The following is a 288358-nucleotide window of genomic DNA, read 5'->3' on the forward strand; positions in this document are numbered from 1 at the left end:
CGTAACGATATCTTAACGAAAGTTGTAGGAAGTGGTTGACATAATTTCGGAACGAAATGTCGGAGCGAAATCGGATTGATTTCGGTCAGAATTCGGAACGAAATCAGAAGAAAATCCTTGGGAAATTCGGAATATGTTTAGTCTATCAGCACTAGCTTAAATTTGCTCTGTTCGAGAACCTGCAAGAAGCTACTACTTTTTACTACGATAAACTTTTTTCCTTTATGTTATCGAAAAAAAGAGTAAAAATTAGTAGATTTGCAGTTCTGGAACAGACCAATTATATATGTTGCATTTATATTTAAAATATTTAAAAAATTATATATGCGAATTTTATAACCAACCATTTTGTTTTTCGACAACAAAATAAAATTAAACTAACCACCTTTTGTATATATACAAAAGTTGGTTGTTGTGCGAAGGGAAATTTGTTTCCGACATATCGATCCGAATTCGTAAGTCGTTGGTCAGACTAGCAAGGTTTCTTGAATCCAATTTCGTTAAAGTTTCTTTTCAAGTTTCGTTAGAACGTGTGGACACGTTAACGTGAAATTTAAGATTTTTGCGTGTCCTCTTTATTTTACCATTCGCGTTTGTTGTGTTTCTCATACCAATAAAAACAAAACAAGCATAAATAAACTAAAAAACAACACAAAATATTTAACATTAATAATTAAATTAATATTAATAGTTAAATTTTAACTCTTTCATTAATCAAATGTTTTTATTAAATCTTTTTATGTTTGTTTTGTTTTTAGCGTAGGCTTGAGAAAATAAAAATGGAAGAAAAAAACATGAGTTTCACTACTTCATACCCCTCGCCTATAAACTCGAATACAATTGTAGTTTGTACAATATATATGTACCTTACTTGTTATTCCTATTTATATCTTATTTGAACTTATTATTTTCATTCGTTTGTTACCCAGTCTTATATACACTACTTTGAATATTATTATATATGAGTTAGCCTACTATAATTTATTTCAATGTATACTTTCTAAAAAAATTTCAAATGAAAATAAATAAATATGTCCCGGTCCACACTAGCATGAATTTCAATAAAAAAATTTCATGAAATTAGGTGTTCTTAAATCGAATTCCCCACTACAGCAATTTTATGATTTTACTCTACCATGGAGGTCGATCTAGAGACGCATAATTTCATGCAACTTTTTCAATGAAATCACTAGTGTGGACCGGGACTATTCAGTATTGGAATATTGGTTAAAAGGAACAGACGTGTTCAAATTATTACGGCCTACACTATCTTTACATTTAAGAAATCCACTCGATTTCATCTGTCAATTCCATTGTGTATACGTCAAATGAAAACTCATCTGAAATCGATTGGATTTCATTTGACGTTTGAGCAATGGAATTGACAGGTGAAATCAAGTGGCTTTCGTTAATGTGTATACGTCAAATGAAAACTCATCTGAAATCGATTGGATTTCATTTGACGTTTGAGCAATGGAATTGACAGGTGAAATCAAGTGGATTTCGTTAATGTAAACAGAAGTCGCCATGTTGAAATCGTGCTAGTCTGACCATCGACTACCGAAAGAAAAACACTGGTATATTCGAAGGGAAATTTATTTCCGACATTCTCTCCGAAATCTGAACGAATTCCCCTACGAAAAATCGTATAAAAATCGTAACGAAATCTGAACGATTTTGCTTCCGAAATTGTTCAGATGTGTCGGACATCCGACATTTGGTTTGCTGGATACTATGTGTTAGTAAATCAGAGTTGTATTTGAAGACAAATTGTCTGGTTGTTGTTGTTGTTGTAGAATCATTGAAACCTACGTGAAGCACAGGTTTGATCAGTGTGACCATTTTAGCATTTTTGCAGCTAAATTTAGCATTATGTTTTTGTATTTAGCCGCAAAATTTCTATTTAGCATTTACTTTAGCATTTTCTAATTTTTAATTTAGCATTATTCTATCTACACAATCCCAAATATTTTTGTACTTTTTTATAAACAAAACCTGGTAATTTTCAGTTCTGATTAAAAAATAGGGTAAGTGCACCTAATGTCGGCATGTACCAGTAGTCGGCACCTCTTGAATTTGAACTCAAATAACTAAAAATTAAGAAAACAAAATAGGAAAATAATCTTAAAAATTCTTCAACAATATTGTCAGCTAACTTTATATAAAATTTCATTGAGCTAGGACCAATTATTATATCGAAATTTAAGTTTTTGTCAGTGAGGGTTTTTCACCACAACCGAAAATGCATGTTTCTTAAGAAAAAAATTGTGGAGATGTTAACCTTATAAGCTCTGTAATTATTTTAAAATGAAGAAATTGTCCACAACATTTTTGTTATATAGGTAGAGAACAGTTAAAAGAACACTTCAGAAAAAGAAATTTTTAAAAAATATTTATAATTGTGCAATTTTTGCTGATGCCGACTTTAGGGACAAAAAAATATAAAATTTGCCTAAAGTCGGCATGGGGTTATAAACATTGACTTTTATCGATTACTTTTAGCTAAAAATTATAAAAATACTAAAGAAATACTTTAAAGGCTAATTAATAAAAAATTAGTTTCAATTTGAAAGGAACTTTAGCGATTTTAAGCAATATTAGCCATGATTTGAAGTACGTACGTTGTGGGGTGCCGACCACTGGGTAATAGATGCCGACTACTGGTATGAACTAATTTGTTTAAATAATATGTTTAAATTCCCTTATTTTTTGAAGTAAAATCAATAGAAATGTATACAAATAAACTAGAAATGTATAAATAACTAATGCTTAAGCTTTAGTTCTTTCAAATATTTAAGAAAAAATGTAAAGTATGCATTTTTTCTTTATTTAAATATAACATGCCGACTACTGGATCATATCATGCCGACTATTGGGGAATGGTGCCGACTACTGGTGAAAAAGCAGTATTTCACTAAAATTGAATTTTTTGCATGTTGAACAGAAATAATCAAAAAATTGTTTATATAATCTAAAACTACACAAAATAACGAATCATGACAACTTAAATTTAATTTGATTGGATATTTAGACTCGGAATGGCATACGGCTGAAGACACGAGAATCCTTAAAGTGCCGACTACTGGTGCACTTACCCTAGTGATTAAAAAAATAAAATATGGCAGGAAATGAAAATGTGAATAAGATAATAATATTTAAGAAAAAAATTAGGTTTGGCCGTGTCGAACTTACTATGCCCTCCAACATGAAACATTCTGAACTGACATGGAATAATTAGTTTTTCTTATTGTTACGAAAGTACCAATACCACAATTTTAGGTGGGGAAGTATTTTGACCACTGGGACCCCAAATACTTAATAATTTTAATAATTTAGTTAACTAAAAACTTCCTGAAATCGGTCCGTACCGTTATATGGTGAGTATAGCACAAGTGGGCCTATGTTAACAATTTTTGATGGAGAAGCACTTACTAACTGGGAACTAAATTGAAATACCTAATGGAAGTCATTTTGCCCGAAAATGTTGATAAAAACTTAAAAGAAATCAGTGGTGCCGTACAGAAACGTGGACATGTGTCCGTGATTTATGGTGAAGAATTTTTTTAACCACTTTTAACCCAAATATCTTAAATCAGCCGGTACCCTTTTATGGGACCTATTCTAAAACGTGGACCTATGTCCACAACTTTTGGCGGTGACGTTTGTTGATCACTACGAAACCAAAATGCTAAATTACAGTCAATTTAAACCGAAAATCTATATAAAAACTTAAAATATCTGAAACCGGGCGGTACCGATATATGGAGGCTGTGCCAAAACGGGGATCTATGTCCACGATTTTTAATGGAGAAGTTTGTTAACAACCTTAAAGAGCTAAATCACAGCTAATTCGGCCTCAAAATACAGCTAGAGACATAAAAAGGCCAGAAATCGGATTGTAACGTTATATGGGGCTATTCAAAATATGTAACTATGTATAGAATTTTTGGTAGATACGTTTTTTGACCACTGGGAAACGTAAATTATAAAATTATAGGGTGGTAACGTTATATGAGGGCTATTCCAAACATGGACCGATATAGTCCATCTTCGAAATTAACCTTCCTGCAAACAATAAAATGCATCTTTCAAGAAATGTTAGTGTTCTATCTAAATTTTTGGGGATACTAGAGTGATTACAACAGACGGACTGATGACGTGAATATGTATATCGACTAATAATTTTACCCTGATCAAGAATATTTTTACTTTAGGGGCGCAAACGACGCTTTCTATGCGTTATAAACTGAAAACAAACTTAATATACATTCCATACTATGGTAGAGGGTATATTTTATTAAAAAATAACATTTTTAAATTTAGCATTATTTTTGGCATTTTAATATTTATTTTAACATTTTTTAGCATTATTTTATTGCCGATTTAGCTGCAACACTTTTTTAGATCTGGTCACACTGGGTTTGATGATGGGTTGGCAGCGAAACACTATGGTTTCGGGTCAATCCGGTACGAAAGAAGCCGCTGCCGTGGGATTGTCTGGTGTAAACTCCTAGTTACATTCCTGTGAAGCGCTTTCCGCCATTTTTATTTCCAAATTAATAACTTTGATAAATTAAAGGTAATATCGAAAGCTATCAATTTTTGAAATGAAATATCTAGTGTTGGGATTATCGATAGTTTGCCCGCTCTATCCCTTGATCATTCCCAAGGCATATTCATATAAGGTAAATGCATGAATTACAACAACTAACAAATTTACAAAAACAACATTGTTGTTATAGAAAATTTAATGTCAAAGAATATATTGAATAATGGGGTCGTTCTAAAAAAAATCGCAGGAAAAACATAAATACATTTTGAAAATCCTTTAAAATAGAACAAATTTGAATCAAAATGTAAATATAAAGCATTCAGAACTGTCGTAGGTCATTGTTATTACACGTTTACGATGAAAAGAAGTATTTTATGGTAGCAAATTTCGAATTTTCAAATTTCATTTCACATTTTAAAAACCAAATTTACAACAAAGTAAAAATACAGCTGATTGTCACTTCTACCTTATATAAATATGCCTTGATCATTTCTTGGTTGGTAGTTCGTTCATTGATTGTCCACTTCAGTGAACTACATATAGACTGACCTAGTTCGTACGCTCACATCAATGAATCGTTTAATTGAATTCTTCGTTGTTCGTGAACAACTCTATAAATTATTTTATTAAAAACCGCAAGGATATAATTCTGTATTGTAAGATATAAATTGTGTGTTGCTTGTTACTCTTTATTTCATTTCTTTGTTTTGTTATATTCATTTTATTTTTCAGTTCGTTTTCTGTTAATTTATCAGTTGAGATTTCTTTGATGATTCTTGATTGAATCCTGATTATGCCGATTATGTCTATCTTTATTACATGCTACGTTTTGGAAACGTGAAATAATTTCATAACATCTAATATCATACAATATCCATGCAATTATCTTGGATTGCACAATGACGAATTACGATTATATAGCTGCGGCTCAAAAAGCGGGCGAAGAAGAATCTCAGACGGATTCATCGCTTTGCTGTTGTGAATACATCGATCGCGATAAGCAGCGATTCCATATATTAGGTTGCTGTTGTAACTGTGTGGATTTTGATACTGCTTTTACCCATTGCATCACCTGCCAAAAAGTAGACGCTTCAAACAAGCGTAATATGCTATTAACATTCCAAGATCGTTTACGTCTACCCTGGAGAGGTGGTGCTAAACGTATTTCAATGGAGGCCATTATTCCAGGTGCAGTATATCCCTTGGTTTTGGGACTAGCCGCTCTCAACGAAGTCACTTCGTACATAATGTTGGGTTCAATTGTTGTCTTTTTGGGATACGCCCATCAATACATCAAACGTAACAATGTGAAAACGAGATTCTTTTACATGTGGTTATTGTGGTCAGTGTTTTATATGATTGCGGGATTGCAATTCGCTGTGCCGTTGCTTGGTAATTATATTTATTGAAGCCTTTTTCCCCATTAAATCAACGTTGTGTCTGTCTTTCTTCTTCTAGAATTATTGCCGGAGGAAAATATTATATTAGTGGTAATGGGATGTGCAAGTGGTTATTTGATGTGGCAAACGAAGAAACATGCAGCGGAATGTCACGACATACCCAGTCGTTCGACAGATGATGATTTGGCCGATATTACTGAGGCAACCGCAGCTGAGGAGGAGGAAGAAGCCGCAGCCCATACTGCCCTACTGATTGACAATGATTCTCCTATTAGATCTCAGAAAAAACGCGCAAATTCCCATCAAACAAATATGTGCCATGTATGTCGAAAATATGTCTCTGCTCGTACTATACACTGTCATGTTTGCAATGCCTGCATTATGATGCAAAGCCATCACAGCTATTGGTTGGATTGTTGTGTGGGACAGTATAATATACGTTACTATAACGCCGGCATGATTATGGGCATATTAACTCTCTTCTTTGGGGTGTATCTAACATTGACAGCAATTTGCCATCCACAGTTAATTGGACGTATACTGAATATACCAGTCACCATGCCAGACGATTGCAGTGAAGTATTTGATGAGTATACCTTGGGTTTATCGTATGTATTATCACTTTATGCCATTTTGATGATGTTTTATCAGCTTATAAGCTTGATCTTACAATTTATAAAATGCACAAGAGGACCGATGTTTTTTATATTCGGTGACATGTCGCAACCATTTTCAAAGTTCTACAAAAAGTTAAGTACATAAACCTATTGGCGGAGTTATTATTGACTGGTAATTAGTGGTCTTTTTTAAAGAAAAGAAGAGGATAATCACTTGGCTCTTTTTTGTAAACGGGATGAATTTTTAAATATATATATTTTTTTGAATCGGTTTATTGTATAAACAATGGAAATTTGAGAACTTGAGAGATGGTACTAAGTACGGCAATTATCATCCCATAAAAATTTCGATTTAGAAGAGTTTATACCAAATATTAGTTCAGTTCTAAAAGCAATTCCCAAATATGTTGTATTATAAAGGAGGCTTTAAAATTATCATTATAGACCTCCTAAGGTATATATTTGTCCGTTGGTATATAATAGTCGCCTTACGATTAGATTGAAGGCTGAAATATTGCACACTCGGATTGTGTCTGAACATTAACAACAACGAATCACGCTTTCGTGATCGTTCTAAAATTTTTGGCACCATGTTGTGTATGAGTCCCTAGTTACGACGTTACAATTTTTTCGGGGACAAGTCCATACCTTCTGAAAAATTGGCGCAAAAACTCAAAAAACCCTTTAGATGTCAGAGGTATTGTGTTTACTTCTTTTCTTAGGTCAGAGGCTGAGGGTATATCCCGTCGGCACAGCTGACTGATACTTTCCTACTTGTTTTACAATAATTTGCCACTTCGGATATTAGGAAGCAAAATCTCCTAACACAGAAATTTTTTAAATGTACCCGCGTTTTGGTTTAAAGCTGCGCCTTTTGAAGTTCGCTGAAGGATACGCGTAGTAAATGAATCATAAGTCTACAAAAAAGTCCGTAGAGGGATCTTCAAGATGGACCAATAAGTTTATTAGTTTCCCGTTCAATACCGCCGAAACCATATAGCCCAGAACACAGTTTTTGACATGCACATTGTCAACTTAAACTTTCATGTGATCCATACAAAGCCAATGAAAATTTGTCAAACATTTTGAAAGATTAACATGAAAATTTGCCATTTGAGCAGTGTAACCAGAACTGAACTAAGAATTTGTTTTTATTAATGAAAGACTACAGCACAATACAATTGAAAATCCTTCCAATTGCTCACAAAAATACATACATATATATTATTATGAATTTAAAATGGGAATCTTTGAATTGAACAAAACTATGCTATATGTAGTATTTATACGGACTTAAAATGTAGTGGTAATTAATTTAAGTATTTAAACTTCAACTCTACGCACTATTTATTATTAATTAATTAAACAATAAAATAAATAAACGTTTTGTGATTTAAATTAGTAAAGAAATATTGTAGTATAGAGATATGCTGTTCTGTGTTTATGTTAAATTATTTTACTCAAAGCTAAGCTCTGTTTTTATTTTAATTCTATAATAAAAAAAAAAAACAAAACGTAGAAATCAAAAGCTTACAATTTAAATTAAAAATTGGTATTTTACTGCAGACTTTCATAGAAAAAGTTCTAGTCGATGATGGACTATGATATAAATGTAAAACATATTGTATTTCCATTCCAATAAAAATAACCTAAAATTAATGAAAATACGTTGTTTTTTTGGTTTCGAATAATCTAGACATACACATTTTTGATTAAATAGATTTTAGGTTTCATATTGCAGGAAAAGCGTTCGCATTACAACTGTGACATGAATGATCAAGACGCATATGAAAGAAACAACATAAATCAGTTACACCAAAATAGCAGACGTGGATTCATTCTGCTATCATGGATCGATATCCTAAAAACACTAATGTATGGCTAAGAGATCTAAGAGAAAACTAAAAAAGAAGAAAAAAAAAAAACAATAAACTAATGGAACATTGTTCCTGAATCGAATAATTAATATAAAATTGAGGTGGATCGTTTGTAGACTTCTCCGGAATATCTATCCAACCCATTGAACCCCCAAAATAGTAGAAGAACGTGGTAGGTCAGCAATCAAATGACGCAGAACTGTAGAGAAAGAAAAAATAATGAAAGAAAGAATAATCTATGTTCCGTAGAGGAATTGAATAAAGGAGGACAAGTGTTAAGTTCGCAGGACGGAACTTTTTATACCCTATACCTTGCAGTATTATGAAATAAATAGGAATCGGGCGGTGTAGTTATATGTGGGCTATATTATATGTCCTATTCTATTTTAGGTGGAGACATTTTTTGACCACTGGAAACCCCAAATACAATGTAATAGCTAATTCGGTCGGAAATGCACAATACTTGCAATCGAGAGGTACCGTTATATCTCATAGACAAATTTCTTTTGCAGTGTGATAATGAGGCTAAAACCTTAAAAATACCGAAAATCGGGATGTACCGTTTTACTGGGCTATATAAAAAGGTGAACCTATACCGACAAATTTCAGGTGGAAAGTTTTATACACCCATCAAAGACTAAATAACAAATTTCAGCCATTTCGGGAGAATATTAAGACCACAACCTCCAAAATACCGAACATTGGGAGGTACCTTTCTATGGGAGCTATATGAACCCTTGGACCTATACGGACAAATTTTATGTGCAAATTTTTGTAAACCCAACGAAGACTAGATACAAAATTTTAGCCATTTCGGGGTAATATTGAGGCCACAACCTTCAAAACACCGAAAATTGGGAGGTAGCGTTCTAAGGGGGCTATGGGAAGATGTGCACCTATACCGACAAATTTCATGTGGAAAGGTTTATACCCCCAAAGAAGTCTAAGTACCAAATTTCAGCCATTTCCATTTGGTGCAATGAGGCTAAAACCTTCAAAATACCGAAAATCGGGAGGTACCGTTCTATGGGGACAAATTTACAATAACAAACATCCTAGGAGTAATAGTAACTTCTATACCAAATTATAAAGCTCTATCTTAAAAATTGCGAGCAGTATCTTCATTTCAACAGACGGAGGGACATGGCTATTTCGACTTAGAATTTTATGCTGATCAAGAATATATTATATTTTATAGGTTCGTAGGAGGATATTTAGATGTGTTACAAACAGGAAGGAAAGGTTGTTTATATTATACCACCATATTATGGTGGAGGGTATAAAAAAAATGTTGTAAGGTGTAAACAGCTGATATATTCACTTGATTCAAATGTGGCATCTCCCAAACAAGATAAACAGCTGACTTTTGTTTACTGGACCCGGTGTGTGGATTCTCATTAACCTGCGAGAATATTGAATATTGCATAAACTCCAAGAGGAAACGTCCCATTAAAACGTCCCATTAAAGAAAAAAATAAATGGCTTTACAAAAAGTAAATCTGTTACCCCTAACCCTTATAAATCACTCGAAACGTTTCTTCTCAACAACAACGTTGAAATGTAAAACATTCGCCCAAAAATATCGTGAATTTTGGTCACCTAAGTCAAGTAATCAGCCTCCGTACGGACATTTTACGCAAGTTGGTGATCCTGTGTTGAGATCTAAAGCTGTTGATGTTCCCGAGGATGCTATCAATAGTAAAGAAATGGATTTAATAATAGATCAAATGATAAAAGTTCTACGGAAATATGATTGTGTGGGAATTGCAGCTCCTCAAATCGGCATATCTTTGCGGATCATTGTAATGGAATTTCGTGAAGGTCTAAAGGACAAATTCAAGAAAGAAGTCTATGAAGCGAGAAAAATGTCACCACTTCCATTAACGGTAAGTAGGATTTATGGGTTTCCATGCTAGATAGTTTTACCGATGCACTTAGTTAATTTGGTCTTTTTTGAGGCAAACTAATAACGGTAGACTTATGGACTTATTTTAATATACAGTTACTCCCAGCTTATTTGATGTAGGTACAACTTATTATGAAAAGTTGCAATATTTCGACTTGTTTTCAACCGAGAGTGAAATAAATTGATTTTTTATAAAAAGACAGGCTTACAGTTGAAACATATGTACATATATCAGAATATGTTAAAAAAAATGAAAATCCCAGAAATCCTACTCACAGCTTAAATGATGCACCGCATAAACTAGGCACATAAAAGTGATTGGAAGGAAAGATTTGGTCAAATTTTGACCAAAAATGGGGTTGAGCACCATTTTAATGTGAAATTACGATATATTCGTTCAGTGCGAATTGATTTGTCCGCGACATTCCATCATGTGTTAGCACAGCTTCGGTGAATTGGAGAAATTTTAAAATTTGGCAACATTACTGTTTAATTTAGGTAGTTAGAGGGCTAATGAATTCATTTAAAGATAATCAGATAAATGAAGAGCTGAAAATCGGGATAGAAGCGCCCCAAAATAATATCTTATGGCGAAGAAATGGGCGGGCCCATGGAACATATCCAAAAAAAGGTGATCTTTGGACAACGATATCTGCAGTTATGGTTGCAAAATGGATGCAAAAGTCAGGTTATACTGTAATCATAAACATTAACTTGCGAAATGCAAAATTTAATGTTGGTACTACTTATAATAGGCCTGTGGTAAATCACAAAAGTACCAAAATCGTGAACTTTGTTTTCTGACCAGAATAAAGGCAAAGACAATTTCTCTTGGGAGACTCTTTTATATTAAAATAGCTGATATTTGTCGTTGTTTAAGTGCAACAGACAATTCCTGATACGGAAGAGTCCCCAACACAGGTATGAGTCCGTAAAATATGACAAGCGTTGTTACACGGTATTGACAGTAACATTTTTTAGAGCCTCTGGTCTAAAGCATAGGCATGACATTTTTTACTCATTTATGGAAATATAGAAGGAAATGTATTTTTTGATCCATTTAGGTCTAATATAATGGGTATATAAAAAAATTGGGCATTATAGACTCAATAAGATATCCCGGTGTTGATCCCAACCAGGCACCGGACGTTGTGAAGTTCTTGATACTTTAACACTGTAGGGATGTTCCACATACTGATCCAGATTTTAATTTTATTGAACATAGATGGTCCAAGCGATAACTTAATATAAAAAATTCGCGATATTTAAATCCCCTAGACCACCAATAGTGCACTTCTTGGTGTAGGGGCCCTATGGACTATTATAGAACTCTTCCTCACGTAGCTATACTATTAAGTCCATATATCATGCTTAATTGTTATTCTGATCCAAAAAGGGAGACCCCATGAAGTTCTAAATATGATTAATATAATAAAATATGGTATTATTTACTATTATGTACTAATTTAAATAGGGTGCATCATTTAAGCTGTGAGTAGGATTTTCGGGGCAGTACCAATCTTTTGATTTTTATTTCCCAATGGTGTAGATTTTTAACATATTCCGATATAAGTTCCAACTGTATGCCCAATCTTTCATAAAACATCAGTTTATTTCACTCTCAGTTGAAAACAAGCCGAAATATTGCAGCTTTACTTAATGAATTGTAACTGCATCAAATAAGCTGGGAGTAACTGTATATAACTAGGAGACCCGGCGAACTTCGTCTCGCAGTTTGTTAGGTACAGAACTTGATGGCTTTGATTCAAACCTATAATACTATTATTGCTATCACCTTGTTCAGCGGCAAATATTTCTTTGTTTTGAACTGTTTAGGATGATCTTTAAAGCAGATGCACATTAGATAATTGTACTTTCGACAATTGTCAGTTTGACGAAGAGAGAAGGTACTGAGAGGCAAAAGTGTTTCTGTTTTCTTCGACTCTCTCTCCTATAAAATGACAATAGCTGCGAGAAAATTAGGGACAAAGATATATTTTTTAAGCAAATAACAAATTTTGCGATTTAAATAAAAAATTTCGGTAGCATAGTTGAAGCAAAATAATATCATAACGCCCCTATTCGTTTCACAATCGATGGTTTTCTACAATTATTGTTTTCACCACTGAACGCGATATTTCACTCAAGTAATTGAATTCGTAGGAAGGAATGCGATCGTAGGAATTTGAATTTAATACTGATTATAGTGCTTATTTCAATTTGCGTTTTAATCAATTAATCTATTTTGAGCGGAAAGATCCGATCGTATCAGGTAACCACTTTCGTAAGCTTTTTTCTGACTTCTCTATTTAACGTGATCTCCCGAATTCTGCTTGCATTGCAAGTTCGGAATTAGATGCAATGGCTCTAGTAACACGGACAAATGCGGTAATTGAATTTTGACTGAGACTGTACTATCCAGTACTTGGTACATTGATCCTTGTTAGAGAGCTATTCTATTAGTTGCCGTTCTCTGTGTGTTTAGGATGCTTGAAGTCTTGTCACACTAACACGTGACTATTGTCGATTACTTGGTCACCCTATATTTAATTTCGACGTAAATAACATAGTCAAATTAATATCACAAACTTATTAACGTTTAATAAGTATTTACCTACTTTGTCGCCCGATAAAGAATATTTGTCAAATCGACCAAAAAAAATCTCCAGTACCTCCGATTTCTTGTTTTTATTTTCTTTCCAATTTTGAATATCATCCTTTTTCGATGTACATACATACAGTGTATCAACAGTACCAGTGTACATATGTATGTATTTGGTCATTTGTAATTGCCTTCCAGCTCTGCGGGGACTAAACTGATTGAATTCATACACCTTTTTAGTGCGGATATCATTTTTTAGTATCATGACAGGATATGAACAGTATCAATGTATATCTGGTACAGCGTAAATTTTATACCGCATAAATCGGAAGTTGATCTTTCGAAGATGTTTCTACTTACAGTTTAAAAGTATACATATAGGCCACAACCTCACTTCCAATGAAATTACCTCGGAGCTCTTGATTTTTCAAATAACCCACCAATTTTGTGGATTTGTACTTTTTTCCTCAAAACTGTGGAAACCACTTTCGGCGTTATCATCTTCATCTTTTCAATCGGCATCTGACCGAAACCCACCACTAATCTTTACAAACTCTAAACTAAGCCCTCTCCTTTTAACCAGTTTTCGCTGTTAATTTCCTAAAAAGACGCTTGAAAATAAATTAAAATCGATTTTTAACAAACAAACAAACAAACAAACAAACAAACAAACAACAAACAAACAAACAAACAAACAAACAAACAAACAAACAAACAAACAAACAAACAAACAAACAAATAAATAAATAAATAAATAAATAAATAAATAAATAAATAAATAAAAAAATAAATAAATAAATAAATAAATAAATAAATAAATAAATAAATAAATAAATAAATAAATAAATAAATAAATAAATAAATAAATAAATAAATAAATAAATAAATAAATAAATAAATAAATAAATAAATAAATAAATAAATAAATAAATAAATAAATAAATAAATAAATAAATAAATAAATAAATAAATAAATAAATAAATAAATAAATAAATAAATAAATAAATAAATAAATAAATAAATAAATAAATAAATAAATAAATAAATAAATAAATAAATAAATAAATAAATAAATAAATAAATAAATAAATAAATAAATAAATAAATAAATAAATAAATAAATAAATAAATAAATAAATAAATAAATAAATAAATAAATAAATAAATAAATAAATAAATAAATAAATAAATAAATAAATAAATAAATAAATAAATAAATAAATAAATAAATAAATAAATAAATAAATAAATAAATAAATAAATAAATAAATAAATAAATAAATAAATAAATAAATAAATAAATAAATAAATAAATAAATAAATAAATAAATAAATAAATAAATAAATAAATAAATAAATAAATAAATAAATAAATAAATAAATAAATAAATAAATAAATAAATAAATAAATAAATAAATAGATAAATAAATAAATAAATAAATAAATAAATAAATAAATAAGTGAATAAATAAATAAATAAAATAAAATCGATTTGATTGCGAATAAAAAATTCGCTACAACTTTCAAAAATTGACAAAACAGAGGCGTACAATGGACCTGTACAAATAAGTGTCAAGGTATACTCCAAACGCGAATCTCGATAGAAATTTGTGGAAAAATTGACTTTTATGAAAAAATATTTTGGCAAATTTTCGCGATTTTTTTAGGTTTTATCCTTTTCTGCCATGAGACTATTCCGAATTGGTGCGAATTGTCAAAATCTGTTCAGCCGTTCTTGAGTTATAAGCGTAGTAACTAACATCATCCTTTTTTATTATACACTAGCTGAACCCGGTGCGCTTTGCTGCACGACTACGATAAAATATAATGGAATGCCATAATTATATTAACGTTTTTAATATTTTAACGAATAAATATAGGAGATATGAAGGCGTTGTATACCTATTCAGGGTTGTTATGGAGCTACTATGGTATTTTTGTATGTTTCAGGAGGTAACACTCCTCCGAAAGCATTTCTGCCTATAAGTATTACAAATGATTTAGATATATCATCATAAAACATATATCTTAAGAAGTCTCTCGAAGATATGATACTTAATAGCTGTAGCCTTGGTCAATTCCTTCCAAACTATAAGTACTGCTGTAAATAATGATGACTTCTACTGACTGCTAAGTCTTCAAATTAAAATTTAAAAAATTAAAATTTTCATTAAAATTGAACATACGTAACAAAAACATGAAATCGACCGAAAATATATACATATGGGAGCTATATTCCTATATGAACCGATCTCGATATAATTTGTCAAATTTATTTTTAGACTAAATCCCGTCTCACAATCCAAATTTCATTGAATTTGAATATACATTTGAATATACGTGTTTTGTGCATAAAATACAGGAAATCGTCCGAAAATATATATGAGAGCTATATGCAAATCTTAACCGATTTAGATATAATTTCGCACATTTATGTCTAGACCAAATTACGTTACACATTCCAAATTTCAGCGAATTTGGACATATATTGCGCGTTTGGTTAATCAAATACGGGAAATCGTCCGAAAATATATGTATACAGAAAATCTGCCGAAAATATATATGGGAGCTATATTCAAATCTGCACCGATTCCGATATAATTTGTCCCATTTATTTCTAGAACGAATTCCGTCACGCTTTCCAAATTTCAGTGAAATTGGAAATATTAGTGTGTCCAAATCTGAACCGGCCTCGATATAATTTATTTTTGGAACAAATTCCGTCAGACATCTCAAATTTTAGCGACATTGGACACATATGGCGCGTTTGAAGCATCAGATATAGAAAATCGGCCGAAGGCCAAATCTGAACCCATTTCGATATGATTTGGCACATTTATGTCTAGACCAAATTCCGTTACGCATTCCAAATTTCACCAAAATTGGACATATATAGCGACTTTGGTGCATAAAATACAGGAAATCGGCCGAAAATATATAAGGAGCTGTATCCAAATCTGAACCGATTTCGATATAATTTGGCACATTTATTCCTAGACCGAGTTCTGCATATATAGCGTGCTTGGTGCATAAAATACAGGAAATCGGCCGAAAATATATATGGGAGCTATATTCAAATCTGAACCAATCTCAGTATAATTTGGCACATTTATTTCTAGAACAAATTCCGTCAGAAATTCAAAATTTCTGCGAAATTGGACATATATAGCGTGTTTGGTGCATACAATAAGGAAGTCGGCCGAAAATATATGTGTATGGGAGCTATATCCAAATCTGAACCGATTTTGATATAATTTGGCAAATTTAATTTGGAAATTTAAAATTTCAGCGAAATTGGTTATATGTGTATATCGTGTTTGGTACATAAATAAGGAAATCGGCCGAAAATATATGTATGTGGGAGCTATATCCAAATCTGAACCGATTTGAATATTATTTGATAAATTTATTTTGCATCAAATTCCGTCACACAAACAATATTTGGAGATTGTATCTGTAACACTTCTAAAGATATTTGCATACAAAATCTAAATTTTTTGGAGGTACCTCCGGTTTTAATTTTATATCTCCAGATCAATGCGAAATTTCAAAATATGATATAGCCTATTTTCATTCCAGGCCATGTAGCAATGTACGCTAAAAATTTCAGTAAGATCTGTTCAGCGGTTTTCGAGTCTATAAGGCACAAACAAACAAACCAACAAACGTACAAACAAATTTCAATTTTATATATATATATATATATAGATTCCGTCACACATTCCAAATTTCACTGAAATCGGGCTCATATAGCGTGTTTGTGCATCAAATACCTTAAATCGGTCAAAAATATATATGGAAGCTAAATTCAAATCTTAACCGATTTCGATATATTTTGGAACATTTATTTATAGGCCAAATTCCGTCACACATTCCAAATTTTATTGAAATCGGGCACATATAACGGGTTTGGTGCATCAAATACCTCAAATCGGTCAAAACTATATATGGGAGCTATATCCAAATTTGAACCGATTTCGATATATTTTGGAAATTTATTTATAGGCCAAATTCCGTCACACATTTCAAATTTCATTGAAATCGGGCACATATAACGTGTTTGGTGCATTAAATACCTCAAATCGGTCAAAACTATATATGGGAGCTATATCCAAATATGAACCGATTTCGATATATTTTGGCACATTTATTTATTGTTCAAATTTCGTCACACATTATAAATTTCATTGAAATCGGACATGTATAGTGTTTTTGATGCATCAAATACTTGAAATCGGACGAAAATATATATGGGAGCTATATCCAAATCTGAACCGATTTCGATATATTTGGCACATTAAGTGATAGGCCGAATTCCGTCACACATTCCAAATTTCATTGGAATCGGGCATATATAGCGTGTTTAGTACATCAAATACTTAAAATCGTACGAAAATCCATATGGGAGTTATATCCAAAACTGAACCGATTTCGATATATTTTGGCGCATTTAGTTATAGGCCAATTCTATGACACATTCCAAATGTCATTGAAATCGGACATATATAGCGTGTTTGGTACATCAAAAACTTGAAATCAGACGAAAATATATGTGGGAGCTATATCCAAATCTGAACCGATTTCGATGTATAATGGAACATATAGTTATAGACCAAATTCCGTCACACATTCCAAATTTCATTGAAATCGGACATGTATGTATAGCGTGTTTGGTACACCAATACTTGAAATCGGACGAAAATATATATGGGAGCTATATCCAAATCTGAACCGATTTCGATATAGTTTGGTACATTTACTTATAGGCCAAATTCCGCCACACATTCCAAATTTCATTAGAATCGGACATATATAGCGTGTTTGGTACATCAAATACTTGAAATCGGACGAAAATATATATGGGAGCTATAGCCAAATCTGAACCGATTTCGATATAGTTTGGTACATTTACTTATAGGCCAAATTCCGTCACACATTCCAAATTTCATTAGAATCGGACATATATAGCGTGTTTGGTACATCAAATACTTGAAATCGGACGAAAATATATATGGGAGCTATATCCCAAACTGAAGTTATTTCGATATATTTCGGAACATTTAGTGATAGGCCAAATTTCGTCCCACATTCCAAATTTCATTGAATTTGAATATACATTTGAATATACGTGTTTTGTGCATAAAATACAGGAAATCGTCCGAAAATATATATGAGAGCTATATGCAAATCTTAACCGATTTAGATATAATTTCGCACATTTATGTCTAGACCAAATTACGTTACACATTCCAAATTTCAGCGAATTTGGACATATATTGCGCGTTTGGTTAATCAAATACGGGAAATCGTCCGAAAATATATGTATACAGAAAATCTGCCGAAAATATATATGGGAGCTATATTCAAATCTGCACCGATTCCGATATAATTTGTCCCATTTATTTCTAGAACGAATTCCGTCACGCTTTCCAAATTTCAGTGAAATTGGAAATATTAGTGTGTCCAAATCTGAACCGGCCTCGATATAATTTATTTTTGGAACAAATTCCGTCAGACATCTCAAATTTTAGCGACATTGGACACATATGGCGCGTTTGAAGCATCAGATATAGAAAATCGGCCGAAGGCCAAATCTGAACCCATTTCGATATGATTTGGCACATTTATGTCTAGACCAAATTCCGTTACGCATTCCAAATTTCACCAAAATTGGACATATATAGCGACTTTGGTGCATAAAATACAGGAAATCGGCCGAAAATATATAAGGAGCTGTATCCAAATCTGAACCGATTTCGATATAATTTGGCACATTTATTCCTAGACCGAGTTCTGCATATATAGCGTGCTTGGTGCATAAAATACAGGAAATCGGCCGAAAATATATATGGGAGCTATATTCAAATCTGAACCAATCTCAGTATAATTTGGCACATTTATTTCTAGAACAAATTCCGTCAGAAATTCAAAATTTCTGCGAAATTGGACATATATAGCGTGTTTGGTGCATACAATAAGGAAGTCGGCCGAAAATATATGTGTATGGGAGCTATATCCAAATCTGAACCGATTTTGATATAATTTGGCAAATTTAATTTGGAAATTTAAAATTTCAGCGAAATTGGTTATATGTGTATATCGTGTTTGGTACATAAATAAGGAAATCGGCCGAAAATATATGTATGTGGGAGCTATATCCAAATCTGAACCGATTTGAATATTATTTGATAAATTTATTTTGCATCAAATTCCGTCACACAAACAATATTTGGAGATTGTATCTGTAACACTTCTAAAGATATTTGCATACAAAATCTAAATTATTTGGAGGTACCTCCGGTTTTAATTTTATATCTCCAGATCAATGCGAAATTTCAAAATATGATATAGCCTATTTTCATTCCAGGCCATGTAGCAATGTACGCTAAAAATTTCAGTAAGATCTGTTCAGCGGTTTTCGAGTCTATAAGGCACAAACAAACAAACCAACAAACGTACAAACAAATTTCAATTTTATATATATATATATATATAGATTCCGTCACACATTCCAAATTTCACTGAAATCGGGCTCATATAGCGTGTTTGTGCATCAAATACCTTAAATCGGTCAAAAATATATATGGAAGCTAAATTCAAATCTTAACCGATTTCGATATATTTTGGAACATTTATTTATAGGCCAAATTCCGTCACACATTCCAAATTTTATTGAAATCGGGCACATATAACGGGTTTGGTGCATCAAATACCTCAAATCGGTCAAAACTATATATGGGAGCTATATCCAAATTTGAACCGATTTCGATATATTTTGGAAATTTATTTATAGGCCAAATTCCGTCACACATTTCAAATTTCATTGAAATCGGGCACATATAACGTGTTTGGTGCATTAAATACCTCAAATCGGTCAAAACTATATATGGGAGCTATATCCAAATATGAACCGATTTCGATATATTTTGGCACATTTATTTATTGTTCAAATTTCGTCACACATTATAAATTTCATTGAAATCGGACATGTATAGTGTTTTTGATGCATCAAATACTTGAAATCGGACGAAAATATATATGGGAGCTATATCCAAATCTGAACCGATTTCGATATATTTGGCACATTAAGTGATAGGCCGAATTCCGTCACACATTCCAAATTTCATTGGAATCGGGCATATATAGCGTGTTTAGTACATCAAATACTTAAAATCGTACGAAAATCCATATGGGAGTTATATCCAAAACTGAACCGATTTCGATATATTTTGGCGCATTTAGTTATAGGCCAATTCTATGACACATTCCAAATGTCATTGAAATCGGACATATATAGCGTGTTTGGTACATCAAAAACTTGAAATCAGACGAAAATATATGTGGGAGCTATATCCAAATCTGAACCGATTTCGATGTATAATGGAACATATAGTTATAGACCAAATTCCGTCACACATTCCAAATTTCATTGAAATCGGACATGTATGTATAGCGTGTTTGGTACACCAATACTTGAAATCGGACGAAAATATATATGGGAGCTATATCCAAATCTGAACCGATTTCGATATAGTTTGGTACATTTACTTATAGGCCAAATTCCGCCACACATTCCAAATTTCATTAGAATCGGACATATATAGCGTGTTTGGTACATCAAATACTTGAAATCGGACGAAAATATATATGGGAGCTATAGCCAAATCTGAACCGATTTCGATATAGTTTGGTACATTTACTTATAGGCCAAATTCCGTCACACATTCCAAATTTCATTAGAATCGGACATATATAGCGTGTTTGGTACATCAAATACTTGAAATCGGACGAAAATATATATGGGAGCTATATCCCAAACTGAAGTTATTTCGATATATTTCGGAACATTTAGTGATAGGCCAAATTTCGTCCCACATTCCAAATTTCATTAGAATCGGACATATATAGCGTGTTTGGTACATCAAATACTTGAAATCGGACGAAAATATATATGGGAGCTATAGCCAAATCTGAACCGATTTCGATATAGTTTGGTACATTTACTTATAGGCCAAATTCCGTCACACATTCCAAATTTCATTAGAATCGGACATATATAGCGTGTTTGGTACATCAAATACTTGAAATCGGACGAAAATATATATGGGAGCTATATCCCAAACTGAAGTTATTTCGATATATTTCGGAACATTTAGTGATAGGCCAAATTTCGTCCCACATTCCAAATTTCATTAGAATCGGACATATATAGCGTGTTTGGTACATCAAATACTTGAAATCGGACGAAAATATATATGGGAGCTATAGCCAAATCTGAACCGATTTCGATATTGTTTGGTACATTTTGTTATAAGCCACGTTCCGTCACGCATTCCAAATTTCATGGAAATCGGACATATATAGTGTGTTTGGTACATCAAATACTTGAAATCGGACGAAAATATATATGGGAGCTATATACAAATCTGGACCGATTTCGATATATTTTGGCACATTTATTTTTAGGCTAAAATCCATCACACATTTCAAATTTGGAGTCTGTATCTGTAACCGTTCTATAGATATTTGCATACAAAGTTTAGATTTAAATTGGAGGTACCTCCGATTTTGGTGCTATATCTCCGGATCAGAGCGGAATTTCGAAACTTTTTATAGCCTATGTTACTTTCAGGCGATGTAGTAATATACCCTGAAAATTTCAGCAAGATCGGTTCAACGGTTTTTGAGTCTATAAATTTCAAACAAACAAACAAACAAACAAACATACAAACATTTTTCTATTTTATATATATAGATAAGAAATAAGAAATATAATATAATATAGATATTTAAGAGTAAGCTGAAATACGAATTTTACAGATGAACACGTTTATAACGAACAAATGTTGTTGATCCAACCCCTGTTCTTATTTACCTATTTTATACATTCATACCCAATGAATGCGGTTAGAACCAAGACAGGGTTATAACGAACTAAAATGTTGATCCACCCAAAGATCTTTATAAACATTGATATGTTAACGATTTTGAATCACGGAGAGATGTTTATTACAGATATAATTAACAATAATGTTGACCACGACAGGCCTGTCCATTTTTACAACTCATGTTGAAAAATGTATTTTTAGTTCAAAAAGGATGCTTTGTTGTGTTTAAATGTTTCCTTCGCCAACACAAAAATTAAAAATATATATATTTTTCTGCAAGGAGGGCACGTACAAAACATTATATAACTCAAAAAATCGCTTCAGAACGCTTTTCTGAAGATATTTCCAGGTAGTGGAATTTCAGACAAAGTAATCTTTTTTATTTTGCCTACGAAAGTTTGACATTGGCTTCGAATTATACCGCGAATTTTGAATACTTTTTGAAATCTAGTTGCATATCCCTATAATTTGACATGTTCTTTCTTCAAATCAGATTAGAAAACTCGAGTTATTAAAAGGGCAAAAATTGACTTTTTGCCTAAAAGCTGTCCAAATTACCTATAGTGCCATGGTACCATGGGTTTAGCCATACTCCACATTACAACAGAGGTATTATTAGCGTTTTTTTTTAATTTCTCTGAAGTGTTTGTTTTGCTTTTTGGGCGTTGTTTTGGAAAATGTATGGAACAGGTGGGGTTTACGCGCGACCTGCCGTTTTTTGTACTCCAAGGCCAAATGAAAAATATACTTTTGTGTTAAAAAGTATATCCATGGTAAAAATTGTAAAGAAAACGCAAAGCCACGCCTAGACGCTACCCTTCACCGTTCGCTTACCCTTCAAATTAGTGCCAGATTTTGGTAACTAACTTCAGCTATTTTGTTTGTTGTATTAAGGCACCTTATTATATCAGGTCAGGAATCAGCTATTAAAATTCCAAAAAAAAGTTAATTTATCACGTGAACCCTAGTAGGCATGGGAGAGCTTCGTCTGTGGTACATCTTTACTAACAGTTTTCCACATATACCTAACATATCAATGATTTCTAACTGCTTATTTCTTTTATGTTCCGTCTCATTTTAGGTAATGATAAACCCTACATTGAAAGTAACGAATTATACCAAACATAAACACCCAGAAGGTTGTATGAGTGTACGTGGATTTTCTGCAGAGGTGGAGCGTTATGAGGCTGTCACATTGACGGGAATCGGTAAACGAGATACACCAAATGAATTACAACTGAGTGGATGGAATGCACGAATTGCACAACATGAAATGGATCATTTAGATGGAAAACTCTATATCGATCATATGGATCGATTGACATTCAATTGTACCTGCTGGGAAACAATTAACTCAAAAGCTGGACGTGTTGAAATACCATTTTATAAATGAGTTCGTTATTATTTTGTTTCTTCTTAGACAGTAAATTATTTGTAAACAAAGTTTGTAAGTTTAAAATGTTTTTTTATTCAATTGGTGGTGTATAGCATCCCAAATAATGTTATCAATCGATAAGTTATCATGTCATGTTCTTTTGTGCTACAAGATGGGAGAAGATAAAATATTTTATTGTCACTAGGTTTCAGTATCAAATGATTCGTCATTAAAGTTGCATTTAAATTAATTTTACAATATTGTGGACCAAATACAACATAGAGAAGTCTGCGTAAAAAATAATAAGAAGTTAATGAAATAGTAGATGCAAATCATACTAAAGACTTAAGATATCGTAAGACAATGTCTAACATTCATGCGTGTCTTCAACATGTGATAATTGTTTTAATTCCCTTTATAAATATTGGTATGTAAAGCTTATATAATGCGTAAAAGTTACAATTCCCAACTGAAGTTCCTTATCTAATAAAGAGTTCATTACAAATCATACCATGAGAGTATTTTCATTAACAGGTACATGCTGTTGAAATACTTATACATACATATACATATGTACATATGTATATCTTAAATTAAAGTGAATATCAGCAATTTTTACGAAACAAGGCGTTTCAAAGGCCTGATTACAATGACTATAATGTTACACGTTCAGACGAAGTTCATATTTTCGCGACAGTTTGATATATGCATGATCTGATGCAGCGGCTGTCAAGAAGAGTAAAAAGACTCGGAAGTACTATTTTATGCACGAAGGGTATATTTAAGATATATTCAGCGTTATGGGCGACTAGTAGGGTTTTAGAAAAATTAAATGAGTTCTTATCGTCGTAGTTAATACCACTAATACTGATCTGGTAAGCCGGACTTTGTTCTGATCCATGATTCAGATCTTGACATATAATTTTATAGATATTTCCCTTAGTCATTTCAGGCTTTCAGCCGGTAAGAAATAACCCGCTGCCGTGGTATTGCCTTTAGACGGTACATATCAAAGGTACAGATTTTCGTGAAGTTTTATTTTTGAGTTTTTTCGACCTTTCAATTTTCTATGTCAATTGATAAATTAATTCAAGCTCGAGGTCATGTTTTTGATTTGTATATTTATTTATTCATAATCAATATTTCGCAATTTTCATGAATTGCATCCTCAGGATAATCTACAAATAATAAATAAATACAATTTTATTGCTTTACCACAGAAGGTTATAAAACACGCACAAAAAAGAATATAAAAAGATTCGCAAAAAACACGTAAAAACATACATTTATATTTTCTTAGAACTACAGTAGCCTCACTACCATCGTCATCAGTTAAAAATATTGCACTGTTGTTTCTGTTCATATTGCGATCTGTTTATATGTTTGGCTTTGCCAATTAAACCTCTGTAGCTTAAAGCGCTGTTGTCGACGTCCGATTTAAAATTCATTCTTTTTGTTGTTGGCACGTTGAGTATATGCAGCATTTCCATCGTGTAACGTTTGTTGTAATGTGATTCACTCTCCAACACTCTCACTCTCTCAAAGTCGGGATGGTGAGTTTTGCTTGCACAGTGGCTCACAAGTGCAGTTCTGGGTTTGTCATGTGAATCACATTACAACAAACGTTACACGATGGAAATGCTGCATATACTCAACGTGCCAACAACAAAAAGAATGAATTTTAAATCGGACGTCGACAACAGCGCTTTAAGCTACAGAGGTTTAATTGGCAAAGCCAAACATATAAACAGATCGCAATATGAACAGAAACAACAGTGCAATATTTTTAACTGATGACGATGGTAGTGAGGCTACTGTAGTTCTAAGAAAATATAAATGTATGTTTTTACGTGTTTTTTGCGAATCTTTTTATATTCTTTTTTGTGCGTGTTTTATAACCTTCTGTGGTAAAGCAATAAAATTGTATTTATTTATTATTTGTAGATTATCCTGAGGATGCAATTCATGAAAATTGCGAAATATTGATTATGAATAAATAAATATACAAATCAAAAACATGACCTCGAGCTTGAATTAATTTATCAATTGACATAGGTACAGATTTTCTTTAAAATATTCTTTCACCTTGCTTGACCCTGGCAGGGTACATTAGACTGGTTTCAACTCAAAGGAAAAAAATCAATGTCGGATTTTTTATGCGGCACCCCCCCTAAAGTGTTTAGTTTTATTAGATTTTAAGATTGCCAAAGTTTGGGCACAATCGGAATATGTTAACACGTGCCACTGGGGCTTCAAAGTTTCCATAGCAATTTGTATGGAGCTAAAGGTGAATTTTCATGAAATCGCTTTACAGACCACATTTATTATCCAATCGCTGAAACAATTTTAACGGTACATTCCTGTAGCTAAACAAGTAATACTACAAACAATTTTGAAAATCGGGTCGGATATTAATATTAGATATACATATATAGGGCCCATGGAAACTTTGAGGCCCCAGTGACACGTGTTAATATATTCCGATTGTACTCAAACCTTGGCAATCTTAAAATATAACAAAACTAAACACCTTAGGGGGTTGCTCATAATGGGGAAATAACAAAAATTCCCATAAAGCTGAATTTTGGTGGAAAGCTAAGATTTGCGATTAGAAGTAACGTCCTTAAAGTCCCATCGATCCCATGTGTGCAAACGAAGTTATTCAGGGTCAAGGGTAATTTTTTGGAGGTCTTATTCAGATTTTTGATTTTTCTAAAAAACGGTAAAACCTACCAGAAATCGACCAAGGCAAAACTTGTAGGGTTAAAAATTGTTTACAATATAAGTGCAAAATTACACACAAGAAGTAAGCCGCGTGAGAACATCATGTGACGAACAGGATAAAATAACAACGTTATGTGTTAGGTTTTCCGCAAGCTTTCAAACGATTCCCACTTTGCAGTAATCGGTTCTAATAACCGATTATAAACCGGGTTTTCAACCTGGCCTTTCGGGTCAAATAACCGGTGAACCGGATCAGCCGCCCATGAATATGATACATTTCGGCAATCAGCGCAACTGCTGTTATTTTCAACGCCGCTGTAGAAACAGATCCGAATAGTTGCGCGTGTTATTTTAACTGGCAGTTTAAAGAGCACCCCGAGAGTGATAGAACAAAGAGGAGTGTGCTACGCCGTATAAGAGCCCTCCCAGCCGAGGAGTTACCGATGTTAGACCCGTCATCAAAAACGCGAAACGCGCCTTGGGCCCACACGGAAACTCAATGGTATGGCAAACCGGGATTGAGTATTTAACAAGTGTCCTCAATGTATCGTTAGCCACGCATATTATACCAGAAGCCTGGAATGTTTCCAGGATGTCTCGCTACTAAAGCCAGCAGAGGTAAATTGTACCGGCCGATTTCCCTCTTGTCGCCAGTAGATACGATTTTAGATCCTTCCCACAATGAGAACAAGTTTGCCAGTTCCCCAAAATCAGCATGGATTCCGGAAAATGCACAGCACTACAACAGCTTTACACGCCATATCCACAGATATCAGTCGAGGACTGAGGACTGTGCAACCGATCAATTATGGTGGCTATTGACCTATCAAAGGCCGCTAAATCCAGTGTCACACATTTCACCGCCAGGACGGTTGAAATGAGGCTCCCCTGAACATATTAGTGGATAGTGCCCTGACAATTGCCGCAAGGAAAATTGCCTAATATAAATATGGACAAACCTTGTTGACCTCTTATAAAGGAATAGGTCGGTCTGTGGTAAACTATGCCGCGTCAGTGTGGTATTCAAATTTTAGCTCTGAGCAGTGGAATTATATTCAAACTTATCAGAAAGCCGACCTGAGGACTGCAAAAGGGTTTCCTCCTTATGACACCAGTGGACCCTCTTGATGGTATATTAACACCATAAGATATTGTCGAAGCAGTACCTGCTTGGGTGTTACCGCCGTGGGTGCTCGCCAACCCAGGCACGTCAGGTGAGATCTTCAGAATCTAGAGGGAGGTCCACAGGTTTAAGCGAGATCCTTCAGTTCATAGAGCCAATCAGACAGGCTTGAATAGCACTCATACTGATGCAGTTGCGCAGGCAGTACAAAGGTACAGTGTGTATGCCGTACTCGGAGACCATCCACTCCATCAATCGCAGCAGAAGAACGCCAGTAGGCAAGCAAAACGACAAACAGCCCAGTAAGGATCCGGACGATGCAGCCAAAGAAACCTTTTTGACCTCTTATAAAGCAATAAATCGGTACATCAACGCTATAAGATGTTGTCGATGCAGTACCTGCTTGGGTGTTACCGCCGTGAGTGCTCGCCCACCCATACACGTCGGGTGAGATCTTCAGGATCTAGAGAGAGAGGTCTAAAGGTATAAGACAGATTCTTTAGTTCATAGAGCCTATCAGACAGGCTTGAATAGCACTCATACTGATGTAGTTGCGCAGGCAGTACAAAGCAGTACAAAGCACTTTTAAGCACTAATGTTACCTAAAATCGTGCTACAAATGAATTATTAAAGAATTATTACAAAAAATACTTAAACGCCCAAGTGTTGTTGAATTAATTAAATTAAGAGTATTTTACAGAAACCACCAGTGGATGGCCGTGCACACGGCTGCATTAGAGTATGTGCAGATTACTCGGAACATTTTCGAAAACAAGCACAGGAAAGTGTGCAGAAAAAATATTAGAACCCTCTGCAAAAATTGTTTAGTTGGAAGGTACAGTGTGAATGGCGTACTCGGAGACCATCCATTCCATCAATCACAGCGGAAGAACGCCAGCAGGCAAAGCAAAAACGACAAACGGGCCAGTTAAGATCCGGACGATGCAGCCGCCTCAATTCATATTGGACCCGAATAGATGGCACTATATCCTAAACGTGCCAAGCATGTTGATTGGGGAGGTACGACACGCTACATTTGTTTAGCTGTCCAGCTAACCCCCCTTAACTCTTTGCTGATTTTTTATGGACGCAGCTAGTCCACGTTGAACAATTTTGGAGTCTGTGTATAGATGAACCAGAACCGTATAACTGAAATAACGAACATATTTGGGATCCTACAACAACAACGACTCAAACAAAACAAGCCGTGCGATAGGATAGTGTTTGTGGCGCCCGATTTATCAAAAGCCTTTGATATTGACACCTCCAAATAATAGTATGCTAAGTCTAAAAAGTGAGTTTTGCAGGAGAAGCTCTCAAAGTGTGGAAATTTTTTTGAACTTCAGTACTATGCTAAGTCAATATTTGTTTATAACTTCTGTTCCGATCATTACCAAAATTTGACAGAATTTAAGTTAAAGGACGTTCGACACCTCCAAATAATAGTTTGATAATTCTGAACAGTGAGTTTTGCAGGACAAGCTCTAAAAGTTTGGAAATTTCTTTGACCTTCAGTACTAAGCTAAGTAAATATTTGTTTATAACTTCTGTTCGGATTGTCCGATTATTACCAAAATTTGACAGAATTTAAGTTAAAGGACATTAAATATAAAAATGTAAAGAACTTGAAAACATGCTAATTCGACTTAGCATACTATTGTTTGGAGGCGTCGATATGTACTCCACACTGTTTGAGGACATCGAGCATATTACTTCCGGCTAAGATATTGTTAGGCATTCCACACTGTTTGAGGACATCGAACAGACTACTTTCCGCCTAAGTTTGAGACGTTGGATAATAAATTATATGTGTAGACGCCAGACGTACATAGAATTCAGGAGCAAGAAGTCCATGGTAGTTCCCCAGGGTGAGGTGATATCTGTGATATCTGAACTGTTTAACCTCTATTTCTGTTCTATTCCTCCCTCTCCAGACGGCATTGAGATTGTTGCGTAAGATCTTGGTGTCGGTTGTGTTCCTATTTAACCGATCTTTTCAGCTTTTTCCGCGCGAGGAATATGCAAATATCCGCCACTAAATCTACGCATCAGAGATGAGCACTGAATTGAATGTCATGGTCGATGGTATCAAAGTACCCCAAGATTCTTGTTGTCACATTCGACAACATATTCATGCATCCGTCTAAATTCCTATAGAGCAAGGAATGGTGACACCGTGAAAAACATCTGCAAAGCATGCTTTACTGGCCCTGTTAAATCTACTCAACTAACTCCAATAGCTTTGTGGTTACAACTCTGAAATATTCGTCCTAAATCACCCATTTGGTATATTTACTATTTTTATACCCTCCACCATAGTATGGAGGGTAACGTTTGTAACGCATTGAAATAATCATTTGCGACCCTATAAAGTATATATATTTTTGATCAGGGTAAAATTCTGAGTCGATCTATGCATGATCCTCCGTCCGTTTGTGTAATCACTCTAGCATCCACAAAAATGGAGAGAGGACGCTGAAATTTTGGGAAGATGCGTCTTTTGTTTGCAGATAGGCCAAGTTCGATGATGGGCTATATCAGTCTACGTTTTGATGTAGCCCCCATATAACGGTACCGCCCGATTTCAGGTATTTTGACGTTTATAGTCACATTTTTAAACCGAATTAGCTAGGGTTCCTAGTGATCAACAAACTTATATTCCAAAAGTTATGGGCATAGGTCTATGTTTTGGTATAGCCTCCATATAACGGTACCTCCCGATTTTTGATATTTTAAGGATTTTAGCTACAATTTTTAACCGAACTAACTGTAATTTGACATTTGAGGTTCTCAGTGGCCACGAAACTTCTTCACCAAAAATCGTTGTCATAGGTCTATGTTTTGGTATTGGCCTCATATAACGGTACCTCCCGATTTTCGGTATTTTGAGGTTGTTAGCTATCTTTTTTGACAGAAGTACCTGCAATTTGTCACAAAACTCCTCTACCAAAAATTTTCAATATGGGTCCATGTTTCGGTATAGTTCCCATATAACGGTATATCCCGACTTTCGTTGTTTTTACGGATTTTAACTAAAATTTTTAACCGAACTAGCTGTAATTTGTCATTTGAAGTTCTTAGTGGTCACAACACGTATCCACCAAAACCAAAAACAACACAGGTCCATATTTTGGTATAGTCTCCATGTAACGGTACTTCCCAATTACAGGTATTTTAAGAATTTAACTACTTAATGACCGAACTACCTGTTTCTGGACATTTGAGGTTCCCAGTGCTCACAAATCTCCACCAAAAATTGTCAACATAGGTCAATGTTTTGGTAAAACAGGTTATTTTGAGAATTTTAGCTACGAGTAAAATTTTTAACCAAACTTGCCGTAATTTACTATTTGGCGATCCTAGCGATCACAACACCTCTTTACTGAAAATTGTCAATATTTTCATCTCAAAACTTTTCCACAAAATTGTCAATTGTCAGCAGTTTAGCTACATGTGTTGACCGAATTATCTGAAATTTGACATTTAAGGTTCCCAGTGGTCACACAATTTCTCCACCAAAAATTGTCAACATAGGTCCACACTTTGATATAGCCCCCATATAAAGGTGGCGCCCGATTGAAGAAATTTGTTGATACATTTTCTGACATTACTTATCTCCCCTTAAATTTGTAGACAGGAAATAATATGTATTTTATGGTGGAGGGTATAAAAAGTACCGCCCAGCCGAACTTAACGCATTTTTACTTATTCATATTTAACTATGTGGGTCAGTCCGGCCATTAAAAATTGATATCAAACTCCAGGCCGCAATTATGGAACAGATAGAATAGACATCTATAGTTTTTTTTTTATTTTTGACGATTGTCGTAAAGTATTAAACTGGTGAAATGGAACAAAAATGATCGCAAATATAGTCCGACCGATAGTATAAACTTATTTTTTTTTTATTTCAGTCTCAACGCAAAGCTCATGGCAGGAACCTTACTTCCTTAATGCAAATACTGATGGCATATATTGGATAAATGCCAATATGACTGCAGCTAGTGTACAGAAAATTAGCGTTAGAGAAGAGTTGGTAGTTCCATATAAACTGGCTAAAATCAATTATAATGGTAAGCAAGAGGTTATGAAGATTGTGAGAATGTAGATAAATCCCATATATATTAACCATTGCAGGAACTGATGGAACGCCAACTATTGGAGCTTTTGATATTGGTGATAACAGCCTATTGGGAGCTCGTGTTAATTTTACGGATAATGAATGGTGAGAAAATAATTAAAACTTATACTTTTTATTGAGAGAAAATAATTAGGTGAGAAAATAATTAAAACTTATACGTTTTATTGATGTTATTTCCCGCCATTTTTTTAGGTATATTATAATCGACAAACGTCAAGATTTCGAAAATCCTCTTCAAAGAATATATTTCTTTCAAGTTTATATGCGAGACTCCGCTGAGAAGTTTCCCGTGGAACAAAGTATTTTTATTACACTGGAAAATATATTTGATAATGTGCCCACAATAACATATGGACCCTCACCATGCAGAGTTGAGGTAAGGATCTGCTTAAAAACGAATCATTAATCGATATTATTAACCAATATGATTATTCTAGGAACTTCGTTTTAATTATCTAACAGAATGCATCTTCACCATTTATGATCCGGATGGCATGGATCGTAACAACATTCACATTGAGGTTGAAGGAGACTCAGGGCAAAGATCTTTGTTTACCTTCGTTGAGTTTGGTGAAACAACAACCTACGAAAAACAATATAAATTAAAGTGGGCCTTACAAATATTTTTGTCTTCCTATATAAAATAATTAATAATAATTTTTTGATATTTCAGAATTTTAAAAGCACTTCATTACGAGGAGAAAGCCTTATATAATTTGGATGTAAAAGTTTATGATACCAATAACAATACGGGAGATATATTTGCAATATTGGAAATTATAGACCTTCCAAATCGTAATCCCATTTGGGTAAAGCCATTAACAACCGCTACTTTTGATGAAAAATCCGAACAGGTTGGATTATAACTTATATACATACATATGTATGCAGGTACATAATTTTTTTTATTACCACATCCTCATTTTTAGTCTTTCACCTTGAAGGCCATTGATGGTGATACTGGAATCAACAAACCAATATGTTATCGTTTGAAATTTGAAGAGGATTGTAAGTGAAAGAAGTACATTACAGTATTGTATAACATATATTTTCATATTTTCCATATCAGATTCAAATCTTATTTCTATCAACACTACATCGGGAGTGCTGTATGTCAAGCCAATTGATCGGGATGTTTTAAATCAGCAGATATTTAGTTTTTATGTAAGTATTTTTGTTTTATTAATACGAAACAATATCAATAATTCCAATCCCACGGCGCACAGTGCAAAATATAGCACTTTAGCAGAACTTTACTAATAACTTTTAAAGGAAAGGGCGTAGATTCCTAAAATGTTGTAAAAATGTTTTTTATATTTGTGGATAGTGTGGGGCTCAGATTGGGCCACATAGACCCGCGGTTTCCTGTAGCGCTGATGTAACGGCAGCTTCCGTTTTTACGTTTTACATTTATTTTTCAATTGATTTTGCTGCAAATTGGTATATTGAGTTTTCAGCGGACAGAAAATTTATGTACAAAAAATTTCAATATAGGTTCGCGTTTTTGTCTATCCCCATTGAACGGTACCGGCCGATAGGACATATTTTAAATGTTACAGACATATTTTTCAATGTATTTGGTTATATTTTGGCATTTTATGTTATTCGTAGATAGAAAACATCTGCGCGAAATATTAGCATATGACGGGTTCCCTCATATTAGGTACTTTAAAGGTTAAAGACAAAAATTGCAACCGATTTTGACGCAAATGTAAATTTTGAGATCTTAGCCAATCAAACATCTCCTCATACAAAAACTATCAACAAAGGTGGTCCACGAACACATGTAACCCCTAGATCGACAGGTATATCAAGTAGGTTCAAATAGTATTCACACCGATGCAGTTGCTAAGGCCATAAGCAAATATAGTGTGAATAAAGTCCTCGGTGTACATCCCCCATCTATCGCAGCTGAGGAGCGTCAGCTGCCACGACAAACCGGAGTAATTTTGGCTCGACTACGATCGGGATCTTGCAGTCGCCTAATTTCTTATTGGGCGGAAATCGACTACGCCGTGCAAGACATCTGCGCGGTATGCGGCATGGGCCCGCACGACACAAAACACATTTTCAACTGCCTCGCCAAACCTACTCATCTAACTCCAGTGGATCTGTGGTTACATCCCATCGAATCAGCCACTTTCCTTGAACTGGAGATAGACCCAGAGCCACATTGAACAGAAGGACGAACATACAAACATAATCATAAACACTGTTACAGCAACAACAAAGGTCCACATTTGGGTGAAGCCACACAACCCTACACATTCATTAAGGAGTAAAATGTCAACAATTTTTATACCCTCCACCATAGTATGGAGGGTATATTAAGTTTGTTATTCCGTTTGTAACGCATTGAAATACTCATTTTGCGACCGTATAAAGTATATATGTATATTCATGATCAGGGTAAAATTCTGAGTCGATCTGTGCATGTCCGTCCGTCCGTCTGTGGTAATCACTCTAGCATGCACAAAAATGGAGATAGGACGCTGAAATTTTGGGAAAATGCGTCTTTTGTTTGCAGGCAGGTCAAGTTCGATGATGGGCTATATCGGTCCACGTTTTGGTATAGCCCCCATATAACGGTACCACCCGATTTACGGTATGTTGACGTTTTTAGCTACATTTTTAGACCGATTTAGCGATAATTTGACATTTAGGGTTCTTAAGTGTCAATAAACTTATAAAACAAAACTTGTGGACATAGGTCCACGTTTCGGAATAATAACGGTACCGCCCGATTTCAGGTATTTTGACGTTTTTAACTACATTTTCAGACCGATTTAACTATAATTTGACATTTAGGGCTCTTAAGTGTCAATAAACTTATATAACAAAACGATGGACATAGGTCCATGTTTTGGAATAGCCCCCACATAACGGTACCGCCCGATTTCAGGTATTTTGACGTTTTAAGCCACTTTTCTAGACCGAATTAGCTATAATTTGACATTTTTATGGTTCTTAGTGACCAAAAAGCTTATATTCGAAAAATTATGAACTTAAGTCCATGTTTTGGTATAGGCCCCATATAACGGTACCTCCCGATTTTCGGTATTTTGAGAATTTTACTTACAATTTTTAACCGAATTAGCTGTAATTTGAACATTTGAAGTTCTTAGTGGTCACCACACCTCTCCACCAAAAATTGTCAAGAAAGCTCCATGAATGGATAAAGCCCCCATATAACGGTACTTCCCGATTTTCAGTACTTTGATGATTTTAGCTACAATTTTAAACCGAACTAGCAGTAATTTGAAATTTGAAGTTCTTAGTGGTCATAACACCTCTCCATCAAAAATTGTCAACGTAGGTCCATGTCACCAATATAACGGTACCTCCCAATTTTCGGTACTTTGAGGATTTTACTTAAAATGCTTAACCGAGCGTAGGCCCATGTTTTGGTATAGCCCCAAAACAAACCTCCCGATTTTCCGTACCTTAGCTTTATTTGTTGGCCGAACTTTTTGTAATTTCAAATTTAAGAGTCAACAAAAATTTTGCAGCAAAAATTGTTCATTTAAGTTCATATTTTCGTATAGCCCACATATAGCGGTACCTCCGAACTAGCTGTTAATGACATTTGAAGCTCCCACTGATTACAATCCACTAGAAATATTCAACATAGGTCTAAGTTTAAGTATAGCCTCCATATAACCTTATGTACCGATTTTCGGTATTTTGAGGATTTTAGCAATAATTTTTAACCGAATTAGGAGTTATTTGACATTAAAGGCTCCATCAACATACTTCCATGTTTTATTATAGCCCCTATATAACGGTGCCTCCCACTTTCTAGCCCACCAAAAATTGTTAACATATGTACATAGTTAGATATATGTAGACACCATAAATGTACATTATCTGACATTTTAACGTACCCACTTAAAGTTGGGGACAGGGATGAAAGCTAATTATTCCATTTTAGTTAGGAATATTTTATGGTGGAGGATATGAAAAGTTCGGCCCGGCCGAACTTAACGCTTTTTTAATAGTTTGTTTTCATTTGTATCTATAATGTTTATTGGTCTATTCAGCAGGTCTGTACCATTAATTTTATTAATAATGTCTTATAATAAGTTTAGGTTGGCACTGCATTACAATTTTTAACGTATATTGGTATTTGCTCCACAGCATCTAAAAATGTTGCGCTATATGTAAATCACAAACATTTTTAAGCCAAAACTATGAAAAATTGAGAGAGAATTTTTAATTTCACAAAAATCATCATTTGTTAGAAATACATTTCTTCAAAACACAGTCAACAAAGGCGTTCATTGCCGCGTTTACCCTCCACTTTAGGAAAATGCAACTAATAGTACGGTTACACTAGAGTTTTTTGCCGGGTTAACCCACTTCGAGAGGATTTATTTGACGTTTGCGCTATGGAATTGACATTTGAAATCCAAACCCACTGGGTTAATCCGGTTAAGTGTAACCGCGGTATAACGAAATTTCCCAAGCCATTTTGAAAAATCTTGAATATTTCCGAAAACTGCGCGTTTCTGCATTTGTTTTTAGATAAAATATCATAATTGTTTTGTAAAATATTAAGAAAAATAAATCATAGCATGCGGACTTGCCATTTGTCCGCGCCACTCCATTTTTTTAATGAATCGAAAATTTACAGCCAGTTTCTGTATGTCGAAAGAAGAATGTGTGCGAATAAAACACGCCCAAACTCGTGTGTGTTTTTCAAATTTGTTTTTTGTTTTGAAGCAAAAGCAAAGGTAAAATTATTTCGAAAACTAACGTTTGGGCGTGTTTCATTCGCACACATTCTGCTTTCGACATACAGAAACAGGCTGTTATTCCTTACAGCCTGTTTCTACATTCTTCTTTTGACATACAGAAACAGGCTGTTGGAAACAAAAATTTGAAACAAAAGTGCAACTTTTAAGTGCATTTTTAAGTCGTTTCGCTGAATAAATCGCCAAACTGAGTATAGGCCATTTGCAGTGGAGTGCTTAGTTAACGAATTCAACAAAAATTTAATTAATGTTATGTACTTTCAAAGTTCCACTAAACTTCCCATATTTCGCACTATGCGGCGGCCAGTTCTATGCACCGGATTGACTTGGAGGAATCTTCGACCAGGGGCCGTCTATCCCACGGCAGCGGGTTCTTTCACACCGGAACCATACAACACCCAGCGGCTGCATCCTCAGTTTTCAAATGTTTGTCACGGTGCTCTTGAATCAAATTTAAATGGAAGGCACTTACACCTGGGGAATTTTTCCGGATTCTGAAACTACAATGTTCATAGATGAGAAAAATCAAAAAACTAAAAAAATCGCCGGAGCGCTTTTTAAATAAATCGCAATTCAAGTTGACATTTTTAAGGGTTTTTTAGGTTTTCACGATTTTGCTTGGAAACCGCAAGTCCTTACGAAATGGGACTAAAGAAAATATTGTAGATATGAAAATTCTCTACAAGATTGGTTCTTATGATATCTTCGTTATTTTACCGTAATTGAGATATAGAAGCTCAAATTAGGACAATGGATTGACTGTATCGTCTCCTTATAAAACAATGTCATGACTGCAAATTCCCAACTTAAACTTATATATCTCAAAAACGGTACAACCTAGGAAAAAATTACAAAAGGAAAATTACAAAAGCCAATCTTGTAGAGAATTTTCATAGCTACAACACCTTCTTTAGTCCCATTTCGAAAGGATTTGCAGTTTTCAAGCTAAATCCTGAAGAACTATGTCAAAAAATTGAAAGTTTGATCTGAAACTCTTTATCTCAAAACTGGTAAAACCTAGGAAAATATCAATCAGCCAACCTTGTACAGAGTTTTTGCTGCTAAAACATTTCTTTAGTCCCATTTCAATTGGACTTGCGGCCTCCAAGCAAAATCGTGAAAACCTAAAAAAAACTAAAAATGTGAACTTTGATCGCGATTTATTAAAAAAACCATCCAGCGATTTTTTCTTGTTTTTGGATTTATCTCATTTATAAACATAGCTGATTCAAAATTTGCAAAAACTTGCCTGGAGTAAGCGGTTTTCATTTAAAGTTAGTTAAGGTGCACTGTGTATAACATTGTTTTGTAAGGAGGCGATACAGTCAATAACGGTAAAAACTACGAAGATATCATAAAAGTCAATCTTATAGAGAATTTTCATAGCTACAACATCTTCTTTAGTCCCATTTCAATAGGACTTGTGGTTTCCATGCAAAATCGTGCAAACCTAGGTTAGGTTAGGTTTGGGGATGTGTAGTCAATATATATATATTGACTACGCCACTCGGAGACCTTTCGGTCCATTGTGATCATCCATAAAAATAGGTTCAGAATTACCTGAAAAGACAAGAGAAGAGAAAAGAGAGAAAAATAAAGAAAAGAGGGTGTGGTTTGGAAAGTAGTAATAAATGAATTATTAAAAAGAAAAAATGAAGATATAATAAAGTAAGAGAGGGTGGTTTATTTGGTGATGGTAGAAAAAACTGTCAGAGAAGTAGTTACGCTTATGGGTCGCGCCGTCCCAGCCAATTCAAATTTTTGATGATGTTGTTTATGATTGTTGGTTCCATGTTTGAGTAGAAGGTTAAGCTTGGAGGAAAACATATTCCTGTTAATCTATATCGCTTTCGAGTTAACATCGGGCAACGACATAAAATATGCTCAATCGTCTCCGTTTCCTCCTCATCTTCACAGAGCCTGCAATAGTCCACGCCATCATCCTGCCATTTGCCGATAAAAGCTCGGATGTTGCAATGGCCGGTAATGACTCCCGTCAATACCCTGATTTCTGACTTACTCAAACTTAAAAGTGAAGTTGTTCTCTTTGTTGAAAGAGTCGGCCAAATGGCCCTTGACACGTTGCACCTTGGTTCATTATGCCATAGTTCCTTGGCTTGTTCTTCAAAGAACGTCTCCACCTTCCGAAAAACGTGACATATGGGTGGTTTGATAGAATCAGTGATAGCTTGACTTGTTGATTGAGATCCATGTCTTGCCAGTTCATCTGCCTTCTCGTTTCCCACAATGTCACAGTGTCCCGGTACCCAGCAGAGTCGGACAGCGTTAGTGAGGTTCGCCAAAGCAGTTCTACACTCAAGAACGGCCTCAGACTTGATATTGGGGGATTTGATGGCTTTAAGAGCCGGCTGACTATCAACGAAGATAGTCACCGGTTCAAAGATTTCAGCATCCAGACTTTTTATCAACTCTGCGGTCATTTTGATCGCGAAGATTTCTGCTTGGAAAACACTACAGTCGCTGTTCAACCTATATGAGTATTCGAGGCAAAGCTTTTCGCAGTAGACGCCAGCTCCGGTACCTTCTTCTAGAAAGCCAGACCGTCCAGAGGAGGGTTACTACGGATCCAGTCATCTCTACTAGGGATAACGACCTCAAAATCATCAAATCTATGGATTGGTGATAAGTAGTCGCTGAATTTCCCCTGCCGATTCAAGCTAAGGTTTGGCCCTAGCTCCCGAAGAATGCATGCATGACCATAGGTGCTGTCACACCAACGATTCAATTCATGTAGCCTTAGAGCACTACGTGCTGCTTGACCTTTGATGCTAAGTCTCGTGGGCAAGAAGTTTAGCATCGCATTCAGAGCTGTTTGTGGTGTACTTCTAAAAGCTCCAGTTATCAGGATCGAGGCTGCCCTTTGCACCTTGTCTATGTTGCCAGAGTTCGATTTATGTCGAAGCGCATGCCACCAGACAAGACATCCATAGGATAGGATGGGTCTCACAACAGTATTATACAACCAGTGTATAATAGCTGGATTTAATCCCCAACTTTTCCCAATCGAATTCTTACATGAATAGAGTGCGATCATACCTCTCTTCGTCCGTTCCTCGACGTTCCTTTTCGATCTCAATTGAGAATCCAGGATTGTACCTAGGTATTTGGCCTCAGGAGATAGATGTAACTGCACTCCATCCAATGTTGGTGGCATGAAATCGCCGAGCTTACGCTTTCTGGTGAACAGTACCAGTTCTGTTTTCGTTGGGTTTACACCAAGCCCATTTGTGGTGGCCCAACGGGACAGCTTTGATAAGGCACCTTGCATAAGCTCCGAAATTGTGGACAAGAATTGGCCAGTTATTAGTAAAACCACATCATCCGCGTATGCGACAACCTTGATGCCCTGATTGTCGAATTCCGCCAAAATATTGTTTATCACAAGTAGCCACAGCAGCGGTGAGAGTACACCTCCCTGGGGAGTACCTTTAGTTACTGTCTTCCTTGTTGTCAACTCCCCAATGCTGGAATTAATGATCTTGCTCTCCAGCATTGTCTTTATCCAGCAGATCAGGGATCCGGGATGTTGACCGCTCTAAGCGAGAGATGAATGGATTCAAGTTTTACGTTGTTAAGGGCTCCTTCCATATCCAGGAAAGCCGCCGAGGTAAAATTTGAATTCTCCATATTTCTCTCAATGAAACCCACGACCTCATGAAGAGCAGTTTCGACAGATTTACCTTTCATGCAGGCATGCTGCGAGTTGCTCAGCGAGGCAGTGTCTACAAAGCTCCTAATCTCCAGATCGATCAGTCGTTCGAGTGTCTTGAGGAGAAAGGAGGATAGGCTAATAGGTCTGTAGTATTTCGGTGCAGAGTGACTTGGGGATGTAAGTTACCTTTACCTCTTTCCACAGATCTGGTACGCAGGAAAGAAACAAACAGGCCCTAAAGATCTCCTCCAGAATTTGGTATATCTGCGGTGGGGCAAAATGAAGCATCGCAGGAATTACTCCATCTGGACCAGGTGACTTATAGGGTTTGAATGTACTTACTTCCCATTTTATTTTGTTTCTGCTTACAACCTTATCAATGAGGCTCTCGTCCACTGACTCTTGGACTTGGAAGTTGTTACATTCAATGTGAAGGTTACTGGCGTTCGTGCAGTCAGGGAAGTGGGTCTCAGCTAGAAGGGTTAGTGTCTCAAGACCTGAGTCTGTCCACGTGTCGTCCGGTTTTTTGACACTACCAATGGATTTGGGGTCCTTCGAGAGTATCTTACGGAATCTGGCAGCGTCGCACAGAGGGGAAATTTGTGTTAAAATTTGATCAAAAGCCCTAGAAAGCTCATTTATAGTCCGATTGATATAAAATTTTGCACAAAGAATATCATCTGTACAAGGATTAATCCTATAGAAAATAATGGAAATCGGTCCAGATTTGGATGCAGCTTCCATATATATTCGCATCTGATATGAGATAAAAATGCAACCACTGAAATTTGACACATGCAACCTGAACTAGTCTAAAAAACATTGAGCCAATTTTCCAACAAGTCGGTACAGATGTATATATAGTCCCATATACATATATTTCATTCCAAATTTTATTTTTTGAAACTTACTTAAATAATTTTTTTTCTCAATTCACATGAGAAAAGCCGTGAATGTTTCTGAATAATGCAAACATATTTGATAGGTGTTGGTTTAGTCTGATAAATAAGATCCCCAGTTATAAGGCGGAGCAAAATTTAGTGTGAGTAAACCTTGCAATTCCATATAAAAATATTTCATATTTTAGTTGAGAAAAATTAGATTTTTTCGGAATGGCGCAAATATGCGCAATTTTTTATGATTGAATCTGATATTTAAGACTCAAGCACATAAAACATTAGAAGAAACTATGGTCGGGAAACGACGGGGAAATATACTTTTTCACTATTAAAATTGTAGTAATCTTAAAAATTATCATAAAAAATTTTCATAAAGAGGATATGTATCACCACTATTAAAGAGCAAAGATGTAAAATCAATCTGAAAATTTTAAATGCTAATCTTGTTCGGAGACTGTACAAAAACAATAAATCTTGAAAAATATAAATTTTCGCGAAAATAATGTCATTTTAATGTTCACCTAATTTCTTAGTTTTCGAAAATTTACTTTTTGTTTTCAGTATGGCTGAGTTCAATCGACTGCTGCATTGGATTGGTTAATCTTACAAAGTCAAGAATGGTTATAGCAAATGTAGAAAAGAGTCTGGTTGCCGTTTATCAACATTTTTTCATAAAAAACCGATTTTCATATTTTGAGTTTTGAGCAACTTCAGGCCTATGTTTCCCCTCTGTGCGTCGTTTACCCCTTCTACAGACTCACAGAAACAAACCCATGACTTCTTTTTGGCGCGCTTGATTTCACTCTTGTATTTGTTGAAACTCGCTTTATATGATTCCCAGTCACTGTCAAGTTTCGTTGAGTGCGCCCTGTTGTACAGCTTTTTGGTGTTTTTCCGCAGTTCGCCAAGATCCTTGTTCCACCACACCGGTTGGGATTTCTTCCCGGGATAAGTTAAGCTCAGCAACTGTTTCTATTCCGGAGAGTGTCAGTTGATGGTTCGTCAGATCAGTGAACCTGCCCCAGTCCGTCCTTCTCGGGTTCCTATAAGGATTTTGGCGGACTCCGTCGAAAGAGATTTCAAAGTATATCCTCATATGATCCGAAAAGGAGCATTTGTTGGATACCCTCCACTTCTTGACGACAGAATCATCTAAATTTGACAGGGTTAGATCAATGACCTCCTCCCTGTCTCTAATTTTAAAGGTAGGGTCGTTTCCTTTATTACATATTCTTAGATTGTAAGATAATATAAAATTGAAAATCGACTCACCTCTAGTGTTTGTATCTTTGCTGCCCCAGTGAAAATGGTGGGCGTTGGCGTCACATCCAAGGATTACGTTACAAACGCCCAGGTTCTCCTTTAGCAGCCTGTGTACCCCCTGATTTGGTGGATCAAGGTCCTCATATGGCATGTAGATTGAGGACAGGAGAGTGGCCTTCTCTCTACCGTTCTCCAGTCGCACCGTGCACATGTCTCCATTACTAAACCAAAAAAACCCTTAAAAATCTGAACATGAATCGCGATTTATTTAAAAAGCATTCCGGCATTTTTTAATTTTTTTGATTTTTCTCATCTATGAACATTGTAGTTTCAGAATCCGCAAAAACTTTCCAGGTATAAGCACCTTCCATTTAAATATGATTCAAGAGCACTGTGTTGTATTTGTACGTATTTCTGTGTTGGGAGCAGCATATCCGGAATGCCTTATCCGCATCCTCTTGTTCCGGTAGAACTTTACGACTACTTTTTATTGGTCGCTAACTTACCGAAAAATATCGTTAATTACCGAATTTATAAGCATTTGAATTTTACCGATTTGTGTAGGTAACTAAAAAAATGAGATAGAGAATCAATAAACTGGACTCGTCCATGCCAGGGACTATGTTGCTGCATGTTGAGTGAACACAGCCCCCAGCGAGTCGTCGTCGTGATCATCATAATACGCGACTGCCCCGCAGTTCCCCAACAGCAGCCGCATACGCAGCACTTAACATCAGCCGTTGTTGTTCCAATCCCTTAAAATTCATCCTTTTTGCAATTTAATTGCTATAGATTCCAAGGTAAAGTCGAAGAAATAGTGGACTTCATGAGTCGGATGAATATCAGGGTCGCGGTGGTGCTAGAAACCAATCTCAACAACAACTGCAGCTTACAGCATTGTGATGGTTACAACCTACTCAGTAAGGATCGCACCAGAAGTGGAGGGGGGATTTATTAGTTTACCTGTTGCACCAGTCTGTTCAATACATACCTATCTCGCTCGAGCATGGCTCTAATGGCCAGAACATGGAATGTATGGGGGTAGCAGTCAGGTGTGGAACTGCCGAGGAAGAGTTGCTGAACGTTTACATCCCGCCGATAAATAGCTCTACTCAAGGTTATGGATGGTCATAACCGTCTGGTCTTGGGGGACTTTAATGATCATTGTGAGTTGAGGCATTCGATCCTCGGAAACGACCGGAGGGGTATAGTGCTGGCTGAGCAAATTGATAGCTTTACGTTTTGCACTGTCAATCAGGTCGCCCCTACCAGAATTAGTGGAGAGTGTCACAGTTCACCAGATATAACCATCACCTGTCACCAAGGCCCTATTCCACGAAACAACTTATCAACTTTTCATTTTGCACTTTGACAATTCTCAAATTTTGGCGTTCCACAGAACCCTTATTTTCGAAAAGTGATAAGTTGCTAATTATAAAGCGAGTTTGCTTAGTTTTCAAAAAATGTAGCTCTATTTTTCATTTCTGTTCCACAAACGTTATTTCTGCTAAGTGAAAAGTTGTAACGGCAAAGTGTATTTTGCTAAGATTTTGCAAAAAAATGTGCTCTTTCGTTCCACAGAAAACTCTGCATTTTGATTTTGCAGATCAAATTTTAATAAGTTTGCCTTAAATTTGCGAGGTAAACGTTCTCTTTGCCAATGTACATTGTTAAAGCAAGAAAAGTTTTATACACGTTGCGACGGGAGATTTTGTTCGGAAATAGTGAAAACACGGCTATGACAAGAAATTGTAAGGATTTTTCCGAACTTCCACCCTCCGAACCACCTCTTCTGAATCAACCATCCTACTTCGAACTTCCACCCTGCGAACAACCCCATTCCGAACTTCCACCCTGCGAACAACCTCACAAATCGATGTTTCTTGATTTTACACTTAGACTAAACTCTATTTGGAGACTATTTTTATTATACCCTCCACCATATGGAGGGTATAATTAAATTTGTCATTCCGTTTATAACACATCGAAATATTCGTCGGAGACTCTATAAAGTATATATATTATTGATCAGCATAAAATTCTATGTCGATTTGACCATGTCCGTCTGTCCGTCCGTCCGTCCGTCCGTCAGTCCGTCCGTCTGTCTGTCTGTTGAAATCAAGATACAGCTCGCAATTTTAAAGATAGAGAGTCAAAATTTGGTACAGAAGTTTTTATTACCTGCAGGATGGTTGGTATTGAAAATGGGATATATCGGTCCACGTTTTGATATAGCCCCCATAGAACGGTACCTCCCGATTTTCGGTATTTTTAAGGTTTTAGCTTCATTATCCTACCAAAATGGCTGAAATTTGGTACGTAGTCTTCTTTAGGGGTATAAAACTTTCCTCCAGAATTTTGTCGGTATCGGTCCACACCTTCATATAGCCCCCATAGAATTGTACCTCCCGATTTTCGGTATTTTTAAGGTTTTAGCTTCTTTATCCTATCAAAATGGCTGAAATTTGGTACGTAGTCTTCTTTAGGGGTATAAAACTTTGCCCCAGAATTTTGTCGGTATCGGTCCACACCTTCATATAGCCCCCATAGAACGGTACCTCCCGATTTTCGGTATTTTGAAGGTTTTAGATTCATTATCACACCTAAATGGCTGAAATTTGGTACTTAGTCTACGTTGGTGGTATAAAACTTTCCCCCAGAACTTTACCGGTATCGGTCCATGCCTTCATATATAGCCCCCATAGAACGGTACCTCCCGATTTTCGGTATTTTGAACGTTGTGGTCTCAATATTCCACCGAAATGGCTGAAATTTGGTACGTAGTCTTCTTTAGGGGTATTAAACTTTCCCCCAGAATTTTGTCGGTATCGGTCCACACCTTCATATAGCCCCCATAGAACGGTACCTCCCGATTTTCGGTATTTTTAAGGTTTTAGCTTCATTATCCTACCAAAATGGCTGAAATTTGGTACGTAGTCTTCTTTAGGGGTACAAAACTTTCCTCAAGAATTTTGTCGGTATCGGTCCACATCTTCATATAGCCCCCATAGAACGGTACCTCCCGATTTTCGGTATTTTTAAGGTTTTAGCTTCATTATCCTACCAAAATGGCTGAAATTTGGTACATAGTCTTCTTTAGGGGTTTAAAACTTTTCTCCAGAATTTTGTCGGTATCGGTCCACACCTTCATATAGCCCCCATAGAACTGTACCTCCCGATTTTCGGTATATTTAAGGTTTTAGCCTCAGTATCCTACCATAATGGCTGAAATTTGGTACGTAGTCTTCTTTAGGGGTATGAAACTTCCCCCCATAATTTTGTCGGTATAGGTCCACACCTTCATATAGCCCCCATAGAACGGTACCTCCCGATTTTCGGTATTTTGAAGGTTTTAGATTCATTATCACACCTAAATGGCTGAAATTTGGTACTTAGTCTACGTTGGTGGTATAAAACTTTCCCCCAGAATTTTGTCGGTATCGGTCCATGCCTTCATATAGCCCCCATAGAACGGTACCTCTCGATTTTCGGTATTTTGAACGTTGTGGCCTCAATATTCCACCGAAATGGCTGAAATTTGGTATTTAGACTTCGTTGGGGTACTCAAACTTCCCCTTTAAATTTGTCGGTATAGGTCCACGCCTTCATATAGCCCCCATGGAAAGGCTCCTCCCGATTTTTCGTATTTTGAAGTTTGTGTCTTCAATATTCCACCAAAATGGCTGAAATTTGGTATTTAGTCTTCAATATGATATAAAACTGTTCGCCAGAAATATGTCTGTACAGGTCCACGCTTTCATATTACCCCATTTCTGACTAAAATTCGTCGGTATAGGTCCACGTTTCGATTAGCCCCCATAGAACGGTACCTCCCGATTTTCGTAATACTGAAGATTGTGACGTCAATATCCAACCGAAATGGCTGAAATTCGTTATTTCGTCTTCCAAGAGTTATAAAATATTCCAGAAGAGTATTATCAGTATAGGTCCACGTCTTCCTATATCCCCAGTGCACAGTGGTGGCACTTACATGAGAAGGTGTGACAAAAATACTTCTAGGTGATATATCGAAATGAAATTTTAATCAATTGCTCCTCGGGGGCTAAAAACACTCTAACAAAAATATTGGAGTCCTAGGTCCAACATTTCGCGTGGTTCCCATGTAACGAATCATTCTGAATTGAAGTATTTTCCTGTTGCCAACATATTGTTTAACCGAATTCGCTGTAATCCGGTACTAGGAGTTGTTATTGCATAGTAAACCTCCCCGCTAGAAACTTTCAATATTGGTCCATGATTTTCTATACCCCCATATATGATTTCTATCTCGATCTAATGTATTTTACATATATTTAACAAATTCTAAACGGATTAGACTTTAATAGTGAACTCAGAGTTTAGAACAAGATTTTATAAATAAATGTGGCATTGGTCCACTTTTGGCACAGCCTCCATAGGGTTACCATATATTTTTCTGAAATTTATAAGATTTAATCACCTTTTTTCTGCAGAATTACCGGTAACAACGTATTTTTAGTGCGGGGAAAAATTTCCACGTTTTGACGTGTTTCAACATTAGGGTGTCCCTAACAAGAAAAAATATTTGTTAAAGTATATACCACAAAAATATTTTTTTTCCAACGCGAGTTTTCAGTGCGGCTTTAAGTTACCATGATAAAATACATTACTAATAGCACAAAAACATTATATTGAACATAAGTGTAAGAAAGGATAATAAAACTAATTTTAAAAATTAAAAAAAATATAAATTCAGCAACTAAAAAGGGAGTTAAACTTTTGGCCATAACTGCCAAAACCGCAAATTTCCGCAAAAAGTCTATACAGTTTTGAAATCTACAAGAGCTAGGCTTCAATTTGGTACTAGTGACCATTTGTTCGAATTTGTAGAAAGTGACTAAAAGTTTAAGGAAATCCATACATCTATATAAAATAATTTCATTTTTACCAATATTATAACCAAAATATTTGGCAACCCTCGCAATTTAGAGGAATTTTCATAACTAGAAAAATGAAGCTTAGGAAATTTATTAAATGATTAAACTAAAGTTAAGGCGTTAAAATTAGTCCTTTGTTTCATAAATTCGCTTAAAATATAACTATTTTTTATAATTTGTAAATAAATTTTTTTCTTCAAAATTAGTCATGTTTGTGAGGCTTTTTCTCCTTAAGAACCGCGAAAAATTTAAAAAATAAGTTGAGTTTCGAAAAATTTGGAATGTTTTGAAGCGATATGCATCTTTAAGTTTTTAAAATGACGACATGAATTTTTTGATTTTTGTCGTTGGGTGCATCCACTGTGCAGTGAAGCGTACTTCTTGATTTTCGGTATTTTTTAAGTTTTAGCCACATTCTCTTACCGAAATATAGGAAATTTGGTATTTAGTCTTCTTTGAGCCTAAAAACTGTCCGTCAGAAATTTGTCGGTATATATCGACGTTTTGAAATAGCCCCCATAGAATGGTGCCTCACATTGTTTTACCGAAATTGCTGAAATTTTCATACACGAAAGGAAACTAATTATTCAATTTTACTTCAATACAACTTGTGGTGGAGGGTATAACAAGTTCGGCCCGGCCGAACTTAACGCCGTTCTTACTTGTTTATTATTATACATTCCACCATAATATAGAGGGTATATTAGGTTTGTCATTTCGTTTGTAACGTTTCGTTTGACCCTATAAGGTATATACATATATTTTTGATCAGCGTAAAATTCTAAGTCGATTTAACCATATCCGTCTGTCCGTCTGTTGTAATCTGCTGAAAGAGTTGAGATAGGGGGCTGAAATTTTGTACACACGTGACTAAGATCAAGTTTGAAGATGAGCTTTGGTATGGCCCCCATATAGCAGTGCCGTCCGATTTCAGCTATTTTATGCATTTTCAGAACGAATTAATTATAATTTGGCGTTTAGGGTTCCTAGTTACCGAGAAACTTCTCCTCCAAAACATACCGACATAGGTCCACCTTTTGTTATAGCCCCCATATGCCGCCCGATTTCAGCTATTTTGGGGTTATTAGCTACATTTTCGAATTAGGTATAATTCAGTCAATCACTAAGAAACGTCTCCACCAAAAATTATGGACATAGGTCCATGTTTTCTTATAGCCCCCATATAGCAGTACCGTCCGATTTCAGCTATTTTAAGGTTTGTAGATACATTTCCAGAACGAATTGGTTATAATTTGGCAAGTAACTTCTCCACCTTGTGGAGAAAGAAAACTAATTACTCTATGTTAGCTCATGGTGGAGGGTATAAAAAGTTCGGCCCTGCCGAACTTAACGCTTTTTTACTTGTTTATTTCGCTTTATTTTGTTTTATTTTATTTTATTTTATTTTAAATTATTGTATTTTATTTGATTTTTATTTCACTTCATTATACCCTATACCACTATGTGGAAAAGGGTAGTATAAGTTTGTTTTGGTAAAAATTTATGTAACACCGCGAAATATTCGTCGGAGACCCCCAATGTGGTATACCAATCTTCATATCTCGACGAGATAAAGCGATTTTGAGATGTGTGTTTGTCCGTCGTCCGTCCGTCTGTCCATTATAAATTGTAAACACGCTCCAGGCCGCAATTATTGACCGATCGTCATGAAATTTTGCATGGAGGTCGGGTTCAGATCAGAATAGATCCCTATTCTTATTGGACCAAAAACATAATATTTATCCAATTTTCTAGCGGCTCTGTAGGTCTCAATAATAGTCCGATCAACGCGTAATTATACCCTCCACCATATGGAGGGTATAATTAAATTTGTCATTCCGTTTGTAACATATCGAAATATTCGTCGGAGACCCTATAAAGTATATATATTATTGATCAGCATAAAATTCTATGTCGATTTGACCATGTCCGTCCGTCCGTCAGTCCGTCTGTCTGTTGAAATCAAGATACAGCTCGCAATTTTAAAGATAGAGAGTCAAAATTTGGTACAGAAGTTTTTATTACTTGCAGGATGGTTGGTATTGAAAATGGGATATATCGGTCCACGTTTTGATATAGCCCCCATAGAACGGTACCTCCCGATTTTCGGTATTTGTAAGGTTTTAGCTTCATTATCCTACCAAAATGGCTGAAATTAGGTACCTTGTCTTCTTTGGGGGTATAAAACTTTCCCCCAGAATTTTGTTGGTATCGGTCCACACCTTCATATAGCCCCCATAGAACGGTACCTCCCGATTTTCGGTATTTTAAAGGTTTTAGCTTCATTATCCTACCAAACTGGCTGAAATTAGGTACGTTGTCTTCTTTGGGAGTATAAAACTTTCCCCTAGAGTTTTGTCGGTATTGGTCCACACCTTCATATAGCCCCCATAGAACGGTACCTCCCGATTTTCGGTATTTTGAAGGTTTTAGGATCATTATCCTACCAGAATGGCTGAAATTTGGTACGTAGTCTTTTTTAGGGGTATAAAACTTCCCCCAGAATTTTGTCGGTATCGGTTCACACCTTCATATAGCCCCCATAGAACGGTACCTCCCGATTTTCGGTATTTTGAAGGTTTCAGATTCATTATCACACCGAAATGGCTGAAATTTGGTACTTAGTCTACGTTGGTGATATAAAACATTCCCCCAGAACTTTGTCGGTATCGGTCCATGCCTTCATATAGCCTCCATAGAACGGTACCTCCCGATTTTCGGTATTTTGAAGGTTTCAGATTCATTATCACACCGAAATGGCTGAAAGTTGGTACTTAGTCTACGTTGGTGGTATAAAACTTTCCTCCAGAACTTTGTCGGTATCGGTCCATGCCTTCATATAGCCCCCATAGAACGGTACCTCCCGATTTTCGGTATTTTGAAGGTTTCAGATTCATTATCACACCGAAATGGCTGAAATTTGGTACTTAGTCTACGTTGGTGGTATAAATCTTTCCCCCAGAACTTTGTCGGTATCGGTCCATGCCTTCATATAGCCCCCATAGAACGGTACCTCCCGATTTTCGGTATTTTGAAGGTTTCAGATTCATTATCACACCGAAATGGCTGAAATTTGGTACTTAATCTACGTTGGTGGTATAAAACTTTCCCCCAGAACTTTGTCGGTATCGGTCCATGCCTTCATATAGCCCCCTTACAACGGTACCTCCCGATTTTCGGTATTTTGAACGTTCTGGCCTCAATATTCCACCGAAATATAAAATATTCCAGAAGAGTATTATCAGTATAGGTCCACGTCTTCCTATACCCCCCCAAAAAGAGTACTTCTTGATTTTCAGTATTTTTTAAGTTTTAGCCACATTCTCTTACCGAAATATAGGAAATTTTGGTATTTACAGTCTGTTTCTGTATGTCGAAATGAAAATGTGTGCGAATGAAACATGCCCAAACTTATGTTTTCGAAAGGTAAAAACCTTTGCTTTTGCTTCAAAACCAAAAACTAATTTGAAAAACACACAAAAGTTTGGGCGTATTTCATTCGCACACATTTTCGTTTCGACATACAGAAACAGGCTGTTAGTCTTCTTTGAGCCTAAAAACTTTCCGTCAGAAATTTGTCGGTATAGATCGACGTTTTGAAATAGCCCCCATAGAATGGTGTCTCACATTGTTTTACCGAAATTGCTGAAATTTAGTATTAAGTCTTCTTCATACACGAAAGGAAACTAATTATTCCATTTTACTTCAATACAACTCGTGGTGGAGGGTATAACAAGTTCGGCCCGGCCGAACTTAACGCCGTTCTTACTTGTTTTAAATAAGGTAAGAGTATATCACAAAGGAGAAGCTTTCAATTTGAGATGGCGATCGGATAATATTTAGAGGGTTAAATGGACTAGAGTTGTACAATCTAGTTCATTTGAAAGATCTAGTTCAATAGTTCAGTTCTTTTAACCGAACTAGTTCAGTAATCTAGTTCATAGTTCACTATCCAGTTCAATCATTCGGATCAGAATCGTTCACCGGCTCTTAATCGTTCGTTTGATGAAGACGCAAACATACACCAAATAGAAACAAACATTTGAGTAATGTAATTTAACTACACGCAGAGAAAAAATATTTTTCGGTTTTGTTGGAACAAAAATATCTATTTTGGTTCCAAAAATGTGTTTGTTTTGTACAAACATTGTAATCCAAATCCAAAAATACCATCTTTTGTTCCGAACATAGAAAACAAAAACAACTTTCGAATTTCCGCAATATTGTAAAAATCGTTAACAATACCGATTGTAGGAACAATCATAATCTAATTTTTTTACAAAACATATTTTCAGCCCTGAAAGCCAGATACTAAATTTTTTGATTTGAGTGTATATACTTCTCATATACACTTTCTACACAACTTTGATATTGTAAATATCGCGTATAATATTACGAGCATTGATGAAAGCAATACATGGTTTGCTACTTTAGCTGACAACAAAGACAAACAAAAAGCCACAAGCAGCCACCACAACATAAGGAATAATTAAACACCATAACAAACATGAAAAGGAAAGAAGAATGAAATAAATAAGAATGAAACAAAACAGAAACAAATAAAAACAAGAGTCTCATTGTTGGTATACATACACACAAAAACAAAGATAAAGGCAGCATGTCATACAAACACCACAACCACAACTCACCAAAATTGTTTTTTCAACACGGCATCGAAAGCGAGAGAAGAGAAAAAAATTTTCGAAGAAAAGAGAGAAATATTGTTCAGAGAGAGAAATATTTTTGGATTTAACAAAAACGATTGTTGGATTCACAATACTACATAAGGAATCCAACAATATGTTAACAATACATATTTTGCTCTTGGAATATTGTTGGATCAAACATATTTTTTTCTCTGCGTGTACTCCAGAACAAAAATATTATATTTACATAGTTTTATTCCATTCATAAAGAAAGACTAACATGGTATTAATTTAAGAAAAAACGTCCTTCATTCAGGTGGCTGAAAAAAAATCGTATGTTGTGTGTGTAGAAATTGTCATTTTGAAAAAGCTTTGGGCGTCGTGTGCGTTTCTTCTTTTTATTTTTTCTACCCAAAACAAGGCACTTCAATAGGTAATGGATTCGACATATTGGAATATGTTATGTCTCTATGTTTCTGTAGAAATCTTCATTTTCGCTATTCCATGTGCTTTGATCCAAAACGTAAACAAACTTTACGAAGGCATCAATTAAAACAGACGGCGGCGTCACTTTGCATTTGTGATCGACATGTTGAACTAGATTGTGAATAGTTCGTTCGTTGATCGTACGGTCACCGACTGATTATAGTACAGTGAACTATAATGAACTACAGTGTTGGTCACACAATTAGCACACCTCACTACCAACATTTATTTTGCCTAAAAAGACCTTCAAAAGTAGTTGTATTTAATAAAGTATTTGTACTAATATATTCTCAGTAGTATGCTTAAAGAATACAACGCAATGCAGAAACTGAAACATAATTGTCAATTTGAATAACCTCCAAAATGTAAAAAATGTCCTAAATTCACTGGACACGTAATTAGCACACCTTAAAAGAATCACTAATATTGTGAATAGTTTCAATATTTTCGTCCATATTCAGTTTTAAATCCCTTTCGTTTGGGAATAAGTTCCAGTCTGCTAGTTATACTCTCCTGCAGTCTCCGAAATTTTAGGGAATTATATGGGGTACACCTTGGGTCCCAAGGACTGATGGAAATGTCAGTTTTTTTAGTGTTTTTTTATCGATTTGTTCACATGTAACAAACGCATTGAGGCAAGTAGTTAATAGAAACATCAAATAAAACATCATATTCTTGTTCATCTTTGTAAATTTGCGAATAGTGGGATGTACCCACCAGCAGTGTGCATCTGTAAAGTCCGCTTGACATAAAAATTTTCATTAAAAAACTGTAATATGAGGCGTTGAGCTATTGATTTTATAAATACTTATCCATCTGGACTGAATTTTACCGATATGTCGTGATGTATGTCACGATTAACCTATGTTCATCTCTATGGGACCTACACAAATTTCAATAATTTTCTAAACATAAGGCAAATGGGAGATAGTCTAGTGAGAACGCAAGGTAATATGTTTCCCGGAGCTTAAAACGATTAAATTTGAAATCAATAATCCAGAAAACATTTATCTTCAATAGTATATGCCTACTTTTATGGATTTTAACCAATTTCAGAAAAACCTCAAAATCCCTTATGGTCAGTAAGGGGTTATACCTTTAAACATACCCACGTGCCACGTGTTCATCTAGTGCTTAATTGACAGTTTTATAATGATAGGTCCTTGGTGTTATTCAGACGTGTAATTTTGAATTACAAATGGTGTTATAAGTTGATTTTTCTTCGCATGAGGGTGCATTTTATTGATCTTCTTTCTATAAACCCCTTCCAAATCGAAAATTTTCTAGAATGAATCATCGACCTTAAACACTTTTGGAAAAGTTTTTGCACGTTATATTTAAATTTCGGTAATCGGTTAACAATTCCAATAATTTCCTATCCAATTGTACATTTGTTTTTAAAGTTTTGGCGACTTTCTGACGTTTAAGTGTACATTACAAAAAATGGTCCGCTATTGTGATATATTTTGAGATTCCGGGGTGATAAATTATTTTTTCTTTCAAAAAATGATTTTTTCAATACGTTTTGAATATGAATTAACATCAATATAAATTAATTTTTGTATATTAACTGAATTAAATTAAAAAATCTTATGGTGTGCTAATTAAATGTCCCCTTGATAATTTGGGCGTCTTCACAAAACTTTTATTTTCAAAAAACCACTGATAATACTATTCACTTATATCATTAAATCTGTTAAATACGTTATAGAAAAGGATTTTGTTTACGAAAATATTTCAATTTGACCTATCAAAACTCTTAGCTGACTGAAATCATTTTGCACCAATGGAGTGTGCTACTTCTGTGACCAACACTGTATATCGACTGATCTAGTTCATACGCTCTTTTCAATGAATCGTTCAATTGAACTAGTTCGTTCATGAACTATACAACTCTAAAATGGACCAAATTTGCTGTATGAAAATTGTGAAAATTTTTAATATACAGCTTATACTTAATTCCTGGAAGTGACATTCCGGACAAGTGAGATATACTTGAAAGTGGAACGCTTGACCTTTCAATTGATACCAATTATGTTGGTGTGCATGATCAGATAACAGAGTTACAGCCTAATATATTCCGTTATTTGTTTGTAGTGTAATAATAAACTCGCTAGAAGTCGCAATTATACATCAATAGTCACGAAATTTTGCACCGGGTAAGAGTATAGGTCGAAAAAGATGCCTACAATTTTGTATGATGATCTGATATTATTTAGCGGGTGGAATGGACCATTACTTTTGTATGAAAAATATAAAAATTTTATTTTTTTTTCGATATTTTAATTCCTTGAGGACATACATATGTATTTCGCAAAGTAGCCTACATATGGAAAAAACTACTGACCTTTCCTCTGATGTAAATTGCAATAAAGTGTTTGCTACATAACGGGCCTACTGCCTAATATACAATGGGTTCTGTGTAGAGAACCACATTTTTATCCCATGCTACATATTGTCTCTCCAAAAGTTTATGTAACACCACGAAATATTCGTCCTAGACCCCTTATTTGGTATGCCAAAATTCATATCTTGACGAGATAAAGCGATTTAGCGATGTGTGTCCGTCCATTTTGTAAACAATTGTAAACAATTAAACAGTTATGGACCGATTGTAACGAATTTTTTAAGGAGGTTGGGTTCGGGGCCAGAATAGAAATGATTAGTTTTTGGTGATGATCGTGAAATGTTCAGGGGATGAAATGGACCAAAAATAAAATTTTAACCAATTTTGTAGCGGCTCTGTAGGTCAAAATAATAACCCGCAAAATTTTAAACAAAGTTTGAGTTTATGATGAAGAAGAAGCGTACAAACCAACGTGAAGATCAGATAATACTTAGCGGGTTAAATGGACTGAAACTTTTTTGTGAAATTGGTAAAAATTTCAATAACGTAGCGATTAAACAACGGAAGTAGTAGTACTACATAAGTCGATGGTCAGACTAGCAAGGTTTCATGAAACCAATTTCGTTAAAGTTTCTTTTCAAATTTCGTTAATGTCCACACGCGTTAACGTGGAATTTAAGATCTTTGCGTGTCCTCTTTATTTTACCATTCGCGTTTGTTGTGTTTCTCATACCAATAAAAACAAAAAAAGACATAAAAAAACCAAAAAACAACACAAAATAATTAACATTAATAATTAAATTAATATTAATAGTTAAATTTTCACTATTTCATTAATTAAATGTTTTTATTAAATATATTTATGTTTGTTTTGTTGTTAACGTTTGCTTGAGAAAATAAAAATGAAAGAAAATTGAAGAAAAAATCTTGCAACGAAGAACAAGAAGAGGCAACACAGCAAACACAGAAAACCATGTACATGGGTTTCACTACTTCATTCCCCTCGCCTATAAACTTGACGTCGCCATGTTGAAATCGTGCTAGTCTGACCATCGACTAAGTGGGTTTCATTACATGTTAGTTTGTGTGAACTAAATTTTCCTTTCCTGCTACAAAAATGTCTTTGTCATGTTAGATAACTTTTTGGTTTTGGTCATAAGTATTATACATTACATCTCCGATATTTGATAATTAAATTTTCACAATCATTGAAAAGAAGTTCCGTGGAGAGCGATTGTCCAGGGATAGTGGTATAGGGTATCCCATGTTCGGCTCTGTCCGACTATAGACTTTTCTTACTTGTTTTATTTTATTTTAGATTATTTTATTTCACTTCATTTTATTTTATTTCACTTAATTTATTTTACTTCATTTGATTTATTTTGATCCTATTTTACTTTATTTTAATTTATTTTATTTTATTTTTATTTTATTTTTATTTTATTTAATTTTATTTTATTTTATTTTATTTTATTTCGTTTTTATTTTATTTTATTTTATAATATATTATTTTATTTTATTTTATTTTATTTTATTTTATTGTACTTTATTTTGTTTTATTTTTTCATTACTCACTTTTAATAATATCAGTTTCTTTTCATTTTTTCTCTCGTCTCAATTTTACATGTCTTATTTATTATTGCCGTAAAAAATAATGCAAAGATGATAAAATGTTCTGTGGAACAAATATCATTCCCACTTTGCAAGAGAAATGAGAGACTTACAAAGATGGCGGAAAAGTTAAGCAAGAGAGCACAACAACTGTGCTAAAAGAACAGTGATAGACGAAAATAAAGTTACAAAATAAATAAAATAAAGTAAAATAAAATTAAGTGAAATAACATAATCTAAAATAAAATGAAGGGAAATACAAATAAAACAAGTAAAAAAGTCAGTAGGCTTTGCGGACAGATATATACCCTCAGCCAATGTGAAGCGAAGATCCAAAGTTTGGACCAAATTGGTTGCCCAATTAAAGTGATATCGTCCTAGCATTTTAGTGACATTTTTTAAATATTGGGGAGAAGTACCGAAAGTTGTGGACCGGTATTGCCCATGGAACTAAGTTTGGATATAATATGACGAAAACCAAATTCTGGACCAAATCGGTTGAACAGTTCGAGAGCTATCGTGCTCTCCGACAGCCACATATGGTGACATAGGGGTTTTTTACATATTTCAGGCTGTTTTCCCAAGAAATATGGACTTGCCCCTGAAAAAACTTTTACCGTCGTAATGGAGGTAGCGAATGCAAATCGCTTCAACAAAAATCAAAGTGATTCGAGAGCAGGTCTTAAAGTGAACTTATCCGAAATTTTGTGTGAGAGGTACCAGAAGGAGTAGAAAAATATAGTCCATATTCGAACCTGATCTATACCTGATCTATATATATTAGGATGTACAAAGAATAGAATACATCGGTCACTCCCTTCAAGAGTTACTGTGCGCAAAATTTTTATGAACATTTTTGAAGTTTTGAGGGGGAGGTACCTGAAGGAGTGGACCGATATAGCCCATCTTCGAATTTAAACTATGTTTTGATAAAATATTACGAAGGCCAAATTTTGGACCGAATCGACAGATCCGTTCGAGAGTTATCTTGCGCTTCAACCACTACATAAGGTGTCATAGGGGCTTTTTGCACTTTTCCGGCCATTTTCTTAGGAAGTATGGACTTGCCCCTGATGAAACTTGTACCGTCGTATGGGGGAAGTGAATACAAGTTGTTGCAACAAAAATCAAAGCCATTGGAGAGCAGGTCCTAAACTGAACTTATCCGAAATTGTATGTGGGAGGTACCCGAAGGAGTGAACCGATTGAGTCCATATTGGAACCTCATCTAAGTCTGGTAGAAATTTCACGATGTGCAAAGTATGGACCAAATCGGTTACTGCCTTCAAGAGTTATCATGCCCACAAATTTTCCGAACATTTTGGAACTTTTGTGGGGGAGGTACCGAAAGGAGTGGACCGATATAGTTCATCTTCGAACTTAAACTAAGTTTGGACAACATATTACGAAAGGCAAAATTTGAACCTAATCGGTTCATCCGTTCGAGAGTTATCGTGCGCACCAGCCAGCCAGACAGACAGACAGACAGACGGACGGACATTGCTAAATCAACTCCAAATTGTCTGAAACACATTTCGTCCAAACATACTTGGGGTCTAAAACCATTATTTCGATGAGGCACATTTTGCCCGTATGAAAGTGTATATACCCTTTCTAGCCTAAAGGCTGAGGGTATAATAAAATACAATAAAATTAAGCGAAATAAAACAAGTAAAAAGCGTTCGGCATAGAGTAATTAGTTTTCTTTCTCCACAAAGTGGAGAAGTTACTTGCCAAATTGTAACTAATTCGTTCTGGAAATGTATCTTAAAACCTTAAAATAGCTTAAATCGGACGGTACTGCTATATGGGGGCTATAAAAAAGGTAGACCTATATCCACAATTTTTTGTAGATACGTTTCTTGGTCATTGACTGAATTATACATAATTCGGCCTGGAAATGTAGCTAATAACCCCAAAGTAGCTGAAATTGGGCGGTATATGGGGGCTATAATAAAAGATGGGCCTATGTCGGTAAGTTTTGGAAGCATATCATAACTAATTCGTTCTGAAAATGTAGCTAAAAATCTTAAAATAGCTGAAATCATCCCCCTATCTCAACTCGTTCGGAAGATAGCGTGATTACAACAGACTGACAGACGGATGTGGTTAAATCAACTTGAGTTACAAAGTTCGGAATGGGGTTGTTCGTAGGGTGGTATTTCGTATAGTGAGAGTTCGAAGTAGGATGGTTGATTCAGAGGGTAGAAGTTCGGAAAAATCTTTATAATTTCTTGTCATAACCGAGTTTTCACTATTTCCGAACAAAATCTCGCTTTAACAATGTACATTGGCAAAGAGAACGTTTACCCTGCAAATTTAAGGCAAACTTATCAAAATTTGATCTGCAAAATCAAAATGCAGAGTTTTCTGTGGAACGAAAGAGCAAATTTTTTTGCAAAATCTTAGCAAAATACGCTTTGCCGTTACAACTTTTCACTTAGCAGAAATAACGTTTGTGGAACAGAAATCAAAAAAAGAGCTACATTATTTTGAAAAGTAAGCAAACTCACTTTATAATTAACAACTTATCACTTATCAAAAATAATGGTTCTGTGGAACACTTAACTTTGAGAATTGTCAAAAATATTGATAAGTGCAAAATGAATAGGGCCCTGTATAGGAATTCTGTAACTTTTATCGATTGAAAATTTGTTAAAATTTCTTTTGTTTTTGTAACAACTACAAAACAAACAAATGAAATTGTTGTAAAATAAACAATGAGTAAAGTTGTTAAAAAGTTAGAGAATAGGTACCCAGCCCCCCTATTCAGTAACTTTTTAACAACTTTACTCATTGTTTATTTTACAACAATTTCATTTGTTTGTTTTGTAGTTGTTACAAAAACAAAAGAAATTTTAACAACTTTTCAATCGATAAAAGTTACAGAATAGGCATACAGGTCTGACAAATTATGCCACATGGCACGTTTGGCAACGTTACGCTGATTTATCCGATGAAGTGCACATCGACGCCTCCAAACAATAGTATGCTAAGTCGACTTAGTATGTTTTCAAGTTCTTTACATTTTTATATTAAACGTTCTTTAACTTAAATTCTGTCAAATTTTGGTAATGATTGGACAATCCGAACAGAAGTTATAAACAAATATTTACTTAGCATAGTACTGAAGGTCAAAGAAATTTCCAAACTTTTAGAGCTTGTCCTGCAAAACTCGCTTTTCAGAATTAGCAAACTATTATTTGGAGGTGTCGAATGTCCTTTAACTTAAATTCTGTCTAATTTTGGTAATGATCGGTCAATCCGAACAGAAGTTATAAACAAATATTGACTTAGCATAGTACCTACTGAAGTTCAAAAAAATTTTCAAACTTTGAGAGCTTCTCCTGCAAAACTCACTTTTTAGACTTAGCATACTATTATTTGGAGGTGTCGATATGTTATTTCAATTGACAGTTTGTCGAGCACTCCGTGAGTGACAGAGTGAAGAGAAAAGTACTATGTGGCATTAGATCAGTGCCACCAACAACAACTTTCCTATGCCCGCGGGCATACGACACACACGTACACTGTAAACACATTCGTTCGGTTAACGCATTGTTTACGTTTCCACTCACACTAGCGCAAGTTATAATATGCAAATGTGTGTTTTTGGCCATCACTGCATTAGATATGTATGTATATTCCTGTCGAGAATGAACCACCACAATTTACAATAATGATGTTGCAAATGTCACCAGTATAGGAATTCTGTAACTTTTATCGATTGAAAAGTTGTTAAAATTTCTTTTGTTTTTGTAACTACAAAACAAACAAATGAAATAGTTGTAAAATAAACAATGAGTAAAGTTGTTAAAAAGTTACAGAATAGGTCTACAGGAACGTTAAACCCAAAGCGTTGGGCCCTGATGGAATCTCCATGTTAATGCTGATACAGCTGTATGTGCCGGAAGTATAGAATCTCACTAAAGTTCTCAACATGTCCCTAGCCAACCACATCGTTCCCAAAATCCCGCTATCCAGTTGCCGATCATCAGCATGGATTCTGCATGCAGCACAGTACGATTACAGCGCTGCACCCCATCTCCACACATATTTGTCGAGGACTCACCACATGAATGGCGGAGGTGAATGTCATGGTAGTTTGTAGCAGAATTCCAACTACAAGCTACCACAAAATTCTAGGAGCCACATTCGACAGCATGTTCATGTCGCCCGCGCTTGCCTCAGCTCATGTCTTCAGTGGGCCATCTGCGTTAGGAGACAAGAATTTTCCAGTACAGCAACGTAATGGTATGGTTTCGTTGCAGTACTGGTTCGGGTATTACCTTGACACCATATGGTATAGAGGACCGCCCCAGCCAGGAATGTCAGGAGAGAACTTCATGATCTAGAAAAGTGGTCCAACGTTACAAACACAGAACCCAATATCAGTCAGTCAGAACATCCCACATCTATCGCAGCTGAGGAGCGTCAGCTGCCACAACAGACCTGAGTAGTTTTGGCTTAACTATGCACGGGATGGTTCAGCCGTCTGAATTCCTATAGGGCAGGGATCGATGACGTGTCCTGGTAACCCATCATTTTGCATCATCTTCTACCTTGACAGATCACCCGACCGGAAAAGCAAATTGGGAAGGGTTTAGAGAATTTACCAATCACCGCTTCCAGGAGCTGTCCAGTCTTTTGGTAGCTGAGATAATTTTCCAGAACATCATCAAAGCTGCAGCCACTCGCTACATACCTGTTGGTCAAATACCCGAAATTAGACCTAATTTTTCAGCAGAGGCGACGGGAATTGCTAGTGAGCATAAGCAGAAAAAGTGCTCAGATCACCTGAAGCAACATAACATTGATACAGGATAGAGAAAATTATGGCAACGGATGATTATGCAAGCTCTGCGTTTTATTTTAAAAGTCAGTTTATATAGCTCCCCAATATTCATAGGTCGAATAGGAGTGTGCTATGCCGCATGAGAGCCGAGGAGGTGCCACCACAATTTACGATGAACGATGTTGCAGATAAGTGTCCTCAATCTTTCGTTAGCCACCCATATAGTAGCAGAAGCCTGGAATGGAATGCCACTAGGATGCCAGCAGAGTCGTACAGGCCGATCTCCCTCTTGTCGCCAGTGGAGGAACTACTCCCCATGATGAACATCACAACAACATTACACGCCGTATCGGTCGAGGACTGAACCAGAGCAGGCCGTGCGACCGAACAGTTTTGGTGGCTCTTGACCTATCGAAAGCCTTCGATACCGTCAACCACCGACGTATTAATTTTACGATCTTGACGTCAGATCCTATCGTCAATGATATATGTGAGATCTTAAAAGTCTACATAGTTGACTTAGTGCAGTTCTTCCATCTGAGAAATATGAAAATATACGCTGCTAAATCCACTGCCACACTGTTAACCACCTGGACGGCTGAAATGACAATCCCCTGAAAATATTGGTGGATGGTGTCCTGATTCCGACTACTAAGTACCCCAATATTTTGGATGTAACGTTCGACAGCGTGTTTAATTTTATCTTTGTTACCTTGGCGTAAGATAGCGGCTCTATATCGGTCTTCGCAGACCTTTTCTTTCAAAGACGCTGCTAACTATTTCGTCGAAAAAAACGTCCTTTTTCTTGGACTAGTGCTGAAACTTCTCATTCCAATACATTTTTATTCTGTTTTCAAACAGATTTAGGGGGACACCAGCCTCGACAGCCTGTTTCGCAAGATAATCAACATCTTCATTAAATCTGACACCACTATATCCCGGGGTCTAGACAGCATAGAATTACTCTAGACGCGACACTCTCGCAATTTCATCACACCCTGCTACCAGAAAATTATCTGTCTCCACAGAGAAGATTACAGACCGTAAGACTGCCTGTGAATATGACTACCTGTCATAGTAAACATCAGCAACAATATCGAGACATTTTTTTAAGATAAGTTCAAAACTATGCTCTAAGTTGCCTAGGTATCAGATAGGGTTCGTTCGAACATAACCGTTTCCCTACTGCAAATCGTTATCCCCCCTGTCGGGTTTTGGTTTTACTTTGCAAATATACTTTGTCGAATTCCCGGTCGATTTTGTAAGAGCATGACCCTAGGTGGCAAATAGTGCAGTGGAGGGGTACACGGCCATCTCAATACATAGACCACTTAATTTTGTAACATCGGACCTCACGTTAGGTTAGGTTTGAGGATGTGTAGCCAGTCAAGTGGATATTCCACTCAAAAACCTTCCTTATGGTACAGCTAAGAATAGTGGACAAATTACAAAGAAGACTTTAAGATAGTCTGTATAGTTATATGGGGTAAAGGAGGTTGTGACGATTCCAGGTTATGCTGCCCAACCACTTTGTTTTTCTGATGGTTTTAGAGTCCAAGTTTGAATAAAATTGAGAATAGACGAAACTGCAATCTTAAGATGTTGCACCTTTAGTGAGCTAAAACAGATTTTGTCTGATACTAAGAATATTTGACAACTGTATGATTCTGTACTCAACAACCTTAATTATTTGTAATATCATTTCAGACGTGTGCCTATAAATGTGACAACGCCTCATGGATTATTTGCAATTCAACAATATTGATTGTCCAGGATATAAACGATCATCAACCAGAAATAACAATGCACCCTCAGACGGTCCAGATATTAGAAGGGAAATATTTAACGTTACCTCTGGAGCAATTTTACGTTGAAGATGTCGATTTGGTAAGTAAATTGTCAAACAAAATCAGGGGTTTGTGTTTTACGCATTGGCAGTTAGATGCTTACTCCCACACTATTAAAGCTATGCGAATAAACAGTTACATTACCGGGAAATTTTAGGGCAGTCTAAATAAGGCAAATATACGAGAAAATTTATGATGAGAATCGATCTGATCCTCTTCAAAATTTGATGGATGTTGTTGTAACAGTGTTTATTATTGTACAAACCGATCCAGTCCACGTTGCTGGTCCTTGTTTTCTTAAGTCAATTATATTTTTCTTGCATCGCTAATTAGTCGGGATCTTCAAGTGACTATTAATAAAAAATCTTTAGAAATGTTGTTGTCGATATGCAATTTTAACATACTGCCAAAGAACTGATGACTTGAGGCGTGCATTTATTTCATCTGCTGGAATAGTATAACTGGAAGTGTTTGTCTGAAATCTAAACGTGAATTGAGTCTTAAATCCTTCAAGAATAGATCTAAAGGTTATAGGGAATTTTTATGTGCCATCGCACATTCGTTCTAAATGATAAATTATATTTAATATTGCATATGTGCCCTTCATTCTGACATTTCCATTAATTTTTAACATATTTAAGAAAGTGGGAGTGGTCGGGTCTTATGGCTAAAATATGTACTGGGTTCGGGGAAACGTACACGTTCGTAAGCTTTACATATATAGCGTATTTAAAAAATAGGGCTCCTCCGAAATTCAACAAAATATATAGCCTATTTCCTACAGGAGCCCTCCCTGTACATCATCTGAAAATTACATTGAAACCGGTTCAGTAGTTTTACAGATATTACATATTTAACAAGTAAACAAGTAAGAAAAGTCTATAGTCGGACGGAGCCGACCATGGGATACCCTATACCACTATCCCTGGACAATCGCTTTCCACGGAACTTCTTTTCAATGATTGTGAAATTTTAATTACACTGTGCAACATTTTTAAGGTGATCTTGTGCAAACAATTCGAACTGAGGATTTTTTGAAAGTACAGACCCAAACGACAAGGAACCCTAGTTGGGTTTTGTTGTGTCAGATCCAGCTCGGATTTTATGGTTAAATATTGAGTTTTTAAAGAAATCCGGGGCGATATCTCTGAAACCAATGCGAATCTGCTTCTGACCTCTGAAGCAAATTTGTAGATAAGTACAAGAATAAAATATTTGGAGAAATAATGAACTCGAAAAACTACATTTATTGCCTCAAATTTCAAAATATATGCAAAAATTCCGCAATTTTTATACATTTCGCACCGTATCTCCAAAACCGTTTTTCTGAATACTTTCTTTTGGTAAAATATTCCCTGGAATATAATACACAACTCTTCAGCACATGTCATTGTTGTAAAATGCCTCTATGCCGTTGTTTTCTGTCAATTTTTCAACGACGATTTAATAAAAATTTAAATAATGTAGTGAAATCCGAAATGCGAGAATAAACTGTTGGTGTAAATGTTTGAAATACGAGTTGTAAATGATATGATGCAAAATACCGCTGAAACACATGAAGTAAGCATTTTAGAGTTTCAGAATGTTCTAAAGAATTGTTGAGAACTTTATTTGGAAGATTTTTGCAAAAGGTTACTTGGTTCAACTCCCAATAGTTTAGCCGATTCTGACCATAATTTCAGCAATTATGTAAAATGTTCTATATTTTATTGATTTTGATGCCCTAGATGGAGTTTTTCTTATGTGGTTTTTTCAAAAGATAAGTTCTACTAGTTTAGGGCTACAATATTGCTAGAGACAGCAAGGCCAAATTCCTATTTGTTTCTGAGACAAAGGCCTGATAAATGCAAAAAAGTGTAGATTTAGCACGGTTTAGATGAGGCCATAAAATCCGAAATGGATCTGACAGGACAAAACCCTACTAGGGTTTTTGTAGTCTAAATATGTACTTTCAAAAACAGATAGTAAAAGTTGTTTACATTTTCAGTGCTGCATAGTGTTATCAAATATCAGAGATGTAATTTATAATACTCATGGCCAAAACCAAAAAGTCTATCATGACAAAGGCTTTTTTGTAGCAGGAAAGGAAAATTTAGTTCACACAAACTAAAATGTAATGAAACCCACTTATGTAATACTACTACTTCTTTTGTTTAACCGCTACGTTATTGAAATTTTTAATAATTTCACAAAAAAGTTTCAGCCCATTTAACCCGCTCACTTTGGTTTGTACGCTTCTTCTTCATCATAAACTCAAACTTTGTTTAAAATTTTGCGGGTTATTATTTTGACCTACAGAGCCGCTACAAAATTGGTTAAAATTTTGTTTTTGGTCCATTTCATTCCCTGAAAATTTCACGATCATCAGCAAAAACTAATCATTTCTATTCTGGCCCGAACCCTACCTCCTTAAAAAATTCGTTACAATCGGTCCATAATTGCGGCCTTAAGCTTGTTTACAATTTTTAATGGACGGACACACATCGCTAAATCGCTTTATCTCATCGAGATATGAATTTTGGCATACCAAATAAGGGGTCTAGGACGAATATTTCGTGGTGTTACATAAACTTTTGGAGAGACAATATGTAGCATGGGATAAAAATGTGGTTCTCTACACAGAACCCATTATATATTAGGCAGTAGGCCCGTTATCTAGCAAACACTTTATTGCAATTTACATCAGAGGAATGGTCAGTAGTTTTTTCCCACATGTAGGCTACTTTGCGAAACATATATGTCCTCAAGGAATTCAAATATCGACCAAAAATAAAATTTTTATATTTTTCATACAAAAGTAATGGTCCATTTCACCCGCTAAAGAATATCAGATCATCATTCAAAATTGTAGGCATCTTTTTCGACCTATACTCTTACCCGGTGCAAAATTTCATGACTATTGATGTATAATTGCGACTTCTAGCGAGTTTATTATTACACTACAAACAAATTACGGAATATATTAGGCTGTAACTCTGTTTTCTGATCATGCACACCAACATTATTGGCATCAATTGAAAGGCCAAGCGTTCCACTTTTAAGTATATCTCACTTGACCAGAATATCACTTCCAGGAATTAAGATATAAGCTGTATATTAAAAATTTTCACAATTTTCACACAAAAGTTTTGGTCCATTTAACCCTCTAAATATTATCCGATCGCCATCTCAAATTGCAAGCTTCTCCTTTGTGATATACTCTTACCTTATTTAAAATTACGCGTTGATCGGACTATTATTGAGACCTACAGAACCGCTAAAAAATTGGATAAATATTATGTTTTTGGTCCATTTCATCCGCTAAATATTTCACGATCATCACCAATAAGAATAGGGATCTATTCTGATCTGAACCATCCATAATTGCGGCCTGGAGCGTGTTTACAATTTATAATGGACATACGGACGGACACACATCTCAAAATCGCTTTATCTCGTCGAGATATGAAGATTGGTATACCACATTGGGGGTCTCCGACGAATATTTCGCGGTGTTACATGAATTTTTTCCAAAACAAACTTATAATACCCTTTTCCACATTGTGGTATAGGGTATAAAAAGTATCAGTCGGCTTTGCCGACAGAGATATACCCTCAGCCTATGTATATTGAAATAACTTTTTCCCAAAATACGTATGTATTTAGGGCGTTTGAACCGACAAAAATGGTGATTAGGATTAAAGATCAAAAATGTTGCGGAGGAGATACTAAAAGGAATGGATCGACATTGGCCGTTATGGAAGTGGATCTTCAGCCACAACATATGGTGCCATAGGGGGTTTTTACATTCTTCGGGCTGTTTGCTTAGTCCTTGGTCACACTAGATGGTTTCATTGAAACAATTTCATGAAATCCAGGGTTCCTAGGTCGATTTCCATACTAGAGTAAAATCATGAAGTTGCTGTAATGGGGAAATCGATTTAAGAATCCATAAAAGTTTCAATGAAACCACTCTAGTGTGACCTTCGACTTAAGAAGTATGGACTTGCCGCTAAAAAAACTTTTACCATAGTAATTGAAGCAGCGAATGCAAGTTGCTTGAACAAAAATCAAAGTGATTCGATATCAGGCCTTAAGGTGAACTTATCCGAAATTTTGTTTGGGAGGTACCGGATGGAGTGGACAAATATAGTCCATATTTGAACCTGATCTATATCTGGCAGATATATTAGGATGTGTAAAGTATAGACCAATTCGGCCACTCCCTTCAAGTGTTACCGTACGAACAATTTTTCCGAACGTTTTTGAATTTTTGTGGGGGAGGTACCTGAAGGAGTGGACCGATATGGCTTATCTACAAACTTAAACTATGTTTGGAAATAATATTACTAAGGCCAAATTGTGGGCCGAATCGGCAGATCCGTTCGAGAGTTATCTTGCGCTCCAACCACATCACACGGTGTCATAGGGGTTTTTTTTGCAACTTTCAGACTATTTTCTCAGGAAGTATGGACTTGCCCCTGATGAAACTTGTACCGTCGTATGGAGGGCAGTGAATACAAGTTCCTAAAACAAAAATCAAAGCGATTCGAGAGATGGCCCTAAACTGAACTTTTTCGAAATTTTGTGTGGCAGGTACCCGAAGGAGTGGACCGATTGAGTCCATATTGAAACCTTATTTAAGTCTGGTACACGTTTCACGATGGGCAAAGTATGGACCAAATCGGTTACTCCCTTCAAGAGTTATCGTGCGCACAAATTTTCCGGACATTTTCGAACTTTTGTGGGGGAGGCACCGGAAGGAGTGGGCCGATATAGCCTATCTTCGAACTTAAACTAAGTTTGGGCAAAATATTACGAAAGGCAAAATTTGAACCGAATCGGTTCATCCGTTCGAGAGTTATCGTGCGCTCCAGCCTGCCAGACAGACAAACGGACGGACATTGCTCAATCGACTCCAAATTGTCTGAAACACATTTCGTCCAAACATACTTGGGGTCTAAAACTATTATTTCGATGAGGCACATTTTGCCCGTATGAAAGTGTATATACCCTCGTTAGCATAAATGCTGAGGGTATAAAAATGTTGACGTAGTCGGTCTTAATGCCACAAATAAGTGTCTAGGGTCGGAGACACAACCACCATTGTCTATCGAATTAATTTTGCAAAAATAGGGCATAGAGGAGGTATCCTCCCACCGAAATTCAAAAAATATATAACCTATTTTCACCACTGGTCCTCCCTGTTTATTCTGATATTTTCAGGAAAATCGCTTCAGTAGTTTTGGATATATGTATGTATAATATATTTAAAAAGTTGGCGTGCTGCCCCGCTCCCTCCGAAAATCAACAAAATATATATCATATTTTCCACACGGGTGTTCCCTGTACATTCTTTGAAGTTTTCAAGAAAATTGGTTCAGCCTTTTTTGAGTCTATACGGAACATACAAACATACACACATTGTCTTTTATATATAAGAAGATGTTTGTGTATTCATTCTTCTGCTCAATCTGGCTCTGGGTCTATCTCCAGTTCTAGGAATGTGGCTGTTTCGATCGGATGTAACCACAGATCTATTAAAGTTAGTTGAGTAGGTTTGGCAGGGCAGTTGAAAAGGTGCAGTCGGTGTGCGGGCCTGTGCCCCATGCTAGGCATTATAGGATAGTTGAACCAAAACCACTCTGGTTTGTCGTGGCAGCTGACGCTCCACAGCTGTGATAGATGGGGCATGTTGTTCGAGGACCGCATTCACACGATAGTTGTTTATGGCTATTTAAAACTGCTTGATAGGCTTGCTGATCTAAGATGGCTCTCACGGTAACCCCCGAGCAAGTACTGCAACGAAAGCATGTCATTGGGTTGCTGTACTGGAAGAATCTTTGTCTCCTCATCTAGATGGTCCACTGAAGACATGAGAAAGCACCCTGTTGCAGTTCTCAGGGCGGTATTCTAAAAGGTTTGAATATTTTTCCATAGCGTTGCACTTATATTCGCGGATCAAACTGGCGCCGCATAGCTTACCACAAACCGACATATCGCGTTATACATATGTGGTCAACAAGGTTTCTGCTGCTGGCTAGGGACTTGAGGACCTTGTTCCTACATTTCAGCTTGCGCAGAAGTGAACATGCTGTCGAATGTGACCCCTATAGTTTTTTGTAGTTTGTGGTCAGAATTCTGCTACCATCGACCATGACATTCAATTGTGTTCTCACCTCTGTCGTCCACATATATAATAGATTATCCAACGTTTCAAACTTTGCTGTAGGGTTGTCTACTCAATGTCCTCAAACAGCATACAGAATCAAAGGTTTTTTATAAGTCCAGCGTCCAGTCCATCATTGTTCTATCACCACCATCACTGCTCTGGTTGAGTCCTCGATTAATATGTGTTGAGATGGCGTGCAGCTCTGTTGTGGTACTGTGCTCATCACGCCTCTGCTGGGAAGTTTGGTCTCACTTCGGGTATTCGACCAGCAAGTATAGGGTAAGCGGTTGCAGCAGTGATGATATCTCGAAACGTCCTTTCTGATACCCGAATATCAGATGGGTTTGGTAGATCTATGAAGCGGTGATTAGTGATCTCTCTGAAACTCGGCAAATTAGCTATCCCATGATTGACGAAAGTGCGGCGTTCAGAGTTGATGAAATCGGGCGGTCACCTAATGGTGACAAGGCACAGTGGATGCACCCAACGACAAAAATCAAAAAATTCATGTCGTCATTTTAAAAACTTAAAGATGCATATCGCTTCAAAACATTCCAAATTTTTCGAAACTCAACTTATTTTTTAAATTTTTCGCGGTTCTTAAGGAGAAAAAGCCTCACAAACATGACTAATTTTGAAGAAAAAAATTTATTTACAAATCATAAAAAATAGTTATATTCTAAGCGAATTTATGAAACAAAGGACTAATTTTAACGCCTTAACTTTAGTTTAATCATTTAATAAATTTCCTAAGCTTCATTTTTCTAGTTATGAAAATTCTAAATTGCAAGGGTTGCCAAATATTTTGGTTATAATATTGGTAAAAATGAAATTATTTAATATAGATGTATGGATTTCCTTAAACTTTTAGTCACTTTCTACAAATTCGAACAAATGGTCACTAGTACCAAATTGAAGCCTAGCTCTTGTAGATTTCAAAACTGTATAGACTTTTTGCGGAAATTTGCGGTTTTGGCCGTTATGGCCAAAAGTTTAACTCCCTTTTTTAGTTGTTTTAATTTTTAAAATTAGTTTTATTATCCTTTCTTACATTTATGTTCTATATAATGTTTTTGTGCTATTAGTAATGTATTTTATCATGGTAACTTAAAGCCGCACTGAAAACTAGCGTTGGAAAAAAAATATTTTTGTGGTATATACTTTAACAAATATTTTTTCTTGTTAGGGACACCCTAATGTTGAAACACGTCAAAACGTGGAAATTTTTCCCCGCACTAAAAATACGTTATTACCGGTAATTCTGCAGAAAAAAGGTGATTAAATCTTATAAATTTCAGAAAAATATATGGTAACCCTATGGAGGCTGTGCCAAAAGTGGACCAATGTCACATTTATTTATAAAATCTTGTTCTAAACTCTGAGTTCACTATTAAAGCCTAATCCGTTTAGAATTTGTTAAATATCTGTAAAATACATTAGATCGAGATAGAAATCATATATGGGGGTATAGAAAATCATGGACCAATATTGAAAGTTTCTAGCGGGGAGGTTTACTATGCAATAACAACTCCTAGTACCGGATTACAGCGAATTCGGTTAAACAATATGTTGGCAACAGGAAAATACTTCAATTCAGAATGATTCGTTACATGGGAACCACGCGAAATGTTGGACCTAGGACTCCAATATTTTTGTTAGAGTGTTTTTAGCCCCCGAGGAGCAATTGATTAAAATTTCAGTTCGATATATTACCTAGAAGTATTTTTGTCACACCTTCCCATGTAAGTGCCACCACTGTGCAAGGTGACGTCATTTGTCAGAGCAGATGGCACGATGATTATGTCCGGCGAGCTGTGACACTCTCTGCCAATTCTTGTAGGGACATCCTCATTGACCGTGTAAAACGTAGAGCTATCAATCTGCTCAGCCAGCACAATAGCCCTCTGGTCGTTTCCGAGGATTGAATGCCACAACTCATGATGCGCATTAAAGTCCCCCAAGACCAGACGGTTATAACCTTCCAAAGGCGGACTAATGTTAGACCTATAACCTGCCTGGTGCCACCGTGGTGCCCGCCTTGCACACTGAAGGTCGTGGGTTCGACGCGGCTAGCCAACATCAAATTTTCAACGGTGGCAAAATACCATTCTGTAATGTTGGCGACATTTCCTGAGTATTTCAGCCATGTAAAACTACTCTACAAGTGGTGTTCGGACTCGGCGATAAACAGTAGGTCCCATATCATTGAGCTAATATGAATCGGAGTGCACTCATTGATATGAGAGAAGTCTTCTTTGTCCCGTCTGGGATGTTTGTGGAACAATCAAATAACCTGGAATAAAGATGTATACTTTCAGCAACTCTACCTCGGCAGTTCTACACCTGTAATGCGATTCTCTAACTCATTTTTTGAGTTACCGACTAAAATCGGTAACATTAAAACGCAAAATTATGAATGAAAAGTTCAAAAAAAAGTTGACAACATTGTTGCTGTCGGTAGAACTCTTTTACTTGTCGCTAACTTACCGAAAAATGTCGTAAATTACCGATTTTATAAGCATTTTAATTTTACCGATTTTTGTAGGTAACTCAAAAAAAGAGTTAGAGAATCGCACTACTGGTTGTTACCCCCATGCATGCTATGTGCGGGTCATTAGAGTCAGGCTCAAGCGAGCTAGGTCTCTGTTGAATAGAATGGTGTAATAGAAAAGCTAATTTCCCACCTCCACTGAGACTCTTTCGACCCTTGAAATCCACTATTTCCTCAATCTTACCTCGGAGTCCATTGCAATTAAATTGCAAAAATGATTGAGGGATGGGAACAGCAATGGCTGGTGTTAAGTGCTACGTGTGCGGCTGCTGTTGGGGTGATATAATTTTTTCCTGGCTTTTCCTCCGTCCCGGCAGGGACCAAAGGAATTCGGACCAGTTATTCCGGGATATGCTGCGCCAAAACATGACTCAAATACATTGCTTTGCTCACATGTTCTCAATCAACCAACATTCCGATGCTCATGTTAATAGTGAAAACACAAGTATTCTAAAAAGCCAAACTGTAAAAGGAACGCTGTCAATAGAAAAAAGTTCAACCTTAAGGCTCATAATGGACGAACACGGAATATCAAATTGACCATTTCTTTCATTATTAGAAAATATAGATGTGTTGAATAAAAGTCTTTTATATTATAATAATAATACTAATAATTGTTCCACAGACATCCCAGATGGGACAGAGGAAACTTCTCTCATATCAATGAGTGCACCTCGATTCATATTAGCTCAATAATATGGGATCTACTGTTTATTGTAGAGCTGGCAAACGATCGATAGTCGCACCATTCGATGATTTCGATATTTCTTATAAAAATATCGATAGTATCGATACTATCGTTATCGACAAAAAAATATAAAAATAAAAAAGACTTTTCAGTTCTAATTGATCCAAACAATTTTCATTTGTGTTGACTCTGGCGTTATTCTTTTGATTATTCTTTCATTATTACTAATGGCGGAATTCTGTCGATAATATCGATAGAAAAAATAACTATCGATATTAGCTCAAAAAATAAAATATCGATAGTATCGATAGTGCTATCGATATTTTGCCAGCTCTAGTTTATTGCCGAGTTCGAACGGCGTGTCCTAAAACACCACTTGTAGGGAAGTTTTACATGGCTGATATACTCAAGAAATGTCGCCAACATCACTAAGGGTATTTTGCCACAGTTGAAAATGTGTTGATGTTGCCTGGCCTGGGAATCGAACCCACGACCTTTAGCGTGCAAGGCGGTTGTGCATACCATTGCACCACGGTTGCACCCATCGTATTTCCGGCATGGCAATAATATCGGCCTTGTATTTCCTGTATGGCAGCAATATCTGCACCTTCTCTATAAAGAGTGCGAACATGGTGGAAAAATAAAAGACATAGTGCTGCCAAGTTTGAATTTTTCTTTTATGACGCCAAACTCTACTCAATTTTTGGATGTGTTTCCGGCTTTACTTGCATGTCGGCAAAGCGGTACAATCGGTGGCTCGCGCCACGCGTCGGATATAGCAACCACATGAAAAATGTGTAAGTGATGCCAAGTTTGCTCTTGAAGTTTTACAACAACCACATTTTTGTAACGCGGCACTTAAGGGTCAAAAGGCCTCTGCACATACATACGGCGCGTTGAGCGTCGCGTTACAACAATCACATGAAAACATCAAGAACAAACTTGGCAGCACTTACACATTTTTCATGTGGTTGTTGTTTTCAACGCGCAACGCGTCACACAACTGACCGTATGTATTTGGCCTTTAGAAGAGCCTGGCACTCTGCCACGTCTAAGCACGAGCGTAAACTTCTTGGAAGTCTGTAGGCGACACCGTTATATTTGTTATAAGTTTTAGATTAAAAATATGTTTTGAAAGCAAATGAAGACATCAGTTGGTCTGTTCCTTTACTTTTGTAAATGGTAAAACCGGTAAAAGTAGTAAAAGTTGTAAACTGCTCCCATATGAATTGGGTGGTGTCTAAAGTATAAGAGAGCACGTCGCTAGGATGCTGTCCATTTTGCATCCACAGCACGTCTTTGGACGTAGTAAATTAAGTTTAATTCTTCGGCTCTCCATTAAATACAAACACGTCTTATTTAGTTCATCACGTTCATCAAGTTTTTTTTATTGTCTTCCCATCACCTGTCGAACTCCATTAATAATTTCCTTCTCGCGAATTACCGTAAATACGTTCGCAACTTCAAGACCTCGGCACAAGAGGCATATAGCACTCTTGTTTAAGCCATATCTGGCAAAAGAATAATCATCGACCGAGGAAAATTCGAACTAGGAGTTATAAAAAGTGTCATACTTGCTTGTAGGGATATCTAAACAACACCCTATAAAGTGCTACGAACTGCATTTTTCACGACTCCGTGTGGACGGAATCGAAACTTGCAATGAAATCATGAATCTACCTTGCACGACTTCCAATATTTTTGGTGGGAACCAAAATTGCATTGCGCTTTATTGTACCATCATTATAAACAACATACCATGGTTGCTCGGCAGTAAATTCTGAAAAGATATGCAAATTGCATATTCATTATAATCGAATAAATTGGATGTGGCATTAAAACAAATCAAGTTATTTGACACCTGCACAGTGGAATACGACATTTTATTCTTATCAAATGATATGAATTAATGTGTATTTGTATGCAGCTTATCTGGCGGTATGCATTTCTAGAAAGTTAAGAATTTTAACCATTTTCCAGTAATATAAATAGCTGTGGCTGCATATATGAGGATTATAGAAGTTTGGTAAACATCATACTATGAAGTTTGCAACTACAACTCTCCTTGGCCTTGGTCTTTTGGCCCTTGCTTCAGCAGCTTCCCTTGATCCAACATGCATGTTAAAGGATATCGTAAAGTCGGTAAGTTTCAACATTTGAAAATTAATATTTTCCTGAATTAATACCTTGTCTGCAGGACGAACGTATTCGCCGTATGGGTTATCCTGTGGAATCCCACTTTGCCACCACTCCTGACGGTTATGTTTTGAACTTATTCCGTATTCCCTATTCGCATAAGTTGCAAAACAAAAACTCTTATCGTCCCGCCGTTCTGCTCCAACATGGTCTATTCAGTAATTCTGATTGTTGGTTGTCGGGTGGTCCTGACAATGCATTGGCCTATCTGTTGGCTGATGCTGGTTTTGATGTGTGGTTGGGTAATGCTCGTGGCAACACCTACTCCAAACAAAACGTTCTTATTTCACTTAATAGCCCCAAATACTGGCATTTCGATTGGCATGAAATTGGTAGCATTGATGTTCCAACCATGATTGATTACATCATTGAACAAACCGGTCAACCCAAGATCCACTATGCTGGCCATTCCCAAGGTACCACAGTTTACTTTGTCATGATGTCTGAACGCAAGGAATACAATGATAAAATCAAATCCGCCCACATGTTGGCTCCATGTGCCTTCTTCGAACATGGCACCAACACCATTTTCAAGATTTTCAGTCCTTTGGTCGGCAAACCTGGTGGTATTTGGAATCAAGTTTTTGCCGATATGGAATTCATACCACAAAGTCGTGCAATAAACCGTATGGGCGATACAGCTTGTGGTGTCGACCCAGCCTTGAAATTCTTGTGTAAGAACGGATGGTTGCTGTTTGCCGGTGATGGCTATCAAAATACAAACTTGACAGCCATGCAAGAATTGATTGAGACTCATCCTGGTGGTACATCGAGTAATCAAGGTATTCACTTCATACAATTGAGTGATTGCAACGCTGGTCGTTTCTGTCGCATGGATTATGGTGAAAAGAAAAACAAGGAAGTTTATGGCCAGCCAACGGCACCAGATTATAATTTGGAAAATATTGAGGCTCCCACCTATTTGTATTCCAGTACCAATGATGGTCTTTGCAATCCCAAAGATGTTGATCATTTGGTTTCGGCAGCTAAAAATTTGGCCGGGCATTATCGTATACCCGATCAAACGTTCAATCATTTGGACTTTATTGTCGCCAACAATATGAGAGAAATGGTCAATGAACCGGTGATGAGAAATATGTTGAAGCATGAAAATATGTAAAGTTTTGAATTGAAATTTTGAAAACGATCAATAAAAATTAAAAGCATTATATTAAATTATTAACATTGCAAACATATGTTTTAATAATAACAAATTAAAGTCAAAATATCTATGTACATCGTCCTCGCTATTCAAATGCTAAAAATAAATCAGCAGTTCTTTATTCCTTTACCACAAATTACTTAAGTAAGAATGCCAGCCGCTTATGGGCCACCAAGGTGGGTTATATATCGGTTATAAAGGTCTTTGATTAACATATTTAACATGTGTACATATTTCCCTAAATATAGATTGGGAGTCACGATGGTGTACTAGCGTCTTTAGAGCATTTTTGTGAAAATTCACCTTTGATCCCACACAAATCACTGTGGGAACAAAGATCGCTCTGGTGGCACAGCTTAACGGTGACCGATCGCCATAAAAATATTAATGGATCAAATGGATACAAATTTACATACTTCCGCTGAATAGCTCTGCCTTGCTTTATATACCTGACATTAGTTAGCTTTGCCGTTGGACAGACTAGCAAGGTTTCTTTCACCATTCGTGTTTGTTGTGTTTCTCATTTAAAAACTCGCCAATAAGCACAAAACAAACCAAAATAAACTAAAAGCAACACAAAATAAACAAAAAAGAACAAACACTTTTTCATTAATCAAATTTTTTATTACATTTCTACTTTTTCGTCTTTTCCTGCTAGTTTTGTTGTTAATCGTTTGCTTGAGAAAATAAAATGAAAGAAACCGGAATAAAAAACCAGCAATGAATAACAAGAAGTGGCAACACGACAAACACAGAAAATCATGTACAGGGGTTTCGCTACTTCATACCCCTCGCCTATAAAATTGACGTCGCCATGTTGAAATCTTGCTAGTCTGACCATTGACTTTCGGGCAACAATAAACGTCTGGTGCTAGGGCAGCCATGCACGCGTCTTTACGAAAAAGTTAACTACAACTCTCTTTCCCATACAAAAACCCAAAATAGTATTCTCTTCTTGTGTACCATTGTGCTAGGGATTTTCAATGAGAATTTTCGTGACATCATCGCAGCTGCAGCCAATTGTTTGGGAACTTAAGGTGAGAACATAATGAAAAATGCATGCTTACCCAAGCCTGAATTTGTGTAAAGGAATAAAGAAAGCAAAAATCACATTTTAGTTAGGTAGTACCTGGTCTTCATTCATTTACTTGAAATTGAGCTTGAAGCAAGTAACAAAGGTCATTGTGTTTCTACCTTTACTGCATGTTTTCATTAGAGTCAAATCCCTTTATAAAAAAATATTTTTGTTGTAATTTCCCCAACAACATAAAGAAAATGTTCACATAACATAAATTGTACGATACCATACCTATACCACTACCTGGGTAATTGTGCCATGGTCCATACTCCCAGCCAGCATTTTTTGAAATTTTGAATCAAATTCGAGTCTTTTTTGATCCGATTGCACGATTAAAAAGCTGGAATATGAGCTCATTTTCTGATCATAAATGACTCCTTTGTCGGGAGGAAAACGTAACCTCAGGCGACTCTTCTAAACAAATCACAAATGAGTCTTCCCCTGCATTAGTTTCGAGTCATTTTTGCCCATTTTCTGATGGAATATAAAGTCTTTTTTGAGTCGTATTTCAATCATTTATTGGTGTTTTGTTGATTAATTTGGAACCCTTTTCGAGTCTTTTTAGAGTCATGTTTATAATCATTTATGAGTCTTTATGGAGTCATTTATGAGTCATTTTATTAGACGAAATAAATTAAAAGAATTTTCGTTTTATTCTTTTTTGTTTCTTTCCTTTATTTTGTTGTCTTTTCTGCTTTGTTATGCCTTTTAATTATCCTTTATGTTGCGCGGTGGTTAGTATATTGCTTCTTCATTTCACTTGGCAAACCCTGTTGTGTTGTGTTTGTCTGTACCTTTAATATTATACGTTACATTTATATCAAAGTTTTGTAGAAAGTGTATATGAGAATTATTTACAACCAAACAAAAATAAAACAAAACAATCAGATTTTAATCACCTAACAGTTCAAAATATGATCAAGATACATAATTATAATCACTTTTCAAACACCTGCATGACCCTTTTTTGATTAAGCCTTTTTCAATCTTCCAGATGATTAATATGTGACAATAAATAAAAAATGGTCACATTTTAAACACATCAATGATTTATTTGTGATTGCTACACATTTGTTGTTGTATTATAAATTGTACTTTTTTTAATCATTACAGGGAGTCACTTTCGAGTCCCTTTCTGATCATACAAGCGACTTAATCAGTTTTTGATCACCAAAAGGACTCTAAAAAGACTCCGCAATGTGATTTTTAAAAAAACAGTCTTCCAAATGCTATCTGGGCTATAGTGATTTCATTGAAGAATTTCATGGAATTATTCGTTCTTACTAGGCGTTTACACACGGACAGTATTGGCAAGACAATAGCAAAGTTACAAACCATTTTCACCAATACATTCATACTTTTCTCTATATTTAAAAATTTATAAATGTATTTGTGAAAAAGGTTTGTATTTTTGCTATAGTCTTGCCAATACTGGCATTTGTAAACGCAGGGTTAAGGCCTGGGTACATAAGCTACCTCGCCTGCTTGCCTTAAGGTGTGAACAGAATGAAATACGCCGCTTTTTTCACGCTCAGTTTCATGTCAAAGATTAAAGGCCAAGTACTACCTAATTCAAATGCTGCCTAATTAATTTGAATTAGGTAGTACTTTGCCTTTAGTCTTTTACATGAAGCTGAGCGTGATAAAGCTGCGTATTTCATTGTGTTTCTACCTTTACTTGGTCCCGGTCCACACTAGAGTGATTTCATTGAAAAATTGTCATGAAATTATGCGTCTCTAGATCGACTTGCATAGTAGAGTAAAATCATAAAATTGCTGCAGTGAGGAATTCGATTTAAGAACGCCTAATTTCATGAAATTTTTTAATAAAATTCACGCTAGTGTGGACCGGGACTTGCCTGCTTCATTTCTGACATAATAAAAGTAAAAGAATAGAGAAAGCCGAGCAAACTTCGAGCTAGAAATTTCGAAAATTAGACACTAGAGTACAATCATAAAATTCCAGTATTGGAGAGGTCGATTGTGGAACGCCTAATTAAAAACAACTTTTTTAACGGAACTCTTTCTAGTCTGACCTTCGACTAAGCAGCAATGGCTTGGCCATCAGCGTTTTAAACCAACTGGATTCACTAGATGCACTAATAAACACCTTTTAGACAATAATTAAGTGCAATATGTCGATAATTAAGTGCATTATCTCTCTTTGTCTATCTTTGCCTTTTATTCATCTACCAGGAATGACACAAAACTTTACTGAAACGTTGGATATGTATTCAGCTTGACTGAGTTGTAACCTTAACCCTGCGTTTGCACATGAGAGGAAGTTAAGTACATGTATTGATTGTCAAAAACCCAAAACTTGCCTGTGTGACGTAGGCGTCCTGACAACTGCAAAAACAGTTGTAAAATTATGAATGAAAATCGTCGATCTCTTTTTGTTTTCCGTTCACATATTTTGTTTTTTGTTCATGTTCTTTTGTTTTCCAAACATTTCAATTATTATCTCACATATTTTTACAAAAATGTCAAAAATTTGTTAACACGACTGTCTGTGAAAAAATGATGGACAGCTGGAAGACAGCCGAAAAATGTATGTATGTGTTAGTAAATTAGAGTTGTATTTGCAGACAGACTGTCTACACGCAGAGAAAAAAATATGTTTGATCCAACAATATTCCAAGAGCAAAATATGTATTGTTAACATATTGTTGGATTCCTCATGTAGTATTGTAAATCCAAAAATAGTTTGTGTCAACTGAACAATATTTCTCTCTTTTCTTCGAAAATTTGTTTCTCTTCTCTCGCTATTCGATGTCGTGTTGAAAAAACAATTTTGGTGAGTTGTGGTGTGTTTGTATGACATGCTGCCTTTACCTTTGTTTTTGTGTGTATGTACTTGTGAGACTCTTGTTTTTATTTGTTTCTGTTTTGTTTCATTCTTCTTTCCTTTTCATGTTTGTTGTGGTGTTTAATTATTCCTTATGTTGTGGTGGGTGCTTGTGGCTTTTTGTTTGTCTTTGTTGTCAGCCAGTGCAGCAAACCATGTATTGTGTTCATCAATGATCGCAATATTATACGCGACATTTATATCCAAGTTATGCGAAAAGTTTATATGAGAAGTATATGCACTCAAATCAAAAATTTCTGGGCTGGTTTTCTGTATTGACAATACTTTTTGTAAACAAAATTAGATTATGATAGTTCCTACAATCGGTATTGTTAACGATTTTAACAATATTGCGGAAATTCGAAAGTTGTTTTTGTTTTCTATGTTTGGAACAAAAGATGGTATTTTTGGATTTGGATTACAATGTTTGAACAAAACAAATACATTTTTGGAACCAAAACATATATTTTTGTTCCAACAAAAGCGAAAAATATTTTTTCTCTGCGTGTAGTGTAAACGCCTAGTAATAGTTCATTTGTTATCTGCATCGCAAAAACTGGCAACAACAAAATTTCCAGAACAACTTGTTATTCTATAATTATTTCAAATCATAAATTTATTTATTTACCCCCACAGTGAGTTAAGTAGGTTATAAATTGTATACAAAATCGACCGTGATTTAAAAAAAAATCACAACATGAAGTGACCACCCATTTATTATATCAGTTGGCAAGATAACTAAATAAACATATTTATTGGTAGCACGTCACCATATCTAGCAAAAGAGTGACATATAAAAAAATTTTTTCTCATATAGAAATTTCTCCGAATGCTTGAATTATGGCTCAATTACCAAGGTAGTGGTTTCACACCAGCTGTTCGAATACACTGTGCAACATTTTTAAGGTGATCTTGTGCAAACAATTCGAACTGAGGAGGCTATATCTCTGAAACCAACGCGAATCTTCTTCTAACCTCTGAAGCAAATTTATAGATAAGGACAAGAATAAAATCTTTGGAGAAATAATGAACTCGAAAAACTACATTTATTGCCTCAAATTGCAAAATATATGCAAAAATTCCGCAATTTCCATACATTTCGCACCGTATCTCCAAAACCGTTAATTTTTCCTGAATATTTTCTTTTGGAAAAATATTCCCTGGAATGTAATACTCAGCTCTTCAGAACATGTCAATGTTGTAAAATGCCTCTATGTCGTTGTTTTCAGTACATTTTTCAACGACGATTTAATAAAAATGTCAATAATTTAGTGAAATCCGAAATGCGAGAATAAACTGTTAGTGTGAACTGTGTTTGAAATACGTGTTATAAAAGATATGATGCAAAATACCGCTGAAACAACATGAAGTAAGCATTTTAGGGTTTCAGAATGTTCTAAAGAATTGTTGAGAACTTTATTTGGAAGATTTCTGCAAAAGGGTACTTGGTTCAACTCCCAATAATTTAGCCGATACTGGTCAGAATTTCAGCAATTATGTAAAATTTTCTATATTTTATAGATTTTGATGCCCTAGATGGAGTTTTTCTTATGTGGTTTTTTCAAAAGATAATTTCTACTATGTGAAGGCCTCGACACATAAGCCGTTCGGCTTTCTTACTTAATTCATTTCTGGTAAAAGAATAAAGAAATGTCAGAACCACATTTCAATTAGGTCGAACTTGGTCATTGGTCTTTAACCAGAAATGAATTAAGCAAGAAAGCCGAGCGGCTTATGTACCCAGGCCTTTAGGGCTACAATATTCCTAAAGACATCAAGGCCAAATTCCTATTCGTTTCTGAGATAAAGGTCTGATAAATGCTAAAAAGTGTAGATTTAGCCCGGTTTAGATGAGGCCATAAAATCCGAACTGGATCTGACAGGACAAAACCCAACTAGGGTTTTTGTAGTCTAAATATGTACTTTCAAAAATGCATACTAGAAGTTGTTTGCATTTTCAGTGTTGCATAGTGATATAAAGGGTCAAATCCCTTTATAAAATATGATTTTTGTTGTAATTTCTCCATAAACATAAAGAACGTTCAAAATTTTACGATACCACTACCTTGGTAATTGTGCCATGGCTTGAATGTAAGGTCATGTTTATATTATAGCCTTTTGCAGGGTTAACCTTCTTCATGAGGATTTGTTTGACGTATATGTAATGGAATTGACATTTAAAACCCAGTGGGATTGTTAAATCCGGTTATATATAAACGTACTATAATAGTACATTTATATAACCGGATTTAACAAACCCACTGGGTTTCAAATGTCAACTTCTTTGCGTATACGTCAAATAAATCCTCATTAAGAAGGTTAACCCTGCAAAAGGCTATAATACATGGCAGAACTACCAGGTAGTGGTATCACATGAAAAGTCAAATCACTTTATAAAAAATATTTTTGTTGTAATTTCCCCAACAACATAAAGAAAGTTTTGACATAAAATATTCAAAAATTTACGATGCCACTACTTGGGTAATTGTGCCATGCTATAATATAAACATGGCCTAAAGGCATGGTAGAACAAGAAAAGGTAATACCCAGCTGATTGAACTGGGCTGTAATTTTAGTGTCAAAATCCATACGACATTTTTTATATTTATTTCTATGTTCGATGTATATTAGGGATATGGCGAAAAACAAAAAATTTTTACAATCGATGAATCCGAGTTTCACCCTTTCAGAATTCGCGAACTGTTAACATATTCTATATAGTATGATATACATTCTTTAAACTGAAGTGTTTTAGGAGGAATCCCATAAGGTCGACCATTAAAATTAATTTACGTGGAAGCTGTGTTGGCATCAATGTAGAAAAATAGGTAAAAATGGGTTGAAGCCAACAAGTTTTTTTATGCTCCCTTCCGATTTTAGGCTTAACCTTACATTTTATAGACATATGCCCAAAGAAAGACTCAAAGAATACTTCATGGGCAATATGATACTAATGTATCATTTTTCGATATATCCACTGAATCCACCTAAAATTGATGCTGACATTTTGAAGCCGGAATTTCGGGGTTTTTTGAATTGTTTTAATAATTCGGACGCGCAACAAGATAATATTCAAAACTCACATTAGGATTATAAAACTCGTGATTCTACGTCGTTTAATGCATATCTCATGAGTGTGCTCCTTACAGCATCCTAGTAATTGGAGTCTAAAGGCCAATATTTGATGCGTGATTTTTTTTAAAAAACCTATTTTTTGCGTTTAAAATTTACAAGTGCCATTCAATTTCCTTTGAACCCCGCGTGAATTTAGTTTTTTTACGCGACGGATCTAATGAGACCTTCCGCGATCGAATCCATTCACTAAAACCGCGGATATAGATACCCTGAAAATAGGAAAAGCAGCAAAAAATTATTTCGACAAATCCGCGTACTAAACCGCGATTTTCTTGAAATTTTTTTTACGTAAATGGAATCCTTTATACGCGATTATAATATTTGCGAAAACGCGTGTCATAAATTACGGAGATTCGCGTGTAATATGGGTTTTTCACCAAAAATAGTATGTGGAGGCACATCCGCGGTTCTTGAAGAATCTAATTAAAATTGGTATACTTGGACGTATTTTTGATAGGCGCTGACGAAACCGGATGCGCATCAAAATCGTATGCACATTGCGCGACTTTTACCAACTTTAAGGTTTTTTGCAGTGTATGATGCAACTGGTGGCACACAATGGCCCCTGAGTGAAACATCGAAATATGCATAAATTTTGACAGAGATTGATTCGCTGTATCCAAAAACGGATGCGCATCAACCGACTTTAACTAATTCGCGAATAACAGGCTTTTTAATTATAATATTAATTGAATGATTGTAATTTCAATATTACTCTTAATTTCCTACCCTTATAAGTTATCACAGTAATCAGTTAAACTCTCGCGATGGTAAACCATATGTTTTGATGAAGTTTTAACTGTATACATTCATTATTCTATGGGATTTTAGCAAAATAGTTTGAGAACTCCCACATATTTTTTTCTAATTTTTAGAATCAAATCAAAAAAATATTTGCAACAATATTTTCCAACAATAAGTTTTTCTCTTTTGCTGTTGCTATAATATGCAATTTATGTACCCAATCTCTATAAATTTGGTATCATATTTTTCTACGCATTGTCTAGATTCCGCATATATTCTTTAATTTATTTTTTGAGGGTTTGTACGGATTCTGGGACAGGATAATTTGGATTTACTTCAAAATTTTTTTATTATTTGTTAACTTTCCGCGAAAATAACAATAAATTTAATAACTATTTAAACATCTACGAATAGATATGGACTGCTGTTAACGATTTATGCATACATTTTCTCATAACAACAAAAAGGTTATATTTAAATATTTTTTCTTTATATGAGAATAAAAACCGCTATAACTTTTGCGCGCATTGGCCAATTTCGTGAACGCGAGCAGATTTGAAACCGGATTTTTTTCCTTTACCTCTGTACCAAAAATCGTAGATGTGCTCGTAAAAAAAATTTTTAATTTTTTTCAAATGGAATTGTAAAGGAATTTTGTTATTCGCCATATATATTTTTTGAAGAAAAAAATATATTCATCAGAAAACAAAACTATTTCCCATAAAGGCTTCTTCATATAAATGACATGTAACCTCCCCTAAGTCCGAACGGCGTGCCGCACGCTAAAACCCCTTATAGAGGCGGTACAACATTTGTTAATATGGTGTGGTATTTTGATAAGTTGGAAAAACTAAAGCCATAATAAACATGTGTTTTTTGATTTCAAAAACAAGACATTGAAACAGCTTCTCCTTTTTCAATGAATTTCCAGCGACCTCAAACATATTTGCAAGAATTATACTTTCTGCGAGAAATAATGCATTTAGTCAAACATTCTAATTGAAAATCTAACGAGTTTTCGTTCATGTTTTCCAAAATATTCAATCAAATGTGAAAAAATTAGTAAAACATTTCATACAATTTCAAAGGAAAAAATTAAAATAAAAGCTACATAATGTTACTGAACAAAATTCCTTCAGTAAAAATTATAAGTTCTCAGTAATAAAAATTTCAAAACAAGTCTCTCAATTCATTGTCTTTTACTGAACATTTGTGTAAAAAAACAACATTCTGTAATAATTATCGAGTACGCAGACACACTTAATATTAGTTTTTTTTAAATTCTAATAATTTATAGACATTTCCTTATTTTGTTTACATTTATATTTGACACTAACGTTACAAACAAAAACAAATTCCTATGTGGTTGTTGTTGAGTTGTATTTGTTGTAGTTCTTACTTTACCTAGTTTGTTCTACCATGGCCTAAATGTGAGAACACAGTCAGCTCTAAGTCCCAATTTACATTAGGCGAGTTTACTTGCGGCAATTGTCAGTTTGATGGAGAGAGAGGTGAGGCATATGGTAACCCTTTGCCTCTCAGTCCCCTCTCTCACCTAGAAACTGACAATTGCCGCAAATAAACTCGCCTAATGTAAATTGGGACTTAGCTTAATTTTCCTGCTTAACTTATTTCTTCACTATGCCGCTTAGTTCTCGGTATCACACATCGAAGCGTAAAATTCATGGGCGCTATAAACCTAATTATTTCAATATATCAAATAAAATTAAAATTCTTAATATGAATTGTTCGTAAATAACACTGTGCAGCAGCATTTTTGGGGGGTGGAAAATTTCTTTTGGAGATGAAAGCCCTTGATGAGTATACTAGGAACCCAAAAGGAAATTTTCGCCATAGGTCAAGTTTCTGAGATATCGCGCGATGAAGTTTTTGATTTTTTCCCTATAATACTTGGGAAAATAGCTCCATATCTCTGTTTGGCGTTGTTGTAGCTTCGTTTTGTGGTGACATGTCTTCAGTGAAATCGATTGGCGAATCTTTTTGTAGAACGTTACATTCTTCTAACTCGATGTCTTTCATGTCCTTTTCGTCCTTTATTTCTTGAACCGTAGTGAAAGTACCACAAGATGAGATTTTTCAGCATCCCAATATTCTACAAAAATGTTGCTCAGAAGATTTTAGGTACGGTTCCCTTTGACAACTAATCGATTTTGTCCCGTTTTCATTGTCCTTTTTGATATTTAATCGGGTTTGGTTCAGAAATAAACTATGTTTTGTTTTTCTGTATATTCGTCATTGGGTATTTATTGGTATGTACACATAACTATTGGTTATTGCTTATGTAGACATCTGGGGGGCTTCTGAAATTTTTACCACAAATAGCTCTTGAAATGACGAACACGTTAATAACAAATTTTCTTGGAGGATAGATCCGGTTATCTCAATTTTGGAACCGGATATTCCGACATTAAAACCGATTTTTGAACCGGTTTTAAGTAACCGATTAAACTAATATGTATACCGTTAAAAAGGTTATAGAGTTGTCAATCAAATTAAATTAATTCGCTTCTGAAAACTTTGTTAGTTGCAATTCTAGAACAAAAAACCGTTTTCTTAAACCGCTTTTAAGGAAAAATATCAATACGCGCAAATATGGAGATCAAAGGCTGGGGGGTGAAAAATCTTTTTGGCGATGAAAGTCGATGAAGGAAATATTACGAACCCGGAAGGGCAGTTATGCCGCAGGTCAAACTTCTGAGTTATAGCGAAATGAATTCTTTCTTGACAAACTATACATACCTACATGACAAAAACCCTAACGAAATTTGATCGCGCCATAACTCAGAAGTTTGACCTACGGCATAACTGCCCTTCCGGGTTCGTAATATTTCCTTCATCGACTTTCATCGCCAAAAAGAATTGTTTGCCCCCCAGCCTTTGATCTCCATATTTGCGCGTATTGATATTTTTCCTTAAAAGCGGTTTAAGAAAACGGTTTTTTGTTCTAGAATTGCAACTAACAAAGTTTTCAGAAGCGAATTAATTTAATTTGATTGACAACTCTATAACCTTTTTAACGGTATACATATTAGTTTAATCGGTTACTTAAAACCGGTTCAAAAATCGGTTTTAATGTCGGAATATCCGGTTCCAAAATTGAGATAACCGGATCTATCCTCCAAGAAAATTTGTTATTAACGTGTTCGTCATTTCAAGAGCTATTTGTGGTAAAAATTTCAGAAGCCCCCCAGATGTCTACATAAGCAATAACCAATAGTTATGTGTACATACCAATAAATACCCAATGACGAATATACAGAAAAACAAAACATAGTTTATTTCTGAACCAAACCCGATTAAATATCAAAAAGGACAATGAAAACGGGACAAAATCGATTAGTTGTCAAAGGGAACCGTACCTAAAATCTTCTGAGCAACATTTTTGTAGAATATTGGGATGCTGAAAAATCTCATCTTGTGGTACTTTCACTACGGTTCAAGAAATAAAGGACGAAAAGGACATGAAAGACATCGAGTTAGAAGAATGTAATGTTCTACAAAAAGATTCGCCAATCGATTTCACTGAAGACATGTCACCACAAAACGAAGCTACAACAACGCCAAACAGAGATATGGAGCTATTTTCCCAAGTATTATAGGGAAAAAATCAAAAACTTCATCGCGCGATATCTCAGAAACTTGACCTATGGCGAAAATTTCCTTTTGGGTTCCTAGTATACTCATCAAGGGCTTTCATATTCAAAAGAAATTTTCCACCCCCCAGACTTTGAGTTCCATTTTGTGTCACAGTGTAATTAGTACAGAACATAAAAATTACAGCCAATTCAATCATTTTTAACTTTGTGACCTGAAGCCTCGCTTCGTTGTGGCCTGTCCTATTGAAAACAGTACAATTTCTCTTTTGCGCTTTGAAGGGAGGCGGAAAAATTAAGCATCAAAAATCCATTGTGTTCTCGTCTTATAGTACGTTTATATAACCGGATTTTACAAACCCACTGGGTTTTAAATGTGTATACGACAAATAAATCCTCATTAAGAAGGTTAACCCTGCAAAAGGCTATAATATAAACATGTCCTTAAGGCCGTAAACACATCCAACGTTTCAGTAAAATTGGACGTCATTTCTGATAGAAGAATCATGATGCAATTATTAAGGTGCAACAGAAACTACAACAACAAACCTATTTTGGTTGAAAATATTTCAATCTGTCATAATTTTTGTTTATGCTTTCATACGATCATGAAATTTCGTCCTGTAGCAGGGGCTTAAAGGCCTGGGTGCATAAGCTGCCTCGCCTTGCTTCCCTGCTACATCTCTGACAACAAATGTAATAGTTAGTTTACATTTACGAAATCCAATCGATTTCAATTGACTATTCCATTGCTTAAAGGTCAAACGAAATCCAATGGATTTCAGATGATTTTTCATTTGACATACAGTCTGTCGCAAAAGTTAGTATACACCGTTGAAACCAAAATGTATTAGGGATAAAAAGCACAATAACTTATTGAAAACAACAAACAATTAGTTTTATTTGAGAGACATTAAGGTCGTCTTCGGTAATAACAGTTAAAAGTGCCCAATATTTGCATACATTAGCAAATGTACGGTTCGAATCAAAAAAATACCAAAATTTATATCGCAAAATTTAGTATACAACGGAGAATAACCGTGGAACTGTTTAAAAAATTCTTGATATTTTTGAACAAAATGAAACTAAATCTGTACTTAAGATCAAAAAGAGTATATTAATTGGTTTTAATGGCAGTTATAGTACTTATTGTGACAAGTCCAACGTACACTGGATCGTAAAATCCACAAAAATTGGTCATCTACAAATACAACAACTGTAGCGACAAAATTCCGGGTGTTATGTCTTGTTTATGAATTTTTAAGCCATGAAATGCTCGGAAAAGCTCTAAAGTTTCAATATGGGGTGATCTTAATCGAATTTCGACTTGTCATTTTTGAAAAAACCTGAATTTCTTGAAGGAAACCCAAACTTTTGAGGCCGTTGTCCTTTTGAAACATGTAATAATCCTTAATCCTTACACATAAGGACTTTCTTTTTCGGTTAATTTTCTCACAAATTATGTCCCTTTTCACATTCCCACTAAAAATTAATAGTAGCAGAACCTCAAGTTCTGGTGTAAGCCCTACAGTGATACTCCACCACCACAGAATGATATGATAGCTAATTTAAAATTTTAATACAGAGCTTTCTCTGATGTTATAACGCATGGATTGTGCAAAAACGTTCTGAAAAGCTGTTTTCGCTTCACTTAGGACTAAAATACAACTAAATGGATCAGTTAGAAGTAGTTCATTAGACATTAGTAGTACATTAGACACTAGGGACACGAGAAGAATGTCCGATACTGATAAAAGGCCGGTAGGACAGTATAACTGTAGGGCTTACAACGGACCTTGAGGTTCTCCTACTATTTACTTTTGGTGGAAATATGAAAAGGGGCAACATTTGTTAGAAAATAAACTCAAAAGGAACGTCCTTATGTGTAAGGATTAAGGATTATTACATGTTTCAAAAGGACAATGACCTCAAAAGTATGGGTTTCTTTGAAGACATTCCCGTTTTTTCAAACAGGACAAGTCGAAATTCGATCAAGATCACCCCATATTAAAACTATAGAGCTTTCTTGAGCATTTCATGGCTTTAGAATTCATAAACAGGACATAACACCCGGAATTTTGTCGCTACAGTTGTTGTATTTGTAGATGACCAATTTTTGCGGATTTTACTATCCAGTGTACGTTGGACTTGTCACTATAAGTACTATAACTGCCATTAAAACCAATTAATATACTCTTTATGATCTTAAGTACAGATTTAATTTCATTTTGTTCAAAAATATCAAGAATTTTATACACAGTTCCACTAGAATTCTCCGTTGTATACTAACTTTTGCGATATAAATTTTGGTCTTTTTTGGATTCGAGCCGTACATTTGCTAATGTATGCAAATATTGCGCACTTTTAATTGTTATTACCGAAGACGACCTTCGTGTCTCTCAAATAAAACTAATTGTTTGTTGTTTTCAATAAGTTATTGTGCTTTTTATCCCTAATACATTTTGGTTTCAACGGTGTATACTAACTTTTGCGACAGACTGTATACGCAAAGGAATTGACAGTTAAAATCGAGTGGATTTCGTTAATGTAAACCAAGCATAAAGCGGCCCATACACTATCAAATTGGCGTGCCCCGCCGATGAACCCCTTACGTACATTTGTGCTGCAATCGAAATCTTAAAATTTCCCTCTAAAAATTAATAAACTTAATCTTTTTTTATTTCATCACAAACACAATGTTCTTTTTTCCAGAATTGCTTTTTGACAATTTGAAAATAAACCATGTTCATCGGATTGACTGAGTTTTATTTTGAAAATCAAAACTATTTTGATTTTCCACAATCTATAAAATTCACACACACATTCTCATATTTTGACAAATTTACACATACTACTACAAATGTTGACATCAAATTTTGATAGTGTATGGTCCGCTTAAGATAGAAATCGTATCGCCACGATCGGATTTGCCACTCGATTTCAAATATCAATTCCATAGCGTATATGTCAAATAAAATCTAGTGAATTTATAACTGAGATTTATTTGACGATTATTTATTTATTGTTGATAAGATGGATTCAATATACAATACAGCTTAAAATCCTCAATTAAATGTTTCATGTTTAAAAACGTTTTTCAAAACTGGTTCATTAACCATTCTCCTCATATTTTTCGCCACAATAAAATCCAAATGATTGAAGCTCAGATCCGGTACACGATAATCGCCAGCCAAGTTTTTCAATTTCGAAACTAATATGTCAACATCTTTGGGGCCACAGAGACCATCATTATTGCTAGAATACAAATAAGTCGGGGCAACAATGTTATCCAAATTATAATCTGTAGCGGTCGGCTGGCCATAGATCTGTTTATTTTTCTTCTCGCCATAATCCATTTGACAAAAGCGCCCAATATTGTGGTCACTCAATTGTATATAGTGTATTCCCTGATTACTTGAAGAACCGCCAGGATGAGTTTCAACCAATTCTTCTAAGGCTGTTAAATTTGTATTCGTATAACCTTCACCGGCAAATAATAACCACAAATTTTTACACAGGAATTTCAAGGGAGGATCTACACCACAAGCTGTATCACCCAAACGATTTATTAGACGATTTTGTGGCATCAATTCCATGTCAGCCAAAGCTTGATTAAAAATACCCCCAGGCGTTCCAACCAAAGGACGGAAAATCCTAAATGCCATTGAATTACCATGTTCAAAAAAGGCACAAGGTGCCAACATGTGGGCCGACTTGATTTTCTTATTATATTCCTTGCGTTCGGATAACATGACAAAGTACACAGTTGTGCCCTGTGAATGTCCAGCATAATGAATCTTACGTTGTCCTGTGTGTTCAATGATATAATCGATCATGCTGGGAACATCAATGGTACCGATTTCATGCCAATCAAAATGCCAAAATTTGGGACTGTTTAGGGATATAATTGTGTTATTGCGTGAATAGGTGTTACCACGAGCATTTCCCAGCCATACGTCAAACCCAGCGTCGGACAGCAAGTAAGCCAATGCATTATCAGGACCACCAGACAGCCAACAATCTGAATTGCTCATTAATCCATGTTGAAGCAAAATTGCAGGGCGATAGGAATCTTGATTTTTCAAATTGTTTGAATACGGTATGCGAAATAGATTCAAAACATAACCATCCGGAGTGGTAACAAAGTGGGATTCGGCGGGAAAGCCATTAAGGCGGGCACGTTCGTCCTAGAAGGGAAATAACAAAAAAAACTAAATAAAGATTTCAATTGTCATGTTCTGTATCATCTTACCGTCTTTATTATATCTTTTAGGAAGCATGTCACTGGTTCAGCATTTGCCGTTAAAACCGAAGTAAAAATTACAAATGCCAATAAAAATATGGTGGTTGCAGCCTTCATAGTTGACAAAAACCATCGGTGATTTAATAATGTTAATCATGCTCTTTTTATATACACAATGCTCCTTACTTCTCTTCATTCCTTATCTTGATTTGTTACATTTTAATCCCCACCAAAAGGTAGTTGTAATAAACGAGTCTATGTTGCAGTTGGTGGTTACAAAATTTATGACCAGACTTGCAATTAGTTATATTGCAGTTATCGTTAAAGTCTCCCGTATTGAAGGTAGTCGTACACTTACCTTGACAGCCGCAATATGTTACCGGGTAAATGACTAAAAACAGTAAAGTCACGACATCCGTTACTTTTTGTCCATATTCAAATAAACTTTTTTTGCACTGTTTCAGAAACTACAAGATTCGATTATTTTTGAAATTTTTACAACTTTTTCCTTTATAAATTTAATAATTTATTGAATGCCTCGGCACATAAGCATTGTGGCATTAAAGAATAAAGAACGATCTTCGATTGGTATTGTTTTTCCAGTTCTACACGCCGAGCAGGGCATGGTTCATCATTTTTTAATTTCATTAGATTTCTCCTTTCTTCGACTAGGTTCCACTTGGAAGTAGTTATCCATTCTCGTTTTTCTTTTGGGTATTGGCCTATTTTTTCACATATGCACAGAATATTCTCTTTTATCTGTTTCCATATCTCTTCGATTACATCGGTTCCAGGGTATTGGTGATCCGCAAATTTAATTATTTGATTCGTTAGAGCTCGTTGATAGTGAAAACACATCCAACGTTTGGGTAAAGTTTTCTGTCGTTTTGGCCGTTTTTGCACTGTTGGGCATGTTGCCGAAAAATTCAAATTCATTTGAAATATATGCCGGCAAACATATCAACGCTGGACTTTGGTGTCGGCGTTACAATGTTGTTGTTGTTTTTTTATCTCAACGCCCAACACAAAACTTTACTCAAACGTTGGATGTGTTTTCAGCTTGAGAAATTCATGCTTATCCAAGCCTGAATTTGTGTAGAAGAATAAAGAAATCCAAAAAGGGCAAATTTTTTGTCAATTTCTTTTAAAATTTCTAGACACGCAAATAATGTTTGTGTCAAATTTCTGATTCTCATTTTCTAGTTTGACCATTCAAAGGCAATACTAAGGTGACAATGCTTATAGAAATTAAATTAAAATTCATTAAAAATGAAATAAGTACATACTTATGTGTGTCACTCTTGTTCACTTGTTGTTCGAGTACAGACGTGTGCTTTTTCTTTCGCAATAACAAGTGTCGTTTCTTAGCAAATATCATCACACAGTTATCTTTTGTTACTTTAAAACACTGTTGGGCAGAAATGCTCGGCCTCATACACAAAAGTGTAAAAAATACATGAGTCTCTCGCAATTTGCCCACCATTGCTTTAAAATAAATACATCATTAAGCGCTCTCGCGGTAAAGAAGCCGATACTCATGGCTCCAGCATGAGTAGGAAAACTTAGCATTCCAACTCTCTGAGAGCAGAGAACCAAAACTATTTTCAGCCGTTGCAAACGATTGATGACGATAATGATGATGTCGAAGCCGCTGAAGAAACAATCATCGATAATGAGTCGATTAAAAATGAGAGAATACCACCGATACTTACTTACTTAGCTGGCCCATTACAGAACATTTGTTCCATAGGCCGAACTAAGAAAATATCTTTCTCTCTATTTGTTGCCTCGCACTCTGTAATACCGCGCCTTTTCATCTCATCATCCACTTGTTTGCGCCATCTATTCCTTGGCCTGCCAATTCTGCGTGCACCGCCAAGCGGTCCGTATTTATAGGCCTTTTTAGCGGGTTCATCATCGTTCATTCTGATGATATGGCCTAGCCAACGCAATCGCTTCATCTCGATACGTTTAACAATATTGATGTCGTTGTTTAGCAGATACAGCTCGTGGTTCATGCGACGTCGATATTCACCGTCAACGCAGATTGGTCCGTAGATCTTTCGAAGAATTTTTCTCTCAAACACACCAAGCACTCCCATGTCTGCTTGCGCAAGCACCCAGGCTTCCGAGTCATACATCAGCACGGGTAGTATCAGTGTTTTGTAGAGCGTTATTTTTGTTTGACGAGATGTGGCTTTGTTTTTAAATTGCTTACTTAAACCAATCTTGAAGGCTAATGGTGGTTCAGACCTAACGACCACCGAAGAACAATTAGTCCGGTGGTGTGATTATTTCACATCACAATCACAGACAACTAACAGGATCGTATCTGAAACTGATATACTAATTACCAGACGCAACCCGAGAAGAGCAATTTCAACGGATCCCCCAACAACAACGGAAATTATAGCTATATTGGACAATATGAACAATTGTAAGTCGGCAGGCCCAGATAACATTGCGGCAGAGCTCTTGAAGTATGGGTCTAATACGATAGCGGAATACTTAACTCCACTTATTCACAATGCATGGGTCAACAACAACATTCCAAATGACTGGAAAGAGGGTACTGTTATTACCAATCCCAAAAAAGGTGATTTAACACTCTGCAAAAATTGGAGAGGTATAACATTGCTGAACTCGATCGGCAAAATTATAGCTACACTAATTCTTCAAAGAATCCAACCTGTAATTGATGAAACGTTGCGTAAAGAGCAAGCAGGGTTTAGGCAGGGGCGATCGTGTGTAGATCATGTTAACACCTTGCGTATTATAATTGAACAATCGATAGAGTACAACTCCCCCCTTTATCTGCTCTTTATTGATTTTGAACGTGAATTCGACACCGTTTCCCGTGATGCTATCTGGTTAACCCTGTTAAATAAGGGTATACCAGAAAAAAATTGTTGTTCTAATACAAGAACTATACAATGGAGCAGAATATAAAGTACGTTTTAATGGCAAGGAGAGCAACCCTTTTAGTATCTCAGCTGGAGTGAAACAAGGATGTGTATTATCCCCCACATTATTCCTCATACTCTTGGACTTGGTAATGGAGGAAACAAATTCACAAGTTCCTGAGGGTATAAAATGGAATTTAAACAGCTTTCTTGGTGATATTGTCTACGCTGACGACATCTGTCTGATGACTCACAAACACTCTGTTATGGAAGCAAAACTTAAGAAACTATCCGAAAACGCGAATAAGGTCGGATTACGAATAAATTTCACCAAGACCAAACTAATATATGTTCAAAAAACTCAATCCCAATGACAATGGTACAACTATTGAAGATGTGTCTTCATTCAATTACCTAGGATGTACAATATCTAGAGATGGCGGTTCATCGAAAGACATAAATGATCGTATCAATAAGGCGCGATCAGCATTTATGAAATTATATAAAATATGGAGATCCAACACCATATCCAAGAAAACTAAACTTAAAATATTCAACAGCAGCGTCAAGTCTGTTTTGCTATATGGATGTACAACATGGAGCTTTACAAAAGCAACGCAACAGAAATTACAATCATTTATGAACCGCTGTCTGAGGCAAATTTTACGCATTTATTGGCCCAACTGGATCTCAAACGAAGCTTTATGGCAAATTTCAAACTGCAGTCCATTATACGTTGAAATAAGGAAGAGAAAGTGGACATGGATTGGTCACACGCTTAGACGACCACCATCAGATATATCAAGATCATCATTTGACTGGAATCCTCAAGGGCACCGCAGCCAAGGACGCCCACGTAATACATGGATACGATGTGTGAAACAAGAATATGAAGCAGCTCAACTTTCATGGAACCAAGTCAAGATGCCATCAAGATATAGAGAGAGATGGAGAGATTTTGTTAATGCCCTATGTTCTTCGTGAACGTTTTGTTTGTGTATATAACAATTGTATTAGCAAAAATTATACATAAATAAATAAAGGACATATATATATACTTAAACCAAAGTAGCATCTGTTGGCCAATACAATTCTTCTTTTTATTTCACAACTGATGTCGTTTGTTGTGTTTACGGAGGTGCCGAGGTAGACGAAGTCTTTTACTACCTCAATATTATAGGAACCAACTTCCACAGTCGGTCCGAGCTAAATGGACGCATTGCGCGTCGACACCATCAACTTGGTCTTCTCACCGTTTACCGCCAGACCCACTTTAGCAGATTCTCCTCCGACCTTCATAAAGGCATCAGTTACTTATTTTACTGATCGGCCCATGATGTCTATATCATCAGCATAAGCAAGTAACTTGTGACAATTGGTGTAGATTGTGCCACTTCTTTTGAAGTTAGCCTCTCGTATAACCTTTTCCAGCAGGATGTAGAAGAGATCACACGAAAGGCTGCTTCCTTGTCTGAAACCTCTTTTGGTACCAAACTCTTCGGAGAGGTTCTTTCCTATTTTAACTGAGGACCTCGTGTCAGTTTAAGTCATTTTCCAAAGCCGGATGAGCTTTGCGGGGATACCAAATTCAGACATGGCTTGGAACACCTTTGAACCCAGCGGGCTGTCGAAGGCTGCTTTATTATCGACAAAAATGTGGTAGGTGTCGATCTGCATCTCTTGGGTCTTCTCCAGGATTTGCCGCAGGGTAAATATCTGGTCAATGGTGGACTTGCCAGGTCTAAAGCTGCATTGGTATGGTCCAATTATCACGTTGACCATAGGCTTTAGTCGTTCACACAATATCCCTGACACGATCTTGTAGGCAATAGGGAGTAGACTTATGCCCCTATAGCAGTGATGGCCAAAAACACACATTTGCGGGTTATAACTTGCGCTAGTGTGAGTGGAAACGTAAACAATGCATTAACCGAACGAATTTACAGTGTACGTGTGTGTCGTATGCCCGCGGGCATAGGAAAGTTGTTGTTGGTGGCCATCACTGCCCTATAGTTAGAGCATACAGTCTTATCTCCCTTCTTGTGGACGGGGCACAGGATACTCAGGTTCCAATCGTCGGGTACTCGTTCTTCCTGCCAGATGGTGCTAACTAGCTGATGAATACACCTTATCAGCGTGTCGCCTCCGGTTTTGAACAGCTCGGCTGGTAAGCCATCGGCTCCTGCTGCCTTATTATTCTTCAGACGATTTATTGCTGTCCTTACCTCATCTTGGCTGGGCGGTATACATTCAATACCATCTTCTGGGATTGTGACTGTGGTATCTTCGTCGTCTTCGCTGCTATTGGATACCAACAGTTTTGAAAAATGTTCTTTCCATATCCTGAAAACAATATCTGTATCAGTTACCAAATTACCTTGCTGGTCTCTACAGGAGGATGTGCCTGTACCAAAGCCATCAGTTTGATGCTTGATTCTTTGGTAGAATTTTCGGACTTCATTCTGGCTCCTGTACATCTCGATTTTTTCACACTCCCGCTTTTCCATCTCTCCCTTTTTCCTGCGGAAAAGACGTTTCTCCTCTCTCCTTTTCTCCCTGTATCTCTCTCGTGCGCTACGCGTTGCTACGGATTGTAAAGTAGCCCTATATGCCGCATTTTTCTCTTCGGTGGCAGCACGACACTCCTGATCACACCATGGATTCCTTGGTGGAGGCCTCTGCTATCCAAGTATGGATTTTGCAGCTGTTTGCATGGAGTGGGCAATGCTTTTCCATTGCGCTGATATGCTATCGGGATGAGGAGCGCCTTGATTAAGCAATTGGGCTAGTTGAGTGGAATATCCTGTGGCTATCTGTTGTGATTGCAGCTTACCGATGTCTAACTTTCGTGTTGTGTCTGTTCGTACTTTGTTTGCTACGCTCAAGCGGGTGCGTACATTTGCTGCAATAAGGTAGTGGTCCGAGTCTATATTTGCTCCTCGGAAAGAATGCACATCCAACACGCTCGATGATTGTCTTCCATCTATCACAACGTGATCAATTTGATTTATTGTTTTCTGCTCTTGATACAGCCAGGTGCCCTTATGAATATAGAGATGATTAAATCTGGTACTGCTAACTACCATGTTTTTTGCAGCTGCAAGGTCTATCAGCTTCATACCATTGTCAGATGTTTCACTGTGGAGACTGAATTTCCCGACTGTTGGGCCAAAGATATTCTCCTTTCCAATTTTGGCATTAAAATCGCCTAGAATGATTTTAATGTTATGGGCAGGGCCACGGTCATATGTTCGTCCTTTTCTTCAGTGGGAGCATGAGCGCAAATAAAGCTGATGTTGAAGAATTTAGCTTTTATTCGAATTGCAGCAAGTCTTTCATTCACTGGGGTGAAGCTGGATACCAGATGTTTTAGTCTCCAACTAACTACGAATCCGCAACCAAACTCATGCTTTACGTCATGGCAGCTATGTATAATACAGTGCGCCACCTTTAGGTGTTGTTGTGACGCCTTTCCCAATCCATCGTATTTCCTGTAATAATAATTGTTCCACAAACATCCCATAAGGGACAAGGGAGACTTCTCTCATATCAATGAGTGCACCCCGATTCATTTTAGCTCAATAATATGGGACCTACAGTTTATCGCCGAGTCCAAACGGCGTGTCTAAGACACCACTTTTGTAGAGAAGTTTTACATGACTGAAATACTCAGGAAATGTCGCCAACATTACTGAGGGGTATATTTGAAAATTTGTTGATGTTGCCTGGCCTGGGAATCGAACCAACGAGCTTTAGCGTGCAAGGCGGGTGTGCATACCATTGCACCACTGTGGCAATGTCCTTTAATCAAAAAGTCCTTTAATCAAATCAAATTTTTTTTCTTTTTCCAGGGTACTAATGCCACATACAATATATTCTTCGTGAATGATTATGGAACTACGCAACATTACAATGCATTTGCTATGATACCGAATAGTGGATATCAGAAAACTGATTTTTCCCTAACCGTAACACAGGCGGATAGGTTGGACTATGAACATTTAGATTGGAGATCATTTCAACTTAAGGTAATTACAAACAAATTTATTCATTTGGAATCTGCGATTATAAAGAATTTTTTTCAAAAGATATTAGCAAAAGAAGTGGAAAATACGGACCATACAAGTGTAATTTCTCTACGCATTGACTTGATTAACTGGAATGATGAATGGCCAATATTTGAATATGACTCGTATGAAGTGGAGTTGTATGAAAATGTAACCTCGTCCACGGATATAATACAGATTCAGGCTACAGATCGTGATGTCGATGATGAAGTTGTGTGGGTATCGCTTTTCAAAAATTTGCATCTAATTATTATTTTAATATGACTATTTTTTTAGCCATTCTTTGGTGGGTAACATTGAGGGCATTACAATCAATCCAACTACAGGCTGGATATCCATAAATCAAAGCCATGTTTTTGATTATGAGCGTCAGTCGTTGATGATGTTACAAATTCAAGCCAAGGATACATTAATTACAGCCTCTGAACAAGGCCTACACACTTCTTATACCCAGCTGCAAATTAAAGTTTTAGATGTTAATGATGAAACTCCCGAATTACGTATGGTGGGTAAAATGATTAACAAGTAGGAAATTGTTAGTGTCTATAACATTTTACTGTTTCATTTCAGCCTCGCCTTATCATTAATGTTACCGAAAATGCCCTACCCCTAACATTAATAACTAATAAAATCGAAGCAAGAGATCCGGATACAACTGCAAATTTACAATTTGATATTCTTTGGTCTATGTCGTATGCCACAAAAGGAGGTCAAGAAGTTTCGAGCTCACTCTTTACGGAATGCTTTATTATCGAAGCCGTTGTGGAGAATTCAAATTTAGTGTATGGTCATTTGAAAATTAGTCCAGAATTTCAACATGAAATAGACTATGAGAAATATGATACAATATTCCTGGCCGTACGGGTTACAGATAAAAATCAGGAGGTTGGAGAAAATTCAGCAACAGGTAAGTGCATGATATTTGTATGCTCAACCCAAATATTTTCAATGATCTGTTCCTTTACTTGGAAGTTTTTAACCACTAGTAAGCGTATATGCCAAAAGACATGCAATCTTATCCGAAAATGTAGTTAAAACTAAAAAAACTGAAATCGGTGCTATAGGATCATACCGAAACATGGACCTATGTACATATGGTAATTTTCAAATTTCTTTTAAAATTCCATAGAAAAAAAATTAAATATTTTTTTGGCGAGCACATCCGCCATTTTTGGTACATGGGTTACGAAAAAAATCGTGGTTTCAAATCTGTTCGCGTTCACAAAATTGGATGCTGCACTCAAAAGTTATGGAGGGTTTTAATCTCTTATAACGAAAAAATATTTGAAAATTCCTATTGTGTTGTAATAAGATTATGTATATATGGATCGTTAACAGCATTTGACATCTATGCGTAGATGCTAAAATAGTTGTTAAATTTATTTTTATTTTCGCGGAAAATCAACAAATAATGAACAAATCATGGAGTAAATTTTATTTATTCTAACTCAGAGTCCATAAAAATCTCTAAACAAATAAATTAAAAATACGTACATAATCTAGACAACGCGTAGAAAAACGTGAGACCAAAATTATAAAGATAGCGTTAATAACTTGCATATTACAGCAAAAACAAAGAACGGAAACTTATTGTTGGGAATTATTTCAAAAATACATTTTTTGGTTAAGTACGAAAAATTTGAAAAAAAATTTTGGGAGTTATTCTATGATTTCGCTAAATTTCCATACAAATCCTGAAGTATTTTGCTTAAACTTCTACAAGAAAAGTAATTAGTCATCGTGAAAGTATATTTGCTTTCTATGATATGCAATAGAAATAAGAAGTAGAGAGTAATATTGAAATTACAATCAAAGAAAAAACATAGAAGTTAAAAACCGTATAATTCGCGAATCCCTTTAAATCAGTTGAGGTGCACGTGATTTTCGGATACAGGGAGTCCATGTCTATCAATATGCATGGATTTTCCCATGTTTCATTGAGCGGCCAAAGTGTGCCATCAGTTGCATCTTACTATTCAAAAAACCTTCAAGTGGGCAAAAATTACGCGATGTGCATATGAGTATAAGGTGCATCCGATTTCAATGGTCGCCTATTAAAAATACGTCAATATAACTTATTTTAGACAGATTCGCCAAGGACTGCGGATGTGCCACCACATTCTATTTTGGGATAAATAGGGATATTACTCCCGAATCTTTGTAATTTGTGACACACCTTTTTGGCAAATATTATAATCGCGTATAAAGGATTACATTTCTGTAAAAATAATCAAAGAAAATCGCGGCTCAATTCGCGGAATTCTCAAAATATATTTTTGCAGATTTTCCTACTTTCAGGGTATCTGTATCTGGCGTTTTAGTGGATGTATTCGAACGCGGAAGGGCTTATTAGATCGGGCACGTAAAAAAACTAAAATCACGCGGGGTTCAGGGGTACCTGTATGACAGTTGTAAATTTTAAAGCCAAAAAATAGGGTTTTTCCAAAAATTTACGCACCAAATTTTCGCCTTTGGACTCCTATTACTAGGGAGCTGTACGGAGCACACTCATGAGATATACATCGAACGACGTGGAATCGCGAGTTCTACAATCCTATATACTAGTTTCGATTATTATCGAGTTGCACCCTCTAATTATAAGAAAAAATCGAAAAACACTGAAATCAAAACTTCAAAATGTCAGCATCAATTTTAAGGGGATGCAGTGTATATATCGAGAAGTCATACACTAGAACCATGTTGCCCAAGGGGTATTCTTTAGTTCTCTCTTTGAGCACAGGTTTGAGTTTTGCGTGGTTTGGACAGAAATCAAGAAAGAACACAAAAAAATTGTAAACTTCAACACATTTTTCCCATTTTTTTATCTTACCACCAACGCAGCTTCCACGAAAATTATTTGTTATGGTCCATATTATGAGATCGTGGCTAAAACACTTCAATTAATATAAATATATTCATATTTTATAAAATATATTAACAGTTCGCGACTTATTAAATGGTGAACCTCAACTTCAACGATTGTAAAACTTTTTTGAATATTACCATATGTATGTTGACATTTTTGTTCAAATGTCAAATTAAAGGAAGTTCGATCAACAAATGTAGCCAAAATACTGAAATTACTTAAAATCGGGAGCTACCGTTGAATAGGTGCAATAAATTTTTGGTGGTGGGTCATGACAGCAAGGAACCTCAAATGTCAAATACAGAAATATACATAGCTAAATACATATACATACATATATAGCTCTGCGCCGACAGAGGTCTTTTTTGGAATTTGGTGGCCCTTTTTGGGCATTTGAACATGACGACAAAAATGTGGATTAGGATTAAAGTTCAAAAGTATTGCAGAGGAGGCACTTAAAAGAATGGACCGACATACTCCATTATGGACGTGGATTTTATTTTGGGAGTTATATATTTTCGATAGATATTGCGCCCACTAGTCACTTCAGTGGTATAACTTTTGGAACAGTATGCCAGGAAGCATGGACTTCTCCGCGAAAAACATAATATCTCTTTAAACATGACCACAACGAACAGCATCTGTATACATTGCCAAAGGATCTTCGAACAGACCTTAAACTGCACTTGGACACAAATGTTGAACTCCTGTAGGGGAGGCACCCTAAGGAGAGGACCGATATGGGCTAGTTTAGAAATTGGACTAAATTTGGACAAAATATTAGGAGATCCAAAGTTTGGACCAAATTGCCTCTTTCAAGAGATATCGTGCTAATGGTATGCATTATGATGGTAGCGACATTTTTTTTAAATATTGGGGGAAGTACCGTAAGTTGTGGACCGGTATTGTCAATTTTCGAACTGAAACTAAGTTTGGACAAAATACGATGGAGGCAAAATTTTGGACAAAATCGGTTGATCAGTTCGAGAGTTATCGTACCCTCCAGCCATATGGTGCCATAGAGGGTTTTTAACCCCTTCGCGCTTTTTTGCAGGAAGTATGGACTTGCCCCTGGAAAAACTTTTACCGTCGTAATTGAGACGGCGAATGCAAGTTGCTTTAACAAAAATCAAAGTGATTCGAGAGCAGGTCTTAAAGTGAACTTATTCGAAATGTTGTGCGGGAGGTACCCGAAGGAGTGGACCAATACAGTCCATATTGGAACCTGATCTATATCTGGTAGATATATTAAACTATGGACCAAATCGGTCGATCCCATCAAGAGTTAAGGTGCATACAATTTTTGCGAACATTTTTGAATCTTTGTGGGGGGGGGGGTACCTGAAGAAGTAGACCGATATGGCATATCTTCGAACTTAAGCTTAGTTTGGACAAAATATTACGAAGGCCAAAGTTTGGACCGAATCGGCACGGTGCCATAGGGGTTTTTTTTTTGCAAATTTCAGGCTGTTTTTTCATCAAGTATGGACTTGCCCCCGATTTTGCCCGTATAAAAGTGTATATACCCGTGAGTTGTCCTTATATTGGGCCTATACCTAAACGTGGACCAATGTTGACAATTTCTGGCAGAGAAGTTTCGTGACAGCTGGGACACAAAAATGTCATGTTTATTTATTTTTTTATTTATTTATTTTTTTATTTATTTATTTATTTATTTATTTATTTATTTATTTATTTATTTATTTATTTATTTATTTATTTATTTATTTACTTATTTATTCATTTATCTATCTATTTATTTATTTACTTATTTATTCATTTATCTATTTATTTATTTATTTTTTATTTATTTATTTATTTAATTATTTACTTATGTTGGGATATACGATTGGAGATGAGAACACAAGAACACTTTTACACTTTCACACTGGTGGTTTATTCACAACTGATAATTATTCTACAATGTGTACAGGTACTTATATGTATACACCTTACAACATATTCAGGTATGTAAATATTTGCATTGGTACATTTCCAATACTCCTCCTCAATGAAAATATTTACATTTCCTTCTTATATATACAGTTGACACACAACTTACATTGACATACAATGTTTTCTTAAATATAGACACACTATAAATTATCTTACATTCTAGTATATACATATATTTACATAATTAATTAATTTCATATTATCAACTATTTACATCTCAATTTAAATTATATTTTTATCGCAGTTTATCAAGCATTTTCTGGACTAACCATTTTCATCAAAATGCTTCACACTCTTCGTAAGGCTTCACGCGTTCGTAACGTGTTCGCATTTTCTGTGGCCTGTATGGAACTATGTTTTCTTCGTTTTCACTTTCGTTGGCTGACTCATAATCGCTCTCATCCTTCTGTTCTTCAACAATCTGGCTCACATTGGATTTCCTCTCCTTACTCGCATCATAGCCGCGCCGATTTCTGATTTTCTTCGGGCTGTACAAAAACAAATTTCCTTGTTTTCTGGCGAACATAACAGTTTTTCCTCTGTCTATTATTTTAGCACCTCTGCTATCGAACTTCACTGTTGCCTTTTCTGCTACCTTTACCACCTCGGTCTCTACATTGTGCGGCGTAATGTCCTGAACGCCCACAATTGAAGCATTTGAAGTTGCGATGATTTTTCTGCTTACTGGTACCTGCGCAGTTATTTCTGCCCTTGTTGCTTCTTCTTGTTTGTGCCATAAAAATCTGGACGTCATCGTCTGCTTGTGCTCTGTTGTTGACCTTTCGACGATCACATTCCTCACCCAATTTGATCTTCAGGGTACTTAACTTTGGCAGCTCGTCCCTCGCTTCTAGTGCAACAACTAGATTTTCATATGATGATGACAGGCTCGCTAACAGCATTATCACATATAGCTCCTCCTGTAGAGCTATTCCCGTTTCCGCCAATTTTTCCACAATGGTCACAAATTTGCAAATGTACTCCTGTACATCTTCATTTTCTGCCATGCGCATCTGGATCAGTTGCTTGAAGAGGGTCACTTTTCTTACCGGTCCCTTCGGTCTGTGCACATCTCTCACAGCTTCCCACGTCTCCTTCGCTGTTGTGCAGTTCTTGATGTGAGCAATCTGCACCGGTGCTGCACTCAATATGATGGTTGCTGTAGCCTTCTCATCCTTAGTTTTCCATGCGGCAACTTCACTGGCATTCTTCTCATTTGGAACAGGCTTCTCCATCTCACCATTAACCACCGACCACAAGTCTTGATGAACCAGGACACTTCTCACTTGTAGACTCCATGAGTCGTAGTTGGTATCATCCAATTTCGCAATATTGTAGAGCGAATTCATTTTCCTCGTTTTTCACTTTCACAGCTGCGCACTTTAATTTCTCACAATTACTGCTTGCGGCTATTTCCTTGTAGTGTGTCTATTTTTCACTTTCTGCACACACACTTTTATTGCTGCCTGGGCCCATAACCTGTTGGGTATACACGAGGAAAACACAAGGACACTTTTGTACACTTTTCACACTTTGGTGGTTTATTCACAACTGATAATTATTCTACAATGTGTACAGGTACTTATATGTATACACCTTACAACATATTCAGGTATGTAAATATTTGCATTGGTACATTTCCAATAACTTATTTATTTATTTATTTATTTATTTATTTATTTATTTATTTATTTATTTATTTATTTATTTATTTATTTATTTATTTATTTATTTATTTATTTATTTATTTATTTATTTATTTATTTATTTATTTATTTATTTATTTATTTATTTATTTATTTATTTATTTATTTATTTATTTATTTATTTATTTATTTATTTATTTATTTATTTATTTATTTATTTATTTATTTATTTATTTATTTATTTATTTATTTATTTATTTATTTATTTATTTATTTATTTATTTATTTATTTATTTATTTATTTATTTATTTACTTATTTATTTATTTATTTATTTTTATATCTTTTTATTGGTTTCAAATGAAGCTCAAAAAATATTTGCTTCATTTGAATCCATTTATTATACATTTTTTATCTCTCTTTTATAGCCGTACTGACAATACGTGTTGATGATCTCAATGATAATCCTCCCCAGTTTGCAATAGGTACTTTAGAAGAAATCCGTATTGTAACCGAGATGGCCGATATTATGAATGCTGTAGGTAAGTTTAGCAAACGATTCCAGATATTTTTTATTTTTGCCTTATTTAGCCGAAGGTCATTTATAGTGATATTTAATTAATTCTCTTTCGAGTTGAGCTTATTAGACCTATTATATACATTGAAAAATTAGGAGTCTACCGAAGTCCCACACATTCAACCATTACGCTACGTTTCACGGGTGGTTAAGCCGATCTTCAGGCGTATTGAATGTTGTTTTTGTGGCAGACGAAGCAAAGCTTGGAAACTAGTATATATATCGCACTTCATTGGATAAGTGCATATGCGAAATTATATCAGTTAATTGAAACTCCAAACTTTTCCTATAGCGTAATGGTTGAATGTGTGGGACTTCGGTAGACTCCTAATTTTTCAATGTATATAATAGGTCTAATAAGCTCAACTAGAAAGAGAATTAATTAAACATTCCAGATATCGTTTTCCTACATTTATTAAAAATAATTCTTTAAAGGGACTATTGAGGCTTTCGATATAGACGGTCCGGGAAATAATAATATCACCTTCTCCTTGAGGTAAAAATAATTTCGCAGCACATTTACATATATGTACATATCTAACAATTAACAAACGTCTAAAGACCCACAGGAAATCTCACCCAGCCGGGTCTTATCAGCATTAATGAGACAACAGGTTTGCTAAGAGTTGCCGGACTAATACAATGCGATATTCCCAAAATATATAATTTAGAATATGAAGTAATAATATCGGATACAATGCATACCAGCATAGGAAAGGTAAGATTGAAAATTTGGATTTAGCCAAGGTTCATTTGGCAAAGTTATCCAGAAGGCGAATTCAGACCTTAGTCTTCATTTGCTGTCAGAAGTTTTAGCGCGAATACTCCATAAAAGAAAAAAGGAAACAATAAAATATAAATATAAAAATATAAAATATGTATGTATATAAAAATATGTTTTGACAGCAAATGAAGGCCTGAATTCTAGAGTTGTGCCAAAGAAACTATATGGAACTATCTCGTTCACTTCGCAGTTCCAATGGCCACATTTTTTTTCTTTGAACAAACTGCGTATACTTAATATCACACGTTACATTTCATGATGTTACTAATACGTTTTTGAACTAGCACAAGGAACTAGGAACTAGATTACCCAACTCTACTGAATTCGGTGATACATTTCTAAATTCGCCTTGGGTCTACGCTTCATGTTGATAATATATACGGAAATATTTTATTTCTATTACAGTTTAAAGTATCAATAATTGACATTAATAATCAAGTTCCACAAATTGATACGTTCGAACAACAAGTCTGGATTTATGAGAACTCAACTACAGGTCAATATGTGGGCCAAATAAAGGCCTATGACAATGACAGGGACAGTGAGTAGCAACTAGTCGTACCAGACATTCATCAACATTTTTTTTTCAAATATGTACACTCCTTTCTTTCAGGTCCACACAATACACTGGAATATAGCATAAACAGCGCCTTTACTGATCTCCATAATCTTTTTCAAATCAATATTACAACCGGAGAAGTGTATGTCAATTTGCGTAATGGTTACTTTTTGGATCGTGATATGGGTACAACATATCATTATATACCCATCGATATTAAGGATAATTTCAATTTCTTAAATGCTGTCAATGGACGTAAGTTTTGATATTGTTTAAAATTGTCATTAAAAGTTTTTTAGTATCAATCTTCTACCTACACTTAAGGCCATCAAGATTGCCGCCTTAAATTCTTGTTAATGTTAGCCTAATAATCGCAAAACAAATGAATATGGGATTTTAATTTTGTAGCGTTTTAAAGTTTATGATGTACCGTATCAAACACCAAAAAGAATATTTTTCTAGGTTTTCGCGAAATAATTTTCTGATCATTTTTCCGAAATTAGTGTGAACCAGGATCAATGTAGGGCGGATCAAATCTGAACCGATTTTGATAAAATTTAGCACATTTATTTCTAGACATTCCAAATTTCATTAAAATCGGGCATATAGCGTGATTGGTGCAGCAAATACGTGAAATCGGCCGAAAATATACATATATGGGAGCTATATCCTAATCTTAACCGATTTCGATTTAATTTGGCACATTTACTTCTAGACATTTACTTCGGTCACACATTCTAAACTTCATCAAAATCAAATCAAAACAATAGCGTTCTTCCTATGCACAGTGGATCCACCCATTGGCCAAAACTAAAAAAATTAATGTCAATATTTTGATACAACATCTGGCAACACTGACAGCTATGACATGGACCTTTTTAAAAATATAGTAGTTTTTGTTTCATTCGAACACGATCTTTTTAAAAATAGCTTCAAAAGTCGGAACATTTGACAAATATTTTTTGTTGTGAGTACAACCTATATTTTAAGTGCAAGTAAATATATTCAAAATATCGCGAAACTAATAGGTAAAGCAAAATATTATAGTGGGTTTTGAAGGAGTAGGTAATAGCTTAGTTTTCATTTAAAAATAGTGTTTTAGCGTGTTGTGGAATTCTAGTTAGCTGAATATTTTCTTAGTGTATTTTGTAATGCCAATTCGATCATATACTTAAATTTGACCTAAGGTTTTAGTCATGATGCCCACCAGTGCCCACCTCGGGAATAATTTTCCAAAGTAGGTCATAGGTTTATGATTATTCAGTATTAAAATCAGCTGCCATCTAGTGCCAGACTATAAATGGTGGGCCGCAGAATAAGGCAGCCCTAGAATATTGTTTCTATGGATATATTAGGGTATAACTCTGTTATCTGACCGCGTACATTAACATAATTGGCATCAATGGAAAGGTCAAGAATTCTTCTTCCATATATGACTTACGTGGGCGGTATGTGTCTTCGAGGAAAAACGCTATAAGGTCTATAATAAAAATTTTACCAATTTTCAGACAAAAATGTTGGGTTTTTTAATCCGCTAAATTGGTTGGATTTTATGTTGTTTTGGAGATTGTTTTGTTTCCCCAAGCCTATTTTTGCATCATAAGATAATCGCGACCTTTGTTCATGTCATTTTGTATTAACAGCAGAAAACAGTTCGTGCCGTATACCCCCTCCAGAGGGGAAAGGGGGGAGAATGTTACGCTCGTGGTTTCTTAAAACACTCTTCGCCATACAAGTGGATCCACTGTGCTATGGTTCAAAAAATTATATTCCTCAATTTTCACCTGAGTCGGACAATAAATGCGACCTGTACGTTGCGAACAAACGGATGGACATACATAAGTCGACTCAGTAAGTGATTTTATGTATATCCTCAAAAGGAATTATGGATTTATCTAGTTTCCTTATGCATGTTACATACAAATGCACAAAGACATAATATCCCTTAGCACATTGTGGTTGAGGGCATAAAAAGTTGCATTAATTTATGTTCAACAGGATAGCACAATCATTTTATTTGTTCAGTTCGGTCTTAACCAGGGAATAATGATAGATAGCCTTAAAACCTCTAAAACTCGGTTCGTTGTGCCAAATTTGGGATAAGGCTATCCCGACAACGTTGTTCTGCCAGACGTAGAAGTAGCTTAAAGGTGGCTTGGCCGAGTTATCGATTGCAATATGTTGTGACTAAAAGGCCAAATACATACGGTCCGTTGAGTGACGCGTTGAACAACCACATGAAAACTATAAGAACAAACTTGACATCACTTTTCAATTTTTCATGTGGTTGTGGTTTTCAACGCGCAACGCGTCTCTCAACGGACCGTATGTGCCGGGGCCTTAAGATGCGCGACGCATCAGTACATTTGCCATTTAATTTTCTTCAATGTTGCTATTGCAATATAAAGTTGCTATTAAATTTAGAGTCCCAAAAATAGCGCAAATTGACTTGACTCTCGACGTTAATCTTTACTGGTCCATCGTCCGCTGTCACGACAAATCAGATTAGTTTTAGCTCAACTACGCTCGGGAAAGTGCAGCCGGCAAGGATCGACGGCAGTGTGCAAAATATCTGCCCAGCATTCTCCAACTTCCTCCTGTGGATCTGTGGTTACATCCTACACAACAACAACTGGTCCATCAATTTCCATCGAATTGTTTATCAGATATGCAACAGATTTCGGTTTGGAAGATACTAAAATTTTCGATCGACTTATGTATATGATAGTAGAACATGTAGATGGATGACTGATGATTTTGTGAAAGCAAAGCGGAGTTCGGTAGCAGCCACTTTGCAATGATGCATATTATCCTGCATGATCGAGGTGGTGGTTGTTCGCTACGTTTTCCAAATTCTTTTGTTGGGTACTTTCTGAATTTTCAGGTTTGAGTCGTCGCCTCACGCTCCTTTCTCTTTTCGGAACAAATTTCTTTATCGAAAAATACAAAATTTTTCTCTTAAATCGCAAGTTTTCTTAAGTAGCCGGCCTTCGGCCAGGAGCAAAATTCGGCTATGCGAACTAAATTTTTTTAGATCGTAAATTTTTTCCAAGTAAACAAAGGAATTTTCGGAACTTTGTAGGCCTATATCTCGGGAAATATATATGTACTTCCGCAACAAAAGAAATACATCGTTGGAATTGGCAGGAATAGCATAATTTACTGCGATGGATCGGTAAAGGAAATTTAAGCGCTTTTTTCTCTGAAGTGTTTGGAGGCTGTGGGAGAGCTGTTGGATATTTCCGCTAGTCTTAATTAAGGTAGAAAAACAAAGTCGAAATTTGGTTATACATAAAATCGAATGTCGACTTCGAATTTTCCTACCCACGACAAAAATATGTTTGTTCGATAACTTCGCAAGAAAAAAGTACTTGCATAAACTTTTTCTCTCAACTCTTCGATGGTTTCTACCCATTGCAAATCCGAAATACCATGTTACAGCCACTTCAGTAGAAAAATCCTTTCAGATACTTCACATCGGTCGGTATAGTTAACCTTCCAAACACAAAATTTTAGCCATTTCAACTAAATAATGTGACAGGATCTATGGCATCGTGGACTTTCTATCAAATCGTGGACCTATACCGACAGTTCTCTGCAGGAATGTTTTATATTCCCAATGAAGACTATATAGGGAATTTTAGAAACTTCTTTAGGATCATGCGGCTACAACCCTGAAATTTATCTAGTATGGCTTTGGTAAGCGCACCGCATTCAACTAGAAATTGAATTTAGTCACAAACGTGTTCATTGAACACTGTTCAATCTTCGAGATTGGGCGCCATGCGAGTCACATTTCTTTGTTTTTAGTAATTTTGGTTTATGTTATAAATACCGTTATTTTGGGTATATTAGAAAAAGATCAATAGGAACCCTAAATGTCAATTTACATACATGTAATTTGATCAGAAAATTTTGCTTAAAAATTAATATAACTAAAATCGTGAACTTATATCCACAATTTTTAGTGGGAAAGTTGATTGACCATTGGAACCCTAAAAACCAAATTAAAGTTAATTTAATGATTACTCTAATTCTCAAAATTCTCAAAAATGCAAAAAAATATATTTTACAAAATATTGAAGATTTTTGCATGGGATTTGGTTCAGTTGCATATGTTTTGACCATTAAATTTTAAGGCGTGTTATGTATTTTCATATTTATTAAAATTTTTTGTTGTATAACGTGTCAAAACTTTTTATTTTCTTATATCTGAAGCAAAGAACTATCCATAATTGCAAAAAATACTTAATTTTCAAAAAAGTATTTTAAATAAAATTTCCTAAAAAGTGCAATTTTGTTGCAAATGTATTGGACACCATTGTATATACTATCGTACAGGGTACAAAAATACTACTGAATGAAATTTGAAACAGTCTATATTTTTATCACTCTTTGTTTAGCGGTAAATCAAAGGTCAACGTTTCTTAATGTGACTCTATTGGATGTGAATGATAATGCTCCAATAATGCCTGATCCAAACCTAATACAATTTGACCTCTCCGAAGCTGATGATAAGGTAATTTAGTTTTCACTTTGAACAATCCTTTATATACAATAAATTTCCCCATGGGCTCAAGTACAACCAAGGCACATTTATGTGCCTTGGTTACAACTAACCAAAACTAAACTGACAGCCTTGACCATATCAGCTTTTCGATATGATGATTAAGTACTACAAGTATTCCCACATTATTGAGAATGATTTTTATTCGCACACGTTCCTAAAAAATCTTACTTTTTACAAAAATCAGCATATAAAAAATATGAAAAGTGAACATTCTCTTCTACGGAATGAAATTGGGATGTTGATAACGATCAGCAAGTATTTCAAAGCTGTCAGTTTCGTTTACTCTATGTAAATGAAGTTAAGCCGATATTAAAACACCTCTGACATATGCGTACAATATATCAATGTGTTATAGAATACTTATTCCAAAGTCGAGTTGATTGCGTTGGATAGAGACGAAGATAATACAATGAATTCGGAACTCTCGTATAAAATACTTTCAATAAAACCAGGTAAGTCTGTTAATATAACATACAAAAAAAATTACTAGAATTAGTTCCTTTAGTTATGGAAAATAATCCGAATCTGTTATCATACGAGGACATTTTCACCATGACCACTTGGAGCAATCGCATTGGCAAATTAAAATGTCAAACATCACTAAAAGGTTTTTATGGAACTTGGGAATTAGAAATTGAAGCATCCGATAATGGTTTACCTCAATTGAAAAATGTCTCAACTTATCAGGTCAATATAAAACCATATAATTTTCATAACCCTGAAATACGATATCCCATTCAACAGAAATCTATTAGAATATGGTAAGAAAGCAATATAAGACTTTGATAAGCTATAAATAACCATCATCTTGCAGTTACTCTCTTCAAGAACCGTTACGGCCACTTTACGAAGCAGATTGTAGTACGCGCTTGAGACAGTTTCAAGTTTATGATCCTGATGGTGGGGAATATGGTGATGTACATTTTGATATTAGCAGTGATGGTGAGTTTTGAATTGTATGTATGTAAGTAAGGGTGTCCCATAAAAAACAATTTTTTTATAAAATACCAACCCCCAACACATTTTCCCATAAGGATTTACACCAACTTAAATAGGTTTCGTTCTTGGGCAAAACGACGTACAAAAATATTTAATTTTAATCTTTTTATCGTTACAGTGGGCCATGATCAATATTTTCAACTATCAAAGGAATCCCGAAATTCCTCCAATTTCTTTGTGAGGAATACAATGGCAGCTGGCATATATCTGGTAAGTATGTATTTTATACCCTATTATTATTATTTATTGCTTTCACGCCGGTTAGGAGGCGCATAGTGCCGTACAAAATTCCTTAAAATTATTACGATCGTTAGCTATTGCTTTTACTTGAGACCAGTTAAGGTTCTCTTTAACAGATTTTATTTCTGCATTTAACCTTCTACGGCAAGAGCCTCTGGGCCGTCCTCTACATCGGACCCCTTGTGGGTTTCAGTCTATGGCTGGTCTAGCTATGTTTTTTGGGGATTTACCCTATGGTGGAGGGTATATTGAGTTTGTTTTTCCGTTTGTAATGTAAATAATGACATCTGTTGTAATCACTCTAGCGTCGGCAATGGTTGAGTTAGAACACTATATTTTTGCACCCGAGTGTCTGTTTTTCCATAGGCAGATCAAGTTCGATGATGGGCTATATCGGCCAACGTTTTGGTCTAGCCCCCAGATAACGGTACTTCCCGATTTTCGGTATTTTTAGGGTTTTACCTATATGTTTTTTAACGAACTACCTGTAATTTAAAATTTGAGGTTCACAAAATATCTCCACCAAAATTATTAACATATTTAGGTCTATGTTTCGGTATATCCCCCATATAAGGGTACCTCCCGATTTTCGGTATTTTTAGGGTTTTAGCAACATTTTTTGACCAACTACCTGTAATTTGACGTTTAAGGTTCCCAGAGGTCACAATTTATCTTCACAAAAAACGTACCTACCGATATAACGGTAGCTCCCGATTTTCGGTATTTTGAGGATTTTAACTACCTTTTTTGTCAGAATTACCTGCAATTTGACGTTTGAGACTCCTAGTTGTGACAAAACTACTCTACCAAAAATTGTCAACATAGGTCCATGTCTCGTTATAGCCCCTATATAACGGTACCTCCCGATTTTCGTTATTTTGAGGGTTTTGTCTACGTTTTTCACCGAACTATCTGTAATTTAACATTTGAGGTTCCCAGAGCTCATGAAACATATCCACCAATAATTGTCAACATAGGTCCATATTTTGGTATTGCCCCCATATAACGGTACCTTCATATTATAGCAATTTCGAGAATTTTAACTACTTTTTACCAAACTACCTGTTATTTGAGGTTTCCGGTCAAATCCACAAATCGTCTCCACCAAAAATTGCCTCCCGATTTTCGTTATTTTGAGGACTTTTGCTACAAATTTAACCAAACTTGCCGCAATATGCCATTTGAGGAAATTTGTCAATGTTTTTTCGCCTTCATATAACGGTATCTCTCTATTATAGGAACTTTGAGAATTTTAACTACTATTTGATAGAACTACCTGTTATTTGACGTTCAAAGTGGTCACAAAATTTCTCCACCAAAAATTGTCAATATATGGCCACACTTTGATGAAGCCCCCATATAAAGGTGGCGCCCGATTGAAAAAATTTGTTGATACAATTTCCGACCTTATATAGGCATTTGGGTTTCGGTGGTCACAAAATAAATCTATTTTAAATTGTGAACAGGAAAAAAAAATTAACTAATATGTATTTCATAGTGGTGGGTATAAAAAGAACCTGACACTTTTTTACTTGTTATATTTTATACTTTATTCGCTTGTACGGGAAATATTTTTTAACAACACCGGCAACACAATGCTCCCTCAGAAAAATATCCTAAGAACCAAGGAATGATAAGTCTGTAATAGGCTAGCTAAATTTTAGAAAGGAACGATTTTAACACGTGGACCAGAGGTGGAAACGTTCACTACTTAAAAACTACACTGTTTTAAACTTTCAACAAGTTAAAATTACAGTATGTTCGGCAGGATCGCACTTTGAAGCAAACTTAAAGGTTTAAAATGTGGCAAGTGCTAGCGACCGATACCGGAAGGGCCAATAAATGAGGTTTTCCACCCCCTGAGAACAACTCGACTCCGGCACGAAGACTCCGCTTGCGAAACCCTGATCCTGACAGGGTTAAATATTTTCTCCATCGCGTTGCACTTATACTCGTATTCGTGCGGCATAACTTTCCACCGACCTACCCATCGATTTATATGTGATCAACAAGGTTTCTTTATCTACACCCCAAGTGCTGACGGCTAGGGACTTGAGTACCTTGTTCCTACATCTCAGATTGTCGCATATAGCTTTGGCATGCGCGGACGACGACGTAAACATGCTGTCGAATGTGACCCCTAGAATTTTGAGGTCGTTGATCGTTAGAATTCTGCTGCCATTGGCCATGATATTCAACTCAGTGCTCACCTCTTCAAAGTGGCGGTAGATTGAGTGGCGGATATTTGGGACATTAGGGAAGGTATCCGACTCCAAAATCGTTAAGTCCTCGACTAATAAGTGTGGAGATGGCATACAATGCTGTTGTCGTGCTGTGCTGCTTACGAAACCCATTCTGATGATCGGCAACTGGATAGGTATTTCTGAATCTGAGGAGAAGTAAACACTCAAGAGTCTTTACGGCAGGAGACGAAAGCGAAATCGATCTGTACGATTCACCTTTACTGGCATCCTTGTCTGGCTTCAGTAGCAGGATTTCGGGAACGATTTGGCTGGGTAGCGACAGATTGAGAACTTTGGTGAGATACTCGCGTCCCATTCTCTCATTCAGCTGTTGGATGATTTACCCTTCCAGATGGCATTCGCAACATCATCCATTGTATATTGTGGTGGTTCCTCCTCGACAGGAAGATATCTAATGTGACGTAGTACTCTTTTCTTTGCTTTGCCATTCCCGGGATGCTCGACAAATTGTCGATTAAAATAACTTTCGCACCTCTTCGGATCAGACAGCGTAACCTCGCCAAACGTGACTGAGGTCTTATCTTTCTTCTTTCCAGGGTTCGAGAGGGACTAAACCGTTGCCCACAATTTACCTTTTTCGGTCCCATTTTGTTGCAACTCTTCAGATGAATTCGATTGAAAAATATTACTTCAACCTTTAATACCATAAATAGGGTGGTTATCTAATATGTAGGGGCCTAAAACGTGGTCTATATTGATAATTTTTGTTATGAATGTTTTCTACCACATTGAAACAAAAATCGGGTGGGGTACCGTTATAAGGGATCTGTATCAAAACGTGGACTTATATTTATCTTTATATACCCTACACCATAGTATGGAGGGTATATAAACTTTGAACCAATCCATATTTCAATAATTACACTTTCATGCCCTCTACATTTCAATAGTAACAATTTTCAAATTTGTACCTTTGTCATTGTGAGTTTGTAAATTTTCCAATTTCCCATTGTGCTTGATTCATTGTATTTTAAAGTTAACTGACAGAATGCAACTATGTAAATAATTTATTCTACTACTCCTGTAAAACAACTCATTAGTTACTACTTTCGATATAACATTTTATGCAACTGTAAACTACAGTAGAACTTCGATAATTCGTAATTCACGGGAGCAGCCAATTTTTACGAATTATCGAGGATTACGATTTATCGAGATTACGAATTAACGAGGTTAAAATAAAATAATACGAATTATCGAGGTTTTTTCATTTATTGAAAAACTTATATAAAAATTCAGAAACAAAACAAAAACTGTTATAAGTACACTTGATTTAAAAACTAAAATAAATGAATGAATAAATAAACAAGTAAGAAAAGTCTATAGTCGGACGGAGCCGACCATGGGATACCCTATACCACTATCCCTGGACAATCGCTCTACACGGAACTTCTTTTCAGTGATTGTGAAAATTTAATTATCAAACTTCAGAGGTGTAATGTATAATATTTATGGCCAAAACCAAAAAGTTATCTTGCATGACAAACACATTTTTTTAGCAGGAAAGGAAAATTTAGTTCACAAAAAATAAAATGTAATGAAACCCACTTATGTAGTACTACTACTTCCGTTGTTTAACCGCTACGTTATTGAAATTTTTACCAATTTCACACAAAAGTTTCAGTCCATTTAACCCGCTAAGTATTATCTGATCTTCACGTTGGTTTGTACGCTTCTTCTTCATCATAAACTCAAACTTTGTTTAAAATTTTGCGGGTTATTATTTTGACCTACAGAGCCGCTACAAAATTGGTTAAAATTTTGTTTTTTTTGTCCATTTCATCCCGTGAACATTGCACGATCATCACCAAAAACTAATCATTTCTATTCTGGTCCGAACCCAACCTCCTTAAAAAATTCGTTACAATCGGTCCATAATTGCGGCCTTAAGCTTGTTTACAATTTTTAATGGACGGACACACATCGCTAAATCGCTTTATCTCATCGAGATATGAATTTTTGCATACCAAATAAGGGGTCTAGGACGAATATTTCGTGGTGTTACATTAACTTTTGAAGAGACAATATGTAGCATGGGATAAAAATGTGTTTTCTCTACACAGGCAGTAGGCCCGTTATCTAGCAAACACTTTATTGCAATTTACATCAGAGGAAAGGTCAGTAGTTTTTTCTATAAGTAGGCTACTTTGCGAAATATATATGTCCTCAAGGAATTAAAATATCGACCAAAAATAAAATATAAAATAAAATATATTTTTCATACAAAAGTAATGGTCCATTTCACCCGCTAAAGAATATCAGATCATCATTCAAAATTGTAGGCATCTTTTTCGACCTATACTATTACCCGGTGCAAAATTTCGCGACTATTGATGTATAATTGCGACTTCTAACGAGTTTATTATTACACTACCAACAAATAACGGAATATATTAGGCTGTAACTCTGTTATCTGATCATGTACATCAACATAATTGACATCAATTGAAAGGTCAAGCGCTCCACTTTCAAGTATATCTCACTTGTCCGAAATGTCACTTCCAGGAATTAAGATATAAGCTGTATATTAAAAATTTTCACAATTTTCACACAAAAGTTTTGGTCCATTTAACCCTCTAAATATTATCTGATCGCCATCTCAGATTGCAAGCTTCTTCTTGGTCATATAGACTTACCTTATTTATAATTTCGAGGCGATCGGACTATTATTGCGACCTACAGAGCAGCTACAAAATCGGATAAAAATTATGTTTTTGGTCCATTTCACCCGCTAAATATTTCACGATCATCACCAATAAGAATAGGGATCTATTCTGATCTGAACCCGACCTCCATACAAAATTTCGTGACGATCGGTCCATAATTGCGGCCTGGAGCGTGTTTACAATTTATAATGGACAGACGGACGGACGGACGGACGGAAGGACGGACGGACACACATCTCAAAATCGCTTTATCTCGTCGAGATATGAAGATTGGTATACCACATTGGGGGTCTCCGACGAATATTTCGCGGTGTTACATGAATTTTTACCAAAACAAACTTATAATACCCTTTTCCACATTGTGGTATAGGGTATATGATATGAGGTTGTAATAACAACCAATATTTGAAGCCATTGGTTAAATATTTCAGTTGTCATCCAAGCCTTTTTATTGTACCGGTATTCTACTGGGAAAGTTCTTATGTTCTTCAAGCATCTGGTAAGCATTTATAAAATAATAATGGACCTGAAACTGGAATATTAGACTCTCGGCATTGTCCAAACCATACAACTAAAGCCTTTTCTACATCGGGATATTCATGACAAAACATAATCAAAAAAAAAAAAAACTAACGGTAAAAGCCATTGACAGCATTTGGTGCGTAAACATTTGTAATAAAAAGATGTTAACAACAAAATTATAAAATTTTTATGAAATTAGAAAATGTTTTGAGATGAAAAAATTTCGAGTTATCGAGGGGACCAAAATGCGTGTAATTTTTACGAAATATCGCGATTTTTTCAAGGGACCGGCAGTTTGTTACGAATTATCGAAGATTACGAATTATCGAGGTACGAATTATCGAAGTTCTACTGTATTACTAATATATTTGCGCCCTACTATTTCTTCTCACGATTAGTACTTAAGCTAGAACAAAATGCAATAAAATCGCTCAGTTTGTGATCTACAATCTAACGCGTTACATAACCATCAGACAAGATCACAAGGGGTGATCTCCATTCTAACATGTTATGGTAACTATCAGATAAGATCACATTGAGACAATTTGTCCGCTCGGCAGTATACAACAATCCTCACTTATGTTTTCATATACAATCCACACCAGATTGTTATAACTTTGTTTTTCTGCTTGTTACACGTCGAACTAATAATTTCTAAGACGATCTAGCCATGTCCCTCTGTCCGTATGTTGTAATCACTCTAGCTTCCGCAATAATTGAGTTAAAACGCTAAAATTGTCACCCGTGTGTCTTTCTTTCATATCGCTCATTTACTCAAAGAGTGGCATAACTCAAAAAATACGATTTCTGTGTTAGCAATTTCTATTTTTTCTACAACTTCTACTTTATCTTGGGTCAAATTTTCAGGCTGATATCTCTAAATCTCAACGAGTTACAGCTCATTTACTACAAGCTTCGCATAATTCAACACAGCAGTTTCTTGAGTTTATGAAGCACTAAAACAATTCAAATCATGCTTGATCTTGCACAGAAATTTAGCACTGATGTCTGGCTAGCTGTTTGCAAAATATGGTCCAAGTAGTTATTTTAGTTTTTGTGTAATAATCTTTTTAAGTTGGGAAGTAAAATTCCAATCGCGAACTTAAAACGCGTTTTTCTCGAAAATGGATTTTGTGAAATGTGTCACTCTTTGAGTAAATGGGCGATATGTTGGTCAAGTTCGAAGATGGGATACATAGGTCCACAATTTGGTATAGCACCCATAAAAAGGTACCTCCCGATTTTCGGTATTTTGAGGGTTTTAGCTAAAATTTTTGACTGAACTACCCGAATCCCGACATTTGAGACGCCGCAGTCACTTCTCCATCAACAATTGTCAACAAAAGTCTACGTTTAGGTTTAGCCTCCATATAACGGTACCTCCCCATTTAAGGTATTATGAGGCTTTTAGCTACAATTTTTAACAGAACTGGTTGTAATTTGACACTTGAGGTTTTCAGCGAAACTTCTCCACCAAAAATCGTCAATATATGTAGGTCTATGTTTTGGAATAGCCCCCATATAACGGTACCCCCCGCGTTTTTCTATTTTGAGGATTTTAGCTAAAATTTTTGACCGGTTCCGAAACTTTTCTACCAAAAATCGCCCGCATAAGTCCATTTTTGGTAAATCCCTTATAGAACGGTACGTTGCAATTTTTGGTATTTTGAGGATTTAAGCTGAAATTTTTGACCAACCAAAAATCGTCTACATAGGTCCATGTTTTGGAATAGCCCCCATATAACGGTACCCCTAACAGATTGAAGACATTTTTAGATACATTTTTGACCAAATTTAGGCATTTGAGGTATCCGTGTCGAACAGTTTTTCACCTAACATGAAACTAATCTTTTCATTTTAGTTCAGAATATTTTATGGTGTAGGGTCGAACTTACCGCCGTTATTACTTGTTTTATTTTAATAACTTCTTTTCAGATTAACTTACGGGCAATAGATGGCGGTGGTAGTACATCGGCTATTCTGAAAAATCTCAAAATAGTATTCGTCGATATGCTGGGCAATCCAATGTTTCTTAAAACAACATTCAATACAAGCTTTACAGGTATTATTATATTCAAACACTTCACTTTCAATAGAAATCTTAATCTGCATTTGTTTTTAGAGAATGCAACTGGTTTGCTGGAAGAACGCTTCATACCCGAAGCCCACGATCCAAAGAATGAAGGATTAGATGATCCGGAAGAACTTTATCCGTTGTTTTATTTTATTGATGGTGAGTTTGCTCTTTATATATTAATCACTTATAAATTAAATTAATATACATTTATACACAGATACTGTTCATGCCGAAAACGCGAAATTATTTGAATTGAATCCCATTTCTAGACAATTGAAATTGAAAACTCAGTTAGATCGAGAGATTGCAGAGGAACTTAAAATCCTTATAAAAGTATCAAACAATGAAAACGGTTTAATAAGTAATCCGAATAGCATAAATTATACATTGGAAGTGTATGTCCATGTCATCGATGTTAATGATAATCCTCCAATGTTTTCACAAAAACTCTATGCCGGTGGTTTAACTTCAAAAGATTCAATGGGGAAGACTATTTTAAGTGTAAAGGTAATTTCTGTTTTGGGGCAACTTGGATCAATGAAAGGTTGCATTAATATAAAATTTTCTTTTTATTCATTTAGGCAGAAGATCCTGATTTAGAGGATCACATAACCTATGAAATTGATCTTGATTCTTATGAAAGTCATCTTACAAATTTTCCTAAAAATTATTCCGATTTGGTATCATTGAATCCCGAAACTGGAGAAATATCATTAATCTCTTATGTCCCGAATACCATGGAAGGTTATATGATGTTCAATGTAACAGCATGGGATTTACTCAAACATCGAGATGTGACGGCTGTTAAGATTTTCATTGTCTCCGAAAGTAATCGTGTTAAATTTGTTTTTCTTAGTGATATTCAAGTAATCAGGAGGCAAGAGAAGGTGGTAAGTACCAACATATTGTATAGATGAGTTAGTATTCTTTACCAAGTGAAAATGAAATCAAAATCGTAAAAAAACCTGTCGTCTTCGCAAGGGCTCCATATTCTCACTAGGGTCCATATCCACACTAAATACGAAATATTATGGAAATCGGTTAACGACAATAGGTGAGGAATAAGTCATCTTTATTACCATAGTTATGATCAGCATGTCCGTCTTTCCCCTGAATGCCTGGATTCGATTCTCATGCTCAGCATAATGTCGGCTTACATTTCCTGGGTATTTTCAGCCATGTAAAACAAGTGATGTCAAATCCCACGACAGCGCGTTCTCTCGTACCAGCCGCTATCGCACACGCAGCATTTAACACCAGCCGCTGTTGTTCCAATCCCAGAATATGCATCCTTTTTGCAATTTAATTGCAATGGACTCCGAGGTAAGATCGAGGAAATAGTGGACTTCATTAGTCGCGGTGGTGCAGAAAACCAAGCTCAACAACAACTGCAGCTTACTGCGTTGTGATAGTTACAACGTATTGACGAAAGATCGCACCAGAAGTGGAGGTGGGGGATTAGGTTTCCTAATGCACCAGTATGTTCAAAACAGATCTATCTCGCTTGAGCCTGACCCTAATGACCCGTTCATGGAATGTATGGGGGTAGCAGTCAGGTGTGGAATTTGTTGGACGTATACATCCCGTCGATATCTAGCTGTATTTCAGGTTGCAAGCCTAAGCGTGATGAGCTTCGTCGAGCCAAACCCAGTCCAAGAGTTAGGGAGCTGACACTGGAAGTTAACAGGTTGGTCGGCGAGCATAAGCGGAACAAGTGGTTAAATCATCTGAAGAGCAGCAACATTGGTACCGGAGTAAGTGAATTGGAGCAACGGTTAAGTCCCTTTCGAACCCTGGCAATGTTACGCTGACTGATTCGAAGAAGTGCGAAATTTATTATAATCTACAGTTTGTCGAGCAGCCCGGGAGTGACAGAAGAGTACTACGTCGCATTAGATCTCTTCCTGTCGAGGAGGAACCACCACAATTTACAATGGACGATGTTGCGAATGCCATGTGCAACGCTAAATCATCGAAAGCGTTGGGCCCTGATGGAATCTCCATGGTAATGCTGAAACAGCTGGATGTGCCGGGAGTCGAGTATCTCACGGAAGTTCTCAACCTGTCCCTAGCCAATCTCAGCGTTCCCGAAGTCTGGAAAATGGCATGGTGGTCCTGCTACTAAAGCCAGACAAGAATGCCAGCAAAGGTGAATGGTACAGGCCGATTTCGCAAAGACCATTGAGACCTTAGTCCTCTGCAGCGTCAGAAATAGCTATTCAGTTGCCGATCATCAGCATGGATTGCGTATGAGGCACAGTACGACAACAGCGTTGCATGCCATCTCCACACATATTTGTCGAGGACTGAACTAGAGAAAGCCGGGTGATAGAACAATGATGCGCCTTTGATACTGCCAATCACTCCACGCTGTTTGAGGACATTGGGCAGACAACCCTCACGTTGTCGATTAAAGTATCTTGTGCACCTCTTCGGATCAGTCAGCCAAATGGCGCCCAACGTAGCTGAGTGACTTCTTTCCAGGGTTCCAGAGTAACTTAAACTTTGCCTTATTGTGCCCAAGCTCATCACGTCCATTTGTTGGTTCCTTCACCCCTGCTAGGAATTTGGATCTCACTTTACAAATGCCACTCATTCCTCAGCAGTGTCAAAGTGGAGAGTTTCAAGTATGTTGAAGTCGCCTAAAATGGCGAAATCATTAACTTAACTTTTGGACTCTAACCACTTTCAAGCTCAGCGTTTTTGGATAAAGAGCATACCGTTAGGACCTCCTGCATGTTTTAAAATACCAATCTTACCGAAAAGCTTAATCAATCTCAAATAAGTTATATATCATAATTTTTTCAGCTCCGTGATCAATTACAAAATTTATATGGCTACGATATTTGTAACATTGATGCCATAGAAGATGTCACTAATGCTCGATCACAAAGCTCACGTCAATCAAGCAATAACTCAGTGGGATTTATAACCGAAGTAAAGGCCCACTTCATACATAACAACGAAGCAGTTGATGCCAATGAAATTAAAAGGAAATCCAATGATTTGGCATTCATATCACGTCTACAGAATACCCTTCAAACATATAATCTAATACTAAATGATATACCACATCTTGAAGGTGAAAAAGAATCACCGCTAGTTGGAAATTGGTTAATAACTGGTCTGGTGGGTTTAAGTACAGCACTTGGCCTGATTTCCTTAACAATGATAGCGCTTTATATTGTTAAAGTTCGTAGCTTGAAGCGACAACTTAAAGCATTCGAACCAGTAGAATTTGGATCGACTGCATCGAATCTTAATAGAATTGCGGGACCAAGAGCGAATATATTTTCTGTGGAGGGATCAAATCCGATTTTTCAAAAGCAAACTAACGAACACATTGTTCCAAGGGGTGTTTATGATAATGAATTGAGGTAAGTGTTTACTGCGGAATAATGTCGAATTTGGAAATAATGAAGAAATTGGTAAGGAACTGATAATAGCGGTAGACTTCCATGAGAACTTGTTTGAATTTGTAATTTAAATTATATTTAACACCGATTTTTTTTATTTTTTAGTTCCGACTCTGACTCCGATGATTCTGATGACGAATTCGAAGGTCTTCACAATGATCCACTATTCGAAATGAATAATATGAAAAATATTGAACAGAAAACTACACCGAATTTTGAACATAAAATTCTTAACAACGATTTCTTTACCATGGATAAAGTTACCAACAAAGAAACGAATGCATCAAAACGTTATTAGTTTGAATACAAGAAAAAGCATACATATTTACATACATTTATAAAAAATTATATATATTTATATACATTTATACACAATTTTCAATTATAAAAAACTCTCACATGCATTTATATTATAGCAAAATATAAAATTGTCTACGCTTTTAGAATAAACCTTCGATTTCACCAGTTTCGGTATTCAAGTCAATATCATAAATACAGGGACGTGTTGGCAGGCCGGGCATTTTAGAAATTTCACCACACATTGCTACCACGAAACCAGCACCAGCAGACACATATAAACGATTAACAGTCAAAGTGAAACCTTTGGGAGCTCCTTTGATTGATGCATCTCCAGTAAGGGAACCCGATGTCTTCGACATACAAATGGGCAATTGACCGAACCCCTAAAAAAATGAAAAATATGAAAATTAATAATTTAAAACTTTACAATGCATTTTTTAGTTATTCCGGACATCTTTTAACTTTTCAGTGTAGAAGTAAAACCCAGGAAAGGTCCGGACACTTTATCGAGAAGGTATATTTTAGTCAATGAAGGATTTACTTCGGAAGGCCCTACTCCAACACCGAAATGTGACTGTCATCAAACGATTACGATAAGTTGGATGGTAAAACTTCAATGCAAGTAGGTTTATATTTTCATCGTTTTTCTGTCTTGGGAGCAGCATATCCAGGAATATCTGCTCCGGATTCTTTTGGTCGTGGCGGAACGGAGGATAGCCCAGGACCAATTTGGATGTGCCCACTCACATCCGCATCCATCACACTCGAATGCGGGTGAGATGCAATAGATGCCGTGAGTGGATGCATCTCCGGGATTGTTCTCGACTCTTCCATGCGAGGGACTACCACATGGACTATATTGCGGTATGCTGCGTGAACACGGTCCCCAGTGAATCGTCGTCGTCATCAAAATGCGAGACTCCTTCAACAGCAGCCGCACACACAGCACTTAATTCCAGTCGTTTTTGTTCCAATCCCTAAAAATTTATTCTTTTTGAAATTTTATTGCAATGGACTTCGAGGTAAAATCGAAGAAATAGTTGATTTCATGAGTCGGAAGAATTCACGGTCGCGGCGGTGCAGGAAACCAAACTCAACAACAACTGCAGCTTACAGCGTTGTGATGATTACAACATATTGAGGAAGGATAGCAACAGTAGTGGAGGTGGAACATTCGCTTTCCTATTGCATCAATCTGTTTAATATAGACCTATCTCGATTGAGCCTGGCTCTAATCACCCGTACATGGAATGTATGGAGGTGTCTGTCGGTCCTCGGAAATGACCAGAGGGCTATATCGTAGGCCGAGCAGATTGATAGGGCTAGATTGTATGGTCAATGAGGACGACCCAACCAGAATTAGAGTGTCACAGTTCGCCAGACATAACCATCTTGTCACCTTATCTGACAAATAACGTTAGCTGGCAACCCGTCGTTTCTCTTGGGTCAGACCATCTCCCTATAATTGCCTCCATCTGCAGACCGCCCGATTTCATCACCTCTATATACCTGCTTGTGGAATACCCGAAGTGAGACCAAATTTCCCCGGAGTAACGGAGGTGACACAGGAAGTTTTCAGGTTGGTCGATGAGCACAAGCGGAACAAGTGGCTAGATCATCTGAAGACCTGAAACATTGGAAGCGGAATAAGTGAATTCTGGGCAACGATTAAGTTACTCTCCATTACGCTGACTGATCGGAAGAGGTGAACAAGTTATTTTAATCGACCATTCTTGAGCAACCCGTGATTGGCAGGGTGAAGAGAAGATATCTTCCTGTCGCAGAAGAACCACCACAATTTACAATGGATGATGTTTCAAATGGTAATGTTGGGCCTGACGGAATTTCCATGGTAATGCTGAAGTAGCTGCATGAGCCAGAAGTTCAGTATCTCATCAATAGTACTTAACCTGTCGTTAGCCAACCACATCGTACCCGAAATCTGGAAAATGGGCAGGGTAGTACCGCTAATAAAACCAGATCGCTAATAAAACCAGACAAGTATGCCAGCAAAGGTAAATCGAACCGACCTATTTCGGTTTTGTTGCCCGTAGGAAAGTCTTTTGAAGCTTCATCAGCATGGGTTCCGTAGGCAGCACAGCACACCGTCTCCACACACATCGGTCGAGGACTCAACCACGGGATAGGACATTGTTTGTGGCGCCCGACATATCACAAGTCTTGCAAACTGTCAAGCACTGCACGCTGTTTGAGAATATCGAACAGACTACCCTCCAGCCAAGGTTGAAACAATGGATAATTATTTGTGTGGACACCAGTCGTACGCGGATTTTAAGAAGAAGTCGAAGGGCCGTAACGTGGAACAGGGACGTTTCCAAGATGAAATCCCTGGAACTTTCGTGTATTTCTGAGTGTACGATATTGGCGTCGGTAAATCCTAATACCGAAATAAGTGAATTGGAATAAAGTGCAATGGCTAAGTCAGTCTCGAACCCTGGGAAGAAGTCACTCAGTCACGTTGGGCGTCATTACACTGACTGATCGTAAGAGTTGCCTAAGTTATTTTAATCAATAAAATTTCGAGCATCTCGGAAGTAAGCGGAAAGTAATTCTTCGCATTAGATATTTTTCTGCCGAGGAGAAACCACCACACTTACAATGAATAATCTTGAAAATGCCACAAGGAAAGCTTAATCATTAAAAGCGACCCCACGGAATCCAAATAGTAATGCTGAAACATCTCCATAAGCTGGGCATTCAACCTATCGCTGGCCACGAAGTCCGGAAAATGGGCACGATGGTATTGAAGCCATGCAAGGATGCCAGCAAAGATGAATCGTTCAGACGGCAATCATCAGCTCCGTAAGCAGCACTGTACAAACACTACACACCATCTCCACCCATATTAGTCGAGGACTCAACCAGAAGAAAGCCGTGCGATAGGACACTGTTGTTGGCGCCCGACCTATCACAAGCCTTTGATACTGTCAAGCACTCTACCCTGTGTGAGGGCATCTAACAGACTAGCCTTCGGCCAAGTTTGAAAAGTTGGATGATGAACTATATGTGTGGACGTCCCGCAAAGTGAAACAGGAAATTCCCAAGGTGGGGTGATATCATAAATGTTTAACCTGTATCTTTCCCGTATTTCATTCCCCCAGGCACTGAGATCGTTACGTATTCGTGAAATGCTCCTAGTTGGCTGACCTTTTGCGGCAAGGAATGAATATGCAAATATCTGTCACTAAATCAACGGCATTAATGTCACCGCCTGGACTGCGGAGATGAGCACAGAACTGAATGTCCAGGCCGATGGAAACAGAATTTCGACCACTAACTATCCCATGACTCTAGAGGCCAAATTCGAGAGTATATTTACTTCGTCAACGCATGCCACTGATATTTGCGACGAGATGAGATGTGTAAACAATGTCCTCATGCTCCTGCCGGCAGCACTTGGGGTGCAGATAAAGAAACCATAAAGAAGCCATATATAACGCGATAGATCGGTCCATTGTAAGTTAATCGGTGCCAGTGTGAACCGCGAATATAAAAGTATCGCGATGAAACAATATTCAAACCTGGCAGAACTTTGTCCTGAGAACTATCTACATGAGGAGACAAAGATTCTTCCAGTACAGCAGCACAATGAAATGCTTTCGTTACAGTACTTGCTCAGGTGTTACCGTGAGAGTAATCTGAAACACCATAGTGTGGATCCACCCCAAGGCATGTCAGATTCTTATAGTTCAAGGATTGATGACACCATGCAAAACATCTGTTCAGCATGTGGTACAGACGCGCACAACACACTTCACCTTTTCAAGTACCCTATCAAACCTACTCAACTGTATAGACAATCTGTAATTAAAATGTTTTTGTCGCCATTAAGACTGCCGCGGACAGCCCTATACTCGCACGGTCGAATGATTTTTTGAAGCCATGTCTGGTTTCCAAAATGGCATCAACTGATATCCCGTCCTCAGTTACAAATCTCTCTGAACAGTTTTCTTGCTACCTTTGACCTTTTACCCTCTAATATTCTGCCCAGCAATACTTACAGCATTTGTTAATTTTTCTAAATCCTTTTGGGCAGTTTCCGTTAATTCCACCTTAGCAGCTCCATACATTTTCTGGGCAATGGTAGTCATTTTATCCAACAACGACATTTTATTGTCGTACAACAATTTGAAGTTTTTGGAATTTTCACAAGCTTTGATAACGGCTTCGGCCAATTCAGCGGCTCCGGCACCACCATCACTCCAGTGAGAACAGACAACAGCGGCAAAGGCACCAGCCTTGACTGCAGCTGATTTTATTAACTCATGTTCGGCATCTGTGTCGGAGCTGGAAGTAGAGAGAAGCGTTGTTTGAATTTAAAAATTAAAACCTTTTTTAAGTCGTTTTCCCTTACCTATGACGATTAATGGCCACAATTACAGGTAAACCAAAGGAACAGCCATTCGAAATGTGTTGCAACAAATTGGGCAAACCCTTTTCAAGCAATTCCAAATTTTCCTCAGTGTATTGTTTGTTGAGGGGAGCACCAGGTGTTACTGGAGCACCGCCACCATGCATTTTCAAAGCTCTCACAGTGGCAACTAGGACCACAGCATTTGGTTTACGTCCCGATGAACGACATTTAATATTGCAGAATTTTTCCATGCCAATGTCAGAACCAAAACCAGCTTCGGTACAAACAAAACCTTCTGTGCCTACCAATTTCAAGGCAATTTCATCGGCTACAATTGATGAACAACCGTGGGCAATGTTGGCAAATGGTCCAGCGTGGACCAAAACTGGGGTACCTTCTAAAGTTTGCATTAGATTGGGTTCCAAAGCATCTTTAAGTAGCACCGTTAAGGCGCCCGTTACACCCAAATCATCAGCTGTCACTGGATTTCCTTTACGATCGAAAGCCACCACCATTTTCGCCAATCGTGTTTTCATATCTTCCATATTTTTTGCCAAGGCCAAGACAGCCATAATTTCACTAGCCACAGAGATTGAGAAGGAGGCGGTGCGAGTAAATCCTTTCTCGGTGGGTGATTGACCCACAGTAATTTGTCGCAAATATCTATCATTAATATCGACTACACGTTCCCACATAATGGTATCTGGATCAATATCTAAACGGGCAAATTTACACATTTCTTCGGCTGTCAATGAGTCGGGATCTGTTTTGTTGATACCCAATCTTTCGAGACGTCTTAATTGAATTTTGGAGAATTTTCTTTCACCCTTGATGCGGGGTACCAAACGATCATAGAGTGCCTGGTCCTTCTGGGTATTTTCATGGAAGATGCGAGTATCCAATTGGGCAGCTAAGAGGTTATTGGCAGCAGTAACGGCATGAATATCACCAGTTAAATGTAAATTGAATTCTTCCATGGGAATAACTTGGGCATAACCACCACCAGCGGCACCACCCTTAATACCAAATGTGGGACCCTGTGAGGGTTGGCGCATACAGGCAACAGCATTTCTCTGTTTGTGAGCACACAGGGCTTGTACCAAACCGATGAGCGTGGTACTTTTACCCTCACCCAAGGGTGTGGGAGTAATGCTGTCGAAATGAAAAACTTATGTCAAAGAGGGATCTTAATATCGTATTTTTCGCTTCCACTTACCCAGCAACAACAACATAGCTACCATCACCCCTAGACTTCAAACGATCCAAAACATTTAAGGCAATCTTAGCTTTCTTGTTGCCATACAAAGACACCTCATTGCCAAGTAGACCAATTTCCTTGGCCAACATGGATATATCCTTGGGAGTTTGAGAGCGGGCAATAACAATATCACTGGAAGTTGCAAAAATAATTTTCTATTCAAAAAGGAAATTCTATACAATTTGAAAGTCTTACCTTGGTACTGGTCTTAAAGGTCTGAGAGTTAGGGGAGCCAATTCCCATGATTTCTTCAACAAATTGAAGGCAGCCTTTGAAGCCGAACGCACAGTGTTTTCCATCAGCATGGCCACAGTCATGGGACCAACACCACCTGAAATGTAATGTAAACAATGAGTATTAGCTTAGAATGATCACGGCTTTGAGGCTGTCTTGAATAATAAGGACAGTTTATAGAAAAAAGCAATTTATTAATTAAGATCTTCTAAAGACCCCGTCCAAGGGAAAGGGTGCTTAAGTCAATTTCCAAAGGAAAGGGTGCTTCTTAAGTCAATTTTCAAAGGAAAGGGTGCTTCTTAAGTCAATTTCCAAAGGAAAGGATGCTTGTTAAGTCAATATCCAAAGGAAAGAGTGCTTTTTAAGTCAATTTCCAAAGGAAAGGGTGCTTCTTAAGCCAGTTTCCCAAGGAAAGGGTGCTTCTAAAGACAATTTTCAAAGGAAAATGGTGCTTCTTAAAAATATGATTATTCTTAAGACCATTTCCAAGGTGATTTCAAAGGCAATTCAAATAAAAAACTTATTTAATATAAATTCAAAATACTGTATTTCTTACCTGGAACAGGAGTTATAGCTGATGCAACTAATTTAGCTTCTTCAAAGTCAACATCACCTACTAGGCGTGTGCCACTCTTTCTGGATGGATCTGAAAAAACAAAGTATCAAATAAAAAACTTCTTTAAAAGTATTCAAGAAAAATACTATGAAAAATAACGTACACATGATTTCGAATTAGAAAACACAAATAAACAAGTGGTGACCTTGCTTATCTGAGGGTTCAATACACTAGGCAACAAAATCGTTTACTGATAACAATAGTTTTTTTAGAGGCAGCTAATTGTAAAGGCTCTTCTCCCTCTCTATTTTTTTAAAAAATTAAAATTATTTTTAGTCTTACCAGGCTTAACATTAATACCGCAATCAATGACAACAGCACCAGGTTTAATCCAAGAACCTTTAACCATTTCGGGAACACCAATGCCAACAACCAAAATATCAGCAGTGCGACACTGAAAGAAATATGTTCCATTAAAATATTTATACTCTGTTTCTTTCTATCTCCTTTACTTACAATATTTTCAATATTCTTAGTTTTGGAATGGCATACAGTTACGGTGGCATTGTGCCATTTCAAGAGTTCAGCAGCAGGGGTTCCAACAATTTTACTACGTCCCAAGACAACAGCATTAGCACCAGTCATCTGGATACCAGATCGTTTTATCAACTCAATACAACCCCATGGTGTGCAGGGCATAAAACCACTCAAATCGCCAATTGATACACGTCCCTCGTTCATGGTGTGCAGACCATCAACATCTTTGTCCGGATGTACAGCATCTGTGATTTTATGAGAATCGATTTTCGTATCACAATCGAGAGGCATTTGTACGATAATGCCATGTACATTGGGATCATTGTTGAGTAAATTGATCTGTAAAACAGGAAGAGGAGAGTTAAATAAGTTTACATACGCAAGTGTAAAAAATAATGGAAAATTAAGAAAAACATATACATATGTATATCTATTATATAAAACTCAAATGACGTTCGTACGTGAATCAAAAACTCGACCAATTTACAACCGATTTGTTTCGCGTTTGTCTTAAAATGTTCATATTTATCCAAGGAAGGATCTGACGTATTTTATTTTTGAGATATCGCGAAGAATCCGCGAAAATTTGCAAAAATATATTTTGAAGAAAGTTAATTGTTTGCTCACATTTCGTTGGAGGCTTTTGTAGTAGAATTGCTTATTTCCACCTTTTTTAAATTTTTTAGGGCGAAAAATCCGCTAAAATTTGCAAAAATATATTTTGAAGAAAATTAATTATTTCCTTACATTTCGTTGCAGGCTTTTGTTGCCGGCTTGCTTATTTCCACCTTTTTCAAATTTTTAGCGAAAAGTGTATATGACGAAAAGTCAAAAAAGGTTTGCACTGTTATAATTCGCGAAATGTTGCAGTGTACCAAAAAATATGACCATAGATGCATCAAACGAAGTGTTTTTAATCAACGCTCAAAAATGTGGCTAAAAAGTTAATTTTCGCGGAAGCTATGACCGCGTAAATGAATAAAAACACGTAAATGGTAAAAACACGTTCAAGCAAACGAGTTTTTTACGTTGTTATTCGATTGGCGGTTAAACCGTTTAAATAACGGATATCTGTCCAAAGTAAAAGTAGAAGAATAAAAATGAAGATTACACTTCTAATGTATCACATTTCAAAATTTCCACTGCATCCCCCTTACGCATAATTGACCATGTAGCCCAGACAGCATCAGAGTAATACACTGCCAAAGGCCAAAATTTAGTGCGATATTTTTTCGAAAAACCCTATTTGTGGGATACAGTATTTACAATATCCGTTTGATTGTGCTGGGCCCCAAGTTATTTTAGTTTTTTGACCGTCCGGAGCATATAAATCCATCCATTAGAGCGGGGAAAACAGCAACTGCAAAAACCGAAAAATGTTCGTAAAATGTTTTTGGAAATATCGCGGATTTAGTCGCCTTTTTTTGTGGATCGTTTCCTTTTCAATGAAGAAACTGACACATCACTCGCGTTTTTGCGAAAACAGTTCGGTTCTTGATGGATTTTATGGAAATAGGTTTAGATCGATGTACTTTTTCTTGGATGATAGTGACATCGGATGTGCAAATTACAAGCGTTATGGGAATGGGAATTTTTCCTCAATCCATGTACCAAAAATTCGTTCATGTAGCGTGAAACAATTTTTTTAATTTTTTTTTCAAATAGAATAAGTAAAAATTCCTAATATGGACAAATTATGACATTTTATGTTTTAGTTTTATCAAGTTTTAAAATGTTTTATTTACGACAATCAATTTAATTTGCATTGAAATTATTTAAAGGAAATTAAAAGATACAAATTGTCCACGATTATTAGTGGTAGGCAATTATTATTATTGGTTTAGTAAGAAAATACCTACATTTCTGAAAGTAAATATATGTCGGTGTTAATTTTGTGACCATAAGTAGTTGCTACATGTTCTATCATATTTCAATGCCGCGACTTCTATTATATAAAACTCAAATGTCGTTCGTACGTGGATCAAAAATTCGACCAATTTACAACTGTTTTGTTTCGCGATTGTCTTAAAATGTTTATATTCAAGTTTAATTTTTTTTTTTTTTTTTTTTTTTTGGGAAAGCAAATACATTCCGATGTTAATTTTGCAACCGTAAGTAACGACAAAACATCTTTTACGCGGTTGTGTTCATATTCCGGTACCACGAGTCTGAAAATTCGAAATTACCGCAATCAATGGTATATAGGTGATCAAGAATGCCCACAGCGCAGTGATTGAAGCTCAACTCCAAAAGTACCGCTTGCGGGCGGTGTCGTTCTATGGGTGCTATGTCGAAACGTGGAGCTTCGCCGAACATTTTCGGCATGAAATGTTTGTATCTCGACCGAAGACCAAGATAAAAATTGCACACGCTTTTATTGTACAATGTGCCTAACACAAACAAAATATCGAAAATATGTAGGTATTGTTTTACGGACACTAGGGGTCTATACTAACAATTTTCTACAACATAGTGGTATACATCTAATTTCCGAACCTTCAAAATAACGAAAATATAGTACTGTTCTATGGAGTCTATTTTAAATCAACGACCGATAAAATCATCTTCTACAATTCAATATGTATTCGGATGTTCCCGATTATACAATTACAATTTCGTGTAACTATAATTAACTTAATTAATTGTTAAGATTATTTAAATACATTTTTATTCATTATCGAAAGCCTTCGGTTTCTGGCGGCTGTATAATTTTTATTAAAAACTCCATCTACTTTTCTACAGACTAAGGGACATCGAATTTGCATTTTATGCACATTAAAAATATGGGAACTAGGGTCATACATTTTTTCTATATTTTACAAATATCGAAAATATCACATAGCGGTGTAAAAAAACAGTATGCGTGTACTTTTAGTTGGAGAAAATCAAGGCTAAAATTATTAAATATCGTATATCTGGATACTTCTTAGGTGGGATGGGCGAAGGGGAAACAGTTACCTATATTTACTTAAGACATGTCCTTATCCTCATTATTATTATTGGATTAAAAATTGTCAATGCAAGTGGGAGTTACCCTAATAGTAATTTAAGGTGTCACAACAGCTTGATATATGCCCTTGGAAAAACGTTCTCAATCTTAACGTTATTCCTAATTTAATTCTCTTCTTTAAAGGGGACATTTTTCTTACTACCTGCACCATACAAAAATACCTTAAACCTTACCTTAAAGTATTTTAAAGAATAATGTCAATATAAGTATAGCATTCCATCATATTTTATCTTGGTCGGAGTAGCGAAGCGCACCGGGTTCAGCTAGTATATATATATATTTTAAATGGAAGTGGAAAAATCGGTTATAAATGCGATAAATACAAACTCATAGCAAAGATAGTTAGTACTTCAGACAAATTTCAGGAACACTCCTCTCAGTGCAGAAGTCGTGCATAACTCTCATGATAGAAAACAGGGGTGTATGCCATATTACAAGATGTCGGTTACCTGTGGTTTATTTACATCCTACAACATACCCTTAACATGTTAAACGAGGCCCGTCGTCACTCATAGAATAACTCATCAAACATCTCTAAATATAAGAGTGATATAACCAGAGCCCCGATTCACTCGCGAGTGAAAATTTGGGGGGAGGTGGTAATTTGTTTTTTGGTGCAATATTTTTGGTTGTTGTGGGGCAAGTTTATTTGGGGGTGGGATAAGTTTTTGTTTGGTGTTGGGGAGGGGGCAAGTTTCCCCCCTCATCTTGCGCGAATTCGAGAAGAGTTTCACTCGCGAGTGGAATTCGAGCGGGTATTCGGAGCTCTGGATATAACCCTAACAATCGGAGGCGGACGATTGACGTTTGGAAGAAGAATTGAAAGTTAACTTTGGCGGAACACATCCGTAAACAAAAAACAAGGGAACTGATGTGGACCTTAACAGGTTGGTCGGTGAGAACAAGAGAAATAAGGATAAGCTAGATGTGGTTAACGATTAAGTCACTCTCAAACTCTGGGAGGAAGGTAGGTAGGACTTCAGTGACTTTTGGCGACTTTACGCTGACTGATCCGAAGAGGTGCGTAAGTAATTTTAATTGTCTATTTGTCGAGCACTCCGATAATGACGGGGCCAAGAGAAGAGTAGTTTGTCGCATTAGATCTCTTCCTGTCGAAGAACCAACACAATTTACAATTGATGGTTTTGCAAATGCCATTAGGAACTCAAAATTATCCAAAGCGTTAGGCCCTGTCGGTATCTCCGTGATAATGTTGCAACAGTTTGATGAGTCGGCAGTTGAATATTTGACCTTATTGTTCCTCAATTCCACGAACCATAAGTCAAAGTTTCTTAAAGGGGAACAGAGAGTTCTTCGAGATGTGGTGATATCTCTGTAACTGTTTAACTTCTACCTTTCCTGAATTCCACCCCCTCTAGAAGGCATTGAGATCGTTACGTTCGAAGTTTCTTCGAACCATAAGTCGATGTTTCTTAAAGGTGAACAGAGAGTTCTCCGAGATGTGGTGATATCTCTGTAAATGTTTAACTTCTACCTTTCCTGAATTCCACCCCCTCCAGAAGGCATTGAGATCGTTACGTTCGAGAATAGTTGTACGATATTGGCGTCTCTAATCGCATATGTGAAAGACTGAACTCTTATTTAATCGAACTTTCAAACGTTTTACGCGCGAGGTTTTATCCGCCACTAAATGTACGGCCGTTCTGTTTACCACATGGACTGCGGAAAGTAGCGTATGACTGGTTGTTGGTAATACAAATTCCGACCACTAACTACCCCAAGATTCTATGGGTCATATTCTTAAGTAGGTTCGCGTCGCACAGTGTTGCCGCTTCCATACAAATGTGGACAAAAATAGAAGGCGTTGACCTAGGTTGATGAATTTTTGCACAAGTACTTATGAGGGCACAGGAATGAAAAATGTAAAGTTTGGTCCATATCGGTTCAGATTTGGATATAGCCCCCATATATATCTTTTCCCGATTTTGCTATAACTCGGTCAATTTTAATCGAATAGCCTTCAAAGTTAATATGTGATATTTTCTTAGGCTCCTGAGTAGTTTCACCGACTTTCGTAAAAATCGGTTCAGGTTTGGATATAGCTCCTATATGTATCTTTCCCCGATTTTGCTGTAAATCGCTGAATTTTTGATGAATAGTCTTCAAATTTAACATGGGACGTTTCCCCAGGCCCCTGTTCAGTTTTACCGATTTTGATTTGATTTCGCAAAAATCGGTACAGATTTGGATATAGCCTCCATATATATCTTTCACCGATTTTGCTATCAAATTTTTAAAAAAAAAATCGTTGTAGCTACTCAGGGGCCTAAGAAAAGAACACATACTAAATTTGAAGGCTATTCGATCAAAATTGAACGAGTTGTAGCAAAATCGGGAAAAGATATATATGGGGGCTATATAAAATCTGAACCGATATATCTCAGTAGGTTGCATGGATGGGCGGAATGTTTTTACACATTTTGATTTGAAAGAGATGTCCAAGTGGCAATCAAAAGATCTGCTCTACTAAATATTAAGAATTTTGAATTTTTATATCAAATTTAAATTTTGATTTCTTGATAACGGTACATTGCCCATGTGCAGTTAATGTCAACTTTTTGTACTAAAACGTTATATTTATAGCCCACTCATCAAATCCCCATCCAAAACTTTTAGTATTATCAACAAATTTTTCAGAAAATGTTATTTTAAATGTCGCCTAATTTTCATATGATTGTCGCCTTAGATCACCTGGAAAATATTTTTCATATTTATAGAGCTATAACTTCATTATGGATTCACATATCGACAAAATTCTTTGAGATTCCTTGTATCGGATGTGTTTACTGTAAGAAAAAAACATAAACATATGTAAAAGTTAACATCGCATTTTTTGATTTTTGTGCACGCGGCAACACTGTGCGTCGTCTGCGTATGCCTCAAGTCCCTAGCCGGCAACAATTGGGGTGCAGATAAAGAAATCTTGTTGACCACATATGTATAACGCGATAGGCCAGTCAGTTGTAAGGGGCCCAAATATATGTGCAATGCCCTGGGCATGCAACATGTCATCAGTGAACCATCTACATGAGAAGACGATGATCCTTCCAGTACTGTAATAAAATGGCATGCTCTCGTTTCAGTACCCAGCAACATTTATTTGAAGTTATTCTATGTGAAGTAGTGATTGAATAGCTTTTTTAGAAGCAGTCCACGCAGAGTCATGAAAAATGCATTCCGTTCTTCACATTTTGACAATGTCCGATTTGAATCCATTTCATAAAATTTTCACATTTTAGCAATGTTTATATTTATAATAACTTTTTGCAAATAAAATTCTTAAGAACACAAGAAACAATTTATTTTATGGTATTTTAATTACTCAGCAAAATGTTTGTATCCAAAGTGACTATTTCTTTTTACGTGAAAAAAGTCATGATTTTTACAAGGGCATGGTACAGCTAGGATGCAATCAATTTTAGATGTTTATCACCTATTTTGAGTAATAAAAGCTAACTTTCTAGAATAAAAGTATTTGATTTTTATTTGCAATCAGTCGCTTTTTAAAATGATTTATTTGAGATATTCCATTGTTTTATATTCATTATATTTCAGTTTCATTAACCCCCATTATTATAAGTCTTCTTTTGTTATAGTTTGGATTTACCGAACATATTTATAGTGTTACGGATAACTTAAAGTTAAATGTGATGATACAATTTTAAGGAGGAGCTTCTTGGAATTATCTTATATTATATATTTTTATATCTTTATGACTGTAAATTGGTTTATTTTTCGTTTTCAAATACATCCGATAGTAAAAGAAAAAGTATAATAATGGCCCTAAGACTATCGAACTATTATCAAACTACTGTTTTTTTCAAACAAAAAAGTTCTACAAAAACATGAGTTTGGTAGTAATTTGAACGAAGCTAGGGAAGAGGCCATACATATCAATTAGAAGTTACACAACTCTTTCAAATACTTTTTCCAAATGGCCCTGAGGTCTCAAATCAGTGAAAATCCTCGCTTAATAGATGTTAACTTGTCCCATATCCTCAAAATGCATGCTTGCGAATCAATTTTTAAATGAATCGAAAAATCAATTCAAAATACATTCCATGGAATGTATATTTATTCACTACAAAGAACTAATGCTTAAGAAGCAAATTAGACAGTATCCTTACTGCACCATGCCCTTGTAAAAATCATGACTTCTTTCACGTAAAAAGATGTAGTCCGAAATCACTTGCACTTATGATTCAACTACTTCTTTGGCTACAAACATTTCGGGTGTTATCGTGAGCTCGGCTGTGACCCTATGATGAACGGTACCCCCTACTCAGGCATGTCAGGAAGGATCTTCATGATCTAGAGGGAGAAGTCCAACGTTTAAATAGCTTTCACGCAGATGTAGTCTCAGATGCCATTAACAGCTAGCGTTATCGTGTGAATGCGGTCCTCGGAGCTGCCAGCTGCCACGACAAACTAGAGTAGTGCTGGCTCAACTACGTTCGGGATGGTGCAGTCGCCATATCCAAGTCGCCATTTCCAAGGTTTGATAACACCATACAAAACATCTGTCCGCACGATGTACTGCAACTTTTCAACTGCATTGCCAAACCTACTCAACTAACGAAAAATATAGGGTTTTTATGAATTTTTGGGGCCTTTTCTTGATAATTGTTCATGTCCATAGAGAACTCGATAAGCCAAATTAGATGTTAGGGAGGTACCTGAAGGAGTGGACTGATATACTCTATCCATCGAATTCGATGTAAGTTTGGAATAATTATTACGATGGGGCCCAAACTTAATTGGATACTGTTTTCGAGTTATCTTGCGCACTATATATTTTAGTTGGGGCCGTAGGTTTTTTAAGTTCGGAAAGTATGGACTTCCCACCGACATGAACTTGAACTGCATTTATGCCAGAATTTGAAAATTTTGTGCGGAAGTTATCCAAAGGAGGTACCGATAGATTTCATATTCGAACCTGATCTGGTATATATGGAATAAATATTACGTTGTGCTATGTTTGGACCAAATCGAAATCTCAAAACGACCTTCGAATTGTCTTAATCTACACTTAAGCGAAAATTGTCTGATTCCTACTCACAGACTTCGACTGATAGCCCTAATACTAGAGTAGCACCACAAATTCTTAATTTTTATAGTTTTCGTAGGTAAAGTTTGGGCGCCAAATATCGCCTCGTCAGTCCAGGTATTATAAGCAATCAGTTTACCCATTTTTTAGTCGATTTCGCCAAGTGCATCGGACTGGTGAGCACGGTAACTCTGGAAGATAGTAATCGATTTGAACTTCCGTATATAACGTCCATATAAGTTTGAATAACCACCAACTAAAATAGTTGGTGACTATAAAAACTCTCGATGACAGAACCCGATGTGTTTCAAATTTTATACATCGTAATATATTTTTTTTAACTTTACCCCATTTAGTTGGTATAAGTTGCGGAAGTACCGTAAAACACATACGCCCACAAGTTTTAGAACAGCTATTAGTAATTGTTACTGACGAAAGATCCGAAAGCATCTTCTATCAGCAAAGAAAGTGCTGTTTATCTGTTTAATAAATAAATTTAATAAATTCGGGAAGAAGGATTTAGATGTATCGTTCTTATACCCTCCACCATGGTAGAACAAATAAGGTAAAGTAAATACTACAACAACTACAACTTAACTACAACCACATAGAAATTTGTTTTTGTTTGTAATGTTAGTGTCACCGGTAAACAAAATAAGGAAATGTCTATAAATTATTGGAATTTAAAAAAACTAATAATTTTTCACATTTGATTGAATATTTTGGAAAACATGAATGAAAATTCGTTACATTTTCAATTTGAATTTTCCACATTATTCCACTAAATACATAATTTCTCACAGATAGAAAAATACTTGCAAAAATGTTTGGGATCGCAGGATATTCATTGAAAAAGGAGAAGCTGTTTCATATTTTGTTTTTGAAATCAAAGTAGCACATGTTTATTAGGGCTTTATTCTTTTTAAACTTAACAAAATATCACACATATTAACAAATGTTTTGCCGCCTCTATAAGCGGTGTTTTAGTGTGCGGCACGTCGTTCGGACTTGGAGGAGGTTATATGTCATTGATATAAAGAAGTCTTTATGGGAAATAGTTTTTTTCTGAATGATATATTTTTTCCTCAAAAATATGTACATACCTAATGTAGTACATCGAAAATACTCCTAGGATGTTTGGTATGGAAATGGCTGAAATTTTGCATTGAGCCTTCGTTCTAGGAATACAATTATCCACCAGATATTTGTCGATATAGGTCTACGTTTTCATATAGCCCCATGGAAGGGTACTTCCATCGCTATTTTGAAGGTTGTGGACTTAATGTCCCAACGAAATGACTGAAATTTGGCATATAGTCTTCATTGGGGGTATAAAACTTTCCACCTGAAATTTGTCGATATAGGTCCACGCCTTCATTTAGCCCCCATAGAACGGTACCTCCCGATTAAGGGTAATTTGAAGGTTATGACCACAACAACCCACCGAAACGACTCAAATTTGGTATTTAGTATTCATAAGACCTCCATAGAACGGTACCTCCGGATTTTTGGTATTTAGAAGTTTGTGGCCCCAATATCCCACCAAAATTCCTGAAATTTAGTAATTTAGTTTTTGTTGGTGGTATACAATTTTCCACCAGAAATTTGTCGGTATAGCTCCACGTCTTTAAACAGCCACGGTACCTCCCAATTTTTTGGTATTTTGAAGGTTGTGGCCTCAATATTCTTCCGAAATGGCTGACATTTGGTATTTAGTCTTCGCTGGTGGTACAAAACTTTCCACCTGAATAGGTCGGTATAAGTCCACGTTCTCATATAGCCCCATAGAAGGATACTCCCTGTCATCAGTATTTTGTAGGTTGTGGTCTCAATATCCAACCGAAGTGGCTGAAATTTGTCATTTAGTCTTCATTTGGGGTATAACACTTTCCCCCTAAAATTTGTAGGTATAGGTCCACACCTTCATTTAGCTCCCATAGAATGGTTCCTCCCGAATATCGGTTTTAGCCTCAATATCCCACCGAAACGGCTCAAATTTAGTATTTAGTCTTCGTTTGTGGTACAAAACTTTCCACCTGTAAATTTTCGGTATAGGTCCACGTCCTTATATAGCCGCCATAGAACGGTACCTCCCGATAATCGGTATTTTGAAAGTTGTGGCCTCAATATCCCACCGAAATGGCTGAAATTTGGTATTTAGTCTTCAATAGTGGTATAAAACTTTCCACCTGACATTTGTCTGTATAGGTCCACGTCTTTGTATTTTGAAGGATGTGGCCTCAATATTGATATTTTGAAGAATGTGGCCTTAATATTTCACCGAACTGACTGAAGTCTCGCATTTAGTCTTCGTTGATGGTAAAAAAATGTCCACGGTATTTGTCGGTATAGCTCCACGTTTTCATATAGCCCCCATAGAAGGGCACCTCCCAGTCATCGGTATTTTCAAGGTTGTGGCATCAATATCCAACCGAAACATCTGAAATTTGGCACTGAATCTTCGTTGGGGGTATAAAACTTCCACCTGGAATAGGTCGGTATAAGTCCACGTTTGTGGCTTCAATATCCAAACGAAGTGGCTGAAATTTGTCCTTAAGCCTTCATTGGGGGTATAAAACTTTCCATCTAAAATTTGTAGGTAAAAGTCCACACCTTCATTAAAGCACCCATAGAATGGTTCCTCCCACCGAAACGGCTCAAATTTGGTATTTAGTCTTCATTGGAGTTATAAAACTTTCTACCAGAAATATGTCGGTATAGGTCCACGTTTTTGTATAGCCCGCATAGAACGGTAACTCCCGATTTTTGGTATTTTGAAGGTTGTGGCCTCAATATCCCACCAAAATGTCTAAAATTTAGTACTTTAGTTTTCGTTGGGGGTATACAATTTTTCACCAGAATGTGTTAAATATAGGTCCACGTTTTTATAGCCCCCATAGAACGGTACCTACCGATTTTCGGTATTTTCAATATTGTGGCCTCAATTTCCCAATAAAATTACTGAAATTTGGTATTTAGTCTTCGTTATGCTGTAAGTTTTCACCAGTGCGTATACCTAGTTACTCTATTTTCATCCAAAATTATTGGTATATAGCTGTCGGCAAAGTTGTCTGGTCATTTTTACTTTTCTTAATATAATTATAATATTGATAAGAGAATTACTTTAACGTGTCGATAAACATTAAAACACTTAGGGCCATTATAACATGTGTTCTTTTACTATCTGATGGATTTGAAAACGCAAAATAAACCAATTTGGAGGCATTAAAAATATAATATTTACATTGAATGTTAATGCCAAGAAGCTCCTCTTTGAAATTCAATCATCACTTATAACTTTAGGTTAACCGAGACGCTATAAATCTGTTCGGTAAATCCAAAATATAACAAAAGAAGACTTATTATAATGGGGGTTAGTATTCTTTAAATGATAACATTGAATTTAAATATTAGCATTCAAATAATTTTTTATGACAAATTTAGCCTACACGCTTATTTGCAATATGATCACAATCTTATGAACTTCAAAAATCCTGATAAGATTTCATAAACAGATTTTTGCATACTAAAGGTCATTCACAATTATACATGAGGACCCACCACTCCAACTGAATTCAGTATTATATAATTCTTACTTACCTTGTCGAGTAGCTCGATTTCGGTTATGGTTCTGGGCAATTGTACATGTTGAGCTTCAATTCCAATTTCCTTGGCTGCCTTGATTTTCATGCGAATATAAACGTTGGAATCTTCTCGACCACCAACTTGAACAATACACAAACCGGGATTGAAGTCGGGCAAATCTTTTTTGATATCAGCGACTTTTTGTTTTAAAGATTCGCGAATTTCACTAAAAATTATTTCAAAGAAATTTGAACATAATATTATTAAGAACTTTCAATATTGCTTTTCTTTCAACACTCACTTGGCCACTTGTGTACCCGATATTAATTTGGCTTCCGACATATTTGCAACTGATTTTGGCTCAAAATCACTATATGAGAAAAATAGATTACAAAAAAATATAATTTAGTAGTTAATTTGTAAAACACAATATTTATTTTTTTTAACGCGACCAACCAACCAATTTCCAACGCTGCGCAATCGAAACTCAATTTAAATTTTCCTATTTTGCAAAATTATAGCATTCAGCTGAGGTATCAATCTCCCATGCAAACAGATTATCAATTTTGTTTCTTATTTTTGTTTTTCCACATTTCTTAGGGTCAGTGAAAAAAGGTGTATATACCGACATAAAAACAAACATACATACTCGTACATAAAAATTCGACAACAATTTGCCTATGACTACGACAGTGATAACAAAAAAATTAATGTGATAAGAGGTTCGATGGCGAACATATCAACAGACCAGAAAATACTATAGAAACACTTCTACGAGGTTAATTGAAAAAGTGATTCGTACAAATAAAAATCAGGGGATGTATACATAACTGGAGGCCGCTAATAGCCTGCAATTTATTTCGGACGATGAAGAACTTCAGAAATTGAAGTGTGTTTGCCGAACAAAGGATGGCTTTCAAAAATGTATAGTTGTTGCTTTTTCATTTAAATAAATGGAAATGATTATGAATGAAATTGTTTCATTAGATCGATGAAATAGTTTCATAAGGATAATGAAAGTATTTCATAAATGTACCATGAGTGTGTATATAGAAATATAGCATGTTTATATTTTAGCTTTTTGCCGGGTTAACCTTCTTCGTGAGTATTTATTTGACACATAGGCTATTGAATTGACATTTAAAACCCAGTGGCTTTATTAAATCCGGTTATATGTAAATAAACGCACTATAATACAAACAATAGCTGTGTCTGGTTACCCTAAAATTTGTAACAATTTGTACCAATTGTTGCTGGAAGCCGTCTGTTAACACAAAAAACCAGCAAAAGAGAGCGATTCGAGAGAGACATTTTGACAGTTCTTTCACTGAGAGCTTGCAAATTCTTGATGGACAAATTTCTTCTAGCAAGCACTTGCAAGCTCTTCTTCTTCCTGAAAACAATCAATCAGCTGTTTTTAGTTTTTTGTTGATTTATGTTTGTGAACATTAAAAACTATTTTATTGTGGAAATAACATAGTCTAATTGTATTGGTTTATGGAAAACAAATTTGTAAAGTGGAAAAATACTTTTTTGTTTCATTTTATTTTTTATTTTTAATAAAATACAACGTGTTTGCTTCCTTTGTTGGCGGACAAATTGTTCTGTTTTGGCAAGACAGCTGATTGCTTGCTGGTTTTTGCTGGGAAGGTGTCTGTTTACTTTTTAAAATTTTCTAGCAAAAGAGAATAAAAGCCCCTTACTCTCTGAGAAAGTTCTTGCTGGACAATTCTTGCTGGGAAAGTAACCAGACAGACTTAATGTTTGATGGGTCTCTCTCGAAATGGAAGGGAGTAAGTTCTCCAAAACTTGCCCTTCGTAATATTTTTTCCAGACGTATATCGAATCCGAATAGTATGCGCTATAACGGTCCACACCTTCGTTTACCTCCCACTCAAATTTTCAACATTTGTTTGCAAAAGTGTTTAGAATCGTTTTGAATTTTTTGCCGCAGGTTGTGTTCGCGGGCCCTATTACGGCGACCAACGAAAATGGCCGGTGGGCACGATAGTTCTCGAACTGTCATTGGTCCATCCTTTGCACGTCGTAATATTTCTATAAAACTTAAATCGTGTTCCAAGATGGACTATATCGGACAAGCTTTTGCGTAACTCCCTCAAAAAAGTTGAAAATTTCGCTTAAGTCCAGTTTAAGGGCTGTTCGAGGATTGTTTTAAAATTGTCATCGAAGTTAGTGATTACGGTTATAACGATATAATTTTAGACAAGTAAAAAACAACAATTTCGGCCTGGACGAACTTTTTTACCCTCCACGATAAAATATTCTGAAATAAATTGAATAATTACCCCAAATGCATAATTAGGTCCAAAAATTTATTTAAAAATGTCTTCAATCTGTTGGTACCTTTATATGGGGGATATACCAAAACATGTATCTATGTGGAGGAGTTTCGCGACTTCTGAGAACTTCAAATGTAAAATTACAGCTAGTTCGTTTAAAAATATTAGCTAAAATCCTCAAAATACCGAAATTTGCGAGGTGCCGTTCTGTAAGTGCTATACCAAAAAATTGACTTATGTGGACGATTTTTGGTGGAGAAGTTTCGGGACCACAGAGAACCTCAAATGACAGATTTCAGCTAGTTCGGTCAAACATTTTCCACCAAAAATGTTCATCCTTAAAGCCAAATTAAAGTTAATTTAGAGCGATATAGCCATAGGGTCGCAAATTGTTATTTCAAACAGAACAAGTAAAAGCGCGTTAAGTTCGGCCTGACCCAACATTTTATACATTCCATCATGAAATATTCTGAACAAATACGCAATAATTGGCCAAATTACAGTCAATTTAGAGCGATATAGCCATAGGGTCGCAAATTGTTATTTCAAACAGAACAAGTAAAAGCGCGTTATGTTCGGCCTGGCCCAACATTTTATACATTCCACCATGAAATATTCTGAACAAATACGCAATAATTGGAGTTTCGGTAGCTCTGAGAATTTCAAATGTCAAATTACAGCTAGTTCGGTTTAAAATTGCAGCTAAAATCCTCAATATACCGAAAATTGCGAGGTACCGTTCTTTAGGTGCTATACCAAAAAGTGGACCTATGTAAACGATTTTTGATGGAGAAGTTTCGGGACCACTAAATGTCAAACTTCAGCTAAAATCCTCCAAATACCGAAAACCGGGAGGTACAGTTATATGGGAGCTATACCAAAACATGGACCTATATTAACGAGTTTCGGTGGAAAACTTTCGTGAACTCAACCATCAAATTGCAGCTAGTTCGGTTAAAAATTAAAGCTAAAATCCTCAAAATACGGAAAATCGTGGGGTACTGTTATATGGGGGCTATACCCAAACGTGGACCTTTCTTGGTAATTTTTAGTGTAGAAGTTTTTCAAAACGAACTGACAGTGTTGCAAAATTTTACTGATCGCTACCAATATCATGATTTCATCCCGGCGAAGGGAATTATCAATTGGCTTCTCAGTTTTTGAAATGATGCCTTTTTAGCGAAAAACCGAACTCTTTAAGTGTCTAGTATTCCCTCCCATATGAATGTGAATCACACTCACTTTTCGGCTTTTCCAAAGAAACACCAAAATCAAAATATTCTGCAACATGTCAGAACGTATCAACTAAGAATTCATTGAATTCTGTAAGTTGAAAGGAACATTACCGCAGTTGCCTGTGAGGTTGTTTTTGGAATTTTGTTTTTAACAAATTTCCCTTTGCGCGTGCCTCCGCTGTTTTTTGTTTGTTTTGTTTATTGTTGAAGATTCAATCTCATTTGATTGCTCGAGTGGAGTATTCCCCCATTGGCTCAACTTCATTATTACCCTCTATTACAGAGAGTAATGTTTTTCAAAACGAACTGACTTTTGACCATTTGGTGCGGGCCCTGACTGACTACGTCCGTAATGGTGAAGGTTATAAAAATTACTTAAAAGCTCTACAAATCCTACGATGGCTAACTAAAATGATATGCTCTATGTCCGTCCATTTCTTCAGGTAGCTCCTCCGCAAAAGTTTGACACTTTTGTGATTTAATCCAGGTTAAGGCCACTTCTCGGATTGTATTTCTAAATATTTAAGGTCAATCCTTTATAAACCTCTTCACGAAAGTTTTTAGCTGTCTTTGTCACAACGCTAAAATTTTATTCTCCAAAAGCCCCGCCCAAATGGTATGATTATGTTTTTATACCCTCCACCATACTATAGTTGTGTTCCTTTACATACCTGAGGTTACCATTTTTACCATTTGTTACCATTTTTAACCTGCAAAGCGTTCCTTAACACCAAAAAGTGGTAAAACTGGAAGTTTTTAAGAGAGTGAGAGAGGAGAGAGAGCAAAAATGTCTTTCTCTTCTACCACAGGCTACCAGACAAATTTCTTCAGGTAAAAAATAGTAGAACTGATTTTTCGACATTTGTTTGACAATGAAGAAAAAAATGAACAAAAACAGAAGAACAAGTCGAACGCTGACAAAACGAAATTAAAAACTGTTTTGTTTTTCAAAATAGTCAGGCTTAATCCCATAGTCGTTGTTTTAATATTTTATTAAAACAACTTTAATTTATTAGTGGGAAAAAAATTGACGATGTTTACCAAGGGGTAAGGCAGGGAATACTATAGTTTCAGATCTCGCCACAGATCTTCATCAGTTCCCTTGTTTCTTGTTTTTCAACAAGAAGCTTTTTATACCCAAGTGTCAATTGCTAGCTCAAATAGATACGTGCGCAAAGAAACACTCTGATCGAGAATTTCTTTGACACTACCTAAACTCTAGCAACTTCACTTGCAAACAAAACCAAATCTTTCCCACTGCTATGCGTTCGTCGATTCTCGACGAAAAAACACATAACTAATTTGTTGGTATTGCATACTACAGCAATAAACAACATTTCGACGGTGCCCGGTCTCACAATTAGGAGGGTTGGCGTGTTTGTTGAAAAACAAGAAACAAGGGAACTGATGAAGATCTGTGGCGAGATCTGAAACTATAGTATTCCCTGCCTTACCCCTTGGTAAACATCGTAAATTTTTTTCCCACTAATAAATTAAAGTTGTTTTAATAAAATATTAAAACAACGACTATGGGATTAAGCCTGACTATTTTGAAAAACAAAATAGAAGTCGTCATCCCAAACAAAAAACGCCAAATTTGTCATCGAAATATTCCTTGGAGACCCTATAAAGTATATATATTCTTGATCAGCATAAAATTCGAAGTCGAAATAGAAATCAAGATACAGCTCGCAGTTTTTAAGATACCCCGTATAATTTGGTATAGAAATTGCTATTACTCCTAGGATATTTGGTACTGAAAATGGGCGACATTGGTCCACGTTTTGATTTAGCCCCCCATAGAACGGTACCGCCCCATTTTAAGTATTATTTTTAACAAAATGTGGACCCATGTCCATAATTTTTGGTGGAGAAGTTGCGTGATCACTGGAAACCTCAAATGCTAAATTACAGCAAATTTGGTCCGAAAATATAGCTAAAAAACTAAAAATATCTAAAATTGGGGGGTACCTTTATATGGGGGCTATATGAAAACGGGGAAAAGTTTCGTGATCACTGGAAACCCCAAATGCCAAATTTTTGTGGATGCTAGAGTAATTACCAAAGACGGACGGAGGGACGAACTTGAATAAAAACCAAAAAGTAAACACGGTGCTCTTGAATCAAATTTAAATGGAAGGTGCTTACACCTGGGAAGTTTTTGCGGATTCTGAAACTACAATGTTCATAGATGAGAAAAATCAAAAAACAAAAAAATCGCCGGAGCCCTTTTTAAATAAATCGCGATTCAAGTTGACATTTTTAGGGGTTGTTTAGGATTTTGCGATTTTGCTTGGAAACCGCAAGCCCTATCAAAATGGGAATAAAGAAAATATTGTAGCTATCAAAATTCTCTACAAGATTGACCTTAATGATATTTTCGTAGGATTTACAACTATTGAGATATAGAAGTTGAAATTGGGACAATTCAAATTCAATTCAATTCTGTATCGTCTCCTTATAAAACAATGTCATGACTGCAATTTCCCAACTTAAACTTATATATCTAATAAAATGGTACAACCTAGGAAAAATAACATAAGCCAGACTTGTAGAGAATTTTCACAGCTATAAGATTTTCTCAGGTCCCATGCCGATAAGACTTGCCGTATTCAAGCAAAATCGCGAAACCCTAACAAAAAACCTAAAAATGTAAACTGAGCTTCTTTATCTCACAAATGGTACAGCCTGAGAACAAATCATAAACGTCAATCCTGTAGAGAATTTTCACAGCTACAACATTTTCTTTAGCTCCATTTCGATTGGACTTGTGGTTTCCAAGCAAAATCGTAAAAACCTAAAAAACACCTAAAAATGTGAATTTTGACCGTGATTTATATAAAAATCCCTACACCGATTTTTTCTTGTTTTTGGATTTTTCTCATTTATGAACATTGCTGTTTCAGAATTCACAAAAACTTCCCCTGTGTAAGCGGTTTTCATTCAAAGTTAGTTAAGGCGCACCCTTCATGACATTGTTTTATAAGAGGGCGATACAGTCAGTGCATTGTCCCAATGTGAACTTCAATATCTCAAAAATGGTAAAACCTACGCAAATGCCGTAAAGGTCAATCTTGTAGAGAATTTTCATAGCTACAACATTTTTTTCAGTCTTATTTTGATAGGAATTGCGGTTTCTAAGCAAAATCGTGAAAACCTAAACAACTCCTAAAAATGTCAACTTGAATCGCGATTTATTTAAAAAGCGCTCCGGCGTTTTTTTTTTTTTTTTGATTTTTCTCATCTATGAACATTGTAGTTTTAGAATCCGCAAAAACTTCGCTAGTGTAAGCACCTTCCATTTAAATTTGATTCAAGAGCACCGTGTAAAAACACAAAAATGCATAACTTATCTACTTTTATACCGATTTCACTAGTTTTCCGGTTTTCGAAAGCTAACTTAATTACCTGTTTGGTAAAAATAAATAATTATACAGTTTGGTATCTTCTAAGCAGCCTGGAGCACAAGGAAAATCATTTTCCCGTTTTTTGATGCGATTTTTGCACACTTCAACCACTATTAATTTAGCCATTTGTTAACCGATTTCAAAACTTAACCGCTTGTTCGAAAGATATTATTTCCCTTTAAAAGAAGTGAAAACCAATAAAAATCCGTTATGAAAAATAGAAGTTATGCCCGTTTAAAATATAAAATCCTTGAAACCCCCTTTTTTACAACATTTACTGTTATAAAACAAAAAAACGAAGTGATCCAAAGGAACCAAAGGTATTTTTCCCCAGCACGATAGAATTTTTGCATCAGAACGCTTGAATATTCTTCGTGTAGCACAGTGTTATTAGAAATATGTAAAAGTTTCATATGTACATATGTACATACATATGTGTCTATAACCAATAAATGCACAAATGAATTCCACAATACATGACTCATTTTACATGATTTCAAACATTTTTGATTTTAATTAATTAATTTAACAATTAACTACATTAAACATATTTTTTGTATATCAAAAAATTAACTTACTTTTCTCTCCACGAGTTCTTTCTAATCAATAGCATTTTGCTTGTTTTATTAAAAAATTATGCACTTAACAATTCGGTTTGGTACTGATCTAATAAATGAGAAATGCCAACAATCGATCGAATGTGTTAGAAAAATTGGCGGGAAATAAAAGCTTTTGCAAATGCATTGTTTCTTTACTTTGTAATACTCTACGGATTGATATCTGTGATTGTCATTTATTTGATGGGATGTTTGCAAATTAAGGTTTGCATTTTTACAGTGGGTCAATGAAGGAAATATAAGCAAACTAATTAATATCCAACTCTCAAATTTCACCTGCACAATCTATCACGGGCAGTATAACCCTATTAAGATAGGTATCAATGAAATGCGTTCACGAAGCAACGAGATCAACCGTACGAATGATTTAAAAGAACTCGACATAAATACAAATACATAGTACATAAAAAACTCCTTGTGTTTAATGAACAGAGTTCGAAAATAAACAGTACACTAACATAGTGTACCGCTCCGAGAACAGTATCACTAAAATATTTTTAGCGTTAGTGTTCCGGAACACAAACACTAAAAAATATTTTAGTGATACTGTTCCGGAGCACAACGAAAAACGTAGTGTACCACATTTTGGTACACTAAAAACGTTGGGTACCACATTTTGGTACACTAAAAACGTTGGGTACCGCAGTCGGAACACTAAAAATCGTAGTGCTCCGCAGTCGGAACACTAAAAATCGTAGTGTTCCGCAGTCGGAGCACTAAAAAATCGTAGTGTACCACATGTCGGAACACTAAAAAATAACGTAATGATAATGTACCACACACGAGTTTATTATGATTTGGGAGGAAAATTAAATATTTATAATTTTTGAATTAAGTACAAATTAAGACATAATAACACAGATACACCTGTTATATCCATGTATGTATACATATTAATTAATAACGTTGGGAACTTAAGTAGAAAATATGACAAACTTTAATTCGGTTCTTGTACAATGGCGCACTAAAAATTGTAGTGTTCTGACTGTGGATACATAGAAAATACCACAAAGGAGTTTATTATGATTGGTGAGGAAAATTAAATATTTTATATTTTTTTTTTTAATAAATACAAATTAAGAAATAAACTATAATAGAACACGTGAAAAACGTCTGATTTGATTTTTGGAGAATGGATCAATAAAAATCGTAGTGTTCGGCTGCGGAGCACTAAAAATCGTAGTGTTCCGACTGCCAGATCACTAAAAATCGTAGTGTTCCGACTGCCGGATCTCTAAAAATCGAAACAATGGATCAATAAAAATCGTAGTGTTCGACTGCGGAGCACTAAAAATCGTAGTGTTCCGACTGCCGGATCTCTAAAAATCGAAGCAATGGATCAATAAAAATCGTAGTGTTCGGCTGCGGAGCACTAAAAATCGTAGTGTTCCGACATCCGGATCACTAAAAATGTTAGTGTTCCGACTGCCGGATCTCTAAAAATCGAAACAAAGGATCAATAAAAATCGTAGTGTTCGGCTGCGGAGCACTAAAAATCGTAGTGTTCCGACTGCCGGATCACTAAAAATGTTAGTGTTCCGACTGCCGGATCTCTAAAAATCGAAACAAAGGATCAATAAAAATCGTAGTGTTCGACTGAGGAGCACTAAAAATCGTAGTGTTCCGACTGCCGGATCTCTAAAAATCGAAGCAATGGATCAATAAAAATCGTAGTGTTCGGCTGCGGAGCACTAAAAATCGTAGTGTTCCGACTGCCGGATCACTAAAAATCGAAACAAAGGATCAATAAAAATCGTAGTGTTCGGCTGCGGAGCACTAAAAATCGTAGTGTTCCGACTGCCGGATCACTAAAAATGTTAGTGTTCCGACTGCCGGATCTCTAAAATCGAAACAAAGGATCAATAAAAATCGTAGTGTTCGACTGAGGAGCACTAAAAATCGTAGTGTTCCGACTGCCGGATCTCTAAAAATCGAAACAAAGGATCAATAAAAATCGTAGTGTTCGGCTGCGCAGCACTAAAAATCGTAGTGTTCCGACTGCCGGAGCACTAAAAATCGTAGTGTTCCGACTGCCGGATCACTAAAAATGTTAGTGTTCCGACTGCCGGATCACTAAAAATTTTAGTGTTCCGACTGCCGGATCTCTAAAAATCGAAACAAAGGATCAATAAAAATCGTAGTGTTCGACTGCGGAGCACTAAAAATCGTAGTGTTCCGACTGCCGGATCTCTAATAATCGAAGCAATGGATCAATAAAAATCGCAGTGTTCGGCTGCGGAGCACTAAAAATCGTAGTGTTCCGACTGCCGGATCACTAAAAATGTTAGTGTTCCGACTGCCGGATCTCTAAAAATCGAAACAAAGGATCAATAAAAAATCGTAGTGTTCGGCTGCGGAGCACTAAAAATCGTAGTGTTCCGACTGCCGGATCTCTAAAAATCGAAACAAAGGATCAATAAAAATCGTAGTGTTCGGCTGCGCAGCACTAAAAATCGTAGTGTTCCGACTGCCGGAGCACTAAAAATCGTAGTGTTCCGACTGCCGGATCACTAAAAATGTTAGTGTTCCGACTGCCGGATCACTAAAAATTTTAGTGTTCCGACTGCCGGATCTCTAAAAATCGAAACAAAGGATCAATAAAAATCGTAGTGTTCGACTGCGGAGCACTAAAAATCGTAGTGTTCCGACTGCCGGATCTCTAATAATCGAAGCAATGGATCAATAAAAATCGCAGTGTTCGGCTGCGGAGCACTAAAAATCGTAGTGTTCCGACTGCCGGATCACTAAAAATGTTAGTGTTCCGACTGCCGGATCTCTAAAAATCGAAACAAAGGATCAATAAAAAATCGTAGTGTTCGGCTGCGGAGCACTAAAAATCGTAGTGTTCCACGTAGTGTTCTGCCATGTGCAAAGGACGTCCATGTTTGGTGAATAGTTCCACTATTGCCAGTTCGATGTTTTTTGGATTCACACTTGTACGTAGTAACATTGTTTGGACACTATTTTGAGTAGTTTTTGCACGCTTTTGTTCGATATAGTTTGCATATAGATCAGGGTGCGATCTTTTTAGATGTCTTTCCAAATTTCCGGTATGTACACTTAAAATTTTATTGCTACAACTTTGAATATTACACACTATTTCGTTTGATTCGTTTGTATTAAACATGTCAAAAAGAATACTGTTTTTTGGCCTTGGCATTTTGGTATTTATTCACTCGATGTTTGATAGGAACTGAAGTAGACCCACGATTCATTGTTAAAAACAAACTCTTTAACAGATACCTAAACGTTTACGGGTTTATCCAAATTCCAATAAGACTACCTGTACTCAGTGTTATATGTACCTGTACGTTGATTGGCTATGCGGAAAATCCGCGTAAAACTGCATTCATTGAGGAATATTTTTTGATGTAATTGATGAATATTGTTTCTTGTACAAATGGCAACAGGTACAATTTCCCCAAAATAATAAGTGTGTGGTTATATTTATCCCGAAATCATAAAGTTGACTTTAAATGTACAATCCTACTTTCGGAAAATCAGCACATTCTCATTGAGTGATTTTGTTTGTTGTACAAATATCAACAGGTACAATTTCCCTAAAATAATAAGTGACTTCAAACGTACAAGTCTACTTGGGAAAATCCACATACTTTCTTCAACTGCATTCATTGAGGAATTTTGTTTCTGATACAAAAAGTTACAGGTACAATTTCCGCAAACATTGTGTTGTTATCAATATTTTCTGTTTGCTATTTCTTTTGTTCACATTAAAAAGATTAAGTAATTCATGAAGATCAAGAAGACAATTTTTATACGAATATGTACATCTTTCTTCAGCCATGTAAAACTTTTCTACAAAGTGGTGTATTAAGACACGCCGCTCGGACTCGGCGTTAAACAGTAGGTCCCATATCATTGAGCTAATATGAATCGGGGTGCACTCGTTAATATGAGAGAAGTCTCCTGTATGGGATGTTTGTGATTTATAAAAATTTGTACCGCATACATCTTGTCATATTTTCTACTAACATTCTCAAACTAATTTTAAGTACATGGATATAACATGCTCATCTTAATTTGTATTTATTAATTTTTACTTGACCCAAAAGCCATCAAATATTTAATTTTCCTCATAAATCATAATAAACAGATGATTACCTAAACGTCGAACAGTAGCATTTTTACTGCTCCATTGTCCAAAAACCAGTCAGATGTTTTTCACATTTCCTACTTATTTTTATTTCTTAATTTGTATTTATTAAAAAAAACATAAAATATTAAATTTTCCTCACGAATCATAATAAACTCATGTGTGGTACATTACCTTATTGTATTGCACGTGGTACACTACGATTTTTAGTGATCCGGCAGTAGGAACACTACGATTTTTAGTGATCCTGCAGTAGGAACACTACGATTTTTAGTGCTCCACAACCGAACACTACAATTTTTATTGATCCATTGTTTCGATTTTTAGAGATCCGGCGGTCGGAACACTACAATTTTTAGTGATCCGGCAGTCGGAACCCTACGATTTTTAGTGATCCGGCAGTCGGAACACTACGATTTTTAGTTCTCCGGCAGTCGGACAAACTATGATTTTTACTTATCCGGCAGTCGGAACGCTACGATTTTTAGTGATCCGGCAGTAGGAACACTACGATTTTTGTGCTCCACAACCGAACACTACGATTTTTATTGACCCATTGTTTCGATTTTTAAAGATCCGGCGGTCGGAACACTACAATTTTTAGTGATCCGGCAATCGGAACACTACGATTTTTAGTGATCCTGCGGTAGAAACACTACGATTTTTAGTGCTCCACAACTGAACACTACAATTTTTATTGATCCATTGTTTCGATTTTTAGAGATCCGGCGGTCGGAACACTACAATTTTTAGTGATCCGGCAGTAGGAACACTACGATTTTTAGTGATCCTGCAGTAGGAACACTACGATTTTTAGTGCTCCACAACCGAACACTACAATTTTTATTGATCCATTGTTTCGATTTTTAGAGATCCGGCGGTCGGAACACTACAATTTTTAGTGATCCGGCAGTCGGAACCCTACGATTTTTAGTGATCCGGCAGTCGGAACACTACGATTTTTAGTTCTCCGGCAGTCGGACAAACTATGATTTTTACTTATCCGGCAGTCGGAACGCTACGATTTTTAGTGATCCGGCAGTAGGAACACTACGATTTTTGTGCTCCACAACCGAACACTACGATTTTTATTGACCCATTGTTTCGATTTTTAAAGATCCGGCGGTCGGAACACTACAATTTTTAGTGATCCGGCAATCGGAACACTACGATTTTTAGTGATCCTGCGGTAGAAACACTACGATTTTTAGTGCTCCACAACTGAACACTACAATTTTTATTGATCCATTGTTTCGATTTTTAGAGATCCGGCGGTCGGAACACTACAATTTTTAGTGATCCGGCAATCGGAACACTACTATTTTTAGTGATCCTGCGGTAGAAACACTACGATTTTTAGTGCTCCACAACTGAACACTACAATTTTTAGTGATCCGGCAGTCGGAACACTAAAATTTTTAGTGATCCGGCAGTCGGAACCCTACGATTTTTAGTGATCCGGCAGTCGGAACACTACGATTTTTAGTGCTCCATTGTCCAAAAATCAAATCAGATATTTTACACATTTACTTCTAATTTTTATTTTTAATATGTATTTATTTATCCTAAAAACAGAAAATATTTAATTTCCCTCATAAATTATAATAAACAGATGATTACTTTAACGTTATTTTTAGCGTTTTGGCTCTTGGTACGCTACGATTTTTAGTGCTCCACAACCGAACACTACAATTTTTATTGATCCATTGTTTCGATTTTTAGAGATCCGGCGGTCGGAACACTACAATTTTTAGTGATCCGACAGTCGGAACACTACGATTTTTAGTGATCCGGCAGTCGGAACACTACGATTTTTAGTGCTCCATTGTCCAAAAACCAAATTAGATGTTTTTCACATTTTCTTTTAATTTTTATTTATTAAAAAAAAAAAAAAAAATATATATATATATATATATATATATATATATATATAATATTTAATTTCCTCAGAAATCATAATAAATTAATGTCTGGTTCATTACCTTATAGTTTCAAAACGTGGTACAAAACGATTTTTAGTGCTCCGGCACAACGATCTTTCTGCTTCATTCCACAAAAACTAAATATTGTTTTTTCATAATTTTGACACTATTTCGCAATGTGTTTAACTAATTTAAACATACATGGATGTAACAGTTTATCTTAATTTTTATTTGATCAAATTTAACCAAATATTTAATTTTCCTAAGAAAACATAATACCTTTATTATTTTTTAGTGTTCCAACACGTGATTTTTAGTGATCCGGCAGTCGGAACACTAAAATTTTTAGTCCTCCGCAGTCGGAGCACTAAAATTTTTAGTGCTCCGCAGTCGGAGCACTACGATTTTTAGTGCTCCGGCAGTCGGAACACTAAAATTTTTAGTGCTCCGCAGTCGGAACACTACGATTTTTAGTGCTCCGCAGTCGGAGCACTACGATTTTTAGTGCTCCGGCATGCGGTACACTACGATTATCGTTGTGTTCCGGTACAGTATCACTAAAATATTTTTTAGTGTTTGTGCTCCGGAGCGGTACACTATCGTAGTGTACCTATCCACCTTGGTACGGTACAGAACGGTACGGTACGATATTATAGTGTTTATTTTCGAACACTGTTAATGAATTACCACGATCTCCAGGAACGGTATTATAACTGTTGAGAAAAGAGACATGAGCACTACACTACACCGATTTCTTAAATATTAATTGGATTCGATTGTAAACATGGTAATACTAATACACATTTGCATTTGAAAAACAAAAAGTACTAGGACAGAGAAGCCATCCCACGTCGATACGTCTGAAGAGCTACTCAACTAATAGCGAAACCAGGTCTCGTAATTTGGTGACTGTGTGGGTTCGAGCCCTTGGCTTTTCTTTTCACTTGCTTTTCTTTTCACTAATAAAAATGGAAATACTAAGTTGGCAAAAAAAAATCCAAAATTAAGCGGCGGTAAAGTTTTGTACACCCCACGAAGGAAGACCAAATACCAAATCAGCCATTTCCGTTTTATGATGTGGCAAAACCTTCAAAATCCCGGAAGTACCTTATATGTGGTTACATTAAAACGTAGACATATACCTACAATTCCCAACGAGACTATATACTGAATTTTACCCATTTCTCTAGGATAATGCGTCTAATACCGCAAATCGGAAGGTACCTATTATAAGGGCAATATCAAAAAGTGGACCCTTACCGATAATTGCAGGAATGCTGTATATCGCCAACGAAAAAAACATACCGAATTTTACATATTCATGTTTTCCGAAAATCGGGAGCTACCGTTCTGTGGGGGTATGTATATCAAAACGTCTAGCTTCCCGGCGGAAAAAATGTTCCCCCAAAAATGCAATTTTCAGTCATTTTGATTAGATAATGTGGTTAAAACCTTTCACAATAACGAACATCAGGAGGTACCACTATATGTGGACTATATCAAAACGTGCACCAATACTGACAAACTTCCGGGGAAAGTTTGTTCAGCCCCAAAGAAGGCTTAATACCAAATTTTACCCATTTCGGTGAAAAAAAAATGTGGTTACAACCTTCAAAATACCGAAAATCGGAAGGTACCTTCTATGGAACTGTATCAAAACGTGGACTTATACTGACAAATTTCTGAGGGAATGTTTTTGGGCCCGAAAGAGGACTAAGTAGGATTCTATATATGCGGGATATTATGGCCACAACCTTCAAAATTCCGAAAATCGAGAGGTACAGTTCTATGGGGGCCATATAAAAACGTGGACCTATAACGACAAGTGGAAAGTTTTATACCCACAACGAATATAAAAAAACACATTTTTAGCCATTTCGGTGGGATATGGAGGCCACAACCTTAAAAACGCCGAGAATCGCGACGTACCGCTCTATGGGCGCATATTAAAACGCGCTATATTAATTCTTTGCTGGACTATTTTATACCCCCATGGGCTAAATGTCCAATTTCATCCACTTCTGTTTGATAAAGACGATGGGGTTATAAAATTTTCCACCAGAAATTTGTCGGTATAGGTCCACGTTTTCATATAGTCCCATAGAACGGTACCTCCCGATTTTCGGCATTTTAAAGGTTGTAGTCTCACTATCCCACCGAAATGGCTAAAATTTGGCATTTTGTCTTCGTTGGGGATATTAAACTTTCCACCAGAAATTTGTCGATATAGGTCCACGTCTGCATATAGTCCCCATAGAACGGTACTTTCCTATTTTCGGTATTTTGAAAGTTGTGGCGTCAATATCCCCCCGAAATAGCTGAAGTTTGATATTTAGACTTCGTGGCGGTATAAAACTTTCCACCAGAAATTTGTCGGTATAGGTCCACGTCTTTATATAGTCCGCATAGAACGGTACCTTCCGATTTCGGTATTTTGGCTGAAATTTGGTATTTTGTCTTCGTTGGGTGTATAAAACTCTCCACCAGAAATTTATCGGTATAGGACTTTATATAGCCCCCCTTAGAATAGCACTGATGGATTTTCGATATTTTGAAAGTTTTAGCCATGAGTACAAAAGATTATAACAGGTACAAAACATTCCTTGCAAAAAAACAGACATCATACCACGTTCACGTCCACGTTTTGCCAAAGGTCCCATTTAAGGGTACCACCCAATTTAAGATTTTTTGAAGCATTTAGTCACATGTTCCTAACGAATTGGTTGTTAATTGGAATTTTGAGTTCTAAGAAGATAGAAAACTTACTCGCGAAAAACTATACATATATGTAGGTTTTAGTCTATCCCCCATGGACCAGTATTTTCCAGTTTTATGTATTTCGAAGGGTTTTTGTCAAATTTTCGAACCGAGATTGCTGTAATTTGGTATTGTGTTTAGTCAGAGGAAAGAATGAATAGCGAAGAGCTCTTTTAAAGTGTTTTGCTACACTTTCCTTCTGAAGTGGATATAAATTGGTATTTTGGAATCTCAATGGGTAAAAAATCTCCACACTTAAAATTATCAGTATAAAGTGATTATCATCAGTTAAGATATTATTCTCCCCCAAAGAATTATACTTAGTATTTACTACATAATTGTTCATATATTTACTTAAATACAGTGGTGGTGGAGGGTATAAAACGCCGTTTTACTTGTTGTTTTTACTTACAGTACAGTCATAGGGCGACGAAGGGTATTTAGCAGTCAGCACTGATTATTTGTTAACTATTTTTTTTTTGTAACGCATTGAGCAAGTATACAATAGGGTCTAATTTACCTACCTTCTTTAATTCCCCTCACATTGGTCTCGAAATATTTTTCGCCTACCAGTCAAAACCAGGGTCCTTCGCCTTATATTTACATTCATACCAAAGATTCCAATTACACTGTGCTACAAAAGTTGACTAAAAAAATAGTCAAGCTCTCTGATGCAAATATTCTATCATGCTGGGGTCCATGGATAACGAAAATACCTTTGGTTCTTTTAGGTCACTTCGTTTTTTTTTATAACGGTAAATGTAGTGAAAAACGGGGTTTCTAAATTTTCGATTTTAAACGGGCATAATTTCTATTTTTCACAACAGATTTCTAGTGGGTTTCTTTTAAAGGGGCAAATAATATCTTTCGAACAAGCGGTTTTGAAATCGGTTAACAAATGGCTAAGTTATAGTGGTTGAAGTGCGTAAAAATCGGGAAAATGATTTTCCTTGTGCTCCAGGCTGCTTAGAAGATACCAAACAGTATAATTATTTATTTTTACCAAACAGGTAATTAAGTTAGCATTCGAAAACCGGAAAAACTAGTGAAATCGGTTGAAAAGTAGTTAAGTTATGCAATAAAAATCCGTTGTGAAAAATAGAAGTTATGCTCGTTTAAAATTTAAAATCTTAAAAACGAAGTGACCCAAAGGAACCAAAGATATTTTCGTTATCCATGGACCCAAACACAATAAAATTTACGTACGCAGGATTTCATTTCGGGGGGGGGGCCCAACTTGACCAAAAATCACGAAAAATTCAAATGTTGGGTAGCGTTACGTAAAACTATTTTAATGGGTTATGGCCACTTATAAGAATCAGAAAAGCCATTTTCATGCAGTTTTTATAAGAAATCTATTAAATGTTGAGTTACCTTTTATTTATTTATTTATTTATTTATTTATTTATTTATTTATTTATTTATTTATTTATTTATTTATTTATTTATTTATTTATTTTTTTTTTTGAAAAATCTTTCTGACAAATACCCACGTATAAAACACTGTTTTTACTAAAGCAGTTTGCGGTACCCACTGTAGTTTATCGTGCGCTCCAGCCAGCAGGACAGACAGACAGACAGACAGACGGACGGACATGGTTAGATCGACTCCAAATTGTCTGAAACACATTTCGTCCAAACATACTTAGGATCTAAAACCATTATTTCGATGAGGCACATTTTCCACCCCCAAAAATGTTGCTGCACAGTGTAATAATCTAATTAATTTTTGAAATGGATCTTATTTTGAGAGACACTTCTCTCGATATTTATCGCGCCCATAAGTTATTTTAGTTGGTCACCGTAGTATTTAGAGCTTTGTCAGGAAACATGAACTTGTCCACGAAAAATAGGATATCGCTGTAAACAAGACTACAAAATGTCCAAAGGATCCTCGAACAGTATTTAAACTGCAATTATGTTAGACTTCTATGAGGGACCTGAAGATGTTGTCCAAACATATTCTCTTGGAACTTGATCTACTTTTGGAAGTAATTTTGCGAGTAGACCGAGATTGTCCATATTCTGTTCGATTTTAGACTGAATCGGTTAGTCCCTTCGACCATTTTAGTGAATATTTTTCAACTTTTATGGCAGAGGTACCGATATGACTTAAATTTAATTTGGACAAAACATTACGAGATCCATATCTTGGACCAAATCGGTTGATCCGTTCGAGAGTTATCATGAGTTCCAATCTGCCAGAAAAACAGAGATACAGACGGACGCACGGTGGTCGAAAGCACTGATCTAGCGGCGCGAAATTAATAACTTGCAAACGAATTGAGATACGTCACTGAAATTTGGTACAAACTCAGCTTGTACCTGTGGGTAATAATGGGCCAAATATGAACAATATCGGCTGATGTTTTTGTATAGCCCCCATATAACGGTACCTTAAGATTTTCGGTATTTGGAGGATTTAAGCCACAATTTCGTTGCAAATTACCTGTAATTTGGTACTTAGGGTTCCTAGTGGTCACAAAATATGTTCACCAGAAATTATGGACATAGGTGCACGTTTTCATATAGCCAACATGTAACCGTACCTCCCAATCTAAGGTATTTTTAGTATCATGACCACATTTTTAAACCAACATGGCTGTAATTTTGCATTCCGTGTTCTCACTGCGTATAAAATCTTCTTACAAAACATTTTCAACAAGGATTTATGTTTCGATGTAGCCTATTTTATGGTAACCCGATTATATAATATGGTATTATAGTGTCTACGGGGGTAGAAATCCTCCTTGCAAACATTTCTTGATTTAGCTCCCATACAAATGCACAGCTAAACTTGTATGAATTTCATGCAAAATCCCTTATTTCAAAAGTGCAGTCATCAAAAGATTTGCAAATATTTGCAGCCCTAATGTGGTTATTCCGTATCCAGAGAGTCCAATTTCATTCCCCAAAAAATAATAGAACCTAAGTTCGGCCAAGTTTACAAGATGCACTCTATGGAACAAGCGCGTAAAACCCATAAAACAGTAAAAAATTGAATTTTTTTAAAATTTATTGCTATATAACTAAGTACCTCCAGACCCCAAACTAATTTTTATATTTTAAATCTCACCCTCTGCTATTAATTAAAAATAAATCTTGTCCAGTTTCATTACGAATTTATTTAACATTTAAACAAATATGAAGTTAATTTTTTTGCAACCATTTTTTAAAATCTGATGCAACAAAAACTCTTGTATTTGATAGTGATTAACTGAGTGAATATTTACAACAACAAACATGAAAAAACAAAATCTTTTTTTTGCAAAGTGACTGTATAGTCCGGTCAAAATAGACATTGAAATAGCAAAAATTCCCACAAAGCTGAATTTTGGTGGAGAGCTAGGATTTGTCATTAGAAGCAACGTCCTAAAAGTCCCCATCGATCCTATGTGTGCAAAAAAAATTATTCGGTGTCAAAGGTCAAAATTGATGGGTTTTTAGGTTTTCGGATTTATTTTTTGAAAACGGTTGATCTAGTCAAAAAGTGACTAAAGTAAATATTGTAGACAGAAAAATTATCTACAAGTTTGACCCTTACAATTTTTTTCTTAAAAGGAACCATTCTTGAGATATAGCTGTTCTAAAAAACACGTGATTTTTATGCACTTATAAGGGAGATATGCACATATTCAGACGAACCGGCTAAAATAAGCGAAGTAATCGGGTCGGTCCCCCAATAATATATATATTTTCTTGAAGAGCGAAATTATAGCTATCTTCTAACAAAAAATTCCAACAAAATCGGAATGTGTTTAGTAGAGTTATTCAATGTTAGAGTCATTTTATGCAAGAATAGCCCATTTAACCCACATGTATAATCGAAAGCCCAACGGGAACGACCCCAACGAAAACTCTCCGATTTTTTTCAAGTTTTGTCCGAAGGTAGGGTTTGTTGCGCTCATTACGGAAATGTATAATTTTCAACGGTTGCGGATACTGTTCGCCGGTTATTAGACCCGAAAGGCCAAATTTAAAAACCGGGTTAGACCCGGTTCTACTGAACCGATTACTGCAAAGTGGATATCGTTTGAAAGCTTACGGAAGTATCTTACACATAGTGTCGTTACTTTAACCGGTTCGCCTCATAATGTACTTACGCGGCTAATTTTTTATTTGACCTTTAGATCGAGATATCTCGAAAATAGTAAGTCTTTTTTAAGAATCATAAGGACCAATCTTGTAGACAATTATTGAATCTACAACTTTTACTTTAGCGGGCTTTTGCTAAGTATTACCGTTTTTGAGAAAAATTAAAAAAACTGAATAATGCCTCCAAAAATGACCTTTGACCCCGAATAACTTGTTTTGCACACATGGGATCGATGGGGACAAATAGGACGTTGCTTCTAATGGCCAACCCTAGCTCTCCAACAAAATTCAGCTTTGTGGGAATTTTTGCTATTTCCCCCTTATACGCATGTCTATTTTGACCGGACTAGTAATCGATACAATGGAAAATATTTCGCAATTTTATAGTTCGATTTTTTGACTTTCGCGCCGCTAGATCAGTGGTTTCGACCAGTGTGGGACGGTGGTAAGTACTTCCATCTTGTCTGAAACGAATTTTGTCCAAACATATGTGGAGTGTAAAATCATAATTTTGATGAGACCTATTTGTATCATATCCTGAGGCTACAATTATACTTCGGTGATGATAAGGAAAAAAATAAAGTGAAGCACAAAACTTCATTTGTCTTCATAATTTTCTCATACTGTTTAGCAGTCAATTTGTCTAAAATAGAATAACAAAATATTTGCAATGGCAGTAAAACAAATGTCTAATTGGCTTTAAAGGCTTTCATATACTTCCATTCCCACAATACTGAACTCATTATTATTGTTGTTATAGAATGAGTTTTAAGCCTTGAGAGCTCTATGTAGTTCGAATATGACATAAACTTGGAGTATATTTATTATGGAATTCGCATTTGATAGTGGAATGATATGACATAAAGAAGTAATTCAGATTTCATTAGATGTTTCTCTCAAAAACAGCATACAAACAAAAATTTTTAAAATATTTTCTTACAAAACTTGTTAATGATGAACATTTTCTGCTCAGAAACTTAAGAAAAGTGTAAGTTTTAATTTGAAATTTTCAAACATACAAACATTTTTATGCGTACGTCCCTGGTGTCTATAACCAATAAATGCACAAATGAATTCTACAATACATGACTCATTTTACATGATTTCCAACATTTTTGATTTTAATTAATTAATTTAACAATTAACTACATTAAACAAATTTTTTGCATACCAAAATCTACATCAAAAAATAACTTAAATTTTTCTCCATGAATTCTTTCTAATCAATAGCATTTTGCTTGTTTTATTAAAAAATTATGCACTTAACAATTCGGTTTGGTACTGATCTAATAAATGAGAAATGCCAACAATCGATTGAATGTGTTAGAAAAATTGGCGGGAAATAAAAGCTTTTACAAATGCTTTGTTTCTTTACTTTGTAATACTCTACGGATTGATATCTGCGATTGTCATTTATTTGGTGGGATTTTTGCAAATTAAGGTATGCATTTTTACAGTGGGTCAATGAAGGAAATATAAGCAAACTAATTAATATCCAACTCTCAAACTTCACCTGCACAATCGATCATGGGCAGTATAACCCTATTAAGATACGTATCGATGAAATGCGTTCACGAAGCAACGAGATCAACCGTAAGAACGATTTAAAAGAATTCAACATAAATACAAATGCTTAGTACAAAAAAACCTACTTGTGTTTAATGTTTAAAAGAAACAGTGAATTACGACGATCACCAGGAAAGGTATTATAACAGTTGAGAAAAGAGACACTACATTTATTGTTATCACCGATTTCTAAAATTTGATTGGATTCGATTGTAAACATGTGCTCTGTTCCAGAACCTGCAAGAAGCTACTACTTTTTACTACGATAACACTTTTTCCTTTATGTTATCGGAAAAAATAGTAAAAATTAGTAGATTATTGCAGTTCTGGAACAGACCAATGGTAATACTAAGTTGGCAAAAAAATTAAGACACCCATCCAAAATTAAGCGGCGGTAAAGTTTTGTACACCCCACGAAGGAAGACCAAATACCAAATCAGCCATTTCGGTTCTATGATGTGGCTAAAACCTTCAAAATCCCGGAAGTACCTTATATGCGGTTATATTAAAACGTAGACATATACATACTTACAATTCCTGACAGGAATGCTGTATATTCCCAACGAGACTATATACTGAATTTTACCCACTTATCTAGGATAATGCGTCTAATACCGCAAATCGGAAGGTGCCTATTATAAGGGCAATATCAAAAATGGATCTTTACCGATAATTCATTGCAGGAATGCTGTATATCCCCAACGAAAAAAACATACAGAATTTTACATATTCATGTTTTCCGAAAATCGGGAGCTACCATTCTGTAGGAGTATGTATATCAAAACGTCGACCTATACGGACAAACTCCCGGCGGAAAAAATGTTCCCCCAAAAAATGCAAATTTCAGTCATTTTGATTAGATAATATGGTTAAAACCTCTCACAATGCCGAAAATCAGGGGGTACCATTATATGTGGACTATATCAAAATGTGCACCAATACTGACAAACTTCCGGGGGAAGTTAGTTTAGCCCCAAAGAAAGCTTAATACCAAATTTTACCCATTTCGGTGAAAAAAAATGTGGTTACAACCTTCAAAATACCGAAAATCGGAAGGTACCGTTCTATGGGACTGTATCAAAACGTGGACTTATACTGACAAATTTCTGAGGGAATGTTTTTGGCCATAAAGAGGACTAAGTAGGATTCTATATATGCGGGATATTATGGCCACAACCTTCAAAATTCCGAAAATCGAGAGGTACAGCTCATATAAAAACGTGGACCTACACTGACAAGTGGAAAGTTTTATACCCACAACGAATACAAAAAACACATTTTTAGCCATTTCGGTGGGATATGGAGGCCCCAAACTTAAAAACGCCGAAAATCGCGACGTACCGCTCTATGGGCGTTATATTAAAACGCGCTATATTTTAATTAGGTGGATTTTTTATAACCTCAGCATTTATGCTAACGAGGGTATATACACTTTCATACGAGCAAAATGTGCCTCTTCGAAATAATGGTTTTAGACCCCAAGTATGTTTGGACGAAATGTGTTTCCGACAGTTTGGAGTCAATTTAGCAATGTCCGTCTGTCTGCCTGGCTGGCTTGTGCTCACGATAACTCTCGAACGATGCAACCGATCGGCACCAAAATTTGGCCTTTGTAATATTTTGTCCAAACTTAGTTTATGTTCGTAGATTGGCCATATCGGTCCACTCCTACGGGTACCTCCCCCACAAGATAACTCTCGAAAGGAGTAACGAATTGGTCATAACTTTGGACATTGTAATATTTCTACGATACATAGATAAAGTTCTAATATGGACTATGTCGGTCCCCTCCTTCGGGTACCTCCCACACAAAAATTCGGAAAAGTGCAGTTTAAGACCTCCTCTCGAATCCGTTTGCTTTTGATGTAACAATTTGTATTCTCTGCCCCCATTACGACTGTACAAGTTTTTTAGGGGCAAGCCCATACTTCCTGATCCAAAATTTGGCAGTCGTAATATTTTGCCCAAAGTAAGTCAAGTTCTAAGATGGGCCCTATTGATCCTTTGGGTACCGATCCCATAAACTTTTCGCTAAAATGGTGCGCACGATAACTCTCGAAGGCAGTAACCGATTTGGTCCATACTTTGTACATCCTAATATTTCTACAAAATGTAGGTCAGGTTAGAATATGGACTATATATGTAAACTCCGTCGGATACCTTCCACACCAAATTTCGGAAAAGTGCAGGTTAGGACCTCCTCTCGAATTGTTATGATTTTTCTTGCAACAGGTTGCACTGAAGGCACCTATTACAATGGTACATGTTTTTTTCAGTGGCAAGTTTATACTTCTTGAGAAAATGACCCGGAAACTGTAAAAAAAACCCTACGGCCAGCATGTGTAGATGCCGAACCGAATACGTCGTTGGTCCACACTTTGCTACGATATGCAATAGAATATTAGATGAAATTTGAAGATGGTGCTTATAGGTCCACTCCTTCCCCCACAAAAGTTCTAAAATATTCGCTAAAATGGTAGGCGCAATATCTCGTAATTGGAGCAACGGATGTGGTCAAAACTTTCGATGACATGCGAATTTTGTGCTTATAGGTCCACTCCTTACGGTACCTCCCTCCCAAAAATTCGAAAATATTCCCTAAAATGGTAAGAGCAATATCACGTAAAAGGAACAACCGATTTGGTCCAGACTTTGGATCTTGAAATATTTGGTCCAAACATAGTTTATGTTCAAATCGGTCCATTCCTTAGGATACAATCCACTCATTATTTAAGTGCTGATAAGGGTCTGTGCGAGAATCGTATGGAAATTTTTACCGAAGGTACTCCTAGGTAGACCGATATGACGTTTTTCGTGGGCAAGTCCATATTTCCTGATATAATAAGACACACTTCCAAAATGGACAATGTCAGTCAATTACTTTAGGTACCTTCACCGCAAAACTTTTGAGATTTTATCCTAATTCATAACTTTGTCGGCAAGTTCATACCCTAAATACATTCGTCTTTTGGGAAAAGTTGTTTCAATTCACTAAATGCCAAATTTCAGCCATTTCGGATGGGTATTGAGGCCCCAAACATAAAAATACCGACAATTGGGAGGTGCCGTCAATGGGGGGCCATACGTGGACTTTTATACCCTCAATAAAGTCTAAGTACCAAATTTCAGCCATTTCGTGGGATATTGAGGCCACAAAATACCGAAAATCGGGAGGTACCGTACAAAAAGCAGGTGATAAGTTTTATACCTGCAACGAAGAATTAACGCAGATTTTCAGCCAGTTTGGATGGATATTGAGACCCCAAACTTAAAAATACCGAAAATCGGGGGTACCGTTCTTTGGAGGCTATATAAAGACGTGAACATATACTGACAATTTTCTGATAGAAAGTTTTATATCCTCAACGAGGATTAATTACGAAATTTCAGCGTTCATCATTTGTAGTGGCAGGTGCTAACGACAACTTTCGAAATAAATACTGTACTGGCCCAAACTTTGAATGTTGTAATATTTCTTTGAATCTTAGATAAAGTTCGAAAATGGACATGGGTAAACATTTCCACGCAATGCAGGTTTGAACAATGGGGCGATTTGAACACCTTATTGGGCCCTTCGCGTTTCTGATTCCTGGGATTGCACTGAGCAAAAAAGTCCACTAGACCTTATGTCTACGGTGAAAATCAAGCCTCCAGATTTTGACTTGAAGTTTTTTATCCACAAGGCCAAAACTGCCGGAAAGAGCATTCCAATGCTTTTGCGATGTATTTGAGAGTTCTTAATTACACTATGTAACAAATTTCGGGTCATGGTTTGGGGTGGGAAATTCCAAGTGGGGGTGATAGTATTCGGCAGTAGATCAAAACCCCAAAAGCGTTTTGGATTCTCAGGCCAAACTTTTTTTAGAGCCCCTTAAATATATCACCCTAACCAAAGGGTATGGGTCCCCAATACTATTATGAACTACACTTCGCAATATTAAAGATAAAGCTTAGAAAATTGATAGAGACCTTTGGATTACATACAGAGTCATTGGTACAAAAAATGGGTCACGTCGGTCCATTTTTTGTATAGCCTCCATATAAGAGTATACATACCTCGATTTCCAGTATCTTTTACGTTTTACTCATATTTTCAAACGACTTTGGCCAAATCCCTGTATGTCGAGTTCTAAGTATCAGGTTTTGTTATAGCCCCCTTATATAGATACGCCCTTAATTTAGCTATTTCGAGAGTCTGAACCGTATTTTCCAATTGAGTACCTTCTAATATGGCATCGTCGTTTCCCAAGGGCGAAGAACACCTTTTCGCAGAAAATTTTCAAAGAGAGACTATGTTTCGGAGTAGCTCCAATATAAAGGTACCTCCTGATTTTACCTATTTTTTTGAGATTTTATCCTAATTCATAACTTTGTCGGCAAGTTCATACCCTAAATACATTCGTTTTTTGGGAAAAGTTGTTTCAATTCACTAAATGCCAAATTTCAGCCATTTCGGATGGGTATTGAGGCCCCAAACATAAAAATACCGACAATTGGGAGGTGCCGTCAATGGGGGGCCATACGTGGACTTTTATACCCCCAATAAAGTCTAAGTACCAAATTTCAGCCATTTCGTGGGATATTGAGGCCACAACCTTCAAAATACCGAAAATCGGGAGGTACCGTACAAAAAGCAGGTGATAAGTTTTATAATTTAGCTATTTCGAGAGTCTGAACCGTATTTTCCAATTGAGTACCTTCTAACAAAGCGACAATAGCCCAACCACCTCATATTACTTCAGAATAAACCAGTCACCACTTTCAACACCCACCTTATAAATCAGCATCCACATCCAACCCATCTAAACTTACATCCACCATCACAACCTCAGCAACAACCTATAAACTCACATCCATCATCACAGCATCACCTACACACTCAACTTCACAACAAATCCGCAATAATCCAGCATCTATCATCATTACATATAGTCCAACCACAACACACAGTTTCTTTAAGGATGATCACAATGGACCTCAAGGTCTCCGAGTGAAGTAGCTGCCAACAACGGTAGCTGCGCGTCCTAAAACCAAACCAAACCAAACCACCTTCTAATATGGCATCTTCGTTTCCCAAGGGCGAAGAACACCTTTTCGCAGAAAATTTTCAAACAGAGACTATGTTTCGGTGTAGCGCCCATATAAATGTACCTCCTGATTTTACCTATTTCGAGGGTCTTGACCACATTTTCCAAATGATTTGGCTGAAATTTTGTATTTTTTTATATATAGTATACCTATTTTGGTATAGCGCCCATATAACGGTACCCCAAGTCCATGTTCCGAACCGATTTGAATTGTGATTGGACAAAAGGCCAATTTTTCATTTTATGATAAATTCTCCATATAAAGGTACCTCCCAAGCATGTTCCGAACCGATTTGGTATGGGGTGTGGTAAATTCCAAATCCCCAAAACGGGTTTTAAATTTTCAGGACAATTTTTCATTTTATGGTAAATTCCCCTGATAACGGTACTCAAGTCCACTTTCCCAAACGGACAAAACTTTATGTTTTGTGAGTAAAAAATAGTAAAAAATACAAATTACCATTTCGGTGTGGGGCCGGGCCTCCTCCTGGCTACATCGGTGATGTAGCCCACATAAAAAGGTAAAGACTATATACGACCTCGAGTATATACGTTTTAACCTATATTGTTTTCGTTTTAACCAAAAGGTAATTACACGTCTGAGCATGGGCGGAGTTTATTGCCTTTTATTATACCTCATAGCCACCAAATTTATTAAAAATCCTACAGTTTTGATGTTTCTTTGTTTTAATGAGGTAACATTGATGCGAGTTTTGTTACCATTTATAAGGATCAGACATGCATACGTCCATACATAAGTACATATTACATACTAATTGACCAGTTACCTGTGAATGACAAATCCCATGAGTGAAAAATTTAAAACCCCTTTGTTTCATAATTAAATATAAAATTGGCCTGAGAATTCAAATCCCTTTTGGGGTCTTGCTCTTATCACCTAAATCCATCAACTCCATTTGGAATTTACCACACCCCGGTCCAAAATGGTCTGGAATATGGACTTGGGAGGTACCCCAATTTTTTATAAAATGAAAATTGGTCTTGCTCTTCTGACCTAAATCCATCAACTCCATTTGGAATTTTCCACATCCCAATTCAAATCAGTTCGAAACATAGACTTGGGAGGTACCGTTATATGGGGGATATACCGAAATATATACCTATATTGAAAATCTTCTGCAGTAAGGTTTTCTACTCCCAAAAAATGAAATGAAATGAAAATGTTCTACGAAAGGGTGATCTTCGACCTTGGGAAACGAAGATGCCAAATTAGAATATAATCTATCGGTAAATAAAGCCAAATTTAGGGGGTATTTAGGGCTATACCAAAACGTGGACCTACATATATTGATTATGGTTTCTATGTGCATAGATGGTTTATATGTACTTAGTACTCAAAATACAGAGATTTGGAATACTGAAAATAGGTGTATACCCTTATAGGGGGGCTATAACAAAAATGGGCTGACATGACGCATTTTTTGTACCAATGACTGTATATAATCCAAAGGTCTCTATCAATTTTCAAAGCTTTACCTTTAATATTGTGAAGTGTAGCTCATAATATTGGGGACCCATACCCTTTGGTTAGGGTGATATATATATGGTAACATGGGGCGCCTTCGCCACGTTTTTGTTCAAAATGCTCTCATATCGACACCATTAAAGTTTTTCCAAATATTATTTTTGGTAAAAATATTAGCAAATCTTGACTATAAGTTTTGATATATAAATGATTATATTTTTGTTTTTAAAATATTATTATTGAGAATTTACAAAATGTATAAAAGGTGGCGAAGCCTCCCCACCCATGGGGTAGCTTCGACGGACTCTAAAACTGACATTTACCATACTTCCTCCTTAAATATCAACATTATGCATAAAATTAACATGTTGTCTGTTTAATAATCAAAAATTATTCTAAAATTTACAAAAAGAATCATATTCTAGCGGTAAATTGAAGTATGTACATACCTTGAATATAGGTGTAAAAATGAAAACATTGCCAAATTATATAGGTTTAGCACAATATTTGATTTCAACTTCACATTATAGTGTGGTATATAAATAGCATAAAGAATTTAAGTTAAACCGGACATATTTCTCACATTAACCCACTACACCCCTATCATGGCGTAGCCGCCCCACCCCCTACATAGTTCATAATATGAATATATTGACATTTATAATTACTTTTATCATGCAAATCAATTGGATTTATATTCTTCACTAGTTGTCTATTAACGGTATAAAATATAATTTTGATATCACAAAATGTATACAAGATATAACAAAATATATATACCATGAATATTTTTCGCAATACCCCAAAAACATGAAACCGTGTGCATCATCAATCAAATATTTGACAGAAATGTCAACTTTTGGGAGATGAAAGATCTTCGTTAAACTCACAATTTTCCCTTTAACGACATTTCTCTAGCAGTTATAGTTTTCAAGAAAATCGGCGCTGGCGAAGGCGCCCCAGTGGCGAAGCCGCCCCATGTTACCATATATAAGGGACTCTAAAAAAGTTTTGCCTGAGAATCCAAAACGTGTTTGGGGTTTTGATCTACAAACCGAATACTATCACGCCCACTTAGAATTTCTCACCCCCCAGATTGACTGTTGCACAGTTTATTGTCATGGCAACAAAGTCATAGTGTTGGATCGGAAATCTCAATGGTTTGGCTGTTATATGCCGTAATATCAAAAAAAAAAAAAAAAACCTGGATAAAAAAACTTCATAATCGGGAGGCTCGACTTTCCCAGACTTATGATCTAGTGGACTTTTTGCTCAATACAATCCCAGGAATCAGAAACGCGAAGGACCCAATAAGGTGTTTTTCCTTCCATACAAATGTAAAGTATGTATAGGTATACATTTTGACACGATCAAAATGTGCTTCATCGAAATAATGCTTAAGACCTCCATATACATGTGTAGACGAAATCAATTTTAGGCTGGTTAGAGCGCACGATAACTTTCGAACGGGGTAGCGATTAAATACAAATTTTGTACATCCTAATATTTTTACCAAACTTAGTTTAAATTTGACGATGAGCTATATCGGTGCCATCCTACGGCGACTTCCTCACAAAAATTAAAAAATGTTTGCTAAAAAATGGATCGCAACATAACTCTACAAAAACCCCTTCAGCTCGAATTAACTGATGGTCATTTAAAGTTACGAAATTAGAATCCGATTTGAACGAAACTTTGCTCATCGTAAAATGTATTGCATATGTACGTCAACCTACCATAGGGTCTATATCGGACAACATCTTCGGATACCCCCTAACAAAAGCTCAACATTTCGCAAATGTGCAGTTTAAGAGATGTCTATAGACAATTTAAAAATGTTTACTGAAGGTACTCCCTTATGATTCTATTTTCAGCAATATTTGGGATTATTTGAACGTAAATTCTCCGTGAGTTTTCTCACTTTCTCCTCTAAGTCGAAACGACAGAAAGACAAAACTCACGGGGAGTTTTCATTCAGAATAACCCCCATTTTTGCGTCGGAAACTCTATACTTCCAGACTTAATGGTCCAATAGCTCTAACTAAATGGCTTGAGGGCACGATAAATAAGAAGGGAATGATTCCCAAAATAAGATCAACTTTCAAGATGGACAATGTTAGCCCATTCCTTCAGGTAACCACTTCGCAAAAGTTCATCACATTTGTGATTCAATCCAAATCAAATTTATTAGGAAAAAGGTAGGCATTTATTCGGAGTGTTCATAATAGTCAATATGAATACACAAAAATTCTCGATATTTTTGTCGACAAGTAAGTTCATGCATACATACGTCCAAATAAGGCCACAAAATTCTGAGAACCCAAACATGATTTTTGAGGAAAAGAATACCGGTTGTTTAACCGGCATTCGATCTGTCCATAGATGTCTCAAATCGCACAGGTTTAGGGTATATACTGGTTACTGGTTTCAGTATAATATGCAGTCGAAATCGCTTATAATGTCATAGTTTATAACGACATATCGGTTATAACGAAGAAATCCGAAAGACCCATATTTCTGCGACCATTATAGTCCACCCAAATATCGCTTATAACGGATATAGCGACCAATTCCGTCGGTCCCCTGACCGTTGTTATAAGCGATTTCGGCTGTACCACTCAAATATTAGGTGTGTTCGTTTACTCAACAATTCGTACAAATTTGTACAAGTTCAGTAACTTCTTGTAATCGGCTAAGGTCTTTTGCATTGTACTGAAGAGTAAACGAACAACATCCAGTAACAATTTGTACAAATTTTGAGTAAACGAACACACTGAATATGTGGGAATGTTGTCTTGATAATAAAAAGTCGATTTAATGTTCATTAATTGAAAAATGTTTACTCGGCGAAAGTTTTTTCAACAAAGTTTCAGAAAATGTTACCAAATCGCATTACAGCTTTCAATTTCATAGCTCCCCGCGCGGTGCTCTTGAAGCAACTTTAAATGGAAGGTGCATACACCTGGGAAGTTTTTGTGGATTCTGAAACTATAATGTTCATAGTCCCAATTTACATTAGGCGAGTTTACTTGCGGCAATTGTCAGTTTGAAGGAGAGAGAGGTGAGGTATATGGTAACCCTTTGCCTCTCAACACCCTCTCTCACCCACAAACTGACAATTGCCGCAAGTAAACTCGCCTAATGTAAATTGGAACATAGATGAGAAAAAACAAAAAAAAAAACGCCGGAGCGCTTTTTAAATAAATCACTATTCAAGTTGACATTTTTAGAAATTTTTTGGGCTTTCACGATTTTGCTTGGAATCGAAATGGGACTAAAGAAAATGTTGTAGCTATGAAAATTCTCTACAAGATTGACCTTTATGATAATTTCGTAGGTTTTACCGTTATTAAGATATAGAAGTAGAGAATTTTCACAGCTACAACATTTTCTTTTGTCCTATTTCAGACAAAAGACTTGCGGTTTCCAAGCAATATCGTGAAAACCTAAAAACCTTAAAAAAATGCCGACGCGATTTATTTAAAAAGCGCTCTGGCGATCTTCATCTATGAAGATTGTAGTTTCAGAATCCACACAAACTTCCCAGGTGTAAGCACCTTCCATTTAAATTTCCTTAAAGAGCACCGTGTCCAATCCATTTTAAGAAACAACAAATTGTAATATTTATTCAATAAAACTTCTATTTCATTAGGGCTACTAAATATACAACTTAAACTTAAAACTACAAACAAAATGTAACTCAACACGCAATATAATTAAAACTTAAAATCTATCACACAGCTATTTTAATTTAATGGCAGCTCTCAGTTTTGCCGAACGACTACGACTGTTTCGTGTCATCTCCTGATGGCTGGGTACTAGAACATGCTTATTCAATTGTTTCCAATTTGATGAAACAAATGATTCCACCAATTCTTTGTCGTGGGTAACATCATGACCACAATATTTTAGTGGTACAGGATTAGCTAGACCTTCAATTACATTGCCATTCAAGTGCCGCTTTACAATGGTATCTTCGAGCGAGTGAAATGTAATGGCAACCAAACGTCCCTCTGGTTTTAGATATTCATTGGCCAAAATCATGCCATAATTAATTTCATTCAATTCATTGTTAACAAAGATGCGCAGAGCCTGGAAAGTTTTGGTTGCTACATGGGTTGGACGTTGCATTTTATCCATGCGATAGGGTGTGTCACTGAGGCATGATGCAACCAAATCGGCTAGTTGTTTGGTGGTTTCAATCTTGTGAAAAGCTGTGCGTGCTTCAACAATAGCTCTGGCAATCTTTTTTGCCCCCTTTTCTTCGCCATATATGCGCAAAATTTTCACAAGATCAGCCTCCTCGGCTTTGGCTAAAACATCGGCAGCGGTAATTTGTTCGGAATTATTACCACGATCCATACGCATATCAAGGGGACCATTTTTGGAGATGGAAAATCCGCGATCTGCTTCATCGAACTGCATTGAGGAACAACCAAAATCGAAGAGCATACCATCCACACTGTGCGGCTTAACATTGTGTTCGTCGAGCAAATGAGGTAAATCGGAAAATTTACCCAACAATGGAACCAGACGTCCTTCATATTCACTACTCATTTGTTTAGCAAGATCATACGCCACAGGATCACGGTCTAAGGCAAATACCTTAATATCCTTATGGCGGTTTAGTAACTCTTTTGTATGACCACCGGCACCAAATGTCATATCTACAAATGTTTGTTGCTGTGAGGGATTTAGAAAATTAATTGCTTCTTGACACAATACCGGTATGTGAGGTATTGTGGCTGTTCGGTGGCTTCCTTGGGCGGCCACAGTACAATAGGCAGATTTTATTAATTTTATTGGCCACATTTTTTATAGTTTTGTGTTTTGCTGATATTTCTTCTACTCGTATTAATTTTTCTTTTTGCTATCTTCGTTGAGGTATTGCAAAAATTCGGATGACAAAACTTGATTACACTGCTGAGCCGACAAACCTGTGGCAGTTGAATCGTAGACACGTTTATATTTACGACCGTAAGTGTTATTGGCTAAACGTTCAATTGAATCGATTTGTTTATCTATTCTTGCAGTGGCGTCCGCTGTTAAAGCTGCAGGATTCGAAAGTTTTGTTACTTGTTTTCTAATCTGTTCACCAAGATCCCTGATAAATATAGAATGAATAATTTACGTTTCCTTTTAATTATAATATGATATTAATGAATTTGTTTACATACATATATTTTGTGTGCGGGATTTGGTTGTAACAATTAGTGTTTTAGTGGGACAATAGATGCATGATAATTGGGGGTAATGTAAATGAATGAGGTTAAGCTAGACTGTAGAATTTACGTTTAACTTTAGGACAGACGGATTGTTTTGGCCAGACCAATTTTAACTTTCAAAAAAAAAATCAATAATACCAGAAAATATGAAGAATGTTGGATTCTAAGGATACATGTTCAAAGATATGCTAAGATTAATTTTCAACCACCGCAGAGGTCTTTGACTACACCGAGAATTTAATATCCACAAAAAATATTATTTTTCTTATTTTTTCAATCACCTTCCCACGCATTTACTAACTTAAAATTTTTATTTTTCCACTTATACTGCAGGTCCAAGCCTACTGAATGCATTTTGTGTTGAAACCATGGGTTCGTTATTTACCGCCTGACCCATTTTGGCATATCCATTTTGCTGTTGTAATAGTTTTCCTGCTTAATCCGGTGTGTCGTGCGGGCCTGTGCCGCATGCTGGGTTGATGTTTAGCACGGTGTCACCAATCCATGACCTTTAGGTATTTATACGGTTGTCCCGAGCGTAGTTTAATCAAAACTTCTCGTGTTTTTCGTGGCATCTGAAGCTCCTCGGCTGCGATAGATGGGGATATACTCCGAGGACCGCATTCCCACAATAGTTGGCTTGCTCTAGATCATGAAGATCACTCACGGTAACATGCGAGCAACTACTGTAACGAGGGTGTGCATTGTGTAGCAGAACTTGAAGAATTTTTGTCCCATCAAGTAGATGGACCACTGATGACATGAGGAGACAACCTGTTGCAGTTCTACTACGGGCGGCATTCTGATAGATTTGAATATTTTCCATCGCGTTGCACTTACGTATATTCGAGTTAGAAGTTAAACAGTTCCGGAAATATCAAACGTTGATAACTTGGGTTGAGATTTTTTAACAATTCAAAAAACCATTTTGTAGCCTGGAAAGTTGTCTTTAAGATGGCATGCAAAAATATTCCGTTTACAGTACCGTTATACTAAAATTTTTCCGGAAAACAAAAAATGTGCATTTTTAAATTGAGCATTGAAAATGATTTAACACAATAATCGATTAATAATTTCCAATTTTTTTGCTTTTTACGCCATTATTAGGTCAGGAAAATCATTTTTTCTATCGGAATCAATGTCAAAACTACTGAAAACGATAGGGAACCAATTATTCCACAATTCTAATTACTAAAATGGCATAAAAAGCAAAAAATTTGGAAAATATGTATTCATTGATTATTGTGGTGCGTCATTTTCAATGCTCAATTTAAAAATGCCAATTTTTTGTTTTCCGGTAAAATTTTAGTATAACGGTACTGTAAACGGAATATGTTTGTATGCCATCTTAAAGACAGCTTTTCAGTCTACAAAATGATTTTTTGAATTGTTAAAAAATCTCAACACAATTTATCAACGTTTACATTTTTTATTTCAGGTTGCATCATTTTCAGTGACAGTCACTGTACGTACACATATTTTATATCTTATAGCCAAGGCGAATTTATTGCACCATGCTTATAACTTTGTAAAGTATAAGTTACATGAAACCTTAAAAGTAAATATGCCGCAAACAAATGGGATTCGTTTAATGGCACAAAAATAAAACATAAAATAATTACTATTCGGAGCAAGTTAAATGTAGTGGCTGGATTTGAAACTTTTTTCACAAAAAGTTTTCAAAAATTAATTTTTTGTCGAAAATAGCCGGCCTTCGGCCGGGATTTAAGACTTTCTCCCATGGACAGATGCTAAAAAGGGCTAACGCGACCATATTTTTTTTAAATTAATTTTTTTGTCAAAAATCATATGGTTTTTCGGAACTTTCGAAGCCTTTATCTCGGGAAATACGGATTTCCCATGAGTGATATACATATTGGCGTAATCAGCATTCCAAGACCTACCAGTGGACACAATTTCAAAACTATCTGAGCCCAGCCACTACATTCATCTTATGCCTATTATTCATTACTCTTGTAAATTCGTAGGTGTGTATTATACCCAGTTGTTCGGGTAACTAGGGAATAACTAGCAATTTTGCTAGCTACTGGTAAACACCCCTAGTTACCACCCAATCTACTCGCAATGCTATAGACTGGTGAATTTAACATGGGGATGTCATAGGAAGGGGTCTATTGTCCCCCCACTGCATTACCAGTAACCACCCAATTCGATAGTTGTGTGAGAGGCAATCGTCTCTTCATTGCATTACCAGTAACCAGTCAAATCGATAGTCTTGGGAAACCCAATAGTCCCTTCGCTGCATTACCAGTAACCAGTCAGTTCGGTACTCAGAAATGATAGCCAAAACTACTAGTAACTTGAAGTCTTTTATTTTATTACATGGAGTGCAAATATTTTACAAAGGACAATATAATCTTGTATACAAATAGATCTTGATCCTTGATACTGGAACTAGTGTATGACTACTTGATACAGCGACTTATGTTTATTTGGTCCTCGGAATGTTTTTCCCGTGGGTCCTTCAGATCATTTAAAAGTTCCTGGAATAAAATGTATAGAAGTTTAATGAAATGGCGCGATAATGAATTGTGTCAAGATATGTATCAATACTTACCACATACATATATTATAAATTTTCTTCTTAAATTAATCATCCTTTCTATGATTTAGCTCGTAACACGTTCTTTTTTGCATCTTAAATTTTTTCACAACAAACGCATCAATAATTTTCTTATTTATGAATAAACAAAATGACAGAACATTTTTTTCTATTTTGTTAAAAAAAAAAAAAAGAAATATTGTTGAAAAGAGATTACAAGAGAGAAACATTGTCGATTACACTATCCATCGGTAGTCTGTAAAATAGTCAATATATTACACGCCGCATTACCTGTAACTAGTGAATTGACATGATAGGTAGGGAAGACCATTTCCAGTGGCAAAAGCAGGCTATAGGCTATTTTGTGTGCCATTTTTGGGTGTAAAGTAACTGGGATCAATGAGTAACTAGTTACATGCCTATGTCAAAGTAGACAATTGCTATTTATTGAACAACTGGGTATCTATAAGTATCATGTAGTTAAATGCTTATTAACGCTTATTAACACTTTTTTCTTTCCTACCCACTTGTTGGCTAGAACACGTGTTTCCATACAGAATAATATAGAACATTTCAAATAAGTATTTAGGCAATTTGGTTGGTAGATATTGGCCGGTCATATTCAAATTAAAACTATAAACTTACTCTTCTCCATTGCCAAAATAATATTCTTCGCCCATAAGTTGATATGCATAAGTAGAAGACATTGTTCTGGACAAACAATTCTAACTATTAGCAATTAACAAAATCACGAATATTATATGTACGTAGACGACAACACGCGACACTACTTTGCTAAGCAAGGCAAACACTGAGACTGATTGTTTTGAGACTATTTATTTATAGAAAAGTCTGGAGGAGAAAGTCAAGTAAAGAAGGTAATTATCATCTCAACATAAAAGCAGTATCCAAACAAGTTGCTACATGTAACCTAAGATAATTCGACGACAGACAATCTAGCTTAACCATATGTAATAATGCGGTAATAGGATGTTAGTAATGGAATGTTGTAGCAATGAGAAGATGGGGAAGATGAATAGGGACAATGTTCTGGGTTAAAGAATGTTTGTTTTTTGTTTACCTGCCTACTTTGGATTTATCTGCCGGCCACTTTTCAAGTACTTTCAAAAATCTTTGGTATTGTGCCGACATAATTCCTTAAGATGATAGATTTGGTGTGTAAATATTTTGTTTTTTGATAATATGTTGACTTTTTAAAGAAGAAATTAAACCATTTCGTTTTTAGTAAAGTCAAACGTTTCGTAATTGCATTGAACAGATGGAAGTGTCAAAATCATCTGTTGTTAACAAATCATTTTTAGTACACACAACAATTAATGAACACAACCAATAGCCTCTGGCAACCTAATAAAAATGTGTGTTTTTTCTAATAAGGGGTTCGCATAAGGTATATAATAGTCGAATCTTGCAGGTTCTGGAGCTGGATTCTTGTTCTATAAAAATTTGAAATGAAAAATTTTATAAAGGAAATAGCAACTTTTAATGGACTTTATGCTTTATGTCTTGTTCATACTGACGGTAATTCGCTCTCTATTCGTTGTTCGAACCCAAATTATGTATTATACCCTAGACAGACGGCAGAGTTAATTTGCATTAAAAAGTCCTTAATTTGAATTAACTTTTTACCCTGAAAGACGATAGTTTCTGCATTTATGAAACAGCAGTGTTGTTTGTTTGTACCCAGCAGACCATTTCATAAGGTTTTACAAAAGTTCGCCAAAATATGCGAACCAAATATGTATAATTTCTACCATTGACCTTTTCACCACGATAATGCAATAATAAATTAAATTTATTCGCGATATTTTTGAGTCCTTTGAATATTAAAAAATGTCGCAAAACTCTAAAGGAACATTTGAAGAAGATATTATTTTCGATAGAATTGGTATGGTGGGTAATGAAATGCTTGTGAAAATAAAAATTTTAAAAATAGATTTGATAGAAGGCGCGAAAAACGTTTAGCTGCTATTCTATTCTAGAAAGACCACTACTTATTTGAAAGAAACGCGAAAATTTCTGATTTGTTTTCCTTTTTTATTTTCTTAAACATCGAAATTTGACAAAAGACAATTGATTTTCAATGCAAATTGTGTCTCAGAGCATGAATATGCTCTCTCTCCTACATGAATATGGGCTCTCTTTTACAGCATTGCCATATTGAAATACCTAAATTCAAATTAAATTTCCTTTGATTTTGTGCATTAAGAATGTGGATAATGCACGAATTAATTTGAATTAAGACAGTTAATGCAAATTAACGCTGCCGTCTGTCTAGGGTATTAATTACTTCATTTTCCATACAAAATTCTGAGAGCGAAGAACGAGTTTTGTACATTGTTCAATTTAAATTACTCTCCGAATGACGAAAAAATATGTCCCATCTCTAAGAAAGTCCCGGTCCACACTAGAATGATTTCATTAAAAAAAAATTATGCGTCTCTAGATCGACTTCCATAGTAGAGTAAAATCATAAAATTGCTGTAGTAGGGAATTCGATTTAAGAACGCCTAATTTCATGAAATTTTTAAATGAAATTCACGCTGGTGTGGACTGGGACAAATGAGAGTATTTATCGAAATAAATAAGTCCGTGTTTAGACACACAAATTGCTCGGGAAAGTAAATTCAGTTTTTAGGCAATAGGGGGTAGGAAAGAGTATTGAGGAGCTCTTTCCTCTCCGCTCTCTCCCAAAAAACTCAATTTACTGTCCCGAGAAATTTGTTTGTCTAAACACAGACTTAATTATGACAGACAAAATACACAATTTAAAAATTTATGAAAAACAACAAAATTTTTAGAAAAACTGGAAAACATGATTTAAAAGTAAAAGCATAGTAAATTTTGACTTCTCTTTCATTGCAGTTACATTTCTTGTCGATTATTTAAAATTCGAATAGAAATCTAAAAACTAAAGCAAATACCTACCTTAAAGTCTGTATACCAAAAAGTCATTTTGGAATGTTTCTCTCTCTTGCTCTCCTTAACTTTGAAAATAGAAGATTTGAAAAATGTGTTGAAAACATCACTATTTTAAGAAAAATAGAAAACGTGTATGAAAAGAATAGAATATTACATAAAATAGATGTTTGAAGGAAAGAAAATGATATTTCCAGTTCAGGGGCTCAATTCCGTTTCTATGAAAATTTGAAATGAAAACTTTTATAAAGGAACAAAATGTCAAATGAAAAAAATTATAAAGAAAATATTTTTCTTTTTTATTTTTGCCTTATTAAGGCGAAGGCCATTTATAGTGATATTTTAATTAATTCTCTTTCGAGTTGAGCTGTAAGGCCTTTAGAGATACATTGAAAAATTAGGAGTCTTCCGAAGTCCCACGCATCCAACCATTACACTACGTTTCACGGGTGGTAAAGCCGATCTTCAGGTGTATTAGGATGTTGCTGTTGTGGCAGACGAAGGCAAAGCTTGGAAACTAGTATATATATCGCACTTCATTAGATAAATGTATATGCGAAATTATGTCAGTTAATTGAAACTCCAAACTTTTCCTATAGTCTTGCTTGGTAATCCCATTTTTCAATGTTCACAAATACTACGGTAAGTTTTATTCCTACATCATTAGTAATTGCTCTTCTATATCAGAAGATTTTATTTTTTGATTTGATCATCATCAATTATTGTCTACTAAAGTTTTGACAAGTTGATGGTGGCTTAGAACGCTAAGACGCCGGCAACCTTGACACTCAGTTGTCGGAGACCCAGGTTCGAATCCCAGCCTGGCTCATGCTGAAATTATTTTTTATTTTTGCTTTTTAAGGCGAAGACCATTTATAGTGATATTTTAATTAATTCTCTTTCGAGTTGAGCTGTAAGGCCTTTAGAGATACATTGAAAAATTAGGAGTCTACCGAAGTCCCACGCATCCAACCATTACACTACGTTTCTCGGGTGGTAAAGCCGATCTTCAGGTGTATTAGGATGTTGCTGTTGTGGCAGACGAAGGCAAAGCTTGGAAACTAGTATATATATCGCACTTCATTAGATAAATGTATATGCGAAATTATGTCAGTTAATTGAAACTCCAAACTTTTCCTATAGTCTTGCTTGGTAATCGCATTTTTCAATGTTCACAAATACTAAGGTAAGTTTTATTCCTACATCATTAGTAATTGCTCTTCTATATCAGAAGATTTTATTTTTTGATTTGATCATCATCAATTATTGTCTACTAAAGTTTTGACAAGTTGATGGTGGCTTAGAACGCTAAGACGCCGGCAACCTTGACACTCAGTTGTCGGAGACCCAGGTTCGAATCCCAGCCTGGCTCATGCTGAAATTATTTTTTATTTTTGCCTTATTAGGGCGAAGGCCATTTATAGTGATATTTTAATTAATTCTCTTTCGAGTTGAGCTGTAAGGCCTTTAGAGATACATTGAAAAATTAGGAGTCTACCTAGTAGTATTTGTGAACATTGAAAAATGGGATTGCCAAGCAAGACTATAGGAAAAGTTTGGAGTTTCAATTAACTGACATAATTTCGCATATACATTTATCTAATGAAGTGCGATATATATACTAGTTTCCAAGCTTTGCCTTCGTCTGCCACAACAGCAACATCTTAATACACCTGAAGATCGGCTTTACCACCCGTGAAACGTAGTGTAATGGTTGGATGCGTGGGACTTCGGTAGACTCCTAATTTTTCAATGTATCTCTAAAGGCCTTACAGCTCAACTCGAAAAAGAATTAATTAAAAAATATTTTTCATTTCGAATTTTCATAGAACTAGAATCCAGCCCCATATCAACTAATTTTGATTGTCTTTTGTTTGAAACTTCCTTTAAAATTAACAAACAACAAAGACATAGAACTGTAAAGATTGGACATAGTGCATAATGCAGTTCAATTTTACTATTAAACCATAGAGGGTGTTTGTGTATAACATACAACTACAGAACACGACGGCAACAAAAACAAGTATAACATAATTTTATGTCACCATATTGGAACATAACATTATGTTAGACCTCCAGCACCATCTGCCGATGTATAGTAGCAATGCAAATGTCCCATCTTGTTATATTTTATGTCTTTGCAAACAAAAAGTATGAAAATATGAACTATGTTGGTATCATGGTACAATAATACAGGTAGCATTATCAAACCAGCTGATGGTAACATAATGTGTCAATTGCAATGAATTGATGTCAAATTTTGACATCTTATGTTACCAACAATTGCCGATGCGGCTACCTGTATATTTGTACCATGGTTGGTATGAAGTATGTACCATGTCGTATGAACGGGTTAATTCGTGCGTGTAATTGTGAGAGCGAACAACGTAGTTAAAAAACTGGTATGAACATTGCATTACAATTTAAAGTAGTGTAGTTTCTGCCTCATTTCTTCGGGTTCATTGTCAAGCCGAGTTATTCATTGAGGATTTTAAATTTATCGACAGATTTTGCCTGTAACCTTGCTTTTCTCTAACGGACTTTGTCGGATTATGCTGTTTAGGAGTTATTATAGTCCCTGCAATGGCTTGCATTTTTATAGCATCTTTAGACTGCATTTAAATTTAATCCAAAACACTGCATCAAATGCCGTGTTTTGGATCGAAAATGGATTGCATCCTAGCTGTGTGCTGTGGAAGCAAATGGAATACATCCTAGCTGCGCGCTCTCTTGTAAAATTCATAAGTGAATTAGAAAAATATGTACTCCAACGGATTGTATTTTTAGTAAGTCTAAAGATGCAATAAAAATGCAAGCCACTGCGAAATATCCCGGAATAAATAAAATGGATTTATTATTTGTGTAAAACAATAATACAAAGAACTTTATTATATAAACACAAATTAAAAAAGTTTTCATTAAATTCAATCACATTTGAGTTTATTTTCTCCGTTCTCCAACTAATATCCCAGCAAAATGTTCGATGCCAAAGATGCTATTCAAGAATGGGTGCAAGTGAAATGGAATGTCATTTTTTTGAGCATCTTCACTCATTCTTTTTACAAGAGCGTAACCCCCAAAGATGCAATTCATTTTCAGATCCTAAGCATGCCATCTTCACTAACCCGGTGGAATGGCATCTTAACCAATTCCCTAGAATACCATTTTCATTAACCCTTTGGCATGTCATTTTCACCAAGCCTTTGACATGTAATTTCCACCAACCCTTTGGTATGACATTTGCGTGTGTGTGGAAAATGGAAAATGCTGTATTGAAATATAATTCTTTAATAAGCTTTGTTCCTTTACTTTTTTAATGGTAAGAGTGGTAAAAGAGAAAAGTGTCAAAATTGTTCAAAATTGCTCTCTCATGAACATTTTTACCAGACAAGTAAAGGAACGGAAAAATGGTAGATCCGGCAGCAATGTCAGAAAAAACATAAAAAATCGATTTTCGTCTTTTATTTCACAGTTTTTAATTTAGTGTTGTCAGTGTTCGACTTTTTCTTCGGTCAATCGTCAAACAAAAGTCGAAAAATCAGTTCTGCCATTTTCTACCTGCAGAAATTTTGCTGGTAGCCTTTGGTAGAAGAGATAGCCATTTTCGCTCTCTCTCCCCTCTCACTCTCTTAAAAATTGCTTCCAGTTTTGCCACTTTTCGGGGTTAAGGAACGCTTTGCAGGTTAAAAATGGTAACAAATGGTTAAAATGGTAACCTCAGGTAAGTAAAGGAACACAGCTATAGTCTTATGGCAGAAAATTCTTTGTTATTCTCTTTTAAATTTTCATTGACGTCCACACACATACATATGTATATGAAATCATATGCAAATTTTGATATTTTCATTTCACCTCCTTCATACCTCCTACCCATTATATATATAAATTTTCACTTTTCATCAAAAAGCGATACATAATAATCAACTCCACCTACTGTAAGAAACTCCCATTGTTTTGTCTACTCTTTCGTCAAAAAATACCGATAAGTCAATTGTCATCTCTTCAGAATAACTACTCTGTATCGACAAAAGAAACTTATTTCAAGTTCTGTCCACATGTTTCAGGCATTTACATCTCGATTCTTTCAGCAAAAGAGTAGTATTTCGAATTGTTCCCTCTTTATGTTATCAATCGCCGCCCATTTGTTCAGTTAAAGGGGCACAAGTCGAAATAATTTGTTTCAACAAAATTGTAGTAACTCGAAAAATGGTTAGAAATATGACCAAATACTTAATGAAATAAAAAGAAATCCAGTGCTGTAGTGTAGTAAAAAATATATCTTTACGATGGCATAGTTTTTTGTGTATTATACCTTTAACATTAATATAAATTAGGAGGGTTGGCGTTTTTTGTTTGGGATGACGACTTCTATTTTGTTTTTCAAAATAGTCAGGCTTAATCCCATAGTCGTTGTTTTAATATTTTATTAAAACAACTTTAATTTATTAGTGGGAAAAAATTGGCGATGTTTACCAAGGGGTAATAGGCCGTTTACATATAACCGGGTTAACCCAGTGGGTCTGGGTTTCAAATGTCATTTCCATTGTGTATACTTCAAATAAATCCTCATAAAGAAGGTTAACCCTGCAAAAAACTATAATCTAAACGCCGTATTAGGCAGGGAATACTATAGTTTCAGATCTCGCCGCAGATCTACACCAGTTCCCTTATTTCTTGTTATTTCAACAAGAAACTTTTTATACCCAAGTGTCAATTGCTAGCTCAAATAGATACGTGCGCAAAGAAACACTCTGATCGAGAATTTCTTTGGCACTACCTAAACTCTAGCAACTTCACTTGCAAAACAAAACCAAATAAGGGAACTGATGAAGATCTGTGGCGAGATCTGAAACTATAGTATTCCCTGCCTTACCCCTTGGTAAACATCGCCAATTTTTTCCCACTAATAAATTAAAGTTGTTTTAATAAAATATTAAAACAACGACTATGGAATTAAGCCTGACTATTTTGAAAAACAATATATATATATATATATATATATATATCCTTTTTCAGATGCATTATTGATCATTAAGCTCGATTTCCAACGAGAAATTAATTGAAAATTTTCATAGTCTGGCATAAGACTTAGTTCAAAGGAATTCATGAAATAACTATAATTTAATTATGTCCCGGTCCACACTAGCGTGAATTTCATTAAAAAATTTCATGAAATTAGGCGTTCTTAAATCGAATTCCCCTCTACAGCAATTTTATGATTTTACTCTACTATGGAAGTCGACCTAGACACGCATAATTTCATGCAATTTTTTCAATGAAATTACTCTAGTGTGGACCGGGACTATCATCAAAAAGTTTAAACCCAAAACTGAAATTTTTTGTTGTAACAGTATTTTATATGGTTGTGGTGGCACTTTGTATTAACAGTAACTGTGCTTATAAAAATAAAAATATTTAGTAGGCTAAGAATTTTGTCAATAGGAAAAATGTAAACAAAAATATTTTTCATGAAATAAAATTTAGTTTTGTTTTTGAAATTGAATTGAACACTCGTATCCATACTACATTGGTGACCCCGAACGAACGAAAAAATTAAAAAATTTTCAATTATGTCAACCGAAAATAAATCAATGGAAATATCCCGAGTTGCTGTACGCGTTCCTCCATTTTGGCGACAAAATCCACGACTATGGTTTATTCAATTGGAGTCCCAGTTCGTAACAGCAGGAATATCTTCTGATGAAACGAAATTCCACACGCTAGTTGGGTCCATGGAGAGCAACATCCTAAGCCATGTGAGTCATGTTTTGGAGAATCCTCCTGAGAAGGACAAATACGAAACGCTAAAGAAGACATTGCTGAACGAATTCATGGAATCGGAAGAGAAGAGACTACGGCAATTATTGGAAAATGTATGTATTGGTGACAAAAAACCCTCTGGATTGCTAAGAGAAATGCGGGAATTAGCATGCGGAAAAGTGTCCGAACAGTTTCTGAAGACATTGTGGATTCAACGCCTACCGCAAACAACAAGAGCTATATTGTCTGTGAGCGAAGATACTATTGATAAATTAGCAATGATGGCAGATAGAATACATGACCAATCGGATGCTTCTGGTGTAGTCAACGCAGTTTCAACAAATGATGATGGCCGATTACAATTTCTTGAAAGGCAAGTATCGGAACTTCTATCAAAGGTAAATAGCTTGGCAGTGTCAGCAAATGGTAGAAACAAAACGAATTATCGCCGCTCAAGAAGCAGTTCTCGGACAAGATCATCCATATGCTGGTACCATTTCAAGTTTGGTAAGAGAGCTACAAAATGTCGGCCGCCCTGTTCCTTCAAGCCATCGGAAAACAATTAGGCACCTCATCTACGGTGACGGATGAGAGTGGCCTACATATAAGTCGCCTGTTCATTCAAGATAAACAATCGAAGTACAGGTACCTTATAGATACTGGAGCCGACATTTCAGTATTACCACCGACGAGTGAAGATAAAAAGAGTCCACCAAAATCATTTGTGTTGTATGCAGCAAATAATACCAAAATACGAACATATGGAACGAAAATTGTGAATTGCAACATTGGTCTACGACGAAAATTTCTCTGGTCTTTTATTGTTGCTGATGTCGCACAGCCAATAATTGGATCAGACTTTTTGAAACATTTTGGACTTCTTGTGGATGTTAAAAATAATCAGCTAATTGATTCAAAAACGAACCTCAATGTGACTGGTCATTGTTCCTTGGATCAGAATTTAACACTGAAGGTAATTTCCGATGCTCCAGGAAAGTATAACACAATTGTTTCCGAATTTGTTGAAGTCACGACACCGAGTATCAAGTTACCACCGGTTAAACATCCAATAACACATCATATTGATACGAATGGACCAGTGGTTTCCGTTAAGGCACGCAGATTATCTCCAGAAAAACTCAAAATAGCAAAAGATGAATTCGAATACATGATACAGTTGGGGATATGCAGACCATCAAGAAGTTCTTTTGCGAGCCCATTACATATGGTTCCCAAAGGTGACGGCATGTGGCGCCCTTGTGGAGATTATCGTTCTCTTAATAAAATAACTGTTCCCGATCGTTACCCGGTAGCAAATATCCAGGACTTTGGATATATGCTGGCTGGTAAGAAAGTATTTTCAAAAATTGATTTGGTCAAAGCGTACTTTCAGATTCCTGTAGCTGAAAAAGATGTCCCAAAGACTGCGATAATTACACCGTTTGGATTGTTTGAATTTACTCGTATGCCATTTGGTCTCACGAACGCTGCGCAAACATTCCAACGCTTTATTAATGAGGTTTTACGAGGACTTGACTTCTGTTTCGCTTATATTGATGACATACTCGTCGCATCTGAAAATGAACAAGAGCACGAAAATCATCTCCGGCAAATATTCTCCCGGTTACAAGAATATGGTGTAACTATCAACAGTGAAAAATGCGAATTTGGCAAGAATTCCCTTGAATTTTTGGGATACTGTGTTACTCAAGATGGCCTTATTCCAAGTCCAGAACGTGTTTCTGCAATTCTTCAGTATGAATTGCCCCAAACCGTCAATGAATTAAGTCGATTCTTGGGAATGATAAATTTTTATCGACGTTTTATACCGAAAGCCGCTCAAGCTCAAGCAACTTTGAATGCCTTAAAAAGCGGTCAAAAGAAGAACGATAAAAGACCAATAAATTGGACTCCCGAATAACGAAAATCATTTGAAGATTGTAAGAACCAGCTTGCAAATGCTACGCTTTTGGCATATCCTGTCGAATCGGCCGAGACATCTTTATGGGTAGACGCGTCTGATACTGGTATGGGAGCTGTTCTCCAACAACGAATTGATGGTGAATGGAAACCACTCGGATTTTACTCTAAGAAATTGTCTGAGACGCAAACACGCTACAGTGCCTATGATCGCGAACTTTTGGCGGCTTATTCAGGAGTTAAGTATTTCCAACATTTTCTTGAAGGACGTCAATTTTGCATATACACTGATCATAAACCGCTTACATTTGCTTTTAATCAACGTCACGATAAAGCATCTCCTCGTCAACTACGTCATTTAGATTTTATTGGACAACATACTGTAGATATTCGCCATGTACCTGGAAAAGATAATATCACGGCAGATGCTCTATCCCGCCTCGACGCAATATTATTTCCATCTTCCTTGAATTATTCAGAACTAGCTGAAGATCAAGCGGAGGACGAGGAACTCAAATGTATGGTTACACGCACAGTACCGTCAAATTTGGAGCTCAAATCATTTGAAATTCCTACATCAAAGAAAGAAATCGTTTGTGATGTATCAACATCTAAGGCAAGACCGTATATCACACCTCGTTTCCGGAAACAAGTATTCGACATGATACACAACATATCACATCCCGGCTCAAAATCCTCAATAAAGATGATATCGGATAGATTTGTTTGGCCAAATATGAGGAAAGAAATTTCAACTTGGGCTAAATCATGCTTAAAGTGCCAGCAAGTCAAGGTAGGACGCCATGTGAAAAGTGCTGTTGGTCAATTTCCAATTCCAGACGGACGATTTAAAGTAGTAAGCATAGATATAGTTGGACCTCTTCCACCGTCGGAAGGGTATAGATACTGTCTAACTTGTATTGATCGATTTACGAGATGGGCCGAGGCTATTCCATTGCAAGATATAACAGCTGAATCTGTTGCAAAAGCATTTTTAAGAGGATGGATATCAAGGTTTGGAGTGCCTTCTCAAGTAGTGACAGATCAAGGGCGACAGTTCGAATCTGCATTGTTCCGAGAATTTTCAAAATTGATTGGAGTTCGTGTCGTTCATACTACGCCTTATCACCCCCAATCCAACGGTCAAATTGAACGTTGGCATCGATCACTTAAATCATCTATAATGTGTCACGCAAAAGATCGTTGGTCAGAGGTCTTACCAATTGTAATGTTGGGATTACGTACATCTATTAACCATGACTTGAACGTTTCGCCTGCGGCATCTGTTTACGGTATGGAGTTAACGTTGCCTGGTGAATTTTTTACGGAATCAAAAAACACGAAAATAAGTTCAGAATGGGTTACGCAATTCAAAGCTGATATGAATAAAATCAAAGCAACGAAGGTGCAGCGTCATGGCCATTCTAAAGTTTACGAACCGGAAGCATTAAAACAAGCAAACTTTGTTTTCATCAGAAATGATGCTGTACGACCTGCATTGCAACCTCCCTACACCGGACCATATCCCGTGATATCCAAAGGAGTGAAAACATTTTTGGTTGACGTAAATGGGAAGCATAAAACGATATCAGTCGACCGCCTAAAACCAGCTTCAATTTTAAAAGTGACAATCCATTAGACGAATCACCACCACTTGCTGTTCCACCTAATATTCCAACGCGAACGCTTCGATCTGGAAGAACTGTACGAATAAATACCTAACGTTGTCACTGGGGAAGGAGTACTGTGGTGGCACTTTGTATTAACAGTAACTGTGCTTATAAAAATAAAAATATTTAGTAGGCTAAGAATTTTGTCAATAGGAAAAATGTAAACAAAAATATTTTTCATGAAATAAAATTTAGTTTTGTTTTTGAAATTGAATTGAACACTCGTATCCATACTACATGGTTGTTGTTGTTGTTGTAACAGTGTTTATTATTATGTTTGTATGTTCGTTGCTCTATTCAATCTGGCTCTAGGGTTCTCTAGAGCAGGCAAGGAAACTTTTATAATACCAAAGAGTGCAGTCCGACTCTATTTTTTGCTAAATGATTGGGACTTACATAGCTTTAAACGTATTTAGATAAGTAAAAGAAAATATACATGTGTATAAATAAAAACACAAAATGCATCTCTATTGATCGAGGGAATTGGTTCAAATGCTGATGAAAGGATCGGATCTTTCACGACTTCCTTTGAATGGGTTCAAATGCTGATGAATAGATCGGATCTTTCACGACATCATTTGAACCAATGCAAAAGATCCAGTGAAATCATGGCATCTCATGGAACCACTTCCATAAAATTTTGCTGGGAATCCAAGCGCATCTGTTGTTCTGTTTTTATGTTGCCTTTCCATCACTAGCTCAGCTTTCGACATGGACTCCACTCCATTAAAAATTTCCATCTCGTGAATTACCGCAAAAATGTTCGCAAGTTAAGTTTTTATTTCTTTATTTTATAACAAACTAGCTGACCCGGTCCGCGTTGCTGGCCCGTTGTTTGGATTCTCCGATAGTTCAGAGATATAGCCACTGTTGGGGGTCGTAAACAGTCTTGCAGAGAATTTTCAGTATACGTCCTCGTTTTGATATAGCTCCCATAGAACGGTGGCGCCTGATTTTCGCTATTTTTTTGGTGGATATCGCGCTCTATATGCAATAGTGGTAAAATACCCCTCAGCGAAATGTATGTTCCTTCGGGATATGTATGGCAACATTTAAATAATTCATAAAAAAATTACTTCTATAAATTGTAGTTGTTATTATCGAGATTTTGCTGTATTTAAAAAATGTATCTTTATCTAGCTATTCCAATGATTGAAAGTTTCACTTCCCACATTTTGAGATTTTATCCATAATTATAATATTTTCAAAAATCGAACACGATCGCGGTATTCTGATTTCTATGATGATATTGTATTGTATATCAATAACTTTGTCTGATTTCCAATCGATCTTTCTGGAATTTCGATCTTGTGACATCTCAAGTTATCGGGATTTTACTGTATTCCAAAATGTGGAGTTGATCGCGCTATCCCACTTATAGTTTAGTGTTCAGCGTTTATAGCGTTTTTTAGGCACACTTACAAAATTATGTATATTATCTGAAATAATAAATGTTTGCAAATTTTGTAATGACCGCGATATTTCACTTTTCGCGATATTTCACTTCCGCGAAGACCATTCAGGGTCAAGACAGTAATTACAGTAGTATTGCAAACAATCTGTAAACAATATGTTCAAAAATATCATGGACTTCGGATTTAAAAAAAAAAAATTAAGGAGAACCTCCCTTCACTACACTTAGCCGTATTAAAATAGCTCACGACCGCGCTATCCCACTTGTTCAAGCTAGTGTTCATATCATTTTTGTGTCACGCTTACTAAAATTATGTATATTAATATTGTGATGACCGCGATCATTCAGGGAAAACAATCTGTAAACAATACGTTCAATAATATCAAAGATTTCAGATTTTCGTAAAAACATTGTGGAGGAGGACCACCGGTCACTACTCTTAGCCGTATAAAAACAGCTTACGACAGTTCTAATTAATTGAAATAATACATTTTTGAAAATTTTGGGATGACCGCGATATTTCACTTCCGCGACGACCATTCAGGGTCAAGACTGTAATTACCATAGCATTGCAAACAATTTGTAAACAATATACTAAAACGTATTTGAATTTCACGGTTTTCTTAAAAAAATTGTGGGGAGGACCACCGGTCACTACACTTAGCGGGATAAAAAAATAGATTACGACCTATTCTCAGACCTAAAAACTCCACATACAAAAGCTATGTTCCTTTACTTACCTGAGGTTGCCATTTTAACCATTTGTTACCATTTTTAACATGCAAAGCGTTCCTTAACCCCGAAAAGTGGCAAAACTGGAAGCAATTTTTAAGAGAGTGAGAGGGGAGAGAGGGCGAAAATGGCTTTCTCTTCTACCACTGGCTACCAGCAAAATTTCTGCAGGTAGAAAATGGCAGAACTGATTTTTCGACTTTTGTTTGACGATTATTCCACAAAATGGACGAAAAACCGAAGAAAAAGTCGAACACTGACAACACTAAATTAAAAACTGTGAAATAAAAGACGAAAATTGATTTTTTATGTTTTTTCTGACATTGCTGCCGGATCTACAATTTTTCCGTTCCCTTACTTTTTGGTAAAAATGTTCATGAGAGAGCAATTTTGAACAATTTTGACACTTTTCTCTTTTACCACTCTTACCATCAAAAAAGTAAAGGAACAAAGCTAAAATTTCATTTCATTTTACTGTATTCCAAAATATGGCGTTGACCCCGTTATCCCACATATTGAAGCCAGTGTTATAGCGGTTTTGTAGTCACGCTTACTAAAATTAGGTATATTATCTGAAATAATACATTTTTGAATAATTTGGGATGACCGCGATATTTCACTTCCGCGACGACCATTCAAAAAAATATATAGCCTATTTTCACCACCGGTGTTCCCAGTACATTATCTGAAATTTTCAAGAAAATCTATTCAGCCGTTTTTAAGTCTATTCGGAACATACAAACATACTAACATACACACATTGCCTTTTATATATTAGATTCTTAGAAATGTATACACTCTCTCTTATTTTTAGAATAAATGATTTCGTCAGCGGCGGTAGGGATCTCTGAAGCAAGTGCTTATAAATTTTATCCAACGGAGTGCATTTTTCATAACACGTGTGGACTGCATCGAAGGATGTTGTGAAATCATAACTCCACATGCACAACTTCCAAAATTTTTTGCTGGGAAGTTATGGGTTTTGACAATCCATGAACTAAACTGTCCTGTCATGTGCAACCCTGCGTTTACAAATGACAGGACAGTTGACTTCATGTATTGATTGTCAAAATCCCACAACTTGCCTGTGTGACGTAGGCGTCCCGACAACTGCAAAAACAGTTGTAAAATTTTGAATGAAAATCATCGACATCTTTTGTTTTCCATTCACTTATTTTGTTTTGTTCATGTTTTTTTGTTTTCAACACATTTCAATTATTATCTCACTTATTTTTACAAAAATGCCAAAAAATTGTCTTCCTTACTGTATGTTAAAAAATTATGGACATCTGGGAGACAAACGACAAATGTGTGTATGTGTTAGTAAAACAGGGTTGTATTTGAAGACAAACTATCTGGGGTAAACGCCTAGTAAACGCAGGGATAGTGTTTTTATAATTCACTCACAATTCGTTCATGTGAACACCCCTTCGAAATGAACACTCCCTATTTCGTTTGCCAATCGTTTTTAGTACTCACTGACGTTTTATTTGAAATGTTATGACATTTCGGGCTGTCAATTTCTTCTCTGCACTTTCAACTTCACAATTTGACAATTTGTCTCGCTTTCGAAAACGTTCATTGGGTGCTGTTGGGTCGAATGTCAGAGCGGTCTGAGGAAAGACCATAAAAGAAGAAAAATATTCCACCTGACGAAATTGAAAGAAATTCAAAAATAGAGTGATCGGAATTACTGTTTATTTAACAAAACGAACGAATTAGACGTGTAAAAATGTCCGGTATTATTTCGCTTACATCGCGGCGTTTACCGCGTAATGTGCTCAGTCTGGGCATGAAAGCGGCTCGTAGCCAAGAAGTAAGTTGCTTTGAAACGCTGGCTGGAATATACGCATACACATATAGAAAGTGCAAGGTGAAATTCTAGTGACGGTGTGGGGGGCCACAGCATTGCTGTGTCGGCCGGACTGTTTGAAGTGGATGTGCCTGAAAAGTTTTTGCTCTAGCATCACCATTATGTAATTTGTGAAAGAAAAGAATTCAACTTTCAAAAGTGTTTGCCAAAGAAAAGTTGAAATTCCAAAATTATGCAAAACGCGGATGAATCATTCACGTGATGATGATGGCGATTATCCATTTCAGCAACAATTCAAATCAATGAACAATTTTTTTATTTGTGGATTTAGAGTTTGTGTGCTGTCAGAGTCAGCTGCGCTGCTTAAATGAAGCAAATGTGAAAAAGTGTTGTGCAATCAGCGAATAATTTCGATAACATTTGTGTTTTTTATTTACTTTGCAACAACAACAAAGATAATGAATGGCATATTTGCTTGCAGGTTAACAATGCCAATGCTGTACGCCAATATGCCCGTCTAGCTTCCAGACAAGCTCAACTTTTGAGCCAAATTGGTGATGCACAGACCTCTGTCAGCGCCTGCAGGTTAGTGTGATGTCACATTAAAAGTGTTTATGGATGTGTATTTAGATGTTGTGTTTTTTATTGCAGACCTTTGGGCGTTGTAGCCAGCCAAAGTTTCCACACCAGTGTCAGCCTATGGCAAACTGAAACTGTTAAGGTACCACCATTTGCTGATTCCGTATCGGAAGGTGATGTAAAGTAAGTAAAGAGTTTTCTTTATCCCCCCTTTTTTGTTTCACTCAATGGATTTTGATTTTTTTTTTTTTTTTGCTTTGGTCTTTGTCAAGGTTTTGAAAGTAGGTCAATGGCTTAGCTTTAACTTTTTGCAATATTTCCAGTTAAAAATGTATAAAATACCGCTTTAAATATCAGTGAATTGTTATTGTAATAAACATTGATTTACGCGGGTTAATGGCTTACATTATTGGTGAACGGCAATATGTTTGAAACCGAAATGAAAAATGCTGCACTTATTGATTGTTCATTATGGGAGTGCAAATTAACACAAGATAGAGAAATTAAAGAAATAGGGATGTTTAAAAGTGGATTCTTTGGATTCTTCCTTCTCCATTCAACCTATTCTTAAGGTTTCTAAAAGATTGTCACGGTTTCGTGGATTTCATAACCAACGAATTTTCATTTCTTTTTCATATACTCTGCTCTATATTTTATTTCTGTGATAAAGCATTGATGTTGTATGTGTTCACATTATCATTAGCAAGATTAGAAAAGTGTGATTACCTATGTAGCTCATCTTCAACTTATTTGCATAGTTAATTCTGTGCATTATATCTATTTTGTTTATATGCAAAAAATAAATAACATAAAAAATGCAAATCGCTTTCTGGCACACCGAGATTAAAAAGAAAAATGAATAAACTGCATCCGAAATATTTTTTTGAACAAGTGAAAGAAGTCTAAATTCAAATATATCTTTTAAATGGCAGAAGCCTCAATATTGAGAAGCTATCAATTGTTATCCGGCCATAAAGCGTTAAATTCCCTAGCTAGCCTTATAACTTCATATATTTTTTAAATCATCGAAGGAATTATGTAGGGCAAAGCAATGATTATACTGATTGACCTGAAGAGGCCCACAAGTGATTTTAATCGACAATTTGCCGAGCACCATCAAAATTTACAAATTAAGATGTTGAAGATGAAGGAACGCTAAATCGTAAAAGTTTTGGGCCCTAACATCATATGTATGGTAGTGCTGAAATATCTCGATTAGCCAAGATATTAGTATCTCGACAAAGTTCTCGATATTGAAGCCAGACAAGGATACCAGCAAAGATCGTTTTTGTAGCCCGTAGTAAATACTCTTGAGGCTTTACTTTTTCCATGGGCTCCGTTAAAGAAATAGCACTACAACGGCGCTGCACGCCATCTCCACATATGATAGCCGAGAATGCAACTACAACAAGCCGGGCGAGGGCGATATGATAGTGCTGGTGGAGCTCGACTAATCAAAAGCCTTTGATACTGTTTGAGGACAACGAGCAGACTACCCACCGGACAAATCAATTATGTGTTTGGACGCCAGTCTTAAGAGGAATTCAGGAATTCCAAAGTGGGGTTTTATCCCTGGTTATGTTCAAACTCTACCTTTCCTGTATTCCACCTCGTCCAGACGGAGATCGTTACGTATGAAGATGATTGTACGATCTTGACGTCGAGCACCTTCCCTGATGTAATTTGAAAGGGTGAACTTCTATTTGATCGAGTTTACTTACTCGTGGATTTTTGTACCTCATCCATTTTATCAATGGCTGCGCCACACTCTCCGACAACGTATTACATCACATCTTGTCTAAGAAGCAGTGGCTTGTCGGATTTGCCAGGCGCCCATGTTCCTGACTGTCAGAGCCATAGAGGTTGTACCACTTGTGGAAGAGAAGGCCTAAGGCTAAGATACATCTGAGGAGCGCCAGCTGCCACGACAAATCAGAGAAATCCCACGGCAGGGGGTTCTTTCGTACCGGATCGACCCGAAACCATACTGTTGCGGCCAGTTGCAGCCAACCCAAGATCAAACCTATGCTTCTACGTAGGTTTCTATGCTGTTGCAACAACAAACCAGAGTAGTTTTGGTTCAACTACGTTCGGGATGGTGCAGTCGTCTAAATTCCTATATAGCAAGAATTGATGACGTCGTACAAAATCATATTATATATGCTGTTAAAATAACAATACATAGCACATGATAAATGTATAGGGAGAAAATAAGAGAAATAATACGTTGCATTCCCGTTGCAATTCAATTCAAAGAAAACCAACCAAATCAAAACGGCATATATTAATTTGTTACATCACCTAGTTTTTTTGTATTTTTGTCTAGCCGGTGTCTAAACATTATTTGTTTTATTTTGCATATATTATTATGTGATTGATCAGGTTCATTTGCTATTTTTATGCTTTTCAAAATCACTTGCATTGACTCTTTAAGTGTCAATAAAAAGAATAAGTAAATATTTAATGGATTTAAGGTTATCGAAAACAACTAATCTTCAAATATGATTTATGCGATTTTTTGATAGGTCTTCGTGTCGTTTTTCCTCAAAACCACACCACCTACCATGGGTGTATTTACCTTAATGATAATAAAAAAAGGCTTGCTCATGTCATTATCATGAAATACTTTAAGAAGGCGATAAGATTTCAAAAACGATTGTTATGAACATTTTATGTTAATGTTTTTTTGTATTACTTGAGATAATTTTGAATTAACCTTGAATAAAAAAAAAAAAACAATTTTCACTTGCAAATAATTTCCGATCATCAAGCTTAACTCTAAACGAGAAAATTAATAAAAAATGTTAAAGGAAATTTTGCAAACATATTTGAACTGAATTTTAAAATTATGGGATTGCATTTGGCCGGGGCGATTTGTATGGAAGGAATCATATGTCTAAGGTGAAAATCGAGCCTCCCGATTTTGACTTGAAACTTTTTATCCACAAGACCAAAACTGCCTTTTGCGATGTAGACATACGGTCTAGTGAACTTTTTTGCTCAGTACAATCCCAGGAATCAGAAACGCGAAGGGTCCAATAAGTTGTTCAAATCGCCTCAGCCTAGTCTACATGGTTTGAGAATCGCTGACATTCTTTCAAAATTAAATAAATCCATATTTACGTTAGGCAATTTTCCTTGTGGTAATACATAGTTACTTTTATGGAAATTGAGGTATATGAGAACCCTCTCTCACCGACAAACTGACAATTGTCGGAGGGATTATTACCTAATGTAAATATGATCTAGTTTAATGAAGTTTTGTTGTTCGATTCCTGATACGAATTTTACACCAACATGCCATATCAATTCAGTATTTCCAAAAATGGTCTATAAATGGTGTCGTACTATGTTTGACACCCTTAAGATTTTTCAAAACGTCTCAAATTAACGATTAAGCGATTTAATACCTCAGTTATTTCTGATTTGTTTCTGGAAAATAATAATAATAAGACTCAGTTTTTATTTTATTTAAAAGAAAACTCTAAACTTTTATGATGTTGTAATATTTTTACAGAATGGTTTATAAATTTAAGAACTTTATTAACCATGTTAAATGTTTCCGTTTGTATTAATTTATTCATTTTCCCTTCTTTACAGATTCACAGTAAAAGTCGGTGACTATGTTAAGGCCGATCAAAACGTCATGGAAATTGAAACTGACAAGACCACTGTTGGTGTTCCCGCTCCATTCGGTGGTATTGTGCGCAAAATCCTCGTCAGCGATGGTGATACCGTAAAGGCCGGTCAACCATTGTTTGAATTGGAAAAGGCTGATGCAGGAGCTGCCCCTGCTGCTCCAGCTGCTGAAGCACCCAAACCAGCTGCTGCTGCACCTCCACCACCACCGCCACCACCAACACCAGCTGCTGCAGCACCAAAACCAGCAGCTGCTGCTCCACCACCACCACCACGTCCCATGCCTCCACCACCAGTTAGACCAGCCCCAGCTGCTCAAATTCCTGTGGCCACCATTCGTCCCACACCAGCTAATGTACCACCAGTAATTAAAGTACCCCCAGCAGATTATTCACGTCAAATCACTGGCACACGTACCGAACAACGTGTTAAAATGAATCGTATGCGTCAAAAGATTGCTGCCCGCTTGAAGGAAGCTCAAAATGTTAACGCTATGTTGACAACATTCAATGAAATTGATATGAGGTGAGATCTTTGTGCAGAAAAAAAAAACAGTTATTGAATTGAAAAATAATGTATCTTCGTATCGTTTTTTGGTTTTAGTTCTGCCATGGAATTCCGTAAGGCCAATTTGGAAGCTTTCCAAAAGAAATATGGCATTAAGATTGGTTTCATGTCCATCTTCACCAAAGCCGCTGCCTACGCTTTGCAAGATCAACCCGTTGTCAATGCGGTTATTGATGAAACCGTGAGTATTATATTATTTTTTTTTTTTAATTAATTTAAAAGAGGGATACACTATACACCCCTCGGACTGCGACCTTAGTAAAATCAATACTCTCTTAGCCGATAAATAATTGATATTGATTAAATAGGACGCATATAATTATCAAGTTCTATTTACTTGCAATATTATCGTATCTGAAATGATGAACAGACAATCCACATAAATATGCTAATTTTGTGCTATTTTTTTCGAAGACCTAGAATGATAGTTCTCATAAACTTGAGGAAAGGGGATACAAATGTGGTAAGAAATTCCAGCTATAGGTCTTTTGAGAGATATATTGACCCAAGAGTGATTGCTGAACCAAGAGTGTGTGATTCAGTAGGTTGTCATCCCATCACCTTTAGTGAAGTTATTGGACCTGTTCACTGATGATGTTGTTGCTCTTGTACTTTATGTATTCATTTCCTGTTCAGGCTGAGAACAAAATAATTCAGAAATTAATTGAATTGGTTTGCTTCGGCAATTTGGTTAAGTTATAGGATGCGCAGCTGCCGTTGTTTGTAGGCAGCCACTTAACTTGATGACAAGCGGTCCATTCTGCTCATCCTGATAATATACAAAAGGATCGGAGGGGAAAAGGAAGCGAGAGCAGGAAAAGATGTCGGAGAAGTGTAGAAAAAATAGTGAGGTAGAGAAGAAAATTAACTTGAACTTATTCAGTCTAGGGTGACCCGCTCCATAGCCACTTGAGGCTCCTGAAATATTAAAACAGGTTGCCAGGAAGAGGAATAAGAGAGAGAAGCAGGCTGTGTTTTTGATTGTGAGGCGTGTCACCGGCAGAGAAGTTGCTCGATTATTTTAGTATCTTCTACATCTTCATATAACCGGCAGTACTTAATGTTATTGTCCTATCAGGTTCGTTCTGCCAGATATTAATGGGTTTCCCTGCGTAGAGCTTATAGAGTTTGTCGAGGAAAAAGCGAAGCGGCGGTTTGAGGCTGTCCACCAACTGAAGGTCAGAAAAAAAGGTTCAGTGTATCTTGTGGACTTGCACGATCAGTTGGACAGTGATTTTGCACGCTGTCGTTAATTTTTGCTAATTTGGGGAATTTGGCTTCATCATCCAGATCAGTGTTGAATCATAAGTTCTCTAATTTGTCTAGACACTTGATGATCATTCTTCTAATGTAATATGTGAGGGTTGTACTTCGAGGGCGATATTCGACGATAATTGTATATGACATCGGCTATTGTATGTAGTAACTGTTGTCCATTTCACTCTAGTAGTCAGTCTAGTTAATCTTTTGGCTCTCTCTCGAAACGTTGGGTATAGGGTTATGGACGCGAGACTTTAATTAACGCAGGTGCTTCACTCGGAGACCAAAAGTCCATAGGGTTCATCCTGTAAAGAGAAGAGTGGCCCAGAAAAAAGAATATTAGACAGTAGGTAGCTGGGAAAGAAAAATATGACTTCAAAGTAGTAGCCCTCAGTTGGTTACAATTAGTTTAAAGCTTAAAGGAGCTCGTAGCCATCTAAAACTTCTTGAAGAAAGAACAATACCCAGCAGTTATTGTCCTTTCTTCAAGAAGTCTTAGATTGATAGGTATGAAACAGACGGGAACTAATAACCACCGAAGAGTCTGTGTGTAGTCTTGGTTAACATTGAACACTGACATTGTAGGTCTCGATGGCCTCTGTCTCCTCCTTATCCTCACATAAAAAGCAGCAATAGACATTGTTTTCATCCAACCAACAAGTTCTTGGTCTTTTTTGTGTGTTCGTTTGTTCCCAAAATCACACCCGTCCCAACCGTCAGAGAGCGCCACCTTCCCTTAACGTGGGGACGCTTATACACCATATACCGGTCCATGTACGGTTAGTAAATAACGGGAACACCAACTTTGCATAGCAATGGCCCGTGAAGATCCCTACAACATTTCTGATCATGGTCTTGTAGAGTAGACGTAAAAATGAAGTTCTATGATTCGAGACAATGCAGCTGGGTTCGTTTCTCCATTCGCGAACAGTTAGATCTGTATAGAAGTTGTTGTTGGTATAGCAGCATATGGTTGTTGCTAGGTTGATAGCCGCTTGCCGACACGCTTTTGATTTGCGATCAATCTTGTACAGGATTGTCGGATTGATATAGAAATATAGTATAAGTTGTCGAGTTTGTTATTGAGGGGACGCATTGGTTGGATGTGCAGATTCCTTAAATGCAATGTTGGGAGACTGTGATCTCACATGTGCTCATTGACAATCTCGTTCCCTAAAATGTCACAGTGTATCGTTAATGACACAGTGTACATGTTAACAACCTTGGATGACGGCTGTCTATCGACAAATACCACTACCAGCCTCTCCGAACAAGCATTTCCGCTTAGAAGACGACGGTATAGATTCAGTGCCCTGATGTATCTAGCAATTTTGGATTCATCTGTATAGGTGGCCAAGATCGCCGAAAAGAACGCCAGGGGGTTTTCAAGAATTGGTTGCACTGTTGCACATATTGGACAATGAAGACAAGGGTCAAATCCTTCCTCTGCTGGTGTAGATTAAGTCGTGTCCCCCGTTCCTTCCGTTGGTCTGTGTGGCTAGTGCGCACGATTAATCTAAAAAGGGAATAATAGGTTGGCTCGTGCCTTCATCATTTTCCGTTTAGGGTGTCTTCGAGGATTGCATTAAAATGTTTATCGTAGGTTGTGCATGTGATCCTAATTATGTATTTTTCGGTGCTGATATCGTTTTTCAGGAAATTACCGTATAACATCGGGAGGTATCGTTCTATGGGGGCTATATCAAAACGTATAGCTTTACCCACAATTCACTGCAAAAATGTTTTCTACCCACAACGATGACTACATATATACCAAATTTATCCCATTTCAGTGGGATAAATAGGCTAAAGTCTTCAATATATCGAAAATCGAGCGGTACCTATATATCGACGCCTCCAAATAATAATATGCTAAGTCGACTTAGCATGTTTTCAAGTTCTTTACATTTTTATATTTAACGTCCTTTAACTTAAATTCTGTCAAATTTTGGTAATGATCGGACAATCCGAACAGAAGTTATAAACAAATATTTATTTAGCATAGTACTGAAGGTCAAAGAAATTTCCAAACTTTTAGAGCTTGTCCTGCAAAACTCGCTTTTCAGAATTAGCAAACTATTATTTGGAGGTGTCGAACGTCCTTTAACTTAAATTCTGTCTAATTTTGGTAATGATCGGTCAAGCCGAACAGAAGTTATAAACAAATATTGACTTAGCATAGTACTGAAGTTCAAAAAAATTTCCAAACTTTGAGAGCTTCTCCTGCAAAACTCACTTTTTAGACTTAGCATACTAATATTTGGAGGTGTCGATATGGGAGCTATATCAAAATGTGTACCTATACCGGCAACTCTCAGCAGGTTATTTTGGACCCCGTGGGAGACATACCGACCATTCTCTGTAGGAGTGTTTCATATCCTCAATGAATACTAAACACAACATTTCTGCTATTTCGATTGGCTAATGTGACTAAAGCTTTCAACTTCCCCAAAATCGGGAGGTACAGTTCTATGGGGGCTATACGAAAACTATACAATTCACTGCAGAAATGTTTTCTACCACCAACGAAGACTATACATACATCAATTTTTAGTCATTCGGTTGAATAATGTGGCTATAACCTTCAAAATACCGATTATGGGGCGATACCGTTCTATCGGGGCTGTGGACCGATATAACCCATTTTTAATACAAAACTTTCTAGGAGTAATGGAAACTTCTATACCAAATTAAAAAGGTCTATCATAAATATAGCGAGATGTGTCTTAATTTTAACAGACAGTCGGGCGGACGTACGTCGTTATATCGACTTTGAACTTTATGCTGATCAAGAATATATGTATAATATATTTTATAGGGTCTCCGACGATTATTTCGATGTGTTACAAACGAAATTAAGTTAATTAATTGTATCCTCCATATTATGGCGGTTATAAAAAAGTTTATTGTCCTTTAAGTGAACTACGTGGGAAATATACATAAATTAGGATTTGTGTCCATAGATTATGTAGGTCTCATACTTTTTACTTGTTTTTGTCTCATAAGGAAACCGTATTTGTAATTGAAAAGATGTCTATTTTTGTCTACTTATTGGTAGTTTCTACTTCCAAAATTCTTTATGCCGCTCTAGCTTCGTGAAAAAAGTGTGAATTTATTTGACCTTGAATACAGATATGTGATTCATTTATAGCCAAATAAATAGACGAAACAATTTCATGTTATCGTTGAAATTTCCATTGGTATCCAAAGGGCATACATAATAAATTCGAAGCATGTGAACAGCAGTGACAGACATACCAATATCTTAATAAGGCCAACAAATTGTTTATAAAGAAACTGCTATAATTTTTGATAACTTTATCTTTTGAAATTTTATCATAATCACAAGTTATGCCGCCTATCCCCGCCCTCTTTTTACAGTGTAGAAGTAGGCGAAGACGGCAATTTATCAAGAATGTCTACAACAAAAATTCGGACTACGTAACAATTTGTGGGAATTTTGCTTAGGGAATGGTAGACGTATTTCCAATGAGTGTTCCATTTTTCATCTTATGCTTTACGCAAGTTCTTATCATTTTTCGTTATGTTGTTCTTTTAGATCTGCTGACGTTTGACGTCACGGATTTTTTTAGCTACAAGCATTGCGTATATGTTTTTTCATTCACGATCTTTTGCCGACGATCATGTGTTTATTTGGACTTGTTGTATTTGTACGTGTTCTATTTTTCTTTATAATTACCAAAACCAAACAACAGTTTTTTTAGTTTGTTTAGATGTGCGCTTAACGCAGCAATTGGCAACTGTGTGTAGTGTTTCCAAGGTACATATATTGTAGGTATATCTGGATAAGAGCTTGTTTGCTTTCTTCATGATAAGCGAATGTTTTTAATTCGTCATAAATTTGGGTTGAATTTTATTCTACGGAATTCTTTTCAGTTCATGTGAAAGTTGCAGAAATAACTTTTGTTTCAGAACTGTAAAATACACATTCTGACGCATTCGAACTAACCCCCTGTTTTTGTAACTAATTTTTGTTCGTTCGTCTATATTCGTAATAATTTAGGCATCCATAGCTCTGCCTTGAGATTACACACATACCTAATTTTTCGTAGACGAGTTCCATATTAAGTAAAGTATTCCTCATTTGAAAATCAGCGCTCTACATTTGCGCCAAGAAGAGTAAATCGGTCTACAAAATTTGACAATTCGTGTGAGAAGAACAAATTTTTTTACAAAAACTGGGGGTAAATCAAGTTTCTATCAATATTGTAGTGAACATTTCTACAAGTAGGCTTTTGCCATTGTATTTTTTTTGGTGTTTGTGGGACATACCCAGCCAGCATTTTTTGAAAATTTTAATCAAATTCGAGTCTTTTTTGATCCGACTGCACGATTAAAAAGCTGGAATATGAGCTCATTTTCTGATCATAAATGACTCCTTTGTCGGTAGGAAAACATAACCTCAGGCGACTCGTCTAAGCAAATCACAAATGAGTCTTCCTCTGCATTAGTTTCGAGTCACTTTTGCCCATTTTCTGATAGTATATAAAGTCTTTTTCGAGTCGTATTTCAATCATTTATTGGTGATTTGTTGATTACTTTGGGACTCTTTTTCGAGTCTTTTTTGGGTCATGTTTACAATCGTTTATGAGTCTTTAGGGAGTCATTTATTAGACAAAATAAATTAAAAGAAATTTCTCTTTATTCTTTTTTGTTTCTTTCCTTTGTTTTGTTGTCTTTTCTGCTTTGTTATGTCTTTTAATTATTCTTTATGTTGCGCGGTGAGTATACTGCTTCTTCATTTCACTTGGCAAAACCTGAACATGTGTTTGTCTATACTCTTAATATTATACGTTACATTTATATCAAAGTTCTGTAGAAAGTGTATATGAGAATTATTTACAACCAAACAAAAATAAAACAACAATCAGATTTTAATCACCTAACTGTTCAAAATATGATCAGAATATACATAATTATAACAGAATATACATAATTTCAAACACCTGTATGACCCTTTTTTGATTAAGCATTTTTCAATCTTCCAGATGATCAAAATGTGACAATAAATAACAAAAAATTGTCACATTTTAAACACCTCAATGATTTATTTGTGATTGCTACACATTTGTTGTTGTATTTTAAATTGAACTCTTTTTAATCATTACAGGGATTCACTTTCGAGTCCCTTTCTGATCACACAAGCGACTTAATCAATTTTTGACCACCAAAAGGACTCTAAAAAGACTCCTCAATGTGATTTTTGAAAAAAACAGTCTTCTAAATGCTATCTGTGTAATTTCTTCTGTGTATCAGGCTGTATCCCAGTCAGCATTTTTGAAAATTTTAATCAAATTCGAGTCTTTTTTGATCCGACTGCACGATTAAAAAGCTAGAATATGAGCTCATTTTCTGATCATAAATGACTCCTTTGTCGGTAGGAAAACATAACCTCAGGCGACTCTTCTAAACAAATCACAAATGAGTCTTTTTCGAGTCGTATTTCAATCATTTATTGGTGTTTTGTTGATTAATTTCGGACCCTTTTTCGAGTATTTTTAGAGTCATGTTTATAATCATTTATGAGTCTTTAGGGAGTCATTTATGAGTCTTTTTGTTAGACGAAATAAATTAAAAAAAATTTCTTTTTATTCTTCTTTGTTTCTTTCCTTTGTTTTATAGTCTTTTCTGCTTTGTTATGTCTTTTAATTATCCTTTATGTTGCTTGGTGGTTAGTATACTGCTTCTTCATTTCACTTGGCAAAACCTGTTGTGTTGTGTTTGTCTGTACCTTTAATATTATACGTTACATTTATATCAAAATTTTGTAGAAAGTGTATATGAGAATTTTATTTTTTTATTTACAACCAAATAAAAATAAAACAAAGCAATCAGTTTTTAATCACCTAACTGTTCAAAATATGATCAGAGTATACATAATTATAATCACTTTTCAAACACCTGTATGACCCTTTTTTGATTAAGCATTTTTCAATCTTCCAGATGATCAAAATGTGACAATAAATAACAAAAAATTGTCAGATTTTAAACACCTCAATGATTTATTTGTGATTGCTACACATTTGTTGTTGTATTTTAAATTGAACTCTTTTTAATCATTACAGGGAGTCACTTTCGAGTCCCTTTCTGATCACACAAGCGACTTAATCAATTTTTGATCACCAAAAGGACTCTAAAAAGACTCCTCAATGTGATTTTTGAAAAAACAGTCTTCTAAATGCTATCTGGGATTATATTCCCGGTCTGTAGACTAAGGAGGGTATAAACACTTTGATGAAAAATGTCCTTCATAGATAAATGGAATTAGACACCAATGATGTTTGGACGAAATCCATTTCAGACAATTTGGAGTCGACTTAGCATGTTCGTTCGTCTTTCTGGCTGGCTGATGCGCACGATAACTCTCGAACTGATTATCCGATTTGAGGTGCCCACAAACAAAATGATTGTGTCAAAGTCAGAGCTCCGATTACTCGCGAGTGAAAAGTGTTGGGGAGGGTGGTTTTAAGTTTATTTGGGGTGGGCTAAGTTTCTTTTTGGTGGGGGAGGGGGCAAGTTCTCTCCCTCAACTTGCTCGAATTCGAGAAGAGTTTCACTCGCGAGTGGAATTCGAGCGAGTATTCGGAGCTCTGGCTAAAGTTCGCTAAAATGGCGCACACGAAAATTTTAAAAGGGAGTAACTGATTTGGTCCAAAGTTTGCATATCGTAATTTTTCTTCCATATATATGTACATACATCCGATTCGAATATGGACTATGGGCCATTATTATATAGCTCTGTTCCTTTACGTGCAAGAATCCTCAAGTTTTACAACTTTTTACTCGAAAAGCGTTCCTTTACTTCGGACACCACACAATTCATATGGGAGCAGTTTACAACTTTTACTACTTTTGCCGGTTTTACCATTTTCAAAAGTAAAGGAACAGACCATATGTGTTCTTTTACTATCTGATGGATTTGAAAACGCAAAATACACCATTTTGGAGGCATTAAAAATATAATATTTACGTAGAATGTTAATGCCAAGAAGCTCCTCTTTGAAATTCAATCATCACTAATAACTAGACATCGGATTTTAGCATGTTTTTTATTTCTTATCCGATTGGACTCAAATTTTGGATCTAGGCGTTTTGAGGGTCAATTTTTCGATATTTGGGGTCATATCAAAAATATGCAAAAAATATGCAAAAAATATGCAAAATATATGCAAAAAATATGCAAAATATATGCAAAAAATATGCAAAATATGCAAAAAATATGCTAAATATGCAAGTGTTTTTTGACAAAAATCGTCAATTAAACTTGGAAAATCATCAAAAAAGCATTCTAAATTAAGTTTTTTGACGTTTAACATAGTTTTTTGCAGATTATTATGTTATTGAGACTCTCCAGATATTCCGCCACAGCAATAAATCTAGACTAACAAGACTTAAATCAGTTTTCACAAGGTAAGAAAATGTCAAATAACCCAGCATTCCTATTACAACATAATTTGCTTCCTATACAAATGTAGATAGATAATGGAAAAATTTCAAAAACTCAATCAGAAATGTCAAAATCAACGTGTCCAAATATGGTGATAGTTTCTAATCGGCCAAAATTGTCTAGCAGAAAAACAAAGGAGCTAGAGTTAGTCATCGCTATTTTTGTTTAGATAAAAGCGCAATTTTTTCTAGTTTTCGGAAAAAGGGTTCGTTTTTTAGCGCAAAATGTGAAAAAGTACTAAAGTACCATTTACGATTCCAGGTTCTGGAATATAACTATAATTAGAAGTATACGTTTTGAATATCCACATAATAGATTTTAACATATTTTATAGTGTTTAGTCCTTGATTCAGTTTATACAGACATAAATTGGCAATTTTTGTTCTTTATGGTCAAAAAGCTTCTTTGGAAAAATGCTATAACTGCCGCTTTAATATTGATGACATGGTTTTAGTTTAATGCACTAAAAATACATAATTTTATAATATCGATCTATATTGTACGCATACAACCGCTTAATGCAGAATTGGAAAATGTTCACTTCTCGGCGAAAAGTAATGCATTATTGTTATACCCATCCACGATGAATAATAAGAAAAATGAAGAACGTCCAATGATTAGTGCAAAATGACATCACTTAGAAAAACCACACAATAGAGTGGTAGTGGTAAAATAAGTCAAAAACCTTGGAATTGTCTTTAAAATGACAAAACCACTCACATATTTCTGCTAGAAAAGTATTTTGAATGGTAAAAAATATAGTTAATTCATTCCTGCTACAGGAAAACAATTTTGATAACACAGTCGAGAAGTCATAACACTTTTGTATACACAATTGTTTAATTTATACCTGTCCGTGTACTCGATAATTTGTACCAATTATTACCAATGCTTCGAATTTTGACAGTTGTTTAATGGAGAAGTTGGTGCAAAAACTGTTTCAGCAACATTTAGTAAAAATTATCGAGTACAAGGACAAACCTTTCATGACACATTAGTCTTGTTGTATAGGATATAAATAAATATATTAAGAAAAATATTCGCGCAATATTGTCATTAAAGTTGCCAAATGCACTATACACCTAAAAGGCAAAGATTTTAAGGAATATTTATTTACAAAACGATGAAATTATGCATCTGTATCTAGGTTTGCTTACATCCTGATGTAAACTTTAAAAACGCCATATTTCTAGCACTACATTCACAATCTGATTGGCCTTTTCTTTTTCCGGATTTTCGAGTAGAAAAATCTCACTAGTTTTTACACGTAGAGCACTTTCATTTAAGTGTTCGTAATTAGCAGTTACAATTTAAACAAGTAAAAAAGTATCAGTCGACTTGGCCGACAGAGATATACCCTCAGCCTGAAACAATTTTTTCCCATACTGAAACAATTTTTTCCCAAAAAACGTATGTATTTAAAGGATTTTAAAAATTTTGGGCGTATGAACCGACAAAAATGTTGATTAGGATTAAAGAGCAAATGGATCGACATTGACCATCATGGAAGTGGATCTCCAGCCACTACATATGGTGCCATAGGGGGTTCTTACATCCTTCGGGCTGTTTGCTCTAGAAGTGTGGATTTGCCGCTGAAAAAACTTTTACCATCGTAACTGAGGCAGCGAATGCAAGTTGCTTCAACAAAAATCAAAGTAATTCGATAGCAGGTCTTAAAGTGAACTTATCCGAAATTTTGTTTGGGAGGTACTGGATGAAGTAGACAAATATAGTCCATAATTGAACCTGATCTATATCTGGTATATATGTATGTGTAAAGTATGGACCAATTCGGCCACTCCTTTCAAAAGTTACCGAACAACCAATTTTTCCGAACATTTTTGAAATTTTGTGGGGGAGGTACCTGAAGGAGTGCACCGATATTGTTTATCTTCGAACTTAAACTATGATCGGACAACATATTACTAAGGCCAAATTTTGGACCCAATCGGCAGATCCGTTCGAGAGTTATCTTGCGCTCCAACCACCTCACTCGGAGTCATAGGGGTATTGTGCAACTTTCAGGCTATTTTCTCAGGAAGTATGGACTTGCCCCTAATGAAACTTGTACCGTCGTATGGAGGGCAGTGAATACAAGTTGCTAAAACAAAAATCAAAGCGATTCGAGAGCAGGTCCTAAACTGAACTTATCCGAAATTTTGTGTTTGAGGTACTCGAAGGAGTGGACCGATTGAGTCCATATTGGAACCTCATCTAAGTCTGGTAGACATTTCACGAGTTGCAAATGATGGGCCAAATCGGTAACTTCCTTCAAGAGTTATCTTACGTACAAATTTTCCGAACATTTTCGAACTTTTGTGGGGGAGGTACCGGAAGGAGTGGACCGATATAGCCCATCTTCGAACTTAAACTAAGTTTGGGCAAAATATTACGAAAGCCAAAATTTGAACCGAATCGGTTCATCCCTTCGAGAGTTATCGTGCGCTCCAGCCAGCCAGACAGAGAGACAGACGGACGGATATGGCTAAATCAACTCCAAATTGTCTGAAACGGATTTTGTCTAAACATATTTGGGGTCTAAAACCATTATTTCGATGAGGCACATTTTGCACGTATGAAAGTGTATATACCCTTCATAGCCTAAAGGCTGAGGGTATAAAAAGTATTATATAACTTCCATGAGTGATTTAATCATATAAAATAATTTATTTTCCTTACAATTCGTTAATCCGAACAATTTGATAATTCGGACACCGCCGAAACCTGTGGTGTAGGGATTATCACGAATCAACTGTATATATGGGAGCAATATCCAAATCTGAATCAATTCTTACCAAAATAGGGATCGCCCTAGGGCCAAAAAATCCCCAATTTTTATGCGAAGTGGTCTATAAATGTGACCTGTGCTTTATTTTCAAAAAGACATGGCGAGATGGATAAGTGCGAATCTATGCGGATCATCAAAAGGAACTGTGGGTCTATTTCGTTTCATTTTGCATGTTGCAAACTCATTCACTAAGACATAATACCCTTAGGGTATTAAAATATAGTTATCAGTGCAATCATGAATAAAAATTCCGTGTAGAATTTGTTTCCTTTCCCCAATTTCACAACTTTTTATTTCCGTATTTATGCTCAAAAAGGGAATATTTTTGTCGATTCGACTAGAATACGCCATAATGAAGCGAATCTAGTACTTTTCAACTTTTAACAAATATTGATTTTAGAAGAATTTCACTTTTAAAAATTATTTTCCGTGTGGAAAATTCAGAGGGAAATATTCATGATGGCACCGTATATATTTGTTATATGTTTTTAATAAAATATGAAAGATTTTATGTAATATTCAATATTTCCTTATGCCTTGTTCAGACTGACGGTGTTTCGCTCTCTATTCGTTGTTCGACCCCAAATTACGATGTAATTACTTAATTTCCCATACAAAATATTGAGAACGAACAACGATTTGTGTACATTGTTCAATTTAAATCACTCTCAGAACGACGATAAAATATGTCCCATCTCTAACAAATGAGAGAATTTATCGAAAAAAATTAATTATGACAGGAAAAATACAAAATTTAAAAATTTTTTAAAAACCCAAACATTTTTAGAAAAACTGCAAAATATGAATGAAAAGTAAACGGTTTAACGACTAGTATACATTCAAATCAAAGCAAATTTTATCTTCTCTTTCATTGCATTTTCATTTCTTGTCCCTCGTTTCAAATTCACGTACACATTTCAAAACAAAAATCAAATGCCTGCCGGAAAGTCTGTATACCAAAAAGTTATTTTGGCAGGCCTCTCTCTCGTTAATTTTTAAAATAGAAAAATTTTAAAATTATCTGAAAACACCAAAATTGTGAGAAAAAATAGAAAACATGAATGAAACTAATATAATTTAATATTAAATAGATATCTGAAAGAAGAACAAATATTTTTTCAGTTCATATCAATTAACTTTACTCGTCTTCTGGCTGAAACTTTCTTTAAAATCAGTAAACAAAAACTATGAAAATATGAATCATGTTGCTACGAATGATGTACCATGTCGTATGAACGGGTTAATTCGTGTACGTAATTATGAGAACGAACGACGTTATTCAAACGCTGGTATGAACATGGCATTAGTCTTAATTTCTAGCTCATTTGTTATTCTGTCAGACAATTTTAGCCGAGCAGAACCTATCAACATATTTGGATACATATATTTTGACATTTCTGATTGAGTTTTTGAACAAATTTGTATTAGAAAGCAACTTATGTTGTAATAAGAAGGCTGGGTTATAGGAAATTTTCTAAGTCTTTTAGTCCAGATTTATTGCTGTGGCGGAATAATAACTAATAACATGATAATCTGCTAAGAAATCGACGTTTAACGGCAATAAACTGAATATAGAACACTTTTTGATGACTTTCCAAATTTAATTTGATGATTTTTGTCAAAAAAATTACTTGCATATTTTGCATATTTTTTGCATATTTTGCATATTTTTTGCATATTTTGCATATTTTTTGCATATTTTGCATATTTTTTGCATATTTTGTGCATATGCAAAATATGCAAATATGCAAAAAAATAAAAAATATGAGCCTGTCATTGCATTCCGTTTTCTTCAAAACGAATTTTGGTCCAATCAGAATTTTCGTATCTTTATTAATAAAAAATATGCAAATATGCAAAATCCGATGTCTACTAATAACTTTAGGTTAACCGGAACGTACAGAATGTTCTTTTAAGTACAGTTTACGGCCTGTTTGAGGATCGTTTTGAAGTGTTTACCGAAGGTACTCCTTGTGGTTCTGTTTTTATCAATATAATGTTTTTCGTGGGGAAGTCTATGTTTCCTGACGTAATGGACCAAAAGATTTAAAAAATCTTACGGTGACCAACAAAATTTGCGGGGGACGCGATAAGAAGTGACTTTCCATTTTTTGTTTTTTAATCAAATTTCCAATTTCATAATTTACACCTACGTAACCCCTAAATAAAATATTTGTCTTTTCAATTTTTTCAGGAAATCGTTTACCGCGATTATGTTGACATCTCCGTAGCTGTTGCCACACCCAAGGGTTTGGTGGTGCCAGTTATTCGCAATGTTGAAAGCATGAACTATGCCGATATTGAAATTGCCATGGCTGCTTTGGGTGACAAGGCTCGCAGGGGTGCTATTGCTGTTGAAGATATGGATGGTGGTACCTTCACTATTAGTAACGGTGGTGTGTTCGGTTCCCTTATGGGTACACCTATTATTAATCCACCACAAAGTGCTATTTTGGGCATGCATGGTATCTTCGAGAGACCCGTCGCCGTTAAGGGACAGGTAAAACATAACAATTATAAATTTTATTTTATAAATACACAACTTACATATCCATTTTCTATTTATTTTTCATTTTTCAGGTTGTCATTCGCCCTATGATGTATGTTGCCCTTACATACGATCACCGATTGATTGATGGTCGTGAGGCTGTTATGTTCTTGCGTAAAATTAAGGCTGCCGTTGAAGATCCTAGAATTATTTTAGCTGGCTTGTAAACAAAACAACAGTAAATAGACCCCTCTCTTTCTTTATCTCTTAGACCACAGGTTAATACCATAGTGGAGAAAGAAAACCTCTCCCTCACATCAACAAACAATGAAATAAGGCATATAGCTTAATGTTGCAATCTATTACAATTAGTATCCAACTAAACAACATCAATTTCATAAATTCTATACAAATTTTTATTATTTTTAATAGATAAAGGAATAATCAACGTACGTACATTCATATTGTTACAAGCCTTCAATACGACGACTACTATTACTGCTCTACTCTACACGTCCTTCCTTTATTATTTCACAATAATTCAATTTTTATGTTTGTGTAATGATTTATTTTATTTATTAAAAACAAAACAACAAGAACACAAAAGAAATGTCTTTGACACACTGTCAAAATGAAAAATGTGTTTTATTTCGAAACGTGACTTTAAGAAAAGTAAAGTCTAGTATGGGGTAAAAGTGCGTACAAGATGGAAAGTCATTTTAACTGCTCTTACATCAACTAATTGTACTAACACTACAATCATTATGGCTGGGGTCAGTGGGCCATACATCAGTTTAAACAGCAAACGAACAAAGGTAATGGAGTTAAAATACAATTTGCCGATGTGTAACTTCTTATATGATTGAAATAGCTATCACAATTACTTTCTAAAGTTCTTGGAAATATTTGTGGTTAGACAGAATGGTTTTCCAATTAAATAATTTAAAGTATACTTTTAGGCTTTATTTACAAGATTCATTCACAATAGGTTTATATTCGGGTATGTGATGAAAACCGAATCGACTCGATTTGCAGAATCGAAATGGTATATAATCGGAGTGCCTTTGATGATATGAATAGTTTTGCTTCGCAAACGCCCCTTATTTGAATAATATTTTTAAAATCCATTTTCAATTTCATTAAAATATTCACCAAAATTAGAGATACAGTCGCTACTCAACATCTGTTGACACTAGACCTCTATTCGACTGCGTTGATTTTCTGTGCTTACAACCAAACAACAACAAACATACACAACCTCACATAAACCGGCTTTTTTTCATTTCTTTTGTTTTTTATTTTATTCTTTGAATAAATCTCAAAACATTTTTGAAATTTTAAAATTGCTAATTTGTGACATGCCCAAAAATGGACGGGGTTGGTAGACCACCCCCGTTAAAACCTCCTCCTCCTGGGGATCCAAACAAAAGAAAAGCTCCAAGAATATCAAATGAAAACAAAACATTTATAGCTTATGACGGTGCACCCATAAAAAACAACCAAAAAGCTCCAAAACCATCAACTGTGGACCAGCAACCTGTTCCCCCAACATCTCTTCAACCAACACAAATAGTTTCACAGCAACCCACTCCACCAACAAATCCACAACCTTTAGCTACAGTGTCCCAACAACACGGCCTAAAAACATCTTCAGAGCCGACATCTGCACCACAACAGAAACTAACATTTCCTCAACAACAAATGTACCACTCCACTCATGCTTCGATGGAATATGAACAACCACTATCAATAATTGATATCCCTCACCTCTCAGTAACAGCACCAACATTAGAGCAGCAATCGTCCTCAGTGGTAGATCCACTAACGGCAGCTGCATCCAATCAGCCCACTACAGATTTGTACAATTATTATGCACAAAGCAATGCTATGCTTCAATATCCACCACACCACCCGGGACCATTCTATGTGCTGGTCACATCGGACACCCCAATCAGTTCTCGTAGAAAGAATTGCGAATTGCACTTATTTGCAAAATTAGAAACAATAAAAATAGAGGATAACTACGTATGCAAATGTATTGGCTACAACATGTTTCGCCTAACTTTCAACAATTACAATTCTGCAAACAACTTTTCCCAAAATAAAAATCTGTCGACCGTTGGTCTAAAAGCGAAAATCCCTGAAAGGTTCGTCCAGAGATTCTATGTGATTAAAAATGTCCCGAAATCTATTATGGGACTCACAATTAAAGAATCAATAAAAAACAACAATGACATTGATGTACTCTCTGTCTATCGTTTTATGAGAAAAACTGACAATGGTACAATGGAACCGACTGAAACGGTCAAAATAGGCATAGTATGCGATGGTGTTCCGCAAGAAATCTTTATGTGCGGTGCCAGAATTACTCCCGACCTATACATTCCTCCAATACGGCAATGCAAGAACTGCGGCCGCCTTGGACATATAGCAATACGTTGTCGATCAAGAAAAAGATGTTTAAAATGTGGAAAAGTTCTAATTTGCCCGGTAGAATGTAAAACTGAGAAATGTGCAGACTGTTTGTCAACAACATCTTGCAAAGTCGAGTGTGGCACTCCCAAATGCATCCTCTGCAATAGCGGGGAACACACTTCATCTGAATCGAAAAAATGCCCAGTTTGGGAAGAAGAGCGGAACCTAAAAACAATAATGGCTCTATCAAATCTTTCAAAGAAAGAAGTTATAGAAAAATAATCCGGAGTTCAAAACTACTATGAAATACTTTCCGATGATAAATATGGCAGTGCATTCCCACCCATAAAGAATAATAAGAACAACAAAAATAATTCAATAACAAAGAAAAACATACAAGATGAAATTAACAAGAGAATTACAAAAATAAAATACAACAAGGTGGCTGCCCCACAAGTCAAACAAAGCTTCCCCGTAGCAAGCCCAATTCAAGTTACACCATCAAAACCCATATTCCAGCATGCACGTTTTTCAAAAGTCTCCAGTCTAGAAAAAACTATGTCATTATTTGCAGATCAAATGAAAAAAATTCTCACTTCAGTAAACTGCCAGGAAGGCCTTGATGTCCTCCAAAACTTCCAACAATCTATTTTAGTCACCCCAACATCCTCAAATAAATCATCCAATGATTCAATACCGGCGGAAGCCCCCACATAATAGCATTGATATCAAATCTGAAAAGAAATTGTATACATTAATACAAATCTCTATTAAATATTAAATCTTACTGAACATTCTACAATACAACATTCAAAGTCTTAATAAAAACAAGTGCTTCTTAGAAATATATTTAAAAAAACTTAACATCGACATTTGTGTGTTAAGTGAAATCTTCAATATAGATGAAAGTAAAAACTCAACCTCAATACAAAACTACAATATTCTATCAAAGAAACGGCAGGACAAATACGGTGGTGTTGCCTTCGTCATACATAACAAGATAAAATTCAAAAAACTAAATTTCCAAACACAATTTGACATATTAATATGTGAAACAACTAGCCTTTCCTCAAATATCACTCTTGCATCTGTTTATCTTCCTCACACTCTTAAGTGTAAAGATATAAAAAATGAACTTGAAAAGCTTATATCCTTCCTGGAAACTAAACCAAATGTTTTCATATGTGGTGATTTTAATGCTCGCCATTCGGCATATGGTGATTTGTTTGACTCACAACGTGGTAAACTTATTAAGTCGATATTTGACACATCATCTTTCCGATGTATTAATAACGGTCAATTTACATTCAAAAAACAGTTGGACGAACCAAAGTGCTCAGTATTAGACTTGTCATTTACAAATACAATGTTCAATGTGTCATGGGGTGTTCATCCAACAACAATTGGAGGAAGCCATCATTATCCAATTATAATGAATATTTCATCTATTTCAATTAAACCTACAAAGTTTCTTGCCAAGAAAAAGCTCTTAAGAAGTTTAAACAATATATATCTTGGTTCATCCTTTGACAGCATTCATGCTACGTTCAAAGGAGAACTTAGAAATTCTACGTATACTGTTCCTGACAATGCAACCCCAAAGGCTTGGTGGGATCCTTTCGTAGAAAGGACTTACCGTTTACAACTTGCGGCTCAAAAAGTATTTGATCGTGATAAAAACAGACTAAACGCCAAAAAGTTAAAGGATGCAATCAAGAACTTCAAAAATGCTGTTAAATATGCAAAAGGACACTCTTTTAAAAATACGATATCAACTCTTAGTAAAGCTCCAAGCTCGAAATCTTTGTTTAGAGTTGTACGTGGGTGCAAGAATTCACTTACTTCCTCAACACAGTCAAAATGGTCTTCGGACAATGACAAAAACTTCTTAATACATCTTAAAAATCAGGTTCCTGATAACACGCCGGTGAATATCGACCTATCATCTACACAACCAACTGAAGAACTCACATACGAAGAATTTTCCAATGTTCTAAAAAACAAAACCAGACCCTCTGCTGCTGGCATCGACGGCGTTACGTATGAAATGGTAAGTCATCTTTCTGACTTTTCAAAAACTAATTTACTCAAAGCAATTAACTCTGAATGGACAAACTGCAACATCAGAGAAGAATGGCGAAAAATTAAGATTGTTCCCATTCCGAAGAGAGGCAAAGATCTCGATGAAATAACAAATTTTAGGTCAATAGCTCTAATATCTGTATTCATGAAAATAATCAATCTGATGATAAAAGACAGACTTCAAGCGTTTCTGGATGAAAACCATATTCTTCCTTCCAACACCTACGCATATAGGAAACACCCCTCGGCATCTATGTGCATTAATGATATCCTACACACAATCAACTTTCACAAAGAAAAGGGAGAAAAAGTAATTCTTTTATCTTTGGACGTGGCTAAGGCATATGATTGTGTCAAAATTGACATTTTAAGCAAAATAATGCACGAACTAAGTTGTCCATCTAACTTGATTCAATGGATCATAAACTTCCTAAGTCGACGTGTCCTAATTCTGGGGGACAGTCAAATAAAAATTTACAATGGACTACCACAAGGCAGCTGTCTTAGTCCCACCTTATTCAATATATACACGCTAGGTCTACATGCGATTAATGATGACAAAACCTATACCTTCCAATTCGCGGATGATTTTATTATAATATCCACGCACAAAGTGTTTGAATCTGCCAACCTCAATCTTCAGCTCAAGGTTAACAAATTCCATCATATGTTGTCTCAGCTAAACCTCAAACATAACGCAGAGAAAACGGTAACAATGTATGTCGCCAAAGGAGCAAGGAAAACTCCCAATATAAATATTCAAGGCGTTGCAGTCAAAGCGGTAAACTCAATAAAATTTCTCGGTAGGCACATCAAAAACAGCTTAACTCTGAAAGAACACTATGAAGAAACTCTGTCATCGTGCAACTCCACCCTAAATGCGCTAAAAATGATAAATTCGTTGAAACAGGGCATACACCCAAAAACTGCAATTTCGTTATCGAAAGCGTTAATTTTTTCCAAAACGGAATACTCCATTTCATCTATGGCCCACATGCCATCATACATAAACCGGAAGGTCACAAGCTTTCAAAATCAAACACTAAGAAGAAGTTTGGGATTAACACCGTCTACGCCTGTCCACATCATCTATTCACTTTCCCTTTCACTGCCTCCAGAGCAGCGTTCTCAATATCTAGCATCCAAAGAGCTGATTAAGTTCAAAATGTATCACAGGACCATTTACAACAAAATTACGTCAACACCCTCTTCTAAAACAAGTCTAGGGAGAATATATATTAAATTCAAAAATATTTTTGATGACGTTATGGTCAATCAGATTGTCCCACCTACAAGCAAAATATTGTTCTTGCTTGATATTTTCAACACCAAGAAAGGATCACAATCCAACGAATATTTTAGATCTACTCTACAAGAGAAACTCCATGACTTCAGGTGTAATGGAACCTCCATCTGGGCTACGGATGCCTCGGTATTATCAAATAGTACCGGATGTGCTGTATGCAGCATCTCAAGCAACCAAGACTTCTTATTCAAAATTAATACAAAACTTTCATCGTTAATGGGCGAACTCCATGCAATACAGAAAGCAATTGACATTATAATTGAAGACGGCATTGAGAAGGCCGTAATCCTAACAGACAGCAGAAATGCACTCTTATTATTGATGAATAACACAACTCAAAACTTTCTTGCAAATGACATCGTCTACAAAATCAACAATTCTGTTATTTCCTCGCTCACATTTATTTGGACACCATCGCACATTGGAATCGCAGCCAACGAGCGCGCTGACTACTATGCGAAAGCGAAATTGGCCGCTGATGTTGGATGTATAATACCATCCCGACTCGCTGTAAAAGAAGCACTCACTACCATCTTCCAAAATCTATGGACAGAATGGGAAAATTCATATAAAGACATTTCTAGATCCAAAGGAACTTATTTCTACCAATTCTTTCCCGAACTTCCGAAAACCCACTGGTTCTCAGGAACAAAACTCTCTCCTGAAAATATCAAGCTAGTGAATAGACTCCTTACAGGCCACACATATGGAAAAGCCTACCTGCACAAAATGAATGTTGCTGCTTCAAACATCTGTGAAACTTGCAACACCACCGAGACTGATAACCACATAATTTTTCAGTGCTGCAAATACGACGCTATCAGAAATAACTTCTCATTCTTCAACAAATATAACAACTTACCCGGCCTACTAAGTAGGAAATCAATTCCAGAAATCGAGGAACTATGCAAATTTATACAGCAAGCCAAAATTTCACTCTAGTATTCGTCTTTTTTCTACCAACCGCAAATACACAAACAATCCTTATCACCAAGAAATTGTCGGAATGATAACCGATTAACCAGCCCTGGCAGTTGAGTACTTCGGGTATTCGACCAACCACCTGACAACACTGCAGCAGCAGACAAATCCAAAAAAAAAAAAAAAAAAAAAATTAGAGATATACGTTTTCGATTTATGGCAAAACGAGTCGAATCGTTTTCCATCACATACCTGGGGCCTAATTACATGATTCGATTCAATCGAGTATTTGCTCGTGAAAAAGATTTCGACACGATAAAAAAGCGGCATGACGAGATTCGATCGAAATCGTTGATCGAATGTTTCGAGAGTAACCGGTAATCGAACTATGAAAACCTATGTATACTATAGGGAATATTATGAAGGTAGATGTAAAAAAGGTGTTTTTTGAAAGCAAGAACAAAAAAAAACCAAAATTATGAATAAAAAATGTAAATATTTGTGGAATTTGTTGAACAATACATTCAATAATAATTTCGGAATGAAGTTGTGCTATGAAAATAAGAAAATTATTAATTCTTGCAAAATCTTTTTGACATTGTTGTAACGGATTGCTGATACATCTACCTTAATAATCCTCTCTCAAAATAAATGAGAGAGAGTTTGGTGGATGTTTTGCATTAGCCTCTCTGAGAGAATATTTCCTTGGTAAACAACGGGGGATGAAATGTTTAAAATGTACTTCACTTATACAATAAAGGCTATTAATATTAAATATTTTTTTCCTTTTTCCAGAAATGCTTATTTTTCAGCTAATTTTTAACGACTGCAGAAGTAATTTTTGGTTAATGATTGCATGCATTTTAATTCTAAATTTATCACAATTTCTCAAAACGACTGCAAAGGACTTTTCCCAATTTCTCTTGTTATATTGTCTAAAAAATGCTGCCAATTATTTACTAACATCGTTTTTCTTCTATAAAACGACAACAAACAACAATTTTTACATTTTAAATAAAAAGATAATAAGGAAATCTTTCATTTTATTTGTTTACGATAGGTAATTTGGCCTCGAGAAATTACTCGCAAATTTATGCTCAATTACTCGATAATTTTACTCGATAACGAATGTTGTCATCCCAACTTTGAGTACTCAGGTCGAAACAACTTGATATCGAATCACATAATTAGGCCCCTGATTGTGTTTAATGGGTCGATTCTGTATTGCGGCACGAGTCGTGTTGCGTTGCCAGATGCAATTTTTGCTTTACGTATGGCAAAAGTCTCCCGGCGCCGTCAAATTCTGTCACAATAAAGTTCATTTTCGGACGACAACAATTAGCTATCGCCATGCATATTTACAAGTGAATAAAAACGAAAAATTGAAACAAGTAACATTTTCATTTATTTTAAGTGAATTTGTTATAATATTAAACAAATTATATTAGTTATCGCAGTTCACCTTTAGCTCTCGCAGTAAACGGTCAACATTCTTTTTCGTGCGCACAACACACAAGTCTACGTGTCAAAAAAACATTAGAAACAGTCTATAGTTCTGCTTTTCTTATTAAACTATCGAGTTTTTTCCCTCTCTTTTGTATAAGATCTTTTTGAATTATACGTTATTAGTGGTTAACCCGTACAATGGCTTCCTCCTCCGGAGGAAATTATTATGCTTGTTTGGATCCCGGAGAATCTAATCCGGTGTCTCCCAGGCGCAAAAAACAAAAAACCAGCTCTACGTATACACTTGGCAACACAATGGATTACCCTCCACTTCTCTCCACAAACCCAAGAAAGAACCAGTGTCCAAAATACATAGTGATGAAGAGCAAATATGCTGACAAACCTCTGAATTCATTCAACATTTTTCTCGTTTCGAAAGCAATCTATATCTAGCGAATCTCCATTAAAAACTATTTTTACAAGAGATGGTAATTTGCTGTTTTTAACGAAAAATGAATCTCAAGCCCACCGTTTTCTGAAGGCGAAGAATCTCGCAGGCATTTGTCCTATTGAGTGCACTCTACATCCAACTTTAAATACAATAAAAGGCTTTATTTATTGTGACCTGTTAACTAATCTATCTGAGGATCAAATAGTTAGTGGTATGAAATCTCAAGGTGTAATTGGTTGCAAAAAATAACAACATTCAAAAATGGCACAGTATCAAATACTCCAATGCACATTTTGGACTTTGACCTCTATGATCTTCCACAAACGGTAGAAGTTGGAATCGTTACATGTAAAATTAAGCAATATGTACCTAATCCATTGCAGTGCAAAAACTGCTTTAAAATTGGCCACACCAAAAAATTCTGCAAAAACAATGCAACCTGCGAAGTTTGCTCTTCCGCCATACACGATCCTACTCCATGTACAAAAATACAATGCATAAATTGCAATCACCCACATCGCTCCAATAACAAAAACTGCCCAGCAATGCTACAAAGGAAAGAAGTACTAAAATACAAAATCACAAATAAGTGCTCATTTAAAGAGGCAATTCAAAAAACACCTATAAACAACGCAACTGAAATTCTCACTGAATCATTAGAGAGTGCAATAGAAGAAAGAAAGAAAAGATTGCAATATATCAAAAACAACAACAGTGCAACTACCGTTGCACAACATTCAAACCCAATTGCCAGTGAAACAGAACCTAACAACAAAATAACAAATTTACAAGAACCCACCACAACAAACTCATCATCAACTGTTAACAGCAAAATTCTCATTGTTAGCTCCCCTAAGAGTATAACAACATCAACTTTAACTCCCACAAATACGCCCTCAATAAAGGAAACAACACAAAACAAATCGAATTTAAATAACAACTCAACAACTCTCACTAAAACAACTTCTTCTTCAACACTCAATTACTCAAATGACAATACTCACCAACAAGGCAACAACACTCTCAGATTAACCTCAGCAAAAATTAGCAGCAGAAGGCCTGAAATACAAGATATCGACGATGTCGATATGAACAATCCTACAGATACACATCCATATGAATAATTTTAAGATTATTCAATGGAATATAAAAGGATTAATAAACAATTTTATCGATCTACAATTATTACTAAAAGATCACAACCCTTTTTTCTTATCACTACAAAAAACACATATTCCTTATAATATACAACCAATATCTCCCAATTCATACATCACCTATTCGGCAAATAAACCCGAAAATACTACTGCGAAAAGCGGAATCGCAGTGTGTATTAAACCCCATATACCGCATCGAAGAATTTCTAACAATTCAAAAATACTTAACATTGCCATTGAAATTACTCTTAACATAAAATTCACCATAGTTTCTGCCTATATTGGACCTAACGAAGCATTTGCTATTTCTGATATCTTAGATATGTTTTCCAATATACATACACCAATAGTTTTCATTGGTGATGTTAATAGTTGGAATATAATCTGGGGATCCAACAGAACTAATTCTCGGGGCGCCATACTAGAAAACGCTTTTAATATGCAAAATTTATGTGTACTTAATGACGGCAAACCCACCCATCTCTCAACATTTGGAACTCTTACTAACATAGACGTATCTTGCTGCTCTCCATTCTTGTTATCTATGGTTAGCAGTAACACACTTGATGATCTTTATGGTAGCGATCATTTTCCCATAATTACCAACGTCAACCTCAGCACTCCTTTCATAAAAATTAAGCCACAATACAAATATAACCTGGCAAAAGCAGATTGGAACTCTTATATGACAAATGTCGACATTGAGCTTGATAACAGAACTCTTAATGGAAATCCAAATAAAGTTAACGCTATCATCACTAAAGTCATCCGTAATGCGTGCAAAAAATGTATTCCTATGTCAAAATATACGACAAAAACTTCAGTTCCCTGGTGGAACAAGGATTTAAACCACCTACGTAAAAATAAGGTCACAACTTATCGCAAATTTAGAAAATCACCCTCTTCGGAGAATCTAAAATTGTATAAAAAGTCGAATGCCAAATTTAGATATGAATCTAAAAAGGCAAAAGCCATCTGTTTTTACAACTTTACCAGAACCATCAGCCGTGATGCACCTCTACACTTTGTTTGGCAAAGGATAAATACAATGTCAAGAAAACACACAAGCCATTTATTTACTACAATGGAACACAATGGAGTAGCTATAAGTAATCCAGAGGAAATTGCCAATGAGTTTGGACACATATGGTCAACAGAATCATCCGACACCAAATTTTCTCCAGAGTTTTGTTCTGCAAAATCTGACGTACCATCTTCTTATTCTAACATCCCCTCAAACAGGCATGCTTCAATAATTGAGTCAGAAATCTCATTTGAAGAACTTTTATTGGCAATGAAAAAAGTTAAGGGAACAACTCCAGGGCGAGATAAAATATCATATCCCATGTTACAGAAATTATCGAATAAGAGTAAAAACAAGCTAATCTCCCTTTACAACATGGTTCTAGATACTGGTATTATTCCACACACCTGGAAATCAGCAATCATTGTTCCATTACCAAAACCCAACAAAATCAAAACTAGCTTTTCAGCTTATCGACCGATTTCCCTATTGCCGTGCCTTTCCAAATTATTAGAAAGAATTATTTATAATCGGTTATCATGGTTCCTTTCTGCTCGTAATCTTATCGCAATCAATCAAGTCGCATATAAAGCAAATCAGGGTTGCACTGATGCCCTCCTTCACATAGATTTTTTCGCCTCTAAAGCTATATCAACTAGAAGTCACACATCAATATTGTCGATCGACTTCGAAAAAGCATTTGATCGCATTGGCATGCATGTCATATTAAACACTTTAATCTCATGGGGTGTAGGATGCAAGATACTGAACTACATAAAATCATTTTTAACTGGTCGCACTTTCAGAGTCAAAGTAAATAATTTGAACTCTGACTTATTCACAATGGAAAACTGCATCCCCCAGGGTTCTCCACTATCAGTTATTTTGTTCCAAATTGCATTCAACCACATCAGTGTAATCATCAACAAAATACCAAGAATTTACCACTGCCTTTACGCAGACGACTTATACATTTTGAGCAGCAATAAAGATAATACAATAACGAACAACCAATTTTCCAATTTAATAAACGACATTTGCATATGGGCCAATTCATCTGGTGCAAAAATATCTTCTACAAAATCATCAATACTACACATATGCAGGAAACACAATTGCAATCCCACAGATATAGCCGTAAACGGTTTTAACATACCATATGTAAATAAATTGAAAATCCTGGGAATAATTTTTGAAAAAAAATATAGATGGAAAGAGCATATACTTAAACTTAAAAAGGATCTTATTCAACGATCGAATGTTATCAAGTACCTTTCTTCTAAAACGTTCGTCCATATTAATACCCTCACATATTTGGTAAAAACACTGGTATTAAGCAAAATAGACTACGGGCTGTATTTGTTTGGTGATAGCCCAAAATCAACCCTCAAACTCATTAAAGCTGTTTACCACGATTGCATCAGAGCGAGTATATACGCTTATAGAACTACACCAGTAAACATTTTACTCATCGAATCCGGATTACCATCACTTGAACAAAGAATTGTTGACTCCAAGAATCACTTATTGCCGAAAATTCTATCTTCAAATTCATCCATCATTGGAGTAGATGCTTCAAAAATTTTAAAAGCAAAAAGGAAACCGAAGAAACCGTCAGCCGTATACAGATCAATAATGGATAACATAATCAATTTTAAAGACAGGCTGCCCAGTCATAAAATCAAACAACCTTCGTGGATGTTTACAGACGAAGTATGCAACATATCCCTAAGCACACTAGGAAAAGACAAAACTCCAAATGAATTGTATGTTCAAAATTTTAATCTTTTTTCAACGCAACACAACGATTGGCGATTTTTATATACAGATGCTTCAAAAAGTGATTCAGGAACCTCTTTTGCAGTTGTTGATGCCAACGGAAAAACAATTACCACCAGAACGATGAGAAACTTCACATCTATTTTTACAGCTGAAGCTGCAGGGATTATCGAAGCCATACATATTGCAAAAACATCAAAACAAAAAACTATAATTTTCACGGACAGCTTATCTGTCCTCAAAGCTGTTTTAAACATCGCATGTAGTGCCTGGACATCGATTAACAAAATTCGTGACCTCTTAACAGACCAGAGCAACATAACACTTTTTTGGATACCTGGACATGTGGGAATTTCAGGAAACGTATATGCCGACAACGCTGCAAAATCTGCATGTACAGCACCTTTAGAATGTGATAAACTAATTGAAAAATTGGATTTGAAAACTCACATTAAAACAGAATTAGCTTTACAAGCGAATCAAAATAACATGGATTTTAGGCACTTCCATTACAACAACATAAATCCTTTATGTATTAAACCCACATATCCCACCAACGTGGATAAAAGAAAAATACGCATGTTTTCCCGGCTACGTATGGGTCATACCATCTCCACACATCAACATATTCTAAACAAAGATGTCGACAACAAATGTCCGAAGTGCGGAAATCCTGGTACTGTAGAACATTTTCTGCAGTCGTGCAATGATCTCTCAAATTTGCACCAAGTGTATCTTAACAACAATGGAATAGAAATCCTTAAGTCACCAACTACTACTAATATTAATCATACGTACAATTTTATAACAAACTCTCATATAATTATATAAGATAAATTGTTAATAATCTGTAAATTCTTTGTATTATAAGTATTAGCTGATGGCCATAGTAGCCAATGCTATCTCTTATTAACATTGTATTTACTACATGTTAATATAATAAATAAATAAATAAATATTAGTTATTATATATTACTAGCTGAACCCGGTGCGCTTCGCAACCCCGATTAATTTAGTAATATTTTATGTCTTTTAAATTAAAAATTAAATAATTCAACAATATTATAAGGTATTTATTGCAATGCTTTAGGATATACAATATTTTTTGTTTTTCCTTCGGGAGCGTAAACAAACAAATCATCGGGTCGACCAACACGTGTACATGCTACGTACAGCTGACCGTGAGAAAAGCAAGGACTCGCCAAGTTTAGGCCGCATACTTTTAGACTTTGTCCTTGGGATTTATTAATAGTCATTGCAAACGCTAAACGTACAGGGAACTGCAATCTTTTGAAATTGAAGGGTGTTTCGGTTGCAATTAGAGGTATTCGAGGTATCAATACCGTGGAACCTTTATACTTCCCCGTTATAATTGTAGCCTCAATTAAGTTATTATATAGTGTTTTTACTGTTAATCTAGTACCATTGCAAAGGCGAGGTGGGTCTATATTTCTTAATAAAATAATAGGTACACCAACTTTTAGGACTAAATCATGTGGTGGAAAGCCTGGAAGATTCAACGAATTTAGAAATTCAGCTGGATAGTTAACAGCATCGTCTTCAGTTGCCACAGTATCAATGGATTTATATGTTCGTGCATTTCCGTTTATACTACTTAGTATCGTGCTGTTGATACCGTTAACACCAGTGTTTTTTTGGGCAAGTAATGCACGTTCACATAACCACTGACTGTTTTTGATGTTATTTTCAATGTTGGGAAACACACAACCTACTAATTCATCGACAGATTTTGTTAATTTACAGAAATCGGTCGGGAATGATATACATTTCGTGGCTGGATCAACTGGTATTTTTCCATTTCCTACATCCATTAGTTGTTTGGAAAAATTGCTAGATGATTCGGTACACTGAAGTTGTACACGCATATTCTTCGTTAGTTTTAATGTACGAACGTGGCGCCAAAGAGAGGATGATTTAAGGCATGCATTTAATTCATCTGCTGGTGTTGATCCTGGAATAACAGGTGGGGTTTGTCGAAAATCTACCGCTAATAAAATCAATGCTCCCCCAAATAGTGCAGAGCTGTTTCTCAAATCTTGCAAAGTCTGATCTAGTGCTTCCAAAGATTTTTTGTGCGCCATTGTACATTCATCCCAAATTATTATTTTGCATGATTGCAGTACTTTTCCCATTGACGAATTTTTCTTAATGTTGCAAGCAAAATCTTCCATAAATTGCGCTCTGACAGGTAGCTTAAAAGCAGAATGTGCAGTTCTTCCGACGTCTGCAATACCTGACGAAGCAACGGCCAATGCAATATTTCCTTCTGACCGAACTTTAGCCAAGATCAGAGAAATTAAGAATGTTTTTCCTGTTCCTCCAGGTGCATCAATAAAATACAGTCCCCCTATTAGGGTAACCCTAGTACTACCACATAAAATGCAACAATCTGGCATCATCATAGCAGTGTTGCATGCATCAGTTGTTTTAAGTTATTATCTTTCTCTACTCATTGTCAGTACACAGTCAGTCAGTTACTTTGCAACCACCAATTAATAGACATCTCATCGGTACATATTTCGTCATATTTTATTGTTCTTCATAATTAAATTTTATTCAATAAATGAATTGATTGTTATGTTTAAACATCGTCTTTCATTCAATCGACCACCTCCGTAAGAACATAACACTAATATAGTAATATTTTATGTCTTTTAAATTAAAAATTAAATAATTCAACAATATTATAAGGTATTTATTGCAATGCTTTAGGATATACAATATTTTTTGTTTTTCCTTCGGGAGCGTAAACAAACAAATCATCGGGTCGACCAACACGTGTACATGCTACGTACAGCTGACCGTGAGAAAAGCAAGGACTCGCCAAGTTTAGGCCGCATACTTTTAGACTTTGTCCTTGGGATTTATTAATAGTCATTGCAAACGCTAAACGTACAGGGAACTGCAATCTTTTGAAATTGAAGGGTGTTTCGGTTGCAATTAGAGGTATTCGAGGTATCAATACCGTGGAACCTTTATACTTCCCCGTTATAATTGTAGCCTCAATTAAGTTATTATATAGTGTTTTTACTGTTAATCTAGTACCATTGCAAAGGCGAGGTGGGTCTATATTTCTTAATAAAATAATAGGTACACCAACTTTTAGGACTAAATCATGTGGTGGAAAGCCTGGAAGATTCAACGAATTTAGAAATTCAGCTGGATAGTTAACAGCATCGTCTTCAGTTGCCACAGTATCAATGGATTTATATGTTCGTGCATTTCCGTTTATACTACTTAGTATCGTGCTGTTGATACCGTTAACACCAGTGTTTTTTTGGGCAAGTAATGCACGTTCACATAACCACTGACTGTTTTTGATGTTATTTTCAATGTTGGGAAACACACAACCTACTAATTCATCGACAGATTTTGTTAATTTACAGAAATCGGTCGGGAATGATATACATTTCGTGGCTGGATCAACTGGTATTTTTCCATTTCCTACATCCATTAGTTGTTTGGAAAAATTGCTAGATGATTCGGTACACTGAAGTTGTACACGCATATTCTTCGTTAGTTTTAATGTACGAACGTGGCGCCAAAGAGAGGATGATTTAAGGCATGCATTTAATTCATCTGCTGGTGTTGATCCTGGAATAACAGGTGGGGTTTGTCGAAAATCTACCGCTAATAAAATCAATGCTCCCCCAAATAGTGCAGAGCTGTTTCTCAAATCTTGCAAAGTCTGATCTAGTGCTTCCAAAGATTTTTTGTGCGCCATTGTACATTCATCCCAAATTATTATTTTGCATGATTGCAGTACTTTTCCCATTGACGAATTTTTCTTAATGTTGCAAGCAAAATCTTCCATAAATTGCGCTCTGACAGGTAGCTTAAAAGCAGAATGTGCAGTTCTTCCGACGTCTGCAATACCTGACGAAGCAACGGCCAATGCAATATTTCCTTCTGACCGAACTTTAGCCAAGATCAGAGAAATTAAGAATGTTTTTCCTGTTCCTCCAGGTGCATCAATAAAATACAGTCCCCCTATTAGGGTAACCCTAGTACTACCACATAAAATGCAACAATCTGGCATCATCATAGCAGTGTTGCATGCATCAGTAGTTTTAAGTTATTATCTTTCTCTACTCATTGTCAGTACACAGTCAGTCAGTTACTTTGCAACCACCAATTAATAGACATCTCATCGGTACATATTTCGTCATATTTTATTGTTCTTCATAATTAAATTTTATTCAATAAATGAATTGATTGTTATGTTTAAACATCGTCTTTCATTCAATCGACCACCTCCGTAAGAACATAACACCCCCAGATTGCGTTTCGATTGTTTCCACGACAATGTTGTATACCGCTTTTTGTTTTGGCATAAAATGTGGTATTTTTTCTGCAAGAAATGTTTGCAATCGCTGTGCATCGTACGTGACTTCTCTTCTCAAGTCAATTTCACCCAGATTTTCGTCAGATCGAATCGGAGAAATCATACCCACTTGTAAAAGTGTCTTGCTTTGAATTGGCAAACATTTATCTTCAATTAATGTCAAAGCCTCGTTATACATATCTTCCGAAAATTCCAGATATGCATCGTCCCTGATGGTTCTCTCTCTATTTAGAATATCTTCTGCCATACTATTTTTAAATTTCTCCCAAAGATCTCTAGGGTTGGATGGTGAGCAAGAAACTAAAATAATTGCAAATAATATCCTAATCTGATAAGGATTATTTCCAATTGTTGAATCTTCAAGTGTTTTTCCCAGTGTAAGTCATTTTCCAAAAGGTAGAGTTTGTTGCATGCATCTCTATAGGATGGACATATTTCTCCATCCACAGTCCTTAGGTCTTCGAAAGATGTCGGACCATATACATTGACCAACAGTAGTCGCAAGTAGAAACACTCCGAATTTTGTGGATGAACGGTATATAGTCTGCCCAGAGCATCGGTCGAATATACATTTGGCCATCCTTCAACGGGTTTTCCCTGTTTGCGTCTTTGAAATTTTTTTGATGTTGGATTCCATGTATAATACGTCGGAATTTGTGCATACAACAAAGTTCTGGCGAACGGATCGTTTATACATAATTCAAAGAATGAGGTTAGTGTTGTTGCTGGAGGTGCCACTGCCCTTTATCGAGCATTTGTTTCATTGAAATTAACTCGTTGTCCATTTTCCAGATGCACAGACAAATGCACAACAGTTGGATGACGTTGGTGAATAGGAAATCCTAAAATTCTCCATACTGCTTCATTACTGCTTATATAGCGAGCCATCTGGTAATGACTTATTTCATCGTTGGGATTTTCAAGTGAGAACACAGCCATATCTGAACCTTTATTTACGTACTTGCATATGTATGTTATCGACTTAACTGAATTGCAGCATTCCACATTGATGTGAGCCTTGAAAGTTTTGGACAGAAGTGGAAAATAAGGGACTATCCATCCTTGGATATTTTTTGGAACACTTTCCATCTACCATACATGGAGAATTTTGATTAATTAGTCCACATGGTCCATGAACCATATTTTTGACAACAACTTCATGTAGAATTGGATCCATGATTATGTCAGGTATTTCCGCAGATATAACATCATGAATCACATCGGGTGTAATTTTTTCCACCAACCATATAAGAATATGAGCATGAGGTAGTCCACGCTTCTGCCATTCTACCGAATACATCCAACATCTGGTTTCGCCAAGCACTCGTAGTTTTACAATAAAATCCATATGAACGCACATAAGTCATTGCATCCTGCGTATACTCCTGCATATGGCGGGGACTTCCTATGAAGGTAGCCGGCAAAATTACTGCTTGCCCGAGATCATTGGGGTTAATGTCGTTTCTATTGTTTAAGGCATCCCGAAGATGGATGTAATCATCTGCGCGCAATTTTGATTGGTGATACCGAATATACAAAAGCCGTTCAGTTTCTATTTTGGCATACATATCCACTATGTATTGATGAAACAACTCACGACAATTCAAAATATGAATGGTAGCATTTTGACGGATCATGATACGATAAGCGTAGAAATTCATTGAGCTCACTTTTTTGTCAGTGGGAACATCTGTAAACAAAAGATTTAAAACACGTGTATATGCATACATATATACAGTTGTACCCTTTCTATAAAGAACAATTGTCTATAACATATAATATTTCTATAAGGAATCGTCTTTATATCATAGTAATTCTTCGTCTCCAGGGCCACTTTACGGAAAAGTTCGACTGTACATTCATAGGTGAAAAATTTTTATCGTGAACTTTACAGGTGAACCTCCCTTAATATCCTTCGCAGCTGCTGGGGACAAAGTATCACAACTTTATGTAGAAAATTAATAATTTGTTGTTATAATACATGTTTATGTTTATTAAAACGATTCGTTATAGACAGGGCTGTGTAGTCGGAGTTGGAGTCTAGCAAATTTTGCTGGAGTCAGTGCCGCGAAAAGAGCTCGATCGTTTATTTATTTTTTAAGACTGTGATAGAACATATAAGATTCATTATAATTAGTTTTTGATCCAATTGATCCTCTTAATTTTTACAAACAAATACAGTGTTCTATTGCACATTTTGCGTTAGTGATCCAATTGTCAGTGGTATAGGAAATTCGAAGACGAAACTGACCTGTAGTCGAATTAAAACTGGTTCGACTCCCCAGCCCTGGTTATAGAGAATTATTCGCTATAGAGTTTTTTTTTATTTGCGGCGTATCTAAAATGTTCAGTCAATGCCAAATTCTGAGTAGTCATGTTTTTAGTGAGCACCAAGAGTTGTTGTTTCATCTATTATACCCTCCACCGTATCAAGGATCCCACAAAGTATATGGGGATTTCTGAGTGAAATCGGACACCTTTTCAAAATGGGGTTTTTGATATCCCTTTTTTCATTGCTGCGGTGATGCTGCTTATCAGAAAAACATTGTAGTATATGTATATTCAGATTTTTAGACTGTTACGATGTTTAAGATAAATTCCTAAATAAAACAATTTTTTTAATTTTTTGGGTAAAATAACATATTTCAGTGGTGTATAGGAAAAACTTTAGTGAGAAATTTTAAAACATTTAGGAAAAATAGTAATTATACAAATCCCACTACCAAATAGGACATACAATTTTGTAATTAATCGTAGTTTAATACAAAAATATTCAAGAAAATCGAAGAGTACACCGATAAAAAATTTATTTTAAATATTAAATCGCAAAAATTGCATATAAGCCCACTGTGCAAAATGTTTTTCTAAAGATTTTTTTTTCTGAAGTTATGAGTATTTAAGAAGTTATGAGTATTTATTTGCATATAGCTTTTACAGTATTCGACTTTTTCAAGGCGCGATATGAATGAAAACATACTAAAATGTTTTGGTGGTGAGCAGCATCACCACAGCAAAAAATAAAGGATATAAAAACCTCGTTTTTAACCCTTCGTTGGACACCAATATTGTTTGTCATATTCGTAACACATGAGTCTGGCCAGACCCATATAATTATTTTTATTTTTTTAGGAAACTTAATTAACATTTTCATATAAAAAGTTGTAGAATATGTTTAAAGGACCCTAATCTTTAATAAATAATCCTTATTTGTCCAAAAACATGCCGAAAAACTATACATTTAAATGATATTATCAAGTTAGTAAAACAGGACATATATCTACGAAATAAAAAAAATCGTAGTTTTCTTGTCTCTATGGTCGAAAATCCTATTTATATTTCTTTTTGAAGCACTATATTTTAGTTTTGGCCTATTATTCAGTATGAATAGTGTCTATTTTATAACTTTACAGCTTATTGCAGTCCAATAACGATGATATCAAGAGGTAAATAAAGGCATATATCCTAAGGATTTTCTTATAATTCATGTGGAGAATCCTATATTTGGACCAATCCACCCCACAAAAAGATCAGAAAAGCTAAGTAATGGGTTTTATTAGTCCAGTTACGTGTATAGTTGTCTAGAATACAAGTGTAACCCTATTTGCAAGGGATTTTTTTAGGTTGTGGTACATTCACTGATTTCAAACCCATATCCTGCTTTTGCGACCCTTTTATGTGCAATTTTGAAGACATGGTAGGGTGAAGTGCGACAAGTTTCATAAAAGGGTATTCATTTTGTCAAATAATGTAGGAAAAATCAAATTTTAAGAAGAATTTCGGAAAATTTTCAATAAAAAATGGGTGGGGTCTGACCAGACTCATGTGTTACGAATGTGATATGTATGTCAAAAAATCCTTGTAGCTCCTTTTCTGGTGATCCTTTTGGCTTCATGTTTCCTTCATTTGAAAGGTAAGAAAATTTCATGAAGCTAGCTGGAATCTCAGGTTCATAGCTTTATCGTAACCCAGTTTAAAATACAAAATAAAATGAAAAAGGCCTGGCCAGACTCTGGTGTCCAACGGAGGGTTAAAAAAGTGTCCGATTTCACTCAGAAATTCCATTCTACATTTTTGATCCCACAAAGTATATATATTCTTCATCAGTTTCAAATTTTGCAGCGGTATAGGCAAGTTCGTCCGTCTGTGGAAATCACTTTAGCGTCCGAGGAGATTGATGTAGGTAGATGACTATATAGGTGTAGGTGTAGTATGCGGTACTCATTAGGTGTAGTGTATGGTACTCATTTGTCATCCGTTTTCAGTATATTTTAGCAAAGTTGCACAATCAAAATACACTTACTTGTTGCTGGATTAATTTGGCGAAGTTCAAAATGGTATCCATCGTCTCCGTATGGGAAAATAATTGGATAGTGCAGGGCATCATATGATCGATGCGTTTTTCAGTCAACACAATTTTGCCATTACTGCAGCAAATTCCGGGTGGTTCATTTTTGTATTTAACCGCATTACAATATCCACAAACAATATCCATGTGACCAATAGAGACTAATTCATCGCCACTGCAATCCATATTTGAATTGTAATTAAATGCCATACGTTCATATGCACTTAGACGGGTTTGAACTTGGCGTTGAATTCTGCGCGCATCACGTTCCACTAATGTCTCATTACCTCTCGTTTGTGCTACTCTGGAGCGTTCATTTCTGCGACGTCTTTCTCGTTCATTCTGTGTTTCATTGCGTCTAGCATGAGCTACTCTGAGGCGGTCATTCCTGAGACGTTCTTCACGTCCACTCGATGGCTCATTTGCTCTTAAAGAACGTGTTCTATCACGATCGTTGGATAGACGAATTTGTTGTTGTTCTGTTGTCTCGTGTACTCTCACCGTTGACGACCTAATACGTTGACTTTGAAGGCGTACTTGTCGTTGTTCGGGTGCTTCGTTTTCCCTTGATCTTGACGATCTAATTTGTTGACTGGAAAGTCGTTCATTTTGCAGATTTTGTGATTGGTTAGTACGTGAGGTAGACGCTAATACCCGTTGACTTTCAAGGCGGGCGATGTGCTGTTCCAATGTTTCAGCAGCTCTTGAAGTTGAGGCTCTATTCCGTGCATTTCTTAAACGATTTTCACGCTCTTCTGTCGTTTTCGTCCCCCTTTGAGACTGTAGAGTCATTGACCTTTTAGTTCGTTTGCTTAACGAAGATTTTTGGCGGCATGTTAATTTTTTTGAATATTGTTATTGAAGTTTCAAATTTGATTTTCAATGTTTGTAATATTTGTATACATATGTATGTATGTATGTACATATTCAGATATGTATATGTTTATATATTTTTTATTGTTGTCAAACTACATAGAGAGAACTATATAAGAAGTCTTTCAGATATATGATATTTAATACGTGTAGCCTTGGTTTCTTTTTTCCTTTCCGACTATAAGTACAGGCGTACTATATTGGTGACTTCTACCGACTTAATATTATTTATATTTTTTATGAAATCGGCCGTAAATATATATGGGAACTATATCCAAATCTGAACCGATTTCGATATAATTTGCCACATTAATGCCTACACTAAATTCCGTCCCACATTCCAAATTTCAGCGTAATTGGACATATATAACGTGATTGGTGCATCAAATACAGGAAATCGCCTGAATATATATAGGAGCAATATCCAAATCTGAACCGATTTCGATATAATTTGGTACATTTATGTCTACTCCACATTCCGTCACACATTACAAATTTCATTGAAATTGGACATAATAGCGTGTTTGGTGCATAAAATACAGGAAATCGACCGAAAATATATACGGGAGCTATATTCAAATCCGAACCGACAAATTATATGTCCCATTTATTTCTAGAACATATTGCGTCACACCTTCCAAATGTCAGCGAAATTGGACATTTATAGCGTGTTTGGTGCATCAAATACAGGAAATCGGCCGAAATTATGTATGGGAGCTATATGCAAATCTGAACCGATTTCGATATAATTTGGCACATTTATGTGTAGACTAAATTTCGTCACACATTTCAAAATTCAGCGAAATTGGACATATATAGCGTGTTTGGTGTATAAAATACAGGAAATCGGCCGAAAATATATATGGGAGCTATATTCATATCTGAACCGATTTTGATATATTTTGGCACATTTATTTCAAGAACAAATTCCGTCACACATTCCAAATTTCATTGAAATTGGACATAAATAGCGTGTTTGGTGCATAAAATACAGCAAATCGGCCGAAAATATATAAGGGAGCTATATCCAAATTATAACCGATTTCGATATAATTTTGCACATTTATGTCTAGACCAAATTCCGTTACACATTCCAAATTTCAGCGAAATTGGACATATATAGCGTGTTTGGTGCATCAAATGCGGAAAATCGGCTGAAAATATATATGGGAGCTATATCCAAATATGAATCGATTTCCATATAATTTGGCACATTTGTTTCTAGACCAAATTCCGTTACAAATTTCAGCGAAATTGGACATATATAGCGTGTTTGGTGCATCAAATGCGGAAAATCGGCCGAAAATATATATGGGAGCTACATCCAAATCTGAACAGATTTCGATATAATTTGGCACCTGTATTTCTAGATAGAGTTCCGTCACACGTTCCAAATTTTATTGAAATTGGATATAAATAGCGTGTTTGGTGCCTCAAATACAGAAAATCGGACGAAATTATGTATGGGAGCTATATGCAAACCTGAACCGATTTCGATATAAATTGGCACATATATTTCTATGCCAATATCCATAACACATTCTAAATTTTAGCGAAATCGGACATATGTAGCGTGTTTGGTGCATAAAATAAGGAAGTCGGCCGAAAATATATGTGTATGGGAGCTATATCCAAATCTGAACCGATTTTGATATAATTTGGCACATTTATTTTCACACCAAGCTCCATCACACATTCCAAATTTCATTGAAATTGGACATAAATAGCATGTTTGGTACATAAAATAAAGATATCGGCTGAAAATATATGTATGTGGGAGCTATATCTAAATCTGAACCGATTTGAATATAATTTGGTAAACTTATTTCTACATCAAATTCCGTCACACATAAAAAATTTGGAGATTGTATCTGTAATAGTTATAAAGATATTTGCATACAAAATCTAAATTTTTTGGAGGTACTTCCGGTTTTGATGCTATATCTCCAGATCAACGCGAAATTTCAAAAAATGATATAGCCTATTTTCATTCCAGGCCATGTAACAATGTACCCTAAACATTTCAGTAAGATCTGTTCAGCGGTTTTGGAGGCTATAAAGCACAAACAAACAAACAAACAGACAGACAAACAAATTTCAATTTTATATACATATGTATATAGATGGCGTTTGAGTACTTATGAAACAGCAATTTGAAATGTTGGTTGAAAAAATGGAAGCCCAACCAAAAGTAGCTCGTGGAGTCACTTTTAAAGAGGTATGGAAGGATGTAGCGGAGCAATTATATAGTTGTGGTCCACCAACCCGTACAGCGGATGATTGGCGCAGAATGTGGATTTATTTTAAGCAACAATAAAGAGAAAATTTGCTAATAATAGGAATACCACAACTACACCAACGTTTACACAATTTTTCCGCTATTGACTGCAACACTTCACTGATACCACTGACAATGTGGGTTGAGCCATACCGAGGTAAAAGTCATTGCCATGGGATCTTTAAAAACTTCCTTCTGCAAAAAAAAACGTACTTTAAGGAGTGGTTGCATGGCTTTTGACCTACGGCTTTTTCAAAGTCATTTTTAGGAGTCGATTTTCGATAGCAATTATTGTTGAGTGGAGTTGCTAGTTGTCAAAATTACTTTATGTATGGTAACCTACAACTGAAGTTGCGAATCTCAGTTGACGAACCGGCTATTTTTCAGCAACCAGTTATTTTCAGTTGCAGTGAATATTTTCCAAGAAACAAGAAGTAAAATTGAAAGGAAAAAACATTTTCCTAACAAATGTTGATTATTTGCATGATTAATTAATTTTGTGTATCAAAAATATGGCGAAAATAACAACAAAACAGTTTGAAATATTAATTGATAAATTGAGTGCAATTCCAATGTGCACATGGGTTCCATATATGTATACAGCCGACTACATCAGAGATTTCGTTTTTGAATAAAAATGATTTTTGTTTTGTCTTTTTTCCTTCTCCGTCAACTTGGAAACGATCCAATTTGTCCTCTATTAAGTGGACAACTTCCTTCAATACGTCCGACAATGTAGATTGAGCCATGCAATTGTTGTAATCATTGCCATGGGACTTTGGAAACTTCTGATTATACAGATCTTTCCAACATGTGCTTCAACTTACAGTGCAGATGGCAATTCAAATTCCACTAAACTTATCATTTTAAAATACATAGTTTTTTGGCGAATTGTGCCTTTTGGATTTAATATAGAGTTCATAAGTTTGAAAAAAAAAAACACTTCTCGATAACACGTTTATCGACAACCCAGTTGGGTTGACATCAATAATACAACATTTCATCTCAGTTGTGCTGACAATTGAAAACGCAACACAAGTTTAGTAGCAATGCATAATCGACCCCTCTACTATATAAAGAACAGCGTCTTTTGGAAGCCGAAAATAGCATTTAAACCTAAGTTATAAACAATTATTTTGATGATTATTGGAAACAAAACATCTACTCACAATACTGATGTAGTTCTAAAGGATTCGATTTTCCTCTTATTTAAGAGGTCTTCTTATAGATGATACGTTAAGTATATCTCTTCTATCATCAAAAGATAGTTCCACTGAGCTTATAATTTTAGAAAAATATTCCTTTTGTTTACAATTTGTTCTGATATTTTTTCTCATTTGTTCAAATCAAAACAAAAAACGCTCCGCTACATCGCCGATAACTTGTTATTGGCGATTATTTTCTATCGCTTTACGTAATACAAATTTTAAATTTTGTGGCAGAGACGACTGACAACGCGACACGACTCGTGTCGCAGAACGGAATCGACCCATTAGTTCTTAAACTGCTTACTTAAGCCAAAGTAGCATTTGTTGGCCAATATAATTGTTCTTTTTATTTCACAACTGATGATGTTTGTTGTGTTTATGGCAGTGCAGAGGTAGACGAGGTCTTTAACTACCTCAAAATTATAGGAACCAACGTCAACAGTTGATCCGATCTCTATGGACGCATTGCGCGTCGACACCATCAACTTGGTCTTCACGCTTTTTAACGCCAGACCCACTTTAGCAGATACCCTTTCGACTTTTGCAAAGGTGCCCGTTACTTCCTTTACCGATCAAGGAATTATGTCAATGTCGCCCGCATAAGCAAGTAACATATGGCTGTTTGTATATATTGTTCCACTTTTTTTGAACTTCGCATCTCGTATAACCTTTTCCAGCAGAATGTTGAATAAGTCACACGAGAAGCTGTCTCCTTGTCTGAAACCTCTTTTGGTACTAAACTCTTCGGAGGGTTTTTTTCCTATATTAACTGAGGATCGAGTATCAGTTAAGGTGAGAACACAATGAGAAATGCATGCTTATCCAAGCCTGAATTTGTGTAAAGGAATACAGAAATCCAAAATCGCATTTGAATTAGGTAGTACCTGGCCTTTATTCATTTACCTGAAATTGAGCGTGAAGCAAGCAACAAAAGTCATTGTGTTTCTACCTTTAAGGCATCGACACATAAAAAGCATGGCATTCTTGCTTAAGTCTGTGTTTAGACACACAAATTTCTCGGGAAAGTAAATTGAGTTTTTGGGAGAGAGCGGAGAGGAAAGAGCTCCTCAATACTCTTTCCTACCCCCTATTGCCTAAAAACTGAATTTACTTTCCCGTGTGTCTAAACACGGACTAAGTGACTAAGGCTTTAGTCATTCGCACAATATCCCTGACACGATCTTGTAGGCAATAGGGAGTGGACTTATGCCCCTATAGTTACAGCATACAGTATTATCTCCCTTCTTGTGGACGGCGCACAGGATACTCAGGTTCCAATCGTCGGGTACTCGTTCTTCCTGCCAGATGGTGCTAACTAGCTCATGAATACACCTTATCAGCATGTCGCCTCCGGTTTTGAACAGCTCGGCTGGTAAGCTATCGGCTCCTGCTGCCTTATTATTCTTCAGCCGATTTATTGCTGTCTTTACCTCATCTTGGCTGGGCGGTATACATTCAATACCATCTTCTGGGATTGGGTCTGTGGTATCTTCGTCGTCTTCGCTGCTATTGGATACAAACAGTTTTGAAAAATGTTCTTTCCATATCTGTATCAGTTACCAAATTACCTTGCTGGTCTATACAGGAGGATGTGCCTGTACCAAAGCCATCAGTTTGATGTTTCACTCTTTGGTAGAATTTTCGGACTTCATTCTGGTTCCTGTACATCTCGAGTTTTTACACTCCCGCTTTTCCATCTCTCTCTTTTTCCTGCGGAAAATACGTTTCTCCTCTCTCCTTTTCTCCCGATATCTCTCTCGTGCGATACGCGTTGCTACGGATTGTAAAGAAGTCCTATATGCCGCATTTTTCTCCTCGATAGCAGCACGACACTCCTGGTCATACCATGGATTCCTTGGTGGAGGTCTCTGGTATCCAAGTATGGATTTTGCGGTTATTTGCATGGAGTGGGCAATATTTTGCCATTGTGCTGATATGTTAACGAGACGAAGAGTACTTTGATTAAGCAATTGGTCTAGTTGAGTGGAATATGCTGTGGATATCTGTTGTGTTTGCAGCCAACCGATACCTAACTTCCGCGTTGTGTCTGATCGAACTTTATTCGCTATGTTTAATCGGGTACGTACCTTTGCTGCAACAAGGTAGTGGTCCGAATCAATGTTTGCTCCTCGGAACGATCGTACATCCAACACGATCGATGAATGTCTTCCACCTATCACAACATGATCAATTTGTTCTTTTATCTGGAGACAGCCAGGTGCCCTTATGAATATCGAGATGCTTAAATCTGGTACTGCTAACTACCATGTTTTTACAGCTGCAAAGGCAAACAGCCTCATACCATTGTCAGATGTTTCACTGTGGAGACTGAATTTCCCGACTGTTGGGCCAACCCCAAAGGATCCAACATTAAAATTTGATAATTTTGTTTTATTATCAGATTGCTTTTCCCACGGAGTCGCGAAAAAGTAAACCCTCAATAGACCCGAATATTTAATATAATACCGAAGCTAACGAACACAAATACCGAAATATATGTAATGTTAGTCGGAGTTGCGAAGGCCATCGGACTCAGCTAGTTAAATATAAATACACTGCACCCCGGTTAACTACCTTTCATAAAATTCCAAAAAATTGGGGTAGTTATGCGGGAAAGGCAGTTACGAAAATCTGGCATATCTACCTCTTGTGGGTAGTTACAAAAATCACATCTCAACCTTACAAAAATGACAACCATTAGAAAACAATAAATCCAAAAATAAAACCAAGTCTAAGAGTATAATGTATGTTATATTATTTAATCAATAAGAAATTTATTCATCTGTGATCATAACACCATAATATAACACTAGACATCTTCATCACAATTCACGTAGTCATCGAAATCGATTGTCTCAGAAATATACCATTGCGGGTAATAAACCGAGAAAAGTATTAATAAATGTTCTTTTTGGGAAAATATTTGCCAGGTAAATATCCGAATTAGGTACTTATAGAAAAGTAATTAACCGGGACAGTTTGAACTCATTTATATGAAAAAATTTTGGGGATTTAGTCCCAATTTACATTGGGTGAGTTTACTTGCGGCAATTGTCATTTTGTAGGAGAGAGAGGTGAGGCATATGGTAACCCTTTGCCTCTCAGCACCCTCTCTCACCTACAAACTGACAATTGCCGCAAGTAAACTCGCCTAATGTAAATTGGGACTTAGATTTTGAGGCAATTAAACGGGAAAGGCAGTTAAGCAGAGAGGTAAATAACCGGGGTGAAGTGTATAAAAAAATACTTTTTATTGATATTTTTTTACTAAATTTTCTATACAATAAATATTCTTCGCCGATCTTCATTTAAACATCGAATGCTCCTTTGTTGTAGATGAACGGATACCATTGGCGCATTGATTTTGTAAAAACTGGTGCTGTTTTAATTTTGTGGCGGAAGGCATCTGCTTCGGGCCCTGGTTTGAAAACATTTTCCATGTTGGCATCTTTGTCATTGGGATAGAGAATATTGGGCGTGACACTGGCTGAGGTAAATTGAGCTGAAACAAAGAAAACATCATTAATGAATTTCCGGTTTATTTCGAATTCCGAAAGAACTTACCCCAGTATGAATCTTTAATCATCATTATATGCAATTCCCTCAGACTTGGAATTTTTTTGGAGTAATTCAAGAGCTTCAAACATTCCACCAAACGTTTGTGGTAGGTGGCAATTAGGCTATCAAATTCTTGGCCACGAATATCAACTTGTACGGAGGTTGTAAAGAAATACCACAAATCTTGGGTAGGTCTACCCCATTTACACAATTGAAAATCGACAAAGAGACTCTTTTTCACATCCCCCTCCTTGTCATGGGAGAACATAATATTATTTGTCCACATATCACCATGATTGAGAACATTAAATGCCTCCGGATCGACCTTATTTATGTTTATGTTCACCTTGAAATATGTTTCAAAATCCATCCTTTTCTCCACGAACTTGTCCATCTCTTCGAGGCCCCATTCACGCATGGCCCTAAACCATCCATCGGTATTTGAATCATACATAGCAGCAAAAATGTGTTTATTGGCATCGGATAGGAAACTGCGTAGAAAGAGGTCATCATAGGGTCCATTAATTTCTTCGCACACTGCTGAGGCGGCATGGAATTCAGCCAGTTTTTGTAAAACCAAACGGCTATATTTTGCATCGAAACCCTTTAGACGATCCATATTTTTAAAGTTTTCCTTACTTAAATCCTCCATTATGAGAACGGTTCTTTCTGGGGTTTCCTCAGCGAGTAGACATTTGGGAGAGAGCTGTATTTCAACGCCAGCATCTTTGTAAAGTTTTTCAAATTTAACCAAATAATCGGAATACATTTTCATTTCTTTGGGAAACATATTCATAGATTTGATAAATTCCGAACCTTGATTGTTGCCCTCCAAGACAGTTTTGAGGATATATGAAATTTGCTGCGCCGCACCATCTGTAAGAGAATGGAATGGAACATCAATATATACAATTTAAAGGCAATAACTGCAGAACCAAAGATTATTATTATTATTAACCAATCAACGATATTCCATAGGAAATGCCAAAAAGGTCTAATATCTATCAATAATCCGTTTTAGTTGATTTTGGGTTGGGTTAAAAGGTTAGACAATAAGTTCGAGACGGAAGTGTTATTTAAAATCTTTTTACCTCAAATCAGTGCATTTGAGGTGTAGACAAGCGTAGCCGAGTAACGCTCTGAAAAAGCTTGACTTGAAATGTCTAAATAATAGCTTCACGCTCACAAGCCACTACGCTGCCGGACAGTATCATATAATCTCACATGATCAATCCCACGGCAGCGGGTTCTCTCGTACCGGATGGACCCGGAATCAAACAACATCCGTATTCCGGTCAGCGGCTGCCACCTCAGTGTACACATGTTGGTATTTGTATCATTTTTCTGTGTTGAGAGCAGCAATTCCCGGAATGCCTACTCCAGATTCTTTTGGTCCGTGTCGGGACGGAGGAAAATCCAGGACGAATGTGGATGTAATCAGTTTGTCACATTCAATGCCACGACACTCAAACATCGGTGACATGCAATAGATGCCGGGAGTAGTTGCATTTCAAGGGTTGTTCTAGACTCGTTCATGTGGGGGACTACAACAGCAGCAGCACATGCAGCATTTAACATCAGTCGTTGTTGTTCCAATCCCTGAAAGTGCATCCAAGGTAAGATCGAGGAAATAGTGGATTTCGTGGGTCGGAAGAATATCATGGTCGCGGCGGTGCAGGAAACCAAGCTCAACAACAACTGCAGTTTATGGCGTTGTGATGGTTACAACCAGGGTTTCGGAGTCGGAGTCGGAGTCGGAGTCTACGAGTCGGAGTCGAGCAATTTTGCTGGAGTCGGAGTCGGAGTCTGAGTCGAAAAAAATAACTCGACTCCGACTCCGGGCAATTTTTTCTACAATAAAAAATATAACATTAAATTCGGGACACCATTTATTTTTTTAAATCGTTATTAATTTTATAAGAGAGCTAAAAACATATTAGCAAACGGTATACTATACAAATTTAGAGAACGATTCACAGGATATTTACTGTCCTTTGAAGTCTAGTCTTTTCATCTCTATTTTGATTACAAATTGCATGTCCCGAATATTTTTGATCCAGTTGATCCTTTATTTTTGTTTTAATGTTCTACATATATATTCCTCCGAAAATTTTTGGTAAGGATATCAAAATCTAATAATTTATCGATCGATTTTAAGGGGTTATGGTAACTTACAAATTTTACAAAACCGAAATTTTTTTATTTGCTTATTTTAAAGAAGCTTAAGTACAAGTTTATTAGGTTCTCAATGATCCCACAAAAACATATGTTGATCGTTTTATTCGTGTTCGAGCTACAGTGGGTACCGCAAACTGCTTTAGTAAAAACAGTGTTTCGTAGGCGGTCATTTGTCAGAATAATGTGCAATATCTTTCAAGAAAAAAAATTGCTGAAGGTGTGATCTATCAGCAGAAACCAAAATCTTCTAAAATCGTTTGGTAGATTTCTTCTAAAAAATTCATGAAAAATTTATTTTTCGTGCTCAATAAGTGGCCATAACCCCTTAATTTTCAAATCTTTTTGTCCGCTTTATGACCAAAAGCGTAATTTTTATACCCTACACCACTATGTGGTAAGGGGTATTATGTGTTAGTGCATTTGTATGTAACATACAAAAGGAAGCGAGATAGACCCATAGTTCCTTCTAGGGATATACATAGAATCACTTTCTGAGTCGATTTATGCATGTCCGTCCGTCCATTCGCAACATACAGGTCGCATTTGTTGACCGATTTCGCTGAAAATTGGGGAATACCATTTTTTTAGCCGGCGGAAGATCAAGGTCGAAGATGGGCTATATCGGTCCAAGTTTTGGTATAGCCCCCATATAACGGTACCTCCCGATTTAAGGTATTTTAGGGATCTTAGCCACATTTTTTGCTTGAACTAACTGAAATTTTACATATGTGGTTCCCAGTGGCCACGAAATTTCGCCACTTAAAATTGTTAAGATAGGTCCATGTTTTTTTGTAGCCCCCATATAACGGTACCTCCCGATTTTAGGTATTTTAACGATTTTCCCCAAATATGGCTCCAATTTGCGTATTGGGATGTATACTAATTATTCCATTTTTACATATTTCGACTGGTGTAGGGTATTACATAGTCGGCCCCGCCCGACTTTGGTCTTTTCCTACTGGTTTAAAGCTAAAAATGTAAATGTTGGCCTTTTCAGTCCACCATTTCCGTAAAATCTAATATTTTTTTACAAAATCGATCGATCGATTAGTTTTCGAGCTAGAGTTGGCACGCTTTAATAAAGGAAGGGATTAATAACGATTTTTAATAAAATGAAGGGAAAAATCTTTCACAAAAGTTTCGTAGTTTTAAAAAAAACATGAAAAAGGGTTTTTATTGGGCTTTTTAACTGGGGGTCACCTCTTAAGGCTCTCGCAGAACTCTAAACTGTTAGCTTATATACATTTTAAGACCTGGTCATGAATTGCTTATAATTTTTACTGCATGTAGTCCTCATGATTTGTATTGCCCCTTCATTTCCACATAGTCTTGTGGCAGACTATGAACATTTTCATGAAAATGTTTTGGGCTTTTGGGTAAGAAGGGATCTCCTTCACCACCTCTCTCTCCTAAAAGTTAAAAAATTTGCATATTATATTTTCAACGTCTGGCACAAGAGATATTTCCTCACGAAGAAAAGTTCCTCCCAGAATATTCTCGTGCAAAAAAACCGGCAAACCGACAAATAATTTCTAACTTGTATTTTGTTGCTATTTTCCAATATATGATTCAGTAGAATCAATATAGATATACATTTTACATCATATTTATGTTCTATAGTTAAGTATTATATTCGAACGGATGCTTTTTCTAAAGAATATGTTAGGAAAAACCAATAGATTAGCCTATATAGGCCAAATATATGAAAAAGTTAAAAATTTGTGCACATTTTATTAATTTTTAGCGGTATAGGAATTTACTCTCGGAGTCGGCCCGGAGTCGGAGTCGGAGCCGGAGTCGTGAAAAAAATTGGTCTGGAGTCGGAGTCGGAGTCGACCCAAAAATACCTCGACTCCGAAACCCTGGTTACAACATACTAAGGATGGATCGCACCAGTAATGGACATGGGGGATTAGCTTTAGTATTACATCAGTATGTACAATTGAGACCAATCTCGCTTGAGACTGGCTCTAATGGCCCGTACATGGAATGTCTGGTCAGTCAGGTGTGGCACTGCCGAGGTAGAGTTGCTTAACGTATACATCACGCCGATAAATAATTGTACTCCAGGTTATAGGCCCAACATTAGCCCTTAGCTTTTGGAAGGTCATAACCGTTTGGTCTTGGGGTACTTTAATGCTCATCATGAGTTGTGACATTCGATCCTTGGAAACGACCAGAGAGGTATAGTGCTGGCTGAGCAGATTAATAGCTCTACGTTTTGCACGGCCAATGAGAACGCCCCTACCAGAATTAGCGGGGAGTGAAACAGTACGGCAGACATAACCATCGTGTCGCATAATTGTCTTCATCAGCAGACCGCCCGATTTAATCATCTCTGAAAGACGCACTTTCATCAATCATTGGAAAGCTAATTGACCTAGTTTCAGAGAGTTCAATAATCACCGTCACAGAGATCTGCCCAACCCATCTGATGTTGAGGTAGTAGAAAGGACGTCCCGAGACATCATCACTGCAGTAGCTGCCTGTCATATACCTGCTGGTCGAATACCCGAAATGAGACTAATTTTCCCAGCAGCGGCGACGGGATGGGCAAATGAGCGTGATAAGCTTCGCCGTTCCAACCTCAGTGACCCCAGAGTCAGGGAGCTTACACTGGAAGTTAACAGGGTGGTCGATAAGCATAAGCGGAATGAGTGGCTAAATCATCTGAGGTGTTGCAACATTGGAGCTGAAATAAGTGAATTGTGGGTAAAACGGTTAAGTCTCTCTCGAACCCAGAAAATAAGGAAGATACGAACTCAGTCACGTTTGGCGACGTTACGCTGACTGATCCGAAGAGGTGCGCAAGTTATTTCAATTAACACTTTGTCGAGCACCCTGCTAGTGACAGGGCAAAGAGAAGAGTACTACGTCGCATTAGATCACTCCCTGCAGAGGAGAAACCACCACACTTTAAAATGGATGATGTTGCGAATGCCATCAGGAACGTTAAATAATCCCAAGTATTGGGCCTTGATGGAATCTATTTGGTAATGCTGAAACAGCTGGATCAGCGGGAAGTAGAGAATCTCACATCGTTCCCGAAGTCTGAAAAATGGGCAGGGTAGTCCCTCTACTGAAGCAAGGCAAGGATGCCAGCAAAGGTTAACCGTACAGATCGATTTCGATTTTGTCGTCCATAGCAAAGACCCTTGAAGCTTTAATGCTCCCCAGCGTTAGAAATAGCTATCCAGTTGCCGATCATTAGCATGGGTTCCGTAAGCAGCACAGTATGACAACAGCGCTGCATATTAGTAGAGGACTCAACCAGAGCAAGCCGTGTGATATAACAGTGATGGTGCCGCTCGACTTATCCAAAGCCTTTGATACTGTCAAGCACTCCACGCTGTTTGAGAACATCGAGCAGACTACCCTCCAGCCATGTTTGAACATGAAGTCCAAGCCCCGTAGAGTGAAACAGGTAGTTCCCCAAGGTGGAATGATATCTCCGGAACTGTTTAACCTCTACCTCTCCTGTATTTTGCCCCGGCATTGAGATCGATCTTTGAAATTAAGAACCATCCCTGATGTCATTTGTAAAAGTTTGAACTCCTATTTGACTGATCTTACCATATTTTTCCAAGCTAACTGTATGCAAATATCCGGCACGGCAGAGGTGAGAACAGAGTTGAATGTCATGGTCGATGGTAGCAGAATTCCGACCACAAACTATCCCAATGTGTTAGGTGTCACATTCGACAGAATGTTCATGTCGTCCGATCATGCCATAGCTGTCTGCGACAAGTTGAGATGTAGGAACAAGGTCCTCAAGTCTGTAGCCGGCAGCATTTGGGTGTAGATAATGAAACTTTGTTGACCACATATAACGCGATAGATCTGTCTGTGGTTAGCTATGTGGCGCAGTGTGGTCCATGAATATAAATGCAACGCGATGGAAAAATATTCAAACGTGTCAGAATCCCGCCCTAAGAACTACAACTTGCTCGGGTGTTACCGTGAGAACCATCCTAATCACCATATGGTGGATATGGGTGGACCATCTCTAGAAAGAGAGGTACAGCATTACGGACGCAGTTACAGATGCCATAAACAACTATCGTATGAACGCGGTCCTCGGTGGACATGCCCCATTTGTCGCATCTGAGGAGCGTCAGCTGCCACGACAAGCCAGAGTAGTTTTGACATGACTAAGCTCGTGACTGTGCAGTCGTCTAGATTTTTATAGGGCAAAGATCGTTGACACCGTGTGAAACATCTGCCCAGCATGCGACACAGGCCCCCACGGCCTGCAACGCGATGGAAAAATATTCAAACGTGTCAGAATCCCGCCCTAAGAACTACAACTTGCTCGGGTGTTACCGTGAGAACCATCCTAATCACCATATGGTGGATATGGGTGGACCATCTCTAGAAAGAGAGGTACAGCATTACGGACGCAGTTACAGATGCCATAAACAACTATCGTATGAACGCGGTCCTCGGTGGACATGCCCCATTTGTCGCATCTGAGGAGCGTCAGCTGCCACGACAAGCCAGAGTAGTTTTGACATGACTAAGCTCGTGACTGTGCAGTCGTCTAGATTTTTATAGGGCAAAGATCGTTGACACCGTGTGAAACATCTGTCCAGCATGCGACACAGGCCCCCACGGCACACTGTACCTTTTCAACTGCTCTGTCAAACCTACTCAATTAACTCCAGTAGATCTGGAGATCGACCCAGACCCAGATTAAGCAGAAGAATGAACTTATAATAAAATCACTGTTACAACAACAACCAAATTTCAGCAATTTAGGTGGGATATTCAGGCCGCAACTGCAACCGTGGACTTATACCGACGAACTTCAGTGAAAAGTTTTATACCCCCAACAAAAGAATAAATACCAGATTTCAGCTATTTCTGTGGAAAATTGAGGCCGCAACCTTCAAAATACTGAAAAGCGGGAGGTACCTTTCATAACCTTCAAAATACCGAAAATCTGGAGGAACCGTCCTGTGGGAGCTATATGAAGGCGTGGACCTATACCGTTATAAATGTTATTCCACCAATGAAGACAAAATGCCATATTTCTGCTATCTCGGCTGGGTATTGGGTGCACAAACTTTCAATACCGAAAATCGGGTGGTACCCTTCTATGGGGATTATATGAAAACATGGACCTATACCGAAAAATTTCAGGTGGAAAGTTTTATACCCCACGAAGGCTAAATGCCAAATTTCAGCCATTCAGTTGGATATTAGGACTACAACCTTCAAAATACCGAAAATCGGTAGGTAACCTTCTATGGGGTCTATATGAAAACGTGTACATATACTGACAAATTTTTTGTGGAAATGTTATACCACGAACGAAGACTAAATACCAGATTTCAGATATTTATGTGGAAAATTGAGGCCGCAACCTACAAAATAACAAAAATTGGGAGGTACCGTCCTGTGGGGGCTACATAAAGACGTGGACGTTTATCGAACATTTTCAGGTGGAAAGTTTCATACACATAACGAAGACTACGTGCCAAATGTCAGCTGTTTCGGAGGGATATTGTGGCCATAACCTTCAAAATACCGAAAATCTGGAGGAACCCTAATGTGGGGGCTATATGAAGGCGTGGATCTATACCGAAAATTTTTTGTGGAAAATGTTATACCACCAACGAAGATTTAATACGAGGTTTCAGCCATTTCAGTGGGAAATTGAGGCCGCAATCTTCTAAGTACCGAAAATCGGGAGGTACCCTTCTGCGGGGGCTATATGAAGACATGGACTTATACCGACAAATTTCTTTATATACCCCGCAACGAAGACTAAATGCCAAATTTCAACCATTTCAGTTGAATATTGGGGCCGCAAACTTCAAAATACCGAAAATCGGGAGGTATCCTTCTAGGGGGGCTATATGAAAACGTGCACCTATATCAAAACGTGGACCGATATAGTCGATTTTCAATACCAAACATCGTCTTATGTTTGTTTATCTCAACATAACTTATCGTTATATATTTACCTGTTAAAATAACATCGATGACAACACGAACCATAATCGATGTGTAATTTTCACCAGGAGCTGTGGCAGCAACTCTTGTGAATTTTGAAATTTCTTTGAAATTGTCAACATCTTTTTCAAGAATTGGTGTAAAATAGGCCTCATTAATCCATTCCGGTATATGCAAATATTCGTTGGGATTGATTATTTCTGTGTCATTACTGTTGGGCGCCATTCTATTACAAAGTGACTTTTATCTGAAAAGGAAGAAAAAGGCAAATAAAAAAAATAATCTTTACAATGTCTCAACAGTTAATAGCATAAAACATGAGATATGTACATTTGTATGTACATAAGAATATTTCATATCTGTTGTTTAACATTACCCACTAGACGGTCAAATAGTCGAATGCAAATATAAGTCGTTAAAGCGTACACATTTTTTTCTAATCAAGACGCAAATTGTCGATATTTGGACTGGCGATTGTTGTTATTATTTATTCAGCGTACGAAGCATATCATTTAAGAACATAGGGAAATGAAGATAATGAAATCGTATAAAGCTACTTCGATTATGCCCAATTATATTCATACAAGTTAATTGCTATTAAACAGGCGTGTGTATGCCTCTATATGTACATAAGAATATTGTTGTATTTAAAACGTGACTATCAGAACTCACCTTGATTAGGAAAAACTTTATTAAAATTATAGGTTTGAAACATTGAGAAGCTATCTGAAAAACAAGTAAAAACGACGTTAAGATTGGCCGGGTCGAACTTTTTATACCCTCCACCATCACTCTATTGAAGTAAATATGAACAATTAGTAACTACTAAGTTCTTTCTCTACGTTAAGTACAATTCCTTGGAGGAAAATTATATCTTAACTGATGATAATCACTTTATACTAATAATTTTCTCTATGGAGGTTTTCTACACATTGAGATTCCGAAATACCAAGTTACATCCACTTCAGAACACTCTTTAAAAGAGTTCATCGTTGTTCTTTAGATCCTCTGACTAAACACAATACCGACAAAAATTCCGCGAAATGCATAAAATTGGGCAAGACCGGTCTATGGGGGTTAGACTAATACCAACATATAAGTATATGGATAGTTTTTTGCGAGTAAGTTTTATATCTTCTGGGAACACAAAATTCCAATTAACAATTCAGTAGGAAAATCTGACTAAAATCTTCAAAAAATCTTAAACTGGGTGGTACCCTTACATGAGGCCTTTGGCAAAACGTGGACGTATGCTGTCTGATTTTTGCAAGGAATATGTTGTACCTGTAAAATGTTTTGTATACCTGGCTAAAACTTCCAAAATATCGAAAATCCGTGAGTGCCGTTCTATAGGGGCTATCTAAAGACCAAATACCAAATTTCAGCCATTTGGGGACGATAACAAGACGTGGACCTATACCGACAAAATTCACGAAAATTTTATATCCCCCACGAAGACTAAATACCAAATCTCAGCCATTTTGGAGAGATATTGAGGTCACAACCTGCAAAATACCGAAAATCAGAAGGTACCATTTTATTGGGGTTATATAAAGACGTCCAGGTGGAAAGTTTTATACCCTCAACGAACACTAAATACCAAATTTCAGCCACTTCAGTTCGAAATACCGAACATCGGGAGGTACCGTTCTTTGGAGGTTATATGAAGAAGTGGACCTATACCGACAAACTCCAGGTGGAAAGTTGTATACCCTCAACGAAGACTAAATGCCAAATTTCAGCTATTTCGGTTGGAATGTTGAGTCCAAACCCTTCGAAATACCGAAAATAGAGAGTTACCGTTATATGGAGGCTATATCAAAACGTGGACTGATATAGCCCACTTTCAATACCAAACATCCTAGGAGGAATATACACTTCTATACAAATTACAAAGTTTAATCTTAAAAATTGCGAGCTGTATCTTCATTTCAACAGACGGATGGACGGACAAACTAACATGAGCTTGGTTCCTTTACTTTTTTAATGGTAAAAGAGAACACTGTCAAAATTGCTCCCTCATGACCAGTTCTACCAGAAAAGTAAAGGAACGGAAAAAATGGTACAATGGTAACAATGTCAAAAAAGAACAAAAAAATTATTTTCTGTTTTTATTTCACTGTTTTTAATTTTGTTTTGTCAGCGTTCGCTTTTTATACCCTACACCACTATGTGGAAAGGGTATTATATGTTTGTTTTGGTAAAAATGCATGTAACACCGCGAAATATTCGTCGGAGACCCCCAATGTGGTATACCAATCTTCATATCTCGGCGAGATAAAGCGATTTTGAGATGTGTGTCCCTCCGTCCGTGTGTCCGTCTGTCCATTATCAATTGTAATCAAACTCCAGGCCGCAATTATGTACCGATCGTCACGAAATTTGGTATGGAGGTCGGTTTCGCATCAGAATAGATCGCTATTTTAATTGGTGATTATCGTGAAATATTTAGCGGGTGAAATGGACCAAAAACATAATTTTTATCCTATTTTGTAGCTGCTCTGTAGGTCGCAATAATAGTCCGATCGCCTCGAAATTTTAAATAAGGTAAGAGTATATGAGTATATATATGATGAACCCGCTAAAAAGGCGTATGAATACATGCCACATGGCGGTGCACGCAGAATCGGCAGGCCTAAGCTTCGATGGAGCATACAAGTGGATGAAGAAATGGAAAGGCATGGTATTTCAAAAAGTCAAGCGAAAAACAGAGAGGAATGGAGATCTTTTCTTAGTTCGGTCTATGGAACAAATGTTCTGTAATGGGCCAACTAAGTAAGTAAGTAAGAGTATATGACAAAGAAGAAGCTTGCAATTTGAGATGGCAATCAGATAATATTTAGAGGGTTAAATGAACCACTACTTTTGTGTGAAAATTGTGAAAATTTTGGTATACAGCTTATATCTTTATTCCTGGAAGAGACATTTCGGGCAAGTAAACTATGCTTGGAAGAGAAACGATTGACCTTTCTATCGATGTCAATTGTGTTGTTGTACATGATAAGATAACAGAGTTACATCCTAATATACCCTGCTATTTGTTTGTAGTGTAATTATAAACACGCTAGAGGTAGCCAGACCTACTGCCTAATATATAATTATAGCTCAATAATCAAGAAATTTTGCACGAGGTAAGAGTTTAGGTAGAAGAAGATGCTTACAATTTTGGACAATGATCTGATATTATTTAGCGGGTGAAATGGACCATTACGTTTGTATGAAAAATATATAATGGGTTTTGTATAGAAAAACACATTTTCCCATTCCCAGTTTTTGCATTATTGCAATTTACATGGTGCCCTTACGTTTCAATTGTCCAATTGGATTTTTATACATACATTGCAGCATGAGTCTCTTTGCCACCATTTTTCTAAACGATTTCCCAGCCAGGCAAAATCAAATTTTCAACGGTGGCAAAATATCCGTCAATAAGGTTGGCGAAATTTTCTGAGTATTTCAGCCATGTAAAACTTCTCTACAAGTGGTGTCTTAGGACACGCCGTTCGGACTCGGAGATAAGCTGTGTGTCCCATATGATTGAACGAATATGAATCGGGGTATACACACTCATTGATATGAGAGAAGTCTCCCTTGTCCCTTCTGGGATGTTTGTGAAACAATTATTATGTTATTATTTAAGGTTGGTGGGATACGGTACCAGAATCCACAATGTTACAATAAGTTTATTTTTTCCATAAAAATATTTTGATATGTTGAAAGCTAATTCCCAGGGGTAAAGGTGTAGGGTATCACATGGTCGGCCCCGTTCGACTATAACATTTGCTTACTTGTTTCTTTTGTCTTTGTTAATTTTTTTCATCATTGCCAAATAACTGTCAAACTAATGACGAAAAATCAATTCTACCATTTTTTTACCCGAAGAAATTTGTCTGCGACGACATCCTGCATAATCTAGTTAGCAACAACTAGCAGGATGACTTGCGATCTAAAGCCATACTTGAAGTCTAAAACCATTATTTCGAGCCCATAAATACTTCGAAATATCTAAATTCGGGTGGTACCGTTATAAACGTTTGCCTATACCCCCACTATTATTGTTGGAGAAGTTTTTCTACCACTACAAACCCAAAGTTCAAAATTGCTCTCGATTTGGGACGAAAATATAGATAAAAACTTCAAAATAAATCGGGTGGTATGGTTTTATATGGAGGGTTGGATAATGTAGATATAACCTTAAGGCCTGGGTACACAAGCTGCTTCGCCTGTTTGCCTTGTTTTCTGCTTCATTTCTGACATAACGTAAAATAAAAGATTAAGGAAGGCCGAGCCAATTTTATTGTTGTTATGTCAGAAATGAAGCAGGAAAGCAAGGCAACCAGGCGAGGCAGCTTATGCACCCAGGCCTTTATAAATACTGAAAATCGTGAGTTTCCTATAACAAAACGTAGACCTGTACCGACAAATTTCAGCCATATCGGTGGGATACACAAATACATATGTTCCCATAACATCCTCGAAAGGAGACTTCTCTCATATTAAGGAGTGCACGCCGATTCATATTGGCGCAATAATATGGGATCTACTTTTTATTGCCGAGTCCCAACGGAGTGTCTTACGACACCACTTGTAGAGAAGTTTTTCATGGCTGAAACACTTAGGAAATGTTAGCCAACATTACACTGCGGGGATTAGGGAATGAAAGCCCCTATTGAGTATATTAAGAACCCCATAGGATCCCATAACTGAAGTTTCTGAGTTATGATGTAAAGATTTTTCTGATTGACCCCGAATAATGCTTAAGAAAATAGATTTTTATCTTTGTTTGGCGATACCAAAGGTTAAGGTTTTCTACATTAAACAATTCTACAAAAATGTTTCTACGAAAATTTTATGTACGTTCCCAACATCCAAGAAATCTATATTACCAAGTTTTCATTGTCCTTTAAAAGTTTTACCCGTTTCTTTCTCATAAAACCGTATGTTTATGTATTTCGGTACATTTCCTATAAGTTATTAACTATGTATAAATTCTGATGGTTTCTAGGGTTACGACTTTTATACAACCTCATATCCCTGCATTATACTTTGCAGAGCTTTAACATAAAATTAAATAAAATCTTAACAAATCAAAATCTATCGATTTTTTTTTCAATTTTTTCTGCCCGTTTTATGACCAAAACTTCAGATTTTTAAGGCAAGAATTTAAATTTTGATTTTTTCTGTCCACCACATTCTTAAAATCTAATATTTTTATACCCTCCACCATAGTATGGAGGGTATATTAAGTTTGTTTTCTGTTTGTAATAGTACGGTTACACCAGAGTTTTTTGCCGGGTTAACCCACGTCGAGAGGATTTATTTGACGTTTGCGCTATGGAATTGATATTTGAAATCCAAACCCACTGGGTTAATCCGGTTAAGTGTAACCGGGGTATTACACATCGAACTAATCATTTGCGACCATATAAAGTGTATATATTCTTGATAAGGATAAAATTCTAAGACGATCTAGCCATGTCCGTCTGTTGTAATCACTCTAGCGTTCGCAATAATTGAGCTAGAGCGCTATATTTTTGCACCCTAGCGTCTTTTTTTCATAGGCAGGTCAAGTTCGAAGATGGGCTATATCGGAACACTTTTTGGTATAGACCCCATATAACGGTACCTTTCGATTTTCGGTATTTTGTGGATTTAAACAAGTAAGAGAGGGTTATAGTCGGACAGGGCCGACCATGTGATACCCTACTCCACTACACCTGGGCACTATTTTCCAAGGAATTTCTCCCTTCGAGGGTTATCTTAGGCAATAGCCTGCTTTGCTGGCGTAGTGCCAGAAAGTATGGACTTGCCCAAAAAAAAAAAAAAAAAATTGCACCGTCGTAAAAGGGGCCGAAAGGCGAACATATTTTAACAAAATTCAAAACAGTTCCAGAAGAGCTTTTGAACTATACTTTTCCGAAAGGAGTGGGCCGATATAGTCCATATTCGAACCTGATATATGCATGGAAGTAATATTTCCACATCCCTAGTTTGGTTAGTCCCTTCTGGAACTATCGTGCGATTAATCTTAGCGAAAATTGTTTAACCTTTGGTGAGGGTAATTAACGGAAGGGGTAGACCGATATGGTTCATCTTCGAACTTAAACTAAATTTGGACAAAATTTACGAAACCTAAAATTTGAACCAAATAGGATGATTCTTCGAGAGTTATCGTGCGCACCAGCCATCCAGACAGAGGTACTATTACATTACTTTTTACCAAAGGTATCACACAAACTTCAAGACCCCGTACAGCATTGTAATTTGTAACAATCTAAAAATCTGGGAATCTTTCTTTTATGATTTGAAAACTTTTAAAACTTAATTGCGACATTTTGTAACATGGAATGTTCTATGCAAGAAAATCACAACAATAAAAAACCACTTTTATGTTAGGCAGTAGTTCAGCTATCTAACCGCTATATTCATGTTGGATATCAAGTTTATTTTCGTATATTGCCGAAATATGTCTCCTAGAAATAAAATATAGAGCAGAAATTGAATTTGGATATTTTTCCCACAAAAGTTCACCCGCTAAGAACTATCCGCTCATTATCCACAATTGTTGGAAGGAAGATCCTTCACCAAAATTCTTACCTCGTGTACAAATTTGTCAGTATTAAACTATAACTGTGAACTCTAGCGTGGTTATGGTTACTATACACAATTAAAACTTTGGAATGTCTGTACCCAGCAAACCAAATGTCTGACGTCCCACACGTCTGAACAATTTCGGAAGCAAGGTCGTTCAGATTTCGTTCCGATTTCTAAACGATTTTTCGGAGAGGAAATAGTTCAGATTTTGTACCGATTTCGGAACAAATGTCGGAAAGAAATTTCCTTTCCGAATTTCCCAACATTTTCTTCAGATTTCGTTACGAAATCGGACCGAAATCGATCCTATATCCAAATCTGAACCGATATCAATATAATTTGGCATACTTATTTTTTGGAGATACCTCCGATTCCGATGCTATATCTCCAGATCGACGTAGAATTTCAAAGATTCATATATCCAACGTTACTTTCAGGCGATGTAGCAATGGGAGCTATATCCAAATCTGAACCGATTTCAATATAATTTGGAATACTTATTTCTACACCAAATTCCGTCACACAATCTAAATTTCAATGAAATTGTACATACGTAGCGCGTTTGGCGCATCAAATACATGAAATCGGACGAAAATATTTTCGGGTGCTATATTCAAATCTGAACCGATTTCAATATAATTTAGCATATTTATGTCTACACCATATTCCGTCACACAATCTAAATTTCAATGAAATTGGACATACATAGCGTGTTTGGTGCATCAAATACATAAAAACGGCCGAAAATATGTTCAGGAGCTATAACCAAATGTGAATCGATTTCAATATAATTTGGCAAACTTATTTGTAGACCAAATTCCGTCACACATTCCGAATTTCATTGAAATTGGGCATACGTAGTGTGTTTGGTGCATCAAATACATGAAATCAACCGAAAATATATATGGGAGCTGTATCCAAATCTGAACCGATTTGAATATAATTAGGCATACTTATTTCTAAATCATTTCCGTCATGCATTCAAATTTTGGAGACTATATCTGTTACCGTTCTATAGATATTCACATACAACTTTTACATTTTTTGGAGATACCTCTGACTCCGATGCTATATCTCCAGATCAAGGTGGAATTTCAAAGATTTATATAGTCACTGTTACTTTCAGGCGATATAGCAATATTCTCTGAAAATCTTTCTTCAAACTATATTATTGCAAATTGTCGCGGATTTATTGCGATATCTAAAAAATAAAAGGTGTCAGATCCTTATTTGGATAAATATGAACATTTTAAGACACATGATAAGCAAATCGGTTGTAAATTGGTCGAGTTTTTGATTCACGTACGAACGCCATTTGAGTTTTATATAATAGATAGAAGAAAAAGATTTTTTTCCAATATTCACACAAAAGCTTCGGTCCATTTCACCCGCTAAAAACTATCTGATCATCATGTAAAATTGCAAGCTTCCTTATTTAAAATTTCGCGCTGATCGGACTATGATTGCAACCTACAGATCAGATACCAATTCGGATAAGAATTTTGTTTTTGGTCCATTTCACCCCCTAAATATTTCACGATCATCACCAATAACAATAGCGATCTATTCTGATGTGAAACCGACCTCCATACCAAATTTCGTGACGATCGGTCCATAATTGCGGCCTGGAGTTTGATTACAATTTATAATGGACAGACGGACACACGGACGGACACACATCGCTATATCGCTTTATCTCGTCAAGATATGAAAAATGGTATATAACATTGAGGTTCTACGACGAATATTTCGTGGTGTTACATGGATTTTTAGCAAAACAAACATATAATACTCTTCCCACATTGTGGAGTAGGGTATAACTACATTTTTTAACGAACTACCTGTAATTTCACGTTTGGGGTTGCCAGTGGTTACAAAACATCTCCACCAAAAACCGTCAACATAAGTCCATGTTTTGGTATAGCCCCATATAACGGTACCTCACGATTTTCGGTATTTTGAGGAAATTAGCTAAAATGTTTAACCGAACTACCTGTATTTTGACAGTTGAGGTTCCTAGTAATCACAAAATATCTCCACCAAAAACTGTCAGCATAGGTCCATGTTTTGGTAGAGCCCCTATATAACGTTACCTCCCGATTTTCGGTATTTTGTGGATTTTAACTACATTTTTTTAACGAACTATCTGTAATTTCAGGTTTGTGGTTCCCAGTGGTCACAAAGTATATCCACTAAAAACCCCCGATTTACGGTATTTTGAGGATTTTAGCTAAAATTTTTGATCGAACTACCTGTAATTTGATAGTTGAATAATCACAAAACATCTCCACCAAAAACTGTCAACATAGGTCCATGTTTAGGTATAGCCCCCATATAACGGTACCTCCCGATTTTCACGTTGATATAGCCCCATATAAGGGTCGGTACGGATTTACTTGTTTAAAATCGTTTGACGAAGAACTAGATTTTGATGTTCTTGATAAGTCCACACAAATATATGACAATCGGTTTTTTAGTTTTCGAGCTAGAGTTGGCACGGCAAAACGCTTTAACAATAACAGACGGTCATTTGCCACAAAACTTCATAATAATTAAAAAGATAATAAAAATAATTAAAAAGATCAGAGCAGATTAATTTGTACTTTTCTTAGAAAAATATCATGAAATTTTGCTTTTGTTGAGCTTTACAACTGGGGGTCACCCTTTAAGGATCTTGAAGCACTCTAAAGTGTTGGCTTACATCCAGTTTAAAACCTGGTCATGAATTGCTTATAATTTTATCGCATGTAGTCCAATACAAATCGCCCCTTCATTTTCACATATTTTGAATGCTTTAAGATTTTCTCATGGGGAAGACTTCCTTCCTGAATAAACTCGTGCAGAAAACCGGCAAAAACTTTATAACTGATATTTTGTTGTTTTTTTTTTTTCAATGTAATACCCCGGTTACACTTAACCGGATTAACCCAGTGGGTTTGGATTTCAAATGTCAATTCCATTGCGCAAACGTCAAATAAATCCTCTCGAAGTGGGTTAACCCGGCAAAAAACTCTAGTGTAACCATACTATAAGATTCAGCAGAATCAATATGATATGAATTTTACTTCATATTGATGTTCTGTTGTTGAGTATTATATCCGAACGAATCCCTTTCTAAAGAATATGTGAGCAAAAACCAGCAGATTAGCTTATATGGGCCCAAATATAGGAAAAAGATAAACAATTTTGCACTTTTTTTACCGTTGGAGTCGACTCCGCAGTCGCAGTCAGAGCCAGAATGGTCTGGAGTCGGTATCGAACCAAAAATACCTCGACTCCGAAACACTGGTATTCCCAATATGAAGTTACCTCTAGATTTTACGTTGTTTGAAGGTTGTACAAGCATCGTCCAAATTTAATAACTGTAACATGATATTTCGGATTCTGAATGGGTAGAAAACATGGATTGATGGATGGTTTAATAGAAAGTTATATTCTTCAGTTTACATATTCCACATCTCTTAGGAATAAGCTCACACGTGAAGGACGAGCTTAGTAGTTTCTTAAAGGCAAATAATTGTTCGATTTTACTTCAATACAACTCGTGGTATAGAAAGTTCTTAACGGCCCGGCCGAACTTAACGCCATTCTTACTTATTTCCAAAAAATCTTTACCTTCAAGATGCTAGCCTAGAACTGAATATTGAAGATACATTGTATGTAATGTTCATTGTCCGAAGATTAATTGTAACAGTAATAATAATGTCGTCGCGATTTCATTCTTTTCAAACTCCTCGTCGATGCTAGAATTTAATTTGTATGTGACACGTGTGGCTTCAGATTATTCACATTTTAGCATTATCCGTACGAGCTAAGCACACAATTTTATCTTTATTAAACCGCTTATCAGAAATTCCCCAAAAACATTAACTTCTTGGTCTCAACGTTCACTTAGAAATGTAACCTGGTCACCCCAAAAATATAAACGAATGCAAATCACATCTTTTTAAAAGCAATTCATTCACTACTGTCAATTTAAAATTTCATTCATAATGTAATTAAATATTTTATTTTTTATGTAACATTTATTTATGTTAATTTTGTTATTTATTTATTGCCCACACTCACATTTGTTGTTGCTTATTTTGTTTTGGATTTTTACGGAGCACCTTAAGTTGCGAACGTTCCGAACGAAACGAATTTACTTGGGCGACTAATGACAGTTACGGATTTAAATCAATTTCAATACGCCAGAGTAGCAGTTATGTGAAGAGTTCTCTGCTTATTTTTGAATGGACGATGCTAATCAAAATGTTTAAATTGAATACAATTTTAGCTGATTTTTACCTACCTACTATTTGAAAGGTAATAAGGGGTTCGAAAAGAAAGAGATAAGATGAGAGAACTTTTGGAGGGAACATTTTCGAAAAGAAAACATCATTAGAGAGGGAGAGTTAATGAAATAATTGATAAACTAATCTGATTGTGAGAGCAAAAATTGTTGAAGCCACCAACAATTTCTTTTTTTGCCGAAAAGAAAAAAGTTGTTGGGGTAGTCACCGAACAATGTGTTAAGGAACTTGAGAAAGTAGACGAAAGACAAGTTTTTTTGCTTTATCAAATATTGTTATCACCTTTGAAAGACTACCAACACTTTTTGGCGTGTGTTTGGGTGCAAAGTGTAAAATGGAAATGGAGCTCGCTGTAGCTATCTTTGCCTTAATTACATATATGTATGCATATTAATCAAATGTCTGGACTATATTAATAATAATAATTGTTCCACAAACATCCCATACGGGACAAGGGAGACCTCTCTGATATCAATGAGTGCACCCCGATTCATATTAGCTCAGTGATATGGGACCTACAGTTTATCGCCGAGTCCGAACGGCGTGTCCTAAGACCCCACTTTTAGAGAAGTTTTACATGGCTGACATACTCAGGAAATGTCGCCAACATTACTGAGGGGTATTTTGCCAACGTTGAAAATTTTGATGTTTGACTGGCCGGGGAATCGAACCCACGACCTTCAGCGTGCAAGGCGGGTGTGCATACCATTGCACCACGTTGGCACCCGTCTGGACTATATTGACAACTACATAATTTGTATAGAAACCGTTGCATCTGTTACATTATTTTTCTAAAGACAAAATATATTTTGGAGATATTTTGTCGTTGTACCTTCCAATCTGAGAACCCACAATACCTCCTTAAGGGGAGCTATATCAAAACGTGGATGGTTATCGATATTCTCAACGGGAATGTTTTGAGCCCCAAAAGAAGACTAAAAACCAAATTTCAGCCTTTCCGGTTAGATAATGTGGCTAAAACCTCAAAATACCAAAAATCGGGAGGTTCTGTACTATGGGGACAATACTAAAACGTGGACCTATACTGACAAAATTCTGGGGGAAGGTTTTGTAGCTCCAAGTAAGACCAAATGCCTAATTTCAGCCACTTCGGTAAGATACTTTGGCTAACACCTTCCAAACCTCGAAAAACGGGAGATACCGTTCTATGGGAAGAATATCTAAACGTGGACCTATACTGACAAGTTTCTGGGGGAATGTTTTCTACCCTCAACGAGGACTAAGTGCCAAATTTCAGACATTTTGGTGGGGTATGGATGCCACTACAAAATACCGAAAATCCGGAGGCACCGTTCTATGGGGGCTATATAAAGAAGTAGACCTATACCGACAAATTTCAGGTGGAAAATTTTATACCCTTATCGAAAACCAAATGCCAAATTTCATCCATATTGGTTCGAAAATCCGGAGGTACCCTTCTATGTGGGGGCTATACGAAGACGTGGATCTATACTGATAATTCTGATTTGGAATATTTTATTCCCCCACAAGAGACTAAATACCAAATTTGACCCATTTCGGTTTTATAATGTCGGTAACACCTTTAAAATACCGAAAATCGGGAGGGACCATTCTTTGGGGGCTATATGAAGACGTGAACCTTTACCGACAAATTTCAAATGGAAAGTTTTATACCCCCAACGAACACTAAATACCAAATTTAGCCATCTCGGTTGGATATTGAGTTCCGTTCTATGGGGTCTATATAACGAAGTGGACCTATATCGACAAACTTCAGGTGGACAGTTTTGTAGCCCCAAAGAATAACAAATACAAAATTTCAGCCATTTCGAAAAGATAATGTGGCTAAAACTTTAAAAATACCGAAAACTGAGAGGTACTGTTCTATGTTGGCTATATAAAGACGTGGACCTACACCGACAAATTTCTGATGAAAAGGTTTATGCCCCCAACGAAGACTAAATAACGAATTTCAGCCATTTCGGTGAGATATTGAGGTAAACCTAAAGGAGGTAGAAAGATAATCGCTTACGCGACTCCCGTCGTATGATTCAATCTGAATATCAATTACGTTTAAGACCTTCGCATGTCCGATATGTGGGGTCCACAATCCTTTGTACACTTGATAATTTGGGCTGTAATGTGTTGTTCTCAAGTGCTTGCTACCGTATGTAAGATTGGCAAGGCAACGGTAATATCGGTAATATTACCGTAATATACAGCCAGTGTATGACTTGTGGTCTAAGGCCCCAACTTTTCCCAATCGACTTCTTGCAGGAGTAGAGTGCAATAAATCATTTCTTCGCCAGCTCCTATATTTCTTTTTCATGTCAAATCGGGAATTTGCCTTGAATAGAATAAGTTCCGTCGCCTCGGGGTTGACTCCAAGGCCGATGTCATGGGCTCCGCTTGCCAGTTGTACGAGAGCACCTTACATAACGTCAGAAAGAGTTGGTAAACATTTTACACTTATCAGCACTACTATATCATCAACATTATCAATCATCTTGGTTTTCAGCTGGTCGAAAAACACAAGTATCTCATTTATCACCAGAAACCAGAGCAGAGGATGTAGAAAAGATCACACGAAAAGCTGTCTACTTCTCTGAAACCTCTTTTGGTACTAAACAGTTCGGAGAGGTTCTATCCCCTTTTTTTACTGGGACCTGGTAATAGTTAGTATCATCAAACAAAGGTGAATAAGCTTTGTGGGGAAGTCGAAGCCTACTTTGTAATCGTCAATGCCCTCAATTTTAGGTTAAGACGTTTTTTGATCACTGGGAACCCCAAATACCTTTTTTAGATAAATACGGCCAGCTAAAAACTTGTGAATACCTGAAGTCTAGCGGTGCCGTTATATGGGGGCTATATAACAACGCGGGCATATGTCCACAACTTTTTATACCCTACACCACTATGTGGAAAGGGTATTATAAGTATGTTTTGGGAAAATTCATGTAACATCGCGAAATATCGGTCCTAGACCCCCAATGTGGTATACCAATCTTCATATCGCGACGAGACAAAGCGATTTTGAGATGTGTGTCCGTCCGTCCATTATACATTGTAATCAAACACCAGGCCGCAATTATGGACCGATCGTCACGAAATTGTGCATGGAGGTCGGGTTCAGACCAGAATAGACACCTATTGTTATTGGTGATGATCGTGAAATATTTAGCAGGTGAAATGGACCAAAAACATAATTTTTATCCGATTTTGTAGCTGCTCTGTAGGTCGCAATATTAGTCCGATCGCCTCGAAATTTTAACTAAGGTAAGCGTATGTGACAAAGAAGAAGCTTGCAATTTGAGATAGTGATCAGATAACATTTACAGGGTTAAATGGACCACAACTTTTGTGTGAAAATTGTGAAAACTTTTAATATACTGCTTATATAGGTATTCCTGGAAGATACATTCATCCCACATAAATAACATTTGACATTTCTTGACCTTTCCATTGATGTCAATTATGTTGATTTACGTGCTCAGATAACAGAGTTACAGCCTAATATATCCAATTATTTGTTTGTAGTGTAATCAGAAGCACGCTAGAGGCTGCAATTATAGATCAATAGTCACGAGATTTTACACGATGTAAGAGTTTAGGTCAAAGAATATTTCCACAATTTTGGATGATGATTTCATATATCTAGTGGGTTAAATGGACCATTACTTTTTTATTAAAAATATAAAAAATTAAAATTTGGTCCATATTTTACTTCCTAGAGGGCATATACCAGCGAAGTAGCCTACATATGGAAAAAGAACTAATGACCTCTCCCCTGATGCAAGTTGCAATAATGTATCCATTTTCCTCCCATGCTACAATTTGTTCTATCATGATAGAAATTCCCAGCATTATTGCAAAGCCCTAGCATGGAGCCCTAGCATAGTAATTATCCAATTGAATTTTTTATATTGCAGCATGAGGTCGCTTCGCCACCTTTTTTCAAAATGCATTCGGTGTCGCTACCCTTAAAACTTTTTTTGAAATATTAATTTTGGTGAAGGCAACCACCCCCTCTTGGCGTACAATTTTTTACAAAGGAACCTGATATTCAAAGAAAATTTATAGATGTATCAGAAGGGCTATCAATGTCGATTTTCCAATTTTGGAACTTTTATTAGAAATGTATAATGATATACATACATAATTGTTCCACAAACATCCCAGTAGGGACACCCCGATTCATATTAGCTCAATGATAAGGGACCTACTGTTTATCGCCGAGTCCGAAGGACGTTTCCTAAGGCACCGCATGTAGAGAAGTTTTTCATGGCTGAAATACTCAGAAAATGTCAGCATCATTACTGAGGGGTATTTTGCCACCGTTGAAAATTTCATGTGGCCTGGCCTAGGAACCGAACCCGGGCATTCAGCGTGAAAGGCGGGTATGCATACCATTGCACCACGGTGGCACCCTATTAGATATGTCAAAACCTGGAAGTTTTACATTTTTTGATTTTTGAAGAATAGACTACAGAGACATTTAATATGCTCAAAGCAAAAAAATCATTACGTATCTTCGTTTTTAATAGAGTTGTGCTTTCTAGTTCGTTTAGCTGATCGATCTTTTTAGTTCAGGTCTTTTGATTGAACTAGTTCGTTCTTTTAGTTCAGTAGTTCAGTTCGTCGTTCAGCAAGCACTTTGCAATAAAACTCTCTAAATGCTGCACATTACCATATAGTTGACCGAAGATCCTATAAACTGTTGATAATGAATTGGGAGAGTGTTTTTCTCGTTGGTAGAGTATACCCAGGACAGTGTGACACAAGTTCTATTAATTTTTTTGAATTCTGGCTCATCAACTATGTGTAGCGCATGATGACCTTTTGCTACCATTTTGCCTATCAATTTCTTCAGGCTTTTGAGAGCTTGTACTTGGCAATTCTACTCCAACCGCGTCAGATTCCAAGTTCAGAGTCCTGTGTGTTTGCTGCCGTTTCAAGAGGCGGTTACTGCCTTTTCATCACCAAAGGAATATGATGATGCTTTGTCTTCATGTGTCTACTTAAATTGCCAATGTACCCTCCAACAGGATGTGGGGCAATACTTGCATGTCGCTCCTTTAGATTCATTTTCCTTAAAATGCATCCAAATTCCACAATATTTTCTGTTTTCAGACATATTACTTTCTAAGAACAAATTTGCACTCTTCGATTGAGAAAAACTAGCAAAATGTAATTGTCTTACCCTGCGTTTACACATGACAGGACAGTTGAGTACATGTATTAATTGTCAAAAACCCAAAACATGCCTGTGTGACGTAGGCGTCTAGACGACTGCAAAAACAGTTGTCAAATTATGAATGAAAATCGTCGATTTGTTTTTGTTTTCCGTTCACATATTTTGTTTTTGTTCATGTTCTTTTGTTTTCAACACATTTCAATTACTATATCACTTGTTTTACAAAAATGTCAAAAATTTGTTAACCCTACTGTCTGTGAAAAAATGATGGACAGCTGACAAATGTATGTATGTGCTAGTAAATCAGAGTTTGAAGACAAATTGTATGGTGCAAACGCCGGCTGAAACAGCTGACATTTCTTTCGTTCTTTTACTGAACTACTGAACTACAAAGAACGACTTCGAGTGATCTAGTTCAGTCGTTCTTTGAGGTGAGTCGTTCAATTGAACTAGTTCGTTCGCGAACTACACAACTCTAGTTTTTAATATTATTCCATAGAGTGGAGCTATATTTCAACTTCACACCCGCCTTGTACGCAGAATGTCGTGGGTTCGATTCCCCGGCGAGGTAACATCAAACTTTCAACGGTGGCAAAATACCCTCAGTAATGGTGGCGAAATTTTCCGAGTATTTCAGCCATATAAAACTTCTCTAAAAGTGGTGTCTTAGGACACGCCGTTCGGACTTAGCGATAGCGTCCCAAGCTTAATGTGATAAGGTGGCAGAATCGACAAAGTTATTTCGTACAATAAGCTTATTTGTTCCATAAAGGAATTTTGATTTGCTGAAAGCTAATTCCCAGGGGCAGTGGTGTAGGGTATCACATGGTCGGCCCCGTCCGACTATAACCTTTGCTTACTTGTTATGTATAAGTTAATAACCACTGGGAACCATATATGCCAAATGGCATCCAATGCCCGAAAATTTAGATAAAAGCTTAAAAAATGTTTCTTTCCGATTAAAATCTTCAACAAATCTTAAATCAGGTAGTACCCTTATATAGGGCCAATACCAAAACGTGTACCTATACTGTCTGAGTTTTTGCAACGGATGTTTTGTACCTGTTATATTTAGAGTAATATCATTGAAAAAAAAATCAATCTAGGTCGAGTTCCATACTAGAGTAAAATCATGAAATTGCTGTAGTGAGGAATTCGATCTAAGAACGCCTAATTTCATGAAATTAACTGTAGTGTGCAGCGTGACTTAGTGAAGACTAAATACCAAATTTCAGTGATTTTGGTTGGACATTGAAGTCACAACCTTTAAAATACCGAAACCCACTAGGCTCCTTTCTATGGGGGCTATATGAAAACGTGGACCTACACTCATAACACTCTTCTGGAATATGTTTCACCCCCATCGAAGACTAAATACTAAATTTCATCCATTCTGGTTTGATAATGACGTTGCAACCTTCAAAATACCGAAAATCCGGAGGTGAAGTTCTATGGGGGTTATATGAAAATGTGGACCTTTACGTACAAATTTCTTATGTAGAGTTTCATACACTGAACGAAGGCTAATATCGGTTCGATATTGAGGTCCCAAACTTCAAAATACCCAAAATCAGGATCTACCCTTCTATGGGGGCTATATGAAAACGTGGACCTATACTGAAAACTCTCTTCTGGAATATTTTACACACCCATCGAAGACTAAATACCAAATTTCAGCCATGTCGTTTCGATATTGAGGCCACATGCTATGGTTAATAGGAACTTACTTACTTACTTAGTTGGCCCATTACAGAACATTTGTTCCATAGACCGAACTAAGAAAAGATCTCCATTCCTCTCTGTTTTTCGCTTGACTTTTTGGAATACCGCGCCTTTTCATTTCTTCATCCACTTGTATGCTCCATCGAAGCTTAGGCCTGCCGATTCTACGTGCCCCGCCATGTGGCATGTATTCATACGCCTTTTTAGCGGGTTCATCATCGTTCATTCTCATGATATGGCCTAGCCAACGCAATCGTTGCATCTCGATACGTTTAACTATATTCATGTCTTTGTATAGCTTATATAGCTCGTGGTTCATACGACGTCGATATTCACCGTCAACGCAAATCGGCCCGTAGATCTTTCGAACATCTCAAACACACCAAGCACTGCCTTATCTGCTTGCGCAAGTACCCATGCTTCGGAGCCATACATTAGCACGGGTAGTATCAGCGTTTTGTATAGTGTTATTTTTGTTTGACGAGATGTGGCTTTGTTTTTAAATTGCTTACTTAAACCATAGTAGCATCTGTTGGCCAATACTATTCTTCTTATTTCACAAATGATGTTGTTTGTTGTGTTTATGGCAGTGCCGAGGTAGACGAAGTCTTTAACTACCTCAAAATTGTAGGTACCAACTTCCACAGTTGGTCCGAGCTCTATGGACGCTTTGCGCGTCGACACCATCAATTTGGTCTTTTCGCCGTTTACCGCCAGACCCACTTTCGCAAATTCTACTTCGACCTAAAGGTATCAGTTACTTCCTCTACTGATCGTCCCATGATGTCTATGTCATCAGCATAGGCAAGTAACATGTGGCTATTGGTGTAAATTGTGCCATTTCTTTTGACATTTGCATCTCGTATTACCTTTTCCAGCAAAATGTTGAATAGGTCACACGAAAGGCTGTCTCCTTGTCTGAAACCTCTTTTGGTACAAAATTCTTCGGAGAGGTTCTTTCCAATTTTAACTGAGGACCTAGTATCAGTTAAAGTCATCTTACAAAGCCGGATGAGCTTTGCGGGGATACCAAATTCAGACATTGCATGGAATACCTTTGATCGGAGGGGACTGTCGAATGCTGCTTTATAATCGACAAAAAGGTGAAATGTGTCGATCTGCATCTCTTGGGTCTTCTCTAGGATTTGCCGCAGGGTAAATATCTGGTCAATGGTGGACTTGCCAGGTCTAAAGCCACATTGGTATGGTCCAATTATTTCGTTGACCATTGGCTTTAGTCGTTCGCACAATATCCCTGACACTATCTTATAGGCAATAGGGAGAAGACTTATGCCCCTATAGTTGGAGCATACAGTCTTATCTCCTTTCTTGTGCACGGGACATAGGATGCTCAGGTTCCAATCCTCGTGTACGCGTTCTTCCTGCCAGATGGTGCTAACTAGCTGATGCATACACCTTATCAGCGCGTCGCCTCCGGTTTTAAACAGCTCGGCTGGTAAGCCATCGGTTGCCAACCGGTTGATTGCTGTTTTTATCTCATCTTGGCCGATCGGTATACATTCTATACCATCTTCTGGGATTGGATCTGTGGTATCATCGTCTTCGCTACTATTGGATACCAGCAGATTGGAAAAATTTTCCTTCCATATCCTGAGCACGCTATCTGTATCTGTTACCAGATTACCTTGCTGGTCTCTACAGGAGGATGTGCCTGTACCAAAGCCCTCTGTTTGATGTTTTACTCTTTTGTAGAATTTTCGGACTTCATTCTGGCTCCTGTACATCTCGATTTTTTCACACTCCCGCTTTTCCATTTCTTTCTTTTTCTTGCGGAAAAGACGTTTCTCTTCTCTCCTTTTCTCCCGATATCTCTCTCGTGCGCTACGCGTTGCTACTGATTGTAAAGTAGCTCTATATGCCGCATTTTTTTCTTCGGTAGCAGCACGACACTCCTGGTCATACCATGAATTCCTTTGTGGAGGTCTCTGGAATCCAAGTATGGATTTTGCGGCTGTTTGCATGGAGTGGGCAATATTTTGCCATTGTGTTGTTATGTTATCGGGACAAGGAGTGCTCGCGTTAAGCAATTGGGCTAGGTGAGTGGAATATGCTGTGGCTATCTGTTGTGTTTGCAGCCTATCGATGTCCAACTTCCGCGTTGTGTCTGTTCGTGCTTTATTTGCAACGTTTAGACGGGTACGTACCTTTGCTGCAACAAGGTAGTGGTCCGAATCAATGTTTGCGCCTCGGAACGATCGTACATCCAACACGCTGGATGAATGTCTTCCATCTATCACAACATGATCAATTTGATTACTTGTTCTTTGATCTGGAGACAGCCAGGTGCCCTTATGAATATCGAGATGATTAAATCTGGTACTGCTAACTACCATGTTTTTTGCAGCTGCAAAGTCTATCAGCCTCATACCATTGTCAAATGTTTCACTGTGGAGACTGAATTTCCCGACTGTTGGGCCAAAGATATTCTCCTTTCCAATTTTGGCATTAAAATCGCCTAGAATGATTTTAATGTCATGGGCAGGGCAACGGTTATATGTTTCTTCTAAGCGCTCGTAAAATATATCTTTGGTCTGTTCGTCCTTTTCTTCAGTGGGAGCATGAGCGCAAATAAAGCTGATGTTGAAGAATTTAGCTTTTATTCGAATTGCAGCAAGTCTTTCATTCACTGGGGTGAAGCTGGATACCAGATGTTTTAGTCTCCGACTAACTACAAATCCGCAACCAAACTCATGCTTTACGTCATGGCAGCTATAATACAGTGCGTCACCTTTAGGTGTTGTTGTGACGCCTTTCCCAATCCATCGTATTTCCTGTATGGCAGTAATATCGGCCTTGTACTTTTCAAGTACGTCTGACAATGCGAAGACTGCACCTTCTCTATAAAGAGTGCGAACATTCCAGGTGTAGATTCGCAGATCATGGTCCTTAAAACGTTTGCGGGGTTCATTAACTTTATAGGGGTTTGTTTTTCTTTTCTTTCGTTTTTCCATAGTAGGCTGTTTTTTCTAGGGGAGGGTTACTAACCCGACGCTCAAACCCAAGTTTTTAACGTTCTTATGGGTGAACGCGCGGCACTTGTTAGCTCACTACCTTTAACGGGTGTTAAAGGCAGTTCCCCAGGTGACACCACGGGGAGGTCAGTGTCCACTTGAGATGAAAGAGGGACCAAGATAAATCCTGGGCTTTGCCGTGTTAAAACCGGTCAGGACCGTTCCTTGGTATCTTCCATCCCCTACGTCACTTTATAGAAACTACCCAGCAAAAAGTCATTACCAAGTAATGACTTTATTCAGTAAATTTTGGCAGCAGTAACTACTTACAAATTGACCTTAAAATTCATTATTTTTACATGAGGATGTCATAGGAAGGAAGTACTTCCTTAAATATGTTTTTTAAGTACATAGTTAACCACATATGCCTTTTCTTGAATAGGATCGTTATTTTTTAACCGAGAAACTTGAAATTTTGCAAGAGCATGTATTTTAGTCGTATGTATTAGATTCAATCAAAAAACTAATTTTGACTTTTTTTGGAGATACGACTTCGGGCATTTTGTGATGATGATATGTTATATTTTTAGAACAAATGAGGTGAAATTATATTCAAATTCAACACTCCAAATTTTTTTGTTTTTTCTTTTATTTCAGTCTCTGCTGGTTTTGAACACACGTACTTTTTATTTGTAGCTTGTACGAACAGTAAGCGTTGTTTAAACACAACCATGTACATCAACATTTCTTAATAATTTTGTGAACAAAAAACGCCCATGCCGACGGTGAGCTTTGAACACACAACCTTAGGATTTGTAGTCGGACACACTCGCTTTGCGCCACCGTACTCAATACTTAGTAAGTAAGTAATTAGTTATGTGTAAACCCGTATATATTTACTGTCATTACTTGGTAATGCATGAAGTAATGACATGTGCTTACCAAATTTTTGCTGGATAATGTACCAAATTATAAAGCTCTATCCTAAATATTGCGAGTTGTATCTTAATTTCAATAGACAGATAGACAGACATTATTATATTGGCGTAAAAATTCGGCGAACTCCTAATTTTTCAATGCACCATATCACTACATGGCCTGAAAGTAACGTAGGCTATAAAAATTTCTGAAATTCCGCGTTCATCCGGAGATATAGCATCAAAATCGGAGGTACCTCCAAAAATTTAGATTTTTTATGCAAATATCTATAGAATGGTTACAGATAATGTCTCCAAATTTTGGATGTGTGAAGGAATTTGGTCTAGAAATGAATTTGTCAAATTATATTGAAATCGGTTCAGATTTGGTTATAGCTCCCATATACATTTTCGGCCGATTTCATGTATTTGATGTACCAAACACGCTATATATACCCGATTTTAATGAAAGTTGGAATGTTTGACGAAAATTGGCCTACAAATAAATGTATCAAAATATATTTTACCTTATTCAGGTTAGCGAAGCGCACCGGGTTCAGCTAGTGTCACAATAAAATGACCTTCGCCTTAATAAGGCAAAACGTTTTATGCTGATATATACTTTACAGGGTCTCCGACGAAAACTTCGAAATGGTAGCCACTTATTTATTTATGTCAGGTGATCAGTGAAATAACCAGGAATAAAATATATTTAGAATGTAGTTGTAGGTTACAATTTTGGGAATTCGCAGAGGGTTATGGGTTGGAATATCCATCACTGTTTTACCTAAGGGAAAATACTCATTAAAAGAAGGATTGGAAATTGTGGTTTCGAATCAAGACAATACTCATTTTTCAACAGTCTTTAAAACCATCAGTGTATTGTTGGCTGCATTTCCCAATCATTTCAGTCCTGTAAAAGTTACATATCTATAAGTGAATTGGACTGTGCTCATTGGTATGGCGGAAGTACCTCCTGATTCGTGGTTACTGAAATATGTACTAGTGCAGCTCCCACATGAATGAAATTATTATTAGAAGTAGGACCCATCGGGTAGTCCCTTCGAGAGTTGTGTATGCCGTATGAAGCGCCCGACCCGCCAAACGACGGACAGTTGCAAGTTAGCGATGGGTTGTGATGCAAATGCTCATCACTTCGACTATGGAAGCAGTGACACCAATGTTAGAGGTGAGTCCGTATTCGATTTTATTTTACCTAATAATCTGCAAATATGCAATAGGGGAAATACGGCCATCTTCCAGAATAGCGTAAGGAAGGAGGTGATTCACATCACTCATTCAAATATAGAGGATACATCTATAACAGACTGAAGGGTATCGGAGGAGCGTGCGTTTTTCGGACCACTGAGCGATACAGTTTCAATTATGTTATAGACGTAAACGGCAGCCGCCTCATAGGAATCCAAGAGGAATCAACTGGGAAAATTTAAGCTCTCTCGTTTCCTTGAGGTTGTGTAACATTGGGAAATCGACAAACAAGTTGAAGATCCCACATGTGTTCTCCGGGGTTGCTAGAAGAAGTCTTGCCCATTAACATATCCTGGTAGGAGAGCTCAGCCAGTTTGGTGGAACAATGAATTTAGCCAAAATTAGGAAATAATGAATAAAGTCAAGAAAGCTAAGAGCAGCGAGGCTATAGATTAATGCAGCAGCAATATTCCGTAAGGTGATTTTAAAGAATCCCAAACCTATTGGAAGCATTAAGCGGAATGAAGGCACATGGGATAACTTCGCTCTGGAGACTCTAGACCTGTTGGCAAGGACCCACTTTCCGGGGAGCAAAGATTTCAGTCCATGACCGCCTAATGGATACGAGCAGGACCTACACTCCTGAGGAGACGGTCCTTGTTGAAATTTTATTTCATATATCATATCAATAAAAAGTTTGTGCGGGACATTTTTCAATATTCAATCGTGCAACGGAAAATAATTTTTTGAGAATTTGTTTTCATAGTATTTTTCAATTTTTTTTTCAAAGAGGTTTGTGCGTGACCTTTTTATACCCTCCACCATAGTATGCAGGGTATATTAAGTTTGTTGTTACGTTTTTAACGTATTGAAATAATCTTTTGCGACCCTATAAAGTATATGTATATATTCTTGATCAGGGTAAAATTCTGAGTCGATCTCTGCTTGTCCGTCCGTCCGTATGTGGTAAGCACTCTGAAATTTTGGGAAGATGCGTCTTTTGTTTGCCGGCAGGTAAAGTTCGATGATGGGCTATATCGGTCCATGTTTTGGTATAGCCCCTTTAAACGGTACCACCCGATTTTAGGTATTTTGACGTTTTTAGTCACATTTTCAAACCGAATTAGCTATAATTTGACATTTATGGTTCCTAGTGATCAAAAAACTTATGTTCCAAAAATTATGGTCATAGGTCCATGTTTTGGTATGGCCCCCATATAGCGGTACCTCCCGATTTTCGGTAATTTGAGAATTTTAGCAGCAATTTTTAACTGAACTAGCTGTAATTTGACATCTCCACTAAAAATCGTCAACATAGGTCCATGTTTTGGTATAGCCCCCACATAACGGTACCTCCCGAATTTCGGTATTTTGAGGATTTCAGCTACATTTTGTAACCTTACTAGCTGTAATTTGACATTTCAGTTTCTAAGTAGCCACGAAAATTATCCACCAAAAATCGTCAACATAGGTCCATGTTTTGGTATGGCCCCCATATAGCGGTACCTCCCGATTTTCGGTATTTTGAGGTTCTCAGTGGTCACGGAACTTCTCCACCAAAAATCGAAATACGTGTAATTTGACATTTTAGTTTTCAGTGGTCACGAAACTTCTTCACTAAAAATAGTAAACATAGGTCCGTTCATGTTTTGGTATAGCTCCCATATTACGGTACCTCCAGATTTCCGGAATTTAGAGGGTCTTAGCTACAATGTTTGACGGAGGTACCCGTAATTTAACTTATGAGATTCCCTGCAGTTCTAAAACTTTTCCACCACTTTGATATAGATTAGATCATGTAGGCATTTTTGGTATCCTTGGTCCAAAAATGTTTCCACCTTAAATTGTGAAAGGAAAGTAATTATTCCATTTTAGGTAAGACTTCTTTATGGTGGAGGGTATAAAAAGTTCGGCCCGGCCGAACTTAATGACTTTTTAATTGTTTAATACTTAAATATAATAAACGTTATTTTAGTCACTACTAGGCATTCATTCCTGCTTCAGGAAATAATTTTTGAGAAAAAAGGTCAAAAAGTCATAACCCTAGTGTATATACCGCCATTAGCTAGAGGCAGACGCAAACGATTTATTGCGATTCAGAATTCACAAACAAATTAGTATTAATTTTTATTGTCATATACATACACATATACATACATATGTATGTGTTAAAAAAAAGATCTGAGCTTTTCGATTAAATTGTGCAACAAAAATTATTAATTGTTTAATAAACAAAGACTCCGCATTGATGAAGCCGAGTGAATATTTCCGTCAATTGATGTTCTCATTGAAAGACAAGCCATATCAAAACTAAACTATTTTAACTATTTTAATTGATGAATTAAATATGACATTAAATGTTTGGGAAACAATGTGTTCTACAGCTGATGAAACTGTCAGTCAGTCTCATTAGTAATAAAAATACATTAACAAAATGGAATAAACAATATATGTAGGTATGTATGTACTTACATGGAATATTGTAGTCAAATTCAGTCATTCTCCTATAGTGGAGTTCCCAGTTTTAGTGTAAACCGATCTAGAACTATAAATAAATAAGAATATAAATAAATACATATCGCTCATTTACTCAAAGAGTGACACATTTCAAAAAAGCCAGTTTCGAGAAAAACTCTTTTTAAGTTCGTGATTGAAATTTGACTTCCCAACTTAAAAAGATTATTACACAAAAACTAAAATAACTTCTTGGACCATATTTTGCAAACAGCTAGCCAGATATCAGTGCTAAATTTCTGTGCAATATCAAGCATGATTTGAGTTGTTTTAGTGCTTCATAAACTCAAAAAACTGTTGTGTTGAATTATGCGAAGCTCGTAGTAAATGAGCTGTAACTCGTTGAGTTTTAGAGAAATTGCTAACTCAGAAAACGCATTTTTTGAGTTATGCCACTCTTTGAGTAAATGAGCGATATAATACATACATGGCTGAAGTAGGGGATGACAGATACCAAGCAATGATCCTGAACGGCTTTAACATGGCAAAGCCCAAGATTTATCGTGGTCCCTCTTTCATCTCATGTGGTGTCACCTGGGGAACTGCCTTTAACATCCGTTTAAGGTAGTGAGCTAACAGGTGGCACGCTTTCCCTGCAATATAAATTCTGCAACATCACCTTGATTTGCGTTCATGAAGACAAGGACTAATAGACCAAAGATATATTTTACGAGAGCTTCAAAGACCGTTGCCCTGCCATTGACATACAAATTATTCTAGGCGATTTAATGCCAAAATTGGAAATAAGAATATCTTTGGCCCCACAGTCGGGAAATTCAGTCTCCACAGTGAAACATCTGACAATCGTATGAGGCTGATAGACTTCGCAGCGGCAAAGAACTTGGTAGTTAGCAGCATCAGATTTAAGCATCTCGACATTCACTACCAGATTAAACGTCGCAAATAAAGTACAAACAGACACAACACGGAAATTGGACATATGTAAGCCGCAATCACAACAGATAGCCACAGCATCGGGACTCCTCGTCCCGATAACATATCAGCACAATGGCTAGCATTTGCCACTCCATGCAAACAACCGCAAAATCCATACTTGGATATCAGAGACCTCCACCAAGAAATCGATGGTATGACCAGGAGTGTCGTACTGCTACCGAAGAGAAAATGCCGCATATAGGGCTACTCTACAATCAGTAGCAACACGTAGCGCACGAGAAAGGTATCGGGAGAAAAGGAGAGAGAGGAGAAACGTCCTTTCCGCAGGAAGAAGAGAGAAATGGAAAAGCGGGAGTGTGAAAAATCGAGATGTACAGGATACAGTCCGGAGCCAGGAGAAGTCCGAAAGTTCTACCAAAGACTGAAACATCAAACTAATGGATTTGGTGCAGGCACATCATCCAGTAGATACCAGCAAGGTAATTTGGTAACTGATACAGATACACGGGACTCTTGAACCAAATTTAAATGGAAGGTGCTTACACCTGGGAAATTTTTGCGGATTCTGAAGCTACAATGTTTATAGATGAGAAAAATCAAAAAAATCGCCGGAGCGTTTTTTAAAATAAATCGCGATTCAAGTTGACATTTTTAAGGGTTTTTTAGGTTTTCACGATTTCGCTTGGAAACCACAAGTCCTATCAAAGCGGGACTAAAGAAAATGTTGTAGCTATGAAAATTCTCTACAAGATTGATGATATATCGTAGCTTTTACCGTTATTGAGATATAGAAGTTCAAATTAGGACAATGGATTGGCTGTATCGCCTCCTTATAAAACAATGTCATGACTGCAATTTCCCATCTTAAACTTATATATATCAAAAATGGTACAACCTTGGGAAAAATTATGAAAGCCAACCTTGCAGAGAATTTACACAGCTACAACATATTCTTTTGTCCCATATCGAAAGGATTAGCGGTTTTCAAGCTAAATCCTGAAGACCTAAAACTGAAAGTTTGATCTGAACCTCTATATCTCAAAAATGGTAAAACGTAGGAAAATATCAATCAGCCAATCTTGTACAGAATTTTCACTGCTACAATATTTTCTTTAGTCCCATTTCGATTGGACTTGCGGTTTCCAAGCAAAATCGTGAAAACCTACAAAAAAAAAAACTAAAAATGTGAACTTTGGTTCATATTTTTTTCTTGTTTTTGGATTTTTCTCATCTATGAACATTGAAGTTCCAGAATCCGCAAAAACTTCCCAGGTGTAAGCACCTTCCATTTAAATTTGGTTCAAGTGCACCGGGGATAGTGCGCGCAGGATATGGAAAGAGCATTTCTCCAAACTGTTGGTATCGAATAGTAGCGAAGACGACGAAGATACCACAGATCCAATCCCAGAAGTTGGTATTGAATGTATACCGCCCAGCAAAGATGAGGAAAAGACAACAATAAACCGACTGAAGAATAATGCAGCAGGAGCCGATGACTTACCAGCCGAGCTGTTCAAAACCGGAGGCGACACACTGATGTATGTATGCATGCATCAGCTAGTTAGCACCATGTGGCAGGAAGAACGCGTACCTGACCGTGAACCTGAGCATCCTGTGCCATGTCCACAAGAAAGGAGATAATACTGTATGCTCTAACTATAGGTGTATATTGCCTACAAGATAGAGTCATGGATGTTGTGCGAACGACTAAGGCCTATGGTCAACGAATTAATTGTGCCATACCAATGCGGCTTTAGATCTGGCAAATCCACCATTGACCAGATATTTACGCTGCGGCAAATCGTGGAGAACACCCAAGAAATGTAGATCTACACATACCACCTTTTTGTCGATTATAAACCAGGCTTCGACAGCCTCCTACGTTCAAAGGTATTCCAAGCCATTTCTGAAATTAACTGATTCTCGATCCTCAGCAACTTGCTTATGCTGACGACATAGACATTATGGGCAGATCAGTAAAAGAAGGAACTGATACCTTTAGGAAGGTAGAAGGAGAATCTACTAAAGTGCGTCTGGCGGTTAACGGCGAGAAGACCAAGTTGATAGTGTCGACGCGCAATGCGTCCATAGAGCTCGGACCAACTGCTGAAGTTGGTTCCTATAATTTTGAGGTAGTAAAAGGCTTCGTCTACCTCGGCACCGCCGTAAACACAAAAAACAGACTTCAGTTGTGAAATAAGAAGAATTGTATTGGCCAAAAGATGCTACTTTGGTTTAAGTACTTACTTACTTACTTAGCTGGCCCATCACAGAACATTTGTTCCATAGGCCGAATTAAGAAAAGGTCTCAATTTCTCTCTGTTTATTGCTTCGCTTTTTGAAATACCGCTCTTTTCGTCTCTTCATCCACTTGTTTATGCCATCTATTCCTTGGCCTGCCGATTCTGCGTGCACCCATACAGCTCGTGGTCCATGCGACGTCGATAATCACCGTCAACGCAGATTGGTCCGTAGATCTCTCGAAGAATTTTTCTCTCAAACACACCAAGCTTCGGATGCTACATCAGCACGGGTAGTATCAGTGTTTTGTAGAGCGTTATTTTTGTTTGACGAGATGTGGCTTTGTTTTTAAACTGCTTACATAAGTCAAAGTAGCATCTGTTGGTCAATACTATTCTTCTTTTTATTTCACAACTGATGTCGTTTGTTGTGTTTACCGAGGTGCCGAGGTAGACGAAGTCTTTATAATAATTGTCCCACAAACATCCCACATGGGACAAGGGAGACTTCTCTCATATCAATGAGTGCACCCCGATTCATATTAGCTCAATGATATGGGACCTACAGTTTATCGCCGAGTCCAAACGGCGTGTCCTAAGACACCACTTGTAGATAAGTTTTACATGGCTAAAATAATCAGGAAGTCTTTTACTACGTTAAAATTATAGGAATCAACTTCCACAGTTGGTCCGAGCTCAATGGACGCGCGTCGACACCATCAACTTGGACTTCTCACCGTTTACCGCCAGACCCACTATAGCAGATTCTCCTTCGACCTTCAGAAAGGAATCAGTTACTTATTATACTGATCGTCCCATGATGTCTATATCATCAGCATAAGCAAGTAACATGTGGCTTTTGGTGTACATTGTGCCACTTCTTTCGAAGTTTGCCTCTCGTATAACCTTTCCCAGCAGGATGTTGAAGAGATCACACGGTATACATTCAATACCATCTTCTGGAATTGGATTTGTGGTAGCTTCGTCGTCTTCGTTGCTACTGGATACCAACAGCTTTGAAAAATGCTCTTTCCATATCCTGAGCACACTATCTGTATCAGTTACCAAATTACCTTGCTGGTCTCTACAGGAGGATGTGCCTATACCAAAGCCATCAGTTTGATGCTTGACTCTGTGGTAGAATTTTTATACTTCATTCTGGTTCTTGTACATCTTGATTTTTTCACACTCCCGCTTTTCCATCTCTCTCTTTTTCCTGCGGAAAAGACGTTTCTTCTCTCTCCTTTTCTCCCGATATCTCTCTCGTGCACTACGCGTTACTACTGATTGTAAAGTAGCCCTATATGCCGCAGTTTCCTCTTCGGTAGCAGCACTACACTCCTAGTCATACCATGAATTCCTTGGTGGAGGTCTCTAGTATCCAAGTATGGATTTTGCGGCTGTTTGCATGGAGTGGGCAATATTTTGACATTGTGTTGTTATGTTACCGGGACAAGGAGTGCTCTCATTAAGCAATTGGGCTAGTTGAGTGGAATATGCTGTGGCTATCTGTTGTGATTGCAGCTTGCCGATGCCCAATTTCCGAGTTGTGTCTGTTCGTACTTTGTTTGCTACGTTTAATCGGGTGCGTACCTTTGCTGCAACAAGGTAGTGGTCCGAGTCTATGTTTGCTCCTCGGAACGAACGCACATCCAACACGCTCGATGAATGTCTTCCATCTATCACAACGTGATCAATTTGATTTCTTGTTTTCTGATCTGGAGACAGCCCTTATGGATGTCGAGATGTTGAAATCTGGTGCTACTAACTACCATGTTTTTTGCCGCTGCGAAGTCTATCAGCCTGATACCATTGTCAAATGTTTCACTGTGGAGACTGAATTTTCCGACTGTTGGGCCAAAGATATTTTCCTTTCCAATTTTGGCATTAAAATCGCCTAGAATAATGGACAGGACAACGGTCATATGTTTCCTCTAAGCGCTCATAAAATATATCTTTGGTCAGTTCGTCCTTGTCTTCAGTGGGAGCATGAGCGCAAATAAAGCTGATGTTGAAGCATTTTGCTTTTATTCGAACTGTAGCAAGTCTTTCATTCACTGGTGTGAAGCTGGAGACCAGGTGTTTTAACCTATGACCAACTACAAATTCGCAACCAAACTCATGCTTTAATACAGTGCGTCACCTTTAGGTGTTGTTGTCACGCCTTTCCCATTCCATCGTATTTCCTGTATGGCAGTAATGTCGGCCTTGTACTTTTCAAGTACATCTGCCAATGCGTAAACTGCTCCTTCTCTATAAAAAGTGCGAACATTCCAGGTGCAGATTCGCAGATCATGGTCCTTAAAAAGTTTGCGGGGGTCGTCAACTTTAGAGAGATTTGTTTTTCTTTTCTTTTGTTTTTTCATAGTAGGCTGCTTTTTTCTAGGGGAGGGTTACTAACCCGGCGCCAAAACCCAAGTTTTTAACGTTTTTATGGGTGAACGCGCGGCACATTTTAGCTCACTACCGTTAACGGGTGTTAAAGGCAGTTCCCCAGGTGGCACTACGGGGAGGTCAATGTCCACTTGAGATGAAAGAGGGACCAAGATAAATCCTAGACTTTGCCATGTTAAAGTCGGTCAGGACAAAGCCACATCTTGTCAAACAAAAACACCGTTTTACAAAACGCTGATAATACCCGTGTTAATGTATGGTTCGGAAGCCTGGGTACTGGCGCAGGCAGATGTGCTTGGTGTGTTTGAGAGAAAAATTATTCAAGAGATCTACGGGCCAATCAAAGATTCGATGGAGCCAACGAGTGGAATACAAGATCGAAAAAGGCGGTATTCCAAAAAGTAAAGCAACAAACAGAGAGGAATGGAAAACTTTTCTTAGTTCGGCCTATAGGACAAATTTTCTGTAATAGACCAACTAAGTAAGTACATATGTATAACACCCCTTCATAAATCATAAATCGATGTAAACAACGAGTATACCTTATTTTCTCACTGTGCTGACGTTTAAGATATAAAATTAAGATAATATACTAATAAATAAAAATAAATATATTATTACAAACATGTGTACATTTATATGTATGTTAACCATGACGTCTAGCTATATTTGTTGTTGTTGGTGTTCATAATAATGATATACTATTTGTGGTTTGTGCTATGTGGCGTGGATTGCGTCAAGTGTTATTAACCCTGATTTACTACCGTCTCGCCGTAAATATAACTGGTTTTTGTAAATTACTAATAATAAAATTGCTATTGTTTTTGTTCTTACATTTCAAAATGATTCCGCTGAAAATTGTTTGTCTATGGTGATGATGAACTTTGATCCAGTGTTGTACTGTTAAACGATATGCATACAAACATTGCCAACACGATGGATTTTCTGCTTAATTAATATTTAATAACCATGAAAAAAAAAAAATAAATCATCGTTCTCCGCACATACATTATAGCAAGCTGTCATCACGGTTGAACGTTTTTTAAATCATCATTATGAATTGTGAAATTTTTATTGTTTAATGAAAGTTTATGACTTTGGAATCTCATAAAAATTGATAGTGACCTACCACGCGTATGTCACAGATTTCAGAATCTTGCTACCAATTCTTATCTTTTTAAAAATTACGGTGACATGCAATGCAAAGAACGTTAAACCTAACGCTTTAACGATGTTGAGTATAGGAGGTGTAAATTTTGCAAACCCACGTTTGGCAGATAATGGATTTAACACGGCTATGCAAACACGAATGAACTCCACCAGTGTTAATATCTCGCAAAAACGTTTAAGAAGCACCTTGAGAATAAAAAATTTATATAGAGAAGAGGCAGTCTACAATCTGACAGATCGCAGCAACCGTTCTCACACAGCGTAAAGAAGTCTATACTTTTTGAGATAATGTTCCAAAAGCTCTAGAAACACTGCCGAACATGATAAAATAGGAATTGAGTATACGATTTGACTGAAACTTTGCATATTGTAAAATTTATTGAAACGTACATCAAGTTCGACGAGGGTCTATATCTGGTACCTCCCTTACAAAAGTTCAAAATTTTCGCTTAAGTGCAGTTTGAGGGCTTCTCAAGGATTCTATTTCAAAGGTTCTCCTTATGATTCTGACTGTTTCATACGAAGTCTAACGAAAGGAATGAATCCTAAAATTAGATCCAGTTCCAAAATTCAACACATGTGTTTTATTCGTGTTAAAATTTCATTGTGATCATGACTACAATATTGAAATTTTTGTCTTGTCAAAACCAATACATCCTGAGATATGTACCTCGAAATGTACCAATATTTGTGGACACTCTTTCATACACCTGTCGCACTAAAGTTTTTATTTTTCTTTGCAGGAACGCTATAATTTTGTGTTCCATGTTCCAAAAACCCCGCCCAAGTAGGATTATGGCCTTTTTGCTGTTGACTGTGTTGGCAATTAGGTCTACTATTTACGATACCCCATAAACGCCTACAAATTTACGCTGAAAACTTCCAAAACTTCTTCCGGAGTGTATATTAAGTTTATTACATTCTAAGTCGAACTAGCCAGGTCCATCTGTCCTAGAGGTCACAACATTTGTTCACCAAAAATTGTCAATATAGGCCCATGTTTTAATATAGTTCCCATATAACAGTACCACCCTAATTTCCGTATTTTGAAGATTTTAGCAACAACTTTTAACAGAACTAGCTGTAATCTGATATTTGGAGTTCTTAGGGGCCACAACACTTCTTCACCCAAAATTGTCAATATAGGACCATGTTAAAGTATTGCCCTTAAATAATGGTACCTCCCGATGTTCGGTATTTTGGGGATTTTAGCTACAATTTTTAACCGAGGTTCTTAGACGTCACAACATTTTGCCACCAACAATTTTTAATATAGGTCCATATTTTGGTACCTCTCTATCTTCGGTATGTTGATGATTTTAGCTACAATTTTAACCGAACTATCTGTAATTGTACATTTTAAGGTTATCAGTGGTCAGAAAATATCTCTACCAGAACCATTAACGTATGTACATCTCGATCGGTATTTTGAGGGTCTTAGCTAAATTATTTGACGGACCTACACAACAAAAATTGATATGGCCCCCATATAAAGGTACCACCAGGCTGAACACATTTATATACCCTCCACCATAATATGGAGGGATCCCTGCCCATATGTTACGTAAACCGTTGGTATTAACCCCATTCCTCTAGACTAGGGGTCTTGTCGTGTCAATATGAGTGGAAAATATTGTTCTCATATCCCTGAACCCATAAAAGCCATTTAGCCGGACCCCGTTACTGTCATGCACCCCCTAAACATATAGAAGACTTCATAATGTTTAAGTATTTTTTAGCAAACATAGCGTGGGAAAATAAGTTTTTCAATAGTCCCGACCATTTTCACACATTGGGTCGCAAATAAATGCCAAAACTGTAAAAAAAAAACAAGTAAAAAAGTATCAGAGATATACCCTCAGCCTATGTGAATTTAAACTTTCATATACAGACAGATAGAATATATTTAGGGTCTTTTCAGAATTTTGTGGCCCTTGGTGGACATTTGAGTGTGCCGACAAAAATGTGGATTAGGATTAAAGTTCAAAAGTGTTGCGGAGGAGATACTTAAAGAAATGGGCTGACTTGGTCCATTATGGAAGTTGAAAAAGGATTTTCGAACAGACCCTAAACTGACCGGGCTTTAGATGTAGACATTCAAATAACCGGATCTGACCGCCAGTAACAGATATAGTTCATATGCATCCAAGTTTTCTACACATACGATAATCAATGAAATACATAATCATAGAGTTTTCATGTGAAAGGATCGGGTAAAAGTGATAAAGGACAATGAAAACATGACAATATCGATTTCTTTTCCTAGTGGACCGACCCTACATAAAATTTTCCTAGCAACATTTTTCCAGAATATTTTCATGCACGAAATCTCATCGTGTGCTAATTTTTCAGTTCCAGAAAACATCCATCTGCATTCGTGCTGGTTGGTGTACACAACATACATATGTATTAGAGTGGGGCGATTTGAACACCATCACGGGCGCCTGGAGTTTCTGATTCTTGGGATTGTACTGAGCAAAAAAGTCAACTAGACCATATGTCTACGGTGAAAATCGAGCCCCCGGATTTTGACTTGAAGTGTTTTTTCAAGGACTTTTGGATATTTTGGAATATAACAACCAAACCACTGAGATTTTCGATCCAATACAAAGACAACAATTGTAGCCAAGACAATAATAAAGAACTCTCTAGTACATCGCAAAAGCATTGGAACGCTCGTTCAGGTAGTTATGGCCTCGAGAAGTTGCACATTTTTCGGAAAATATCGATAAACGACACTGTGCTACAAAATGAAACTCAAAGTCAGTGGGTGGAAAATTTCATTTGGAGATGAAAGCCCTTGGTGAGTGTACTGAGAACCCAAAAGGAAATTTTCACCATAGGTCAAGTTTCCGAGATATTGCGTGATTAATAGTTTAATTTTGGCCCCTTAATTTGTGAACATATAGCTTTATATCCCTCTAAAGCGTTATTGTAGTTTCATTTTGACATTACATGTCTTCAGTCAAATCGAATGGTGAATCTTTTTGTAGAATATTTCATCAATCTAACTCAATTCCTTTCATGTCCTTTTCGTCCTTTATTTTTTGAGCCGTAGTAAAGTACCACAAGGCGAGATTTTACAGCGTCCAAATATTCTACAAAAATGTTGTTCAGAAGATTTTAGGTACGGTTCTCATTGATGACCAATCGATATTTCCCCGTTTTCATGGTCCTTTTTGACATTTTACCGGGTTTTGTTCAGAAAACTATGTTTTGTTTTTATGTATATTCGTTATTGGTCTGTGGTGCTTCTGAAATACTTACCATAAATAGCTCTTGTAATGACGAACACGTTAATAACAAATTTTATTGGAGGAAAGATCCGGTTATCTAAATTTTTGAACCGGATATTCTGATATTAAAACCGATTTTGGAACCGGTTTTAAGTATCCGATTAACCGTATATGTATATCATTAGAAAGCTAATAAAATGGTCAATCAAATGACAGCAAGTAGCTGATTACAACTTTGTTGGTTACGAAGCTTTTCAAAATAAATATTGAACAAAACAAAAAACATTATAGTTTTGGATAAAATGTAGGAAAAATAAGAAATAGAACATTTTATAATTCTGCGCTTTGGAAAAATGAAAAAATTAGTTATGGCGAAATTAATTCGTTCTTGATGAACTTTAAGTGCATGATAAAAAACAACATAACACAAATACATCTCGCCATAACTCAGAAGTTTGACCTATGACATAAATGCCTTTCCAGATTTATAATATTATCTTAAACGACTTTCATCGCCAGAAAGAACCCAGTGATATTTTACATCAAAATCGGTTTAAGAACGCGGTTTTTTTGTTCTAGCTTCATAACCAACAAAGTTGTAATCAGCTACTTGCTGTCATTTGATTGACCATTTTATTAGCTTTCTAATGATATACATATACGGTTAATCGATACTTAAAACCGGTTCCAAAATCGGTTTTAATATCAGAATATCCGGTTCAAAAATTTAGATAACCGGATCTTTCCTCCAATAAAATTTGTTATTAACGTGTTCGTCATTACAAGAGCTATTTATGGTAAGTATTTCAGAAGCACCACAGACCAATAACGAATATACATAAAAACAAAACATAGTTTTCTGAACAAAACCCGGTAAAATGTCAAAAAGGACCATGAAAACGGGGAAATATCGATTGGTCATCAATGAGAACCGTACCTAAAATCTTCTGAACAACATTTTTGTAGAATATTTGGACGCTGTAAAATCTCGCCTTGTGGTACTTTACTACGGTTCAAAAAATAAAGGACGAAAAGGACATGAAAGGAATTGAGTTAGAGGGAATAAATATTCTACAAAAAGATTCACCATTCGATTTGACTGAAGACATGTAATGTCAAAATGAAGCTACAATAACGCTTTAGAGAGATATAAAGCTATATGTTCACAAATTAAGGGGCCAAAATTAAACTTTTAATCACGCAATATCTCGGAAACTTGACCTATGGTGAAAATTTCCTTTTGGGTTCTCAGTAAACTCACCAAGGGCTTTCATCTCCAAATGAAATTTTCCACCCACTGACTTTGAGTTCCATTTTGTAGCACAGTGTCGTTTATTGATATTTTCCGAAAAATGTGCAACTTCTCGAGGCCATAACTACCTGAACGAGCGTTCCAATGCTTTTGCGATGTACTAGAGAGTTCTTTATTATTGTCTTGGCTACAACTGTTGTCTTTGTATTGGATCGAAAATCTCAGTGGTTTGGTTGTTATATGCCAAATTATGCAAAAATCCTTGAAAAAAAACTTCAAGTCAAAATCCGGGGGCTCGATTTTCACCGAGGACATATGGTCTAGTTGACTTTTTTGCTCAGTACACTCCCAAAAATCAGAATCTCCAGGCGCCCGATAACACTTTTTTCCTTCCATACAAATCGCCCCGGCCTAATATGTATCTCAAATATTTCAATAAAATTATCCATTCCACACCAAAGTTTAAAATGTAAGTGCTGAATTTTAGTTTAAGGGGTGATCCCTACTTATAAATTTCAGAAAAAAGTAGAAAGTATAAATAGCATAGAATATATGGTCAAATTTTTAAGCCGATCGGAACAATATTGCCTTAGTATGAGCGTTGGATGGGAACAATTTATTTTATTTTGTATGCAGCATATAAACAGTGTTTTTCTCGAAATCGGCCACAAAAATATATGACAATTGGTTTATTAGTTTTCGAGCTAGAATTTGCACCGCAAAACGCTTTAAGAAAAACAGGGGTTCGTAGAAGGCCTCAAAACTTCGTAATTTTTTTTCTTTCAGATGAAGAAAAAAATTCTCGGAAAAAATCATGAAAAATGGGGGGGTCGCCTTCTAAGGCTAAGTACACTAAAATGCTGGCTTATATCCACTTTGAAACTTGGTCATGAATTGCTTATAATTTGTATTGCATGTAGTCCTTATGATTTGTATTGCCCCTTCATTTTCACATATTTTGAAAGCTTAAAGATTTTCTCACGCGTAAGAATTCCGTCCAGAATATACTCGTACAAAAAAGGAAAATCGACAAAAACTTTCTAACTTTGCTATTTTTCAAGGTAAGATTCGGCATAAACAATATTGATATGTTCGAATGTATTCCATGGAATGCCCTTTCTAATGAAAACT

General features: G+C 36.3%; 9 protein-coding genes across 19 annotated transcripts; 5 read left to right on the forward strand and 4 right to left on the reverse strand.

The window, feature by feature from the left end:
- Nucleotides 1–5079: 5079 nt before the first annotated feature.
- Nucleotides 5080–8234, forward strand: GABPI (zinc finger DHHC-type palmitoyltransferase GABPI). Of its 2 annotated transcripts, none has more exons than XM_073986489.1 (3): nt 5080–5208; nt 5285–5944; nt 6011–8234. In XM_073986489.1, the coding sequence occupies exons 2-3, from the start codon at nt 5452–5454 to the stop codon at nt 6712–6714; spliced, it is 1197 nt and encodes a 398-aa protein (XP_073842590.1). In that variant the 5' UTR covers nt 5080–5208; nt 5285–5451; the 3' UTR covers nt 6715–8234. The 2 variants fall into 2 exon arrangements, with proteins under 2 accessions (XP_073842590.1, XP_073842598.1); XM_073986497.1 differs by having other exon boundaries at nt 5094–5208; nt 5474–5944.
- A 1569-nt stretch (nt 8235–9803) lies between these two features.
- LOC141403703 (peptide deformylase, mitochondrial-like) lies at nt 9804–23727 on the forward strand. The gene is made up of 2 exons (XM_073986525.1): nt 9804–10332; nt 22926–23727. The coding sequence occupies exons 1-2, from the start codon at nt 9925–9927 to the stop codon at nt 23235–23237; spliced, it is 720 nt and encodes a 239-aa protein (XP_073842626.1). The 5' UTR covers nt 9804–9924; the 3' UTR covers nt 23238–23727.
- On the forward strand, nt 23423–123415 carry LOC141403646 (cadherin-AgCad1-like). 2 transcript variants are annotated; one of them, XM_073986385.1, is made up of 29 exons: nt 23423–23646; nt 30981–31139; nt 31204–31291; nt 31400–31583; nt 31645–31814; nt 31881–32061; nt 32137–32215; nt 32277–32371; nt 62305–62484; nt 97609–97785; nt 97846–98039; nt 98101–98329; nt 98395–98731; nt 104720–104833; nt 105304–105364; nt 105430–105586; nt 106058–106193; nt 106266–106466; nt 110615–110730; nt 111137–111233; nt 111287–111542; nt 111596–111723; nt 111899–111990; nt 119408–119534; nt 119595–119705; nt 119767–120056; nt 120131–120439; nt 122358–122926; nt 123071–123415. In XM_073986385.1, the coding sequence occupies exons 1-29, from the start codon at nt 23583–23585 to the stop codon at nt 123261–123263; spliced, it is 5094 nt and encodes a 1697-aa protein (XP_073842486.1). In that variant the 5' UTR covers nt 23423–23582; the 3' UTR covers nt 123264–123415. The 2 variants fall into 2 exon arrangements, with proteins under 2 accessions (XP_073842486.1, XP_073842493.1); XM_073986392.1 differs by lacking the exon at nt 122358–122926 and having other exon boundaries at nt 23429–23646.
- Nucleotides 73875–75150, forward strand: LOC141390504 (lipase 3-like). Its single transcript, XM_073963459.1, has 2 exons — nt 73875–73976; nt 74032–75150. Exons 1-2 carry the CDS (start codon nt 73875–73877, stop codon nt 75148–75150), a joined length of 1221 nt encoding a protein of 406 aa, XP_073819560.1.
- On the reverse strand, nt 89028–91019 carry LOC141403688 (lipase 3-like). Its single transcript, XM_073986475.1, has 2 exons — nt 90864–91019; nt 89028–90798 (listed from the first exon to the last, which is right to left on the reverse strand). The coding sequence occupies exons 1-2, from the start codon at nt 90969–90971 to the stop codon at nt 89677–89679; spliced, it is 1230 nt and encodes a 409-aa protein (XP_073842576.1). The 5' UTR covers nt 90972–91019; the 3' UTR covers nt 89028–89676.
- pug (pug C-1-tetrahydrofolate synthase, cytoplasmic) lies at nt 123290–223281 on the reverse strand. Of its 7 annotated transcripts, none has more exons than XM_073986441.1 (11): nt 223277–223281; nt 142190–142259; nt 141904–142114; nt 130205–130564; nt 130031–130142; nt 129689–129778; nt 129094–129229; nt 128857–129030; nt 127641–128792; nt 127288–127573; nt 123290–123648 (listed from the first exon to the last, which is right to left on the reverse strand). In XM_073986441.1, the coding sequence occupies exons 2-11, from the start codon at nt 142228–142230 to the stop codon at nt 123406–123408; spliced, it is 2805 nt and encodes a 934-aa protein (XP_073842542.1). In that variant the 5' UTR covers nt 142231–142259; nt 223277–223281; the 3' UTR covers nt 123290–123405. The 7 variants fall into 7 exon arrangements, with proteins under 7 accessions (XP_073842542.1, XP_073842501.1, XP_073842512.1 ...); XM_073986400.1 differs by lacking the exon at nt 223277–223281 and adding an exon at nt 179344–179544 and having other exon boundaries at nt 142190–142258; XM_073986411.1 differs by lacking the exon at nt 223277–223281 and adding an exon at nt 178908–179081 and having other exon boundaries at nt 142190–142258.
- LOC141403701 (probable methyltransferase-like protein 15 homolog) lies at nt 174098–175286 on the reverse strand. Its single transcript, XM_073986513.1, has one exon. It carries the CDS (start codon nt 175284–175286, stop codon nt 174216–174218), a length of 1071 nt encoding a protein of 356 aa, XP_073842614.1. The 3' UTR covers nt 174098–174215.
- LOC141403682 (dihydrolipoyllysine-residue succinyltransferase component of 2-oxoglutarate dehydrogenase complex, mitochondrial) lies at nt 194149–213936 on the forward strand. The gene is made up of 7 exons (XM_073986462.1): nt 194149–194511; nt 194990–195093; nt 195160–195270; nt 198688–199251; nt 199330–199474; nt 213004–213309; nt 213390–213936. The coding sequence occupies exons 1-7, from the start codon at nt 194428–194430 to the stop codon at nt 213522–213524; spliced, it is 1449 nt and encodes a 482-aa protein (XP_073842563.1). The 5' UTR covers nt 194149–194427; the 3' UTR covers nt 213525–213936.
- Nucleotides 223282–242175: 18894 nt separating the features above from the next.
- LOC141403709 (uncharacterized) lies at nt 242176–261504 on the reverse strand. 3 transcript variants are annotated; one of them, XM_073986536.1, is made up of 4 exons: nt 261305–261504; nt 250654–250889; nt 242513–243382; nt 242176–242450 (listed from the first exon to the last, which is right to left on the reverse strand). In XM_073986536.1, the coding sequence occupies exons 2-4, from the start codon at nt 250865–250867 to the stop codon at nt 242257–242259; spliced, it is 1278 nt and encodes a 425-aa protein (XP_073842637.1). In that variant the 5' UTR covers nt 250868–250889; nt 261305–261504; the 3' UTR covers nt 242176–242256. The 3 variants fall into 3 exon arrangements, with proteins under 3 accessions (XP_073842637.1, XP_073842657.1, XP_073842646.1); XM_073986556.1 differs by having other exon boundaries at nt 260852–261391; XM_073986545.1 differs by lacking the exon at nt 261305–261504 and adding an exon at nt 251019–251040.
- Between the last annotated feature and the right edge of the window lie 26854 nt (nt 261505–288358).

This window comes from Musca autumnalis, unplaced genomic scaffold (genome assembly GCF_047663935.1).
Source record: "Musca autumnalis isolate F117 unplaced genomic scaffold, ASM4766393v1 scaffold_1, whole genome shotgun sequence".
In the NCBI taxonomy this organism is placed as follows: domain Eukaryota; kingdom Metazoa; phylum Arthropoda; class Insecta; order Diptera; family Muscidae; genus Musca; species Musca autumnalis.

Coding starts and splice junctions, on each gene's coding strand:
- GABPI (XM_073986489.1), top strand. CDS start 5,452: ATGACGAATTACGATTATATAGCTGCGGCTCAAAAAGCGGGCGAAGAA. Junction 5,945..6,010: donor ATTCGCTGTGCCGTTGCTTG/GTAATTATATTT, acceptor TTCTTCTTCTAG/AATTATTGCCGGAGGAAAAT.
- LOC141403703 (XM_073986525.1), top strand. CDS start 9,925: ATGGCTTTACAAAAAGTAAATCTGTTACCCCTAACCCTTATAAATCAC. Junction 10,333..22,925: donor TGTCACCACTTCCATTAACG/GTAAGTAGGATT, acceptor GTCTCATTTTAG/GTAATGATAAACCCTACATT.
- LOC141403646 (XM_073986385.1), top strand. CDS start 23,583: ATGTCTAACATTCATGCGTGTCTTCAACATGTGATAATTGTTTTAATT. Junction 32,062..32,136: donor TTGATGAAAAATCCGAACAG/GTTGGATTATAA, acceptor CCTCATTTTTAG/TCTTTCACCTTGAAGGCCAT. Junction 120,057..120,130: donor AGACTATTTTAAGTGTAAAG/GTAATTTCTGTT, acceptor TTATTCATTTAG/GCAGAAGATCCTGATTTAGA.
- LOC141390504 (XM_073963459.1), top strand. CDS start 73,875: ATGAAGTTTGCAACTACAACTCTCCTTGGCCTTGGTCTTTTGGCCCTT. Junction 73,977..74,031: donor TAAAGGATATCGTAAAGTCG/GTAAGTTTCAAC, acceptor CCTTGTCTGCAG/GACGAACGTATTCGCCGTAT.
- LOC141403688 (XM_073986475.1), bottom strand. CDS start 90,971: ATGAAGGCTGCAACCACCATATTTTTATTGGCATTTGTAATTTTTACT. Junction 90,799..90,863: donor TAAAAGATATAATAAAGACG/GTAAGATGATAC, acceptor TTTCCCTTCTAG/GACGAACGTGCCCGCCTTAA.
- LOC141403701 (XM_073986513.1), bottom strand. CDS start 175,286: ATGTGGCCAATAAAATTAATAAAATCTGCCTATTGTACTGTGGCCGCC.
- pug (XM_073986400.1), bottom strand. CDS start 179,414: ATGTCGGCACAATACCAAAGATTTTTGAAAGTACTTGAAAAGTGGCCG. Junction 129,779..130,030: donor CGGTATTAATGTTAAGCCTG/GTAAGACTAAAA, acceptor TTGTTTTTTCAG/ATCCATCCAGAAAGAGTGGC. Junction 127,574..127,640: donor GTGGCCATTAATCGTCATAG/GTAAGGGAAAAC, acceptor CTCTACTTCCAG/CTCCGACACAGATGCCGAAC.
- LOC141403682 (XM_073986462.1), top strand. CDS start 194,428: ATGTCCGGTATTATTTCGCTTACATCGCGGCGTTTACCGCGTAATGTG. Junction 195,094..195,159: donor ACCTCTGTCAGCGCCTGCAG/GTTAGTGTGATG, acceptor TTTTTATTGCAG/ACCTTTGGGCGTTGTAGCCA. Junction 199,475..213,003: donor ATGCGGTTATTGATGAAACC/GTGAGTATTATA, acceptor CAATTTTTTCAG/GAAATCGTTTACCGCGATTA.
- LOC141403709 (XM_073986536.1), bottom strand. CDS start 250,867: ATGGCGCCCAACAGTAATGACACAGAAATAATCAATCCCAACGAATAT. Junction 243,383..250,653: donor CATCGATGTTATTTTAACAG/GTAAATATATAA, acceptor ATTCTCTTACAG/ATGGTGCGGCGCAGCAAATT. Junction 242,451..242,512: donor GATTAAAGATTCATACTGGG/GTAAGTTCTTTC, acceptor TCTTTGTTTCAG/CTCAATTTACCTCAGCCAGT.